This window comes from Typopeltis vanoorti, chromosome 17, assembly GCF_054136105.1.
Source record: "Typopeltis vanoorti isolate ZY-2024b chromosome 17, IOZ_Tvanoo_1.0, whole genome shotgun sequence".
Lineage (NCBI taxonomy): Eukaryota > Metazoa > Arthropoda > Arachnida > Uropygi > Thelyphonidae > Typopeltis > Typopeltis vanoorti.
In genome coordinates, this window is record NC_143565.1 from 83753051 (window position 1) to 84041408 (window position 288358).

Below are 288358 nucleotides of genomic sequence, written 5' to 3' on the forward strand. Positions count from 1 at the left end.
CCAAGAAGCTAGTTGAATTTATGAGCGGATGCTTGGTTGTTACAACTGTGCATTCCTCTTCCAAAAATCGAGCCATATCATAACATCGTCGTCAATAATACTAATAAATAAAAAAATAAAAAAAGAGCCAGAAACGTGGTCGCTTCTTAATTGCAGCCGACTTCCTGCTTTCTGAAATGTTTCATCACTAGTGGGACGCCACAGCTAACCTTGGTTCAGGTATGGTACTAATATACCATTGGTTGGATTTCCTCAAAAAATTAATGCATTTTTTATGGATGACTTCACACCATTTTTTTTTTCTTGTAATTATATCCGTAAGTAGCATCTTTAAACTTCTGAACCGGAGCAGAATGATATCTAGGGTTCCTCCTAGAATAGCATATGAAAATATGAAGATATTCATTAGAACTAGTCAATTCTAACGAATGTTGTATTCTTTTTAAATTCGGGGTTGGCCATGCAGGTCTATACAAATGATATCTTCTTCTAAACTAGGTCCAGAATTAACTGATTTCATCCGTGTTCACTTAAGAGAATTAAATATGTCATACATGAGTATTACTTCGTATAGAATGCAACCGTTTATATATTATTAATTTTACTATTTGGGTATCTCCCAGCAATTGCATGATTCATTGCTGGAGGCTTACTCTAATTCAAACGTTGCTTTTTATATCTTACTTTGCAGTCTTACTTAATAATTAAAAAAAAAAAAAAAGACTCACCAGGGGTGATTCTTTTTTTTTTTTTTTTTCCTTTCACATATTTTGATATATTTGAGAATTCCCATATATTTATTATTTTAAAAGCCTTTTACCAAATTATGTCTCTGTTATATCTCTTAATTACTACATCTTCATTTTCCCACCATTTTCTAACTCTCTCCGAAACCCCTTTCTCATAACTTCAGGCAACCAAATGTGAGTTCAATAATCCGTATGTTGTCGTATGAAGGTCCTATTAAAAAAAAAAAAAAAAAAAAAAAAAAAAAAAAAAAAAAAAACCTTATCTCTACTTGTCAGTATCCTCGGCATCGCAGTTATTCTTCATCAATGGCAGTAAACTGTCATAAATTATGCTGTTGAAGATCTTCGCATAATCATGGAATATCACCATATAGCAAGTGCTGTTATTCGAGTTCACTTGCTACTGTATTAGGGGAAAAGAGAGAGAGAGAGAGAGATTACTAAAATAAGATTAGTTGATTCTCTCAAGTTAAACAACCATGTTAAAACTACAAGTTCTCAAGGCGCACAATCTGATATTCCATCGAATCCTGTCGTTGTATTTGCACGAAGAATTTGTGATATCTCTTCTTCCTACGATTTGTTTACATCTGTTCTCTCTTTCCTCTTAAGTATATGTCATATAGCTGATATAGGCAGGGCCGGATTTAGACTTGCTGAGGCCCTAAGCTATATAAAACCCAGAGGCCCCTAATGTTTTAAATTACATCAGCTGGTCTCAGAAAAATTTAAAATATATACGCCTTTTTAATATATGAAAATATATTGTCTTTTAATTTTTATTAAAAAAATAATAAAGTATGCGTTTACAAAATCACAGAAATAATTATATAATTAAAGGGTTTTAAAAACGACGAGTAAGGCTCAAAAAAAAAAAAGAAGACAAAATAGCTCAATCACTTTTACAATGCGTCAAAATTATTTTAATGTTATATTTTGTATATTTAAAATTATTTAGAAATTATCATCGTGGCATGTCTTGACTTCATTTGAGTGATTTTTCTACGAATATTTTTTTATCAATTTTTATATTTTTTTGTTTTTTTATTTGAGGCCCCGGCAGATTGCGAGGCCCTAAGCTGTAGCTTTTTTAGCTTATACGTAAATCCAGCACTGGATATAAGCTAAATTAGTTGAGTAATTCAACTACCTCTACTGTGTTTAGTACTGCAGACCTTAGAGATTTACGTGTCTTTGTGGTGTAATATTGAAGACGAATTTAGACATTGATGTCTGCTCACTAATGGCGAACACGTTATTTTTGTTAAAGTAATGAATTACTCTCTCTCCAGCTCCGAAACATATGCTTATACCACCTTCATGATTAGTGTAGTTAAAAGAATCTAGAGATTCTTACCTATGGCATCAAATTAGCTTTAGATTCTCTAAAAGAGATCTTCGGCAATCAACACTCAAGAATACAATTTGCCGCGGAGTTGGAAGTTAACGGTTCTCTCCCGTTCCTGGATGTCAAACTTATACGCGTGTCAGAAAAACTGAAGATCTCTATTTACAGAGAATCCACACATACTAACAGATACCTTCATACGCAATCTCATCATTACCCGCCCCGAAAGCTTGGAATCATTTCTACATTAGATAAACGTGCTCGCTCCCTCCTCAGTGAAGAAGAGAACAAAGAACTAGAGTTTCTTCTAACAACTTTTCAGAAGAATGGTTATCATAAGCAGACTATTCATAAGCTGCTGTTTAATCTACCTCACCGTATTGAAGATAATAAGGATGTAAAATGTTTTATATCTCTTCCGTATATCAGCTCAGTTTCACCAAAGTTAGCTAAAATTCTCAAAATATAAAATCCGCACTTCTTTCACTCTTCTAACCAAATCACGTTCCTTACTTGGTAACCTAAACATGACAGCTTAAAATATTCAGGCAATTATCGTCTTTGGTGTAACTGCAATGTACCATATTTTGGTCAGATGGAAAAATCCATTGCAAACGAATGGAGGGAGCATCACGTATGGCAGAACTTGAGCCACCGTTCTTGTCTAATCATCTTAATTCTGCTCAGCTTAACGATGAAAATCCTATCACTTACACAGTGATCTGGAATAAATCAGAAAACATTTTTAGATGCTATGATGAGCTTCAGAGAAGAATCATTGAATCGACTGAAATTGTTCTCAGTCTTATCCACCTTAATATTAACCTAAGCTATAATCTTTGTTACTCCTCAGCCATCCAACATTGGCGTACTATACCCACGTAGTACGTATACTACTATACGCACGTTAATATGCGCAAAAATATTGTACTATCTAGAACGCCTTCAAATGTCATCAATCCGTTTGTAACTTAATTTATAGCTGTTGTTCTCTTGTAATGTTTATTTCGCATTTTCTCTTTTCATGTCATGCACCTGATGAAGTCTTCTAAGAAGACGAAACTAGTTGTGAGTTCAAATAATAAATAGTTTTTCTATTTTGTTATCCCTCGGCTTTTAGTCATTTAAGTTTCTTCAATATTTAAGTTGAACAACACGGGTTTGAACTGCGCGGGTTCACTTATACGCAGATTTTTTCAATAAATATATTGGAAAATATTTTGGAGATTATCGACAATTTGAAAAAAAAAAAAAACTCGCAAATGAACTGCGTAACTTAGAAATATCGAAAAATTGTCTGCGTGGTTAGCCTAGTGGCTATGCGCTTCGCAACCATATGCCTGGGGAAGAAGTGTCCTAGGTTCGATTCCCGTCGACGACGTGAGGAGCTTAAGGATCTTCCTCAGCCATAGTCAAGTTAGCCGGTCTTGGGCGTGGACAGCAGGGTTTTTTCCACCAGTTTATCTGGGGTTTTTCATCCTGCAAGCAGGCAAACCGGTCCAGTGAACACGCACAGATTACAGTCAGGAATACTGACCCAGCCATAGGTCTGATTCGTCAGCTATGCCGGTTCCGGAGCCCGGATAAAATTTGGGGGGACTGAGATGGTGCCGTACCTTCCCGTAAAGGGGACTCACGGCCGTGTATCATCATACGATTATTATTATTATTATTATTATTATCGAAAAATTAAGGAAACGTTAGGTATGTCATGAATGCATAAAATATATGTTGATGCTAGTCTATTTTATCATTTACTACCATAAAGCATACATAAATCTATTATAAAAACTTGAAATTTATCAAACTTACGCACACACACACTTACGGACTGTATATGGCCCCATTCGCAGTCCAGAGAAATGTAAACGAACGTAAAGATGCAGTATTAAATCATAACCTCATAAAATTAACTGTTATTAATTAGTTAAATTAATTAATTAGCATAAAAGAAAAATTTTATAACGATTCATTCATTAGTGTATAGGCTAGGCTACCACAAAACAATCATGTTGCTGCTTCTTTGTTATCAATGCCTGCATCGTTATACCTGTAAATAAACATGAATTTCTTTTTCACATTACATTTTCCTTTTGATGTCTAGTGTTAGTAATGCGTATAACATCTACAGTGTTTTGTATCATATAAGTGATACAAAAGTGATACAATATTGATGTAGGTACTGACAGACAGACGATTCATCCTGAATACAGACGACGTAAACTTACGGTGTCGAAAATACAGCACTGTAAATGTACTTTCTCTTCCTTATGATTTTCTTAATAACATTGTTTTTCTTCTCTAGCTTACTTTATTATAAGAATACAATATATAAATACCGTATATGTCGGCGTATAAGACGACTCTCAAATGCTACAGAAAACCCCTCGAAATCATCAGTCGTCTTATACGGCGAGTATAAAAAGGGAAGCTTAATTTCTTGGATAAATATTTCGGTAGTTACAATACATCGTTAAGAAAATAAGCAGTGTTTATAAACAAATCAGATTAAATTTTTGTTACATAAATTTATTTCAAATATTACAATAGATGTAAGTCTTAAAAAAACAAATAATAATTATTAACCCAAATTTCATGTTAATTTTCTTCATCATCTGTTGAAAATAGTTCATACGATTCATTGTTTAAATGATCGTCATATGGATCTCATTTCGAATCCGGTGAATTGATTTCGTTTTCATCGTCATCAGTGTCCCACAACAGATCATCTTCCATACCATCCATAAGATTAGAGATACCACACTTTTTAAATGATTTTATTACAGTCTCTACTTTTACTTTATTCCATGCTTTGAACACAAAATTGCACAACATATCAAGTGATGCGGCGCGCATAGATCCACCGTTTGTAAATGATTTTACACCCGTCAACATCCAATTATTCCACTCTTCTCGCATCTGATCTTTAAATGGTTTGTTCAAGCAGACGTCTAGTGGTTGCAATATAGAAGTTAAACACCTGGTATAACAGCAATTTTTGTGTTTTTTTTTTTTTTTTAAGACTTTTAGTATTCTCAGTTAAATGACTACAAAACATATCCCATACTAATAAACTGCGTTTCTTCATTATACCGCCTGGTCGCGTGTTCCACACATTATTTATCCATAATTTCACACCATTTTCGTCCATCCATCCTTCTTCGTGAAAATGTACAAAAACACCTGAAGGAAATTTTATCTTAGGTTTAGTTTTACGTTTGAAGATGATCATTGGTTTTAACTTGGTTCCAGCCAACAAACATGGTATAACAGCAATTTTGCACCAAAACCCGTAAACCACGTTTTTTCATGACCTATACTTCGAATTAGCACACTCTTACTACCTTTAGACTCCACTGTTTTATTGCTTATCATATCAAAGCTCATAGGAGTTTCATCCATATTTCCAATATTTGACAATAGAAATTTATGTTTTTGTCTCAACTGAATAATAAATTTATGGAAACTAGTAAGTTTGTGATCAAGATCTGCTGGTGGATTTTGAGCAATTTTCGTTTTTTGTTGTATTACTAGATTTTGTCTGTCCATTAAACAATTACACCATCCTGAAATAGCTTGAAATTCTATACTTTCATCTGGATTCAATCTTGACCATTTTAGTGCATATGCTTTAATCATATTTCTTGTAACAAGATAACCATTCTGCCTTTGTTCGAATACCCATTCTGCAGCGTGACCAGTTGCGGCCATCGGGTGATCCCCGTTCTCATCGCACATTTTTCTTTGGCAATTTTTTTTAAATATCTTCTTTCTTTCGAATCATTCCGGTTTTGTGACCACATTTTTTATTAAAAATACTGTTTTTTAAAACTAAACAAGTACTAAAAAACAGACCCGACAAGTTTCGTTAGTCGTCACACTAACATCTTCAGGGGTAAAGATAACTAACAGTTTAAAGCACAAACTATAAGAAATTACGAAAAAACAAGTGCATGAGCGAACATCAAAAGGACGTACAAAAAAAGAGAGAAAATAAGTCTGGCTTGGCATTTCACACAGCTTCTACTAGTCATGATGTACTCCGGGACAGAACAAACATGTCCTACATTGATAAAAACTGTTTCACAAGAAAATTCAAAGAGGCAGCAAATATGATTAAAATTCCTAGACAATGCAACAAAAATCAAGGCTTGATTTTAAATCAAGTTTGGTCAGCGTTTATTAAAAATTTACCCAGTTCAGACCTCAGACAGAGTGAAAGTGAACCACATAAGCGACATTAAATAGCATTGTTTCCAGCTAACACGTATTAGCGGTTGTATAGATCTGTTATTCGGTTTTGTAAACAAACTTTTTTGACGTTCATAATACCAATAAATGAACTTGTTTTTTCGTAATTTCTTATAGTTTGTGCTTTAAACTGTTAGTTATCTTTACCCCTGAGGATATTAGTCTGACGACTAACGAAGCTTGTCGGGTTTGTTTTTTAGTACTTGTTTAGTTTTAAAAAACAGTCTTTTTTAATAAAAATGTGGTCACAAAACCGGAATGCATAGCATTCCGGTTTTGTGACCGCAATTTTGTGATCATTGAACTTCTTAACCACAGAAACCTCCGCATGATTATCTTCTTTCTTTCTCCATTCTCTTACCTTATTCTCGGTTATGTCAAACTTTCTTGCAGCAGCACAGTTATTAGTTTGCTTTGCCATTTCAATTACCCTTATTTCAAATCGAGCTTCATACTTTCTTCGTTTTGTTGCTGGTTCCATGATTTTAAATGATAACAATTTTAATAATCTTAAAATTAAAAAAAAAAAGCAAAATTAATAATTAATTAATATTGGAGCTAATCACTTTTAATTAGGGTAATTCGCTTAAATACTAAATCCATGCTATGCAAAAAAAAAAAAAAATAAAAATAACGGATATGCATAGATATAAAAATAACGGATATAACAACAATACCTAACGTTACATTAATGCAAGAAAGAAATTGGGTGGTCGTCTTATACAACCGACTTAAGCTTAAAACCTAAAAATAGTTTAAAATTTAAGCCTCGTCTTATACGCCGACATATACGGTACATATAACATACAAAATATGTGTTAATCGACTGTTTATGTTAACAGTAGTTAAGCTTTTGGGAGGAGTCAAAAGTTATACGCGGATTTTCGACTAAGCAGGGGATCGGCAGCCCCGCGTTGTTCAAGAGTCAACTGTATATGAATTAATTGAAACATATGAAAGTAGGTAAGTGAAAAAATTATGATGTAAACAATGAAAAGTTGAAGTCAGCGATTGGAAATAGGCTTCCCCCCGCATGTTTCTGCATTTATAAGTAATTTTTAACTTTAAAAAAAAAAATAATAATAATGAAGGTTATTTTTGTACTTTGCTGTACACATCTAGAATGGTATAAACTTCCCATTGCGCTAAGCCTAAAGGAAAATTCATATAGTGGAGGTTACTATTGGATCATTAAAACTTTTTAAATACAGAACTACTGTGTCTTGTCATTCTTCCTGTTTTTCTCCACTGTATGAATAGTAGTTATTTTAGTGTACAAATATTAATTTATTAGATAATAATACGAAGCCTCCTTAGCTCAGTTGGCACTATAGACGAATCCTTTGATTTGAGCCCAATTTCGAATCCCGGCTTTTGATGTGAGGAAGTCTTTTCAATCGAATAGTGAGTAGCTTGTCTCATACGGAGTTGGAGGGTAAATACTTGTCCTTAGGGGATCCTTCTTAGAGCATTGGAGAGGGAGAGACCTGGTGGCAGAGATATATAATGCGGTCTGTTTATGTGGCTTATCATGACGACTGATTATGAAAAACGTGGTATGAAAGGTTGTTATCTTGTAGTCGACTACTGTATACTGCTTTTTTTTTTGAGGGGAGGGGGACGGTACCCAACGACACGGCACACCAGCACATTTATTAACAGTTACACGTGACATACAGATTGGGTATGTTTTTAATTTTCCACCTTTCCTGCTACTAGCAAAGAATGCACATCAGCACCTATTGTTTTACAAAAAAACAAACAAAAAAAGCATTGATATATATCTACTCTGATCTAAACCTGTGGCTTCCTCTCTTTGAGAGGGTGGCAGCTGATTACCAGGGAAATAGTGATGCAAGGTGATTTCCCGTTGCCTTCCTTTGCCGTATTTTTTTATGACTGTAGCCTATGTGTTCACGGGTTCAGTTTGCCTGCTTGCGGGATGAAAAACCCCAGATAAACTGGCGGAAAAAACCCTGCTGTCCACGCCCAAGACCAGCTAACTTGGCTATGAAAGATCCTTGAGCTCCTCACGTCGTCGACGGGAATCGAACCCAGGACATTCCTTTTCCAGGCATATGATTGCGAAGCGCAAAGCCACTAGGCTAACCGCGCGGACTATATCTTTTCTCTATCTATAAAAAGATAAGCCGAAATTTGAAACGTTTTTTGTCTTACCGGCTTACCAGCCCGGAACTCGGGGGGGGGAGGTTAGGTGCCAGGGGGGAAGCTCCCCTAGTGTGTATATATATATATACATACATATATATATATACATATCTATATCTATCTATATATATATATATATATATATATAGAGAGAGAGAGAGAGAGAGAGAGAGAGAGAGTGAGTCTTCTCTCCATACCCATTTACTGCATTGATGTAATAATCCACAACGGAGCCGTCTATCAAAGGCCATTACAAAATCTAGAAATATTCCAATATAACAGTGCATTCTCTTTACTGACAAATACAATACTTTATTAGAAAATGTATGTAGGTTACTGAAACAAGACAACTGATCTCTATATATAGAATCATTCCCTCATCTGCCTAATTCTGTATCCTCCTCGTAATTCGCTCTCCAAAAGCTTGACCACCACTCAGAACAAATTGATCTGTAATTTCGTGTCTCGGTTCTGCTTAACCCGATTTGCATCTTGCCCTCTTTTCACTTCTTTGGAATCCTTCTAGACATAAGATTCTCGTTAAACAGTTAATGAGAGCCATGTTAAAGGTGTTGCCAATTCATTTGAATCGACGTTCTTTGAATAGCAAAGAACGTCTTTGACTTTCCAAACATACTGTGAAATCTCGTCCAAGCAGTCTTATTCACAGATTATCTAATAATCTAAACATCTCTAGCTTATTTCCCTCCATTTTTTTCACCCATGGAACTAAATAACCCATAAATTACTAATTAAATAGCTCTATTCTGCTCTAATGTCTTCTTGCTTCTCCTACCACAAATTCCATCTAACAGCGATTCTTTTCTTGCTGTTCACGCAGCGGAAAAAATCTCTCTGGGCTTATTTTATCAGTTTATTTATTTATTTTTTTAAATCCCATACTTGAATCTTCTCCTATGGCCTTACTTGTCACCTTCTAACTTGCACTTTATAATCATGCAACCACACTACTTCCATTTTTTGACTTGTCCCATAACGTCTTCTACAATTCTGTATACGATATCTGCATGGCATGTCCTCTTATCCCTATATCTCATACCTGCGCACTTCCGAGGTCAGGGCTATATGATCACTTTCATCAACCGGTGGCAAAGTTGACATCTTATTCATAGTCGTTATCTTCAACCTTTAACTATCGTGTTTCCTATACCACAGACTATATGACATAGTGATTTCTCAAGAACTCGAGATATTCTGTTTCTTTACTCTCACATGCAGTTTTCCCTAGTTCTGAGTGTTGTACCAATTTGCTTAGATATTTCCTTTTAATCACCTTTAGTATTCCTAGCTTTGTTACAAACCCAACTAAATATCTTTCCCTATAGCGCTGCTTCATACTAGAATTTCAAACTACTACCCATCCCTTAGTTTCTCGAACTTAAGTAAACCCAACCTCAACTAATCTCATTTTTTTCCCCTCTAAAAACACTACTATACTCTACTTCAGTGGTTCCCAAACTGTGCGCCGTGAAATATTCCAATATTTTCACTGAAATAACCGCACCAACTGCGCACTGCAACTGTTAGGTAGGCCTGTGTTCTGACTTTGTGCGCCATGGAAAAACCCTGATACACTAAGGGCGCCGCGAACCGAAAAAGTTTGAGAACCACTGCTCAACTTCATTTCCAAGTCAAGATATCATTCGGTTCAACGATGTTTCCGAAACATGGTTTCATGCGTTTTCATCAAACTATCATCTTTCTAAGTATATATAGACTTATTAAATGTAGCATATTTTTGACATATAATTCCTTACATTCATTCACATAATTGAACTCTTTTTTTTTGTTTACGTATTCTAGCCATTATATTGTTATTTAGCTTCATCTTAACAATCAGTCTTCAGCAACTCTATCTGCTTCTGAAATCATTTGTTCAAACCGTCAGTTATTTCACCCACCTTTTCGCTCTTTAAAGTCCCTTATCCCCCATCCCCGCATAAATACTTTTGATTCATTTTTTGTCGTGCGTGTTTCGAATAAATCTTAAGAATGATTTTCTGCACTGCTTTATCCTTTATTCCCTCCCCCCTTTTCATCCCTTTCTTGCCCAGTTCTTTCTCTCTTTCTTTCTCTCTCTCTCTCTACTCTTCCATTTCCAACGAATGCCTTTTCTAGTTTCACTCTACTTTTTTTTTTTTTTTGAGAAGTTTTACATGAATCAAGAGGGAGGGACTTAAAATTACTTTAATGTTGAGCTGGTTTCGATGGCAGTTCCTCTTTTAATCAGTTGGTTAGCCCGGGTCTACAACTGCATTAATCAGTTTAATCACTTGATATAGATCTGATCTACAAACTTTGTAATTTATATTGTGCATGAGCTTCAGTTTATATCGAAATACTCATTCAGTTTTTCAGAATACACATTTAATAAGAAACACATAGTCTAATATCATTTAAACTTTGTTTATATATACATTATTAATTCGTTTTCAATAGTTTATTTGAAGTTCGTGTAGAAATTATTTTAATAAAGACGGTCATGTTACACAAGGTCATTTTATATATAGTGTGTATCTTTTATGCATTATTTCATGTTTGATATTGATTTTTTTTTTAAAAATCCTGATAGTCATAACATTTTGAAACTTAAATAGAAAGTATGCTATTGGTCTGTAGAACGAAACCAGTTTTCGACTAGTAAGTTTCTTCGCTGTTGCGTTGCTGACGGCTTTTATGTTTGTGTGTTTATAGAGTGAAGGTGGATCTGCGGCCAGTAGTGGTGGTGGTGTAGCAATGTGCTTCAACCGGAGCTGGTTGCCAGCTCGCGGAGTGGGGCCCAGCTTGTGACGTGACTAGCATGGGCTGTTTGGCCCGCGGCTGTAAAAAGAAAATCAAGTTCAAGGCCAGTTGACTGTACATGAAAAGATACACCGGAATCTGGGCTGTACAGCTATCGTGCAGCCAGTGAGAGCTGGCATGTAGGCTTTGGAGGGCTGCCACCTGTTCCAGACTAGCGTGAACAGTTTCCCTAGCCCATTGCCGTGAGATGTAGGCTACTGGAGCTACAAGCTGCTAAAAAGAACCAACGATGGTAGGATTTTTTTTTTCTTATACATTCTATCACTTTTACCAACTTATACGCGCCGACACGCTGAAATGGAAATCATTCTACAAACAAAAGATGTATGAAAGTGAATATAAATAACAACAAATGCGTGGATTTATTTATTTATATTTAAAAACAACTTACAATTTATTCCCGCGATATAATACTTTAGAACTGATTACGCATGTAAAGAACGAATTTTGTAATTCTTAAATTTTTTACTATACCCGGATAAAAAATCGAAGATGAAATTTTAATTGCCCACGTGTTATTATTCCAAGTTCAAGGAAAAGAACTTTTTTTAAACCAAACCTTATACATCCATTATACATTGTATTCGTATTATTTTAAACTTTGTCAAGGGAATAATATCTTGGTGACAACTTTATTTTGGCTTTACGAATAATAGTTTTCATTAGTTATGACAATTAATTCTCAACACTCGAAATATTCATTAGCATAAGTGCTAATTTTATTAACTTCGTTATCACAGACCTGTTTTTATGATATAAGATCTTAGAGAACTAAAATGATTGCTTAATACATTCGAAGACTGCATTTTGTAAAAATAAACACACACACATAGGGAGAGAAAGAGATTCATTACAACAGGATATGTTACCTCAAACATCAATATTTTAAGTTCTCGATTCTGTTGTATAGAATACATCAGTATTCTATTTTAAGTTGATACTAAAATTGACCACCATCAGTATTTTATGCTGAATTTTTGGAGTTTTGTGTTTTTTTCAAACAATGTTTGAAAATAATTCAAACATTGTTTTTAAATGTTTTGAATATAGCTCGTGGTATATACAATCACTTACATCGATTCAAGACTCACTGTGAGAGATTCTTGCTTAACTGCTGCAATATTTATCTGTCATTAACATTTTTCAGTATTTGCATTGTATGTGCAAATATTACCTACCAGGACAGTGAGTGACAGGTTAGACTTATTTGTGTGTGCTGTGAATGATAAGACAGGTTGTACCAATCTTATCTCGAGATTCATTGTAGATCCACTCCAGCTTTTATACTTTGCCACACCTTTTATGCTTCAATGTTATGCCTAGTAATCACTGTAATATAAAAGTTCTTGCAACATTGGAATAGGAAAGAAAAAGAGATGAACAGGCCTAATGAAAGTACTAAAGGGCCATACATGGTCACATACACTATACTTTTTGCCCTTTTTATTTTGTTTTCATTTTATTTTATTTTATTTCTCACATTGTGTGAGATCCATATATGTAATTGCTACAATATCTATCTATTGCATGAACATTTTTATATTTAACTCTTCTGTGTAATTGTTACCTGTCAAACTGTAGGGAGACCATCTCTGTATAATATTTAGTAATTAATTGTTATATCAACATCAAATTATTTACGTTTGTATTAGATGAGAATGATAAGACTGTGGTCACACTATTATCTGTCTTGTTTTAGGATCCATTATAAGAAATCCAATTCCATCTTGCACATTTCACTGCAATTGACAGGTGTAAACATTAAGGTTTTCACACCTGTCAGTTTTCCTTCTTGTTTGGAATATATATACATATCCCCCCCCCCCAAAAGCTAAGTTGTAATATTTACTTTGCTTTTTTTAAAGTTTTTTTATATATGTATTTATTGATTATTAAAGCTTTTCAGTACATTTTCTTTTGTCTTTTCACAAAGTACAGCTTCCTCTGAATAAATGGAAAATGGTGATAGAATTTTTGAGATTTGGAAATGTATGTACAGTAGTAGTGTGTGAGAGAGGAAGAGAGAACGGGAATACAAGAGGAACAGGGAAATGGGGAGAGCTTGGGTGGAGAGGGAAACATCGCATAGAGAGAGTCAATGTTGAAAGTGGCAGTGAATGTGTGTGTATAAGGAGTATATTGCAATGTGGGTGGAGAAGTGGAGACTGAGCAGGTATATGTGGTAAGTGATGATAAAGGTGATTTGGCAGGTGTAGTGTGGTCACAACAGCATATGGCTTGGATAGGACTGGCTATAGACCTAAAAATGAATCCTTTCTTTTACTTTTAGGGTTACAGTGATCAGCATTTATTTTAAAAATTTTTATGGAATTTACAACCGTGTTAAAAAACTTTTTTTATTATTCCGACGTTTCGATCTTCACATCAAGATCATCATCTGGAGCGTACATAAATATACAGGACAAGCTGAGTTACATCATTAGCTGTAAGCTAGAGAAACAATGATTTGATCACATGTTATTCTACTGGCGTGACCTCTGGTGAAAAAAATAAATAAATAAAAAAAATAAATTAAATAAAATAAAAAATAAATTTTTACATCAAGCTAAATTCTAATTTACAATGACAGGAATAAACATTCTTTTAGATGGTTTTCTTTCAGAAACAATTGGTGTCCTATTTTCAGTATTACAATTCTTATTTTTGATTTACAATACTGGATTTTCTACAGTCCTGTTTATAGTTGTTCTTGGTGAGGAAGGTCGAATATATACCTTCCATATGTTTGGGATTTTTAGACCATCACTGTTGTTCAGATTGGGGTGGTTGATAATAATCTCACAGGCTTCCTTGAATTTCCGTTCATACCATGTTCTAGTGTGATGTAGACAGCTGGTGGTTTTCCAGTCAATTCTGTGTAAGGTATTCAGGGCATGATCAGAAAGGCCAACTTCACCATAATTATTATGTTTATATTCTTTTTGTCTAATGGGAATAGTGCGTCCTTTTTTATTGTGGTTTTGTAGAGAAAAAACAAAGACAAACCAGACTACAGTAAAATCATAACCATTCCCTACATTAAAGGAATATTAGACAAAATAAACAGAGTACTACAAAAGTACAACCTCAAAGCCACCCTTAAACCTCCTGCAAAATTAAAAAGCTTACTCAACTCATCCAAAGACCCACTCCCTCCACTAGCTCACCCTGGAGTATACCAGATTTATTGTACTTGCAACATACCATATATAGGAGAAACAGGACCCACTATTCCTATTAGACAAAAAGAACATAAACGACACATTAAATATAATAATTATGGTGAAGCTGGCCTTTCTGATCATGCCCTTGAATACCTTACACAGAATTGACTGGAAAACCACCAGCTGTCTACATCACACTAGAACATGGTATGAACGGAAATTCAAGGAAGCCTGTGAGATTATTATCAACCACCCCAATCTGAACAACAATGATGGTCTAAAAATCCCAAACATATGGAAGGTATATATTCGACCTTCCTCACCAAGAACAACTATAAACAGGACTGTAGAAAATCCAGTATTGTAAATCAAAAATAAGAATTGTAATACTGAAAATAGGACACCAATTGTTTCTGAAAGAAAACCATCTAAAAGAATGTTTATTCCTGTCATTGTAAAATAGAATTTAGCTTGATGTAAAAATTTATTTTTTATTTTATTTTAATTTATTTTTTTAATTTTTATTTATTTATTTTTTTTTATTATTATTTTTTTTCACCAGAGGTCACACCAGTAGAATAACATGTGATCGAATCATTGTTTCTCTAGCTTACAGTTAATGATGTAACTCAGCTTGTCCTGTATATTTATGTACGCTCCAGATGATGATCTTGATATAAAGATCGAAACGTCGGGATAATAAAAAAAGTTTTTTAACACGGTTGTAAATTCCATAAAATTTTTAAAATGAAACCTAAAAAAGAACTGTTGTGTTTGTTTACAGATGCCAGAAGTATCAGAAATAAAGGGGATGAAATGGTTTCAGTGATTGAGTTTATTTGCCCCCAAATCATTGGAATAAGTGAAACATGGTTGAATGAAGATGATATCGTAATGGGAATAGAAATGGAAGGGTACAGTATTTTTCATCATGGGGGGGAGTGCTACTGATGATAGCAGGGGAATTAAGTCCACATAAGGTAGACATGAAAGGGGGAAATAGTGGCAATGGTTATGAGGCAGTGTGGTGTAATGTGGAGGTTGAGAGGAAGACATATTTAGTTGGATGTTGCTGTAGGCCTGGGAATGTGGAAGGTGGTGATAAAGAAATGTATAAACAACTTGGATTAGTGAACAAAGGAAGGGTAATTATTATGGGTGATTTTAATTATGGTGGTATCGATTGGAATGAAGAGATAGCATTTGGGAATAAGGAAAATGAATTTCTAGAGTTCTTGAGAGATAACTATCTCAGGCAGCACGTCAAGAAAGGCACGCGAGGATCAAGAGTTCTAGAGAGTAGTTTCCCATTTTCCTCCAGTTGGTGAAAGTGATCACGAAGTAATCACCGGTGTTGTGGCTAGTCATATGCAGACTTTTGTGAGGAAAAGATATATGTGGAATTATAAGGCTGGTGATTATGACAAGCTTAGGAGACAACTTGGAGCTATAACATGGAACGAGGAGTTGAGCAGGAAGGAAATAAATGCTGCATGGGAACTTACAAAGAAATACGTTACTGTATCAAGTACGAATGTATCCCAAAGGCCAAAAGGCTGAATAAGGTAAGTGTAAAATGGATGAATTTCCCAAATTTCAAGCTTAAGCATGAAATTTGGAAAAAGAAAGTACTTTGGAGGAAGTACAAGATGAATAATGGTAATTAGTCACATGAAGAATATAAAGAACAACCAGGAGAGTGACTCAGTTAGTAAGGAAAACAAAAGTAGAGTATGAGCAGAAATAGGCAAATCAGGCTAAGAAAAACCATAGAGAGTTTAGATATGTGGCAGGTAGAAGAAAGAATGATCATGGAAAGATGAAGTTAAGGGATGAAAGTGGTAGAATGGTAACTGCTGCAGAAGACATTGTTGAGGTATTCAGTGATCAATTTATAAGGGTTTTTTCATCCTGATCAGAGTGGAATCATGAGGAACTTAAGTGTAGAAGACATAGGAGATGATAGTTTAATTGTGAGTGAGCAGGAGGTATTTGAGAAAATAAATAACCTTGATGTTAATAAGGCGATGTTTGATCGTGGATTTGATGACATATCATCACGCATCTTAAGGGAATGTTCCAGGGAACTGGCAGTAGCATTGGCATGCCTGTTTAATAAGAGTTTTGCAACAGCACAGGTTCCAAGGGAGTGGAAGGTGGGTAAAATTGTTCCACTGCATAAAGGTGGTGATAAGGTTGTAGCTTCAAATCATAGGCCAGTCTGTATATCTGGAGTTGTGGTGAAAGTCCTGGAGAGAGAGAGAGAGAGAGAGATTGGTGAGAAGTAGGATACAGAAATGGGTTGAATAACAGCAGTATTCTCTGTAGTTATCAGCATGGGTTTGTTAAGAGGAGATCATGTTTCACTAACTTACTTATGTACTATAACAAGGTGATAAATACCTTGGACAAGGGAGATGCATATACAGTGGTGTACTTGGATTTTGTAAAGGCTTTTGATAGATTGCCACTTGGCAAGCTCTTAAATAATTGAAACAAATGGGATTGGATAATAGACTTTTGTGTTGGATCAGTGACTGGCTGTCAGATAGGTATCAGAAAGTTGTATATGGGGGTGCAGTATCTCGAAAGAGAAAGGTCACCAGTGGTGTGCCACAGGGTTCAGTTTTGGGGCTATTGTTGTTCAATTTGTATATTAATGATATTGGGTTGGGTTTAACTAGTGATATCCAGCTGTTTGTGGATGATGCAAAACTGGGGAGAGCAATGCACAGTCAGGATGTTAATGCCTTACAAGAAGATTTGAATAGATTGCATGAATGGGCAGGTAAGTGGAACTGTCAGTTCAATGTTGAGAAGTGTAAAGTTTTGAGATTTGGTAAGCAATAATGGGATGCAAAGTATACACTAGGTGAGGAAACTTTAACAGAAGTAGAGGAGGTGAGAGACCTAGGAGTGATGGTGGACAAGGACCTGAAATTCAAAGGCCACATCGCACAAGTTGTGAAGACATCACATCGAATAATGGCAATGATGCGGAGAACCCTGACATGTAGAAATAGAGGTTATGATTCCATTGCATAAGGCCTTGATCAGGTCTCATATAGATTATTGTGCACAGATTTGGTCGCCGGGTTTTCATGGTGACGAGGATATGTTGGAAAGGGTACAGAGAAGATTCACAAAGGTAGTCAGTGGTCTTTGGAATGTGGAGTATGAGGACAGATTGAGAGAATGTAAGTTGCAGAGCCTCGTGAATAAGAGGAAGGGGGGGTGGATATGATTGGGAGAGCAATGCACAGTCAGGATGTTAATGCCTTACAAGAAGATTTGAATAGATTGCATGAATGGGCAGGTAAGTGGAACTGTCAGTTCAATGTTGAGAAGTGTAAAGTTTTGAGATTTGGTAAGCAATAATGGGATGCAAAGTATACACTAGGTGAGGAAACTTTAACAGAAGTAGAGGAGGTGAGAGACCTAGGAGTGATGGTGGACAAGGACCTGAAATTCAAAGGCCACATCGCACAAGTTGTGAAGACATCACATCGAATAATGGCAATGATGCGGAGAACCCTGACATGTAGAAATAGAGGTTATGATTCCATTGCATAAGGCCTTGATCAGGTCTCATATAGATTATTGTGCACAGATTTGGTCGCCGGGTTTTCATGGTGACGAGGATATGTTGGAAAGGGTACAGAGAAGATTCACAAAGGTAGTCAGTGGTCTTTGGAATGTGGAGTATGAGGACAGATTGAGAGAATGTAAGTTGCAGAGCCTCGTGAATAAGAGGAAGGGGGGGTGGATATGATTGGGAGAGCAATGCACAGTCAGGATGTTAATGCCTTACAAGAAGATTTGAATAGATTGCATGAATGGGCAGGTAAGTGGAACTGTCAGTTCAATGTTGAGAAGTGTAAAGTTTTGAGATTTGGTAAGCAATAATGGGATGCAAAGTATACACTAGGTGAGGAAACTTTAACAGAAGTAGAGGAGGTGAGAGACCTAGGAGTGATGGTGGACAAGGACCTGAAATTCAAAGGCCACATCGCACAAGTTGTGAAGACATCACATCGAATAATGGCAATGATGCGGAGAACCCTGACATGTAGAAATAGAGGTTATGATTCCATTGCATAAGGCCTTGATCAGGTCTCATATAGATTATTGTGCACAGATTTGGTCGCCGGGTTTTCATGGTGACGAGGATATGTTGGAAAGGGTACAGAGAAGATTCACAAAGGTAGTCAGTGGTCTTTGGAATGTGGAGTATGAGGACAGATTGAGAGAATGTAAGTTGCAGAGCCTCGTGAATAAGAGGAAGGGGGGGTGGATATGATTGACACATATAAGCTGGTCAGGAGTTGTTATCTGGTAGACATGGAAGAGATTTTTCATAGAATGGAAGAGGGGAGTAGAACAAGAGGCCATTGCTGGAAACCGTATAAGGAGAATGTGAGCAAAGGAGAAGCAGGTTCTTTGCATGGAGGGTGGTTGGTGAGTGGAATGCATTGCCTGAGTATGTTGTGGATGTGGACACATTGAATCAGTTTTAAGACGTGGTTGGATGAGCATTGTAACCAGTAGTGATTACCTCCCATGATGAGTCTGACTCCATGGAAATCAAATGTTAATAATAATAATAATGTAAATCTTGTAAATGAAATATTGTGTGCATGCGTACATGTGTTTTTGTATTGCAAAACAAATTTTATAGGCTCCCATTGTTTTCAATCCGAGGATAGGGTAGTCATCTTTTATTCAACCAGCATAGTTTGAATAAAATTAATTGCGATTCTTCCAGTTGTTTTAGCTTACAGTACTTGAAATGATTTGTATTAAAGTATTTAATTTGGTTTGGCTTCCCAGTTGCAAATATGAGATTGATTTTAGTTTATCTTATTATGTATGATTATGACTTAGTTTGATTATGTAATGAAAATAATTATTTGGATTCAACTGTGTTGAATGAACTAAAATGCAAAATTTAATTGCAGCAAACAAACAAAAAATATATTATATCCTTTTCACTAGGAGACTTAGATGATTTAGGGCAGAAATGGCATGAAATCCGGAAGTCTGCATCCTTTTCCCTAAACTGGTTTATGTGTAATACTGCTGCAATCTGTGTTGAAGTTCAGTTTTATGTTTATGAGGAGAAAACTAGATCATTTGAGGAAAATCAATGTCACAGTCCTAGATCAAAAAAGATCATTGATTCACTTTGCTTTCAAACTAGTTTTATGATATGCAATTTTTCCCTCTCAATTAAGAATGCTTCCACTTTTATTCTCAAAGGAGAATGAAACCTAACTTGCTTATTCATAATTTATCAAGTTAATTCATGAATTATGAATGACTTGCTTATTCATAATTCAAGCTTTCTAATTTTGATCAGATAGGTTGTTCTGCAGAGATAATAATCTAATAGCATAAAGAACTACATCTTATATATAGGTGAAAGAATTAATTGTTTTGGCTGGAGCTAATGAAATGAAGGGTGAGAAATATCGTATGAGGGAAGATTTCAGTTGTGATAGAGGCAAACTGAGAAGGAGAGCAATGATAGCTAATGAATCGATATGCAGGTTGTGCAGAAGGAATGATGTAAATTTGTGGACCTGTGGCCTGAGTTTTGTGAACAGAAAGCTTTTACAATGCTGATGGACTTCACTTAAATGGATTCAGAGTTAAGTGTCTGGAGAGAGCTTTATTCATTGAGAGCACAAGCAGGAAAACTAAAGAAATTGGGGCAGATACAGACGAGTGTATATGAAGGCATCCATAAAGCGAATGAGTATGTGAATGAAAAAACATGCAGAATCTAGGCTCTGGCAACAGTATCCAATGAGATAGTCAATTCAGAATGTAAAGGTGATTGGGGGCCTAAAGGGATTCTATAGTTTCTATATACTGATGCTAAAAGCATCAGGAATAAGAGGGAAGAGTTTTTGATATTGGTTAGTGCAATCTTGCCAAAAGTTATAGGCATTAGTGAGACTTGGTTAACAGCAGATGACATAGTTACAGGGATAGAATGTCATGGATTTAGTATGGTAGGATGTCAGGGAGGATAGAGTAGGCAAGACTGGGTGGGGGTACTGCTCATGATAGCAGATGAATTGCAGCCAACAAGATTAGAAATCAGTCTGGTGGATGGCAGTTCATTTGAGTCAATTTCTGGTGAGATCAAGGCCAGTAGGACAGAACATAAAATTGGTTGCTGCTATAGGCCAGGAGGTGCAGGTTGATGTGGAAGATATGCATCAGCAAATTAGTACAGTGATTATTATGGGGGATTTCATCTTCAAAGACATAGATTGGAAGGAGGAAGGATCATGTGGCAGGAAAGAAATGGAATTTATACACTTACTGAGAAATAATTATTTGAAGCAGAATGTGATGGAGGGGACTCGTGGTATGAGAGTGTTGGATCTTGTTAAAGGTTTAGAAGATCTCTCCATAACTAAGATGGCTACATTGCCTCCATTTGAGAGGTAGCAAAACATGGAAATTCCAGTTAAGGGGTATATGTGAAACTATAAGGCAGGATTATGATACAATTAGGAGACACTTGAAGCAGTATCATGGAAGGAAGGGATGCTCACAGTGCAGGGAGTAAAATCGAAAGTAATATTACATTGTATATCCAAGGTCAGGAGTAAATCGGGTAGGAGTTAAATGGATGAGTAGTATCATTAAGCCAACTTACAAAATATGAAAATGTTGTGGAGGGTATATAAGGAGAAAGATGACCAGCTAAATCATGAAAGGTACAAGCATCAGGCCAGAAAGTTGACCAGCATGGTAAAGAAGACCAAATCAAATTTATGAGAAGAAATTAGCCTAGGGGATGAAAGGAAATACCAAAGAGTTTTTCGTTGGTGGGGGGAGCAGGAGGAAGAATAACTATAGAAGGATGACTTCAGTGAGTCAAGATGGTTGAGAAATAATAGAGGCAGAGTGACCATTTTGCAAGAATATATCATTCAAGTGAAGATATTGTTGTGGCAGAGGTGATAGGGACTGATGTGAGAACAGAGATTGATGAATTAGAGGTGTTTAGGATACTGCACCTGTGCTGTGAGATTGGATGGAATATCTGCTTGCATTTTAAGAGAATGTTCAGGGGAATTGGTGATGCTTTTGACTAAGCTGTTTAATTTAAGTCTCAGCTCTGGCAAAGTCCATAGAGAGTGGAAGGAGGGCAAAATAATTCTTATACATAAAGGGGGATTTAAGTCTGTGGTAGCAAATTAGAGACCAATCAATATTTCAGAAGTTGTGGTAAAAGTATACTGGAAAAGTTGGTCAAAAAGAGAATTCAGGAATATGTGGATAAGAATATTATTAAAGAAATATGAAATGAAAAAAAAAATAAACTACTATGCTTCACTGCAACAAATATAAACTCAAAAGACTTCTTAGAATCAGTAGCAGATTTGAAAAACCAACCTAATTTAATAAATATTGTTGTGTTAAACAGGGTGCTTAAGGATCAAAACTATATAACTGAGAGGAGACCTCAACATAGCCTTTAAAGGAATGCGGAGAACCGATCAGGGCTTCTGACCTAATGTCCAATCCTCACCTTCTCGTGGTGCACCCTGGTAGGTATCTACCTGGATACTAAATGAACAAGGATGGGCGCTGGCAATTTGGGATTTAGTCGACCAAATTGTATTCTTATTGGCTTAAATAAAAAATGATGGTACAACATGACAGAATTTCATGCTGGCTGGGGCATTGCCCAGTTAAACAAAACCCTAATTGTTTTTGCCAGGGAACCAAGGCAAATAGTGAAAACTCAGCTACTGGAACAAATCCTAAAACTCACCCCAACTCAACATCACTAGAGTTCAAGATTGGTACTATCAACATAAGAAGCCTGAATGGCAAAGAAATGGAGCTAGCTGGGGAATTGGTAAAGTACCAGATCGACATAATAGGGATGACTGAAACAAAAAAGGGAAAAACTGCGGAGATCTTTCTGAGCAATAAATACAAACTGTTATATTCAGGCAATGACAATCAAGGAAAATAAGTAGTAGCCATAGTATTCAACACTAAATACAAGGCTAATCTTCTTGAATAGCAGGCAGTCTCAGGTAGAGTGATGTGGGTAAATATGAGAATGGGGAACTGGATAATGAGACTTATTCGTGCCTAGAAGGTTCTGCTAAGATAGAAGTGGAGGAATTTTTTTAGGCTTTCTACTCAGGACATGAACTGGTTATTATTAACACAATGTTCCAACATAAAAATGTGCACAAATTCACATGGAGAGAAGAGGCAAGGAATAAGAAAAATCTCATTGATTATGTGATTGTTGATAGTGATGTTTTCTCCTTGGTGTAGGATAACAGAGTGTACAGAGGATTTGAAATTGGAAGTGATCACCATTTAGTCTTGAGCAGGATAAAATTGAATTTCATATTGAAAAGAAGAACATGTAAGAGAGTTTCAAAGCGAATAAAAGTTGAGCAGCTCTCAGATGTGAACTGTAGACTAAAATACACAAACATTATTCAAAAAAAATGAAAGAGTTTGAGAACAGGAAGCAAACCTTGGAGATTAGGTGACAAGACCTGAAGAAAACCTCGATTATTCAGCCAGAGAGGCATGTGATTTTTCTATCTTGTCTGCAAGGATAGAAAAATCAGAACTCCATGGTGGACACAGGAAGTTAATGAGGCAGTGAATGAAAAGAAGAAAGCATATCAAAAGTTCCTGGCAAATAAGTCAGCTTATGCTCTTAGAGAATACAGCAACAAATGTAAGAAAGCTAAACACTGTGTAAAACTAGCTACACAAAAGTCATGAGAAGAATTTGGTAAGACTATAGAAAATAAATATCAAAAAGGTGGCAAGAGCTACTAATGGCTCAGTTAAGTAAGTTTAAGCGCGGTTAGTAGTTGGAAGGGGACCAATCGTTCGATGCTGTTGGTGCACTCTCCCTCGATGAGTCTTTGGACTCCCCGGAGGTGTCAAATAATAATAATAATAATAATATTCTGGAGGTTGTTGAAGAAGCTCAGAAATGGATGAAAGAGTGCTGTAAAAGGAATTAGAGATAATAACGGTTACATGAAAACTGGAGAAAAAGATATCCTTGAGATATGGAGTAATTACTTCAAAAAATTGCTAAATGGAATGAGCAGTGATGACAGCACAGTGGTAAAAAAACGCTCAACAGGCATATAATCAGGAATACATATCCATACTTGAAGTAGAAAAAGCCATCAAAATCCTGAAATGTGGAAAGGCAGCAGAAGTAGATGATATTCAACCAGAAATGCTCAAGTATGGAGGTATAATAGTTCAGAAGGCCTGGACAGACAGACGAATTCCAGATGATTGGAGTAGAGCTCTCATAGTACCCATATATAAAAAGGGTAATAAAATTGAATGTGAGAATTACAGAGGTATTTCTCTACTGAGTGTTAATGATAACATATACTTGTATATGCAAGTATACTTGCATATATGTTACTTGAGAAACGGTTGAGAAGGATTGTGGAAAAGAAGCTTGGTGAAGAACAAGCTGGATTAAGGCCAAATAGGGGCTATCAGAATCAGATTTTCACTTTACGACAGATAGTTGAGACATGAGAATATAACAAAGAACTGTATTTAAGTTTTGTAGATCTCGAAAAGGCATATGACAAAGTGCCAAGAGAGAAGCTATTTAAGATGCTACAGTTATATGGTGTCAATGGGGCATTATATCAAGCAATACTTAGTCTTTGAGTTGTAAGTCAGCAGTTAGAATTGAAGGAGGGGGGTATATACAAGACAGTATTGAAGCCAGTTTTAACTTATGGATCTGAGAGCTGGGTCAGAGGTAAAACACTTAACCAGAGACTGCAGATATGAGGGTCCTGAGAAAGGTTACAGGCATGAACAGATGGCATCAATGGCAATATCATATTAAAAACGAGGATATTAGGAAAGAACATGACATTGTCAGCCTCCAGGAATGCTTTAGCAGAGCTAATCTGAGGTTGCATGTCACTTAAACAGAATGGGAGAGGAAAAATTAGCAAAACAAGTGTTCTCTGCCAGGTTGGTAGGAAAAATACCCAGAGGAAGACCAAGATATAGGTGGATTGATATGGTAAAAATTGCCTTAGAAGATAGAAATATAAGATCTGATAATGTTGGAGTCTTGACAGGTGACAGACTGATTTGGAGGAAAATTGTAGATAGGAAGTTAGTAATTATTATTATTATTCAGGCCTCCATGGAGTCGAAAGACTCATCGTGGGAGGTCCTTCCTAAGAACATAAAGTCTGTCAAGACTCATCGTGGGAGGTCCTTCCTAAGAACATAAAGTCTGTCAAGACTCATCATGGGAGGTCCTTCCTAAGAACATAAAGTCTATCAAGACTCGTCGAGGGGAGGTCCCCCCCTAAGAAACACAAAGTCTATCATACCACTCCTTAAACTCACTGACCGTTCTCGCCCTCACCACTCTATCAGGTAATGCATTCCACGGCTCAACCACCCTCCATGCAAAGAAACCACTCCTCACTCTCTTGCTCACAGTTTCCTTTCGTAACTTTCAGGGATGGCCTCTTGTCATCACTCCTTCCCGCTGTTCAACCAAGTGAAAGAACTCCCCAGTGTCGACCCTGTAACCACCTCTCAACAGTTTAAAAGTATTCATAAAAGTTCTCATAACTATCCTTGTATAGTCTTGAGACCATCTTTGTCATCCGTCTTTGTATCTTTTCCACAGTTAATTTATCCCCTTCAAATCCTGGGGACCACATCTGAGAACAATAATCCAAGTGTGGTCTGATCAGAGACTTATACGACGGAATGATAACCCTCTTATCTCTGCAGGTCAGTGTCCTTCTCATAATTGTAGCAATCCTCTGTGTTATCTTCACCACCTTTGCAATATGACATCCAGAGTTCTCAGAATCTGAAACACACTCTCCTCCTGTACCTCTAACCCTTGAACCTGCCCTATCCCTCTAGCATTACAACTGACTCCTCCAGGATGAAATACTCCAATAAAGTGGTCATTGAACAATTCCACTATGTCCTCTGCATCAGTCACTCTATTCCCATTTTATCCCACAATATCATTCTTCCACAGTCATTTCTCCTCCTACTGGCCACATAGCTAAAAAATTCCCTAGGATTTTCTTTGGATCTTAGGGCCAATCTCCTCTCATATTCCAGTTTCGCTTTCCTTACCACACTAGTCACTCTTCTGGCCTGTGTCTTATATTCTTCACTCATCCTCTCTTCACCTGTCTCCTTATATCTCTTCCATAGCCTCTTTTTCACATGCAATTCCTGTTTAATATTGTTTGTCATCCACTTTACTCCAAATTGTGTCCTCTTCTTCACTCATGGTATACAACTTACCATTGCTGATAACAAATATTCTTTAACAATTTCCCACGCACTAACGATATCCCGGCCTCCCAATTCCTCCCTCCATGAAACTTCCCGAAGTTGACGTCTAAGACTATTATAATCACCTGCATTATAATTCCACATAAGTTCCCGTCTCTTTGATACTCCTGCATGTCTATTCATTTTCCAAGTCAAAACCATATGGTCACTCTCTCCAACTGGTGGGAGAGATGTCATCTCAGTTATTATCAACTCTTCTGATGCTATAACCAAATCTAAAACTCTTGAAACTGTTGTTCCCTCTGTTACATGTTGCCTAAGACATTTGTCCCTCAAGAATTCTAGAAATTCCATTCCACTATTGCTGCATGCATCTTCCTCTCTCCAATTTATACTACTGTAGTTAAAATCTCCCATAACAATCATTCTTCTTGCACTTGCCAAACTTAGCTGTCTAAACATTTCCTGGTCCCCATCCTCCATGCTCCTGGGTCTGTAGCAACACCCCACTAAATATCCTGTCTTGCCTACCTCACACCATATGCTCTCAAAATCATTTGTCTTACTTCCTTCCAAAGCCTCCACTCTTAGAGGACATAGGTCATCAGTTATCATAAGCAGTACCCCACCACCACGCTTTCCCCTCCTATCCTGACAAAAAATGCTATACCCAGCGACTTCTATTCCTGTTATTATATCCCCTTCTGTCAACCACATCTCAGTGATCCCAATAATTTTTGGCCAGGCTGATGCTATCTGCACCACCAATTCCTCTCCCTTATTCCAGATACTCCTGGCATTAGTATAAAGCATATAAATGCCATTGTTTCTATATCCAGCATTATCCCTTCTAGACTCCACTGGGCTCAGCGTTACCTGAAATCGTCTCCCTTCTCCCAAGTATCCATTCCCACAAGAGGCCACCCCTGCTATCATCCTCCCTGGGACACACTGACTCTTTCAGAACAGCAATCTCTCCAGATGCCTACGTCCTTCCTCATTCAAATGTAAACGGTCTCTCGCATACCATTCCTCTCTTTCTTCAAACGCACTCCAAGCATCCACATATACCAGTCCTCTCTTGTCACACATTCTTGCTATTATGCCATTTAATATCACTGCTCTTTTGCTCAGCTCATCATTATCATACCTAGGCAACGCACACACTATTTTTCCTCTCTGTCTTCTTCCGTACAGTCTCAAGCAAAAACCTCATCTCGCTGTCCGACTTACATTACCACTCAAGTCATTCGTTCCTACCATCACAATCATCTCATCCACCCTGGCAAACACTCCTCACGCATCCTATCTTGAACACCACGGATCATTGAGTCACCATACATTATACCTCTTACCATTCCCTCTCTCCTATTGTTTCCATTCTCTCCTCTTCTTTCATTCCCATACCTCTCTCTCCTACTGTTTCCATTCTCTCCTCTTCTAGCACTCCCATACATCTCTCTCTCATTCCCTCTCTCCTACTGTTTCCATTCTCTCCTCTTCTAGCACTCCCATACATCTCTCTCATTCCCTCTCTCCTACTGTTTCCTTTTTCTCCACTTCTAGCGCTTCCATATCCCTCTCTCATTCTGTCTCTCCTACTATTTCCATTCTCTCGTCTTCTAGCATTCCCATACCTCTCTCTCATTCCATCTCTCCTACCGTTTCCATTCTCTCCTCTTCTAGCACTTCCATATCTCTCTCTCTCATTCCATCTCTCCTACTGTTTCCATCCTCTCGTCTGCTAGCATTCCCCATACCTCTCTCTCTCATTCCCTCTCTTCTACTGTTTCCATTCTCTCCTCTTCTAGCACCCCTATACCTCTCACTCATACTCCCTAAATTCTCTTTCTCTCCTACTCTGATTCTCCTTGTATTTATCTCTTCCATTCTCCTAATCTTTTCTTTCATACTTCTGCTCTCATTCACAAGACATTCCACCTCCTCTTTCAACTCATCTATCTCCCTCTGCAGGTCAGTCACTCTTAATCTAAATTCATTCTCCCAAACAAAACCATCTCCTAAACTTTCACAGTCACTCACACCTTCCACACTATCAACTATTATTTTCTCATTCATATATATCTTTTTTTTCATTCTCTCCTATCACACTACTTGTCTTCCTACATTCATTCCCCGTTCCTGGAGCAACAAAGTCAGATATCGATATTTCTAATGCACTTATTTCCTCCAACTGCCTGCATTTTGTGCATATATGCTCTCCGCTCTCTTTCACAAGCCACCTATCTAATTTCCGAGACGCATACATGCTGCAAGTACTGCATGCCACAAAGTCCCTTATGATATTGCTAATAATTGAGTTCTTAAATGGCGGAGGACTTGGCGATACGCCACTTGCGACTGCTGCTGAATCCGTCATCATTCCTTACTGTCGAGTAGCGTAATCGTTAATTATTCAATTAATAAATTCCGTTAAATAAATAGAAAAAAAAAGTACAAACAATTACAAGCAAAACAAAACATTTAAGTACACTAAATAAAACGAAATATAACTAAATACAGTAATGAAAACTTAGCTTCGTTTTGTCTTCCACCGTTATGCATTCGATTCCGAAGGTAACCAAAATATATTATATCGCAACAACAACTAACTTCCAAAAAACAACCACTGAAGTACACTCGTATTCAGAGAAACGATTTAGCACTCAAAAACATAGAAAAACGGGGAAAAAAAACAGACTATTCACCAATTTAAAAATCACTTTCTTCTACACAGCTCAAATTCACCGCCACATGCTACCAAAAAAATAAATTGCTCCCTTAAGGCAAAAACCTTCAAGAGAGCGAACTCATCCAAGCCTCAGTTAGAACTTCATTGCCATCCATTACCCATACCCTCCAAGGGTATTAACCACGCATCTCACAGTCGATTCTTTTCCAACATTTAATATGTAACGATGTAATTACATCAATTTAATTTAATAATATGTAATGATGTAATTTTTCATGTACTACTATCATATCCTGTACTGAGGGTATATATCAGTAATTTGATGATGATTATTATTAAGGGTGACCTCCAGGGAGTTGGTGGCTCATCGAGGGAGGCCACATACTACATTCACCAGCTATCACGCTTATTCTTGAATTCATTCACATTGCTTGCACACACAACATCCATTGGCAATCCATTCCAACCATGAACCATTTTATGAGAGAAAAATCTAGCTTTCACCCCTTTCTTAGCGGCATTCATTCTCAGCTTCCAAGGATGCCCTCTTGTCCTTTTCCCACCCTCCATAAAATGAAAACTTCCATCAACTGAAATCCTGTATGACCTTTTCAAAAGTTTGTACGTCTCAATCATATCACCTCCCTTTTTCCTGTTTGCTAGTGTCTACAGTCTGCAAATTTTCAATCTCTCTTCATTATCATTATTCCACAATCCTGATATCATTTTAACTCTCCTTTGCACTTCCTCTATTCTATCAGAATTACAGTAGCAACCAGGAGACCAGACCTACGCACAGTAGTCCAAGTGAGGTCTTATCAAGGCCTTGTAAAGAGGCAAAATGCCATCCTTATCTTTACATGTGAAAGTTTGTTTCAGCATTGCAATTATATGATATGATATGATACTTTATGAGGGTCTGACAGCCGAGTTGGATAAAGAGAATGACTATAAGATGATACTGCTGGATTTTGCAAAGGTGTTTGACAGGATACCACATATATTATGCAAACTGCAACAAATGAAGATGGATATGAAACTTGTGATATGGATAAAATGGTAGCTCATGGACTACCAATAAGTAGTATATGGAGGAGCGGAATCCAGAAGAAGAAGAAGACAGGCAACTAGTGGTGTACAGCAGGACTCTGTGCTTGGATCACTGCTGTTTAATTTGTACATAAATGATGTAGGAAATAATTTGAAGGGAGATATCAGTTATTTGTTGATGATGCAAAGTTGGGTAGGATAATAGTCTGACAGTATGGGCAAAACATAACGGATGTCAATTTAATGTGGAAAAGTGTAAAGTTATGCATTTTGAGATAGAAATATTACAAGCTGTGTACCACATTGATGGAACTGTACTGCAGGAAATGATGTAGCCAGGGATTTGGTGGTAGTAGTAGATAGTCGAAGAAGAGGTGATCCATGGAATTTGGGTAAGAGTGTGGTTAGCAAGGGTGTGAGGACTAGATGTTTTGCTTGAAGAGTGGTGAATGAATGGAATGGGTTGCCTGAATCAGATGCGAGTGCTTTGTTAATTGCTAAGGTATCCAGCATAGCTCACAGGATTACTTGGTTATTGAAGAACACACTAACAAACAGAGATAAGGGAGTTATCTCTGTTTGTTAGTTGCCTTGATTGATATGACCACATTTGTATTACTGTGCTCTGGTCTGGTCACCTGGGTTTCTTGGGTGTGGTGGAGGGGATCCATAAGTGAGTGACTAAGATGGTGGATCTGTGGAATGCTCCCTATGAGGAAAGATTTAGGGTTTGTGGATTGCAAAAGTTCGTTACTTAAAGGATTTTATAGGATTAATAGAGGGAGCAGAACAAGAGGTTATCCCTGGAATTTGGGAAAAAGTGTAGTTAGCAAGGGTGTGAGGACCAGATGTTTTACTTGAAGAGTGATAAATGAGTGGAATGGGTTGCCTGAATCAGGTGTGAGTGTTTTGTTAATGGTTTCAAGGAGAGGTGTGTGATAGATATTGTGTTGATAGTTTGGGTTTCCTGTGATGAGTCTTAGGACTTCATGGAGGTGCCCATGCAGTAATAATAATAATATGTTGAAAATCAGGATTTGCTTCCCATGCTGGGTCTGGTCATAGTAAGTTTGATTTCCTCCCCCCCCCCTCTCTTTCTAAATGGAAACTTATGAAGGATTCTGCAACAGACTAAACTTGAATCATAATGACTGCATGCCATTCTCCAACAAGATAGACAGTAATTACCTTGAACTTCTCTTTGTTTTTTTATCTTCTTTTTCATATACTGTTTACTATATTTACATTCATGTTTCATTTAAATTGGAACTGTAATAGGAGTATGTTCTCATGCAGCCAAGACTGTCATCTTTGAATGTAAATATAGTCATAATCTTATCTGTTTTAAATTTATATATATATATAGAATTGTTTATTTTCACTCTAATGGTATTTCAGGAATAAATTGAGATAAAACATATATGCTATAAAACATGAATATTTCTGTATTCATGTGTAACTTTTCAGTTATATTCATATACTGCTTCTCAAGCATATGACAAGATTATTACTATACAGTAGGCCCTCGATTTAATGGACTAATTGGTGGAAGGGGTGTCCGCTATTGCTGAAAGTATGTTAAATCAAATGTATTTTAAAAACCAATAATTAATAACGAACTTACAGTGTACAGGATGTATTAAAATGTTAATATTTTGTTCATACTTATACATTATAATAGTATACTGTATTTCCTCGAATATAACTTGCACTTTTTCCCCAAAAAATTAATGTTAAAAAATCACTGTGCAAGATGTGCGAGGATTTTCAGAAACTAAAGTTTTTCAGGGAAAAAACTAAATCGATGTTTATAATTAAATCCTCAGTATTCATTATAATTTATAATTCTTCACATTGTTTATGAAATGAATGTATTTAAATTTTAATTATCACCGTTATTTACGTGATTGGCTGCTCACCTTCATCATGCGATATGTTTGAATCTTTAGCGACAATACTTCTGTAATTAAATTAAAACAAATGGTCATCTACTAAAATAGCATCATCTTCACTCCCATCCAGGACATTAGAGATGGCAGTTTTTAAAAAACTCTTGACAATTATATCTGGGGAAATCATCCATTATATATAGAAACTAAACCTCACCTCGTTTACTGCTCCACAACTGCACAAGCCAAGATCAAGTAGAAGTCAATGCTCTCACTCCCATATTTCCTCTACTAGTTGCTTCCATCTCTATGCATATGATTGGTGTGCAGTATTAACAAAAGATTATGCGACTCAACGATTGTTGAGTTGAAATACTGAATCTCTTCAGCCAAATTCCAAAATATCTGAAACTGCCATAACAACATTCATTATCTATTTCTTAAAGTTTTAAACTTTTTTTGTGTGTGAGGCATATGCAAAACTTTTTATTTTCTTTTTCATTAAGTAAAATCAAGGGTGTGAGATATACATGAGGGCGAGTTATGTGCAAGTAAATATGGTAATATACATTGAGTAATTTATACATGCAACTAAAACATCTGTAAAATATAAAAATAAATTTATGACAGGAACCAAAGTTTATTTTAATTAAATGCATCAAAAACTATACAATGTAATGGAGTGCTTCCACCACTTTTTTTTTTTTCTTAATTTGATTTCCCCATTTTATAGGGGAAAAGTACTTTAAAATTCTTAAACTCCATTGAATAAAAATGCTAAAAAAAGATACAAAATATTTAATATTAATATTAACTTAAGTGAAAGAATCGCAATTTTTAGAGTCAAAAATACAACTGTCATACCGAGGGAGAAGTGTCAATTTCTTGCTTGTAGAGGGTTCTGGCAAAACAGGTCTAGTCTGAAGTGGTCTTGAAGAAGTCATCAAGCTTCAGTTGCCTTACACCTTAGTGCTGATTCCTTATTACTGTAGATCGAAATGCTTTAATATGTTAATAATAAGGAAGCACATCAGGGTCTGATGATAATTCGGTATAATGTGTGATGTCATCTATATGTTGTGTTATAACAGATAATTTAAAATGAGGCTCAACTGATTCTTCGTCATTGTCCTCTTGTTTTCCATAAAGAACATTTTCTGCAACCTCTACCTCAGAAAAAATTTGATGGCTCAGATCACGTTCATCATTTTTGAGTCACTGTTCCACGTCTTTCTCAATTGCATTTTTGTTGCTGCCCCTCAGAAGAGTGTCCCAAGAATTAGATTCCTCAACTCCCAAGCATTGGCCAACGTAGTAATCTTCATATCTTTCCATGCAGCTGCTAAGATAGATCTGATGTTGTATGCATGTAAATTTTGCAGTGCCCTTGTGCTTGTTGTATATTCTTCTGTTTCTTCCAAAACAACTATCACCTCTTCAAAAAACTTCTTACACACTGTCTTACATGCAATGATTACACCCTGATCCATTGGCTGTTTCAGTGAAGTAGTGTTAGGAGGCAGAAAAACATTTAATTCTTCCATCCCTGCAAACTAACCTCTCAGCATTAGGGTGAGCAGGTGCATTATCTAACAGTAAAACAGTCTTTATTTCATGAGAAATAATTTTCAGCACATCTGTCTGGAAGCATTGCAATCAGGAATAAACTGGTTAAAGAACCAGTCGCAAAAAACATCCATTGTAAGCCAGGTATTTTTTGAGTGGGAATATATCACTGGTAACTGGTTCATTAAATCCTTTCAAGCACGAGGTTTTTTGCTTTACCAACTACCATAGGCTTAAGCTGATGCAAGCCATCAGCATTTACACAAAATAAAACTGAAATTTTTATTTCAGTTTTATTTTGTGTGTGTGGGGGGGGTTGTTTCATGCTTATAAGCCTGGGTATTTCCAGGTACAGCACGATAAAGCCGCCTCATCATCATTGTAAAGCTGTGATAAAACGAGGCCCTCCTTTTTAATGAGGTAATTTAGATAATTTCTGAAAGACTCAACTTGTTCTTCATCTGCACCAAAAGATTCACTACAGGTTCTTTTATTAACAATGCTGTAGTGCTTGCGAAAACACCATAGCCATCCATCACTCCCTTGAAATTTTAGTTCCATATGATTAGACGCCTTTCAGCAGCTGACTTGAACTCAGCACCTCTAACAACAACTTTTTCTAGGTTTTTCTTTGGCTACTTTCATATGTTTTCTAGTACAAATGTTGGAAGTATTAAAGGATTAAACTAAATTTATTATATTTCTACTACCAAGTATAGAAGTAGTCTTTGAACAACCACCTATACTGCATTTTAATGCAAACTCCTTAAGATTTTATTTTATTTTTACCAATGTCTGAAACTGTTTACTTTTTGACTCTATAAATCTGGTATACATGCAATGGTTGCACTACCTTCACGCTTCTCCATCAGTTCTAAGTTTTGTGCAACATTCAAGTTAACATGTTTATGCTTTACTTCTTTATCCTGCAAGGCCATAATGATAGACAAATATTACGTAAATATAAAATATGTAAAAATCACAATCACGTAAAACACAAAAACAACCAAAATATAAACAATAGAATAGGACCAGAAGACTGACAGTTGATGCACACCACTAATCACGCCCCTCTATTAACCACCTCCTTATATATTTGGTTTAATCCTTTATCCAAGCGTAAGCAAACAAAGTTTGTGCCAGAAATATTTTATCCCATAAAGTATCCCATAATGCAAAGCACATATCCTTATGGGTCAAAATCAGTCTTGATGGTGATTCTTTCCATAATGCATAGCATTTTACATACCCATTAGGATATGTGCTTCTCATTATGGGATACTTAGGCAAGTGATCAGAACTTATACCACCTTTACCACGAGTTGTCCCAGTCCTGAAAATATTTCAGGCACAAACTTTGTTTTGCTTACACTTGGATGAAGGATTAAACCAAATATATAATTGGTAGTATAGCCAAGTGAAAAAACTTCCATCAACCTCCTCCTTCTCCTAGATGATGTAATATCCTGAGCCCAACACCGAATGCATGATAAGATAATGTTGACTCATTGACTCAACTTTTTAGTGTGTTCTGTTCGCAAATTAAAATTTCCTTTAGGACAGAAATTTTTTGTCCGTTAAATCAAGGGCCCACTATACTATCAAACATAAATTTCTAGTCCCTTGCTTTCTGTTTATTGCATGTCATCATTTTATTTCAAACAAAAATTCTGGTTTATATCTGTACATTTAAATTTTCACTTTAGCCCATATATGGTACTGATATACAGGGTAATTATAATTAAAGTTCTCATTTTGAAAGGCTGTAGCTGGGTAACTACTCAGTAGAACAATTTCATGTTTAACATGATAATGTGTGCAGCAGTGGAATTTTATTTTGCACAAAAACAACATTAGTTCTAAAAGTTGCCAGTAGGGCAATACATGGCACTGCAATACAGTAATAAGGTAATTCAAAATATCATCACAGACTGTAGGATATACATGCTGTGCTGTTTGGTTGCACAACAGCATGTAATATGCTGTCCTCTGTTGTCGGCAATGTGCTGAAAGTGCAAAATCACATGAAAATGTTCCTTGGCCAGTCATTGTCCAGCTCAGTTCAAGCAAGAAACTGCAAGACAAATGTTTTTCTTGTACTTCATTCAGGATTAAGCAGTTGTTAAACATGGGAAATCTTGTAAAGATAACAGCGCAGAATGCGGGTATGGTTCACAATTCTGAACCATACCTGCAGTATGTGAGATGTATGTGAGAGTGGTGTGCATTTGAGTTGTGAGTGCGTGCACAAAGCGGAGCTAATTTTCCTAAGCATTTAATCTAGCAAAACAACATTTCATATAAGTCCTTTAAAGAATTGTATATCCACTAATCTTCTGTGATTTATTCAGTCTTCTACTTTCACAGATTCTTTGTGCTTTTTTCAGGATTAAATTATTGGCCTGGTTGGCTGCTTGGTTAATGTATCTCTCCAACTAACAGATTGTAGGTCTTGTATCTCACTTGTATATCTTGTATCTCACTGAAAGCAGAAGCCTTCCATTGCCTAGTGTGAGACCACTGCCACACTTATTTGATGCCTGAGGTTGTTTAAAAAAGTTCCATGTTTGGGCTCTAGAACAGGATTTATTTATTATGTAAAATAAATAAATAAATACTAAAAATCCTTAGCCTGCTCTCATGGCACTAATGTAATATATGTTTACAACCTTTTCTGGTTGGGAGTCACATTAAAAAAAAAAAAAAGCCTCTTCATCTGACATTATATATGTTGCCTAGTTAATGTAATGAGCAGTCCATCAACATAACAAATTCAACAGGAGAAATCCAGATGAGTGAGAATATTAAAGTTCCTTCCAAAATGGGGGGGGGGGGGTGCTTAAATCGGGTTGCTTCATGAGACAGAAACAACATTACATAGTGGTAAACCAAGATAAATGGTTTATATCTCATGAAGAGCTATTCTGGTTGAAAGGCTTATACATTGGCTGTTCATAAATATTATTTTTCAGGAAATAACAAGACATTTAGTAAAAAATAATTAACTAGACAATGATTAATGTAATAGCTGTATCAAAGTTCAAACACACATTGAAATAATTCATGCATCTAGCATATGAAGATTATTGTACCAGAATCCATTTGTAATGGACTGATAGCAATGTGGAAGTCACTTTCTGTATGTAACATCTTTTTATTTATTTTCGAAGAAGTAACGAAAGAGTGTGTAAAATAGATTGAAGAAATAAACAAAAAAAAAAGTCTCTAGTGTAAAAGCATGGAAAATAAACCGCATCACTTCCTTTCCCCCTCATCTATAATGATCAATAGTCGAAGCTTTTTTTTTTTTAGTAATTTATAGTAATGGACCCATATATCAGTTTGTTTTTTTTCCCCAGGTGGAAGAGTTTAAAGAATCGTATTTTATAGACATTAATAAAAATAATTAACTAGACAGTTATTAATGTAAAAAATAATTGTATGTTTAATAGTTATATTTTTTCCTTGTTTTAGATCAGGCACATGAGCAACTTTCCTAGTTCGAGGGATAAATTATCATTCTGTTTCCGAGTCAAGGGCCGGACCAAATTATTAAATAAAATAAATTAATATTAAGTGAATTAAAACAAGTTGCTACTTCATATTTCATTTATTTATAATATAATGCTTTGGTATAAAGCTCTACATAAATTTTATAATATAATGAACGACATAACAATTTAATGTGAAGATTGGCCTTGTACTTTAACTACGAGACTATCAATATTGACGTTAATATTACTTAAGGATAATCGCATAGAATTTTCGAGGTTTTCGTCTGTTATTCTTGTCCAAATTTTTGATTTATTGTATTTCATCACTGAAAAAAACTGTTCACACATATATGTGCTGCTGAAAGACAAATGATTTTTCTTGAAAAGATGCATAAATTTGTATATTTTTCTTCCACCAAATAAAATTTATAAAAATCCATCAAAGCAATATTGTTAAATTGTGATTTTAGCACTAAATCCGCCTGAAGCTCAATAAGTTCCATCTGTAAGTTTTCTGGCACATTATTTACATCAGCATCCATCGGACGAGCAAATATAGCGAATGTGGAGTCTTTGTTTTTGAAGTCGGCAAACCTTGTATCAAATTGCTCTATTAGTGCCTTCAGTTCATCTCCATAACAATTATAAGGGATATTTTTATGAGTTGCTAGGAAAACGATAACAATTTTTAGCTCTTATCTGACTTTCCAACAATCTTAGTTTATTACAAAAAGCTTTGACATGTCCATGCAGTTCATGAACCAATTGTCCTTGTTTTTGCAATTTAAGATTCAGTTCATTTAGGTATCTGGTGACATCTACAAGGAATGCTAAATCACACACCCACTCATCATCTTTTACTTGGTTAATTGTGTTTCCTTTTATGTCCATAAAATCTGCAATGTCTTGTCTCAGATCATAAAATCGTTTTAGCATTTTACCTTTACTCAACCACCTCACTTCACAATAATAAGACACATCTTCATAATCGGAAAATAGGTCTGCCAAATACTCCTTAAATTGGTGGTGATTAAGTGCACGTGACTTTAATAAAGTTAATACTGGCTACTACAACTTCCATAACATTTGTGAATTTAATCGATTTTGCACACAGATTTTGTTGGTGGATAATGCAGTGAAAATTTGTTAAATTTTCCGGATGGATCTGTAGTTCTATTGCTCTTTCATGAACTATTCCATTAAATCCCTTCTGTGCACCAACCATTGCAGGGGCTCCATCAGTGCATATGCCAGATAGTGAACTCCATTTAAGCCCAAATCTCTCAAAGACTGTGTTGACTGTTTCAAATATATCTTCACTGGCAGTTGTTCCTTTTAATGGCCGAAGTGCCAATAATTCTTCTATGATGTTGAAATCTGCATCAACTCCTCAAATAAATATTGCTAGTTGTGCTGTATCAGAGGCATCGGTGCTGTCATCCAAAGCAATTGAAAATGCTTCTAATCTAGCAATCTTCTCTTTCAAACTTTTTTTGATATCATCAGCTATGATTTCTATCCGTTGGACAACAGTACGTCTTGACAAACGAATATTCTCGAAGTCTTTTTTCTTTTCAGGACATATTATACTTGCAACATCCAGCAGACATTCTTTGATAAATTCTCCTTCACCAAATGACTTAGAATGCTTAGTGATCTTTTCGCTTACCACAAAGCTGGCTTTGACAATGCTGTGGTGCTGCATTCTTTGTTCATTGAACATTTGCTGCTGGGTATCCAAGTTCTTCAACTTCTGTATTTCATCTTTTCGTAGTTGTCAATTTTTGGGTGATCCACATGTCTCAAAGTAAAGTGTCTCTTCAAGTTGTATTCTTTGTTGACGGATACGGATTCGTTGAACAGTAAACATACAGGCAAACCTTTATTCAGAATAAAATAATAATCCTCTGTCCAGTTATCTTGAAATTGACGGTTCTCTGCATCTACTTTTCTTTTTTTTTCAGTAACCCCTGACATTGTCCCAAATTTATAAGCGATATTCAGAACTGTCAAACAAAACTGTCTTCTACACTGCAGGCACCGAACAGAACACAACATCAACGCAAGCACCGAACAAAGCACAACACCAACACAAGTACCGAACTGACATGTTGTAATACGTTCACACACGCCGCTAGTCAAAGTGAGAAAGAGACCTTGATTGGAGAAAATATAGTGTGTTTTGCGCAAGTCATATGATGTCAGCTTAATGTGAGTTAGTAGAACACACCATGTTTTCTCCCACCATGAATCACACAAACTTCGCTGAAATAGATTAGGGCCGGATCAAAAGAAGTAGAGGGCTGGATCCGGCCCATGGGCCAGGGGTTGCCGATATGCGTTTTAGATAGATACATTCTCACAGAGTAGTTGAAGTATATAGCAGTACTATAATGATTTCTACATTTGTGACATTAAATGCATTTGCTTGACAATCGCCTTCATAAATAGGCAGACATTAGAATACAACATCAATCACATGCATAAATAATACAGTAGTTGCATGTAGTGCAAATTTAATGTCTATTCAAGGCAATCACTATCTGTATCTTGAAGATAATATGCATGCAGTTATAGTAATTCAAGGTTTGGTTTGGCTTTATTAAGTCAATTTAAAGGGTTCAGCATAGGATTTTTCTTTGCATGTGCACACACACACACTGTTATGTTATAGGTCTTTCTGACCTCTCATGTGTAGGATTGATATAAAAAAAAAAGTGTGTGTGTGTGAGTGATGCAGTTAAATGCTCTGTTTTGAGATAGGTTAGCTTGTACAGTTTTTATTAAATCTCACTGGTCAACTTAATATATTTCTAGTTTTATGAGAAATGCATACTTAAGATACTCTTCTACTGGAGATAAAATATGTCAACATCATGCTAGATCCCCTTGCATTTATGGGCTGCTCAAGCACAACCCATAAATATTCTCATAAAACTTGCTAGTATTGACTTGACACATAACTACTGCTTAGCTAAATTGTTTTCCACTCTCCATAGACAAATTATAGGCCAAACCAGATTTTATATAAAAAAGCATGGCTAACTTTAAGAAGAAAATTAGAGTTGAGAATTACTTGAGACTTTAAGAATGCTTTGATACAGTTTCCCTTTTTCATAGGTATACTGTTACAAGACATCATAAGGTTTTTCTGTTAGGACTTCCCTCAGGATATAGTTGTGTCCTAACCTAACCTATCCATCCCATAATGCAACGTGCATATCATTACGGACATGTATAATGCTATGCATTATGGGAGGGATACTAAGGCAATTGATGTGAAGTCATTAACCTCTATATACAAGTAACCCACTCATGAAGTTACTTTATGTGCAAGGAAAGAGTAGAATATGAATAGGAATTATATTAAACACTAAAATTTTCATTTTGAACTGTAAGAATTGCAGAGCTGTACAAACAAGATTGAACATAAGTGTCTGTGACTCATCAAACAAGTATGTTGACAAAAGAAGGCTCAACATGTTATTTGCCATCCTGCTCCTTACTCTGGTTTTGTTTGGTCTCATGTTAGCTGTCTTAGTGTGAAGTTGTGTTGGCAGTTCAGTAGTGTCTTCAATAAGTGTCTTGCAAATTTTTAAAGACATTTCTTTGTGATAACTCCAAGGAAAGTTGTATGGTTTCTTATTCACATTACCAGTAATTCCCTGTGGTCAGTGTCATAGGTAGAGAAATTTTAGGATGAGATGTTGCCTGAAATTAAAATTACTAGTGGGTTTTCTGCCGACCAGCATGAACTTGTCACTGGTAAAAATTGTGAAGGAGGTTTGGTTGATTCCAAGGAACAGTTGATTAAATTAAAAGTCCATCACATCATTTCATCACAAAAAGTCAGCTTGAGTTTTTAAAAACTAAAAAAAGAAAACCATTTTTCGAAGTGCTTAATTTTAGGGGATTTTTCAGTAAACTGCACCTTTTGTGATGCAAAATGAAGTGCAGTTTCCACTGGGTAGAATACACAAACCACACTTCATCCATTTGTTGTGGATGAGGGCATCATTAGAACTCTTAGAGACAGGACTTATGCCATCTCAAGTAATATACAAAAGAGAATGTGAAGTGACTTGCATTGAGAACCATAATACACAGTGGTTATTATCTTGAATCATTAGATAAAGATGTTTGAAATCAATCAATTGATCAGTAAGAAGATGCAGTTACAAAAACATGGTTTTTTTTTTCTCTCTCTCATCTCTTATATAAGGAGATGACATACAGAAAGGACACATTTTGAAAGCAAACAGTATCAAAATTGTTTTAGTGTACTACACAAGATCACATAGGCAAAGTTCTTAACAAATGCCAAAAATCATGAAGTGCTGCAAATAATCTCCATGACATGTTTAAGATACACATCCATCCTGTAACTTGGCCTACTGTAAATAGGCAAGAATCTGTGAACATGTCTTGAAGGGCATTAATCATTATGGAAGAAGATCAGGACTACCACACCATGCTTTGTTCTTTTAGTCCTGACATGCCATAATGATAGATTGCTCTCACACAGAATTAAATGGAAAGAAAACTACATTAATGCATAAAGTCACTATAGGTCCAAGAGACTATTTTTAGTCAGTATCAGCTGTATAGCACTTCCCCTAATCTTAGAAATGTAGTGCAAAAATTTGGCAGACATTCGTTTTAAGGCCATTTCTAACATAACAGCTGTGAATAAACTTCCTTATCTGACTTTACAAAGCCCTCAATACAACATTCTATTTTTTTTTTTTTTTTTTTTTTTTGTCCATTACAAAAACAGAAGTATTTTTGTGCTCTAAAGATGCTGGCTTGAAATCCAGTGAATTCTGATTTTTTTTTTATTTAATTTAATTTTTATTTATTTATTTTGATATGTTCATAACATTACGTAACACACTTTTTCATTTTACACTTTATTAGTACACTGTAATGGCTGGACATAGCAGTGTAATAGTAACTCAAATAAAGACTGAAGATCCCAGTGATGTTAGCAGTGGCTCACTATCAGTATGTCCACAATCTCCTCATATGTATTCTCCTTCAAATTCTGCAATTTCAAATGGTCAAACAGATTTTTCCAGTAGGACTATGGGACCAGTGGTGGGAAGTACCAAATCACACTGCCAGTCTCCAGAGCAGATGACCTTGGTAAGTTATTTATTTGTCAGTACTTATTCTAATTATATTTGCTTTATTTAATGTGATATCCTGTGTCAGTAAGAGATATGCATAGATATTGAAACCATTATCATTCTTAATAAGCAGTATTTAGAGGATAGGCATCATTCTTTGGAAGAGGGGATGCTCCTTGTACTCAGCACTGAAATAAATCATTATCATTTCTTGTCTAAATTTAAAAAGAACTGTTTATCTGTCCTATTTTAAGAAAGCCTTATTTTTGAATTAACATCTTATATTTGCATTCATTATTAATGTCTGTTTTCTAAACTAGCCTCAGGAGTCTGTTGGGTTCCTTATTCTTATGGATTTTCACAATTATGATCAAATGAAGGTTGGTGAGCGCACCTTTTAGAATAGCACAAGGATTGTATAAGAAGAGTTTAGACAAATCAGAGTTTTGCCCATCACATGATTTCTTGAGATGCAGGACTCACTAAATTAAAATTAGTCTTCCATAAAAGCCAGTTTCTACTCGAAAGTTTGTTTGAAGAAAGTGAAGTTCTAATTCATCAAATTAAATAGAACAACTGTCATGGACAACACGTTACCTTTAAACAGTATTTTAAAAGGACTGAAACTGAAGTTTAATATTCATTCTTAATCCTAACAATGATAATGCAGCTCAGAAACATATACCATCCAGGAGAGAGAAGAGCAAAAACACCAATAATGAAATGAAAAACTTGTGCATAGTAAAATACCCTGTGAAAGCTAAAAGACCAATAAAAGAATATGCCAGATAAGAGCTTGATGCTGCAGAACAGTAATGGACACAACAGTCAAAGAGCAACTTGAATACATAATCAGAGATCCTAATAGCCTATGATGATATGAATACCAATATGCACTATGTTGACAAAATATTTGTACACCTAGTTGTGGTCAAAAAAAATGCATTTTAATTATATTTCTAGTACTACCGAGTGGGACCACCTTTGGCCTGAATTACAGCAACTACCCTTCAGAGCATGCTTTCAACCAATTTCTGATATGTCACAACAGGAATATTCTTCCATTCCTCACACAAAGCTACCCCCCCCCCCCCCTCCATTGCTGATGATTGTGACACTGTGGCCTGGAGCAAATTCGGCATTCTAATTTGTCTCAAAGATGTTCAGTGGAGTTGTGGACTGGACTCTGAGTTGGCCAGTCTAACACTTCAACATTGTTTTGTGGAAATCAGTCTCGTCTCAGACACACAGTGCAATATGGCGTAGAGCATGTAAGGAGTATGCCAAAACATGTAAGAGCCACTGCTGAAGTACTTCCACAGTGTTGGAAGCAGGAGGTTATCCAGGCAGCCATCACATGTTATGGTTTGAGGCGCATCCACCAATGGACTAATGGACCCCATCCAACTGAAATGTCCCCATACCATTACCACAAAGTCTTTTCCAATCATCTACAGTCCAGGAACAGTGTGAAAGATATCAGTCCAAATGTTGTTCCGTTGTGTGTGTGTGTGGGGGGGGGGGGGGTTGGCTTGTTCGCAACAGATCTGCCATGGTAACCTAAGGCATGCAACTCTCTGTGGACAGTTCTAGTGATGACAGATGTCCTGCAGCAATTTCCAGGTTGACTGTGAGGTTGTCGCTGATGGTTTGTGAGATGCTCGAACATTAAGAGGCAGAGCTCATCGATCTCAGTCAGTGGCCTCCCAGGATGTTTTCCTGCTGTTAGCACCATCAACTTTCCATCTATGAATGATGTAAGCAGTGGTGGATCTCGGTTACCGAGATGGGTAGCAATGTCATGGACAGAAAGACAACTGGTATTACATGCAATCTACCATACTACGTTGGAAGTCTGTCAGTTCAGCTGAATATGGCATCTTGACATAAAGTACGTTGCAAAATATGTAGCACATCCCACCTTTTATTCCCAGATTTACACAGACACTCCCTCAATATTTGCATGGCATGTAAGGTGTCCAAATAATTTGTCAGCATCATGTATATGAAGTGTTTCATAGGAAAATTTAGACAAAGGAGCAAAGTGAATAATAATACAGTAGCGAACAAATTAATCTGAACATTCACATTTTGAAGAAAATTTTAATTTCACAAGAAAATAAGTACAAATTTACCTAATAATTTATAAGTGCTCCTCTGTTCCTAATAAGTTCATTAACTCCCTAGGCATGGACTCTACCAACATAGAACACATTTTTCTTATTTCTGCATCTCGAAACCATCCTTTTATAATGATTTGTATTAAGTTATTCTTTGTATCACAATTTAATTTTTCATATCTTTTTCACTATGGCCAAAAATTTTCTATTGAGTTAATTGTCAGTATATTGAGTTAATTGTCAGTATATTGAGTTATCTGGCCACTGAAGCAATTGGATGTTGTGATATTTGAGGACTTTCATTTTTTTCGAATTGTGGCATGGAGTGAGATCCTGTTGGAAGATAAGTTCTTTGTCTTTCTGGATCTGTGGGACCACTGTTTTTTCTCCAATATTTTTATGTATTGGTCACTTTTCATCATATCGTCAGCAGGCACTAGTGATCCTGGACCGTCATGGGAAAAACGGCCAGAACATCTTTAACTTGGTGTTTAGGAGCTTCTTGAAGGTGAGCAGGAGACATCTTCTCAGCTACTGATTTGCAAACATAGAGTACTTGCTTTCCTTGGACAAAGAAATGGCATCTGAGAACCTTCTTCTTCCACTTCTAACAGTCCAATTTTCGTACACTTTTGCACACTGGAGCCTCTTTTTTTTGCATGGTCTTTTACAACAGTTGTTTCTTTTTTGGTCTGTGGGCAGTCCTCCCTGCTTCGAACAATCTTCGATGGACTGTCATGTCAGAAACATTAATCCCACTAGCTGTTATCTCTGCAGCAGACAATTTTGGATTAATTTAGCTTTTCCTAACTAGTAAAAAATCTTGAGTAAGTGTAGTTTTCCTTTTTGGCCCATATTTTTCTTTTCTGTCAGGAGAAAAAAGGTACCTGTCTTCCTGAATCCTAAATCTCTTTAAAATTGCATTAACAGTACCCAAACCAACACCACACTCGTTAGGCATTTGTCTTTGAGTCGTGGATGTGTGCATACATATTTATGAACGCTTTCTTGGAGATGTATCCATTTTATAGCTACACAAAATGAATAAAACACTACAAATGTCAACTTGTTTACACTATTAATAAACATCATAGAGATAGTTAAAACACACAGCACCCAACCAAAATTGTGAACTAAAACCAAAATTATTGTGAGCTAAAATAAAAACAAAACCAAAAACTTTATAAAATTTTGGCTTGTATGGATTAATTTGTTCGCTCGCTACTGTAATGATTCTTATTTTTAGAGGGACCTGTGGCATAGTATAATTATTAAAAAACAACATGCAAGTCCACAGTAATAACTTTAATTAATAAATAAGGTAGATATTTCGTACTAAAAATAATAGTACATCTTCAATGTTACAAACAGATAGGAATAGAATACAAGTAACGAATATTCGGTGGATCACCTATTAAAATACAATGTTGTCGCGAGCTAGGAAATGAAAGAAATTAATAAATAATAAATATTTAAGATAATTAGTTTTTTAATGATTACATAAAATAAAAGTCTACCAGATGAATGTGATGTTTCTTATTTTGGACAAACTCGCCATTCTGTGCAAAAAAGAATTAAAGAATATCAATATTATATTGATTACAACAAACCTCAGAAGTCTGGTCTAGCACAACATAGTATTACCACTACCCATAATATCCAATGGGATAAAGCTATTCTACTTCATAGATTCAAATATGAACGCCTCTTTAAAGAAAGTTGTGAAGCTTTTTTTACACCAACCGAATTTAAATCGAAATGATTGCCTCTCTCTCTCGAAGATCTGGGAGACCTTTATTTTATGTATCATTAAAAAACTAATTATCTTAAATATTTATTATTTATTAATTTCTTTCATTTCCTAGCTCGCGACAACATCGTATTTTTAATAGGTGATCCACCAAATATTCGTTACTTGTATTCTATTCCTATCTGTTTGTCACACTGAAGATGTACTATTATTTTTAGTACGAAATATCTACCTTATTTATTAATTAAAGTTATTACTGTGGACTTACGTGTTGTTTTATAATAAGCTACTGTAATGGTCAGTACCTGCTGGATTTCTGTTCAGGATGGACTAGTCATTACCAATACCATTTTTCAACATAAAGATACAAATTGATGTAAAGAGAAGATACAAGAAATAAGTCTTAAGTGTTATTGTCGGTTCAGAACAGGGATATATAGCAGATTTAAAATAGAAAGTGGTCATCATTTAGTTTTGAGAAAGAAAAGATGAATATAATACTGAAAATAAAATATGTACGAAAGTTTTAGAAATAATGAAAGTCGATCAGCTTTCAGAGGTGAACTGTGGATCCAAATATACAAATATTAGCAAGTGAAAATGAAAGTTTCAAAACACGAACCAAAGGGTCAGGGAGGCATGTGTGGTGAAGTTGTTTACAAGAATAGAAAAATCCAAACTTCATGGGAGACTTAAGAAGTTGGACTGGAGACTCAGCTTCAGGACTTAGAAAGTGTATCAAAAGTTCCTAATAAGTAAATCAATGAACAGGTGTCAAGGAATATCGAGGTGTTGGAAGTTTTTCCCCCACTTGGTTAGAATATAATAAATGTTGTTTAATCCTTTATCCAATCCAAGTGTAAGCAAACAGAGTTTGCGCCTGAAGTATCTTCAGGACTGAGGCAACTCATGGTAAAGGTGGACAAAGCTCTCATCACTCCTTGTCTCAGTATCTCCCATAATGCAAAGCACATCTCCTTGCAGACATGTATAATGCTATGCATTAAGTGAAGTTCCACTATCCAGACCGGTTTTGACCTTTATTGAGGCCTCATCAGTGGGAGCCAGACCCAGAGGTGGTGATACTAAGGTGGAAGTAATGGAGAACTCATATTTACCTATGCCAAAAGGTGTCTCACCTTATTATTAAATTTCTCTGGATTCAGAGGAAGATGTTGGAAGTTTTTGTTTGCTTACACTTGGATAAAGGATTAAACTAAATTTATTATTGAATATCAAGGAAAAACATAAATAAGCAAAAGCTACATGTAAAAGAAGCTAAACCAAAAAACACGTGAAGACTTTGGTAAGAATATAGAAAATGATAACATATATCACTCAAATGGCAATGTTCTGGAAGCTATTAAACAAGCTTAGAAATGGAGGAAAGAGTACCATAAAGAAACTGAAGATGATAAAGGTGACATAAAAACTGAAGGTAAAGATATTCTAGATGTCAGAAGTGAATGTCTATGGAGATGGAGTGGGTGTGGAAGTTGAGACTGAGTGGATATAAGTGGTGATAAAGGACAAGGGCAAGTGTGATGGAGAAATCGCAACCAACCAGTGACTTGGATAGGACTGATTATAGACCTAAAAATGAATTACTGTGTTTGTTTACAAATGCCAGAAGTATCAGAAATAAGGGGATGAAACAGTTTCAGTGATCGAGTTTATTCGCCCCAAAATCATTGGAATAAGTGAAACATGGTTGAATGAATCCTTTCCTATAGTGTTACATGGTGAACAGCATTAATTTATTTTATTTTATTTCATAAAATAAATTTATTAATTTATTTATTGTAATTTTATTTTATCTTCACTAGAGGTCAGGCCAGTAGAATAACTGTTGATCAAATCATTGTCTCTTCAGCATACTCTTTGAAATGTAATTTAGCTTGTCTCTATATATATATGTGTATACTCCAGGTGATGACCTTAATATGAAGATTGAAACGTTCTTGAAATTAAAATAAAATAATTATTTGTAACATGGTTGTAGAGTCCATAATTTGTGCAAAATGGTTGAATGAAGATGATATCATAATGGGAATAGAAATGGAAGGATACAGTATTTTTTGCAAGGATAGAAAGGGCAAGAAAGGAGGAGGAGGAGTGCTGCTGGGAAGTAGTAATCAATTTTCTCAGTAGAAATTTCTCTATTGAGTGTTCCAGGTAAGATTTATGCATGCATATTTTGAGAGGACTGTATTGTGGAAGAGAAACCTGGAGAAGAATAAGTTGAGTTCAGGCCAAACAGATATACCTTACTTTAAGATATATATAATTAAGAATTCATAGGAATATAACAAGGTCCTATATTTAAGTTTTGTAGATCTGAAAAGGCATACACAAGATGCCAAGAGAAAAGTTGTTAAAAATGTTACATTTATATGGGGGGGGGGGGGGGAATAAACAGGACTTTATGCAAAGCAATACATAGTCTAAAGTTATCAGTTAGAATTGAATGAGCTACAGGAAAATGGTTTGATGTAAAATAATATGTAAGACGGTGCACACTATTTCCACTGTTATTCATCATCTATGTGGATCACATAATGAATAAAGTAGTATTAGCCCTAATATCATAATGAAGATGGTTGGAGATATTCAACTCAGATATCTACATTATGCAGATAATGTTATCCTCTTAAAGAAATCGTACAATCTACAAACCTATATAAAAATAAGTACTATAAAAGACATACTATAAAAATAGACAGAAACTAAAAACATCAACTGCATTCTGAATGGAGAACTTAGAGAACAAGTAAAATATTTCTGCTATTTAGGCACAATTTTTTAATGAACTTGCATATGAATATAGACATAGAATAAACTAGCTAAAACGCTAGCAGTATAGAAAACAGTATCCAGACAAATTTTAACTTATGGAGTTGAGAGACGAGTTAAATAAAAGTTGATAAAAAGGTAGAGAATACAGATAAGTTCTGAGAAAAATGAGTGAATAGATGGCATCATTGGTAGTGTCCTATAAAAATGAAGATATTATGAAGTAATTGACATGATTAGCATTGAGTAATGTGCAGGCATAGCTAATCTAAGGTGGTATGGTCATTTAAACCAAATGGGAGAGGAGAGTCCTTTCAAACAAAACGTTCCACTTTGGTCGATAGTTGAAGGAATAGACAGTCCTAATTACCACCTAGCCAAGAAATTAGTGTCAACACTCAAGGAGTTGATAGGTCATTCCCCCTCCTATATAAAGAACACACCATGCTTTATAAACAAAATTAAAGACATAACACTTGGCAAAGGTGATTTATTAGTTAGTTTTGATGTTTCTGCCCTTTTCACAAATGTCTCAATCAATGACACAATTCTTCTCATACGGAACAAATTTCTGCCTGACATTATGGCCCTCTTTGTCCGCGTACTATGTTCTGGTTACTTCGTGTGGCAAAATAAATTTTACCTATAAAAAGAAGGTATGGCCATGGGCTTACCGCTATCCCTGCCAATTGCTAACTTTTATATGGAAGCTTTTGAGCAAAGTGCTCTTGATTCCTTTACTCTAAAACCTGCAGTGTGGCTTAGATATGTTGATGATGTTTACGTTATCTGGCCACACGGTCAACAAACATTAAACACATTCCTTAGCCACTTGAACAAACAACATGAACACATACAATTTACTATCGAAATTGAAAATCAGAACTCGCTCCCATTCCTCGATACACTGGTCGCATGTCTTTCCTCAGGCAGTCTATCCTTCATGGTTTACCGCAACTAAGACATACTGGCCAATATATACATGCTAACTCATATCACCACCCATTGCAAAAATTTGGAGTCATTAACACCCTTAAAAACAGAGCTATAACAATTTGCTCTAATCAACAAGCTCTTAAACAAGAATTAAAAATTATTAGCAACACATTTATAAATAATGGATATAACAAAAATACTATTAATAAAGTTCTTCATAAAACTTCATCAAAAAGAATATAGATTACAGTAAAACCATAGCCATCCCATACATTAAAGGGTTATCAGAAAAAATCAATAGAATCCTGCCCCATTATAATCTCAATGCCACTTTTAAACCACCTATAAAATTAAAAAACATATTCAACTCCTCTAAGGATCCTTTCCTCCTATTGGCACATCCTGGAGTTTATTGCATCTACTGCACCTGTAACTTATCTTATATTGATGAAACTAGATGTACAATCCCTATACGTAAAACAAAAGCCACATTAAATATAACAATTTTGGTGAAGCAGGCCTCTCAGATCATGCTCTCAACACCCTACACCAAATTGACTGGAAAAGTACCTGCTCTTTACATCATATAAAAACCTGGTATGAAAGAAAATTTAAAGAAGCCTGTGAAATTCTGATTAACCATCCTAATCTCAACAATAATGGTGCCATAAAAATTCCAAAAATTTGGATGGCATATATTCAGCCCACTTAGTATCTAGCATACTTTAGGACTTTAAGAAACTATTCCATACTAATTGGTTGAAATTCAGCTTGTTTCTCTGTATATATTGTGTATGCTCCAGAGGATGACATTGATATGAAGGTCGAAACGTGGAGTGTTGATTCTGGTTTATATTAAACTAAAGTTTTGCTCTATAACATGGTAGTTGTCCCCATAATTTTTCAAAATGTATGGGAGAGGAAAGGTTAGCAAAATAAGTGTTTGATGCCTGGATAATAAAAATGATCCAAATGGAGACAGATCTAGATAGATTGATGCAGTAAGAAATGCCTTAGAAAGACCAAAATATAAGATCTGACAGTATTAGAATCCTAATAGACTAATTTGGAGGAAAATCGTCAACAGGAAGTTAGTATTTTATGATAAGCCTACATTATTACTATCGTAGTATCCTGTATTCCCCACCATCACCACCACCCTATCAGAAATTTCATCTTCATAGTTTATTATGGATGATATTTTTGCCATCTGGCAAGGTTTATCGACAGAGCTTTAGAAGTTTATATTTGTTTATATATTGGGAGTTGATGCTAAATGATACTCTCTATCATAATCATAAATAGCTTTTTTTAAGCAAAAAAAAAAAGTTTTGTGTATACGTATAAGTATATATTTTATGTCTGTATGTATGTATTATAGCAACTGAAAAAAAACTTTGTGTTCTCTCTTTAAGGATCTTTATCCTAGTGACATTGCAGAGCCTTCTCCATCTCCTCCAGTAAGTCCAGAAAGTCATCATCAGGACATGTTCTGCTCCAGTACTATGCCAGGAGATGGCACATGTAATGCTGGAGTTAGCAATTCTGAAGGAAAATCTGGGGATTCACCTAAAAGGCTATGCCTTGTCTGTGGGGATATTGCATCAGGATTCCATTATGGAGTTGCTTCATGTGAGGCATGCAAGGCATTTTTCAAAAGGACCATTCAGGGTGAGTAAAAATGGGTCAAAACTTTTTGTTTTGTTTTTTTCACCAGCTAGCAATGTATATTATCAGTTGTTTATATAGTAGTTGTGAACAAATGAGGTAGGAAGGAGAAATGTACATTATGGATTATACCAGAAATTACATGCATTACACCCTTTTCACACAGAATTAGATGGGAGAAACCATAGTGCATTCACTTAGCGGTGCTTTGAAATACACCTGAAAGTATAACTTTATTAAAAAACAAAAAAGCTTTTTATACTGTATTGCTCGTCTACTTTTGGGGTGTGAACTATAAAAGAGAGAGTGTGGCATAATGTTTCCATCTCTATTTAGTAGATGCATGTTAAGATACTTGCTACCTCCAAATGTTCAGCATTTAGATCTGTCTTACATCACAAATATTCTTTTTAATTAGTAGGGAAAAGAAGAAAGACAATATTGAATGTGATGCATACACTAGAGCCTGTTGTGTGTGTGTGTGTGTGTGTGTGTGTGGGATGGATGGATTATCTATGCCTTTTCAGAGCTAGAGAATGCCCCCTAAGTTGGCATTCTCTAGCTCTGTCTTCTAGAAATCATTTGGCAGCCAGTCCACGTCATTCACTGGAAAATTAGTGTGACCTCTCCTAGCATGCATTGAGAATATGACAGATAATTGATGCCATCTTGTGATCCCAATTGTAAACTGGTATCATGGAGTGAAATAGTAAGTGTCCCACACTAATGTTCTCCTTTTCTGAGTTTTGGAATTAAAAAATCCTACTTGCCTACATCAAAGATGGATTCTGAAAAGATATCTTTTTAGAAAAGATAGTCTTAATATGTATCCTCAAAAAGTGTACAGGACACCATGATAATGCTACATGATTAAGTTTACATTATTGTGAACTTCCTATCACCAGTTTTCTTCCAAATTAGTCTTATCTGTCAGCACTCCAGTAATATCAGATCTTAATAAATTGAGTTTAATCATTTATCCAAGTGTAAGCAAACCAAGTTTGCACCTGAAAATATCTTCAGGACTGAGGTAAGGTGGTGCAACTCCGAGCAAACGTGGACCAAGCTCTCATCACTCATTGTCTCAGTATCTCCCATAATGCAAAGCACATCTCCTTGCAGACATGTATACTGCTATGCATTAAGGGAATGGCCACTACCCAGACCGGTTTTGACCTTTATTGAAGTCTCGTCAGTGGAAGGCAGACCCAAACGTGAAGATACTAAGGCAGAAGCAATAGGAGAGGTCATATTTACCTTACGAGTTGCCAACAGGTATAAGCGTTCATATTTGAATCTGCATCTATGGAGGAGAACTGCTTTATCCCACTGGACACTATGAGTAGAGCCGATACTGTGCTGCGCCAGACCAGACTTCAGAGGTTTGTTATAATCAATATAATATTGATGTTCTTTTATTCTTTTTTCCAAAGAACAGCCAGTTTGTCCAAAATAAGAGACATCGCATTCGCAAGATATTTGGTAAATGCCAGCCAAAGATAGAGAAGACAGTTTATCCTTTCTAGAAGGTAATAAAGAAGAAATTTTGTTGATAGGGATATATGTTGGAATCAATTGATACTTTTTCAGAATTCTTCCTATAGGGTCTGAGATTCCTGGAATGTATGGAATAGGAACTCTGCGGACTGTTGAAGAAACTGTAGGTGTTGGAACATAAGAGTCAAGTATCTGTTGGATTTGATTGGAGTTGTGATCATTTGATTCCATTAACTTTTTAATGATGGAAAGTTCTTGTTGTAAAATTGTTGGGGAAGAGCAAACTTTATGTGCTCTGCTCTATGAATTAGAGATTTATGAATGCCAAATTTTTGAGACGTGGTGTGCAGACTTTTTGTGAATGTATCTGCCAGTAAATGTGGGTTTTCAAAAGATGCTTGTAGATAAGGTATCAGAAGACGTTCTAGTAAGGAGGATGTCCAAAAATGGTAAAGTACCAGAGTTTTCTTTTTCCATAGTGAATTGGATATGTGGGTGAAGGTTATTTATCCGTTGTAGAAAAGTGGAAAGTTCATCTTCAGTGTGTGTCTGGCCAAACAGCAAAAACATCATTGACGTAAAGGTGCCAAAGAGATGGTTGAGGATGAATGGATGAGAACATAGTATCTTCGAATTGTTTCATATAGTAGTTTGCCAAAAGTGGAGACAGAGGGCTACCCATGGCATTACCTTCAATTTGTTTATAGATTTTGTTTTTCCAACTGAAATAACCTGCGTGGATGATATATTTGAATATCCTTGTGATATCTGGAGGGCAATCTTCATATAAAGAATTGACTGTGTCGGTTAATGGGATATTGGTGAAAGAGAAATGATGTCAGAACTGACTAACAATTCAGAATCTGTAATTTTAATATCCTTGATTTTTTCAAGAAAATCTGTTGAGTTTTTCTATATAGGATCTGGAATGACCAGTGAGAGTACTTAAGGAACGTGATAATACTTTTGCAATCCGATAAGTTGGAGAATCAATGCAATTTACGATAGGTCGTACAGGACAGTCTTCTTTATGGATTTTTGGGAGTCCATAAAGACAAGGAGTTCTTCCAAAGTAGGTGCATATTTTATCCATGTAGTTAGGATCCCAACTTATAACCTCATCAAGTAATTTATTTAGTTGTTTAATTTGTGAATTAGTAGGATTACGTGTGATCTCTTGGTAGGTTGTGGTGTCTTCTAATAGGCTGGATACTTTTGTCTCATAGTCTTATTCATGATTACAATAGCTTATCCTTTATCGGCCTTAGAAATGGATATTGTATTATCTTTTCTTAAGGAAGTTAGACCTTTAATTTCAGCATTTGATAAATTGCATGGAGGTAATTTGCTTTTGAATAACGAAGTCGCAACTTCAAAACGTAGTTTGTTGGCATCTTCGCTAGGAAGTCCTGATAGATTGCGTTCTATATTATGTAAGAAATCAAGATAAGGAATAACAGCCAAATTAAGGCCCTTTGCTAAAGCACTGGTTTCAGCAGTGGATAATGGGCGATCGGAAATGTTTACAATCCATTTATTTGTAGATGTACTGTCAGAGGTAAGGTTTTTCTTTTGCTTGTTATATAAAGAGTTGTATTTTTGCATAAGATTTTGAAAATTCTCTCATAAGACCGGGATAAGGATTGTTTTGATAAGCGAAGAACAATATCCAATAATTCTTCATTAAGAACAGCTGAAATGTCTTCTTCGAGAACTGATATAGAATTGATATTAGAAGCTAATTCTTTTTTGGCAGTACGAAGTTGATTATGAATTAAGGAAAAACTTGCGCATATATAAATAGAGTGGGCTCCAGGAGACCGAATTGTTTCTTTAAATCCAGCGAAAGTGGGAATAACTTTAGTATCACGGCACTTTTTGAGGAAGGCAATCCGTGCTCGAAGCTTACCTTGTAGAACCGATAATTTTCCTGTTAGTTTAGTAAATTCTTCCCCGTGAAGGATGATGATTCTGATTTTTAGTGGAACCTGTGGTATAGTAATTAAATAATAAAGCAACACGTAAAAACTACAGTGATATCTTTAATTAGTAAAAGGACAGATATTTCGTACTAAAATTAATAGTACATCTTCAGTGTCTGTAACAGTAATAGGAATGGAATACAAGCAAAACGTTCGGTGGATCACCTATTAATATACAATTGTTACCGCATGCTAGGAAATAATAGAAATAACAGGTTTAATCTATTAAGATAAATGTTTTTTTTTACATAAGATAAAAGTCTCTCAGATCTTTGAGAAAGACATAGTCATTTCTGTTTAAATTCAGTCGGTGTAAGATAGTTTCACAACTTTCTTTGAATAAGCGTTCATATTTGAATCTGCATCTATGGAGGAGAACTGTTTTATTCCACTGGACACTATGAGTAGAGTCAATACTGTGCTGTGCCAGACCAGACTTCAGAGGTTTGTTATAATCAATATAATATTGATGTCCTTTTATTCTTTTTTAAAAAGAACAGCCAGTTTGTCCAAAATAAGAGACATCGCATTCGCAAGGTATTTGGTAAACGCCAGCCAAAGATTATTAATATGATTCTGCCATTGATGCCACCTGGTCACTGCCTTAATTTTTCTCAGAACTCTCATATATGTGGTCTCTAATCTCTTATGGACTGTTTTATTTCTAATGCAACTCTCAGATCCATAAGTAGTTAGTTTGAATACTGTTTTGGCTACAGCTAATTTAGTGTTTTAATTTACTGTGCAAAGACTTGTCTGTGGTTGTCAATTGATAACTAATTTTTAAAACATTTATAAAAGAAAGCAAATTTCTAAAAATTAAAAAAAAATGTTGATAGGAGATTAATAATAATAGAAACTTCTGTAATGCTGATCTAGTAGCCTGGACACCCCTTCAGGGCACATATCAGAAAATTGATGATGAGCAAATTTCTGTACTGCACCACACCTCCATGGAGTTTAAGGAGGGTATTCTATTCTACATCACATGACTTACTATCTCCATTCCTTACTTAATCTACCAACTACATCATGCTATGCTATCTGCCACCCAGCGCTAATAGTATATTTTGTCTATAAATTGTGTGTGTGTTCTCCTGGCCAAATTAGTTAAGTAGATTAATCATCATCATCATCATCATCATCAAATTCCTGCCATGTACCCTCAAGGGGTGTACAGGATATGACAGTACTACATGAAAAATTTACATCATTACTAACTTCCTATCTACAATTTTCCTCCAAATCAGTCTGTTACTTGTCAAGACTCCAACATTATCAGATCTTATATTTCTATCGTCTAAGGCACTTTGTACTGTATCAATCCACCTATATCTTGGTCTTCCTCTGGGTCGTTCTCCTGCCAACCTGGCAGAGAACACTTGTTTTGCTAATCTTTCCTCTCCCATTCTATTTAAGTGACCATACCATCTGAGATTAGCTCTGCTAACGCATTCCTGGATGCTGACAATGTCAAGTTCTTTCCTAATATCCTCATTTTTAATATGAAATTGCCATTGATGCCATCTGTTCACGCCTCTAATCTTTCTCAGGACTCTCATATCTGCAGTCTCTAGTCTTTGGTCAAGTGTTTTACTTCTGACCCAGCTCTCAGATCCATAAGTTAAAAATGGTTTGAACACAGTCTTGTATACAGCTAATTTAGTGTTCCGACTAATTTCTTTCTTATTCCATATGAATTTATTCAATTGACTTCCCACGATACCAGCTTTGCTGATTCTGTTGTCTATTTCTATATTTAGTTTACCATCTTCAGTAAAAATTGTGCCTAAGTAGCTGAAATGTTTTACTTGTTCCACAGGTTCTCCATTCACAACACAGTTGACATTTTCAATGATTCTGCCTATTTTCATTGTCTTTGTCTTTTTATTGCTGACCTTCATACCATATGTATTACAACAGCTATTCAATTTAGTCAGAGAATCTTGCAGACTTGTAGCGGATTTATTTAGAAGTATAACATCATCCGCATAAAGCAAAGAGCTGACATTAACATCTCCAATTTTGATATCAGGTTTAATACCACATTCCTTCATAATGTGATCCATATAGATAATGAATAACAGAGGGGTAATGTACATCCTTGTCTCACACCAGATTTAACATTAAACCATCTTCCTGTACTTCCTTCAATTCTAACTGCTGACTCACAACTCAAATAAAGACTAAGTATTGCTTGATATAATGCCCCATTGACACCATATAACTGCAGCTTATTGAATAGCTTCTCTCTTGGCACCTTGTCATATGCCTTTTCCAAATCGACAAAACTTAAATACAGATCTTTGTTATATTCCCATGCTTTCTCGACTATTTGTCGTAAAGTGAAGATCTGATCCTGACAGCCTCTATTTGGCCTGAATCCAGCTTGTTCTTCACCAAGCTTTTCTTCCACAATTCTTCTCAACCGTTTCTCAAGTATACTTGCATAGATCTTGCCAGGAACACTCAGTAGGGAAATACCTCTGTAATTCTCACATTCAGTTTTATTTCCCTTTTTATATATGGGTACTATGAGAGCTCTACTCCAATCATCGGGAATTCGTCCCTCTGCCCAGGCTTTCTGAACTATGCAGTGCAGCCACTGTAAGACTCTTATACCACCATACTTCAGCATTTCTGGTCGAATATCATCTACTCCTGCTGCCTTTCCACATTTCAAGCCTTTGATGGCTTTTTCTACTTCAAGTATGGATATGTATTCCTGACTGCATGCCTGGTCAATGTCTTTTACCACTGTGCTGTCATCACTGCTTGTTTCATTTAGCAGTTTTTCAAAGTAATTACTCCATACTTCAAGGATATCTTTTTCTCCCGTTTTCATGTCACCTTTATCATCTCTAATTCCTTTTACAGCACTCTTTCCTCCATTCCTAAGCTTCTTCAACAACCTCCAGAATATTTTGCCACCTTCTTGATATTTATTTTCTATATTCTTGCCAAAGTCCTCCCATGACTTTTGTTTAGCTAGTTTTACACACTGTTTAGCTTTCTTACATTTGTCTCTGTATTCTGTAAGAGTAAAAGCTGACTTATTTGCCAGGAACTTTTGATATGCTTTCTTCTTTTCCTTCACTGCCTCTTTAACTTCCTGTGTCCACCAAGGAGTTCTGATTTTTTTATCCTTGCACACAACCTCACCACATGCCTCTCTGGCAGAATCAATCAATGTTTCCTTCAGAGTTTGCCACTGAATCTCCAAGGCTTGATTCCTGTTTTCAAACTCTTTCATTTTCTTTTCAATAATATTTCTGTATTTTAGTCTACAGTTCACATCTGAGAGCTGCTCAACTTTTATTCGTTTTAAAACTTTCTTACATGTTATTCTTTTCAATATGAAATTCAATTTTATCCTGCTCAAGACTAAATAGTGATCACTTCCAATTTCAAATCCTCTGTACACTCTGGTGTCCTGCACCAGGGAGAAAACATCACTATCAACAATAACATAGTCAATGAGACTTTTCTTATTCCTAGCCTCTTCTCTCCATGTGAATTTGTGCACATTTTTATGTTGGAACATGGTGTTAGTAATAACCAGTCCATGTCCTGAGCAGAAATCCAACAGATATTTGCCATTATTATTAGCTTTGCTCTTTTCTCCAAATTTTCCCAAAATATTTTTGTATGTCTCACAATCATTTCCTACTCTACTATTTAGATCCCCAACAAGGACCAACTTTTCCTTTCTCATTGTGTCAGTTGCTTTTTCTGAAGCCTCAAAAAATTCCTCCACTTCTACCTTAGTAGAACCTTCTGTGGGACCATAGGCACAAATAAGTCTCATTGTCCAGTTCCCCATTCTCATATTTGCCCACATTACTCTACTTGAGACTGACTGCCATTCAAGAAGATTAGCCTCGTATTTTGTGTTGAATACTATGGCTACTCCTTCTTTTCTTTGATTGTCATTGCCTGAATATAACATTTTGTATTTATTGCTCAGAAAGATCTCACCAGTTTTGGTCTTTTTTGTTTCAGTCACCCCTATTATGTCGATCTGGTACTTATCTAATTCCTCAGCTAGCTCCATTTCTTTGCCATTCAGGCTTCTTACGTTGATAGTACCGATCTTTAACTCTGGTGATGTTGAGTTGGGGTTTGTTTTCAGATTTGTTCCAGTAGCTGACTTTTCGCTGTTCGCCCTGGTTCCCTGGCGAAAACAACGGGGGCCTTGTTTAACCGGGCGACGCCCCAGCCGGCATGAAATTTTGTCATGTTGTACCATCATTTTTTATTTTGGTTTAACCAATAAGAATACAATTTGGTCGGCTAAATCCCAAATTGCCAGCCCATCCTCGTTCGTTCAGTATCAAAGTATAATCAGATTATTTTATTTTAATATTAAATATCAATTTGTTATCAAGGGGGTGGGAGTGTAGACTAGTGTGATTGTACTACTCAATTAAGTTAAACTCATCATTAAGTTGTACTACTCATCTTGGCTTAAACTACACATGTGTAGATTCTGTGTAAGTTACATGTAGACATAGTTGAAAAATATTTAAGATCGATTAACTACAGAAATTTTGATTTGTATATCATGGATCATTGTAAGCATAATAGGGTTGAAAATTAAATAACAATGAAGATATATGGAGAATGGAATCTCTCCTTATATGCAGTCCCAAGACTGCCAGATAAAAAAAAAAAAAATGGTACTATTAGGATCAATTGATGTGTGTGTGTAATTTTTTAAAAAAACGAAGTTTGTGTAATTGAAATCTTATGTAATTGAACAGTATAGTTCTTACTTTATTTTATTTATTAATAAAACTAGTATAGTTCTTAATAATACTTTCCCAAATTTTTGACATAGAGTCCATCGTTAAGGTTGAGATATGGGAAATGCCAAATATGGGAACATCAGTGTAATAATTTGGCATAATTTCAAAAGATTGGGATCCTTGGCTAGTATTAGTAATCCCATGTTCTGCTAGACCCAATTTTTTCAGTTTCATGGAGGAGATGTAGAATTGGTGTTTAGAAAGGCATATAGAAAAAGATTGGTGTGTTTGTTCAAGGTAGAAAGACCTGCAGTTGCATGAGACTGAATAGATTCCAGGTAGCAGTAGAGATGGAATTTCATCTCTCGTGCAACTATAAGTTATTACTTTCAACAGACAGACTGATCTGTTCAATATGCCTTTTTGCACACCATTCTGCATTTCCTCCAAGAAATGGAAGAAATTAGGTCTAACAGAACATAGGATTACTAACACTAGCCACAGAATCCTTTGGAATAATGCCAAATTACTACAGAGATGATCTCATAAATGTGAGTGTCTCTTTAAAGAAAGTTCCGAAGTACTTCATCCCCCAAATCTCGACCTTAACAATGGACTCTCCATGCCAAAAATCTGGGAAATGATTATTAATAACTATACTGTCTAATTATATAAGTTTTTATTACGTGCACACACACACTTCAGTCGATCCTAATAGCATCAGCTTTTACCTGGCTGTCTCACAACTGCATATAACGAAAGATACCATTCTCCATATACCTTCATTGTTGTTTATTTTTTTGATTTCCAACTGTATTACACTGACGATGATCCACGATATGTGAATTGAAATATCTGTAGTTAATCTATATTAATTAAATATCTTTCAGCTGTGTCTACGTGTAACTTGTACAGATTGGCTCATGCATCATTATTTCTCAGTCAATGTAGACATATAGATCATGATGAAAGGAGGTTGAACTGTGAAAAGTTACAAGAACAACCTCAAAATTAGCAGAAGTGAAGCTAGATACCGACATAAGAAGCATTGATAGAGAGAGAGGTGGAGCTTGAGGAATTACAGAAATACCAGGTATGTGGTATCTGGGTTGTTCCATGTGAAATCATCAAATTAAAAGTTAAATTCAAGATCACTGATTTTGTATTTTGATGAAAGTGAGTTATTTAGGTACTCTATCCTTTAGATGGATTTTTTATTTTTTTTGATTTTCTTGGCATCCTGTTAATTATTTGTGGTAGTCATTTTTAATTGGCAGATCCAATGAAATTTACAGTTTCAGAGGATTTTCAGATTAATTGCAGCCTTACACATGGATAAGCTTATGTGTTCGTCAGACATGTTGTAATAGATTTCACAGTATGATATGAACAAAGATGGATAAGAAAATAACTATTTATTAACTTAGAAGCTAATATTTTGCTGGTATTATATCCAGCATTTTCAGAGCACACAATACAAAGTTTGTTACAAAAGCAAGACAACCACAATCTGGTGTAACAGTGGGGCTAGTATAAGTAATTGCAGCATGCAACACAAGACTCAAGTCCTAATATGGTGCCATCTAGGTTTAAAAAAAAAAAAAAAATTGCAGCCTTATTTCCAGATTGTCCAGTTTCTGATTTTTACTGTCATTTTATGTTCAAGGTGTCTTCCTTTTTTGATTTCTTATTTGAATTTTCAGAAATTGTTTGTTTTTGTCTTTAGTTTTTCTAAATGCCCTTTTCTCCCATTTTGTATGTGGCACTTGAACACACAAGTCTATTTTCTGTGTTTGAAATGTAGTGAAATATGTATATCCAAAATCACCTTGAAAACAGTTGCCTCAAAATTTGTAAAAAATTAAAAACTGTTAACGTTAAAAAAAAAAAAAAAAAAAGTTGTGTTGGTGGGGGAGGTCAAATAAAAATATTAAATTTTATGAAATATACCCTTGATGAGTGTGTATAAAGTAATGGTCCAATTGTGTTGTTTTATTCCTAGATAGCCTTTTGAAAATGAAGAAATTTTTTCGTTACATCTTTCGTCAGTTTAGTACATATTAAGACAATTTTTTGAGGATCGTGAGTGGTGTACCATGTAACAATAGCAAAAAAAAATGAATGAATGAATGATTAAAAAGAAAACAAAAAAAACCAAATAATTTTGTTAACATGGCTAAACCACAAAGATGATCTTTGTTTATTTGCTGGCAATTTTTGCCACATCACATGGCAAGACCACACCACATTTCATTTTGTATGTTGGGGGGGGGGGGGGGGGGAGATCATTAAATGATTGGTGACAAAGGCAAGCTTTCAGATGACTACTAAAAACTGCATATTATCACCACAGACAGTGTTTGACTTTTTTTCTCACAACATTGCTACCATAGAATTATTTTTTTGTATCCAGTGAAGATATTGAACATGAAGGCAAGCTGCTAAGAAGCAAGATTTTAAAAAGCAGAGAAAACTGACAATACAATCTTTCTCAGCTTTTTCCCAGTTAATGAGGAAAATGTTGCTGTCTGCCACTGTCTACTTCATAGACTTTTAAAGTTGTTGTAGTCGCTCAAACATCATCATCAAATTCCTGCCATGTACCCTCAAGGAATGTATAGGATATGATAGTACTACATGAAAAAAATTACATCATTACTAACTTCCTATCTACAATTTTCCTCCAAATCAGTCTGTTACTTGTCAAGACTCCAACATTATCAGATCTTATATTTCTTTCGTCTAAGACACTTTGTACCATATCAATCCAACTATATCTTGGTCTTCCTCTGGGTCGTTTTGCTGCCAACCTGGCAGAGAAACACTTGTTTTGATAATCTTTCTTCGCCCATTCTGTTTAAGTGACCATACCACCTGAGATTAGCTCTGCTAACGCATTCTTGGATGCTGACAATGTCAAGTTCTTTCCTAATATCCTCGTTTTTAATATGATATTGCCATTGATGCCATGTGTTCATGCCCGTAATCTTTCTCAGGACTCTCATATCTGTGGTCTCTGGTTAAGTGTTTTACCTCTGACTCAGCTCTCAGATCCATAAGTTAAAACTGGTTTCAACACTGTTTTGTATACAACTAATTTAGTGTTCTGACTAATTTCTCATTTTTTCCATTTGAATTTATTCAATTGACTTCCTACTATACCAGCTTTATTGATTCTGTTGTCTATTTCCATATTATTTTACTATCTTCACTAAAAATCGTGCCTAAGTAGGTGAAATATTTTACTTGTTCCACAGGTTCTCCGTTCACAATGCAGTTGACATTTTCAACAATTCTGCCTATTTTCATTGTCTTTGTCTTTTTATTGCTGACCTTCATACTATATCTATTACAACAGTTATTCAATTTAGTCTAGGAATCTTGCAGACTCGTAGTGGATTTATTGATAAGTGGATTGATGAGTGGACGATTGACATCATCCGCATAAAGCAAAGAGCTGAAATTAACATCTCCAATTTTGATATCGTGTTTAATACCACTTGCCTTCATAAAGAATGTACATTATCCCCTCTGTTATTCATTATCTATAATAGAGGGGATAATGTACATCCTTGTCTCACACCAGATTTAACATTAAACCATCTTCCTGTACTTCCTTCAATTCTAACTGCTGACTTACAACTCATATAAAGACTAAGTGTTGCTTGATATAATGCCCCATTGACACCACATAACTGTAGTGTATTGAATAGCTTCTCTCTTGGCACCTTATATGCCTTTTCCGGATCTACAAAACTCAAATAGAGATCTTTGTTATATTCCCATGCTTTCTCGACTATTTGTCGTAAAGTGAAGATCTGATCCTGACAGCCTCTATTTGGCCTGAATCCAGCTTGTTCTTGACCAAGTTTTTCTTCCACAATTCTTCTCAACCGTTTCTCAAGTATACTTGCATAGATCTTGCCAGGAACACTCAGTAAGGAAATACCTCTGTAATTCTCACATTCAGTTTTATTTCCCTTTTTATAGATGGGTACTATTGAGAGCTCTACTCCAATCATCAGGAATTCGTCCCTCTGTCCAGGCTTTCTGAATTATCAGTGCATCCACTGTAAGACTCATACCACCATACTTCAGCATTTCTGGTCGAATATCATCTACTCCTTTCAAGCCTTTGATGGTTTTTCTTCTTCAAGTATGGATATGTATTCCTGACTGCATGCCTGGTCAGTGTTTTTTACCACTGTGCTGTCATCACTGCTTGTTTCATTTAGCAGTTTTTCAAAGTAATTACTCCATACTTCAAGGATATCTTTTTCTCCCCTTTTCATGCCACCTTTATCATCTCTAACTCCTTTTACAGCACTCTTTCATCCATTTCTAAGCTTCTTCAACAACCTCCAGAATATTTTGCCACCTTCTTGATATTTATTTTCTATATTCTTGCCAAAGTCCTCCCACGACTTTTGTTTAGCTAGTTTTACATAGTGTTTAACATTATTGCATTTGTCTGTATTCTCTAAGAGCACAAGTTGACTTATTTGACAGGAACTTTTGATATGCTTTCTTCTTTTCCTTCACTGCTTCTTTAACTTCCTGTGTTAAAAAAATCAGAACCATGGAGTTCTGATTTTTTTATTCTTGCAGACAACCTCACCACATGCCTCTCTGGCAGAATCAATCAATCAATGTTTTCTTCAGAGTTTGCCACTGAATCTCCAAGGTTTGATTCCTGTTCTCAAACTCTTTCATTTTTTCTTCAATAATCTTTGTGTATTTTAGTCTACAGTTCACATCTGAGAGCTGCTCAACTTTTATTTGCTTTAAAACTTCTTTCATGTTATTCTTTTCGATATGAAATTCAGTTTTATCCTGCTCAAGACTAAATAGTGATCACTTCCAATTTCAAATCCTCTGTACACTCTGGTTGTCCTGCACCAGGGAGAAAACATCACTGTCAGTGAGACTTCTTATTTCTTGCCTCTTCTCTCCATGTGAATTTGTGCACATTTTTATGTTGGAACATGCTATTAGTAATAACCACTCCATGCCCTGAGCAGAAATCCAACAAATATTTGCCTATATTATTAGCTTTGCTCTTTTCTCCAAATTTTCCCAATATGTTTTTGTATGTCTGACAATCATTTCCTACTCTGCTATTTAGATCCCCAACAAGGACCAACTTTTCCTTTTTCATTGTGTCAGATGCTTTCTCTAAAGCATTAAAAAATTCCTCCACTTCTACCTTAGTAGAACCTTCTGTGGGACCATAGGCACAAATAAGTCTCATTGTCCAATTCCCCATTCTGATATTTGCCCACATCACTCTACTTGAGACTGCCTGCCATTCAAGAAGATTAGCCTCATATTTAGTGTTGAATACAATGGCTACTCCTTTTTTTCCTTGATTGTCATTGCCTGAATATAACATTTTGTATTTAGAAAGATCTCACCAGTTTTTGTCTTTTTTGTTTCAGTCACACCTAGTATGTCAATCTGGTACTTATCTAATTCCTCAGCTAGCTCCATTTCTTTGCCATTCAGGCTTCTTATGTTGATAGTACCGATCTTTAACTCTGGTGATGTTGAGTTGGGGTTTGTTTTCAGATTTGTTCCAGTAGCTGACTTTTTGCTGTTCGCCCTGGTTCCCTGTTGAAAATGGTGGTTTGTTTAACTGGGTGATGCCCCAGCTGGCATGAAATTTTGTCATGTTGTACCATCATTTTTTATATTGGTTTAACCAATAAGAATACAATTTGGTCAGTTAAATTCCAAATTGCCAGCCCATCCTCGTTCGTTCAGTATCCAGGTAGATACCCAACAGGGTGCACCACGAGAAGGTGAGGATTGGACATTAGGTCAGAAGCCCTGGTCGGTTCTCAGCATTCCTTTAAACTGATTCCCATAACTGAGAGGAGCCCTCCACATAGTTATACAGCTTTGACCCTTAAGCACCCTGTCGCTCAAACATTCAAATGCTATTTCATAACTGAATGTTTTTATGATGGTAACTATGATGGTTGTAAATAAAGTAGTGGCAACATGTGCACAAAGTGTAAAATAGTTTATTTGCCAAGTCGATATAATTACATCCCCTTCAGTGTAATCTCCTGCCTGTTCTGCACCTGTTTCCAAATTTGTGGGAGCTACTGGATACCATCAGCAGTGCATTGTCTATTGATATCAATGAGTGTGACCTATTGCTCGAAGAACCTCTTGCATATCATGTAACAGCCTCATAGATGTCTTTAATTTTGCAAAACAAGTCAAAGTTTCAAAGACATATCTGGTGAATGTGGAGGATGTTCCAATACTTCCCATTGTTACCTGTCCAACATCCATCATCAATTGTGACACAAGATATGCCTTATCATGCAACAGACATGGTGGAAAACCTGTGAAAAAAACGCGGTTGTATTCTCCTTAATAGTGCTCCAGAAATCATTGATAGTACTGTGCATTAAGTTTGCCCTTGAGGCACAGCATGACGAAGAATAATACCTTGAATGTTGTAAGTGACTATCAGCATGACTTTAATTTGTTGGGTTTCTGGCAAAATTTGGATCACCCCATCCAAAAAAAGTTTTTTTTTGGAATGAGGTGATCCTGAATGGTATCATTCTTTGGATTGTCTCTTCAGTTCAGGCTCATAAGCCCTTGCCTAAGTTTCATCAATGACTACGATACAATTCAGGAATGCATCCCCTTCATTTTCATATTATTCCAGATGGAGGCCAGCATCTGCTTACCTGTGCTATTTTTGAATCTCAGTCAAGTGATATGGAACCCAACGAGCTGAACTTTTGCTCATACTGAGCCTCTCTTTTAGGATGCCAAACACCTCGGTGGTTTATCCCAGTTTCTTGGGCTAACTAGTTTATATTCCATTGCTGATTAACTGTGAGAAGTTCTCAAACAAGCTCAGCATATTCATCTGAAATGGCAGGTCATCCCTCATGGCATTTATCATCCAGGTGATCTTGCCCTACACGAAATGCACTAACTCATCTCGCGACAGTCTGGTATGGTAGTGCGCTGTTGCCACAGGCTTCCCTAATCACCATGTATGCATGTACAGTACATACAATTAGCATTTCTATCTGTCAAGAGTAACCAACATTTGCGTTACCAACTACATCTCCTAAGAGATGTAGTTGGTAACTCAAATGCTGCCACTACTTTATTTACAACCTTCATATGAAAAACAAATGCAAAACAAGAAATATTTTAGCAAATATAGTTTCTTTCTACATAGGCATAAAATAGGTTTGAAAAATTTATACGTTCATGCTCCCAAAGTGAAATACATAGTTAATTAATTCTCTTTTGAAGAGTTTGAAAATAAACAGTAGGCCGAATGGTTGATGTACCCATTCTCTAACCATGTAGTTGATTAATTAATTCTCACCAGAGGATTAATTATGTATTTCACTTTGGGAGCATGCACCTATACATTTTTTATTTATATATATTTTTTTTTCAGTCAAGACAAATGTTACAAATATCAGTTTTCAAATTTCTTCGTTTCATAAAATACTATGCCTTTTTAGTCTTAAGCTAATTTACATCATAAAAGGATTTATGCAATTTTATCATAATTTGCTTTTATATAAAATCTAGCCCTGTAAAACAATAATAGTCTTCAAAATCTCTTTACTATGCAAGAAAAGTGGAGTCAGTTCCAAAATACATGGATGTCCTATAATTGAAAACACCGAATCTTTTGAATTAATTGAGTAAAAAAATATTACATCTGGATGAATGATTTAAGTGTGCAGAAAAATACTTAAAGGTTACAAAAATAAACATTCTGAAATTTGGTGCCCTTACTCCCTAACCATCCTATCAATTTTGTAATCACATCTACATCTCATCTACAGAACCTGTAGTATCTAAGTAAAGAAAAAACAGAAATTAGAGAATTCATCAATCAGGAAAATACAATATACAAGTTGCTGTTATTCTATGGTTTAGTGGGCAAGGGACTGGTTTTTTTCTTTGATGCACAATACCTTTTGCTTAGCCCTAAAGGAAGAAATCCATTGTAGTCAAATCGGGACTGTGCAGTGGCCAAGCATTGAGACCTTCTCCCTATTCATTTTTTTCCTGGGAATCGGTTGTTAAGCACACTCCACACAATTGCCACATAACGTGGCAGGGCTCCATCCTGTTGAAAAATGAGGCCCTCCACCTTTTCAATCTGGGAAAACACAAAGTTCTCTAGCATATTCAGGTAAGCCACACTCGTTTAATACTTGAAATAACAGCAACCATAGAAGCAATTCCTGTGAATATGCTTACCCGAGTATGGTCTGAAGTGGAATTTTGTTTTAATGTCTGTAGGACTACAAATGGTGAACACATTTGAGTTCCACTAACAGGTATTCAAACTTGTAACATTGTACTTTGATAATATATGCTACATACATTTCTCCTTCAAAATGTCATAAGATAAACTTCATTGAGAATTCCGGAGTTCTTTTTTGGACACCCTGTGTTAATTTCACTTTATACAGAATGAATCGTCATCATCGTCCTTTTGGATATTTTGGACCAATTTCCTGTTCTGGCTTCCTTCCATCTTTCTCTTGGTTGACCCTGATTTTTATATCCTCCAATTGGGTGGTATCAGAGTATTTTTTTTGGGTAGTTTTGAACTGTCCATTCTTTCGATATGGTTAATCCACTTCTTTCGGTATTCATATACTTTGTCCAAAATTGAGCCTATTTTTAGTTCTTTACATATTTCTGTGCTTCTTTTGTCCCAGAGAGAGAGAGAGTATAGCCCTGCTGTCCTTCACAGGAATTTAATTTCTCCAGTTTCTATTCTTTTTTCTTCTGCAGTTTTTATGGTCCGTAATTCACTTCTGTACAGTAGAGAAGGTCTTTTCAAAACTTTATAAACTCCTATTCTTGTATACTTTTGAACTTGGTAAAATAACAGGAATGACCAAAATATTATTGGTCATTCCTGTTATTTTTAGAAAATTTGAAATTTTGATGTCAATGTATATGATATGATGCTTTTGTATATGATAAAGCACATCCAAGATATTTGATGCAGTTAATTTGTTCAAAATTTTATTTTCAATCATGATTTTACTTCTGACTGGAAATAGTCCTCTAAAAGCCATGATTTTGTTTTGTATGTTGATATTTTCATTCCAAATTTTTAGCAATTATGTTTAAGGAGTATATTGATCTTTGGGTTCATCTTCACTTATTCCTAGGATTATCTGGTTATCTGCAAATGAAAGACTATTTAAGTATAGTTCCATGATCAAGTTTAAATGCTGGTTTTATATTTTTCTTTCATTTCTTTACTAATTCATCTATTTAGATATTAAATAACAGTAGTGACATTGAGCATCCTTGACAGACCCCTCTGTTTATTGATTTCCATTCTGTAACTTTCTCATTGATTCTTACAGCTATTTGGTTGTTCTGATACATATTAGTTATTGCAGCAAGCAACTGATTTGGAATGCTCTTGAGTATGGTTCACGGTTTGTTCCTTAAGATTGTCAAAGGCTTTTTGGTAGTCTACAAATGCTATGTGCGTTTCTTTGTTGTATTCGTAATGATTTTCCATTAAGATTTTTAAAGTAAAAGCTGGGTCAATGCATGATCAATCTTTTCTGAAGCCATTTTGTTCTTCACAAAGTTTATCTTCTACATATGATTTAAGTTTTGAAGTTAATATTCATGCATATAACTTATAACTAATATTTAGGAGACTTATTCCTCTGTAGTTTCACAGTTGCACTTATCGCTATTTTATATATTGGGATTATAAATGCCTTATTCCAACTTTCTGGGACTTTTCCTTGCTGCTAGATATTGTTAAATAATTTTAAAAGCCATTTGATTAATAGGATGCCTGTATATTTTATAAGTTCTATATTTATTCCATCTTCTCCAGGGGATTTTCCTTATTTGCATTGCTTGTTGGATTTCTTGTAATGTTATTTCTTCCACTGTATAGTTAGTAGTAAGCAATGTATCAGTTTTAGATTTGTTACTATCTTGCCATAAGTTTTGGAAGAAGTCCAGCCATGTTTTTTCTTTGATTATTTCATGTTTCACTTTTTCTTTTACCTCCTTCTTCACATTCCTTAGAATTATGTATGTATTTGGTCTCTTCACGGTAAGATCTCTTTCCATTTTTGCTATGAAGTTATCCCATTCTCTATTCTTTTTTCGACAGGCTTTTTTTGCTATTGCTTTTGTATTTATAATTAATTTTTTGCTTCTAGTAATTTTGTGTTTATCCATTGTTTATATGCTTCTTTCTTATCTTTGATTATTGCTTCAATGTCTTGATCTCAGTTTCTTATTCCCATTCTCCTCTTCCATTTACTTTTTGTTCAGAGGCATTCTGTTGTTGCATTTATTAATACATTTTTTTTTAAATTATTCCATTCTATCTGTATATCATCATTTTCTTTTATTTGCTCTAGTTTTCCATTTATTCTTTGCAAATGAAGGTGGTTACTTTTAACAGCCAAGAGTTGAACTCTAAAAGATTCCTGGAGCACTTAGCACTGTTTTGGTTAATTTTAAACCATCTTGGGGGTATTCTTAATTTTCCTTGTAAGAGATAACAATCAGATTCTATTTCTGCACTTCTAAATACCCGGCTATTCCAATATCATAGCTGTTTTCCTATTAGCTATTATATAGTGTATTATACTTTTTAAGTTTCTTGTTTCCCAAGTAAATTTACTATTATTATTACATGACACCTCCAGGGAGTCCAAAGACTCTCAAAGACAAAGGGACTCATCAAAGGAGGGCACCTACTCTACAACTCTCTTGTCTCCACCAACTCCATCTACCGCCCACCACCACTACCACTGGCATTTCCACAGACAATCACAAACATCCATGCCCAGGGTGGGATTCAAACCTGTAGCCTTTTGGTTGGAGAGCAGATACGCTAACCACTCGGCCAACCAGGCCGGTCTTTATGCTTGAAAAAAGTGTTAGTAATTTTTAAGCTATTATATGCATTAAAATCTCTAAGTCTGTATCTATTTATCGCATGTTGTTTCGCCATTTGTTTGTATATTTGTACCTACCAGAATGTTCCCTACTCTGTTGCCAGAGTAGGGAACATTTGTAGATAATCATTTGTGTTTATTTTATCTGTTATTTTTTGTAAATCTGAATAAAAGGCATTGCTATCTTTCTCTCTTCCTTCCTCTAGAGCATAGACACCAATAATAGTCGGGAATCCACAGCTTATTTGTAATGTATGATATATATATTTTTAATTGATTTGTGAATAAAAATCATTACTCCTGATTTTTCTCTTTCTTCCTTTTTGACTCCACTGTAGGTATAAATGTAATTATCCATTTCATCTGAACCTTTTTTGTTTTTTCATTGTTTCTGTTAATTTGATATTTCTTTTTATTAGGGTTTTGTCTAGATCTTGATATTTGTGATGGATACTCCTGTTTCTTACCTTTCCTTATCCTGCTCATATTCGTTAACATGTCAGAGTCAGTTACTTCTTTCTTGAGACATTTGAGTAAGAAAAGATTCAGCTGGATTGGTTACCAGCAATCCGCAGCTTAGTCTGGTGCCACCTTAGGGCCTCCAAACTCGTCCTAAGTCTCCCTTCTCTTATTTGTACCTGACCAAGCTTACAGAATATACAGAATGAAAATATTATAAAAAAGCTAAATAACATCTAATTAACTAAATAAATTAGAAAGAAACTTTATTTTCTAAAATATTTCTTGTTTAACTGCATTTGTTTTTCATATATGTGGTTTCATTACAATGTTATTTCAATTTTCTTGCAAAGAATTGTGTGGACATGCATCTTTTTTTTTCATTATTCTCATATTCACTTGCCTCATGGGTGCTTACACACACGTGCATCCCATAATAGCTCTAGTTTTCCTGACTTTGTCCTTGCACACTCATGAACTGCTTTCTTAAGACATCTAACTCAAAATCCATTTAAGAGCACGTCATTTGCCTTATGTAAGTCCTATCAATCAAATTCAATGCATAGGTCTACAAGCTGTGTATTATTCCTTTTGCATGTGGTAGGCAACTCATTTGCAGTCATTGCTCTCTTCAACTTGCCTCTCTCATGCCATGGCAGCAGCTTCACAATCTTTCTCTTTCAATCTTTTTTTGCTTCTTTTCATAACTTTCATATCTTCTGTCATATACCATACTTTTGAAGTCATTAGTGCCTGCCAAAAAACAGTCAAAACTGTTTTCATTTATCTTTGCATCCTGAATTTTGCACACACCAGTGAAACTAGATTTAGTCATGATCCCATTATGTTTCCTCTTATCATAGAATCACCATAATTTTTACCTTGCACCCCACTCCCCCCAAAGCTATGCCAGTCACCTGACATGTCAGTAATCATTTGCTCTTCCGCTTTATCTCCGAAGTACTCCATCTAAGCAAGCAATTTCCTTCATAACATTCTCTTCTTTCACCTGATCTTCCATCACAGAAATTCCATCAGTCTCACTGACACATTTCCTGCCTTATGTATGGCGGCCCGTACATAAGCACTTCGACACTGCAGCACCCCCAAGGAAAAAAATGAAAATTTTTAATTTTGTTTGTGTTTATAAATAATAACAATACTTACAACATTAGATAAATGCAATACAACATGTTAAAGGTTACAGCTTATGTTTCGACAGTGATTGAATAGTTAATAATTGGAATTGTTCAATTAACACTTCATCATCATCATCAAATTCCTGCCATGTACCCTCAAGGGGTGTACAGGATATGACAGTGCTACATGAAAAAATTACATCATTACTAACTTCCTATCTACAATTTTCCTCCAAATCAGTCTGTTACTTGTCAAGACTCCAACATTATCAGATCTTATATTTCTATCGTCTAAGGCACTTTGTACCGTATCAATCCACCTATATCTTGGTCTTCCTCTGGGTCGTTTTCCTGCCAACCTGGCAGAGAACACTTGTTTTGCTAATCTTTCCTCTCCCATTCTATTTAAGTGACCATACCATCTGAGATTAGCTCTGCTAACGCATTCCTGGATGCTGACAATGTCAAGTTCTTTCCTAATATCCTCATTTTTAATATGATATTGCCATTGATGCCATCTGTTCACGCCTCTGATCTTTCTCAGGACTCTCATATCTGCGGCCTCTAGTCTTTGGTCAAGTGTTTTACTTCTGACCCAGCTCTCAGATCCATAAGTTAAAATTGGTTTGAACACTGTCTTGTATACAGCTAATTAGTGTTCTGACTAATTTCTCTCTTATTCCATATGAATTTATTCAATTGACTTCCCACGATACCAACTTTGCTGATTCTGTTGTCTATTTCTATATTTAGTTTACCATCTTCAGTAAATATTGTGCCTAAGTTGCTGAAATGTTTTACTTGTTCCACAGGTTCTCCATTCACAACACAGTTGACATTTTCAATGATTCTGCCTATTTTCATTGTCTTTGTCTTTTTATTGCTGACCTTCATACCATATCTATTACAAGAGCTATTCAATTTAGTCAGAGAATCTTGCAGACTTGTAGCGGATTTATTTAGAAGTATAACATCATCTGCATAAAGCAAAGAGCTGACATTAACATCTCCAATTTTCATATCAGGTTTAATACCACATTCCTTCATAATGTGATCCATATAGATAATGAATAACAGAGGGGATAATGTACATCCTTGTCTCACACCAGATTTAACATTAAACCATCTTCCTGTACTTCCTTCAATTCTAACTGCTGACTCACAACTCAAATAAAGACTAAGTATTGCTTGATATAATGCCCCATTGACACCATATAACTGCAGCGTATTGAATAGCTTCTCTCTTGGCACCTTGTCATATGCCTTTTCCAAATCGACAAAACTTAAATACAGATCTTTGTTATATTCCCATGCTTTCTCGACTATTTGTCGTAAAGTGAAGATCTGATCCTGCCGGCCTCTATTTGGCCTGAATCCAGCTTGTTCTTCACCAAGCTTTTCTTCCACAATTCTTCTCAACCGTTTCTCAAGTATACTTGCATAGATCTTGCCAGGAACACTCAGTAGGGAAATACCTCTGTAATTCTCACATTCAGTTTTATTTCCCTTTTTATATATGGGTACTATGAGAGCTCTACTCCAATCATCGGGAATTCGTCCCTCTGCCCAGGCTTTCTGAACTATGCAGTGCAGCCACTGTAAGACTCTTATACCACCATACTTCAGCATTTCTGGTCGAATATCATCTACTCCTGCTGCCTTTACACATTTCAAGCCTTTGATGGCTTTTTCTACTTCAAGTATGGATATGTATTCCTGACTGCATGCCTGGTCAGTGTTTTTTATCACTGTGCTGTCATCACTGCTTGTTTCGTTTAGCAGTTTTTCAAAGTAATTACTCCATACTTCAAGGATATCTTTTTCTCCTGTTTTCATTTCACCTTTATCATCTCTAATTCCTTTTACAGCACTCTTTCCTCCATTCCTAAGCTTCTTCAACAACCTCCAGAATATTTTGCCACCTTCTTGATATTTATTTTCTATATTCTTGCCAAAGTCCTCCCATGACTTTTGTTTAGCTAGTTTTACACTGTTTAGCTTTCTTACATTTGTCTCTGTATTCTGTAAGAGTAAAAGCTGACTTATTTGCCAGGAACTTTTGATATGCTTTCTTCTTTTCCTTCACTGCCTCTTTAACTTCCTGTGTCCACCATGGAGTTTTGATTTTTCTATGATATTGCAGACAACCTCACCACATGCCTCTCTGGCTGAATCAATCAAGGTTTTCTTCAAGGCTTGCCACTGAATCTCTAAAGTTTGGTTCCTGTTCTCAAACTCTTTAATTTTTTCTTCAATAATCTTTGTGTATTTTAGTCTACAGTTCACATCTGAGAGCTGCTCAACTTTTATTCGCTTTAAAACTTTGTTACATGTTATTCTTTTCAATATGAAATTCAATTTTATCCTGCTCAAGACTAAATAGTGATCACTTCCAATTTCAAATCCTCTGTACACTCTGGTGTCCTGCACCAGGGAGAAAACATCACTATCAACAATAACATAGTCAATGAGACTTTTCTTATTCCTAGCCTCTTCTCTCCATGTGAATTTGTGCACATTTTTATGTTGGAACATGGTGTTAGTAATAACCAGTCCATGTCCTGAGCAGAAAACCAACAGATATTTGCCATTATTATTAGCTTTGCTCTTTTCTCCAAATTTTCCCAAAATATTTTTGTATGTCTGACAATAATTTCCTACTCTGCTATTTAGATCCCCAACAAGGACCAACTTTTCCTTTTTCATTGTGTCAGTTGCTTTTTCTAAAGCCTCAAAAAATTCCTCCACTTCTACCTTAGTAGAACCTTCTGTGGGACCATAGGCACAAATAAGTCTCATTGTCCAGTTCCCCATTCTCATATTTGCCCACATTACTCTACTTGAGACTGACTGCCATTCAAGAAGATTAGCCTCGTATTTTGTGTTGAATACAATGGCTACTCCTTCTTTTCCTTGATTGTCATTGCCTGAATATAACATTTTGTATTTATTGCTCAGAAAGATCTCACCAGTTTTGGTCTTTTTTGTTTCAGTCACCCCTATTATGTCGATCTGGTACTTATCTAATTCCTCAGCTAGCTCCATTTCTTTGCCATTCAGGCTTCTTACGTTGATAGTACCGATCTTTAACTCTGGTGATGTTGAGTTGGGGTTTGTTTTCAGATTTGTTCCAGTAGCTGACTTTTCGCTGTTCGCCCTGGTTCCCTGGAGAAAACAACATGGGCCTTGTTTAACCGGGCGACGCCCCAGCCAGCATGAAATTTTGTCATGTTGTACCATCATTTTTTATTTTGGTTTAACCAATAAGAATACAATTTGGTCGGCTAAATCCCAAATTGCCAGCCCATCCTCGTTCGTTCAGTATCAAAGTAGATACCCAACAGGGTGCACCACGAGAAGGTGAGGATTGGACATTAGGTCAGAAGCCCTGGTCGGTTCTCCGCATTCCTTTAAAGGCTATGTGGAGGTCTCCTCTCAGTTATAAAGCTTTGACCCTTAAGCACCCTTTAGATTATGAAACAAATAATCTAAAGATTATGAAACATGCTCTAACAGTGTCAGAATTATCCCGTTTGGCCAAATGTAGTCATCTCGCTGATATTCGTTTGCACATTACAAGTCATTCCAGCACTGCTCGTTTGAGCAGTGTATCATATGCTTGCATGTTATTTTTGTGAGATACGAAACTTTTCTTATTGGTGTTTGTTTGTTTGTTTGTGGTGAGGGTGAAATATTTTTAATAAAGCAATTTTTTAATATGTAAATTTATTTATTAATAAATTGGTTACTGATTAGGAAAAAAAAATATTTTTTTTTTATTTTTTTTTTTTGTATATGCAGCACCCCCACTTAAAATTTTCACCTGCCGCCACTGCACTGCACTATACCAAATCTCTCATATTAAACTCCCTTAACCTTTAAATTGAGTTTAATATATAATAGCTCTAATCCAGAGTATTTTAATAATAAATTGTTACACCTTTTCACTATTTGTGTGTATATCATATATATATGATATACACACAGGTAATGTTGAAGTAATGCAGACATATTTTTTTGAAAAAAATTGAATGACTAGAACCGAGATTTAATTAAAAAGGTTTTAATATAAACACACTACTAGTTTCGGCCTGTAACAGCCTTCTTCAGGTGACATTATAAAAGAAAAAACACTAAACATTGAGGGTTAAAAGACTATGAACAACATAGACAGTCTTTATACATAATTAGCATGAAAACGTTGTAGTTGTATTTGAAGCTGTTCTTTCATTTGTTGCATTGTTGGGAGAGTGCGTGCTTGCTGCATCACGTGAACACCAGTACATGATTACAGCTGAATGACTATTGCAAGTGCATTATCAAGTCATATCCTTTTCTCGGCTAATCCTAATGATGATAACCAAAGTCACAAAGTCTGCTGGGAAAAATCTACAAACATCTTCCGTTGCAGTGACGAAATAGAGAGAAAAATTGTGGAATTGAGAGAAATCATCTTCAATCCTGTTCATCTAAATAACAACTTGAGCTACAACCTCCCAGATAGTCATTCAGCTGTAATCATGTACTGGCGTTCACGTGATGCAGCAAGCACGCACTCTCCCAACAATGCAACAAATGAAAGAACAGCTTCAAATACAACTACAACGTTTTCATGCTAATTATGTATAAAGACTGTCTATGTTGTTCATAGTCTTTTAACCCTCAATGTTTAGTGTTTTTTCTTTTATAATGTAACCTGAAGAAGGCTGTTACAGGCCGAAACTAGTAGTGTGTTTATATTAAAACCTTTTTAATTAAATCTCGGTTCTAGTCATTCAATTTTTTTCATAAAACTATGTATGTTAACTGAGTCAATGATCATTCTGTCATATATATATATATATATATATATGATGTCTGCATTACTTCAATCCTGGTATCTCTTCTGGATCTGTCTCTCGCTGATAAGACCTCAAAGGCAGATTGGGTAGCAGCCCTTCCCATAATGCATAGCATTATACATACCCGAAAGGATGTGCACTTTGCATTATGGTATACTAAGGCAATTAATGTGAAGTCATTGGCCTCTGTATACAACTAGCTTAATCATGAAGAAACTTTGCATTAAACAAGAATATAATTTCTTGACATTTTTAATTTAAGTTATGCCACTTTGCAGCTTTCCCAACCTTGATGTCATTTGATCCATCTTTTTATATTTTTCATGACTGATTCATTCTACACCAACATGAGTGTGTGTAAACAGTATAAAGAAATTAATGGAACTTATATAATGGATCTTATTTAAATTGAGTGGGACAGATATTATATCATTAATATAAATTATCCATCTTTGATTGAAACCTCTAGAATTACTGATGTGATCTTTACAAAATGAAGATATCTTAAAAATACAATGCAGAATCTTTGAGATTGGTTCAGAAGTGAGCATGATAGAAAGATGATTATGTATTGTTGTTATTTTCTTTAATAGTGATTATAATTTCAGGAAATATTGAATATACTTGTCCTGCACAAAATGATTGTGAAATAAATAAAAGGAGAAGAAAAGCTTGTCAAGCATGTAGGTTTCAAAAATGTTTAAAAATGGGGATGCTAAAAGAAGGTATGTATTTTCATTATTTTTAATGTTTATTAAGTTGAGTTATGAAGTTCTGGTTTCCAATATAGTTATTTGTAAGAAATAATATTAAGCACACAAAGTATCTTTGATAAACAACTATATTAGCCTTGTTGATCATGAAATTTGAGTTCAAAAAAGAACTCATTGTTATTCACTGTCATCTGCTATTCTAAAATATTCTGTTATGGCAAGTGTGTGGGGGGGGACATAGGCAAGATTTATCATTTGCAATATTTCCTGTTATTTGTTAAATGGCTCATTTGATCTGCCTTTCAGATATGTATCAATAAATATGGACAACTGTATTTTTTTGTTTATTTTGTTTTTCCCATTGGTCCTCTATCATTTTTTGCTTCAAAGACATATTTATCACTTTATCTACTTGGCCATGCCCATATTAATTCCACATGTGAAAGGCTATACCTATATTGTATCAGTGCTGTACTTTTTGCAACACTTTTTGCTATTCGTTTATATGAAATTATTATTTCAACCTTAGTATCACTCTGGATCTGTCTGGCTTCCACTGACGAGACCTCAATAAAGGTCGAAACTGGTCTGGGTAGTGACCCTTCCCATAATGCATAGCATTATACATACCCATAAGGATATTTGCTTTGCATTATGGGGTACTAACGCAAGTGATGTGAAGTCATTAGCTTCAATATACGAGTTGCTCCGGTCCTGAAAATAGTTCAGGCGCAAACTTTGTTTGCTTACACTTGGATAAAGGATTAAACCAAGTATGTAATTTCTTGGTATCTTTAATTTATCGCATATTTATTGTTCAAATATTTCTGTATTCATTGATATTGCAATTGTCATCAGTAATTCCTTCTAATTCTGGTAAAACATGCAACAATTATAATATGCAGGTCTTCAAATCCAGTATCCAGGTTTCTTCTTTTTGTTTTGACTTTCTGCCCATCTACAGTCATCATTGCCCATGAGTCCAATGTCCATTGGTGTCCGATACTTGCCTCACCGTTCTTTGCCATCTCTTTGTGTCCATTGCCAGGTGACTCAAATCCTGCAAACTCTTTCCATGCCACTTTCACATCGTCTATTCACTTTTGCCTTGCCTCTCCTCATTACCTATGTCTCACAGCCATAGAGAGCACTTTGGAACATGCATTTTTCTAGCAGTCTCAGCTTTATGAGGAGGCTCACTGATTTACTTTTTCATATTTTGTCTATTGCTTGTAGGTTTGCTTTAGCTTTTGTTATCCAAGATCTTATCTCTTTTTTACAATCTAAATCATTCATCATGTTGCTGCCTAGGGATGTGAAGTTCCTAACCTCTTCCAGCTCTTGTCCATTGACCTGTATTTGCTTTTTCATCCTCTTCTCTCTCTGAATATCATTGTTTTTGTTTTATCGACGTTCATTATCAGCCCATATCTCTTTCCTTCTTCACTTTACTTCAGCATTGTTCTTTCTAATTCATCTTCTTCAATAATGACTATGTCATCTGCAAATCACAAATTGTTTATTTTCATACCTTGCATTAAAATTCCCCTTATATTATTCTTTATGATATCCATTGTTCTCTCCAAAAGCATGATAAAGATGCTTGGGGATATCAATTCTCGTACCTCTTGTCTGGAACCATCTACCCATTTCTCTACAGTTTCTCAAAGCAATCTCTACATTGTCATTGATGTTCTGCAAGACACATATCAGGTTCCTATCCATAAAATTTGAGAACCTCCCTTGCTACTTTTTGATCTATACTGTCAAATGCTTACTGAAAGTCAACAAAGCAGGTATAAGCATTTTTATTTTTACACATGGCTTTCTTTATGATTAATCTTAACATTAATATTTGGTGCACAGTACTTCTGGCTCTTCTAAATTCTGCATGCTCATCTTCCAGATTTTCTTCCATTAGTTTATTTGCCATATGACTAGTTAGAGCTATTGTTCTGTAATATTCGCAGTCCATTTTACTTTTTTGTGAATGGGAATTAGGAATGATCTTGTCCATTCTTTTGGTGTTTTGCCTTCCATCCATGTTACACAACTGGTACAGTTTGTCTATTATCACCTTGACCATGTTTCAACATCTCTTCAGTGATCTCATCATTCTAGGACTCTAATGGTTTTCAGATGTTTTATTGCCTTTACACCCTCATTCCTCACCATATCTGTTTCTCCCTCAGTGCTTGGTGGTGATATTTCCCTTAATTCATCAATTAACTTCTGTTAGACCTCAACATCTCCCTGTCATATATAACTCTAAGCAGTATCTTGTCCATCTCCTCCCACTATTTCTTCTGTGTTCATCAAGATTTCACTATGGTAATCTGATTCTGTTAATTCTTTAATTTTTGATATCTGCTCTTCTTTTATATATTCGTAGAAGGTCCAGAATTAACTTTAAGATATCTAACTGACATTCTGTGATAATATATAATTCTGCTTTGAAATTGATTCACATATAAAATAACTGTTGGGAGTCATTTGAATTCAAATTCCATCTTCAGTAGTCAGTCTCACTTAACTTTCTTGTTTAACAAAAGTTTAAAATCGATTGATCAGATACTTGAAGATTTTATATTTATCTTTGCACTCCTTTTAAAAAATGATTCTTGTATACATTCTAAATGCCTCATCAATCCACTAGTGCAGGATTTCCCAAACTGTGTTCCACGGAAGGTGAATAAGTGTTCTGCAAGAAGTTCTCTGGGAATTCGTCATTTTAGTTTTCTAAGCATTTTTCATGAATAAATATTTTATAGTGGAAATATTCTGAGGAGAATAATATTTGTGAATATGTCAAACCTCAGACCCAGAACACCTAATAACATCTGTGTAGCAAATGTTAGTGACCAAGCCGTGTATTTTTAAACATGGAAGTATTTATGAATTGTTAATTTTCACACATCGAAACCTTTCAACATTTGGGAAAGGGAATACTGCTGTTTATGACCGGTCATAAAAATTGCCTGCAAACGGATTATAATAATGGGCGGCATATCCTCTGTTCTCAAAACTGAAGGAAATGACATCTGTGTAGCAATTGTCAGTGACCAAGCGGCATATCGTAAGTACTTATAATAATATTATAAATTTTTGGTATTCAGAATGGGATATGTCAATGAAAATCAGCAAAAATTAATTTAATGATGTTTATGTTTAATTAATTATTAATAAAAAATCTGCTAAATTAACAATTAATTATTAATAAATAATAAAAAATCAGCTAAATTAACAATTAATTCTTAATTAATACATTACAAAATAACTAAGGTGTTCAGTGAAAATTTCAGAATTTGTGAAGTGTTCCATCGTAGGAAAAGTTTGGGAAATGCTGCACTAGTGGTTGATCCCTTACATGAAATTTGCTTTGGACAAAAATTGAACTGAGTTGCTTCCTCATTTTTACATTTTATAAACTATCTTTATTTTGACTATAAAGAAAAAAATTTTTCATCATCATCATCAAATTCCTGCCATGTACCTTCAAGGGGTGTACAGGATATGATAGTACTACATCAAAAATTTACATCATTACTAACTTCCTATTTACAATTTTCCTCCAGATCAGTCTGTTACTTGTCAAGACTCCAATATTATCAGATCTTATATTTCTGTCGTCTAAGGCACTTTGTACCCTATCAAACCACCTATATCTTGGACTTCCTCTGGGTCGTTTTCCTGCCAACCTGGCAGAGAACACTTGTTTTGCCACTCTTTCCTCGCCCATTCTGTTTAAATGACCATACCACCTGAGATTAGCTCTGCTAACGCATTCCTTGATGCTGACAATGTCAAGTTCTTTCCTAATATCCTCGTTTTTAATATGATATTGCCATTGATGCCATATGTTCATGCCCGTAACCTTTCTCAGGACTCTCATATCTGCGGTCTCTGGTTAAGTGTTTTACCTCTGACTCAGCTCTCAGATCCATAAGTTAAAACTGGTTTCAACACTGTCTTGTATACAGCTAATTTAGTGTTCTGACTAATTTCTCATTTTTTCCATATGAATTTATTCAATTGACTTCCTACTATACCAGCTTTATTGATTCTGTTGTCTATTTCCATATTTATTTTACTATCTTCACTAAAAATTGTGCCTAAGTAGATGAAATGTTTTACTTGTTCCACAGGTTCTCCGTTCACAATGCAGGTGACATTTTCAACAATTCTGCCTATTTTCATTGTCTTTGTCTTTTTATTGCTGACCTTCATACCATATCTATTACAACAGTTATTCAATTTAGTCTAGGAATCTTGTAGACTCGTAGTGGATTTATTGATAAGTATAACATCGTCCGCATAAAGCAAAGAGTTGACATTTTATTACAACAGTTATTCAATTTAGTCTAGGAATCTTGTAGACTCATAGTGGATTTATTGATAAGTATAACATCGTCCGCATAAAGCAAAGAGCTGACATTAACATCTCCAATTTTGATATCATGTTTAATACCACTTGCCTTCATAATGTTATCCATATAGATAATGAATAACAGAGGGGATAATGTACATAATTGTCTCACACCAGATTTAACATTAAACCATCTTCCTGTACTTCCTTCAATTCTAACTGCTGACTTACAACTCAGATAAAGACTAAGTGTTGCTTGATATAATGCTCCATTGATAACATATAACTGTAGCGTATTGAATAGCTTCTCTCTCTCTTGGCAACTTATATGCCTTTTCCAGATCTACAAAACTCAAGTAGAGATCTTTGTTATATTTCAATGCTTTCTCGACTATTTGTCGTAAAGTGAAGATCTGATCCCGACAACCTCTATTTGGCCTGAATCCAGCTTGTTCAACCGTTTCTCAAGTATGCTTGCATAGATCTTGCCAGGAACACTCAGTAGGGAAATACCTCTGTAATTCTCACATTCAGTTTTATTTCCCTTTTTATATATGGGTACTATGGGAGCTCTGCTCCAATCATCAGGAATTCGTCCCTCTGTCCAGGCCTTCTGAACTATGCAGTGCAGCCACTGCAAGACTTTTATAACACCATACTTCAGCATTTCTGGTCGAATATCATCTACTCCTACTGCCTTTCCACATTTTAAGCCTTTGATGGCTTTTTCTACTTCAAATATGGATATGTATTCCTGACTGTATGCCTGTTGAGTGTGAATGAAGCAATGAAGCAAGTAGTGTCATCACTACTTGCTTCATTTAGCAGTTTTTCAAAGTAATTATTCCATACTTCAAGGATATCTTTTTCTCCCGTTTTCATGTCACCTTTATCATCTCTAACTCCTTTTACAGTACTCTTTCCTCCATTCCTAAGCTTCTTCAACAACCTCCAGAATATTTTGTCACCTTCTTGATATTTATTTTCTATATTCTTGCCAAAGTCCTCCCACGACTTTTGTTTAGCTAGTTTTACATAGTGTTTAGCATTATTGCATTTGTCTGTATTCTCTAAGAGCTCAAGCTGATTTATTTGACAGGAACTTTTTATATGCTTTCTTCTTTTCCTTCACTGCCAATTTAACTTCCTGTGTCCACCATGGAGTTCCAATTTTTCTATCCTTGCAGACAACTTCACCACATGCCTCTCTAGCTGAATCAGTCAGGGCTTTCTTCAAGGCTTGCCACTGAATCTCCAAAGTTTGGTTTCTGTTCTCAAACTCTTTCATTTTTTCTTCAATAATATTTGTGTAATTAGTCTACAGTTCACATCTGAGAGCTGCTCAACTTTTATTTGCTTTAAAACTTTCTTACATGTTATTCTTTTCGATATGAAATTCAGTTTTATCCTGCTCAAGACTAAATAGTGATCACTTCCAATTTCAAATCCTCTGTACACTCTGGTGTCCTGCACCACGGAGAAAAATCACTGTCAATGAGACTTTTTTTATTTCTTGCTTCTTCTCTCCATGTGAATTTGTGCACATTTTTATGTTGGAACATGGTGTTAGTAATAACCAATCCATGTCCTGAGCAGAAATCCAACAAATATTTGCCTATATTATTAGCTTTGCTCTTTTCTCCAAATTTTCCCAATATGTTTTTGTATGCCTGACAATCATTTCCTACTCTGTTATTTATATCCCCAACAAGGACCAACTTTTCCTTTTTCATTGTGTCAGATGCTTTCTCTAAAGCATTAAAAAATTCCTCCACTTCTACCTTAGTAGAACCTTCTGTGGGACCATAGGCACAAATAAGTCTCATTGTCCAATTCCCCATTCTGATATTTCTCCACATTACTCTACTTGAAACTGCCTGCCATTCAAGAAGATTAGCCTCGTATTTTGTGTTGAATACTATGGCTACTCCTTTTTTTTCCTTGATTTTCATTGCCTGAATATAACATTTTGTATTTATTGCTCAGAAAGATCTCACCAGTTTTTGACTTTTTTTGTTTCAGTCACCCCTATTATGTCGATCTGGTACTTATCTAATTCCTCAGCTGGCTCCATTTCTTTGCCATTCAGGCTTCTTATGTTGATAGTACCGATCTTTAACTCTGGTGATGTTGAGTTGGGGTGTTTTTTCAGATTTGTTCCAGTAGCTGACTTTTCGCTGTTCACCCTGGTTCGCTGGTGAAAACAACGGGGGCCTTGTTTAACCGGGCGACGCCCCAGCCGGCATGAAATTTTGTCATGTTGTACCATCATTTTATAATTTGGTTTAAGCCAATAAGAATTACAATTTGGTCAGCTAAAAAAATTTTTAAATTATAAAATTAAAAATTATTTATAATTGTAATTTTTTATTATCTTATGAAGTTGTCAGATGTGATCCAAATTTAAAAGTAAAAATGAAACAAGTGCCATGAAATAAATAAATATATAATTTGAGCAGCATCAATGTCCATTGGCTAGTATTGATCTTTTGTTTTCTTTTAACTAAAGTCTGATAAGAGGATTAATTTTGTGAATGAACTGACTTAGAGCAGCTAGTGTAATAAAAATATTTTCATGTGGCTGTTTTATGGCACTTGATTCATAGTACGTATCAATCATAATATAATAATAACAATATTTTTTTCAGTATGTGTGTGTATATATATATATTTATTTATTTATTTATATTAAATAAATAAATATATATATATATATATATTTATAGTATGTATTTATTTATGGTATGTATATTACATGTGTGTGCACGTGCGCTGGCCCAGTTGGCTGAGCGGTTAGCACATCCGCTCTCCAGCCAAGACGCTGAGGGTTTGAATTCCACATAGGCATGGGTGTTTGTGATTGTCCACTTTCCATTATGAACTGGGTCACCATGGGAGGAGTAGACCCAAAACCTCCTGCAATGGGAGAGACTTTCACCCTGCAGTGAGTAGAAATATAGGCTGATATATATATCTACTTGAGGTGCCAAAATTCACTAAGAATTATAAGCTGATATTACACATTTAGGCCTCTTTACATACCTGATCTATAAACAGGATCCATTGTGTCATTAAGAATTATTTGCTGAAAGTGATAATAGCTTGCAAGGATCTGACATTTTGGAAATTAAAATAATAATTAGAAATATTCCTAGCTACTGATTCGTTTTCTTTATTTTAGAGTACTTTTGTTATATTAATTTGCATTCACTTATTTTACTCATCATATGGAATCATTTTAACCCAATTAATTTTAATTTTTAAAGATACTGTCTCTTTGCTGTTATATCACGTATTGAAAATTTTATTACCTTAATCTCTCTCTCTCACTCACACACACACACACATACACACACACAAAAAAAATACATGCTCATTTCTTTTTTCCCTTTCTCTCAATAGGTGTTCGGCTAGACAGGGTACGTGGTGGAAGGCAAAAGTACAGACGAAGTCAGGACAGCCCATACCAAATTCAAACACTACCTTGCAAGAAACCATCTCTAGAAGGTTGTTTTCTTATTTTATTTGATATATACTAGAAAGTATAATTCATTTAAAATATATCATATAATGTATTGATGTAATTGATATATGCATGTCATTATAATTGTGTCATAGTATCCAGCTAAATCTCTGATTTCCCCCCCCCCCCCATATGAGGTACCTGTTCATGGTGGAGGGGACCTCTCAGCGATAGTACGGGCCTTATCATTTTTCTATGCTTTTCTTCCCATATTCTTTGCTCTATTTCTTTTGAGTCTTTTTTACTATCCCATCATTCAGACCTCATCAGATCTAATGACTGTGAACATCCAAAAAATAAAAGGGATGTGTGTCTGTGGGGGGGGGGGATCCTGATAGTCTTCCACTATCCTGGCCTCTGCTTTTGCAAGATGGGTGGTCCTGTATGGAACCAGGAAAAATTGCCTAGCAGGCTTGCCTGCAAGAGTCAGTGGTGTCATGATAAAGTCTCCTTCTCCATGGTCTTGGGACAGGACCCAAAGCTTGGTGTGGTGTTGGTATAGCATCTTGGGTAGCTCTGGCATTCCTGAGTACAGTCATTGCTCACCAAGAGAGTGGGCATCTGTGTGATTTCATGGTGTGTTTGGAGCTCTGGCACTGAATCAATCTCCCTTCAAGTATCAATAGTTTTTCATCCTCTTCATATCAGGGGTCTCTAACAGGCTCCATCCAGGTTCATAAAATGTAGAATCAATAGAAAACTAAACTAGGAAACAAAAAAATATCAGAAGCTGCAACAAATACACCACATCCTGCATTCACAAGGGAACAATCACTTGAAAAAATGTGACCCTTCTTTATCCAGAAGGGTTGGTAGGATCTCCAAAATCCTTAAAGAAACAACTGCATTCAGGAGATGTGCTTATTGAAGTGGCTATAGTAGCACTATCAGAACAATTAAGCCATGCACCATCTGTGAGGGGAATGCCAATTATGGTTACCCACAAAACTTTAAACTTTTCTTAAGACATATCATTCCCACGATGTTCCCAATCATGATGACGATATCTGCACTGAACTCAAGGGCAAAGGAGTGAAGAGAGCTATAGGAAGAATCCTCATATGTAGGGATTGGGCATCTGTTTCCCAAAGAACATCATCTTTATTATCAAACAAAAACTATCAACATCTCTCAAAGTAGGTTATTGCAACCATCTGCTATTGCTCTATATCCTGAACCCTTTGTACTGCTTTAAATATCAAAAATATGGTTATTCGCAAACTCCTTTCTTGGTTCTGCCATGCATGCCAATGTGGCAATAAAGATCATGAGAATAAAGACTGTAAGACCAAAACACTGAAATGCTCTATTATGAGAGAGACCACCCAGCATACTCCCAACATGCCAGAGGTGGAAGAATGAAAAAGAGATATAAAAATTGGAAATAGAGCAGTGCATCACCTGTCAGGAAGTGGAGAGGCAGTACATGAAGCAACATCTGCTAAACCTTCTTAAACTGAGAGGCAGCTGTAAAGAAAATGCCAGTTGAGACATTGCCACACATGTCAATCCAGCCTTCTCACAACCAAAACATCCCTGAAAGATAGGACTATAAAAAAAAAGATATGACTAAAAAGAGAAAAATCAATATGGACTCACTCCTGAACATGCCAAAAATGGTTCCACTACATGAAAATCATCTTTTTTTAAAAAAAAAAAAAAAATAATGGAACATGTAGCATGTTCCGTTATTTTTTAATCTAGAACACTTAATTTACTTAAGTGTACTAGAGGGAGCAGGATTTGAATCATCTTGGATATTTTTTTCTGATGAAGAAGAAATTATGGACACTGGTCATCCATCCACAATTCTTGAAAAAGAAAAAATCAAAGACTAATAACGATTAATTTACGGAGCCCTAGATTGAGCAGGATTTGATAATGTCTTGGATATTTTTTTTCTGACAAAGAAGAAATGATGGACATTGGTCATCTATCCATAATTCTTGAGAAAGAAAAAAAATCCAAGACTTATGAAAACAAAACTCCTCAACATAGGAAGCCAGATGATAGCACCAAAAAGAAATAATGAAAGCATTCTTACAATGGAATTGTGGATTCTGACAAAGCAACATCAAGGCACTCTTGCAGAAGTATAAATCAGTATGCTTTTGTCTTTAGCAAACATATCTGGAGCCAAGTGATGATCTGGCATTCCATAATATTATTATCATATATTATCATCATTTGTAAGGATAGGAACAGGGGATGGACCTGCCCATGAAGGAGTCACCATCCTTGTGGGCAAAAATACCTCCTTCCAACAAGTCCCACTTAATACCAACATAGAAGGTTGCTATCTGACTATCAGTTGGAATTCTAATAACAGTATGCAGTTATCATGACCTTTACTTTTAATAGGGGATTTAAACAGACACAACAGTCTGTGGAGTAGTGCCCACACACACATCAAAGAGTTGTTGAGCATATGCTTGACAACAATAAGCTCTACCTCTTAAACACAGAGAGCAACACCTTCCATATTCCTACCCAAACATTCACTGAGATCGACTTAAGTCTATTTATCCTCTCTTTTTCTACTGTTTAAGTAGAAAAACTAATGACAACCTATATGGGAGTGATCACTTGCCCATGATATCTGCTTATCTGCATAGGCAACCATGTGTTACATCACAGTGGAAAATTGAGCAAACTGACTGGTCGACCTTTTCCTCATTAGCAGAATTCAATTCTGCGATGCAGTGAATCATGTAGCAGAGTATATTACACAAACTACCACAACTGCAATCCCTAAAATATCTAGTCGGTTTTCACATTTCCCTAAGGCATAGTGAGATGATGATGATGATTGCACAGTAGCCTGGGAAGCTCAGAAGAAAACGTGTTGGGGGGTATCTCAGAAGATACCCCACAACAACATCCCTAATTGCCTTCAAATGTGCTCAGGCCTGAACAAGAAGCATTCATTGTCAGAACTAGACGGAATCCTGGATCCAATATACATCTTCTATAACAAGATCCACCAATAGCAAAGAAGTGTGGGATAAAATCCAGAAAATGGAATGCAGATACACCACTCAAGAACTGTATCTTGGAGCATAATGGTTACATAATTGTTGATCCAACAGCAATTGCAGACCCATTCACAGATATTTTTTCTGTGAGAGTATATTTTCAGATACCTGGCAAAAAACTATTATTGTTGCCTTTCCTAAGCCAGGGAAGGATCCAAAATCACCTGTAAACTGTTGACCAATTGTTCTGATCAGCTGCTTGTCAAGATTCTGGAAGAAATGGTTAACTCTCATCTTTTATGATTTCTGGAGAGAAATAATCTTTTTTCCATAACAATCTGGCCTCCATAAATATCATTCACCAACTGATCAGCTATTCCTGCTATGATCATCCATTAGAGATGCCTTCCTAAAACATGAACACTTGGCATCATTTTTCTTTGATATGGAAAAAGCATATGATACTGCTTGGAGATTTGGAATACTGTGAAAGATGTATAGTTTTGGACTCAGAGGGGCGACTACTTCTTCTTTTTATCTAACTGAATATTCCAAGTCTGAGTGAGAACTACTCTCTTCCAACCATATACCCAAGAGGGGGGGGGAGAGAGAGAGAGTCACACAAGGTTCAATTTTAAGTGTCATGCTTTTTTGCAATGCAGGTTAACTCGATAAAGGAACAACTTCCTCTAGTCAACCTTTATGTGGATGACTTGACCATTTGTTATTCATGTAATATGAGGGTCATAGAAAGACAGCTGCAGCAAGCCATTGATCATCTTTCAATTCATCATCTGCACACAGTGTGTGCAGTTTTGCTGCAACGACATTCATCCTGACCCAGAACTCAGACTAGGACAAACATTAATCCCAGTTGCATCAGAAGCCAAGTTCTTGTCATTCATACTTTACAACAAATTGTTTTCTCCCTCACATCCATCACTTACGAGATAAGTACCATAAAGCATTGAACATATCTTTCACCTCTTGGTATTCTTTGCTCTGATTTTTTCCTCAGTTATATGCTGAAAAAATTCTTACCAAATCATCCCATGTGGCCAGATATTTTTTGTCCACAGTGGGAGAATCTTTTTAACACCCATCAGACTACCATACTATCCTGAGGTTTGCAATGAAAAGCTCTCTTACAAGCTCTTGATATTGGGTTGACAACAAAGATTTCAAAAAACACACTTCCACCATGACATAACTATATATAGTTTGACCACAGAAGAGAGAACTGCACATGGCACAAGAAGGCGAATCATTCTGATAATAAGATAATCAATCTATTTCGTGGGATAAGTTTTTATTATTACACATTGGAAAATTAGCCTTTCTTTTATGAACATTCTAGTTTTTAAAGTGGTAACTATTTGTTTGTATAACAGTTGAAAAATTTTACGTGTAAAGCACGTGATTTATCATGTTGATGACGAATTCATACATCCCTTATTCTTATTCTTCTTGGCACTCTGCCAGCTATAGTTCTCTCAACTGTGGGCAGACTACACTACCATGTAACTTTTCCTTTTGCAGGTTACCTAAATCTTCCTCCCCTCCGTCTGTGAGCAGCCTTTCAAGCTCATAGAATTAAATATTCCGATTTTGTACCTGTTTGCACAGATGGTTTAAATCAGAAGGCACTAGTGGGATCCTCTGCTGTCTTCCTAGACAGCACACTATCTGCTCAGATCCCACTAGAATGTAACAACTTTACAGCCGGGGCTGTACGCTATAGATTGTGTACTGAAATCCATAAAATTGCATCACCACCAAAGGTGTATAATGTACTCGGATTCATGAAGTTCTCTGTTGCTAATAAGATGTCTAGGGCTATAGAATCGCCCAGAATGCTCCTGACTCCAACATCTTCTCTCTCAGTTATGGCTACATTTGGATGTATGCTTCTGTTGGACTCCAAGCCAAGTTGGGATCAGTGGAAATGAGACTGCAGATACCAGATATTGCAGCTAGGTCAGCTTATTTCTCAAGCCCCCATCATGGAATGGAGCGACCAATAATAAGCTCTATCAGATTAAGCCTGAAATTAAATTGTTGGCAGTGAAGTCTGCAAAAAGGAAGCTCTTGCTTGGTTGCACATTGGTCATAGTCATCTCACACGCTCCTTCCTATTGAAGGGTGATGACATGCCTGTGCATGAGTTCTCTAATACCAGACAAACCATTAGTCATTATTTTAATCAACATTATAATCTTTCTGAGCCCTATATACTCAGGCAGACTTTATCACTCACCAAAATTTTGTTTGGTTATTAAATTTTTACAGGAAATAAATATATTTCACTGTATGTAAACCATATATATATATATATTATTTTATAATACAATAAATAAATAAAATAAGTTTTTAACACCTATTTGTTTTTATCTGCTTTTATACACTTTTTTTTTTTTTTTTTTTACATTCACTTTTCTTATCCCTTTTTCATTTGCTTTGTATACATACACTTGTACTCTTTTAAAGTATTTTTGATACATTTTATCTTTACCTTTTTTATACTGCTAAGATCATGACTGGTGCAGAATGACCTGAGTAGGCCTTGCACCATTAAACTCTAAATCGGCCAGTCAATCCCACAAAATTTTGAAATATTCTAGAATTATGGATTAGATTGAGGTTTGGGGAAATTGTTAGAAACTTGTTAATATTATTGGATTTGAATATCTGTAATTAGTAATTTTCAGTAAAAGCAGTATCTTTTAGATTATTCCAAAGAATTAAAATAGAAGAAATGTTTTTTCATGAGTTTATGCAGTTACCACATGTTTCAGTAATTTAATTAGAATAAACTTAATTACTTGATATTTCAACCTTCTCATTAGAAATCATAATTGGAATACATATATATTTAACAGAAGCTAAACTCCATTTTGCAGCAGAATAACTGATTTAGGTGTGAAAAAAATAAAAGCATAAAACTAATTAATCAGCCAGGTTAGGTGAGTAAATTGAATACTTAGTTCTGTCATCATCAGTGGCTGGAAGTCTTTCTGAATGTATGAACTAGTAGCCCTACTTTTATTGTTAATTGGGAACATAAAAGGGTTTTGGAGCCTACCATGAAGGATTTATAATCTGTTGGTAGCCTGTTGGCTTAGAGTGCCTGGATACTCCTAATTTTAATTTCACTGAGAACTGGTTAAATCCTAATGCCTCTTATGAGAACCATAATCAAACTGCTGGTGGCCTTGAATTCTGTTTAGAATTGCTATCTCCTCTTTCCAGTATGTTCACAGATCACAATTGGATGCCTTGGGGTGACTGGGAGCTATAAAGACTAATGCGAACCATCCGTAATTTGGAAATTTTTATCCCATCATTTTCATTATAATTGGGTTGGTTAAAGCTTCACAGGCCTCCTTAAATTTATGTCCATGCTATGTTTTGGTATGTGTAAAGATGGAGTACATTTCTAGTTGTTTCTGTCTGAAAGGTAGCTGCCTTAAAAGATTATCTTGTCTGTTTTAGGTGTTTCATAATAGCTAGCCCGATATAATATAATAACAGATTATTGTAGTGTAATTTAAGACAAATCAGAGAAATCAATTCCTGTATTTTCAGGAATCTTAGATTGCTGCAGACTCATTATTCACAAACTTATCCAAAATTTACACAGCCTTTTTCTTAGGTTTCCAAAAGATACTAATCCTTTTCAGAAATATCCAGGTGTTTATTAACTCTACTATACATATGCTAAGGCACATTTAGACTAGAATGGCAAATTATGCCATCTGTTAGGAAGAAAATCATAGTGATGTAGCTCATAAGAGATAAGAGAAATATGGTCTACCTGCTCATGTCACATCACCTAGCTATTCCACTGTCTCAGTTGTCATTACTTCTTTCACTGTAAGGAATGTAAGAAGTAATGATATCTAATGATGATACAGTGTATGCAGCATGAGATTAGAAGTTATTCCTTGTCCATTTGTAAACTTGTAATGTAGTTCTGCATTAATTTTTTCTTGAATTTGTTTAATTTCATCTGTTGTCTGTTGATGATAAATGTAGCATAACCTGTCAGAAATCGGATTTGTATTAAATTACATGACAATAATTTAATGACCATCCTACTTATTCTTGCATAGCATGGTTTTAAACAGTCCAGATTTCCCTATAGCATGGTTTATCATTTTTAACAATTTAAAAAAAAAAATTAACAGTAGTATGGTTGTTCCAACTCTTCTATAACAGTACCATAGTGATTTAGTATACTGTAGTAACAGCTGTATCAGGATATACTTTAGTGCAGCAAAGGTGAAATAATACTTTGGTCACACTACAATTTTTTTTTTTAAATTTTCCATTGCATACGAGTACCCTTTTATATGAAACTGAGTGGAAAGAGAAAATGCAATGAAACTTGTGAACCTAACAAATATAAATGGTTAATACTAGAAAAAAAAATTGGACAAAATATGAAGAATTTTCATTAAATGAGCTTTCAACTTTTATCAGAAAAATAGATGACTTCTGATTTTCTTATAGATGCCATTCCTTACAGTCAATGAAGCATTAATGTTCAGCAAGCAATGCAAAATGCTATTTGATGTTACAAACATAATGCAAGTAGAAAAAATGAATTAAAAACCTGTTCAAACTACATTGGTTAAATGAACTTTTGCAAATAAAAACTCATTTTCAGTTATCAACAGTAAAAATCTTTACTATTTTTTTTAATCCTTCATAATTTTTTTGTGTGCATTAATCAGTATTTCTGGTGAACTTGCATTAAATAAATGATGCATAATTATTATTATTATTTTTATTTTATTTATTTATTTTTTTTTTTTTTACCAGTAATGTAATGGTCTGTTTGGAATGTATCTAATTTGATTTATGCTGAAATTATAAAAAAAAAAAAGTCTAATGCAAATGAACACATGGCTATCCTGCCATCTCACAATTATAGTAGAAATGAATGCTGTGATCTCTCGTATCTCTCTTTGGAGCACATCAAGAGCTTGAGCCATTATGGCATCACTTCGGAAACAACCCAATGATCCCACAAAATTATAATCCTCAGTCAAAAAAAAATAAAAATAATAAATAATGACAAAGCATCATAAAAAGTCTTCCAGACACTTTCATTGTGAACATCGATAACCTATATCCATTAGGAAAGATAATAGATGCTGTGATAAGCATTTTATCTGAGGATAAGATGAATACTAGCCATCTGTTTATCTCCAAAGCAAATGAAAAATCCAAGCAATGAAGGTAAGGCCCCTTAAACTTTGGAAATCAAAAAAGCTATAAAGTCAAAAGAATATATAAATTTCTGCAGTGGATTCTGCTAAAATATATCAATGTGTTTCTGCAGAAACAAAGCTATGTTTTGGTCTACAAGAGATATATCTAAACCCAAAACATGGAACCAACTATTGCAATTTTTGGGATGGTACATACTATGAAGGAGTTGTCATCCATGTAAGCAACCATACTCCTTCTAACAAGTCTCCAAATAATACTGTTCTAGTAAGCTATAGCCAATCTACCCTTAGTGGGATTTCTTATTATGGTGTATCTGATTGGCTGAATGGATGGCATCTGTTTCCCACTAACAGATTGTGGATGCAGATCCCACATGGGGTTTTTGTGAATGTCTAAGTGATAGATGGCATAAAAAGTTCCTATACCATTCACAGCAGGCTGGATTGAATACTTGACAATAACAATGTCACTCATCTAAATAATGGAAGCATTGTCTTCTTTAACATGTTTAACTTTTCATCTACAATAATCTTCTCCCATGAATTGAAGAACTTATAGGGAAGAGGGATCTTCTTGTTTGTTCTAGTGCTGTTCTTTGCAGATGCCAAGGTGGAGAATTGACTAGGCTGACTGGAATAAATTTTCCTGCCTATAGAGTTTAATTCTGTAATGATCCAGGCATCTTTCAGCAAAATAGTGGTAGCATGGAGAACAGATTGTACTGGAAAGAGCAGCTGCAATTCCAAAAAAAAAAAAACCTTGATTTCTACTCTATCCAGAACTGTAATGAAACCTCAAATGTAAACTGGGGAAAAAAATCTAGACAGAGCATGGGACATTTATAGATAACCCATAATATGAATCTCATAGTTTTAAACTTTCTCAGGCCAAAAATATGCTACATTATGCATAGGGTCTAAAAGTATTTGGCCCTATGCATAATGGAGTAGTTGGTGATGCAAGGCAGGAAAGTAACAGCGTCTTAATTTCTCTTCTGTGGGCTAGAACTTGTATAATCACCCATTCATTAAGAAGGAACTGCAATGAAACTCTTGTTCTTATATGCAAGTTTGTCATGGTATTTATTATGAAATTATAAAACATCCCATTTTGCATGAAGCTACTACTTTTACTTTATAATAGAATCCTTACAGGAGAGCACTTTCTAGATTTATAAAGGTAATTATTATTGTCTTCATAAAACTAGGAACTAGTGTTGCCAATTTAGCTCTTTTGGAGCTAGATCTAGCTCTTTTTTTTTTTCTTCCCTAGCTCCAAAAATTTAATCTAGCACCTAGCTCCAAATCTAGCTCCTTCAGAACTAGTTTCAGCTCTTTTTAGTTGTTTTTATAACTTACTGCTAAAGAAAGAAATTGTTTTAAAACTTTTCCAGATGTTCGCATTTGATAAGGAATTGTATTGTACATTTGGTATGAGCATCGTACACATTTCAAATGCATGATGACGTCAGTCAGTCAGTCATGTGGCCCAACAGTCTGCCATTTTGTCGTTTTAAAGTTGATAGCACCGCTACAAGTTAGTCTTTGCACAGTGTTCAGGTTGGCAGTTATGATTATGAGTGGGAAGTTTTCAATGACTGATTGTAATTTGTTGCAGTAAAGAGTTCTATACTCTTCTTCAAAAATGAGCAAAGAGAAAACTAAAGCGTACAAGCAGAAATTTAGGAGGGAGTGGTTGCAAATGGGAATGTTTAGTAAATGGTTGTGTGACGTTCCTGGTGACGCTACAAAAGGCCACTGTAAGTTTTGCAGATGTGATATAGCTGCTAAATATTGTCAGCTTGTAAAGCATAGCGAAACTAAGTAACATCTTGCTGCAGTTCCATATAAGGCTGTTCCAATTACAAATATGCTTGTGAAAAAGTCTGATGAGACCGCAAACTTTGAAGGTAGATAAGCATTATTTCTTTGTTGTTACTCATCATTCAACAATTGCGATCATCTTGTAGATCTTTCAAAAATATCATCCCAGACAGTCAAATTATGCCAAAAGTAAAAATGCACCGAACTAACTGCTCTGCAATTGCAAAGAATATTCTAAGTGAGCATTTTGAAGAAGATCTAATTGCGGACATTGGAAATGAAAATTTCAGCTTGCTAATAGACAAATCGAATGATATCACAGTGAATAAGATTTTAGGAATGGCCATCATTTATTATAGCAGGAAATTCAACAAAATTATGCATACATTTCTGAGCATGGTGGTTCTAGAAAATTGTGATGCTAGTGGTATTGTGGCTGCACTGAATAAAAGAGCTCTTGACCAAGAAACTGGACATTAAAAATCTCATTGCAATCAGTACAGACAATGCCAGTGTTATGGTTGGTGTCAATAATGGTGTTTATGAACAAGTGAAGGCATATATTCCCTCCTTAATTTTAATTAGATGTGTATGCCATTCATTACAACTGGCAATGTCTCACACTTGTGCAGAATCTCTCCCAAGAAAATTAGAATTTTTTGTTGCCGAAACGTATAAATGGTTTTCACATTCTTCTTCAAGACAGCAGCATACAAAGAACTGTATCAAACTATCAACGAAAATGATGCTCCTCTGAAAATTGTAAGCAATTGTGCAACAAGGTGGCTCTCCATTGAACCTGCAGTAGACAGAATTCTCAGCCAGTGGTTGGAATTAAAAACTCACTTCGAAGTCGTGAGTGTGACTGAGAAATGTTATAAAGCTCAAATTCTGTGGGAGATACAAAGATGAAAGTAATCTGTTGTACCTTTTATTTTTGCATCCAGTTCTAGTTCAAGTTCAGCAAGTTAACAAAATTTTTGCATCTAACAGTGCGTATAAGATGAGATTGTTTGAAGACCTTTCTCATTTCATTCTCTCTATTGCTAATATGTTAGCACTACCATCATCCACAGTCGACCCTCTAGAGTCAGAGATTGATGGCTATTTGGATCTCAGTCCAAATCTTGGTTACAGATTTGAAAGAAAAATTTCAGAGTTGATGATACAAAAGAAAATAATGCAAAATGATGAGCAAAATCTTAGAAGTAGAGCAAGACAGTTTCTTCTTGGTCTCTTCAAATAGCTTAAGCAAAGGTTGCCTGAAAACTTGAATATTTTAAGAATGATGTCTTCTTTTTCTGTTGACAATATCCTAAAACATATAAAAGAACCTGCTACTCCCATCTTAGAAATAATGTTGAAAACAGAAAAAGATGTTGCTGCTGAATACCAGTACAATACTATCCACTTAAATAAATGGACAAATATAGAAAACACTGAACTATTCTGGGCTGAAGTACGAAAATATAAAGATGCCTCTGGAATGAATCCATTTCAAGAAATTGCTCAGTGTGCAATAAATTTATTAATACTGTCAACAAGATGGAATTGCCAATGCTGACAATTTTGTCAGTCAAGTATGACCTCAGGCGTAACAAGTGCTGTATACAGATTATCATTTACCAGCATCAACACTGAGTAATATTGGAACGATGGCCGCATATAATAAAGCTGAAAATCTAAGTGAAAACATGGGAGAATTACGCGCAGAAGACAACATGGCAGATGTATTTAGCCACTTATACGCAACAAACTTGAATACATTACGTAACTTAAAAGTATCAGCTACTACTTTTAAAATTTTAGCTTCAAATTTTTATTTTTAACTCCTTTTTAGCTATCTTTTTTTAAGATTTAGCTGTTTTTAATCATTTTCATTTGGCAACACTACCAGGAACCGATCCAGAGCTCACAAATAATTGCTGACTTATTTCTCTGAATATGGCTTCTATAGAACCTAACTGCTAATAGTGACCACTTGATTGAACATGTTTTCTTTAAATGGAAAAAGTTTGACAATCTGGAGGTATGGTATGTTAAGACCCTTATACCAAATGGAATTTCCTTTTTTGAAAACTTTCTTCCTTTCAAGTGGGAACTACACTTTTTTATACCATACTGTCAAGGAGAGAGTATTTAGCAAGGATCTAACACTTTTTTTGCTGTCTGAGTTAACTTGATAAAATAGTTTCTCTGACTACAGGCAGTGCACTTTATGTTGATAATTTGACAATTTTTTGTTATTCTGAAACAAGCTATTGATCATCTTATGGAAACTCACTAATGGGTTCAAATTTTCACCTTATCTAGAATTAAAGACAAGACTAATAAATATAAGTCAAGACTTATAAAGATAAATCAAGTTTCGGAGACTGATTTTTGACAAGAAGCTAACAGTCCTTGTATATAAAGTGCAAGAGAACACTAAACATCCTCTATATCTTATCTGGTATTTAGATTGATTGCTATTTACTTCATTTATAACAAGCATGGGGGGGACATATCAGTAAGGAGTACTCTATATGCTTATGCAAAAAAAAGAGTGCCCTTTGATAGTTAAATCCAATTCACCACCAGGGTGATGCTGGTGGTGAATTGGATTATACAATATACAAGATACTGGTATATTTCACACATTACCCACCCAACTCATTATGTTGAAGACAGTGAACCCCCACTTTCTCTCTCCCCACTTCAATGCACATCAGTTATCTCCTAAAAAATCATTGCTGATCGTCCTATGTGGAACAACATTTTTTTTTTCGCAGCCATTTGCCCCTTTGTTATGTATATTAGAGATACTACAAGCCCTTGGTATTACAGTAGCCAGTATTGCTCATACACAATATGATAGCCTTCATTCCACCTTGGCAATTTTATGCTGCCCCTCACAAATGCAACTTAACCCTTCAACCAGCCAGGATGTGTATATATATATATATATATATGTCCAGCTAAATCTGGATACAATTCAGTACACCTGTTGAAAGAACATGGATAAGAAGTGCAATTTGGCTGTTCTGTCCTTTAGAAGGTGCGATAATCCTTCACACTGTAGAGAACACTTAACCAGATTATCTCACAAAGCTGAGTCTCAGTTCTCTATAACAAGGAATGCAGTTCCTTGTTTTATGCTGGGAAACTGGACTCTTAGTTATATTAGAGAGACTAAAAATAGAGAAATTATTTTTATTTTCTCTTTTTATTGTACAGTTTTAAATTCCAGGACAAAATATAAATCCTTGCATACTTTCTTCACTTAAATATTGCATTACCTTGGAGAACCAATGTTTAATATTTTTGTGCTAATTTTGTCTAATTGCTTACTTGACAGAACATTTTCTTTGTTTTCGAAGAAATTAATTCACAATAATTATTTGAAATATTATTTAAAAAAAACCCTGCTGCCTACGTTCTAGATTGTGTTATTTTTGTTCAAACAGGAAATCTGTGAATTATTCTTCGACAACTTTGCTTTATAGAGAATAATATGCAATTCTTTAATCATATCACTAATTTTTTTTTTTTTTCAAAATATCGTCATATACTGTCCACTTTCTCCTTGTTGGTTTCCCTGTATAATTGGTCTTTACAAAATGAAATAAATGGTTATTATTTAAATTGATATGTATATATATTTTCTGCTAGTTTATATATTTTGCTCAAATTTTAAAGTAAGCGATACTTTTGCATATATTCAAAAGTATCGCTTACTTTGCAAAGGTTGGTCGATTGGTAGAGCCTCTGCTACTAATGGCTCAGTTAAGTAAGTTTGAGCACGGTTAGTAGTTGGAAGGGGACCAATCGTTCGATGCTGTTGGCACACTCTCCCTCGATGAGTCTTAATTAAACTGGGCATAAGAATTACACATATGCTGCATGCATCAAATGTGTAATTTCATATTTTCACAATAGAATTGAACTTTGTTTTGACTTTGATAGTTTTACACACACCTCTCCTCTCCCTCTGCAACATTACCACACACCCAAAAACTGTTATAAAACATAGTTACAGTTTTTATTTAATTCGTTATTTTTCCATAGTAATTGTTCCACATAACGTTTAATTTTTCGATACAGAAAATAGGTTTTGATTAGCTGATAGAGAATTCATGCCAGAAAAAATATTTATGTAAGAGTTCTAACATCAGCAGATATAACGACATTTTCTTCTAGTTTAGATACGTGACATTATTGAAGTAGTTAAACCTCAAAAGCAGAGTAATCTAAGTAATCTAAGACTTTAGCTTTTCCTCTAGCTAAGAGGATTATTGTCGAGCATTTCTAAGACATATTTCAGAAATAGCAACCAGCAGCAGTAGAAGTAGTAATATTTAGAATTTAAAAAAAAAAAAAATAATAACAACCGAACTTTCTTTTGTGTGGTATGCATAAACAGTTTTACATATTGAAAATATAGCATAGTATTTCTAAATCTTAGAATAATTTCAGCAGACTACTGAACAGCTGATTTCAGATGCAAAGAAATAGTACAGAATTAGAAGCTTCGAATATACAACAGCATTATTGCTTTATTTCTTTTGTCAAAATGGTAAGCTGAAATAAGAGATTTTGAATACTGTCTGAGAGCTTTAAAACTAGTAGAAATTTAAAATTGTTATGTAACTGAGTTCCAGGAGAGGGGGGGGGGGCATTAAAAAAATCTTAAAAATGAACATAAATTTTGAATCATTCCATACAGGATATCCTTCCTATTATATTTTCAACATTTCTACAGTGGTTAAGCAGTGGATATTATAGTAATGTGCATCCTACAAAAAAAGTAAATAAAAATAAAAAATCTGTTGCAATTTTAAGCAAAAGATAAGGTGAAGGTCTCTGATAAAATACCATTGGATATAAATTTTTGATACTAAAAAAAAAGACACAATCGGAAACTGAGTAATGCAGTTTATAATCATTTGTTGTTCATAAAAAATTAAAAAAATAAAATAAAATTCGTCCCTAAAATTGAAATGTGACGATCCATATAATGGTATTTTGCAAAAAAAAAAAGCAAAATGTCATATTTATTTCACTAAATATTATTTAAAAATATAAATATTTGACAAAATATTTTAAATGCAAACAAACATTTGAAAATTCATGAAAAAAATCTATATCGTCAGTAAAGTGAAGGAAATTTATCTAAATTTCCTTCACTAAAATATATTCTAAAATATATTCATTGCAAAGGCTGACCATTGCAATTGGTCATTTCAGCATTGATTATTTATTTTGGAAGATGTGAAACTCGATTTTATTTTTGGAAAGAGACAATAAATAAATTATGCACAAAAAAAAAAAAAAAAAAAAAAAATCAAATATCCTAGTACAGTAAAGGAAATTCCAAGTAACACAGTACATGTAAAGACAAGTGGCACAAAAGTCACTCCACTGCAGTTAATCCGCTAATGGCTCTGAAATCATCAAGGGATTAACGGCGGAGGAGGGTAAATACTTGATAAAAGGTAGAATGCCGATGACGTTTTGATCCATGAAAAATGCTGGGGTGGTCTGGCTATTTCAGCCAGTAGGAGGGTTAAGGAAATCATTTGCTCCATCACTCAGCAGCTCTTTAGTACCTCTCTCCCTCACACAAATAGAGGAAGAGTACTTGGATTTTGCACCAGTCTATATATTCACAGTTTGAGATTGGAGTCATCTGTTTAATATGATTAGGAAATACAGCAGTAAATAGTTTCCAACAGATCCCATTGGAACGCGACAGTTATGCTACTGAGTTTGGTGTGATACAGTTTATATTTGAGTATATATAAAAGAAAATACTGCCCTATTATGTGAATAATGGTTTATGTGGACCTCCCATGATGAGCCCCAGGACACCTTTGAGAGATGCCTAGATAATAATGATTATAATGGTAATAATTTGTTTATAAATAAAGATCATAGTATGGTTTCATTGTTTGTTTCCTCTTTTAAAACATAATCTTATTCTGGAGAAGTTTACATTCATTTTGTATTTTGGTGACATATACTTATGAAATATGTGCCATAGGTTTGCCAGTACTAGATTATTCAGGTAAGCAGGGAAAGAAATAGTTACTTTCATCTCCATCCCCCAATAATACTTAACACAATAATAATTAGTATGACATGGCTGGCTGAGAATTGGATAAATTGGAATCCTACTTTAGAAATCAAATACAATCGCTCTCTCTCTCTCTCTCTCTCTCTCTCTCTCTCTCTCTCTCTCTCTCTCTCTCTCTCTCTCTCTCTCTGTGTGTGTGTGTGTGTGTGATATAAGCATTTGGGAAGCAGAAGGCTGGTGAGTGGGCCTAAAGTTGGACTGTTGTTAGAGAACTGCTTTTTGTTTTTAGCAGGCTTAGTGGAATGATGGATGTCATTTAAGGTGGATTGCCTTGCAAATTACTTTTATATCCTTATTTAGATTGCTTCCTAAAATCTACAAAGTATTATAATTTATTTTCAAAACTAGATTTCTATAAGAATTATAACCTCTCTTGTCACTCTTAGTAAACATGTTTCTCAAATGAAAGTGAATTCACTAGTCTCATGGAGGCAGCAAGGTTAAACTCTGAATCCATACAACATGCACACCAATCAGAGATCATATTAAATTAACTGATATATTATTCTGGCCTCATAGCCTTATTTGCTTTAGCTATAATTCCATTCAAACTAATCTTGATTAATATGAACTGTGCTATACTGGATTCAATATACATCTAAGTTATGAGTGCTCAAAATTTTCAAAATTTTGAGCACTCATAACAAACATATCATTATTGCTCTTTTGATGTGATTTTTTTTTTATGTATTTTAGAATAATGTAAATGAATATTGTAAAATTTGTCTATATATTCTTTTTAAGTTCCATTATTAACATATATATATGTTAAAGATACCAAGCTATTTTAAACCTGGTTTTACTCCATTTCCTAAGTAAGCAAACAGACAAACAAGTTAAGTTGGTGCAAACTTGACTTGTTTGTCTGTTTGTTTACTTGGGAAATGGAGTAAAACCAGGTTTAAAATAGCTTGGTATCTTTAACATTTATTATACCCAAGGTAAAATACTTTCTACACACACACACACACACATATATATATATATATATATATATATATATGTGTGCATACACACATTTAGTATAACTTTTTTTTCTATCTCTCTCTCCCTTTTTTTTTTTTATCAGAAAATAAAATAATTACTGCATTACTAAACTGTGAACCTGAACCACTGGTGGCAACAACAGAGACCAACCCGCTTGACACAAATTATCAGATAGTCAGTACATTAAGTGATTTGGTAGATCGAGAACTTGTGGCAACTATCGGGTGGGCAAAACAGATTCCAGGTAATTTTTGCATTAATTCTCATAATTAAAAGTATATATTCAAATTAAATTAAATTGAAAATTGATGCTGTTCTGGCAATGGAACAGTATATCACAACTAGGCTAAAAGGGATATAACTGAATTTAATTTATTTAATTAAAGGATTATTAATTTGATATACTTATGTGCATTTCTTGAAAGTAAAGTAAATATATAACTTAGTGCAAGACTTGAATGAGAGCTGAGGTGATATATAATTAGAAGCACTGAACATAAGGAACAGATAACTGAGCATAACAATACATATCAGATAGCTGAATATATGAGAAAACCAATAGCAGAAAACACATCTGATGATGTTTTAAACAAAATGGTCAGCACCCACTATATTGTGGCTTGCTGTGTATATAACAGGTTTTTGTTGTCCCTCTTTATTTTCAGTTGTTTTAAATTCATAATTGCATAATTCATTTTTTTTTTTGTTATTGTTTTTTCCACTCTTTTTTTTTTTTTTTGGCTATCAGTTATCAGTTCTTTATGTTCAGCACTTCTAATTCATCTTGGCTCTGATCAAGTCTTGTACCAAGTTATTTACCATCTTTACCTTCAAAAAATGCACATAGGTATGTGAAATTAATAATCCTTTAATTAAATAAACATTTAATTATATTTGAGGACACACACAATTTACATACAAAAAATACTATTTGTGGTGGTGATGGGTGGCATGTATTGATGGTGTGCCATGTGATAAAGGAACTTCTCCATTGCCAAAACAGCTTTGCTTTTAAATTTAATTTATTATTAAATAATTAGCAGTATTATGAATTCAGATAACTTGCAATATTAGTATATATTGCAAGTTTTAATTTACTTTTATAAAATTTCAGGAATCTACAGTTGACTCTCATTATAGCAAACAATGTTATGTTATAACTGACCTACTCACTATAACAGACTGTAAACTTAACCTATTTCTGTGGTCTCTACAAGTTCTCTATGGTGAAAGTTGACTGTGCAGTTTGGATTCTGATATTTCTAAAATAACATTCTGGTAACTCCAGCTAATTTGTCTATGGGGGGGGGGAAGATGTAGGTGAAACAAATGCTGCTTTGTTTCATTTGGCTCAATCTACCTAAATTCAAGTTTCTTATAGCTGTGATTAAAATATTGCCTTTTTTGTGAGCATTTATTTATTTTTCTTTTTTATGTATGACTGATCTGTAGCATTTAATATACTATAAAGATTGGGTTTTCTGGAAGGGACCTAGGCTGCTTTTTCAAGCTATTTCTGCCTTATATAAATTCTCTTCCCCTTGACTTGAATGCTTTCTTCTCCCTTCCATCTATATCCCCATAGTTGAAAGTACACATAATGATAGTGTCTTTGTATCCATAAAATATTTGTCTCATACAAGTTCACAGTCCTCTTTAGATTCTGCTATGTAACAGTACCCAATTGTATAATTTCTCTTATTAACTTTTGTTTCACACTAGAGAGCCTCAAGCTTCTGCCTGTTACTCATGCTACCACAACTATCATTGATTTTCTACTCTGGCTAAATTAAGTCTTCTGTAATCAGTAAAACTCCTCCATCATATGTTATCTATCCTCCCTGAGTACACTAAATCCATCATATTGAAGGAGAATAGACTTGGCTTGGTCTATCAGCCATGTCTCACTAATGCCAGTAATTTTTGACCTAGCTAGATCTACTAATGTTAAGAATTCCCCACCTTTTTATTCCTGCATTAGTGGTTACCTGTATGCATGCAAGTCATTCACTAGGCTATCACTGTTCATATAACTCTTGAGACATATTCACTTGAAACAAATAGTTGAAGTGTTGATACCTCAACCAATTTCATGCCTGTTTTAACAATAAATTTAAGTTTGTACACTTCTATTTTTTGACAAAATTTAGCTTTGTATTTCCTGGGAGTCATCCCTAATCCCCCTCCCCCCATTACACTTACAATTTCTTCTGCTTAATTGGATACAACCACCAAAACATACTAGTTTCGTACTCATTGCTTTCTCATTTAGTATGACTCTAATCACGGAATCACTCTGTATCACCATATCCATTTTATCTGTTTCTGCTTTATTGCATGTCTTCATTTACTTTTGTTTTGCTTTACACTCTTTTCAGGTCTCCAGATCTTGTGTGATACTATGAAGAACTTATCAAAGTTTTGATATTTCCTATGTTAGACCTTATTCTTAAGTTTATTTCCTTCATATCACCTTTCTCAACTCTCTCTCTCTTTCTTATATCTTTCACGCTGTTATCACTGTTTTGCATTCTGATACTTCAAATCTTGTTCACATTCTGCCTAGCATTTGTCACTACTTGCCACACCATCTGTTTTTCCTTATTTGAGATTGTGCTTACTTTCAGGTGATTCACTCTCTTCTAACTACCTGATGAGTACACATTTTTCTTGCATATTCTTACATCACCATTATCTGCTTCCCATAAAGCACTTACATTTGGCAATGCATACAGTCTACATATGTTATATCATATGAAAATTTTCATATCATACTCAAAGGACGAACAATGGAGGCAGTTCATACCTCACATACTCACTTTATCAGTATTGAAATAGACAACAGAATTCACAAAGTTGGTATGATAGGAAGTCAACTGTGAATGTATGAGGGGGGGGGGAGTAATGAGTTTGTTTCAGGAGAGATTAGAAATCTCTAATCTCTAAGAAAATAATTCAGGAGAATCCTTTATTTGGTTGGTATATTTAAATTACTAAAAGGTGCAACTGTGTGAACTGACATTAATGAGGCATGAACTATGGTAGAATAATTGGCAAATATTTTTATATATATTTAGATAATATAAAGTAAGAAATTTTTAAATCAGCTAATCTTTCTTATTTACCACAAAGGAGATAAATGCAGGCCATCAGATCTGTTTTCAAGTTAGGACAGTGAAGTAAAGTTTCTTGTTTCATTATAAAGCCATTCAATAGAAGAAATGACTTTTATGAAGAACTCTTGTCTTGTTCCACTGAACTTCATGTTTAGTGTTGATAGCATGTTCTGCAAGTCCAGACTGTTCAGGCTAATGGTATTTAATATAAGACGTGTTCTTCTAGTCGAATAACAGCAGATCTTCCTGTTTGTCCAAAATAAGATAACCCACAAGAGCAAGGAATCTGGTAGATGCCTAAATGATTGAGAGGTCGAAGCTTGTTCTTAAGAGAAGCAAGAAAGGTGGAGATTTTTCTGATAGGCAAAAGGCAACAAAAATATGCAGTGGATTTAAAACTTTTGCTATGCATTCACTAATGCCTTGCATATAAGGGATAGGAATGAGAGTTATTTCTTCTGTATTTGAAGAGGTAGAGATACCATAATTGTTAAAAGCTCTTTTGATGAAAGAATCCTTAAAGCCATTAGATAAAAAGATGGAATTAATATGTTGTAATTCTTTCTGTAACAGTTCATCTGAAAGAACATAAAGAATGGGCACGATGTACTAATGTTTTAATAGTTCCATCCTTTTTACTAGGATGGTGATGAGATTCAGCGTGGTAGCTTGATATAGGCCATTATATGAGACTCATATAATGGCCTATATGAGTCTTCTTCCAAAAAAACTGAAAAATGTAGGCTGATGAAGAATTAAAAGACCTAAAAAGGCTAATTGCTTATTTATTTCTTCTAAGGTGAAAATCCTGGGATGAAGTGCATTTAATTTAGAAAGAAACTGCTATAACTCAAAAGAACTCCATTCCAAATTGCAAAAAGTATCATCCAAATATTTGAACCAGTGAATAGGTCTAAGTGAAATGTTATCAAAAATAAGTTGTTCTAAGTGTTCCATATAGAAGTTGGCAATAGTAGGAGAAATAGGATTGCACATGGGTGTTCTTTCGACTTGTTATAATTTGTTTTTAAAGGATAAATAACCAGAATGTATTACAAAGTCAAATAGTTTAACGATATCCGAAGGAAATTCTTGAAGTAATGAACGCTGTCAGATAAAGGAATATTAGGAAACAAGGATACAACATCTCAATTTAATCATAATATCTGAAGCATCCAAATGAAGATCAGAAATTTTAATTTTAAAATCCAAAGTATTTTTTTATATAAGTAGCAGTTCTTCTTTGAAGTAACAAGTAAATTAGATAAGAATTTAGAAATTTTATAAGCAGGACATCCTATACAGTCTACAACTGATCTTAATCGAATACCTGGTTTATGAACTTTGGGAAGATCATACACCTAGATGGACAACCAAAGTAAGTTTGAAATTCCAAATAGAAACATTATTGATAAGATAATTAAGTCTGTTTAGTTGATTACAGATAGGATCAGATGTAAGGGGCCTGTAAGTCTCGAAGTAATAGTCATTTATCTCTCATGTTCTTTTTTATCTTGAACAACAACAGCCTTTCTCTTGTCAGCCTTAGTAAAAAGTAAATTGTTATCATTCTTTAATGATTTCAGTGCTTTAAATTCAAAGAAAGATAGAGAAAGAAAGGATTGCTGGAACAAGCTAGAGCAAATTGTGAGAAAGGGGAAAATAATATATTACCTGGATATGATATCACAGAATTATGAAGGACTGTGAAGTCAAACTAGTCAGTGTGTAAGCTGTGTAGAAAGAATGTTTGTGTGTTTTTGGATGTGTGGAGTGTATTTGAAGGAAGAATGGATTTATATAAAGTTGGGAGATGAATTTCTTCACCCAGTATGAGACCACTTCCCTGCTGGCTCCATGAACACATAGATTTACAGCCAAGAATAGTTATTACAATATGTGGAAGAGATAGGGTCCTCACCACATGTCGTTATTCCCATAGTTTACCATGAGTCACATCATGATAGTCAACCTCCTAAATAATAGATGACACATAAATGGAATGGAAATGCTGAAAAAAAGAGAGCCAAAAGGCTTCACTTCGGCAATGCAAAATTATTCAAATTAAGTAGATATTGAATCCAACATTATTTCAAAGCCAAATAGAGAAACTACAAGAGTTTTGTGCTGAATATAGAAACTATAAAAGTTTTGGCAGATCCAATCGTAAGCAAACCTTTAATGACAGGGGCAACTTGTAGTAAAGGTGGAGAAAGCTCTGATCACTATCCTTAGTATTTCCCATAATGTAAAACACATCTTCTAGTGGACATGTATGATGTTATACATTATGGGGGGGATCACTACCCAGACCAGTTTCGACCTTTGTTGAGGTCTCGTCAGTGGGAGCCAGACCCAGATGTAAATACTCAGGTTGAAGTGATGCAGAAGTTTTGTGAGTTGCCAAAAAAGGTGTCACATCACAAAAGGCACCAAGAATTACTGAAAAAAAGAGAGCCAAAAGGCTTCATTTCGGCAATGCAAAATTATTCAAATTAAGTGGATATTGAATCCAACATTATTTCAAAGCCGAATAGAGAAACTACAAGAGTTTCGTGCCAAATATAGAAACTATAAACGTTTTGGCAGATCCAAGCGTAAGCAAACCTTTCATGACAGGGGCAATTAATGGAAATGATTCATTATGGAGAGGGTGGGGGTGGCAAGTCTGTGGCTGTATCTTCATTTTGTAGGTAAAATCTATTTTGCTACATGTGAAATAACCATCATTGTATTGGGCAAAATTCTATAAAGAAGAATAATTTCAGTGATTGTAGCATTCTTATGCAAATCTGATGGTCTACATTGATTCATATAACTTCTGTTTCGAGAGATTAATATTTCTCATTCTAACTCATATTTATCTCTAGATCATATGTCACATTAAAATAAAATGAATGAAGATGTCTCTATATTTCGAAAGCCTATATATACTGACAGATATCTACATGCTTCTTCCCATCATTATATACCTCAAAAATTGGGTATTATTTTCACACTAGGAGAAAGTGTCTGCTGACTTATCCCTGACAAGGATGAACTAACCAAAGAATGTTAACATTTAAGAAACTTTCCTTCAAAATTGCTATAACGACCACATTATCTCCAGACTACTCAATTGACATGAGACCAGAGAAATTTCTAATGAAGAAGACAGAGGATTTGTCATGCTTCCATATATTAGCTCTATTTCCATACAACTGGAAAAATACTTAATACACACACATGCACACAAACTACATCAACAGCTACAGGCTGAAGATTAATTTACCTAGAGTCCTGAATCCTATTTTCTTTAGGTGGCTGGAGAACATTTGAATGTTATTATCCACTATTTCCAGTTTGAAGGACACCAGTTAAATGCTGACAGCATTCCAAAATAGTGCTGGTTTAGTCCTATACTTGTTAGGTATCTGAAACCAACATAAAATATGAACTAAGGCTTCACTATTTAGTGTCTAGAGTCCTGGAGCAGGGATTGCTGGAGATAAAGGTCTCCAGCAATACTGTAGTGTTCTGTTGTGAATTGTAGAGCAGCTTGTATCTCTTTATTTATACTCCAAATGATGATCTGAATATGAATATTGAAACAATAAGGAAATTATTTTAAATTAAAGTTATTATTGAACACAGTAGTAGTCTCCATAAGTTTGCCATAGTGATGTTTTTTTTTCACTTACATATAGCAAATTTGAAAGTAAAATTTTTTCTCATTTTGATTGTTTTATTTATAAGGTAACTTAAAGTGAACAAAGAATTTGGCTATAGAATTTAATGTGAAAAACTTTTCATTTCAGGTTTTACAGATTTAACATTAAATGATCAGATGAAATTATTGCAGACAACATGGGCAGAAATTTTGTCGTTATCTTTAGCATATAGGTAAGAGTTGTTAACATTCATTTTTCTGCAGGAGACTCATGTCTACATGAACATGCAGTACTAAGTTATTTTATTTTTCTGTTATCTCCCAAGTTATGAGATTTAATTTATTCAAGCTTTGCATTAATGTGATTTCATGTGAAAACTGATATAAATAGACAAGATCTACCCCATAATGTTTTCCTTGGTAGTTTTTAGTAAAAATTATAATTATGTTCATAATTTTTTTGTGAATAGCAACCATGAACGAATAAAGATAATTGAACTGCATAGTCAGTTATATAAGTTACATAAGTTAGATGTGTCTTTTATCACTTGCCCTAATACAGAATTCCAGCAGGCTGATTTGAGTGTCACTTTAATTTTTAAGTGCAAGGTTATGCATTTTGAACTGAGAATATTTCATGCAGAGTATTATATTGAGAATTTGCTAGTAATTAAAGCTAGAGGCTCAGGGTTTATGATAGACAGAAAATTAAAATTTGGGGCTACACTGTTAAGGCATCACATTTGATAACTGTGGTGTTGAAGAGAACCCTTACCTGTTTGCCCACTTTATAAGGCTTTGATAGACCACACCGGGACTGCTTTGATCATATGTGGTCACCTGGCTTTCAAGGCATAGGGAAAGAGTTGAAAAGATCCAGCAGAAAGTAACTAAGATAACTGGCCTATGGAATTGCAAATGAGGACAGATTGAAGGAATTGTGAACTTCAGAGCTAGAGGAATAAACAAAAGGAAAGGAGATTTAAGTTAATAAGAGGGTCTTATAGTATTGATATGTGATTTTTGCACTTTATGGTGAATAGGAATTTCCTGACACATCCCTGCAAGCTAAGAGTATGTGTAGTCAGGAAACATCTGAGTTCCAGGTTCTTGTAGTGTGTGGAATGAGCTACTGTTGGATGTTGTGAGTGTGTCCTCAGTTGATATATACAAAGAAAGAGATGAGAAGTGTTTAGGTATGAGAAATTAAAAGAGGCCTCTCCCTTGAATAGTGTTTGGACTTCCTGGAGGTATCAAGATGATAATATTAACAGCATATTTATTATTATTACTACTTGACACCTCCAGGGAGTCCAAAGACTCATCGAGGGAAGGCTTATTCTACAACTCTCTGTCTTCACCACTCAATCCACCAACTACAACTAACCGCAACTACACCAACCGCTCACCACCACCACCATTGGTATTTCCACAGAAATTCACAAACATCCATGCCCACAGCAAGATTCGAACCTGCAGCCTTTTCGCTGGAGAACGGGTATGTTAACCGCTCGTTTTATAAACCATTATAGAACAAACCTTATTGTGTTACTTTTGGTTACTATTGCCCTACCCAACTTTGCATCATCAGCGAACAAATGAACTGTTCCTCTTAGATCCTTCCCTATATCGTTAGTGAACAAATTAAATAGCAGTGGTCCAAGAACAGAACCCTGCGGCACACCACTAGCCACAGGCCATCTTTTGGACTCTACTCCTGAATAAGCTACTTTCTGATATCTCTCCATCAACCACCCACCAGAGTGCTTTTATGGTAGTGTTTACTAATCACAACCAAAACTAGAAGTAAAAGTAAATAATCATAAAAATAAACCTAATTAAAAATCTCATTAGTATAGGGTACCAGAAATATTTAAATGAGCTTCAAAAGTCAAGGAGAGAGACTTTTGAAGGTTCTGTAACTTTAAAGAAATTAGTAATTGAATTGCAAAACACTGGTTGAATATTCTATAATTCTGAGATAAAGACATCAGCTCACCACATATTAAACTGTTAATTTCTGCTGAGAAACAGTCAATAAACATTTGCTCCAGTTTTTGTTAAAATGAATTCTAGTCCTCCCATCACCGGTCCTGATCTCAAAAATATTCTCTGAATTAATCCTATAGAAACCCTTCAGCAATTTGAATGTCTCAATCATATCTCCTCTTTTTCGTCTATCAACCAATTTCTGCAACCCACAAATCTTCAACCTGTTCTCATAAGGTTCATTCCATAGACCTGCTATCATCTTGGTCACTCGCCTCTGGATCCTCTCCACCTCCTCCCCATCAAGAAGAAACGTAGGTGACCAAATCTGGGAACAGTAGTCGAGATGAGGTCTTATCAAGGCACGGTACAGAGGTACAATAACTTGCTTGTCTCTGCTCGTCAAAGTATTTTTCATCAACCAAATGAGTTGATGAGCTGATTTAGCCACTTTTGCAATGTGCCCCTAAACTTCATCTCCCTATCCACCAGCACTCCCAAGTTCCTGGCCTCATCAATCTCCTGGAGTACAGCTCCACCAATGTGGTATACTGCTGCTAATCTTTTCACCCCAAAATGCATAACCTTACATTTTGTCACATTAAATTGACATCCATTCTCCTTAGCCCAGAACTCCAATCTATCCAAGTCGTCCTGCAAGATTTTGACATCCTTCATTCACTATTGCCCTACCCAACTTTGCATCATCAGCGAACAAATGAACTGTTCCTCTTAGATCCTTCCCTATATCGTTAGTGAACAAATTAAATAGCGGTGGTCCAAGAACAGAACTCTATGGCACACCACTAGTCACATGCCGTCTTTTGGACTCTACTCCTGAATAAACTACTTTCTGATATCTCTCCATCAACCACCCACCTATCCATCTCACCAACCCTATATCCATTCCCATATGTTGCAGTTTACGGATTAGAATTACATGTGGTACCCTGTCAAATGCCTTAGCCAGGTCCAGCAGTATCACTGTAAACCCATTTCCCTTATCCAGTTCAGCCGTCACTGTGTTATAAAACTTGAGCAAGTTACTGAGGCATGATCTACCCTTCAGAAAGCCATGCTGTCCCCCATACAGTATCTCATTTTCATCAATCCATTCCTGTATTTTTCCCTTGACTACTTTCTCCAAGACCTTGACAACGACTCCTGATATGCTGATCGGTCGGTAATTTGCAACAGTAGTCTTGGATCCTCCTTTATGCAGTGGAACTATTTTCCCCTCTTTCCACACCTTCGGGACTAAACCAGACCCGAGACTCAGATTAAACAACATGGTCAAGGGCATTGATAATTCTTTAGCCGCTTCACATAAGACCCGTGCCAGTATACCATCCAATCCCACAGAGGTATTCACATTAAGGTTCTGTAATAGACTATTCACCTCCACTTCATTCATCACAATTCCCATATAAACTAATGGTTCCTTCATTTTTTCAATGTCATGACCTGGATGATATACTCTTGCAAAGTGCTTGCCCAGTAATTCCACTGTATCGACTGATTCAGTGACCTCCTGGCCATCGTCATTCCTTAAAATTATTCTACCGTGTACAGTTTTTCTTTTACTTGCAGCATATTGAAAGAACTCTTTGGGATTCTCTTTAGCTTGCATAACTAGTTTCCTTTCATAATCCGCTTTTGCTTTTCTTACCACACTCGTTACCTTTCTAGCCTGCACTTCATACCGTTTGTGTGCCTGCAGGTCACCTTTCTCTTTAAATTCCCTCCACAGTTGTTTCTTTTTTTGCAATGTTATAACTTACACTTTTTTACAAAATTACCACTGCTTGATATAGTAGCTTTGAATAATGTAGCTTTTGCTCAGACATTGTGACAGCTCTTGCAAAACTGACAGAAATAATGATAATTTAAAACTGCACTCTGAGCAGATTAGTGAGTTGGATAGGCAATTGGCTACTCTACGCTTAAGGGTAAAAAATCGGGGTCCGAGATATATGCGGAGATTTTCGGAAACTAAAGTTTTCAGGAAGAAACTGAAAATGGGTATGACTTACCAAGAATCTCCCATTCGCTATTGCTATTTCTGGCCTAGAGAGCGGTTTCCTTGTGTGCATCCTACCAAAATTGCATCATCTTCTTTCCCATTATTTCAAGCAAAAGTCACCAATGATCAGGGCCCTCGCCAGATCGTGAAGATCTGGCGAGGGCCCTGATCATTGGTGACCAGATCCTGAAGCATACAATTAAATATCATCCATAATGGATTATAAGACAAAAATATAAGAAAATCTCCAATTGCTATTTTGTTTTTATTACAATAGAAACATTAATGCAAAACAGTTACATAATAATATTAATTAAATGTTTTGGGATATTTCACAATAAAACTGTTTATAAGCTCTTCTAAGTTTAAATTATAAGCTATGTCCGCCTCTATCAATATAGTTGCTAGACCAACCAATCTTTCTTGGGTCATTGCTGTTCTCAAATAATTTTTATTCAGTTTAAGCTTAGAAAAACTTCTTTCTGCACTTGCTATGCTAACAGGAGTCGTGAACAATATCCTTATGCTGGTGGTTATGTTGGGATAAATTTCTACAAGATTTTGGTTATGTATATATATATATATGAGAATTCATTTTTACTTGGTTGGAATATTATGGAAAAACTTTAATGACTGTTACCGAGAGATAAAAAGATGACAAGATATATTTAAAAAGATACTACTAGTTTACTAGTTTCGTTGAATAGATCAACATCTTCAGGTATCACAATCAAAGAAGTATATAAAAAATTACAGAGACTTAAAATTGTAATAACAGAACAAGTATAAAAAGACAGTAGTCTGTTTGAAAAACAAATGCGAGTATGAGTTTCAAACAAACGTATACTACGTTTGTTTGGAACTCATACTCGCATTTTTTTTTTTTTTTCTCGAGTTAAATTTCTTGAGAATCTTGGCATTCAGTTTTGGTGAAAGAGAGCTGATGTAAGGCAAGGAGATAAAGGCTCTTGGGGAAGAGAGAGAGATCTTCATTTAACTTCAAAACTTGCTTCACTACGCTTCCAAAACTTCGTTCATTACTTAGCAAACATAAACAGAAACATCTTCCTACTCAGTCTCCAGGAGTGTACAAGATTTTGTGTGATTGTGGAAAGCCATACTATGGCCAGACTGCTAAATCCATCCTTCTACGTTTGGATGAACACCGTAGAGATATCTCCTATAACAGGACTAGAGCTAGCGTGCTCTCTCTCTAGCCACGTTCTCTTTTCAGCTAACTCAGACGAAAGCCGCCAACACATTGTAAACTGGACTCTAACTTCTAACATCCATGTGTGCTACGATGAACTCGAAAGAAAGATTGTCAAATCCAGGGAAATTTCTCTAGATTCCTTTCATACCAACAACAGCCTGAGTTACAATCTCTCTGATGCACACGTTGCTTCTGTTCAGTACTGGTGCACTCGCGACAGCGTGTAGTATACGTTTGTTTGGAACTCATACTCACATTTTGTTTTCAAACATGCTACTGTCTTTTTATACTTGTTCTGTTATTACAATTTTAAGTCTCTGTAATTTTTTATATACTTCTTTGATTGTGATACCTGAAGATGTTGATCTATTCAACGAAACTAGTAAACTAGTAGTATCTTTTTAAATATATCTTGTCATCTTTTTATCTCTCGGTAACAGTCATTAAAGCTTTTCCATATATATATATATATATATGTATGTATATATATATATATATATGCGTGTATGTATGTATATGATAAAATTTAGTGAGAACCACTTTTCTCTTATTATTTTTGAGATAATTTTTAATTCTTCAAATAAATCTATTGCATCTACATCAGATGTTGTAAAATATCTTGTTGCCCTAATACAGCACCTACCACAATATTGCTGAATGGGCATCCTTAATTAAGTGATGCCGTGAGGCAGGCTGCCTCTATGCTATACACCCCTGTCGACAGTACTGCCAGTAATTTACAAGACTTGAGATACGTAATGAACAATCCTTTACGAATGACTAGTGAAAAGTGAAAGCAGGGCACGAAACAGACAGCAATGGCAAGTTATTAAGACTTGCATGTGATTGGTGCAGTATTAACAAAAGATCGCATGACTGGGAGATAAAAGCAAGCTGACAATTGAGTTGAAATGCTAACTCTCTTCAACGAAATTCCATAATATGTGAAACTGTCATTACAACATTCACTGCATATATATATATATATTTCTTAGTTTTAACAAGTTTGGTTGAATTTTATTGCTGCTTTGTGGCTGGCAGAATCGCGTGCATGTAATTAATAACAATAGTTTTTAGTTAGATACTGTGTTGGCCGGTGCAACATATGGTTTTGCTTGAGCCTATACAGCATAGTTTCTGTATCAGAGGACATGGGATTTATTACTTAGTGTCTTTTTTATCCCAGTTGTCTAATTGCACTATTTGTTGAGAAATATATTGCACACTGCTTGTATCTTATTTGCTGACGTAATAAAAATACTTGTTTTTCTTCCCTCTTCAGCATACTAGCTATTGGGGAGGACATATATTGTTTACTGTGAGGAGCAAGTTACTACCATCCCGACATGAACGTGTTTAAGCTTTTTTTTTTTCATGTGCGAGGTATATGTGAAACTTTTTAATTTTTTTTTCCGAAAAGTGAAATCAGGGGTGCGAGTTAGAGTTATATTCGAGTAAGTACGGTATTTCAACTATGGATAAGTACATTGGCACCTTCTTCAAATGGAAAAATAGCTCAGATGACAGTGATAATACAAAACAAGTTTGTAACGACAGTTTGTGTGTAGTTTCTGAAGAGAAAGACGTCTGCAATGAATCCACAGAAACACAGAATTCCCATCAGTTGCAATGCGATAATATTATACGCTGAATCTGAATGAATGGAAAGATTTGCCCACTTGCTGGACACTTGACCAGTAGATTGCATTCAGTGGTAAATACAATTGGTTATTTTGTAAGGACGGTGGTTTGTTGTGTATAACATGTGCAGAGGTACAGACCCTAGGTTCAAGTTCTTCATATCAGGGTATTCAATTAGCATCAGAGTGGATAAATAGATTAATGCATATTAAAGGGAAGGGTCTAAACAGGCTCCACAGAGTGTAATAACATTTTTTAAATTTTATTTAAAAAATGTTGTGACACTCTAGCAATAGCCTCACATTTATGATCCTTACATTTTAGGGCCCCGGAACTTATTCGTTTAGAGAATTTTAACTACTGGTCTGAACTGATGTGGGTTCCACAGTCAGTTTGCTTGAGTTTAAGTTTCTTGGGAAAAAAAAAAAAACTTCCTGAGTCAATCTCTTGCCTATGTCAGAGTTTGATTAACTTTTGAAAAAGTTAGAAAGTTCCTCTAGTTGGAGATTAGAATCATACTTAGAACATCTTTCTTCAGGTACCTAGCACTATGGGTGCAAATACTATTTCCAGAGGATACACACACGGCTGATATATAAAAAAGTTTCAAGGATATGAATAGAAGTTGTGAGCAAGAGGATGAAAAGTGGCTTTTTTTTTTTTTTTTTTTTCAGGCAATGAATTCCATGGATTGGACCATGGAATTCATTGCCTGATAGGATAATAAAAGCATTTGTGAATGAGAATGAGGAGTCAAATGATAGGTTTGTCTGTGATGGGCTTCCCACAATGAGTCTACATGGAGTTTCTGATTAATGTTTCTGGAATAGCTGGAGGTTGTAGTCCATGCAGAAAACGGTGTAAGGAAAGCTATTCTGAAGAAGAAGAGCAATAAATGGAATAAAAGAGGAGAATGAGAAGTTGGTTAAGTTTTGAAGTTGAATTAAGTATATATGCAAACTAGCAGTTGCTCTGATTTTTACATGTTTGGAGGAAAGTAGAAAAATGCTGGTATCCAATTCATTGGTGCAACACCTATGAAAATACATCTGTGAAAGGGAGGTGATCTATTAAGCTGATTGTCCTCTGAGTGTTATTAAAACATTCTTAGGATGGATTTGGAATTTATGTTATGGAATTGTGTGAATGAGATTGGAAGAGAACACACGAAGTTGAAGCTGAGGTGGATGTGATGAGTTGTGTTAGAGAAGAAATCCAAAAAGGGAAATCATCTGCATCAACATGCAGTAAATGACTAGAAAGCAAACTGGCAATGGAATCACTATGAACTAAAGTTAGACCATTGAATGATAGCAGATTTCCAATCAAATATCCTAGAAACATCAGGTATGACCACATAAATTTTTCAGATCTTTTTGTGGTTTATGTCCAGAAGTGGATATTGTTGGTCATGAGATATGCTGTGGAATGAAAGTGATGAAATCCATATTGATGAACCGTAATTAATTGGTGGGTCTCTAGGTAGCAAAGAAGTTGACTCTTGCTCTTCTCCATTGTGTTCGAGAGGTTGAGGTTAGGACAGTGGCACAGTATGCAGTGTCTGTGTGGTGGTGGGGGTGTGAGTACAACTAGATGAAGATTATTGATGTCTGTCCCGACCAGTGAGTATTTTCTGATGTCTTTCTGGCGAAAAAATGTTCATGTGGAAGGTGATTTCAATTAGCTTTCCTTGGTTTTCTATACAAGAGTTGGAGAAGAAGGTTGATGCCAAGAGATTGGTTTTTCTTTTGGTCATGGTGCCATCTGGATATGAGAGGCATAGAAGTGCAAAAGTCATGCCCAGTGGTCGTAGCAAGAGATCATAATGCTTAAATGTCATTTGAGCAGGAGGCTAGGTTTCTGCATTTGACTCTTTCCATCTGATTTGGAAGTATTAATGGTTTTATACAGATGGCTGTAGTGGACTGAGTGCAGGCTGGGGATTTGAGATATGCTGAATTTTTATCATGAACTGCTTTGACACATTTGTAGAACCTTTGATTGGGAGTTTTGTGTAGAGTGGAAGGATGCAAATCTTCATTACAGTAAGATTTAGTTATTCAGTTAGGGTGTTTGAATCAGTAGGTAGATAATAGTAGCATGTCTGGAAAAGAGGCAAAGAAGTAATCAGAAATCATCCCATTTGGCACTGTTAAGGTTGATCTGCAGAAAAGGAAACTTGGACAAATTATGGTCAGAGTTATCGAGAGGAAGAGAGAGGGAGAAGTGCCTAAGAAAAAGATGCAAGGCGATGAGGATTATCTAGTATTCTGATTTGTAGCTGGATAATTAAATCATTACTAACAGCAAATACGTAATCTCTTCTAGCCTGATATGTAAATTTAGAGAAGTTTGAATTACAAACATTGAATTTTTCAGGAAAATTATCTTACTGTTTAGGTAATTAGATTATTCCTCCACTACTCTAAAGGAGTGGTGAAGGTATGCAAATTAAAGCAACAGTATGTGGCAAGGAATTGTGCAGAGTGTACTGTCCAAAAAATGTTCTGCACAGTTCGTGACAGTAGTTGTTGAAGCTTCTGTTTGAGGTTCTGCAAAATACCATATCCAGTTTTAGTGTTTGTAAATGGTGATGCACATAATTTAAGTTTGAAATGAAGCTATTTAATGTTTTGTGGGAGATTGCTAATGGCTACAATTATAACAAAATTAAACAAATGCTTGTTTCTCTCTCCATCTTCCACCCCTCTCAACATACAAAATAGCATTACTATTCTTATTCTTTGTATCTAGAGCACCTCAGAAAAAATAGTTGAACTTGAAAGAAATGTAATCTCTATTCTGCTTTGAACCTTATATCAAGTTGGCTGCTCAGGTGTGAAGTGATGACCTATATAACAGAACAGACCAATAGGAAGGGTGGAATTCCAAAAATCAAGACAATATAGATCAAGTTATAACCAGTGGTCAATTGGCAATAAACAAAACCTAAAAGTAACAGGACTATAGAAAATTTAACTAAGCAGTTTAACCCATTTAAGGATTTAATTATATATTTTTTATTATTTTTTAAATTTTGCCCTTCTTTCTTAATCTCCCCAGACAGGCTAGGATGAACAATGGACTGAGCAGTTAGAAGTCTTTCTACTTGGTTATACTATAAATTAAAGATACCAAGAAATTATATACTTGGTTTAATCCTTTATCATATATAATCCTTTATCAATTTTGACATTTGGGATGATGCATCCCAAATGTCAAAATATTTCATCTTAAATCTCCCTCAGAAGTGGATACTAGTTATAAATAACTCCCTTTTCAGACTTATTCATATATTTTCCTCTTCGTTAGGTATTTTTACTGGTGCCATTTTCTGATGAGCTAGCTTCTGCAATATCCCCACTTTCCTCTTAGCCTGTAAAAGCATGAACACTTGCTAGTCAACATCCATTCATAGTTTAACTTCAAATCTTATGAACCAACTTTTTGTCTTCCTTGTTCATTCTATCTAAAGCTGTTCTTCCAAACAGTACATGGGTACTGTAAGCTTTGCAATCTTGCATGGATGGGATTGATCTAAAAAGTGGGAAGGAGAAAGGAAAAGTGGGAGGAAAGGAAAGATAGTTATCTGAACCTTTACATCCAGCTTTCTTTACACATAAACACATCTGTTGCTTTCTTAATCTACAAAAAATTCAGAATATGCTTTTACTCTTAATACTTCTCATATTAGCAGCTGTACGCATTATAAAAATCTCAAATCTGTGCTACATTTGTGCTTTTTTATACATTTGGGATTGAGCACCAAAACTTTTCTGAACATCCTTGATTCTGTTCTGAAGAGGAACAGAATAGCATGGATAATTGACAGTCCATCTCTTACTAACTCACTTTATTCTTTTTTACACAGATTATCTGTTTGTGCATATGCCTTTTCAATAGATATCTTCATACCAGTTGTTTAACTGAGCTACCAACCATAATCCCACCACTTTTCTTTAAATCAGTAAAACATAAGCAGCTGACTAATATTAATACATAATTTTATTCGAAACTATTTCCCCTTATTCCACTCGCATTCATTTGCCTCCATTCTTTGTGATAGCTATCCTTCTCCAGTTTTGCTTCTGCAGCTAAAGACTGCAATCAAAGAAGAAAGAAGCAAGCTTTTTATCATTACCAGTCCTCATCAGCACTTGATGATGTACTGTAAGTTTTGTGAACCCTCATTTCTTGTATTGGCAAACACACATGCAGACTTTATGAGAGATCAACATGAAATAAGCAAAACAAATTTTTATTGAATATGTCTTCTTTAATTAAATGGTATAACAATTTATATTGTATTTATGCTTATGGAAAAACTTTTGTTATAGGTCATGTCAGCTTTCATTTGTAAATCCAAAATTGATGTTCGCCTCTGATTTTATCATGGATGAACGACAAGCTGCTGAGTGTCGAGCTGAAGATCTGTTTTCACATTGTATACAGTTAGTCAGGAGGTTGGATGTTATTGGTATAGCAAAAGAAGAATACCTGGCTTTGAAAGCACTACTTTTAACCAATGCAGGTAATGCCAAATGCAGCCTCTCTCTCTCACTCTCCTTGTTATATCAAAGATCATATATCGTATTAAAAGTTCAGCATAATGGTAAAATCTTGCTGGTTGATAGAAAAAGATATACACATCAGTAGAGGAAAGTCCAACTTTTTTTTTTAAATTGACTCTGTTTACTATTATTTGCTAAATGCTATTAATTACAAAAAAAAATTTCAGTACAACAGTGCAATTCTTTTGCAGTAATAAAGATTTTTGACTAAAGATATATATCCTTAAGGGCACAGGAGTAAAGATTCCTCTTCCTCCATACCTCTCCCTCTTCTAAGCAGCATATGCCACTGACACATACATAGCTGTATCTCATGAATATAATGTTTTAAATATTTTGGACTTGAATATTTGATGTCTATGCTGCTTTTTTGTATTGCCAAGTTTCAGAACATCTAGTTGAGTCAGTTGCTTAACTATATTTATATATTTTTCTTATGCTACACTTCATATTGCATTAATGAAAATTGGGATGGATAGTGAGCATTTTTTACCCATAAGAATTTATATAAAAGAGGTACTTACATCCAGAGATCTCACAAATACAGTTTCAAATATACAGTAGCAAAATGGAGATTAATGGCACTCGTTAACATGACATTTCAGGATTCTCATGGCTTCTTATTTTTCCTCAAATTCTTGCAGAAATGACTTTGGTAAATGTCCTTGTGATATTCCTAAAAAACACACACACACTGTTGAATAGCCCTCTGATATTTCACCCAGTAAGAGATAAGAATATTTTCTAAACTGGATATCAAAAGGTATATCCTAGTTCTGATGGCATTTCTCTGATTGTACTGAAGGTTTGTACACAGTTGAACCCTCCCTCGTCTTTCAGTGATATTTATCCTGCAGGCTGGAAAATTAGCCTATATTCAATACTTTTCTAAGAAGGGCAACAAATCTTTGGCATCTAATTACTGTCCTGTTTCACTCACTTCATTTCTTTGTAGGGTAATGGAGAAAACCATTAATACTCAGCTTCTATACTGCCTCAAAGTCTCTCAGCTAATAAACTGTCACCGTTATGGATTCTGCCTCTGCAAATTGGAGGGGTGGGGTGGGGTTCTAGCTTATGTTACTCACCTTTGGACAGATGCTACAGAAAAGTATGGGGAATCTCAAACGCAATCAAATCTTTAGATTTGATTGGGTTTGTCACAAAGGCCTGTTAGGTAAGTTCCCATCATATAATCTGATTTCAGCACCTGAATTGCAGCTTTCTGTCTGGATGCATATTAGGTGGATATTTCTTTTGCCATTAGTTAATGGCAGTGTTAAACAAGGTTCTGTTCTTTTACTTACTTCTCCAGTTGACTGTAATCTAATACGTAGTTTTGCTCAGGACAGTATGTTTTACTCCTCTGTCTCATGCATTACCCCTTGCACCACAGAAATCATCAAAACTTCCAGAATATCAACTTCTATAATCCTAAATTCTGGATTTTTTTTAACCTAGTTAATTTTCAATGCTAGTAAAACTCTATCCTGTTTTATTTCTTACAAAAAAGAACCTTTTTTTCTTCCAGTCCCAGATTCGACAACATCTATAGAGATCTTGTCATAACAAGTTTATGACAAGATCTCTCTCTTGACATAAACTTATTACAAATGTTGCCTCCTGAGTATCAAAACAGTTAGGTTTTCTCTTTTGTACTAGACATTATTTTGCCTTTGAACAGCTTTTGACTTCATGCAGATCATAAATCCATCCAGCCGTTGAATACTATTCTTTTATACTATTGATGGTGCTACTAAGAACTCCATAAAAATACTTGCTTCAGTACAGAAGAGAGCAGTTAGACTGATTAATGACCTATCTCTTACGCTCTTCTATCATACAGATGCTCAGTTTCTGTTCTTTGCATTTTCTATAAATATTTCCATGGACACTTTTCATCAGATTTGGTATTGGTAATTGCCACACTCCCTTCTAAATCTGCTAAAATATGTTTAGCAGCTATTCAATATCTCTTCACGTTTTCTTTAATTCACATGAAAAAACACAAGCAATGAGTAATATTTATTTAAAGCCATATATTTTAGCCTGAATATTGCAGGTCATCATCAGTGACAATGATAACAAGGCAGAATGTGAACAATGGGTTGATTTGAAATAGTAAGGGCCATGAGATGTTAAACATAAAAACAATGCAAATGGCATAACTGAGGAAACATTGCATTAATAATTATTCATTAACTCTGTTTACAAACCAAAAAAAAAAAAAAACTTTAGTCACGTGTGATTAGAATAAGACTTGTCCATATATTAGATAGCGAGAGGCAGTCATTCTGATTTAAGTTCAGATGGTGAAGTAAGGCTTCAGCATTTTTTTAAACAGACATTCAAATTTATAGTGACACTAGTCAAGTAATGTGTTTCACACCATAGGTTATTGTGATCTGTATTTATTCTGTGTTGTATCAAGCCAAATTTCTCAGATTTCCTGTTGATAATACAAAATTGGTGTTCTTGTATTCTCTTTTCTACTGAGAGTCCAGTTTGTCAGAAGTGAGAATGATGACTGTCACAAGGAACTTGGTAGATACCAGGAAGTTTTTATAATTCAAGTCTTCTGTGAGGGATGGTGAGCAGATTACTGCTGAATATAGTGTCCAGTGAACGTAGCCTTTTGATACATGGAAGTAATTAATTCATCTGATGGTTAGCAGAGGAGTAGAATATCTAAAAAGAATAATTTGTTATCTTTTTCTATTTCCATAATAAATTTAATTCGTTGATGTAGATTGTTTATTCATTATGGGGCCAGATCACAAAAACATCGTCTATATAATGAACCCAAAATGAAGGCTGAGGGTATATAGATGAGAAAAGAATGTCTTCTAATTGTTATAAATAAACGTTTGCAAAAGTGGGAGAGAAAGAGTGGACTTCCCATGGCATTTCCTTCAGCTTGACTGTAAAACTTATTTTGACAAATAAAATATCTAGAGTGAATAAAAAAGTCGAATAATTTCACTATATCCTGTGGATATTCTCCTAAAGTAGATGTAGTGTATCCTCAAGAGGTACATTAGTGAAGAGATTCTATATTGAAGAATATCTGTATCCTATGGTCTGAAACACGCTTACTTCATCTGTGTTACTATAAATTTGAACGCTTGTTTAAAGAAACTGCTTAGACTTTCCTTCACCATCAGAACAACTGCTTCTCACTATCTAAACTATAGAAAATTCTTATTCTAATCATGCATCACTAAAGTTTTTATTTTTTAAAATAGAGTTAATGAATAATTAATAAGGCTGTGTTTCCTCAGTTATACCATTGTGTTGTTTCATGTATAACATCATGTAGCTCTTACTGTTTGAAATCACTCCATTGTTCACATTCTACCTTGGAATTAACTATCTTTACCACTGATGATGGCCTGTGATATTCAGACTGTAATATATGGCTTTAAATAAATATTATTACTTATTTCTTGTGTTTTTTGTGTGACTCAGAGAAACCTTTTATGTATTATGTACAAGTAAATGTTAAAGAACAACTACAAATCCTTCATGGGGAAGAAATAGCCAAGAAAACTGGTAAATTTGGAAAATTATCTATGTTACAAGGTAAGCTGCGAGGAAGAATATCTTTTCTTAAAAAATGTTGCAATTTCAAGATTATTCTAAACTTCACAAAGCTGTGAAGGAAACCACCAAGTCTTCCAGTACGCACAATATCTATTTCATTGCAAGCCTGTCACTCGTCCACAGTCAACTTTCAGCTGCTAAACATGAACTAGCTATTAATATATGAGGGCGGTCTGAAAAGTTCTCGGCCTAACAATGAAAAAGCAAATTTATAATTAAAATATTATTTTTATTGTTCAACATAATCTCCCTTAAGACTAATACATTTATTCCAGCACCATTATCTCATCCCTATAGTGGTTCTCAGTAAGATCTGCACTACAGCTGCAATCACCTCTTCATTCAAAGAAAAACGCTGACCAGCAAGGAAGAGTTTTAGTTTTGGGAAGAGATAGAAGTCAGAGGGAGCCAAATCTGGGGATTAGGGTGGATGTTCCAACAATTCATAGTGCAGATTCCTTAATTTTCCTATTGCCAACACTTTTGTGGGCAGGTGCATTGTCCTCATGAAAGATGATTTTTTCTTCTGCAAACTGGGTCTTTTCTCACAAATTTTTTCGTCTAATCTGATTAAGAGATCGGAATAATATTCCCTAGTTATTGTTTTATCCTTTTCAAGATAATTAATAAACAAAATGCCTTTAGCATCTTTGGCACCGAACAACCGGCTTCTGTCCACTGTTTTGACTGCTGTTTGGATTCTGGTGTGTAATGGTGAATCCAAGTCTCATCCATAGTAATAAATTGATGCACAAAATCGGTTTTATTCTTGTTAAAACGCTCCAAGCACTGTTAGAGATTTTCATGCAAGTGCATTTTTGATCTGCGGTTAGCAAGTGTGGCACCCATCTTGTGCAAAGTTTTTTCATATGCATTTCTTCATGCAAAATATATCCTACACGTTCTTTTGAAATGTCTATAGTCTCAGCAATTTCATGCACTTTGATTCGCCACTCATTCAATACCATATTGTGCACTTGATCAATGATTTCTGGTGTTGTTACACTTTTTGGACGTCCTTCACGTGGATCATCTTCAAGGCTGGTACACACACTATCTTCACTGGGCATGTACAGATGCCGTATGGTCACTCTGATGCTCGGTGATGTGCCACACCAGGCCTCGCCATGTAGTCCTGTTGTTTGCTTTTCTGGCGACCTCATCTCTCTGAAGATCAGTCACTCCACACAAGCCATCCATCCATCTCATTGATGGTCTACCCCTGCCTCTTTTTCCAGGAACTTTACTTCTATTACTGTTCTGAGATGTCCCCCTTTCATCCTTTCTATGTGTCCAAAATATTTTAACTTTCTTCTGTCAATATCCTTAAGAAGCCTTAAAGTTCTGCTGATCTTTTCTAACACCCATTCATTTGTACGCCTTTCAGTATATGATATCCTCAACAGCCTTCTGTAACACTACATCTCAAAAGCAGATATCCGTTTCTTATCTGACTTCTTTAGGTTCCAAGTCTCACATCCATAAGTCGCTGTTTGAAAAACAACTGCATCCAAAATCCTCAACTTTGTTTCCATGGAGATAGATCCATCCTTCCAGATTTTAGACAGGTCTCTGACTGTTGTTTTAGCCATTCCTAACCTTTTTCTTACATCTTCTGAACAGCAATTCTTCACATTATTAATGGATCCCAGGTACTCAAACTTGCTGACTTCCTCAATTCTTTCTCCATTAAGGTACACTTGTTTCTCAAGAGCTTCTCTGTTTGTATTTCCTTTGAGAACCATAATCTTTGTCTTGCTAGGATTGAGTTGAAGTCCTCTGCTATTACTGATCTTGTTAACTTTGTCAAGAATTAGTGCTAGTTCTTCCATGTCATTATAAAGGAGTACTGTATCATCAGCATACCTCAGATTACTAATCAATCTACTTCCTATCCTAATTCCTGTCCTGAGCTCATCCAATGCTTTACGCATGATGTTCTCCACATATATACTAAACAAGTGAGGAGAAAGTAAACATCCTTGCCTAACTCCTTTTCCAACTTGAAGCCAGTCAGTCAATCCAACACCTGTTCTGACCGTGGCTTGTTGCTCCTTATACAAGTTGACTTTCCTCAACACACTGTCAATCTGATAGTGTGTTGAGGAAAACCCATTCTTTTCATTACTTCCCACAGTTTCACATGCTCAACCTGGTACAGCCACGTTTAAACTTGGCAGCCCATTTCTTAATTGTCGAAAACGAAGGAAAAGAGTGCCCATAAATTTTTATGAACTTCGAATGGATTTCTTTTGCCATTAAACTTTCTTTTACAAAGAATTTTATAACCGCAAGATACTCAATTTTATCCATTTCAAGGGATACAGACAACATTTGCTTCAAACAGCTGTATAAAACAAACTACTTGATAGAATGACTTCAATTTCACATGGATGCTTATGACAGATGTACCAACTTGGGGGGGGGGGGGGAGATCTTGCCGATAGTGTCGCCATCTATGGTCGAGGCTGAGAACTTTTCACACCACCCTCATACATCCTATCTCTGATCTCCGTAATTGTGTTACCTCCACTGTAGACCCTCAACAGGCCCATATAGTTTTGACTGTGGCTAAATGCTCTGTGCCATTTATTTAATAAACACAGCCAACATTAGATAGTAAATTCAATTTCCTTGTCACTAAGCAAAGTACACCTCATACTGTTCCAGAAAATCGTGTAGTTAACATCTCTGGATGCCCTTTAACTGAAAGTGAAATCCTTATTTTTCAAAAGGATATGATTTTGCCATAGTTTCTAAAAAGATACCTTACTTTAATTACATTTTCAACATTGAATGGAACTTATTCACTCTCTGGTGAGGATGCTAATAAGCTTCATTTGGAAGTTTCATGTGTCCTACTGAAATAAAAGCTTCCACCTACAAACATCACTTTAGCTGAAATGAAAGCTTTACAGTCCTTATGACACAACAGCCATCTTATTATTACTAATGCTGACAGGAGGAAAGCTACAGTAGTTATGGATACTGTAAATTTAAAAGAAAAATCTCTTTTATTATGGGATTGATATTATTATTATTATTATGGGACTAAAATACTCTGGATTAGAGATAGTATCTCTAATCCAGAGTATTTTAGTAATAAGGTGTGACACCTTTTGGCAACTCACATATGAAAATATGACTTCTGCATTACTTCAACCATGAAATCACCTCTGGGTCTGGCTCCCACTGATGAGAACCTCAATAAAGGTCGAAACTGGTCTGGGTAGTGACCCTTTCCATAATGCATAGCATTATACATACCTATAAGGATATGGGCTTTGCATTATGGGATACTAAGGCAAGCGATGTGAAGTTATAAGCTTCTGTATACAAGTTGCTTCAGTCCTGAAAATAGTTGTATACAAGTTGTCTCAGGCACAAACTTGTTTGCCTACACTTGGATAAAGCATTAAACCAAGTATATAATATCTTGGTATCTTTAATTTATAGTATAGATAAGTGGAAAAACTGGAACACTTAGTAGAGAAATTCCTCTAATTCTCACATTTAGATTTATTCCTCTTTTTATAGATAGGAATTATGCACTGTAACCATCCATATTTGAGCATTTCTGGTTGAATTCATCTACTCCAACTGCCTTTCTACATTTCAGGCATTTGATAACTTTATCTACCTCAAATATTGATATATTCCTGTTTACATTCTTATTGAATATTTTCTTCTACTATTCTGTCACTACTAGTTTCATTTAACATCTTTCAGTGGAATTACTTGAGATAACTAGATATCCTTTCTCTTCAGCTTTTATGTCACCTTTATCATCTTTTGATTCCTTTTACAATAAACACTCTTTCCTCCATTTCTGAGCTTTTTCAATAGCCTCCAGAAATTTTGCTACCTTCCTGATATTTATCTTCTATATTCTTACCAGAGTCATCCCATGATTTTGTTTAGCTACTTTTACACATAGCTTAGCGCTCTTACATTTTTCTCTGTATTCTTATCATTATTAACATCTGACCTCCATGAAGTTAGACTCATCATGAGATGCACACTATCACATACAATGCTCATGCAACTGTACCTTAAACTGATTCAGTGAGTCTACATTCATAACACACAGTCAAATACATTCCACTCACCAACCACTCTCCATGCAAAGAGACTGCTCCTCACTCCTTTGCATGCACTCTCCTTATATAGTTTCCAGGTATGGACTCTTGTTCTACTTGACCTCTCCCATTCTGTGGAAAATTTCCATGTCCTAGTGACAACCTCTAACCAACTTATATGTCTCAATCATATCTCCTCTCCTCCTATTCATGAGACTTTGCAAATTACATTCTTTCAATCTGTCTTCATACTACACATTCCAAAGACCAGTTGCCACCATCATTTCATGATCCTTTCTAACATATCCTCATCACTATAAAAAACCAGGTGACAAATCTCTGCACAGTAATCTGTGTGAAGCCTGATCAAGCCCTTATACAACGGAATCATAACCTCTTTATTTCTACATGTCAAGGTCCTTTGCATCATTATCGTTATTCAATTTGACAACTTCACAACTTGTACAGTGCGGATCCTGAATTTCAGGTCCTTGTCTACCATCACTCCCAGATCTGTCATCTCTTCTACCTCTTTCAAAGTTTCTCCACCAAGTGTATACTTTTCATCCTATTGTTGCTTACCAAATTTCAAACCCATACACTTTGCAACATTGAACTGATAGTTACACTTACCTGTCCATTCATGCAATATATTGATGTCCTCCTGTAAGACCATAACATCTGCTTCACTCTGCATTATTTTTTCGAATTTTGCATCGTCTGCAAACTTGCATATCACCAGTTAAACCCATCCCAATATCATTAATGTACAAGTTGAACAACAATTGCCACAATACAGATTCCTGCAGCACACCACTAGTGACTTTCCTCTTTCAGAATACTGCAACTCCATATACAGCTTTCTGATAATTATCTAACAGCCAGTCACCAATCCAACTCACTAGTCTCTTATCCAGTTCTATCTGTTTCAACTTATATAACAGCTTGTCGTGTGACAGTCTATCAAAACCTTTTGCAAAATCGAATTATACCACTGTATATGCATCTCTCTTGTCCAGTACATTTGTCACCTTGTTATAGTACATAAGTAAGTTGGTAAAACATGATCTTCCTTTAACAAATCCATGCTGACAATCACAGTGAATGCTGCTGTTATTAACCCATACTTGTATCCGAGTTCTCATATTTATCTTGAAAAGCTGTAGATTGTATTCCTTGGGAAACACATAAGATGGCAGACTGTTCCAGAGAGCAGCATAGAAAGGGATGAAGAGGAGGAGAAATTTGTTCTGTGAGCTTGGAGATGCACTGTGAGGGAGAGTGTTGGTTAGTTACTGCATGCACTGATTTGGATGCTAATTCTGGTAACAGCAACCATAGAAGCATTTGTAGAAGATGCAAGCAGCAGAAACTTGAGTGCCTGTGTGAAAGTGAGTGAAGTGTATCAGTGAGTTTGGGGGGGTCATGGATCAGTCTGACTACTCTTTTGTACACAGAGTCCAGTATCTATAGGGAGCTCTTGGGGACACCATCCCAGATATGGGAGCAATATTCAATGGTCAGACGAATTTTGCAATTTGTAAATAATAAGGCTGGAAGAGAAGGGTTCTTTTTTTTCTGTGATATAAGAGAAAGTTGTGTTTTGCTTGAAATTGACCAGATTGTCTAAACTCATTGATGAATGTTTTGGAGATCTTTATTAAGATGGTTGTGGTTAGGGCTTTAGAGGTTGTGGAGATTTTATCACCACAGTCTCCAGCTGATCACCTATCCTGTTGTTTATTATTTTAACGGTATAATAGAACACAGAAACTAAGTAAATAATTAATTTATTAACTTAATGCTGATATTTCGCTGGTGTTATAACCAGCATCTTCAGAGCACAAAAACACTGTTTGTCACATTACGCGAGACTAAAACAACATGGTGTACTTAAACAAAATTGTAGCAGCAACACAAAGACCAGAGTCCTGATTTTGGTACCCTCTTTCTGAAAAAAAAAAAAAAAAAACCTATCCAATTCATCAAATTATTATCCAACTTCATCCATTCTGGTTTAGTTACCAACTTGATGTGACAGTATCAAAAGTCTTTGCAAAATCTAAATATACCCTAAATATATCACTAATATGTGTCTTACTCATCCACTGCATTTCTCACCTTGTAATACATTGCTAAAACATAACCTTCCTTAACAAATCTCTGCTTGATCCTAACCTTCATCAAAACATCAGACACACATAATTTGAAGCAGCAGTCTTATCATTCTCTTTGTGAAGAATAAGTTTACTGTTTTCACTCTTTTGGTACTCACCCAATTGCAAGGGTGGTTAAACAGGTTAACTCACTGGAACATTCCCTTAAGACAGATCTAGTCTTACTGTCTTAACATCAGATTTACTTAATTCCTTGTATACCTTCTGGTTGCTCGCCATCAGTTCCCGTTATCATTCCCTGTCAAGCTTCTGATTCATACTTGAAATAGCTTGATGAATTATTTAAATGAAGGGGATATTAAATCCCACATTATTTCAAAGCCGAATAAGAAACTCAAAGATTGGAATCGAAGAGTTTCATGCCGAATATAGTAAACTATAAAAATTTACTACCCATCCACCATACATTATCGTGGATGGGTAGTGACCTTCCACCATAATGTATAACATCATACATCTCCTAGGAGATGTTTTACATTATAGGTAATACTAAGAACAGTGATCGGAACTTTACTCACCTTTGCAACGAGTTGCCCTCGTGTTGGACTATGTGCTTTAGCTTACGCTACAATCCGCTGAAATTTTTATAGTTTACTATATTCGGCATGAAACTCTTTGATTCTGATCTTTGAGTTTCTTATTTGGCTTTGAAATAATGTGGGATTTAATATTCCCTTTATTTAAATAATGTTACATCGCCGAAGTGAAGCCTATTGGCTCTTTTAAGTAGCTTGATGAATTGTTCATTGAATACCCTCAACATATCCTCTATAGTGGTTGCCACTCTTTATCATTTTCATCCAGCAGTATCATCTTCCAGTAATTATTCTTTCTTCTGCTTTTCACTTATCTAGTCCATCTTTATTATTAAGATTTGAACTACGTAATAAACTTTTGCAACTTCTCTGAACAATTGTGTATATTTAAAAATGCTTTGATGTAGCAGTTTGGTATCATCCCAAAGAATCACATATGGAATAGTGACCGTATGACTGAAAGCCATGTTGGGCCATTCCAGATTTATGTGGTTTTTTCAGAATGGTCTCTCTGATCAGAGTATAGATTTCAAGAGCATGGAACTTGATAAACATTTTATATTGAAAATGGCACATCCTATTAGAGAATGTTGTTGACAGTTTGATGGTGAGCTGAAACTTCTTGAGAACCCTTGCAGCATATTGGAAATCTGTTGCATATGAAACAGATGATCCAGTAGATTTCATCTCTGTGCAGAGAAATGGTCCATGCTTCTGGATTATACCCATTTAAGGACACTGTTTATATAAAAGTTGAGATTACTTATTAGAGCAGCCTTCGGAAGAGCAGGTATGAACTCTTGTTAATAACAGAGACATTACTGTTCCGTATTTTTTGGAAAGATTAATGTGCAAAGAGCTGATGTATATAGCATATCGAGAAAATAGGTTTACAGTAAACAAGTTGTACAAATACTGGCCACTGAATTAGAAACTTTTATTTAATATCATGTTAACCTCTTTTAGCCTAAATTACAGCACACATGCAGTTTGGCATAGATTCCACAAGGTGTTGGATTGCATGTATGTCTACAACATACCAGGCATCCACCAGACTGTCCTTTAACTTGCTCGGATTTGACAGAAGAGGACTTTGTTCCTGGATCTGTTTTTCTAACATGTTGCATACATTCTCAGTGAGGTTCAGATACAGGCTTTATGGTGGGCAGGGAAGATGGTGGAAGTCACTGTCATGCTCACTGAACCACTGCTGAACAATTCTTGTACAATGAACAGTAGCATTGGCATCCATTAAACAAGCATCACCTGGTGGATAAAAAGTCAACATTGCAGGATGGACTTGATTGACAACAATGTTCAGATATTCCTTGGAGGATACTTGCCCTTCCAGGAATATCAGGGGGACCTATTCTATACCAACAGAATATGCCATACACTGTGACACCACCTCCAGAACCTTGAGTCGTGTTTTACTAGACAAGCTGGGTTCATTGCTTCATGGGGCTCCTGCCAAACTCTCTACCTACCATTGGTACAGAACAAGGTGTACCATGACTCATTGGACAACATGAATTTTTTCCAGTCGTCCAGTGTTCCTGACACCGCTGTACAAATTTCAGTTCTTCGCAGAAATCGGTGATTTCCATATAGGCATGCGACTGCCAATAGTGATCTCCTCTTCAATTCCCTTTGCATAGTTCACTGAGATACGGAACAGCCTTCATTAAATGTTAAATGCTTTGGTCAATTTCTGCACACAGGAAGTTCTGTTTGTTCGTACAAGCCTTCTCAGACAATGGCAGTCTCATTTCTGACAATCTTGGGACTACAGTTATGTCTCTTAGGCAAGCAATGTGGGTCATTTTTCCACTGATTAAACATCCAGGATATCTTGCCTTTTGAGAAACCAGTCAGCTCTGCTGTTCTCAAAATTGTGGCTCCAGCCAGATGGGCACCCACAATAAACACTTTATCAAACTCCAAAAGATCGTTTATTTTTCTCATTGTGATCAACATTGCTGACGATTACTGACCAGCATGCAAAGGGATTATTTTGCCCTCTTTCCAATCCCTTGGAACTTACCAGAACTGAGACTTAAAAGAGCCTAATCAGAGGCATTGCTGGCTCCCTTGCAAAAAAAATGGATGTCAGGTGTGAGATTCGACCCCCCCCACACACACACACATTCGTGGACCAGAATTCACAGTTACATCACATGAAGGCCCTTAGACTACTCAGCCATCCTGATAAGCCAAAAGTAAATCTCTCATCAGGAGTGGGAGTTGAACCCACATTTATGGAATTCATCCAGAATATTCACAGTTATGTCATATGAAAGGAGTTTATCATTGAGTCTTGTACCATAGATCTCTCAGGCATCCTGACAATACAAAAAAAAAAAAAAAACTGTTAAATTGTTTGCTGATGGTGCAGAGAATAGGCAAGGCAATCAGTAATGTTACTGATATCCAGCACTTATAGAGAGATTTGAATAGACTGGAAATGTGAGCAAATGATAATTGAATGTTATGCACTCTGACAATGTGAGATTTCCAACAGTATATATTATATTGGCAGGACTATGCTACAAGAAATTGACAAGGCTAGAGATCTTGGAATTATGGTGGATAGGAATTTGAAGTTCAAAGGTTACATAGTAGCAGTTGTAAATATAACTCAGAGGATAATTGTGATGTTGAATTGAACATTGACATAAGGATAAGGAAGTCGTTTTACCTCTTTACAAGGGCTTGAAAAGGAGTGCATCTGGACTACTGTGCACAGATTTGGTCTCCTGGGCTTGGAGGTGATAAAGAAGCTGTAGAAAGGGTGCAAAGAAGAGTTACAAAGATTATATCAGGATTATGCAAGTAAATTATGAGGATAGATTAAAAGTATGTGGACTGCAGATCCTGATAAACAGAAGTGGGGTATTATAGGATATCATCTGATGAAATTTTTCATTATATGGAACGTGAAGAGAAAACATGGGATTATCCTTGGAAGTTAAGTTTGTGCAAGGTTAAGAAAGGAATGAGAGCTAGATAAAAATCTAGCTTTTTCTTTCACAGAGCAGTGAGTGAGTGGAACAGTTGCCAGTCAAAGAAGTGAGTGCATCTAGTGTAAGTGAGTGTAAGAGAAGGTATGATAGCTGGTGTGGGTGATGTATGGCCTCCCTCAATGAGTCAACTCCCTGGAGGTCTCAAATAATAATCATAATAGTAGGAATAATTTCACCTGGAAAAATAAGTGCAGTCCATTATTCCCTTTTTTTGACAAACTATCCCCTTTTTCAAGTCCTTTTTGTGAACTCAGTACATGGATGACATTTGTATCATTTGAAAATATGTAGGCTCTTGTTGCAACTAATTTCTTCAAAAAATTAGTTTTTTCCATCACAGGATTAGCCTTGAAAAAGAATCACAAAGAGTATAATTGACAGACCTACTTTTTCCATGTAGTCCATGTACTGAGTTCACAAAAATGACTTGAAAAAGGGGATAGTTTATCAAAAAGGGGATAATGGACTTCACTTATTTTTCCAGGTGAAATTATATCTGAAGAGAACTTATTGTTACAGAGAACTGAAGTTTTCTGTAACATCATCCTTCTGAAAATATGTTATGAGGGTCTCAAGAAGTTTCAGCTCACTGCTAACTAGTCTTCTCTCTTAAAGACAGATTTGCCACAATATTGATAATTAGATGTTTATCCACCCCTGTACCCATGTAACCTTTGGTCAGACAGGTTGTTCAGCTGAGAAGAACTGATGTTCAAATCTCTGAACATCAGTTCTGTATTCTGCTCATAAAACATTAGTCTGAATTCACTTAGATTAATTAAAAGCTCAAAATCCTTATGGAGTTGACACTTGTTTTGCTAACAGAACAACTGTTAACTAGTTTAGTTAAATATTCAACCCTTTCATTATGTTCATGTTCTTTAGTTAATTTTATTCATGAATGCTTGACTCCCCTCTGTCATTAATTAATCAGTATACTATGAATGCATAGCTTTTTCTTTCTAAGGACAGGAGAAAAATATGATATGCAAAGGTTTCTAAACTTCTTGCTGTTTTCTATACTTTTATATACTAAAAGTGCTCAGTTAATTACTGTCAAACTTTGTGTTTACAGAGTAGATAAATTAAATTTCTGTAAAGAAAAAGGAACAAATATCCTCCCCTCCTCCTTCAACACACTCCAGTTAATTTTTATTTATTTGTATGGGGTTCCCCTGTTCCTCCACCATTCCTAATGAGGGATGATTAAGTATGTATTTTATGACTGTAGATCCGTGTGTGTGTTCACAAGCCGGTTTGCCTGTTCTGGGAGAGATGAAAAAAAAAAACCTTTACCTCTATATGAGACTGGCTAACTCACCTTTAGTCGAAAGAGACTAGATAAAGGTTTCTCACGTCATGGATGGGAATCGAACCTAGGTCTATACTGATTGAGCTACAGAGGCTCTACTCCAATTAATGACTGCATTAGTCAACAATTTTTTGTAATAGAATTCATACTCACAATTCCAATCGAATCAACAATAATAATAAAAAAAAATCCATCACATAAGGGTGCCTTCTTATGTTTGAAATTGCCATTTGTAAGCTGTTGTTACTCAGAGCATGTGGTAGTTTTTTTTTTTTATGTTGAGCCCATACACAGGAGGTTTGTTGGTCAATCTCTATAGTACATTAGTACTGTGTATGGGTGGTGGGTTGGGAAAGGAGGAATTTGTTTACATTTAATTTGAATGACTTTAAATTGTATTCCTTGGGAAACACAGCAGGTGGGAGACTGTTCCACAGTGCAGCAGTTGCAGGGATGAAGGAAGAGGAAAAGAAACTTGTTCTGTTTGTTTTTAGATGAACTGTGAAGAGATGTTGTGTAGCAGCTGTATGTGTTCCAATGAGTTTAGTACTGAGCGGAGGAATTATTGATGATATTTCCGATGAGCATTACCCATGGAAATATTTGTAAAATATACATACTGCAGAGACCATACGTCTGTGTGAAAGAGGGGGAGGGAGTTGGTAAGGGGTGGATCATTGAAAAGTCTAATTGCTCTCCTCTGTATTGAGTCGAGCATTTTGAGAGGGCTTTTTGGGGCCCCATCCATATGTGAGAGCAGTATTCAATAGTTGGGCGGATTTATGACTTGTGTAATGTTAATAGCTGTTCGGGGGTAAAGTAACGTCTTGAGCGAAAGAGAAATCCTAGTTTTTTTGAGGCTGAGGATGCAATGTTTGAGATATGTTTATGCCAGGAGAGGTTTGATGTGAGGGTGATTCCAAGGAGTGAGATCTCAAACTGTCTGGAGATTTGGGTATCATTAAAAAGGATATTGGGAAAAAATGGTTCTTTTTTATGGGAAATAGTACAGAACTGGGTTTATTGGCATTGAAATTTATCAGGTTATCTGAACTCATTGGAGGATGGCTTGGAGATCGGAGTTGAGGGTCGTGGTGGTTGAGGTGAGTCGTGTAAGATAAGGCTTATCAAATGCAAGTGAAGAGTGTAGTGTGCTGTCGTCTGCAAAACTGTGTATTGGGTTGGAGGTCAATTGCAGTAGGTCATTGATATATAGCAGGAAGAGGGTTGGTAAGAGGACAGAACCTTGTTGGACCCCAGCATTAATTGAGTGGTGAGAGGATAGGGAGCCGTCCACCATCACACAGAGTGTGCGTCCAGATAGAAAACTGGCGATCCACCTACAGAATCCCTAGGTCAGACCAAATGATGGTAGTTTGCCTAGTAGGCCTTTGTGCCAGACCCAGTCAAAGGCTTTGGAGATATCTGGTGCAACCACTTGAGATTTGCCAAACCTCTCCATAGCCTTCATCCAGAAATGGATGACGTATGTGAGTAGATCTCCTGTTGATCGGCAGTGGCAGAATCCATACTGGCGGTCATTTATTTGATGAGTGTCTTCAAGATAGTGTAGGAGTTGGGAATTGATGATTTTTTCCATTACCTTCGACAGGACTGGGGTAAGCGGGATAGGACGGTAATTGGATGGCAGTGACTTGTCACCCTTCTTAGGGATGGGCTGAATATAGGCCAATTTCCAGTTTGTGGGATAGATTCCAGTGGAGTAGGAGAGTATATATAGGTGACATAGGATAAGGGTCAGTTCTGGAGCGCAAACTTTCAGAACAATTGGGAGAGTGGCATCGGGGCCAGGAGACTTTTTTGTGTCTAATTTGGATAGTATTTTTCTGATCTCATCCTGGCAAAAGGATATGGGGGGCATTGTATGTTAGGTGTCTGGAATGGTTGGGGGACATTTACCATTGTCAGTTATGTATGCATTTGAAGCAAAGTATGAGGCCAGAAGATTGGCTTTTTCTGTGGATGATGAGGCAGTAGAGCCATCGGGGTGTGATGGGGTGGGAATAGTGTTGGGCAGAATTACGGCCAATTGCTTTGGTGAGAGACCAAAAGGCTCAGCTGCCGTTTGGACAGGCTACTAGTTTCCTGGTTTTTGCTCTTTCAAACTCTGTTTTGGAAGTGTTGATTGTTTTTTTGCATTTATTACGGGCTTCGGTGTAAGCTTTGAATGAGGATGGGTTCTTGATTTTTAGCCAGTTGTGGTATGTCTGGTGTTTCATCTGTACAGCCTTGGCACATCGTTTGGAGAACCAGGGTTTCGTTAGGGAATGGCAGTTCAGGGTGCTGTGTGGAATGTATATATTCATGCCAGTGAGGATTACTTTGGTAATAAGCTCGGTGCATATGTTTGGGTTGGAAGGCTGGAAGCAATAGTCCAACCATGGGAATGCAGCATAAAAGTTGCAGAGGCTGTCCCACTTGGCACTGTTATAGTGTAAAACTACTCTTGTGTGGGAGTGTCTGTGTAAACGTTGTTGCATGGGGGAGGAGATGAGCACTACAAGTTTGTACATGATTTACAAGTTTGTAAATGAATGGAGGCATGGGTTTAACATGTCTGTACCTGTCTTAGATTAAAGAATACTAAATACCAGTACTGCCATTGACATGTAAGGTGCCTTTGTGCAAAACGATTTTTGCCACTTCCTTGATAAAAATGTACAAAAAGTTTTTAAACTTTTTTTAACTTGCCATTCTTGAAAATCGGTGGTCTGATCATGATCAGCGCATGTACAGTAATGAAATCCTTCACACAGCTGTTGCAGATATTGTCACGAACATTCCAGTATTTCCATAATCGAGTATCATGTTCAGATGACTACACAAAGCTTTCACTTAGAGAACCAATAGAAAAATGGAAGGGTGTTGATTTGTATCTGCATAGAAGAAGAAGAAGAAGACTCGGCTCGGCTCAGCTTGTACCTGTAAGACTGATCTTCCCAAAATTGCAACAGTATGCTCACAAGAAGATGTCAGCAGTGCTGATAGTTTCTCTGAATTGATATACAGCACTTGTTTCAGAAGAAGTGAAATCTGATATAAGTGAACATGTGTTTGGATGGTGTTCAGAATGGAGAATTGATTTTTAAAACTGCATTTTGCTCCTCCTCTTTTATGGTGCAAGCGGCTCCTGAAGCTGTGACCTGGATTACGAACTTAGATCTGAATTTCTAATGATATATATGTTTCATTTTCCTTATTATAACATATTAAGACTTTTACTTTTAACTCTTATTTTAATTTTCCAACTTCTTGGATTAGATCTGTGTTTTCCTTCAAAGTTTTAACTTAAAATATTTTAAATTCTTCAATTCTGTTAATATATAATGACATCATGATTCTCTTTTTTAACATCATGTTTTTGCTATGAGCTATGTATGTGTGGTGCACAACTTGCACTCCTGCTTGGCAGCCCTGCTAAATACTATAATGCAAACTGACTTTTATTCATACATCTTTGAATCTCTTTTTAAATTTTTAAAATTTTTTTGAATTTTTAAAAAAATTATTGCTGTATATAAAAGTTAGACCCCATATAACAAGAGGACTGCTTTTGTTATACATGGTTCGTTTGCAAGTGTTAGGAAACAACACAGTGTCTTGTAACTTAACCTAGTAAGGATTGTTAATTATTACTTTGAGTGTAGAAATAGAGGATCATGATTTTTTTAAAAAAAAGTAGGTTCTTCATTTTTGTTGTATCTCTTGTCGAGTTCTTTGAAGAGAATCAAAGGATCATTATAACAGTTATTTCTGTTTAGCTTCTTCTTCTAGCTTTGAGTTTTAGCTTGCAAAACAATTTTTAGCCTGGTGACTTTCAATTGTTTAGCTTTCTTAACAAGAGATTTTTTGTACAGGAATGAGTTGTTAGCCCATCCAAACTCCAACCTAGAGGACAAGACCTCCAAATTTTTGTCCCCTGGAGGCAGGGTGGCCCAGCAATTAAAATGGGTACCCCCAGGCACTGGGTACCCATTTTAATTGCCTCTTACAACATGCATGGAGTAGAGTACATTGGGACTATTCTTTAACCACTGTCACCACATGGGGGGGGGAGTATCTAATGTATCTAAATTTTATATGAAAAATAAATATTTGATATTGTATCCAAACTTAGAATCTACATTATCATATTCCTGCCATGTACCCTCAAGGGGTGGACACGATATGACTACTACTACAAGAAAAATTGACATCATTATTAACTTCCTATCTACAATTTTCCTCCAAATCAGTCTGTTACTTGTCAAGACTCCAACATTATCGGATCTTATATTTCTATCGTCTAAGGCACTTTGTACCGTATCAATCCACCTATATCTTGGTCATCCTCTGGGTCATTTTCCTGCCAACCTGGCAGAGAACACTTGTTTTGCTGATCTTTCCAAGCCCATTCTGTTTAAGTGACCATACATCCTGAGATTAGCTCTGTCAAGTTCTTTCCTAATATCCTCATTTTTAATATGATATTGCCATTGATGCCTTCTATTCACGCCTCTAATCTTTCTCAGGACTCTCATATCTGCAGTCTCTAGTCTTTGTTCAAGTGTTTTACTTCTGACCCAGGCTCTCAGATCCATAAGTTAAAACAGGTTTGAACACTATCTTGTATACAGCTATTTAGTGTTCTGACTAATTTCTCTCTTATTCCATATGAATTTATTCAATTGACTTCCTACCATATCAGCTTTGTTGATTCTGTTGTCTATTTCCATATTTAATTTACCATCTTCACTAAAAATTGTGCCTAAGTAGCTGAAATGTTTTACTTGTTCCACAGGTTCTCCGTTTACAACGCAGTTGACATTTTCAACTATTCTGCCTATTTTCATTGTCTTTGTCTTTTTATAGCTGACCTTCATACCATATCTATTACACAGTTATTCAATTTAGTCAAGGAATCTTGCAGACTTGTAGTGGATTTATTTAGAAGTATAACATTATCCGCATAAAGCAAAGAACTGACTCAATTTTGATATCATGTTTAATACCACTTTGCTTCATAATGTGATCCATATAGATAATGAATAACAGATGGGATAATATACATCCTTGTTTCACAGTAGATTTAACATTAAACCATCATCCTGTACTTCCTTCAATTCTAACTGCTGACTTACAACTCAAATAAAGACTAAGTATTGCTTGATATAATGCCTCATCGACACCATATAACTGTAGCGTATTGAATAGCTTCTCTCTCTCTCTCTCTCCTGGCAGCTTGTCATATGCCTTTCCTGATCGACAAAACTTAAATACAGATCTTTGTTATATTCCCATGAATATAACAAAGATCTGTAATGAAATCTGATCCTGACAGCCTCTATTTGCCCTGAATCCAACTTGTTCTTCACCAAGCTTTTCTTCCACAATTCTTCTCAACTGTTTCTCAAGTATACTTACATAAATCTTACCAGGAACACTCAGTAGGGAAATACCTCTGTAATTCTCACATTCAGTTTCATTTCCCTTTTTATATATGGGTACTATGAGAGCTCTACTCCAATCATTGGGAATTCATCCCTCCGTCCAGGCTTTCTGAACTGTGCAGTGCAGCTACTGTAAGACTTTTATACTACCATACTTCAGCATTTCTGGTCGAATATCCTCTACTCCTGCTGCCTTTCCACATTTCAAGCCTTTGATAGCTTTTTCTACTTCAAGTATGGATATATATTCCTGACTGTATGCCTGTTGAGTGTTTTTTACCACTGTGCTATCACTGCTTGTTTCATTTAGCAATTTTTCAAAGTAATTACTCCATACTTCAAGGATATCTTTTCTCCCATTTTCATTTCACCTTTATCATCTCTGACTCCTTTTACAGTACTCTTTCCTCCATTTCTAAGCTTCTTCAATAACCTCCAAAATATTTTGCCACCTTTTTGATATTTATTTTCTATGTTCTTGCCAAAGTCCTCCCATGACTTTTGTTTAGCTAGTTTTACACAGTGTTTAGCTCTCTTACATTTGTCTCTGTATTCTCTAAGAGCACAAGCTGACTTATTTGCCAGGAACTTTTGATTTGCTTTCTTCTTTTCCTTCACTGCCTTTTTATCTTCCTGTGTCCACCATGGAGTTCTGATTTTTCTATCCTTACAGACAACCTCACCACATGCCTTTTTGGCTGAATCAATCGGGGTTTTCTTCAAGGCTTGCCATTGAATCTCCAAGGTTTGGTTCCTGTTCTCAAACTCTTTCATTTTTTGTTCAGTAATTTTTGTGTATTTTAGTCTACAGCTCACATCTGAGAGCTGCTCAACTTTTATTCGCTTTAAAACTTTCTTACATGTTATTGTTTTCAATATGAAATTCAATTTTATCCTGCTCAAGACTAAATGGTGATCACTTCCAATTTCAAATCCTCTGCACACTCTGGTGTCCTGCACCAGGGAGAAAACATCACTATCAACAATAACATAGTCAATGAGACATTTCTCATTCTTTGCCCCTCTTTTCTCCATGTGAATTTGTGCACATTTTTATGTTGGAAAATGTGTTAGTAATAACATACATGTCCTGAGCAGAATTCCAAAAGGTATTTGCCATTGTTATTAGCTTTGCTCTTTTCTCCAAATTTTCCCAAAATATTTTTGTATGTCTGACAATCATTTCCTACTCTGCTATTTAGATCCCCAACAAGGACCAACTTTTCCTTTTTCATTGTGTCAGTTGCTTTTTCTAAAGTCTCAAAAAATTCCTCCGCTTCTTCCTTAGTAGAACCTTTTTGGGACCATAGGCACAAATAAGTCTCATTATTCAGTTCCCCATTTTGATATTTGCCCACATCACTCTACTTGAGACTGCCTGCCATTTAAGAAGATTAGCCTTGTATTTTGTGTTGAATACTATGGCTACTCCTTCTTTTCCTTGATTGTCATTGCCTGAATATAACATTTTGTATTTATTGCTCAGAAAGATTTCACCAGTTTTTGTCTTTTTTGTTTCAGTCACCCCTATTATGTCGATCTGGTACTTATCTAATTCCTCAGCTAGCTCCATTTCTTTGCCATTCAGGCTTTTTATGTTGACAGTACCGATCTTTAACTCTGGTGATGTTCAGTTGCGGTGTGTTTTCATATTTGTTCCAGTAGCTGACTTTTCGCTGTTTGCCCTGATTCCCTGCTCAATTCTGCAATCATCACAGAATAATTTGGTACTTGATAGATCCTTTCTTTTAGTGTTGCACAGTGATCAGCTTTCATTTTAAAAATTATGGACTTTACAACCGTGTTATAAATAACTCTTTTAATTTCATGACATTTTGATCTTCATATTAAGATCATCTGGAGTATATACAAATTTATAAGGACAAGCTGAGTTACATTACTCACAGTAAGCTAAAGAAACAATGATTCGATCACTAGTTATTTTACTGGCATGATCTCTAGTAGAAAAAAAAAAAAAAAATTTTTTTTTTAATCTTAAATAGAATTTAGCTTTGATGTAGTTTCTAAATAATTAATTTTTTTTTTCTTTCACTAGAGGTCATGCCAGTAGAATAACTGGTGATTAAATTATTGTTTCTTTAGTTTACTGTGTGTAATGTAACTCAGCTTGTCCTTATATATTTGTATATACTCCAGATGATGATCTTAATATGAAGATCGAAACGTCGGGAAATTAAAAGAGTTATTGCTCACGTTTTATAACACAGTGACGGCTAAACTGGATAGGGGTAATGGGTTTACAGTGATACTACTGGACCTTGCCAAGGCCTTTGATAGGATACCACATGGAACCCTAATCAGTAAACTGGAGCAGATGGGTATAGATATAGGGTTGGTGAGATGGATAAGAGGGTGGTTGAAGGAGAGATATCAACGAGTGGTTTATTCAGGAGTGGAGTCTAAAAGACGTTTTGTGACTAGTGGAGTGCCACAGGGCTCTGTTCTTGGACCACTGCTTTTCAATTTGTTCATCAATGATATTGGAAAGGATCTGAGAGGAAGTGTTCACTTGTTTGCTGATGATGCAAAGTTGGGTAGAGCAATTGTGAGTGCACAAGATGTCAAAATTTTACAGGATGATTTGGATAGTTTGGAGGACTGGGCTAGGAAAAATGGATGTCAATTTAATGTGGCAAAGTGTAAGGTTATGCACTTTGGGGTGAAAAGAATAGCAGCAGTATATCGCATTGGTGGAATCATACTTCAGGAGATTGATGAGGCCAGGGATTTGGGAGTGTTGGTGGATAGGGAGCTGAAGTTTAGGGGGCACATTGCAAAAGTAACTAAAACAGCTCACCAAATCACTTGGCTTCTGAAAAATACTTTAACATGCAGAGACGAACAAGTTGTTGTTCCTCTGTATCGAGCCTTGATAAGACCCCATCTGGACTTCTGTGCCCAGCTATGGGCACCAGGGTTTCTTCGTGATGGGGAGGAAGTGGAGAGGGTCCAGAGACGAGTGACCAAGATGATAGCAGGTCTGTGGAATGAACCTTATGAAAATAGGTTGAAGATTTGTGGGTTGCAGAAATTGGATGATAGGCGAAGGAGGGGTGATATGATTGAGACATTCAAATTACTGAAAAGTTTTTATAAGATTGATCCAGAAGATATTTTTGAAAATATGATTGGTGGTGGGAGGACTAGGGGTCATGCATGGAAGTTGGGCAAGAGCGTGGTGGACAAGGGTGTTAGAGCTAGGTTCTTTACTTGGAGAGTGGTAAATGAGTGGAATAAGCTTCCAGAGTCTGTTGTGGGTGCTACGACCGTGAATGAGTTCAAGGCAAGGTATGATAGATACTGTGTGAATGTTGAATAGTTGTTCTTGACATGATGTTAGGGCCTCCCTCGATGAGTCTGTCGACTCCTTGGAGTTTCCCGGAACAATAATAATAATAATAATTTATAACACGGTTGTCAAGTCCATAATTTCTAAAATGGGTACTTGATAGATGTTTGAACCTTCTGATTTCAGTTGGATAGAAAGTTGTTAACAAACCTTATCTGATTCAATAGAAGAATTGATGGTGTTTAAGATTGTAATTTTTGAATTTGATTTATTTATGTATTTACTTAAACATCAGCCTGAACTACTTGGATCTCTTCCTCAGCAATGAAATTTATCTCTCTGAACCAAATTCTAGTTTTATAGTTTGAGACAAAGCATAGAATTTGTTACTGCCATGATGTAGATGGCGTTTTTAGAGAAAATAATGATATCGATGAGCCTTAAGATTGGCACATGTAGCGTGGGTTTCTTCAAAACAAACATAAAAACAGTTTTGTTGCATAATAATAACAAAAAAACTTTCATACATTCCATATATGCTGTTAAGTTTGAAGGAGACTTGAAAATGAGACAACAAGATAGTGATGAAAACATTGTCAAAATGTCCTTCTAAAAAAGTATTCACCGTTGGATGGTGGGAGAGAGAAAGAGAGCACATACAACAAAAAGCTCTCACTGACTCAGTTGACTCTTTCACCGTTAGATATTAACCTTGGTCTCATCGAAAAACTTTATTATAAAAAATGTACCTGCTTCAGTACCCAACTGTGTGATTTCTAAAAGTTTCAAAAGTCAAACTTCAGGAAGGAATATTTTTCATACTTCAAATTAGAAAAAAAAAAAGAGCCTAAAATTGTTCAGAGAGAATTTTATAGGGTTTTGGGAACACTGATAAAGCTGAAAATTATAAAAACTAATTGATCATTTTATAACAAAGTATCCAGGATGGGATGTCAGTGAAGATTCACTTCCTTTGTTCTTATCTACCCTTCTTTCCTGAAAACCTCAATACATTGAGTGACAAACAGTATGAATTAATAGTTCTATCAGAATGGGGTAATGGAGCAACAATACTAAGGAAAACAGAATGCTAATATGATAAGGAAACTTGTTGGTTTTTTCAAAGAGATGCAGAGCTACTTACTATAGGAAATGAAGTAACTATAAGCACTTAAATTTGTGAGTATTATAACAATTTTTTAGTTTGTCTCAAAAAAACTAAATTTTGGTTGATGTTAATTTTACAAAATACTTTTTTTTCCCCTTCCTAATATGGTTTTTATCATTTGAACAATACTTAACCAAGCTTATTTTTTGGTATGCTTGTAATAAAGAACCTTGATGTTCTGGGGGGGGGGGGGGATTAACACACACACACATATATATGAGTCCTTATTCATAAATTGGAAAAGTTCCATGTGTATGGTCTCTAGACCAGTATTTTTCAAACTTTTCAGAATTTCCCTCAGGCTTTATTTCTCAGCATATATTGATAGATGCAATAAAAAATATATTTGCATCTATCAATATATGCTGAGAAATAAACCCTGAGGGAACTTGAATTTGTAACAATACCAGGCAACTCATAGTAAAGGTGGAGCAAACTCTAAGCACTTTGCTGCCTTCCAAAAATCTGTTTAATATCTTGTGGTCCATATCAGATATTAAGCTGAGAAGAACAAATACTATACTCTTATCTTAGCCATGAGGCTGAGAAGCAAAAATTGTATCTGTTCTTATCATTTTAGCATCTGATGTGGGCTTCATTCCCCAAAGATACTAAATTGATTTTGGAAGGAAGCAATGTGCGTGTTTTAATCCACATTTTCCATAAGTTGGCCTGGTGCTGCACTACCTCTAGAGTCAGTTCTGTCTATTGGAGAAATGACAAACATTGTGTGTGTGTGTAACTGAAAAACAATACATGTCCTTACTACATAAAACAAAAATGTAACAAAGTTAATATCAAACAAATTTTATTAATATTTAAATACAACACAGGAAAAAAAAAAAATCCTCAAACAACAAAAACAGAAATGATGAACTATTTTATTTAATGCCACTGATGCACTCTGCCATAAAAACAAATCATTTTTATGGCAAATCATTTTTATTCATATAAATAGAATTTTGCTCACTATGCCTATTCTTTTGGAAGATGAATAAAAATATCCCTCTGTATTGAGGGATATAAAAAAAGTAGCTTTATTGTATCACTAAATACCGTACGGACACAATTAGAATATATACTATATTTAACAACAGTTAATATCTTGTGGTCCATATCAGATATTAAGCTTAATTAACTCTATATTTAAACCAAACCTAGTTCAAAAACAAACCAGGCTAAAAGTATACAATACATTAGCCTTACCGGTCTTAATGTATGGAAGCGAAATCTGGACAATAAAACAAAAAGCCAAACAAAGATTAACAACAGCAGAAATGAAGTTTATGAGAAAAACTGCAAAGTATACCCTATTTGATCACAAAAGAAACGAAGATATTATAAAAGAATTAAACCAAGAACCAGTAATAGAAAAAATTAAAAAATATAAACATAAATGGATGGAACACGTTCAAAGAATGAAAACAAAAAGATTACCAAAACAAGCCTTAAAGTACAAGCCATTAGGAAAAAGAAAACCAGGACATCCTCTTAAACGATTCAACGATGACTTCTAAGACCGGAACAGGCCATGCTAGGCCTAAATCCTTGATAAGCATGATGATGAACAACAGTTAGTGTAAACTGAGGACAGCTGGAGTGAAACACAACCAATTCTGCATAATGATATACAGCTCCTCTCCTACACACACTATACATTATAATTATGACAATACTAATTTTTCAGTTAAAATTTAATTGAAAACATTCAAGCTAGTATACTATATATATTTAAACTTTGAAAAAATGTATCTGCCCAACCAGGAAGGACATAATATACCTTCAAGTAAATGCCTTCTTGAAGAGAAATGTGACACTGCCTGGTATCAACATGTTAAAGCTATAAAATCTTATAAGATACACTCTGATATTTTTATTATATTTTCTATTATATTTCATTTTTTAAAAAAATGTTGGTTGTAAGCCACTAAACTGATTGTATGACCCACTAATGGGATCATAATCCACAGTTTGAAAAACACTGCTCTAGATCCCACATGGAACATTTTCAGGCCATTTTAGCTTTCCAGTAAGCAAGCTGGCAGTCCTTCACTAAGTGACTGAATTCTTCTGACACCTAAAATGCAGTTTTACCATCTTGTGTCATGTGATATAGTTTTGTAATAAAGTATGTTTATTGCACATAGCGCACGCACACATACACAACTTATTCATAAGATATAAATTCCTGTTAGAATTTAATGCAAATATTTTAGTAAATATTTGTATTAAATTCTAACAGGAATTTATATCTTATGAATAAGTTGTGTATGTGTGCATGCACTATGTGCAATAAACATACTTTATTACAAAACTATACAAACAACTATTTAGACATTATGTCAGTAATTGAAATTATCTTTGTTATAAAACATTTAACATAATATAATGAAACATTGTAAGAGTGTGAAGCCAATACATGTATTCATTTTATTTTATATTTTTTTTAGATACTCATTTGGAGGATGGGGAATCAGTTTGCAAGCTCCGAGGAATAATACTTTTAGGACTCCAAGACTGTGTTTCCGTGCTGCGCACATCAGGTGGTACTCAACATCTAAGCCAAATTTTGCTTTGTTTACCATTACTACGGCAACTTAATGGAGAAATGAGGTTGTTCTGGAATAATGTTCGCCGTGAAGGAAGGGTGCCCATGAACAAGCTGTTTGTTGAAATGTTAGAGTCTAGTGTTCCCTTGCGATAAGTATTGCCACATTTGTGTTGTTGCCGTAATTGTTACTATTGTCATGTGAATCGCCTTTCGTCATTGTGGGCCAAGTAAGCGTGCCCACTCTTCTCAGCCATCATACTGCCAAGCAGCAAAGTAGAGTAGAGGCAAGAAATGAATTCCAGATTGGTGCTGCCATGCCATATTAGCCCCATGTTACACCTCTTTGTTCTCCTTGAAGGATAGGTGTTAAACAGCTTGGTGCATTCTGCATAATGACTTTAAAATCAACGTGCATTTTAAGGTCACAGTTAAAGCAGGGTCCTTGTTAGGGCTGAAGATAGTGGTTATGTATTCTTTAGAGTCCCGTGTCGGTTTTAAATTGATAATTTTATCAAGCTGTAATAAAGATTAAGAGATATATGCATGTTATTTTTGTACAAAAATTGACAATCTCACAGTGGATTGGCCACATTTTTATGTGATTTTTAGTACTGATGATTGGTGCAAGAACTTCGTTTCGCATCCATTTCATCTGACTTGCGGAGATGTGAGGCTGTGTACTCATCTTGTTCAAGGTCCTAATTTTCAGGTAATGAAAGCTTGAAATGTTTGAAGTAACATTAACTGTCTGATAGATTTCATTTATATTCATTGTACAGTGCATTAGGGAAAGGGTCAAGTGCTTGTAAAGAGAATTTTTTTGGGTATGTAAATTACAGTTATAATTTCATATAAAGAAATGTTGCTGTATACCAAAATATACCTCTAAACTTGTAAAGATACTGTAACCTCTTCACCCTTTGTAACATGAAAATATGACAGTATTCTATTTAAAAATTGAATCCAAAACTAATAATGACAGGATTGTTCAATACTAAATTTTAATTGGAAAAGAGTATATAAAAATATTCTGCATTGTTATTAAAAGCATTTGTTTTTTCATAATATTTTAAACTAAATCATATACTTGCCTTAAAAAAGTGCTTATGAAATAGCAAAGTATAACTTTGAAGAGGTTACTGTTTTTGCATTCAGATATAGCCCAGGTTTTTTTTTTTTTTTTTTCTAATTTTTAAATATTACCACATGCATTTACCATTTGCAACAAACAAATTGTTTTCAATTGTATATAGGCTAATTGAGAGTTTATTTGTAAATGTTATCAAAACTGTGCATTGAAAAAACCAATTCATATATTATATGAAAAGAAAAAAAAATGTAATTGCTCATCATCATTATTATTATTATCATCAGGGAATTTAGTTGCTAATGTTTTTTATTTGTCAAAATTTTATAATTCAAAGAATATTCTGAAGTGTGGATTAATAAAAAAAAACATTAGTTATGATTAATTTTTAATCATAACTATTTTTTTAAAATTTCATACAGTAGTTTCAGATTGATTGTTTATGGAGTAGAAGGGGGGGGGGGGGGGAAATATAGTTGACTCTCACTACAGCAAAACATAAGCTACTGAAAAATTCACCAAATCTCCTCTATTAGATATAAGTATTCTGAAAAAAATTTACTATAATAAATTATTCCTTGGTCCCAGTGAGTTATAGTGAGAGCCAACTAAATCTCATCCAAAGCATTACATTCAGTAGTGGTTGCTTTGCTTTGGACATTTTAAAAATTGTATGTAGCAGATTTATCACACAATCTGGTATGCTTTTAAAATGTATGTATATTTTAGTTATAGTACAAAGCTTTTTTTTTTTACATAATAAGTTTTAGAAATGTAAGTATTGTGTAGCAGTTTTAACATCATAAAACATCTAAAGATGAAAAAATAAAATAAGTGAATAAATATACTGAAGTTAACTTTAACACTTTTGGCCTATTTTATTTTTATTTTTTTCTGGCAGGAGAATTTTTACATAATCATATTAATATAATCTGATAGCATATTCTCAAAGAAATTTAGTACAGATTTAACTATATGTTTATTTTGTATTCCAGATTTGTTTTCAAGAGCATTAAAAAAAATTTGTTATAGTTAAATGAATTATTTTTTTGAGCTGCATCTATCAAGAATTCTTTGGGGGACTGCAGGGAGATTTAGATAAATACTGTTGTTTATTTTTTTTTTAAAAAAAGAAAAAAATATTTTTTTCAAAAAATATTTTAAATTCATTATCGTTAGATTGACTTTCATTAACTTCTTGATTCTGTGTGGAGTGCCTGTAAAATCTAAATATTTGTGATCTATGAAATTAAGTTTTTAAGATTGCTGTTTTCTTACATAATTTTCTTAAGCTTGATTTTATTTATAATCTATAATATCTTACTGACACTTTCTTTTGAAAAAATTCATTGCATATTCTCATGTAATTAGCTGATTATTTATGACATTTAGGTTGAAATAAGAAAAAATCATAATCAAAATCTGATTCTAGATGACTAATTGCTACTGTTGGGGGGGGGGGGTCGTCAGTCTTTTTCCTGATGTCATTGTATACCAGAGTTGACCTGCTTGAGTGGTTAATATCACAGATTTGGATCTGGGATATTATTATTATAAGTTAAGAGATTGAGTGAGAGACAAAGAAAATTCAAAAATAATATCTTTATTTACAAATAATTGATATTAGTGTAGCTTTATGGTATTGTCTAAACAGTGTGTGTAAAATATTTGTTTTGCAAGTGCTATATACAAATTTGCATTATAAATAAACTTATTGCCTAAAGAGTAAAAGGGTCTGCAAACTTAACAACAGTTCAAGAACGTAAACTCACACATGATTTCTTCTCTTCAGGATCACAGGATTTGAGGAAAATACATAAACTCTCAAACTTATAAGACACAGTTTCATATCTGTTTTTCTTCTAAAACAAGAACATAATTTATGTGCACCTTTTCTTAAAATTCTCTGCAATATTAGTTCCTTTCCTATTTCCTTGAAATTTGAGGATAATTTTAAAGTTCTCTTTTTCCTTCTGGAAATTTCTTTCTTATCCTTAAGCACAAAAAAGAATTAATTTTTTTCAGGTTTACAGTGCTTAACTAGAATACAATTGCTGCATACCATATCAAAAGGAACTATCTGTTGCTTCAGGAGAAACTATATATATATATCACTTTTATCTAAGTCACAACTTAGCTTCATATAAAAGAAATTCATCTGTTGATTTTGGGATAACTGTTTGTTTCCCTCATAATGTTCTTTTTCACCTTTTTGGCTTAAAAATTCCTTTAAACTATTTCTCCCCTAAACTTCCAACTTTTTGTAGAATAAAGTCTCAGTTCTAATCAATCCACAGCTGTTCTTTTATTTTCTCACTCACTAATTCAACTTCATGCAAGCGCACTATTGTCTGACATGGTAAGCAACATGGTGGTGAGATGAAAGTCACTTGTTGTGAGCAAGATTGCAGTTTTTCAGTAGTATGAAAGCATCATCTGAAAGTTCAATATTTTCTTCTCTCAAGTTTATGTTACAGAAATAAAAAAAAAAAAAATATATATATATATATAAATGAGTCCTTTTTACATATAAATATTGCATTCAAACAGTTTGACATGCCATAAGTATACAAAAATTTCTTATACAGTCAAAAGTCAAAGAATTTGAAGAATGATACATTTGTTACAGCATAAGATTAAGTGTGATGTGTACAGATGTGTTTGTCTAGGAAGAGGAGAAAATATCAAGCTGATATACAAGAAATATATTTTTAATGAAAATATGTATGTCACAAAAGTCTGCATAAAAAAGAAAAGATAATTACAAATGTGCATGATTCATACCTCTGGAAAATAAATTAATATCGTGTAGTCATCAATCACTGCTTGTAATCTCCTGGGCATTGATAGCACAACAGATTTTGTGGTATCCGGTGTAATTTCAGACTGCCTGCATTAATGCTTCCTATGGATTCCAGATTAGAGATAATGTGTTTTCGAACTCTTATCTAACCCCATAGGTGTTCAGTTGGATTTAAGCCTGGTAATTGAGGAGGTGAATGGAGCTGTTCAGGTACCTTATAAAACAGCCACTCCTTGACAATCTTGGCTGTGTGCTTAGGATCATTATCCTGCTGAAAGACCCATTTGCTTCGAAGTCCTAAGCTGTCAACAGATGTCTGTAAATTGGCCTACAATATCTTCAAGTATTGTAGATATTGTAGGCCATTGTACTCTCGATGAAAACTAATTTCCCAATCCCAGCCACCACCATAGATCCCCAAACCATTAGATTGCCTCCATCATGCGTGACTGTGGGGACCAAATTTTTGGGTTTCATTTTTTCATTTTTCTGTCACCATATCTTTCCATGATTGTCAGGTCATAAAAGCAAAAATATTATATTTACCAATGAAAGCAAAAATATTATATTTGCTTTCATTGGTAAATAGGACTGTTTTCCAAAAATCAAAGTCTTTGTTGATATACTCTTTAGCAAAATTAAGTCTTTTTGTCTGATTTGTAGGTTATTAGAGGCTTTCTTCTGGGAACTGTACCATTAAATCCTTTAGATGGAAGAATTCTTCGTACAGTCTTGGCATGCACAATGGAATATATTGTAGTGACGTTTTGGATTTCATTTGGCTCCTTTAAAACAGCTTGAGCATCTTGATCACTTATACTCTGGGACGACCACTTTGAACTTTGTTGAACACATTTCTGGTTGACTCGTAATTCCTTTGGACACTTTAACAGCTTTTTTTCAACAATGTTTGAAATCTCACCATTTTTCATTTTGCAACTGTATTATGACATTTCTCATGAAAAACTTGACTAACACACACATGCATGCACACAAAGATTAAATTTTCAGCAGTGTGATGCAATACTGTCTCCTGATTGCTTAAATAAGAATGCGTTCATATGATGAAACAGAAATACATGTGCCATATGCAGGTTTTTGTGATGTGATTTTCAAAGTTATTTGCATATTCTTGTGAATTTATTTTATTTCAGTCATTTATTATTTTACAGTATTGTTGTACAGCAATCCCTCGATTAATAAGTCCCCAATTAGTGCGTCATTTTTTTTCGATACCCAAATTCGATTAGTGCGCCTATATACATCTTAAAAATAAATGTTACAGATTTTAAAAATTTTCGATCTATATTATTTCATCTAAATTATAAATCGGTAACCAAATTATTTCATCCTCACCAGGATGAAATAATTTAGTTACCAATTTGAAACATTTTACCAAGTTATTTTTTAATGGTATACTACACTATTTCCATATATATATATATACTATGTTCCAAATTTACCGCCAAAATTTATGTCATCTGCTTTACATAGCATTTTGCTGATCATATCTCATGCAATTGTTTTCCTTACTTTTTTATTTTAAATTATTTTCCTAACATTTAATCATGAGTAAAAGAATTAGTAAGCAAAAAATAGAAATGTGGAAATGATTCGAAAAGTAAACTGATTGGAAGAAAAACTTGAAATAATAAAGAAAAATGAACAAAGCGAGTCCAGAGCAAAGATAGGACAAGAACACAAAAAATGGGTGAATCAACTGCTGAATACAAAGAGAAAGGTAAGGCTGCTTCAAGTTCATCATGCATGCACTCGAAATCAAAGTATTATAATGATTGAATTAGAGAGACTTCTTTTTACATGGATCCAAGATTGCAACCAAAAACGGATCCCGCTAAACACTGGCTTTATTAAATCAAAGGTCTCTTTGTAACCTGAAAAGAAAGGGCTATCAATGATGGAAAAGAAGAATTCCATGTTAGTGCTGTGATTTGAGCGTTTCAAAAAGAGAAATAGCCACATAATGTTCTAATCACAGGCGAAGTTGCAAGTGCAGATAAGGAGATATCCAGAGATTTTGAAGAAAATTGTGTAAGAAGGGGGACTATTGTGATCAACAAATATTTAATGTTGATGAAACCGGCCTTTTTTTGGAAACGAATGCCTTCCAAGACTTTTCTAGCCAAATCAGAGAAATCTCAGCCTGGTTATAAAGTCGCAAACTCAAATGAAATTATGCAAGCCATTTAGAAGCACATTCTTCCACATTGTGCAAATGATTTTAGAGGCTTTTCAAATTAATCTAATTAATTAAATCCAATCCCATTCTGAGAAATTGGGTGATTCTGACCTACTAAATTTAGAAGCACAGTGGGAAGATCCTGAAGAATATGAAAATTTAATCACTGACATGCCCAAAGAGGTTTCACAGAAACAATTTGAAAAAAATTTGCAGAAGGCGCAATAGGGCCATACCGTCAGTTGTATGAAAAAAAGAAACATAATGCCCACCAAACTACATTAGCTCAATTATTTGTTAAGAAGCAGAATAATAAATTTATATTCTGAATATGTTTCATCATCTTTCAGCTTCATGGTTTTCCTTTAACTAGGCCCTGAGACATACCCTAATTCTTTTATAAAAAAAAAAATTAAGGGTCAAAAAAGAAATCTGAGGATGAATTATACATTTTCCCATAGGTTATTATATTCGATTAATGCGCCTGTTTTAAAGAACGCATTAGGTGCATTAATCGAGGGATTGCTGTACTTATAAAATATAAGGTTACCAAACGTGTGAGATAATTTCTTAAATGGTTACAATTTGAAAGTTATTTGTTGGCTTTTGTGACTATAAACATTTCTAATTACAAGAAATATACAAATATACAAAATACAATAGGAAATGTTTACATACATGGTAAATAATAAAACCAAAAATTATTCTTTCCTTTTTATTTATTTATTTTATCAAAATTGGCTGTTGATAAAAAAAAATTAATATAAGATAATCTGATCTAAATAGCAGTTATCCTACACTAAACTGTTCTGCATTCCATTTGTATTATTTTTACAAGCATAGTCCATTAGCAACTCTTGATGTTTTGTTGGTGAATAACAATAGATGGGATTTTAATTAAGAAAAACTAATAGCCATTCCTACACAGTGTTCTTAATCTGTTTAAAAGAAAAAAAAGCATTTAATGAATAATGCTTTGTATGCCCTACAAATATGATTTATAGCCTGAGCAACTCTACAAATCTTGGTTTGTCGTTAACCATATCATTTCACTCATTTTTCAGTTTTACTTATGCATTTGTCTTTTTTTTTCTTTTTTTTTTTTTTTTTTTTTTTTTTACCGCAGCCTTAGATGCTTGTTTCTTATTCATGACCAACATGGCTCTGATTAATAAACTAAAGTTTATTAATCAGAGCCTAAAAGTTTTGGTAGCCAAACAATGTCAGATGTACTGCACTGTTAGCATAATGACAAGTTGCATTAAATTGGGAAGCAGAACACACACAAGGGATACTAAATTAAGGTTTAATTATGACAAAATTAATTAATTAAATTTTCATTTTAAATAATGTTATACTTGTTTACCTCAATCATAAACTTCCCATATTAGTACTTTATTTTAATTGTGTTGACTGACTAATGCTGACATATTATATTTTTGCCAAAGAAAATAAGGTTCCAAATCCAAATGATCCCCCACTATGATTTCTCATTTATCTACAAAATGTGGTTTCTTTAGAAAACAATAATCTAGAAACTGAATGAAAAGTTTTACTTTTAAAATTGTCAGCACTTTATTTTAAATAACTTTCTTACCATCTCCCTTTGTGTTTGGCCCAGTGATTTATTATTCTCAAGCTTCCATGGAGTCAGACTCATTGTGGGAGGTCCCTCTGTCATACACAGCTCATCATACTGTGCCTTAAATACATTCACATTCTCTGCAGACACCACAGCCATTGCATTCCAATCATTCACCACTCCATGCAAAAAGACCTGCTTATCACTCCTTTGCTCACATCCTCCTTATAACAGGCTTCCAGGGATAGCCTGTTGTTCTCTCTCCATCTTGCATTTTCTGTGGAAAACCTCTTTGATGTTAATCTGATAAGAATCCCTTACTAACTTATATGTCTCCATCATATCATCCTCCATCTTCTCCAATATATCCTCACTAAGTGTGCAATCTACATCCCATATTTGTTTTCCAAATTTTAAAACCTTACACTTTGTAACAATGAACTGGCAAACCTGCTCCCATGCCCATTCACTCAGTTTATTCAAGTCCTCCTGGGAAGCCACAACATCTGCTCTACTCCACATAGTTCTTCCCAACTGCATCACCATCTGCAAACAACTGGATGTCCTCATTCAAACCTTCCCCAATATCATTAACATACAGGTTAAACATCAATGGTCCTAAACCAGATCCTTAAGGCACACCACACTAGTGAGTCTCTTCTGGGATATTGCTACTCCATACATAACTTGCTGATACCTATCAGACAGCTAATTCCAATCCAGTGCACAAATATCTAACCCTATCCATTCTAGTTTAACTATCAAACTAAGATAGTTAATAGTGCCATTTCAGTAAAGTAACTTAGTTTACTGCAAAACTTTTTTTTTTTTTTTTTTTAATAACAGTTTATTTAATTCTGTTTTTGTAGCCTATTATGTATGTTTGTCAATGTGTGTATTCAGACAAACTGGCCAGAGAAGTACATGCATAGTGTTCTGGGAACAAAACATTTTCCATGACCAAAGCATTCTTTATAAAAAGATTTTAATCTGTTTACAAATTTTGCTCTATTTATCTTAGGTTAACTAAATTGAAGAGGTGTGTGTGTGGGGGGGGGTGCATGAATAATTTTTCTTTAATGAATAGATATATCAAAATGCTAATTTTAAACTACTAAATATGATAAAAGTGCATACTCTTGCATTTTGACATTTACTTGAACAAATATTTTTTTTTTTATAATAAGTTATATTCTTTAGTATGTAACAAATCTTAAATACCTTGTTCTGTAGTAATATGTGAAAGTTGAATCATTTAGTATGTAATCAATCACTCTAAACCATAAGGTCATAGCAATCATATTTATCAGGTATTAAAACATTTCTGATGATCCATTTGTTATTTCAGAGAATTACTTTATTATTGATTCTTAGGTTCACTGTTTCAAATCCTGGAAGTTGCAGTTTTTTAAATCCAGTTTTGTTCAGATTAGTGGAATTTGAATTACAGTTTAAGTGATTATTCATTGCATTTTATTTTTATCTTTTTTTAGAGTAACATTTACTGCAATGTGTCATCATTAAATAATAGATAAGTTATTATTCGTGGCAAGGTAATTAAGAGTTAACAAGATTAGTTTCACCCCATTGGTGTAGAACTATTCCATATTACAGTACTTATTCCATAAAAGATTCTATTTTTATAGTGACACATCACAGTATTTCTGTGGCCTTCAAGTTCTCAATAAATGAATAAATTAAATTTAAATAAATAACAATTGCTTATTCAAATAATCATATGAAAATTATATTTTCAATCTTTCATCTTAGGTCTCAATCTCTGCTCTTTTTCTGAGTCAAAAAAGAAAACTTGTCTTTTTTTTTTTTTTTTTTAATGCATGCCATTAATTTGATTCTGAATATCTTGCTGATATTGAGATTTTTAATTTCTGTTTCAATTATACATTAGGCAATTTTTGTCTATATATATTAGGACATATTTTCCAATCCTTTTGGCATTGTTTAAAAATATTAAAGAAACCAAATAAGACCAAAAGAATATAATATTCTGTTAATATTTTATACCATTTCTTGAAAGGGTTGAATTAATTATATTATTGATTAAGATATTCAGGATAAACTATTACCAGTAATTTAGTTTTAAAATACACAGACATTATACCATATGAAAATTAAATGTTAATCATATCAGCTGTTAAACTTTAAAATTCCCTTCTCACTAATCCTCTTCAAAATGAACAGTTGTCTTTTGATTCATTCATTTAATTTTAATCATGAATCAATAATTTCTTTCTTTCTTCTAGTATGTAGCCTTGTCACTTAGTGACAAGGCTACATACTAGAAGTGCCCTGGTGTGTGTACATGTTCACTCTGAAGGTAATTAATGAGATCTAACAGAAAGTTAGTTAGTTGGAAGGGACTGAGTGTAGGTGTTAGCAAATTATTCAAACTTGAGAATAACTGAAGAGTAGGACAGATGCTGTGGCTTTGCAAGGGAATTTGAATGGACTAGGAGAATATGCTAGTAGTGGGGTTGCCAGTTTAATATTGTAATGTGGGTATATCTTAGAAAATCTTGAGGTAATGGTTGATTTAGGGGGACATGTTAAAATTATTAAAGTTAGTAATGATGTAATTTTTTTCATGTGGTACTATCATATCCTGTACACCCCTTTAGGGTACATGGCAGGAATTTGATGATGATAATGATGATGTTAAAATTATGCTGATTAAGACTCTGGAGTCTGAATAATGTATAAATTCATATTCGGGATTTGAGTATATTAATTATATAGACATGAGGTTTTGTGTGTTACTATTAAAATCAATGAAAATAATCAGTAGTTTTTTTTAAAAATCCATCATGTAGAATAAAAATATACACAATCAGAAGGCCACTATACATGATAAAAGATGCTTAAATTTCTTTTAGTTTGGATACTGTGTAGATGTCATGCCGTTGCTGTTGATAAGTATGGAAATGTTCTTAATTTGTCATTTATACACTGACATAATAGTGTTTATGGAGACACTAAACAGTTAACACAATAACCATTTAAATTATACCAATTCATCCTTGATCAAAGAAAGACTATAGGACTTGTTCCTCACATCAACATACAAAGTTTAGTAAGTTATATCAGGACATTCGTTATCGTGGACCTCACCGTCAGGACTCACATTGGGTTTCTCTGTTTGATCGACAGACAAAATGGATACAATAGTGACAAAACAATAATAATAATTATGCCCTGTGTTGACTTCAGTATTTCAAAAATGTTGTTATTTTTATTTATTCTCTTTGCAAGAAATAAACTGCACTTTATTCGCAGATGTTCACTTACTTTGAATTCTGTGCTGGCCATTTTAAACACTTATTTCCTTTCAAATGAAACTATTAACGGTACCTTGGTTGCTTTGAATTTAAGTTATGATTCATATTCCCGGTTGTTTGCATTATTGAATGGAAATTGATGAAGCAGATAATCCTCATGCTTTTAATTAAAGTTTTTTATACTAAGAAATTTCAGACTTTTGAATTTTTCTGAAAAAATTTTAATACAATTTATTATTATACAGGCAGCTCCATAAAGTCTAAAGAATTCATTGTGAAAGGCCCACTCTAAAACTCATTTGCTAGTAAAACACAATTGCCTTTGGCAATCCATTCCACTCATTCAACACTTTTTGAGCAAACATTCTAGTCTTCTCATTCTTGATAAACATGCTCTTAACCTGAAATACCTCCTTATTTCTGACCTGTCATGTATTTTAAAGTTTCTTCTATGTCTACCTTATGAAACTAAAGTTTCTATCTTTCAGTATATCCTTATATAAAGCACTTCGCTGACCTGTTACCATTTTTGGACTGCTACTTTTCCTGTCACTTTTCCACTCCCAAGAATTTACATTTAAAACTAATTTGATAATTTATATACCTCAGTAAAATTATTATTGAAATAAGTCACTCCTTTGATGATGGCTTCTGCAGTAATGATGAATTTCTCTAATCTGGACTGTGAATTAATTACATTTAAGATTTATAAAAATATTTTATAAATATATTAAGAACATGAAAGCTGAAACCTGGTTAGTATTATGAATGATGATGATAATAGGTAATAATTAATATAAATAACTTTAACAAACATTGCCACTTCCTGATATTATAATAATATTTTATTTTATCATAAAGTTGTTAATTTTTTACTGAGCAAATTTTTGTTTTGCATGATATAAAGGAATGCTTATAACAAGTGCTAAGTAGTGTCTTATTATGCCCTTCCCCACTAGAGCAGCAGAAGTAACAAAAATGTGTGTGTGTGTGTGATGTTAAGCTTAGTTATTAATTTATAACAGAATTTTTGCTTGTGTTCTTTGGCTGTTTTTGATGGCAGTCAAATGGATATGCATTTCTTTCTTTTTTGTTTCATGTTAGTTTTCATTCGGTTCTCTCAATATTGGCCAGATCATAGTATCATCCTGCATTGAGTCCTTGGAAGTGTCATATAATAATAATAATAATCCAAATGTGCTAATGCTTTTTATTCCCTTAATAGGTAATTAGGTGAAGCTGCTTTAGCCCTATCTAACTTTTGGAGACTGAGTGGACAATTCGACCTTCACTGGTAGCCAATCAGAGATAGCTGACCCACAACTATCACTAAACTTAAGTGGCATCCAGTGAAGAGACTGGAAAACAAGTGCTGCCACCTCATGTCCCTTACACATTATGTTATTGGCTGAAATACCATAGGTTCTATATCAATTTTCTTGACATAGAATCCAAAAAAAACCGTTTCCAGGAGAAAAAAACCTACTTGTCTGTGCTAGAAATTGACTAACTAGAGAACAAGTCAAAGAAAGACTTAGAAAAAGTTCCTCTGGTTCACGAATAAAATCACAACCTAAAAGGGTGATTTTAAAAAATTCTGATTTTTATAGATTAATATGTTTGTTTCTATAGTTTTTTGCAATTTAAAAAATGGCTAATAGTTTTTTAATTTGAAGACAGATATTGGATGCACATTTAAGTGATAATGATTTGTGAACTTAAAAGGTTGAAAAAGTTTTCTTTTGAGTCATCCTTGATATATGTGTAGATACTCTCAACTTGTAACATAAGGAATTAGCATTGTAATGTGATAAAAATTTTAAGTTGCGATGAACACAGGATAACTGGAATATATTCCTTGTATTTGCCAGTAAAAATGCTATCAGAAAGTTGGTTATGTATAAATCATAAATTGAATGTTTTTGTATTCTTTTCTCCTGCCAGTTTTAATTAAATAAGTTTTTCAAATTTTGTAGTGTGAGATTGCTTATTAATATATTTTAGATACTGTGCTAAAATGGCATATCATACAATACTGAAGTGCATTTCAGAACAATGGTCTTCAGCTTTAATTATTAAATAGGCTAAAAGATCTACAAACTGTCAAAATCCTTTCTTTATTTAATTATTAAGAAAAAGATTCATATTTCACTGATAATTCCAGATTAAAGTATTTTGTCAAAAGATTTGTTTATTTTTATTTGTTTATTATTATTTTTTAGCTCCTGAAAATCATGTTAAACTTGCAGAGTAAGGATTTTGATAATTTGGATACATGTTAAAGTAGAGAACCTTTGTTCTGAAGGATTGCTGGACTTTATTATGGTGATGTTTATTATAAACATGTCTTCCTTAAAGATGTTAAATGAAAATTTTGGAGAAAATAGTTTTATATATCAAAAAATTTCAACCTAATAAAAGGTTTGATATAAGGTTTTAAATTGAAGCTAGACTAATTTCATAAGCAAAGTTTTATCTGCAGTAAAAAAAAAAAAAAAAGAATCTCTTATAAAACTAAAACTCATTATTTCTTGAAAGATAATACTGTATTTTGTATAAATATAAGAACTGCTGACATCCTAACAGGGTAAATTTTTGATTTTTGTACTGGGCATTTTATTTTATGTGCTTGGATATTTTGGTTATATTGAGGGCACTCACTTTATACTTTTAAATTAGTACTTTTCATCCATTTGCTTATCTTATCTGTGATGCTGTTAGATAGGTGGCTGATTGTTGGCAATGGCAGTGTCATTTAAATTGTAACAATCATAACATAAATTGCCAAAAGTATGTTATTGTTTTGAAGACTAAAGATTTTGAAAGTAGTTTTAACACATGTTTGGAATGCACTCTGTTAACGAAGAATTTAAATAATTTGTACAGGAAGTTGTTGATTATTGAAATGTGACAAAACGCTACATATGTAAAATACTACTCTAAAATCAGTATAAATACATCAGTCCTGTTTATATGTATGCTTTTTTCCCGTCCATCATTTGGAGTTGCCAAGAGGCGGGAACTTTGTAGATACTTTCTGTGATAACCGCCAGTTGCTAGAACCGTACCCGAAAGCACATTTAAAGCTTTGCAATAATTGCAAACATCCTGATAGTGTCTTACAACCCATTGCTAAGACATGTGAAGTGCCATATGTTATTTTTTCATTGCTGAAATAAGTGCATTGTTTTATTCGCCATCAGAGCTCAGCACCTTAAATTGTCTTATTGTTAACCTACATGTTTTTTGGAATATTTGTCACAACAGATAAGCTATCATTTATGTCCAGTGCTCATGTGCAATTCATAATTTGCTAGTTAACATATGATCTCACTATCACTTTTATAAATGTAGATACAGTTATCATCATTGAGTCTGTATTTCCTCCTCCCCCTGTTTGTTTTTCTTTCATAAGCATCTACCCACCTTTTTTAGATTTATTCTATTTTGTAGCGCTGATTTTTTATTTTTTTTTTTTTCCAAATGATTTTAGAATTTAGGTAATAATAGACTGGAAGTTTAAATTTCATATACAGGAATGACTTGCAAAATGAAATTTAAGTAAAGTTAACAGTCTTTAAGTCATAAATAAACTAGTCATGTTTAAATTTCATGGAAATGAAATTTATTATACATATATTTCATAACATATATTTGGATACCAATGAAATAGCATTTGTAAAAGAGATGACTAAGATATGCTCTTCTGTGCTACCCAAAATTTATTCTTTTTCAAGTTTATTAGGAAAGTAATTTTGATTTTTAAACATTTGTTTCCATCTATGTTGACATTCACATATATTTTTTTTAAGAAATGAATCTTAGTCATCAAAATTTAGACCATATCTCATACTTTAATCAGATTTTCAGTTGCCTTGAAATGTGATTCAGTAGAACAGTAAAGTCTACGTTCTGAATTTTAAAAGGAACAAATATTTTCCTGTGACTTCAGTGATATAACTTATGCCACTTCATGTCATGTCTAAGCAGAGTTATTTTATTAATGTTGCCCTTGTTGATTATCAGTATAGATGGGCATAAGTGATAGAAGACAAATAATTTTATGTAGGAGCATTTCAGGATTACAGATTTCATCCCACCGATTTTTTTCTCTTTTGTTCTCATTTATATGTTTCGCATATTCATAGAAAGCTGAATTTCCTTGTATATTATGCATTTTGTAAATGATGTTATGTTACTCAAGGTTGATTAATGTTAAGATTTATGTACATTGCATTTACTTAAGATTCTACGACTACAGGTTGGTGCTTTGTAGAATTAAGCAGTGCATAATAAGTTTGTCACAGGTATCAATTTACAATCACAAGTTGCTTGCTCCTGTTTACTTTTTAAATTAACCTCTAAAACTTCCATTACGCAGTGGGGTAATCAGTTAAATTGAATTTTTAGAAAAATGAAAACTGTTGTTTTTGTTGTTAGATATTTATTGAGAAGTATAATAATTGGCTTTCTATTGTGAATGCTATAACCGTGACAGTATATAGAACTGATATGTTACTGCATTATTCTATGCCTGTAGTGTTATAGGAACCTGCAAACCGTTAGCATTAGAGGTATGTACGTTAGTACATAATGCTGAATATTAGTGATCTAAAGAGATCTTTATAGGATGTGTTAATAAAATGTACAATGGTAAAATTGCTCTTATTGCAGGAAACTGTGGGCTTTGGTCTGTGGATGTTAGTAATGCAATAGAACCCATTGTAGAGATAGTTTGTCTTTGGTGTCACTAGCGAGGTATTAAGATTAAAACAAAATAGACTTACACTGTTGGTGTATAGACTTAATACAGTGATGTTGGTGTTCCTCATATACTGATTGTTAAAAATATGTAGAAAAAATTTTAAAATGTAGTTATTATCTAGTATTGACTGAACAGTTTATGCAACAGCAGCAACAATAATAACAGCTCACTGCATATAAATATATTTACCTATATTCTTTTATAACTAAAAAACATTTAAATTTCCATAAAAAAACATGCATAAAAATATCCTAAGAACTGTTCAGTGTTAACTTGCACTTTCTAAAGAGGGAAATAATAAAATATATATATATATATATATATATATACATACACACAAACCACTAATAATAGTATTCTGTATACCTTTATGCACAACAGGAAATAAGTTAAAATCGTTATAAAGCCAAAATAAATTAAGTGCTGCAAAACATTTATTTGTGGAAGAGTATTCTTGCAAATTAGTTATAGTCCACCATGAATGGACTAGTTTTTATACACCTTATGTTGCAGTTGATAAATGTTGGTATTTCTGTTCTGGTTAATTTAAAATTCCAACGCTCCTCAGATTTATTCATTTAGTTTTCTGCTTTAAAAGTTTGATTTTTTTTTTTTTTTTTTTTTTTTTTTAATCAGTGTGAAGAAAAAAAATTATTAAGTATTTGAAATCCTACCAGTCAGTGCCTTACCCCAGCCACATAATGTATTCTCACTTTTTAAGCCTTTAAGTTGTTGTGCATAGAAGATGTGACCCTGTGCAGCTCAAGATCAATGTATTCACTGCTAACATGATATGCTTCATGTTTCATGGAGTTCATTCTATTCATAACATTACATAATATTGTGGTTTAGGTTTAAATAGTTCATTAAGAAGTATAGTGCCTCGTTATATAGGAATAATTTTCTAAATTGTGGGAAAATCTCAGTGGGTATGATGGTGTTTACACAAAAACACTTTGCTCACTGAAGATTATTGTGAATAACACTGTTTCTCTTTTAGATTGTTTTCTTAAATGAAGTTGTAATTTAGGTAGAAATTATTACATTTTTAAGTACAGTTATAATGTTATGATTGTCTCATTATAAGCATATGTCATAAAATGTTATGAGAAAAGAAAGCTAATTTGTTATTATTTATGAATCACAGTTGTACAGAAGAAAATGAACTATCATCAATTACAGTTAAGAGTTACAAAGAATTTTGTAGAATATTTGACATTAAATTTCTTATCATGTAATTTTAATTCAAATATTTAGTTTTGATTTCTTACACCTGTGTTTATAAATATGCAGCTTCTTTTCTGTATATTATCTGATACTTCATGCTGCTGTTACGATAAAGTATATAGACAATTTAATCATTGTTGCTCTAATTAAAATTTTTAAACTGTCACAAAAAAATTAATTCGAAAATATTCTAAAAATCCTTTGAAAAAGATAAACCAGAAATTATATTAAAAATAAATTTAAAAAATCTTTTTTTTAAAAAAAGCTTTTTTCCTATATGGAACATTTTGTGAAACAAAGCCATTATCATAAGTTTCATTTTATACTGATAACATCCATTCCTTCTGTATATGAAAAATGAAATTTAAGATTATGTAATTTCAAAATATAAAAATTAATCTATGGTTCTAATTAAAGCTGCTGTGAAATAACCTGTGATGTCATAATTTTGCACAGATGTTGATATATATATATATATATATTCATGCGTACACACATGTATACATACATGAAACATTTTAATCTTGCAGACATTCAGATTTTCTTGATGAAACTCTAGTGTCATATCCTGTTACAGCAATAGAACACCACTTACTTTGTTTGCCATCTCTGAACCTTACTAAGGTGATGAGGTCTTGCAGAGTACAAACTTTGCCATCCAGAAAGCTATTTTGTAAAAATTTTCTGTTTTTATTATAGTTGTAGATGAATCCTGTAAAAATGAAATGTATTTTGATGAATAATTTTGTTAGGTTCATTGCATAAATTGATGTCACTAATAGACAGCCTTTCTCAAATGTTTACTCTGTGTGAATTAGTATGTTGTGTAGTATGATGGAAACCTGTATGTAGGAATCCAAAAGTTGTTGGTCTTAGAGTAATCAAGTATGCAGAAACATTTGTTATAAGGACTCTGTCTGCACACCATCTTCTTCAAATTGTTGATGCTGGAAGTCAGTTAAAAAAATAATAAAAACAAACAAAAAAGAGAGTGAAAGTTGTATTTGTTGGTGAAGCAGAAGCACTAATTTCTTTCTTTCTCTCTCTCTCTTTCTTTTTTTTTTTTTTTTTTTTCTTTTTTTACTCCATTCATTAGAATTCAAGCACAATCAAACTGTGATGATCTGTTATCGAGAAGATACTGTGCAGATGGCACTCCTAATTAACTGGAAGCTGCCATTTATTATAGCTAGTAGCAACATGACTGTGCTAGCTGTGTAAATATTTTAGACACTGTGTGGACTGTTGTAGCTACTGGCTAGTTCTCCGTAACACTGTAAATCAGTGACCATAGTGGGGAACAGCTGTATTGTGGGTCAGTATATACCACTGCTCAGGATTTGTGGCCAGCCAATAAACTGTTCAGTGGTTAGTATATGTGTGCATGTATTTATTTCACATTAATAATATATTCAAGTTATTAGATAAATAATGAACACTTACTCCAAATATAGGCAGTTCTCACTATAGCAAAATTATAAGGACCAATGCAATTTGTTAGAAGGCTTTGATTGGGACTGGGTAAAGTGAGTGACTTGACTAAAATGGTGTTTGCTATACAGAGAAGTGACTATATTTTGTGTCACTTTTATTTATAAAGTTTTTTTTTTCCCCTCTTCCTTCTAGATATTATACATTTCCACAAATTTTCAGGAATAAAAAACTATGAACTGGCATGAAAATATATAATTTCTTAACTAATTATTTACACATTGAAGTTTTGTCAGCTCAAGCTAGCATTATCAAAGGCACTTAAAAATACTCACTCAGCAAAGATTGAGAATGAAATGACCTTGAGTATTAGTCACATGCATGGAGTTTCTGGAGGACAACAGCCACTTCTTTGTGGTGATTGATGATTACCACAAATAGAATAGAACAGTGTCAAAATTTGTGCAAGATTGCACCATCACTTCTATTGCAGTTAATTGAGTTCTGTAGCACTTCACCCTCTTCTAGGAACTGTGTCTGGGATGTGTGTAATAGCCCAGCTTTCTTCCACCTGATGATGAAATAATCTTTATCCGGTCTGCTGTTAGGTTGTCTATACTGAATACATCTTCTCAAGCTCATTTGATTCTCAGCCTTTACTGAGAATGTATCTTTAGAGTGCTTATGATGATGTTAGCATGTATAGTACACCCACACTTCATAGAACTGAGTCTGGCAGACTGCCAAGAATAGTCAATTCATGCTGAAGGGGAGAAATAAATAAAGGATGTACGAATTTGTCACCGACACATGAAATCACGTGCTTTGTACGTAAAATTTTCAAACTGTTATACAAGCGACATAGTTACCACTTTAAAAACTACAATGTTCATAAAAGAAAAGTTAATTTCCCAACGTGTAATAATGAGCAACTTGTCCCACAAGACGGATTGATTACCCTATTATCGGAATGGATTCTCCTTCTGACATGCACAGAAGTGTCAAAGGGTCTCGCATCTGTGGGCATACAGTAAATTATTTATTTTAATGCCATGTTGAATTGGATTTTAACGGTATTGATGCGAACACAGATTGTTAAGAAAATAACCATTTATTAACTTAAAAGTTAATATTTCGCTGGTATTATATCCAACATCTTCAGAGCACACAAGAAAATAACTATTTATTAACTTTAAAGCTAATATTTCACTGGTATTATATCTAGCATCTTCAGAGCACACAAACTTTGTTTGTGTGCTCTGAAGATGCTGGATATAATATCAGCAAAATATCAAAATATTAGCTTTTAAGTTAATAAATAGTTGTTTTCTTAACAATCTGTGTTCGCGTCAATACTGTTAAAATCCAATTCAACATGTGTGACGAACACATAAGCCTTTCCACGCAGTTATTTTAATGCCAGTTCCATGTAGCTTATGTTCCAGAAATGTTGACATGAATCATTACACAACATGCCAATGCTGCATGGGATTTCAAATTAAATTCTTGCATTTGCATATTTAGATTTTAGTCGTTAGTAGCAGTCATGTTGAAGTTTTCAGAAAAAATTAAATAAGCTACATAGGAATGGATTGCAATAGGTAATTTTAATTGGCTCAATTAACTTTGTATACAAAATTAATGTTTTGCAAACTCCAGCTAGCATCATCAAGGCACTGAAATTACACACACAAATGCAATGGTCTAAAAACAGTCAACATGCTTAGTGTTAGAAATGTAACTGTTGAATAACAATCTTCTATCACTAGTACCCATGGATGAAGGAAAGTTAAAGGCAGTGCATCAAAATTTATTTAAAATTGAACCATCATTTCATGTCTTTGTAATATAACCTGACATTGGCTCTAAATGTAGCTTCGCTCAAATCAGATTTTTAAATAATTCCATGTGCATATGTGCATGCTCATTAAAATCTTAGGAAATTTTCTTGTAATTTTTACATTCAATTTTATCTCCTCCCCTTATTTTTTTTTTTATTTTATATAATGCAAGGTCTGTTCAGGGTTCTCTATCAATGACCTTCTCTCTCTCTCTGACTTCAAATCCTATTCACAGTTTAGCCGATGACAGTGCTCATCATTTGCCTCATTTGAGAAACCTTGTAACAATCAAATGATAGAAGCTTCAAGATTTTCCATACCCAATGACTTAAATACTGATCTCCTTAACATTCTCGAATGGGATGAAGACAACTTAGTAAATTTCAATGCCATAAAAACTCAGGCCTGCCTTATTATCCATAAGAAAGATCATACTTCATTTCCACTTACTTTTGATAATGTTCCTATTTCCTTTCAAGATCAACTTGCTCTTCTTGGGCTAACTGTCACATCCAGTTTATCCTGGCACAAACATATTACATATATAACCTCCTCAGCATCTAAAAAAAAGCTTGGTGTTCTTTTCTGTTCAAAACATTACCTCTCTTCTGCTCAACTCCTAACATTTCATAAGTCTCAGATCTGATCAACCTTGGAATATTATTTCCACATTTGGAGTGGTGCACCTACGATGTCCCTAAGAATTCTAGATGATATACAGAAGAAGGCTATCTGCTTAATAGGTGACCCTTCTCTCAGAGACTCCCTCCAGTCAGTTTCCCTTAGGCACTCTGTTTCTGCATTGTGCCTTTTTCTATAGCTCTCATGGGCATTTGTGGCAATTCTACAGAACTGACCATAATCTCTTTCAGCAAAACAATGCAGCATATAAGGCTACTGCTGTAACTGCATGGTTTGTAGACATGAACATCACCACACTTGACTGGCCTCCACAGAGCCCCGATCTCAACCCTGTTGAACATCTGTGGGATGAACTGGAACATCAGGTGAGGTCAAGGGACATCTGCCCCACAATAGTTCAGGACCTCATCGCTTGCCAACAGGAAGGATGATCCAAAATTCCCATTGATCACATATGTACTGTAGGATTGCTGCAGTCATTACAGCGAAAGGCGGTCCTACATCTTATTGAGGTAGGTACCATGGTTGTTTGTTGCTCACACTTGGAAAGAAGTCAGACTTCTTTCCAAGCACGGTGTATTACCCAATGAACTATACAAGGAAGTTCCTTCATGATGGTGATAAAGTTAATGAACAGAATATCAAAATTGGGGAAATCAGAATTGTCATGCACAAAGAACAGGTTCTGTGACAGTGTAGAAATGGATATTTCTTTACATACACCAATGTAAAAGGGCTCCTTTTTCTTAGAGACAAATACAGTGATAGCTCTGCTAACGAAGATAATTCATTCTGGAATCATCTTCGTTAGCCGAAACGTGATTTCCCGTAGGTTTCTATAGAAAATCGTTTAATTCGTTCTGGATGCTGCCTACTGTTTAAAGATAAGTTTTATAAAACAGTAAAAAGCACACTATAAAAGTGCAAAAACTCACCAAAGACTGAGATGAACAGCTACCCAATTAGATGAAGGAGAATGGAAAGTAGAGTCATTGTGTCACCAGTCATTTGATGCTCATTTGTCCAGATCATCAGAAGCTTTTCCATTTCTTCATTCACAGAACTTCTTTGGGATTGAGAGGCCAAGGTCTTCACACCAGCTGCAACTGAAGCTGCCTTAATCTCCTCCTCCTTCAAAATTGTAGCTATTGATGATGCTATGCTTGACTGCTAAATCCACAATTCTGACTCTTATTTCATATGTTGAAATTATTTCTTTCTTTTGCTCAATTGTGAGCAACTTTCTGCTTCTCTTGGGTTTGTCGATTACTTTTTTTGGACCCATTGTCAAGAGAAAATTTTTCTGAAAAATATAAAAGAAATATGACATATAGCATATTATTTTTTTAATTAGATAAGAATAGAATTTACTAATTATAAATGAATCCCTCATAGTAGAATTTAGCCAAGTAAAGAATAAATGCTATCACACTTACCTCTCGCATTCACAGCCACACAGAGTGTGCACCGTACTGACACTGGTATGAGGCATCTCGCTTCTTGCTGTCTTGAACATAAACAACCCAGTCGGGGTTGGTGGGTCTCCCCTATGTGATGTGGTCAGCTCATTTCTTTGTCACACACACACAGATGGAAAAGATAAGCTCCTGGAATGGCCTGACCATTCATGTTTGCTGCTTTATGTTAGCGCACACATCCACTAAAACATTCGTTAGCTGAGTCCGAAAAACAGCGAAAAGAAATCTTCGTTAGCTGAGGTATCACTGTATTGCTCATAATGTGTACTTTGATATCTTCCAACATTTTTTCACACCAATTGATGAGATTATACAAAAGAAATAATATTGATAATTTTCAGTATGACATTTGCCATTTCACTGAAAATGTACAAAGATGAAATCTCCATACCCATTTCCTAAGTAAGTGGTGAATTTTGTGGCTGCCTCATTCTCTAGCAACCACAAAGATAGACTTAACTCACATCTCTGCAAATGTTGATTTATTGGCAATAACAGACATAGTTGCAGCAAAAAAAATTTATTAGCAGATTTCATATGTGTATGTCCACATTACTATGATTTAATTTTTATAAATACATATAAATCTTCTAATACCATTTTGTTCCCCAAAGGGATGGGTAGCGCTCTTTTCAGCCCTAACTTTTGGAAATTGCTTGGCAGGTAGTCCTCTCCATTGTCATTTCCAGATATGAGCACACACATTTCTTTTGGCAATGATGAATAAAAGATGGTGAGACTGTCTTTCTTCTAATCATTAGTACATATATTTACATGTACTAATGAGTTTCTGTGGGCTATTGGTGACTAGAATCCAAAATGTGTGTCGATTTTTCTGCTAGACAAGAGATTATGCTGGCATTTTATTTTTCTTATGTAATCAATAACAGTTCATTTATACATCCTTTCAAGGTTATAAAGTTCTTCTTTTCACTATTAAGTTACTATTATATATATATATATATATATATATATATATATATATAATGCATATATTGCTTGTAATGCCTCTATTTTCCATTCCCTTTTGTATCCAGTCCTTTACACTTCTTTTTTTGCTCATCTGTTATCCTGCATTCTTTCTATATAATTTTTCCATTCTGTTTTCTGTTTTTGGATCCAATCATTTGTTGGCTGTATTTTACAGTTTTATCTGATTTGTGAATTTTTGCTTAATTTTATTATGCATTCAATTTTTCTTAATGTTTTCATCTAAGTGGGTTTCATTGATCTGCCTAATTTTCTGTTTGTTACATATGTTAGTACTGATCTGATTATGCCTTTATAGGTTGTAAAGGTATTGTGTAATAATAAAATTATAAGAAATTAATTGAAAACAAAACTTTTTTGGGGGGGTCTAAGTTTTAGAGTCCCCCCATAGCATCAGTTTCCTAATATATACTCTCAAGTGGAACAGGGGGGAGTACATGATACAATTATCATACTAGATGGTTAAGTTTACATTATTACTAATCTCCTATCAACAATTTTCTTCCAAATTAGTTTATCACATGCCGAGACATCAAAATTGTCATATTTCTGTCTTCTAGGGCATTTTTGAATGCATCAATCCTAAATCTCAGTTTTCCTTTGGGTCTCTCTCCTATCATCTTGGCATCAAACAGCTGTTTTGCTAACCTTTTCTCCCTTATTCTGCTTAAGTGATCATACCACAGGAGATTAGCTCTGCTATCACATTCATGAATGTCAGCAATGTCTGGTTCCTTTAGAATGTCTTCAAGTTTAATATGATGATACCATTGATGCCGTCTATCACTCCCCTAATTTTTTCAGGTAAATTTCATATCTGCCATTTATGGTCTTTCATTTGCTGTTCTTTTTCAACCCAACTCTTCAGATCCATAAGTTAAAATTGAATGCTGTATTGCATACTGCTAATTTAGTGTTTTGGCTCCCTATTATATCAGCTTTGCTTAGTCCATTTCTGTAATTAATTGCCAACTTCACTAAAAATTGTGCCTAAAATAGCTGAAATATTTTACTTGTTCTGAGGTTCTCCATTGAAAATGCCATTGAAGTTTTCTATGTTCCTGACCATTTTCATAGTTTTGGTCTAATTGCTGATGTTCATACTGTTATTCATGACTGGCTTCTACCTAAAGAAGCTAGTCAAGTCTCCAGGATCCTCTAAGAGATAAATTAAAAATTTCATCTATTGGTATTTTGTATGACCATTTCAGAAATTTGTAGGTCTCTAGCACATCATCTCTTTTTTTCATTTGTTAGTATCTGCAGTCCACAAATTCTCAATCTCTCCTCATAATCTATATTCCACAGCTCCAGTGTCATCTTTAACACTACTCTCCACTCTATTTGCATTGCTTCGGAAAACAGGATAACAGACCTTCATAGAATAGATAGTCATATTAAGCCTTACAAAGAGCCAAAATGACTTATCTTTACATGTCAATCTATGTTCATTTCAACATTGCAGTTATCTTCGGATTTAAATTTGCATTCCCTATTATATCAGCTTGCTTAACTTAAACCTCCTACTAGTAAAACTCAGATCCCTAGTCTGGTCAGTTTCTTCTGGGGTAATCATTCTGAAGTACTGCATATCAGTCACATTCTTAATTACCATGACTTACTTTGCATAATCAGCAAATAGCTATATGTTTTCCTGTCAAAATTTTTCCAATGTCATTAATATAAAGACTAAATAATGGACCAAGGGTCGATTCCTGAGGGTACACCACATTTATTTTTTATAACTATCAGTAAACCATTCTTGTATTGAAACTAATAGTTTATAATACATTCTCATATCCTTTAGCTTATGTCTGTAAAAAGCCTTAGGAAAGTCCAAAAGTGTCAAGGTATATCCATTCCCCTTGCGTAACTCAATAGTTGCACAAGGGGGAATTACTTATGTGCAAGTAGTTAAATATGATATTCTCTTAGTAAACCCATGCTATCAACCCATTGTTGTATGCAAATTTTTATGAACTTTTTCAAAATTTTCACTACCACTCCAGAGATAACAATAGGTCAATAGTTGGACACACCACCCTTGTGCAATGGCAATATCATACATTCTTTCCACTCCTGGGGAATCTTCCCTATGCCCAGACTCAAATTATACAATCAGGCTAAAGGAATAGCCATACAGCTGAATATTCTATAAGTTTCCATGCTGAAATCCCATCAGTTCCTATTCCCAAATTCTTATTCAGTTTATTCAACAGCTCTAATACCTTCTCCTCACACACCTGAGTTCCTTCCTCCATTGAGGTAGTTTGAGCTGTATGTTACACCTGGTTTGATAGCCTTTAGCAAAATTGGCATTCATTCTTTCTTTTACTTGCAACATAATGATAGAATTCCATTGGGTTTTCTTTAGCTTGCAGAGTCAGTTTCTTTTCATAGTCACACTTAGCTTTCCATACAATAGTTGTAACTCTTCTGGTACTGATCCATATAATTTTCATAACTGACATCATCCTTATGCACATGGTACACTTTCCACACCTTTTTCTTTAAGAATCTCTTGCTTAATATGGTTACACATCCATTCCAATCTCACCCTGTTTATTCTTCTCACTTTAGGATCAGAGTCTGATATTCCATCATTGATGTATTTACTGCCAATATCCTTCTCGTCTAGCAACCAGTACTGTGGGATCGAACTTAGTATTCTCAGTTGGTCATAATTTCCTGCTTTGAAGTTCAGAATGTAACATTTTCTAAATAGAATATCCATACACATACCAACCAGAGGCAGAACAATAGTTTTATCTTTAACTGCCCCCACCTCCAACTCTCTTATCTCAACTTAAGGAAGTTGTCACACAACAGCTCCATTAATTCAGCTTCATTTTTTCCCCCCATTAGATTTTACTACTACTCAGTCAATGTGTAGATAAAGTCAGGTGATTAATCGTTTAGTTACCCATTATATTTATTTGACAATGAAGGTATTGCCACTGGCAGTTTCCCTACATCTGTAGCAAAGCCCCACCATGTATTTTATCTTGTTAGACTCCACCTCACATACATATAGATTCAGATGCACTACTGGATAGAAAACTATTACTAATATTCCAATCATAGCTATAACCGGACTTAAATGATCCAATATAATTAGAATCTCGTCTCCTCTCCTATCTTTTCTATCCTTCCTAAAAATGCTGTATACTCTTTACAGCATTTTTACACTTTACACTCGAGACTAGTTAGTACATCTGCTTGTGAGAGTCAGGTCTCACTAATGCCAATAATTGGAGGCCACAACACTAAGGTGACAAACTTGACCCATTTTGTTTCTTATACGCTGCTATTTTGCATACTCCCCTCTTTAGTCTGCATGACCTAGTTGAACATCTTTCACATTCCTGCTCACATCTAACGCTTCACTTATACAGACATCCTTACATGTACTTAAGTCTGAACCAGACGAACACAAAATCATCTTTTCATCATAATCACCTCCATTAGTGAGCATATTTGTATCATAATTGTATAGCTTAGTCGCTCTTATGCTGAGATTCTTGCCATTTCTCCCATCATAATCTAGTCTCCCTCATTCTCTGTATTAGGTCTCATACCAATAAATAATTTCTCCAAAATCCTCATACTAAACACATTCAAGTGTAGGAAGCTGCTAGGCTATGCATCAAAGCATTTGTCATCATAGCCCTTAATTTCAGATTATCACCAGACTGTTTCTTCTTACCAGAACTACCATCTATTTTACTTATATAAATATCGTTTTTGCTTTTCAGTTACATTTGCCAATGTAGATTATGAATTGATCTGTACAATGTTCCAGTTATCCCATATAATTTGAAAAACTTTTCTCTTGGCACCCTGTCATATGGATTTTCCAAGTCTACAAAACTTGCTACAAATTCTTAGGTTCCACAATTTCTCTACTATGTAATAAAGTGAATGAAAGAAATGAAGACTATGCTTCAGCAAAGTGATGGAGATACCCATCTTTTAAGATTTTGTTAAACAGAAAGCTTCAGATAGTATTTTGATTTCATATTAAACATGAAATCATTATACTATCTGAAGGTATTTCTGTTCCCCCCCCTTAGGGCAAGATCACTACTTACAATACAAAATCTGCTGGAAGTTGCAATTATCCTCCGAGTTGTATTTGCTATATGGCTCTTCAATTTCCTATCTACTAAAACTCGATCTCTAGCATAATCATACAAATATAATATATTGGATATCTTATCACCAAATCCAGTGTCAAACTGATAGCTATTTTCCACAATTCAAATTTCCAATATTAAAATCATTCTGCAAGTACTGCATATCAGCCACCTTCCTAATTACTCTGCTATTGACATCACAGCTATTAATTATAGCATTGCATCAAGTGCACAATGGAAAATTTTGGGAAATGCCATCAGTGACCACAGACCCATAATAACACTAAACTTCAAGATTGATCAAGAACAGCAAATAAAGGACACGGAACTTCAGAAAAGCTGACTGGACAAAGTTTACTCAAACCTTGGAGAGAGCCTCTGTCAAGATGAACCTGTCTCTGGAAACCTCGACAGAAAATTACAAATCCTTACTTCACGCGTCAGTAAAGCTGCCAAAGCAACAATACCAAGAGGCAAGCGGAAACCCGGATACCATACTGGAAAGATCACAGTATTAATTCAATGATTACAGAAAGAGACAATATCAACGAACAATTCAGAATTAATAAAACTGATGAATACAGAGAAATTAATGGACATAACACACAAAATAGAGCAGGAAATTCGGAAGTGCAAACGAGAAATGGGCGGAGCTTTGCAGTAACCTGGATCCAAGAAAAGACAGCCAACACTGGAACATTATTAGAATCCTAGACAACAATATCAAAAAAGAGAACCAACAGAAAACAAACTTCATAAATGTAGGGAAACAAGCTATTACAGACTTATATTTGGTCATATGGTCAAACACCTTGACAAAAATGCTAAAGAACAACTAATGGACATTCTCAATACTGTACCTCTTGGCAAACAGACAAACTCCCAAAAGAATGAAAAAATCAGTTATTGTACCCATCCTGAAACCTGACAAAAATGCTGCAGAATGTCAAAGCTATAGACCTATTGCATTAACTAGCATACTTTGTAAAATTACTGAAAGAATCATACACTCCAGGCTTATGCACTGGCTGACAAGAAATAAGAAAATCAACTACTACCAAACTGCCTATAGAACCCGTCATTCAACAACAGATCAATTATTCCACTTCTGCCAAACAATAATAGACTCATTTCAGGAAAAACCAACAAAAATGACAACTGCCATATTCCTTGATATGACTGCTGCTTTCGATCGTGTTTGGATCAAAAAATTAATACAAACAGTACATGATATTGGAATTAGAAGAAATGCTTTAATCTGGATTGCTGATTTCATTAGAGGAAGAAAGAACAAAGTCAGAATCAATGCAACAATATCAAGAGAGCAGAGAACCTGGGCTGGTGTTCCCCAGATCTCAGTACTCAGTCCCTTACTATTCCTTCTATATGTCAATAACATTTATCCCTACCTTACAGAAGACAAAAGTAACTTGCTGTGTAGATGATATAGCCATCTGGCACACTAGTGCTAAAATCAAAGAATCAGGGGAGATTCTAAACAAATCCATGAGAGGATTAGAAAAATGGTCAGATGAACTTAAACTCAAAATCAACCCAGACAAAACAAAACTAAGCACCTTTAGTACAGACAGGAAAAATAGACATTCCTATCATCCCAATGTCATGATCAACAACAAGCTAATTGAAAAAGTCACAAATCCAAAATACCTTGGTATTACGCTTGATCAGGAATTACGTTTTCACAACACATCTCTAACACTTCCAACAGAGCTCTAAAAAAATTAAAAATATACTGCAAAGGCTTTGTGGAACAAATTGGGGTGCAAAGCCAAAAATCCTCAAAACTACTTACACTACACTAATAAGGCCAATAATGGAATATGCAGCACCTATCTGGTCACCATCGGTAAAGAAACAATTAGACAAAATATACAAGCAAAGGCATCCAAGATTATCATTGATGCAGTCTCATCCACTAACAACATCAGAACCCAACAGGAATGTGGGCTTGACCTGCTTGAGGACAGATGAAAATTTGCCACCATAAAATTCACAAATTATATCAGAAGCTACCAAAGCAATCATATCTCCCTAAAAACTCATGAACATTGGAATCAAAAATGCAGGCTTCACAGATCAACTTTAAAATATGTGATGACACTATCAGGAAGGAAATAGCTCTTGATCAGCTAAATGCCCACATAAACAAAGAACCTCAATTTTCCAGTCCTATACCTTCAAATACCTCCATAAATCTAAACCTTACCAAACTCTACCAAAAGAAATGCTCAAAGAAAAAGGCCTAAATACTATCAACTTTCTTTCATCCTATAAACAGGTTATTTGTTATACCGATGGATCGTCAGACACCAATATGATTAATGGAGGCGCTGGTGTTCTCCTTCTACTCCCGAAAGATGAAAAACTTTCAATAAAAGTTGAATCTGGGAGAATCGCTTCCAATTTTACCAGCGCTACACAATAAATAAAGCACTTGAAGCCTACTTAAAACTATCATCATCTCAACAATCTGAAGGAATTATAATTTTCAGTGACTCAAGATCAGCTATGGAGGCAATCAAAAATGGCAATACCAAGCTCACACAAGACATCCATAAACTTTTAAATCAACTAAAGTGTTTAGGAAAAAGTTGCATTTTACAATGGATTGCTGCTCATGTAGGCATTGATTACAATGAAGCAGCTGATAAATTAGCAGAGGCCAGAGAACACAATCAAGAAACTCACATGATAACTCTTGCTGATGCCAATGCACTAGCAAAAGCTAAACTAATTCCACTGAAATCAGTGATACATCAAATTCCCGAAATCAGTGGTGACAAAAAGACCACCACGATAGCAAGACTACGAACAGGACAATATAGAGGAATGAAGATCAATACAGATGATACGAAAACATATAGAAACTGCAACAACTGCCCCAATACTGAACTGATACCCACTCACATCTTTATCTGTCCAGCAATTACAGCAGCCTTGCAAGAAATAGATCCTAATCCTGAACAACAGCTCTATACAAACAAAATTTGTATACCTTGACGAGCAGAGAAAAACAAGTTATTGTACCTCTGTACCGAGCCCTGATAAGACCTCATCTCGACTACTGTGCCCAGATTTGGTCACCTTGGTTCCTTCTTGATGGGGAGGAGGTTGAGAGGATCCAGAGGCGAGTGACTAAGATGATAGCAGGTCTATGGAATGAACCATATGAGAACAGGTTGAAGATTTGTGGGTTGCAGAAACTAGTTGATAGGCGAAAAAGGGGAGATATGATTGAGACATTCAAATTGCTAAAAGGATTCTATAGGATTAATTCAGATGATATTTTTGAGATCAGGACTGGTGGTGGGAGAACTAGGGGACACCCATGGAAGCTGGGCAAGAGCGTGGTTAGCAGGGGTGTTAGAGCTGGGTTCTTTACTTTTAGAGTGGTAAATGAGTGGAATAAGCTGCCAGAGTCTGTTGTGGGTGCTATGACAGTGAGCGAGTTCAAGGCAAGGTATGATAGATACTGTGAGAATGTTGAACAGCTGTGTGAACATGATGTTTAGGGCCTCCCTCGATGAGTCTAAGGACTCCTGGAGTAGCCCGTGGTAATAATAATAATAATAATAAAAAATCATCGACATAGCCAAAGCAGTACAAGGAGCACACGGAAACATCTAAGACTCTTCAAAGGACAAGACAAAAACAACATCTTTGCATCATCAGCAAATAGCTGTATGTCGTCCAACAAAACCCCGATGTCATTAATGTATGGATGAATAACAATGAACCAAGGAGTGTTACCTTAAATCTTGCAGACTCACATCCACCATATACCACTTTTTGATATCTGTCAGTCAGCCATCCTCTTATCCACGCTAATAGTTAATAATCCAGTCCCATATTCTGTAATTTATGCAACAGTTTTCCATATTGTATTCTTTCAAAGGCATTACCAAAATCCAAAAGTATCATGATGGACCCGTTCCCTTGGCTGACTGAATGATAACAGTTATAGAATGTAAGGAAGATGCTCAAACATGACCTTCCCTTTGTAAACCTATGCTGTTCATTGCAAAGTAGAGATTCTATGTATTTGATCTTGTTAGACTCCACCTCAAAACCAGATCAGTGGCGGCTCATCCATAAGGGCTGCATCCCCCTCCCCCTTCTCCAGTATAAAATGAAAGTTCCTGTTTTATTATCGCCGTTCTTAAATTTTTATATATTTATCTAAAAATCGTTATTTTCTTGTTTGCAATACAATACTGCTTGATACTATTTTATATGATTCATTTTGTAGCAATAGTCAATTTGCTGTGCAGACTAGGACTAGCATACTCAACGCTGGAACTGCATTCAATGCAGACCGCATCAAACCGCCACTTAATGGAGGTAACGCGTGATTTACATGCAGTTTGCGCTGGTAGGATTGCAGCTCCACTACTACAAATTCTTACAAACTGCTACTGCACCAGATGGCTTCAAACTCACTGCCACATGAAAAACTTACTAGTATTCCAGTCACAGATCTCAACGTTAACTGAAATCATCCAATGTCATTAGCAACATGTCCTTCCTAAAAATAATGTACCCTTTACACTCGTTACCGAGCCTGTGTAGCTCAGTGGATGTGGCGTTTGCACACCATCGCGCTAGGCCGCACGAAGGAAGTCTTGGTTTCGAGTCTAGTCGGCGACTAGAGGAAATTTTTCTAAGCCTTTTTTCGACCGGTTCCCGAGTTAGTCGATCTCTGGCACGGGCAAGCAGGTTTTTCCTCCCGGAAACTCGGGTTTTTCGTCCTGTAAACTCAAGAAAATCGACCGTAGAACCCACATTATTTCAGACATTAAATATATTGTGTTAGGGTTAGAGACCACGAGATGGCGGCACATTTGAGCCGTCTCTCTTCACTGCGTACCGCTTAATTAGTGATAGCCTTGGGCCATCTGTCTCTGATTGGGTACCAGTGGAGATTGAACTGCCCACTCAGTCTCCAAAAGTTAGATAGGGCTAAATGGCCTCGCCTACTCCCGTATATACGGGAATAAAAAAGGCGTTAGCTGATTTTTTTTTTTTTTTTTTTTTTTTTTACACTCGTTACCAGTTAGTATGTCTGCTTTTGATAGTCAGGGCTCACTAATGCCTAGTCTAATGTCCCAACATACTGACCTGGGCAACAGACTGTACCCATTTGTTTTTTGTACAGACAAACTGTCTGCATGCTTTTTGTATACTCTTGTCTGCAGTCTTCACGAACAGCTGGACAACTTCCAGATCTCTGTTCATATCTAGTGTCTTTATTATTATTATCCGTGACACCTCCAAGGAGTCCGAAGACTCATCGCAGGAGGACACCTACTACACAACTGTCTCCACCATTATACCGAACCTCTACCACCAATCAACGTCATCCACCGTCACACCACAACCAGTATTTTTTGTCTGTAAATTGCGTGTGTTCTGAAGGGCCGATTTGTTTGCATGCGGGATGAAAAACCTGAGTTTCCAGGAGAAGAAAAACCCTGCTACCTCCGTATATCGGCTAACTGACCTCCGATTGAAAAAGTCCACATTAAGATTCCTTCCGTTAAGACGAGAATTGAACTTAAGCTTATTCCAATCGAAGGGCGCAATGTACCGTTCTTCCAATTGCACTATGGAGGCATTATCCACATTTCTTTGCACATGCTTGATAGTTCCAAACCAGACGAACACAAAGCCGCTCTCTCTTCATAATTTTCATGATAATGCCCATTTACATAAAATTGTTGCTCTCAGACATTCTCACCATTCCTCCCATCATAATTTAGTTTCCTTAGCTCTCTGTGTTAGGTCTCGAACCAGTTAATATTTCAAGACTACTAATACTAAACGCATTATAGTATAGGCTTGTCCCTCTCATACAGTACAAACCATGTTTCCCTCAAATTTACTCCACACATCAAAATCTCGCATCCATTCCTTCTACGCAGCCTATGCCATCATAGCCCTACTTCTTAATTCATTTCTATCGTATCTGGGTAATATATTTACAATTTTCACTTTCTTACTCTTCACTATCGCTGCTTTCACGAACCCTTTTATATTCTCTTTGACACTAAACTTATCGTTCGCATCTACTAGAATTATGATCTCTCTCTCTCTCTCTCTCTTGCTTTTCTTTTTTGTTTTTCAATTGTATTGCTATATTTTTAATTTTTGCTTCAGGAAAACTTGAAGTTATAATCCCGCTCATCAATGACACATTTTGTGTCATTGATGAGCGGGATTATAACTTCAAGACCATACCAAATAATATTATTTTTATAATTAACGTTACTTACTTGATTTTCGTTACGCCCTAACATATTAAATTCCATGGTCTCTTCTTTCTTATTCGGCTGCTTATTTTCGTATTCTTGTTCTTTTAAACGCCGCTCGACTAATTCCGTGTCGTCTGCTTTAAAATTGCGATTTTTGAGGTAAAATAATTTTCAGTATTCTGGGCGAGATAAGCCTTTTTGCTCTCGACTTTCTTCCGGAAAAGCGAAAATCTACATTAATTACTATAAAACACTAATTTTATAAGGGGAAAACAATAAAAACGATAAAAATCACCTATTTTACAAGAGCGCTAAACATAAGAACCCCTCGCAATGTAGCCTCCACACAGCGTGTTTCAAATTAACATACCTCTAGTTCAGAGCAATCTAAAGAGAACCAGTAAGCGAAATACAGCCAAACTTGGTGGGTAGCCTAACTAGATCACGGGGAAAAGATTTTGACAACAACAACAAAAAAAAAAAAAAAAAAAAACATAGGGAAAATATGCCCTGTGAGTGGGAGAAATTATATATTTGTATCACTATAATTATATAATTATAGTGATACAAAAAACATATCACATAGAGCTGACATGCTGCAAGGACTTGACAGGATCTGATCAATGGAGGTGACGTTAAGTGTATGTGGCCTTTCTGCAGGACCAATAAACGATACCCTCATACACCACTGTCTGCAGCTGATCTGTCGAAAGATTTCGCACACGTGAAGAACTTTGCCCCGATACACCATGCTTTTGAGGAAAGCTAAAAAGGAAGGGTTAAGGACTGGTGAATGCGGTGGCCATTTCATGGAAAATGACCTGATTACTCCTTTCTGTCCTCTGTGAAATGCAATAATTGTTCATCTTCACGTCCTATTTGGGGAGGTGCCCAATCGGGCATCAACACCGTTGTGTTCAGGCACTTTTGCTGCAGTTGTGGGATGAAGAAACTACTCAACATCTCCTGATAACGCGCAGCCGTGACCGCACAGGTCACATGTCTGGTTCAAGGTGCTCAACTGTGCATCAACACTGTTGTCCTCAGGCACTTTCTCTTGAAGGATGACGAAACTATGGCTTGAATGTTTGCTGTTGCACAAACAAGAAAATGTGTTTCATTACTCCATAGGATGTTCCAAGGAAAATCCTCGTCCACCTCGATGCGTGCCAGAAATATCAACGCCAATGTTTCTGGGATGCTGACATCTCTCGTTTGCAACTCTTGGCTGTAGCTGGGTTTATATGGATAGCATTGCCAGCAAAGGTTGGTTGATTGGTAGAGCCTCTTCTACTAATGGCCGGCAAAAAAGTTAAGCAAGTTTGAGCGCAGTTAGTAGTTGGAAGGGATTTCAATCTTTCGATGTTGTTGGCACACTCTCCCTCGATGAGTCTTTGGACTCCCTGGAGGTGTCACATAATAATAATATATAACGCGAAATACTCTTATACTGCTATAATAATAGAATAAGCTATAGTACGCCCACAGATTCGAGACACTTCTGCGCATGTCACAAAAAGGAGAATCCATTCTGATAATAGGGTAATCAATCCGTCTTCTGGGATGAGTTGTTTATTATTACACGTCGGAAAATTAACTTCTCTTTTATGATCATTGTAGTTTTTGAAGTGGTAACTATTTTGCTTGTACGACAGTTGGGAAATTTTATCTATAAAGCACGTGATTTCGCGTGTTGGCGACCAATTCGTACGTCCTTCATTTCTTTCTCCCCTTCAGCATGAATCGACTATTCTCGGCACCAAGCCAAGCGTAGCTCTACAAAGTGCGGGCGAACTATAAAGCCTTTTATTCCCTTATGGGAGTAGGGGAGGGCTTTTAATCCTATCTAGCTTTTGGATACTGAGTGAGGAGTTCAATTTCCACCAGTAGACAATCAGAGATAACTGGCCCAAGACTACAGTATCACTCATTATAAGCGGCCACTGATGAAGAGACGGACAAGTAAGTCCTGCCATATCTTGGTATTTAACCCTAACAAGATATGTTACTGTCTGAAATAATGTGGGTTCTATGGTAGATTTTGTTAAGTTTACGGGACGAAAAACTTGAGTTTCCAAGAGAAAAAACCCGCTTTCCCGTGCGAGAGATCGACTAACTCGGGAACCGGTCGAAGATAGAGTTAGAAGTTCATCCAGTTGGCGAACTTCTTCGCCAACTGGATGAACTTCTAAGACGAACTTCTTCGGGCCGCCTAGCGCAGAGGATGCAAGTGCCACTTCCACTGAGCTACACTACTACTGTGTATGGTAAATCTAATTGTTTTGTTATGACACATACACTGCAGTGAACAACCTACAGCATTCAGATATAACTTTCAACAACTGCATTTGCAAGATCTTCAGTTTTACGGAATTTAAGATTTACAACATCTTCCTGGTTAGACTGCCAAGGTGCCATCTCTTCATATCAGTATCACTGTATTTGGTGTCAATGAGCTTTTTGGGGTCTTTAGGCGACTGTACTCGCGAAGTGTTGCTGCGGAATTTTTCTATTCCTATAAAAACACTTTACAAGCAAAGCACTTTCAAGTAAAGTGAGACCAATCGTTCAAATGGAAGGATTGTAGAGATAATTTCTCTCTCCTTGGTTAATACCGTCTTACAGCTCACGTGGCATACAAAATTCACTATTTTTTTATAGCTCACAGCACCATGTATCCCTTATGGGTAATTTTTGAGCTTTTTTTTATATTATCAAAATATCTTCCCCATGATTGTATAAGGTACCCACAAAGTTTGAGTGTATATTTCGTCTACTGGCTCTTTCTCTACAGATTGCTATGAATAGGGGGTAGGTTAATATGAAACAACTTGTGTATAATTTATATATAAAATAAAAGAAACAAAACGGGAAAAAATGAACCCATGGGTAAACATACCAAAACTGATTTAGAGATAAAAATGAATATAATTACCAGCTACTTATCTGATAATTATTTTTTAAAGAATATTTACAAGTTTTAAAACACAAGAATTTACCGATAAAAAAGAATGTCATTATTAGTGGTGGTAGCCAGCAGCTGATGGAGGATTAAGTAGTAAGGGAGACGGTGAGATGTGTGTTAAAGTTGAGTAGAGTACGCTCTCGCGATGAGTTTTAGGAGATAAGGTTGGATATTAATTTTTGTATCGCGGAATGCGTTAAAAACATCTTTATCACAAGTTTTCATAGATACGTACGCAACACCTTTGAACATGACACACTATGTCATGGTAATAATCTCTAGATAAAGAAGTTTTTGAACTCTCTATGAAGGTGGAAAAAGTTGGAGGAATGGTTCTAATCCCTCCAATGGCAGGAATGATCCTAATCCCTCCAATAGGTTCAAAAACAAAATAGAACAGAAAAAAGAGAAATCGAAGACGCTTTTCTCCTGCTATCAGAGATGAAGAAAGCTTTATGAAAACAAGCCACTGTTGGTAGTCACTTGATAATTGAATACAAAGGCCAAATAAAACATTTTTCCGTGATTACTCATACTAAACATACCTTATTAAATCTTCATTAATAATTACACAAAGAGGCTGTGTAGCTCAGTGAATGTGGTGTTTGCACACCACGGCGCTTAACCCCACGAACGATGACTTCTTGGTTTCAAATCTAGTCGGCGACTAGAAGAAATTTTTCTAAGCTTTTTTTCGACCGGTTCCTGAGTTAGTCGATCTCTAGCACGGACAAGCGGGTTTTTTCTCCCGGAAACTCGGATTTTTCTTCCCATAAAAGCAGGAAAATCGACCGCAGAACCCACATTATTTCAGACATTAAATGCGAGTGTTAGGGTTAGGGACCACGAGATGGTGGCATTTGTTGAACCGTCGCTCTTCACTGAATGCCTGGAAATTAGTGATAGCCTTGAACCAGCTATCTCTGATTGGGTACCAGTGGAGATTGAACTGCCCAGTCAGTCTCCAAAAGTTAGATAAGGCTAAACGGCTTCACCTACTCTCTATGTATGGGAATAAAAAGGAGTTAGCTGATTTTGATAATTACACATAGTAGAGCCTATGTAGCTCAGTAGAAGTGGCATTTGCATTCTACAGCGCTTGACCGCACGACGAAAGGCGTTCGAATCTAGTTGCCGACTAGAGGAACTTTTTCTAAGCCTTTTCTCGACCGGTTCCAGAGTTAGTCGATCTCTGGCACGGGCTAGCGGGTTTTCCTCCCGGAAACTCGGGTTTTTTCGTCCTGTAAACTCAAGAAAATCGCCGTCGAACACACGCTATTTTCAGACATTAAATATATTGTGTTAGGGTTAGGGACCACCAGATGGCGGCACTTACTAGCCACCTTCTTCACTGCGTGCCGATTAATTAGTGATAGCCTTCGGCCACCTATCTCTGATTGGCTACCAGTGCAGATTGAACTGCCCACTCAGTCTCCAAAAGTTAGATAGGGCTAATAAAACGCCTCACCTACTCCCTATATGGGAATAAAAAGCGTTAGCTGATTTTTTTTATAATTACACATTGAAATGTAACATCTAGTGGATAGCGCGTGACCGACTAAACAAATCTGAGGAGAACCACTTGTCTGCCTATAATAACAAAGGCCACATGAACAAGAGATATTGTAAACACCAAAATCGAGCTACAAGTTTCTTTCAGTCTAGTTCGTAAACTAAATTCCTTCCTAGCGTCTCTGAAAGACAAATATTCTCCTCTCTTTCACTCTTATCCTGGTATCTATCTATAGCAATGAGAATTACGACCCCAAAAGTATAAATTCGATTATTGGCAAGGATCCACTTAATTTTACCTGAGCCTCTTCTTCGTAGGGTAATGATCTTATTAAGTTCATGACAATTCCAGAAACGCGAAATCTTTATCATATATTGAGCATGGTAATCTTTCTCTTTAACCTTTTGGTTCTGTCCATTTCTGGATGGTCTCCCCCATGATTTTCAGACTACTCGGTTTTCTGCCTCTCCCCTCCATCTCACTCCTGCAAAATGTTCCAGTTCATCCCTCCACCTTCTTCTCAGTCTTCCTTTTTGTCTTGCTCCATCCATTGGTCTCCACTCTGTTGTTTTCTTGGTCCCTCTCCCATCACTGCATCTGGCAATATGGCCAGCCCTTCTCTACTTAGCCTCTTTAATGTATTTTACAATATCCATGATACCTGCTTGAGATCTTATCAGGGTATTTGTCTTTCTATCTCAATGTTATTTTAGCATACTTCTCTCCATGCGACGTTGTATTGTTCTGAGCTTTTGGTTTAGGGATTCTGTTAAAGTCCATGTTTCTCCTCCGCATGTTAGGACAGGAAGTATGTACTGGTCGAAAGCTTTCCTTTTTAGACTCATAGGGATAGCACTTCTAAATATGTCTCTCATTTTCCCGTAAACTATCCATCCAAGGTGAATTCTTCATTCAATCTCTTTTCTTTGGCAATCCTCTAAGGATAACAATTGGCCCAAATATACATAGGAAGTAACTTGTTCTATTTCATGGTTTTCAGCTTTGACAGTTCTATGGTTTATGTATTTATTCATCATCATTTTTGTTTTTTCTCTATTTATTTTTAATCCAATTACTCTGGAGGCTTCAATTAGCTAATTTAGCCTTTCTTCCAGATCTTCAAGATTATCTGCTATTAGGACAATATCATTTGCAAATTTAAGATGATGCAGCTTTTCTCCATCTATGTTTATTCCTTTTGTTTCCCAATCAAAGCATTTAAAGACTTCCTCTAGTGCAGCTCTAAATAATTTGTGAGATATGGTGTCGCCTTGCCAGATGCCTTTTTGGATTGGGAACTTTTCACTGTTTTTATATTATTTAATTACAGAAGATGCATTATTGTAAATATGTTTTAGTGTTTCAAAATATGGTTTCTCAGTTCCCTGGGTTTCAAGTGCTTTTAGTGTTGTAGGTATTTTAACTGAATCAACTGCTTTTTCGTAGTCTATCTAGGTCAGACATAATGGTTTATTGTATTCAATTGATTTTTCAATGAGTTGTCTTAATGTGTGAATATGGTCCAAAGTATTGTAATTCTTTCTAAATCCATCTTGTTTTCAGGATTGCATTCCCTCTAGTTTAGATTTTATTCTATTATTTATAATTTTTGTGAAGATTTTATATATGGTGGGGAGTAGACTTATAGGTATATAGTTTTTAATTTCTTCCTTATTGCCCTTTTTAAAAATTAACATTAGAAGTGAATTGTTCCAATTTCTTGGAATTTTTCTCTGTTTTAGACATTTATTAAAGAGTTTAGTCAGCTGTTTGATGACAGGGCTTCCTCCCAGTTTTAAGAAGTCTACCATAATTCCATCTTCCCCTGGGGCATTTCCAATCTTCATTTCCCACAGTGCCATTTCCACTTCACCTTGTAAGATCTCAGGGGTATCGTGTTCTTCCTCACTCGAGTTATCCATAGATCATTCTTGGATGTCTCGGTCTTTGTCTTCAGAGTTCAGTATAAAATTTCTGAATTCTTTTGATTATTGCATCTCTATTTTTTTTTTTAAATTCACCATTTTTTCCTCTTACAGAAGCTATTTCCTTTGTTCCAACTGATAATGTTCGTCTTAGGATACTATTGTTTTCCTATTATTATTATTATTATTATTATTATTATTATTATTATGTGACACCTCCAGGGAGTCCAAAGACTCATCGAGAGACAGAGAGTGTGTGCCAACAGCATCGAACGATTTAATCCCTTCCAACTATTAACCGCGCTCAAACTTGCTTAACTTTTTGCGAGCCAGTAGCAGAGGTTCTATCAGTTGACCAATCTTTGCTGGCATATGATATGATCTAATTTCACGTTTCGTCATTTTACAAATTTCCACATATTCTAATTAGGTAATGATCTTATTAGGTTCATGACAATTCCAGAAACGCAAAATCTTTAACAAATATTGAGCATGGGAATACTATTACCTTAAGAAGTGGCCCACGCACAATTAAGTACATGTTTGTTGAATATAATAAAATAAATCCTGCTAAGGAGTAGATGCCGTTTTAGCCATCTAACTATTTCAGAGAATAACATATCTTGTTAGTGTTAGGTACCAAGAGATGGCGGCACTTGTTTGAAAGCCTCTTCATTGGCAGCTACTATAATTATTGATAGACATGGGCCAGCTATCTCTAATTAGCTACCGGCGGATATTGAACTGGTCACTCAGTCTCCAAAAGCTAGATAGGGTATAAAGGCCTCACCTACTCCCTATAAGGGAATAAAATGCGTTAGCTGATTTTTTTTTTTTTTTTTGAGAATTTGACTTTTGGAGAAAGAGAAAAGTTAAATGTGCATTAGTAACCAATCAAAGATAGCCAGCCCCAAACTGTCACTAATTATAAACATCATCCGGTTAAGAGAGGAAGATAAGTGCCACCATTATGTGGTCCCAAACGCTGTATTAAAGATGCCACAAATTATAATCTTGTTTAATCCTTTATCCAAGTGTGAGCAAAGTTTGCATGTGAAGTATCTTCAAGACTAGGCTACTTTTATATAGAGGATTCACATTAATTTTCTTAATATCCCAGATATTACACACATAAAGGATTAAACAAGGATATAATTTCTTGGTATCTTTAATTTATAACCAAGTGAAATTTTAAGCAATTAACTCTAATCCGGAGTATAATAAGGTGTTGCAGCTTTTCATTACTTGTACATGATTTCTCTATTACTTAAACCTTGGTATGTCTTCTTCGTCTGGCTCCACTAATGACATTTAATAATGCTTATTTTAGGGGTTGCTTGCTTGCTACTTGGAGAATTTTGGCTGTCACAGAGGATTCGCTGCTCAGTTTCCTGTCTTGAATTGTTTCAAGTCAGAAGTCATCGGTTTAATAGTAATCCTTTAGATTACTCAGTAAGATTTAGAGTGCACTTTTAGATCACTCAGTTTTTTGGAGAAGCAGCACCTTAATAGCATTCTCGATAAAGGTAGAAACCAACCTGTTTCTACCTTTACCAACTTAGCAATGGCTCTTCCCATAATGTATAGCATTATATACATCCACAACGCTGTTTTTGCATCTCTGGGATGCTAAGGAATGAATGTTAGCCTCTATATACAAGTAGACCAGTCATGAACTTACTTCACACACGCAAACTTTGCTTACACTTGAATTAAACAAGAATATAATTCTTAGCATCTTTAATTCAATTTATATCCTAGTGAAAAAACTTTCAATCTTTGTACTAATGTCTCAAATATTGGTTCCACGGTCGATTTTCTTGAGTTACGAGGTGAAAAAAACCAGTTTTAGGGAGGACATCCGTTTTCCCATTCTTGTAAAATTGCTAGAGGAGATAATCACTACACAGGTTGCAGTGCGGGAATAGCGGAGGGGGGAAAGAAGCACAAAGGTTGCCAAAATACAGGACGCTTCATGCTGGATTTTCTGCATCACCTATTGCAAGAATTCCACTGACCATTCTGGTTTCAAGTGCGTGCCACTCTATAAATTAACATTTAACAACAGGCTCGCGCAAGCCCACTCCAGCATATTCCAATACTCGGATTCCAGTACTGCTTTGAAAGAAGTCAACAGACACCATAGTGTGAACAACAAACAGCCATGGCACCCAACTTAAGAGCTCCTTTCTCTGCAATGACTGCAGCAATGCCATGGGGCATACTTTCCAAAGCGTACGATAACGATCAATAAGATTTTGGGACCATTCTTCCTGTAGGCATTATAATGAGGTCCTGGACTATTTTGGGGCGGACGTCCCTTGACCTCATCCCACAGATATTCAATAGGGTTGTGGTCATTTCCTAGAAATGCTACAAAGAAGAAACCATTGTATTATCCAAAATGTTCAGATACCTCTTTGAGTTCAATGTTTGTGGCACCACAGAGGTCGGAGTCCAAACCAGAAGAAACAGGACCATACCATCACAACTCCACCTCTAAATTTCATAGTTGGGATTATTACTCTGGTAAGGGATGTTACATAAGTATTCGCCACACGTGTCCATCTGCTTATAGAGGATGTAGCATGATTTCTCTCTTCATAACAAAGCTTTCCGAGCTCTCACGTCACAATACTGTACATCTTCTTTGCACCACTGAAGATGATTCAGCATGTTGGTTCGTGTAATGTGGGATTATTCAGATTGCATATTTCGTTTCCACCATGGAAACATGTTGCGAGCCTCGATTCTGAATGTTCATGTGCAGATTCGTTGAATGCACAGAACTTGACATTCAAAATGTCGGTCGACGAATGGCTGTTTTTACATATCCTTCGTAGGTCACGTTCAGTGAGTATGGTGGAACGTCCACTGCCAGCAGCACTTGCAGTTAACACTCTGCACTTCCATCTCAGTATGGTATCACTGATTGTTGACCTGGGATGGCCCAATTTGCCAAACAGATAGGCCTGCAAATGGCATCCTATGACAATTCCTCTTTCAAATCCATATTCCTCCAATTTATACTGGCTACAAACACGTGCCTCATTACATGACAAGATTCCCCTTGCCCATTGGGGTGTCCGTTGACCTCTTTCCAAGCATTTTATGTTTTAAGTTGATGCAAGAGTTTCACATTTCTCAGACGAATATACTCGGATGACTGAAACTTCAGACATAACCATCTGTAATTAAAAATAATTATTTATTATTATTATTTGACACCTCCAGGGAGTCCAAAAGACTCATCGAGGGAAGGCGCCTGCTCTACAGCGCCGTCTCCACCACTCAATCCACCAAATGACCGCAACTACCAACGCCATCTACCGCCTACCACCACTAGCACTAGTTTTTCCAAAGACACACATCTATGCCCACGGCAGAATTCGAGCCCGCAGCCTTTTGACTGGAAAGCGGATGCGCTAACCACTCGGCCAGCCAGGCCGGCCGAGTGGCTAGCGTACTAGTTAACGTAATAGCGTAATAAATAGGAACATTAAATGTATCTGAAAAACTAATGCAAATGATAACAATTGAAAGAAAATTTTAAAAGGATGCAACTTGGCTTAGTAAAATTAAAGAAAGATGATATTATAAATCCATCATTTCATATCTAAATAACTGCATTGAAACAAAAGTTTTAAAATTGATCGAAAACTTAGGAGAATTCAATCTTCAGCATCAAAGTTGATTTGCTATTGCACTACTTTTCATTAACTCTGTCCAGGAGTTCAGCCGTTCGCATCTTAATATATAGTGTTTTTGATTAAGGTTTCTCTATCCAGTGATTTTTGATCTTTGAAGATTCTCGTCAGAAATTAATTTCTTTGTAATAGAGATTCTGCTCAACGAGCAGTTTTTTTTTTCCTCTGGAATCCTATAGATTTGCGCTTTCTAAATGATACTGTATTATGACAGTTCATAATTTTTGACTGTTCCCATAAAAGTATTGTAATCCATATTTATTCAAAATATGGGTTACCAGCCATAACAAATCTTTCTCCTTCTTGTAAGAAGACTATGCTTAAGCAAAGTGATGAAAAAGATTATCATCTTTTACGATTTTGCTAACCATCAGATTGTGCAATTGGAAACCTAAACAAACTAGTACTATTCTGCTATGATCGCAGAAAGTCCCAGAGTTCCCACTTCTACAATATTTAAATACATTATTACTCCTCCAGCTTGATGTAGTCTTGAAACGCTACGCTGAAGAATACCCAGGACCATTGAATGTAATCGTGACTTTGGGACGAATCGTATAGAAGGAAACTGCCAATAGTAGGGAATCAAGTTTTTGCAATCTACTGATGTAAAAGAACCCACCAGATAATTATAATTCTATATTATCTGTTGTTCATGAATTTCGTCTGGTGTGTACTGTAAAAGGCTTCAGCGTGTCTATTGATCTTAGTGCTTTATTAAAAAATTCTGTTCATACTCATGTTGAGTGCACTGAAATCATTTCAGAAACTTTTTCATGAGACCATCTTCATTCCCTTGAATATTGCAAGACATAATCGGAATGCTGTTTCCTAGCTTCTCATCCTCAAAAGACCAAACTAGGAAAAGGTGAAAAATGTCAAGGGAAAAACTGACAACCAAACGATTATAATTCAGGGATTTTTTTTTTTTTTTTTTTTGTAGAATGTAATATACATTATATTATGAATAATCAATCCAGTATAAACATTTTGTACAATTCGGGAGGGGGGGGGGAGACCAGAATATTTAGGGTTGCAATTTTTGTAAAATGTAATATATATTATATTATGTTATGTACAATCAATGGCCAGCATAAACCTTTTGCACAACTCGAGGAAAAAAGTTCAGAATATTTAGGGTTGCAATATATATTATTTTATAAGAAATAATTCAAAATGTAAGGAGGCAACAGAAATATGGTTGATGGCAAGTGTCACGAAACTAAAGATCTAGACTCTCTCCATGACTTTACAAAACACATTAAAGGAACTTACAGGAAAGAAAAGGAACAAGCAACTCAAATGTATAAAAAACAAAAAAGGGGACGTCCTAAAACAGTGGAAGAAATATATTAAAGACAACAGGCAAGATCTAGAAACGAATTAGAATAAAATAGATGGCGCTCTAATTTTAACTGAAGTATGAAAAGCACTTAAAGAAAAATAAAATAAAGTATCATGTTCAGATTTAATTGCAAATGAAAAGATAAAAAATTAAGAGATAATGGTATCAACTAACTAATAAAAAATTTAACTTAATACATGATTGTGGTATCGCCGAAAATTATGGAAAACTCAATAATTATTCCAATACCAAAAAAGCCAAATTCTCTGAGATGCACTAATTATAGAACAGATAACTTAAGGGACAATGCTTTCAAAATATTTCTTAGAATAATTCTGAACAGATGTCAAAATAGGAGACTGAGTGGGCAGTTCAATCTCCACTGGGGAAAATCAGAGATATCTGGCTGAAGGCTATCACTAATTAAGCAGGACGCAGTGAAGAGACGGCTAACAAGTACCGACATCTCGTGATACCTAACCCTAACACAATATTTTTAATGTCTGAAAATAGTGTGGGTTCTACGGTGCCGATTTTCTTGCGTTTAAGGGACGAAAACTCCGAGTTTCCGGGAAAAAAACTCGCTTGCCTGTGCCAGAGATCGACTAACTCGGGAACGAATCGAAAAAAGGCTTAGAAAAAGTACCTCTAGTCGGCGATTACAGTGGGCGGTTAAGCACTGAGGAGTGTAAACACTGCTTTCACTGAGCTACACAGGCTCTAGCAACTAAAAATGTAATAGATGAAAAACAATATCGATTCTAAGTTCACCTCTAGTCGCTGACTAGAGGACGTTTTTTTTTAGAGCCTCTGTAACGCAATTGGAAGAACGACGATACGTTGCGCCATTCGATTGAAAAGGGTCCAAGTCTGATTCTCGTCGTGACGGGAGGAATCTTTATACATGGGTTTTTCCAATTGAAGGTGAGTTAGCTGATCTCATGCAGAGATAGCAGGATTTTTTTTTTCTCCCGGAAACGGATTTTCATCCCACATACAGACAAATCGGCCTTCAGGACACACCATTTACAGACAAAAATACTAGAGGTGGTGGTGGGCAGTAGATGGCACTGGTGTAGATGATGAAGACGGATGAAAGTGATGGAGACGTAAAGTTGTAGAGTGGGTGTCCCTAGATGAGTCTTTCGACTCCTTGGAGGTGTCATGAAATAATAATAATATATACTGTACAGGTAATGGACAAAAAAACGGAAACGTTGAGCTATTGGTAGTTGTAATGCATCTAATGCACCAAACACAGATGCAGTTGATTATGTAAATGTACTCCAAACATTCCTAAGGCCATGTATATAAATGGAAGCCTGCTGTTGTTTATTGCATGTTAGAATGGAATCCAGAGAGCACCTCAGTGACGTTGAAAGGGGCATGTTTGTTGGAGCCAGGCTGAGAGCTACATCTGTGACCAGAACAGCTGAAAGTGCATATTAGTCGAAGAACAGTCTCTAAGGTTATGTCATCATGGCAGCCAACAGGACAAACATCAGCAAAATGAAACAGTAAACGAAAGTGCTTACTGTAAGAGAGGGATGTTCAAGCATTAGTGCGCTGTACCACGAAAAACAGGTGAATGAGCAATTGTGTGAAAAATTCCAACACCTATAGTGAGAAACCCATTTCAACAAAAACTCTGCCTGGGAAACTTCACAGAGTTGGATATGATGGTCAGGATGCCTTTCACAACCCTTTGATCACTCCCTTCATCACATCCAATGGTGCAAAGATCACAGGCAGTGGACTACACAACAGTGGAAGGATGCGATATGATTCAATGAATCCACGTTTTTGCAAAAAAAAGTGAGAACTTTCTGCAAATGGACGAATATCTGTGGCATCAGCCAAAGGATGCTTATCAGCCAGAGTGTCTGATTGCAACTGGGAAAGGTTTTGGTGGTTTTATAATGGTCTGAGATGCATTCTCATGGCATGCATGGTTTGGATCCGCTTTGCCTTCCTGTGTTGGAAGGCAAAGTGGATGCTGTATGTTATCTTTCAATCATGTGATCATCTTCATCCCATGTAAACATGTTTCTACTATAAAGCGAGCCACGTTTCAACAAGATAATACTCCAATTCATCGATCAAATATGGTCACCTAGTGGTTTGCGGCCGATGAGTGAGGTACCCTGTCTGCCATGGCCATCCTAATCACCACTTAAATCCTATATGGGGGCACTTTGGAGTGAGCTCTCATGCAATGTTTCCAACCTCCAAAGAATATAGGCAAATCGATCCAGTTTATGTTGGATGAATGGTGCAAAATTCCTCCTGTTGAGTTCCAAGCACTGATAGTCTCTCCCTTAAATATTACAGGGTGTACTAGATGCCCATGGCACACCAACCCCATATTTTAATTGAAACACGTCACTGTTTCCATTTTTTTTGTCCATTACCTGTATGTATGTGTGTATACACACACATAGATTATAGCTTTTGCAAAAGCATTTCACATTGTCTGATTATAAACTTAAGCAATCTTAGAGGGGTGTTTAAGGTTCAAGCAGTATAACTGAGAGACCTCCACATAGCCTTAAAGGAATGTGGAGAACTGACCAGGGCTTCTGACCTAATGTCCTATCCTAACCCTCTCATGGTGCACCCTGTTGGGTATCTACCTAGATACTGAACGAACGAGGATGGGCTGGCAATTTGGGATTTAGCCGACCAAATTTTAATTCTTATTGGCTTAAACCAAATTACAAAATCACGGTACAACATGACAAAATTTCATGCTGGCTGTGGTGTCGCCCGGTTAAACAAGGCCCCCGTTATTTTCACCAGGGAACCAGAGTGAACAGTGAAAAGTCAGCTACTGGAACAAATCTGAAAAAACACCCCAACTCAACATCACCAAAGTTAAAAATCGGTACTATCAACATAAGAAGCCTGAATGGCAAAGAAATGGAGCTAACAGAGGAATTAGATAAGTACCAGATCGACATAATAGGGGCGACTGAAACAAAAAAGAAAAACTGGTCAGATCTTTCTGAGCAATAAATACAAAATGTTATATTCAGGCAATGAAAATTAAGGAAAAGGAGTAGTCATAGTATTCAACACTAAATACGAGGATAATCTTCTTGAATGGCAGGAAGTCTCAAGTAGAGTGATGTGGGCAAATATCAGAATGGAGAACTGGACAATGAGGCTTATTTGTGTCTATGGTCCCACAGAGGGTTCTACTAAGGTAGAAGTGGAGGAATTTTTTAATGCTTTAGAGAAAGCATCTGACACAATGAAAAAGGAAAAGTTGGTCCTTATTGGGGATCTAAATAGCAGAGTAGGAAATGATTGTCACACACAAAAATATATTGGGAAAATTTGGAGAAAAGAGCAAAGCTAATAATAATGGCAAATATTTGTTGGATTTCTGCAGAGGACATGGACTAGTTATTACTACCACCATGTTCCAACATAAAAATGTGCACAAATTCACATGGAGAGAAGACGCAAGAAATAAGAAAAGTCTCATTGACTATGTTATTGTTGATAGTGATGTGTTCTCCCTTGTGCAGGACACCAGTGTACACAGGATTTGAAATTGGAAGTGATCACTATTTAATTTAGTCTTGAACAGGATAAAATTGAATTTCATATTGAAAAGAATAACATGTAAGAAAGTTTTAAAGCGAATAAAAGTTGAGCAGCTCTCAGATGTGAACTAGACTAAAATACACAAAGATTATTGAAGAAAAAATTAGAGTTTAAGAACAGGAACCAAACTTTAGAGATTCAGTGGCAAGCCTTGATTGATTCAGCAAGAGGCATGTGGTGAGTTTGTCTGCAAGGATAGAGAAATCAGAACTCCATGGTGGATACAGGAAGTTAGGCAGTGAAGGAAAAGAAACAATCATATCAAAAGTTACTGGCAAATAAGTCAGCTTGGTTTAGATCCGCTTTGAGAATACAGACACAAATGTAAGAAAGCTAAACACTGTGTAAAACTAGCTAAATAAAAGTCATGGGAGGACTTTGGCAAGAACATAGAAAATAAATATCAAGAAGGTGGCAAGTTATTCTGGAGGTTGTTGAAGAAGCTTAGAAATGGAGGAAAGAGTGCTGTAAAAGGAGTTAGAGATGATAAAGGTGAAATGAAAACGGGAGAAAAAGATATCCTCGAAGTATGGAGTAATTTACTTTGAGAAATTGCTAAATGAAACAAGCAGTGATAGCACAGTGGTAAAAAACACTCAACAGGCATACAGTCCGTGGTGTGTTGGTAAATTTTTAACAACAGCTCGCTTTATGAAAAAATTGATTCTTCACAAAGTTCTATTGTATCTTCAGATGTCTTTGTTTCTGCTTCTTCAAATTTTGTCCTTTTAATGTTTAAGAAGTTTCGTTCTATTTCATTTTTTCAACTAACAGCTATCCGCTTTTTCGACCGCAAAACTCTTAAATTATTTTAATTATTAAAAAAAAGGAAGAAAAAACCGAAATAAAAACACATATTAAAGAAAATTTTCCTATATTACCTACAACTTACCTATTATCAAATGAAATCCTGAACAAAAAAAAAAAAAAAAAAAAAAAAAAAAAAAAAAAAAAAAAAAAAAAATGTAACACTAATATTACCACTCGTAGTCGATCAAATGACCAGAAACTGCAGCCGTCGCGACGAATTTTTGTTTTTATCGATAGCGCAACAATGTTGCATTCCCAAGAACTTAATGTTGGAAGTTCTTGGAAATTCGCCGAAAAATAAGGCATTAATATTCAAATAACTGGGAATTTTGATAACATGTTTGTGTTTTAATGAATACAGACAATGTTTAGTAAATAAAATCGTTTCAAAATTCCCATTCGTAAATTGAGTTTGCGTTTTGAGAATTCTCCTTTATGCATTTATTTTTGATAATAATAATATATGTGTCTATTATGCAATTTCAAAATATTTACGAGAAAAAGTATATACCACTATTCATCATCTATCCTTTCGTAAAGAATTTTAATAACCCGACTTAAAAACATTTACTACCGGCTCGCTAAATTTGAAAAATTTTAACAACCGGCTCGCACGAGCCAATCCCAACACTCCACTGATACAGTCAGGAATACATATCCATACTTGAAGTAGAAAAAGACATCAAAGGCTTAAAATGTGGAAAGGCAGCAAGAGTAGATGATATTCGACCAGAAATGCTTAAGTATGGTGGAATAAAAGTCTTGCAGTGGCTGCACAGCATAGTTCAGAAGGCCTAGACAGAGGGATGAATTCCCGATGATTGGAGGAGGGCTCTCATAGTACCTATATATAAAAAGGGAAATAAAACTGAATGTGAAAATTACAGAGGTATTTCCCTACTGATTGTTCCTGGTAAGATAAATGCAAGTATACTTGAGAAACAGTTGAGAAGAATTGTAGAAGAAAAACTTGGTGAAGAACAAGCTGGATTCAGGCCAAATAGAGGCTGTCTGGATCAGATCTTCACTTTACGACAAATAGTTGGGAAGTCATGGGAATATAACAAAAATCTCTATTTGAGTTTTGTAGATCTGGAAAAGGCATATAAGGTGCCAAGAGAGAAGCTATTCAATACGCTACAGTTATATGGTGTCAATGGGGCATTATATCAAGCAATACTTATTCTTTGAGTTGTAAGTCAGCAGTTAGAAATGATGGAAGTACAGGAAGAAGGTTCAATGTTAAATCTGGTGTGAGACAAGGATGTACATTATCTATATGGATCACATTATGAAGGAAAGTTGTATTAAGCATGATATCAAAATTGGAGACGTTAATGTCAGCTCTTTGCTTTATGAGGACGATGTTATACTTCTAAATAAATCAAGTTTGCAAGATTCCCTGACTAAATTGAATAACTATTGTAATAGATTTGGTATGAAGGTCAGCATTAAAAAAGACAAAGACAATGAAAATAGGTAGAATCGTTGAAAATGTCAACTGTGTTGTGAACGGAGAACCTGTGGAACAAGTAAAACATTTCAGCTACTTAGGCACGATTTTTAGTGAAGATGGTAAATTAAATATGGAAATAGACAACAGAATCAATAAAGCTGGTATAGTAGGAAGTCAACTGAATAAATTCATATGGAATAAGAGAGAAATTAGTCAGAACACTAAATTAGCTGTATACAAGACAGTGTTCAAACCAGTTTTAACTTATGGATCTGAGAGCTGGGTCAGAAGTAAAGCACTTGACCAAAGACTAGGGACCACAGATATGAGAATCCTGAGAAAGATTAGAGGCGTGCACAGATGGCATCAATGGCAATATCATATTAAAAATGAGGATATTAGGAAAGAACTTGACATTGTCAGCATCCAGGAATGCATTAGCAGAGCTAATCTCAGGTGGTATGGAAGGTGGAGAAGTCAGGTGAGTGTTCAGAAATTGTGAGAAACAAATACAGCAGATGAATGCACTGCACACAGGTATGCAGTGCATTCCATTCACCGACCACTCTCCATGCAAAGAACCTGCACCTCACTCCCTTGTTCATACCCTCTTTCCTGAGATAGACTCGTGTTCTTCTACCCATTGTCACTATGAAAAATCTCCTCCACATTAATCTGATAACTCCTCACTTACTTATACATCTCAATCATTCTGGATCTTCTATAGGCTCTTCAAGTTGCATTTTCTCAATCTGTCCTCATGTCACATATTTCACCTGACACTGACTTAGTGAACTTTCTCTGGAGACTCTCTAGGTTTCAGAGAAGGTTCCTATTGTGTTTAAATTCCATTCCCTGTGAAAACTAAAATTGGCAACAATCTGTGCACAGTAGTCCATTTTGTGTAGCCTGATCAAGGCCTTATTATTACTGCTATTTATTAATTATTATTATTTATTTTTTTGGCACAAAGTATCCTAATTTCTTTATTTGGCTTAACTGAATAAACTATCCAACTTTCTTCTGCTGTGTTATAATTAGATCGTTATGTTAATATAATAATAAGCAGCTAATCAAAAGTTCTGTGAATAAAATTTAAATTATGATTATAAAAGTTTGGTTTCCAAATTATAAAATTTTGGAATTTAGACATAATTATTTTAATTTACTTATCCTTGAAAGCAGTAAAAAATTATCAATTACTTTGGTCATGCTATTATGCAGTTTCTTTGCCTGTTAACAAATGTATTAAAAAATAACAAACAGGATTCAAAAGTCAATCTTTGTATGAGACAGTATCAATGTTCAATGTATTCTGTTGATTCACGTCTATAAAGGAATGGGAATGATCTGAATGATATTTTTATATAGTATTTTTAATATAGTGTATTTATTTATTTATTTTCATTCAAGCTCTTGAGTAAAAATGAAAATAAAACTAGACAAACAGAAAAGAGCGATTACCACTCATTGCGTTTAACTGAATATGCACATTTTATTTAGCTATCAGAGATTTAAAAATATAATAGAATCAGTACATGAAAATCATTTTTAAAGCAAAACATGATACTTATTAGATAATATATGCAGAGCTAGGAACAGCTTATTTTCAATATCTCTATATGATAATGCATAAAATATTGCTAAGAAATTATTGTATTTTATGAGTAAAGTCATGATCTGATCTTATTTAGAAGAAAACAGGCAAAAAACAGTACTACGGTATATACTAATCATATGCACTTCAAAATTAACAGCTGGAGTAACATTATTCTGCAGAATATTGCTCCAGCTGTTTAAGTACCATTCAAGTACATGATACATGAAAATATGCAAACATATGTAAAATTAAGAAAATAAGTTTTGCAAAAATTTAAAACAGTTTAGTAAATAAAACAAAAACAATGAAAAACAGCATAACTTTGGCATATTATAGAAGTAAATGGACTATTCATTTTAAGTCTGGAGACTTCTGAAGTTCATGTACACATGGACTAAAAATCTGGTTCAATTCATTTGCTGTTTGTTGCAGTTTCACATCTTAATAAGATGAGTTTTTATATCTCAACCACAATAGGATTTGCAGTATTTTTTTTTTCATTATACACTTGGATTTTTATCACAGTCCTGAATAGATTCAGAATTTCTAATTGCCATAAAGCCAATGATATCTTTAACAATTCCACTATATTTACAATCAAAATTTGTTTCCATCGGCTTTTCTTCTGATGTGGCCATTTTTGGTCTGACATTACAAATGACTATCTTAAGACATCCAAACAAAGGCACAAAACACGATAAGAGATGTTCTTTTGGTTCTTGTTTAGTACATAAATACAAGCAGCAGAAAACTTGTAGATAAGGGATAGCAAACAGAAGTATCCACAAGAAGAAAGGAACATCAGGGAGGTGCTGCCATAAGAACATCCATGTGGAACTTGAAGCAGATTTTGAAGAATGATAGAGTTTAGTATGCTCCAAGGTTAAAATGTTGTATTGATCACTTAGTTCAAACAGGTAGTACACAGTTATAAGAGAAAGGCCAAGATAAATAAACAACAATAACCAGGCAATTCTTTGACGAAACTTCATCCTTTCTCCAAGCCATGAGATTAAAATGATCTCACCTAAAATACAGAGAAATATGAAATAAATACTCATTTTAAATGACATTAGCAAAGTACACAAACATATCAAGTACTGCACTTAACTATCCCCCCCCTCACCGATTCTTTTATATTATTATTATTATATAAACAATTCAAGAGTTTAAGACTCACTGTTATTCATACAATATCAATCATATCTCCTTAAATTCATTCATTGGCGATGTATCAACTTCTGCTACCAACCCAATCCACTCATACTACAAAAAATCAAGTTCTTATATCCCTGATACTTCAAATTCCAAGGATGACCCTCTCTCAGTTCTCTCCCCCTCCTTACATATAAAGAAAAATCAGCATCTATCCTATAAAATCACCTTAATGTCTATCAAATCATCTCTTTACCACCAATCAACCAAATTCTGAAAATAACAAACTCTGAATCTCTCCTCACAGCAGGGCAAGCATTTTAACCTCCCAAACGTCCAGGACATCTATAGACGTCCAGCTAATTCTGGATTTGATTCAGCCCACCTGTTGAAAGAACATGGATAAGAAGTGCAATTTGCCGTGATGCCGTTTAGATGTGATAAACCCTCACACTGAAGAGAACACTTGATAGGATTATCTCACGTTCATAGCTGTTTCTCAGTTGCCTATAACAAGAAACACAGTTCCTTGTTCCATGCTGAGTAACTGGATCTTAGTTATATTGGATAGACTAAAAATATAGAAATTATTTATATTTTTGTTTTCTCTTTTTATTGTACAATACAATTTTAATGCCTGGACAAAATAAAGATCCTTCCATAATTTCTTCACTTAAATAATGCCTTACCTTGGAGAACCAATTTCATTTTTAATTTTTTTTGCACTAATTTTTTCTAATCGCTTACTCCATAAAACATTTCCTTTGTTCTCGAATAACTTAATGCACGATAAGTATTTGAAATATTATTAAAAAAAAAAAAAAGAAAACCGGCTGCAGACATTCCAGATTATATTATTTTTATTTTTGTTCAAAATCATCGAAATCGAATAATACTTCACAGATTTCCTTTAGGATGCAGTTAATCGACTTTGCTTTATAGAAAATAACATGAAATTCTTTAATCATGTCACTAAATTTTTTTCTTTATATAGTAATTACTGTTTTTGCACTTTCACTTTCTTGGTTTCCCTGTATAATTGGTCATTGCAAAATCAAATTAACAGTTATGATTTAAATTATATGTATATATTTTCTGCATAATTCAGATATTATGCTCCAATTTTTAAAGTAAGAGATACTTTTGCTTATATTCTATAATTCAAAATATGTATATACAAATGCATCAAATGCGAAATGAAATTTCACATTTGATGCATTTGTATATACATATTTTGAATTATATTTTTACCATAGAATTGAATTTATTTCGCCTTTGATAGTTTAACCCCCCCCCCTCGGTGCATCACTATCACACACCTGAAAACTGTTATGAAAGACAGGTACAGTTTTTATTTAATTCGTTATTTTTCTCTAGTAATTGTTCCACATAACTTTTTTTCGATACCGAAACTAGGTGGCGATTATTATAACTCAGAAAATGTACATATTATTTTCTGATTATTAAAAATCAGGAAATTATGTGATATTCGGTAATAGGGGAAATTAATATTTAAAATCACTGTCATCCTACAAATGCAATATCAGAATAAAGAAAGATGGAAAAAACCAAACAAGAAATTTCTTCCTGTAAAATATTCAGATATTGTTTGAGGCTCTTTAGCGTGCTGCCTACTGGGCGTGTTCTATTGTTCCGTTTCTCAGTGGGGGTTAGTAATCTCTATTAGCTTACAGCTTATTACTGGGCAGAAAGGAATATTAGTAAGTATACTCAAGACACAATTCATTTACGAGATGGCAGGCAGCAGAAACAGTAACATTCAGAGTAAGAAAAGGAAACTTCATGAGATGCAGAAAAGTAGGAGCTTTCACCTTTCGAGCAGCTCTTGTTCCACTGACGAGGAGAGAAATCTTTCTAGCTCTGAAGATAACGATTCTGCCTGTACTTTAGATATGCCTTTGTGCAGAAAATTGGTGATCGCCACTGAACGTACACCAGTTCATCTTGAAGGCGAATTTTTTAAGTTGTTTTTATAAACAGAATGATCAATTATTCTTTTGAAATGTCTAATAGTATATTTTCGAAGGAATAAAATATTCTTTGGAATACTTTGGAACTGGAATACTCTTTCCAGTACCTCTTGAAGACGAATTTTAAGTTGTTTTTATAACACACAGAATGACATATTATTCCTTCGAAGTGGCTTATAGTACATTTTTGAAGAAATAAAATAAAATAGGGAAACTATTGGGAGTATCTCATGCCTCCTCTGTGCAAACTTTTTTTCATGTCAACAACCGCAAGACTTTAGTATCAATACCACGTTATTACTATATGTAGAGAAATTAACATAACAGATGAGACTAAATATGTTTTTTCAAGCATCCAGGAAACTGAGTGATGGCCTTGTAGTGTGCTTTATTGCACAACCAAATCATGATTATATCAGATGTTATAATGGCAAAAATAGTAAGAAAAAAATCATTTGCACTTTCTTTTCAAAATACAAAGAAAGAATATTGTAAATTCACCCAAAGAAAATACTACATATTTTTCTTCTGTTATCTGATTTTTTTTTCTTCTAGTACAAAGAGGAAATCACTGCATATAACATAGGGTATGCAAGAGGGCAAAAATTTGGAAATTGATTACATTATAACGAATAGAGAAATCATGTTAGAAAAAATTGTTCACATGAGAGTTCTAATATCAGCAGACATAACGACATTTTCTTCTAGTTTAGATACGTGGCATTGTTGAAGTAGATAAAACTTTGCTACTATTTTACACTAAGATGAATATGCATGTTCCCTAAGTGATTTACGCTTGTAACAGTTGTTTTGCTGCGAATGATTTATAAAATAAATTCTCTGAAATATCTGCAGATTGAATAGGCCTATAACTCCCCATCCCCAAAAAAATAAGATTATGTAAAGCATATGCTCCTTTTCTTTTAAAATAATTCAAATCCTATTTTTCAAGATAATTGTATCAAATAATTTATAATTTTTCGAAATTAAAGGTGAAACTAATCATTATAAATTAAGAACTTATTTTAACATAAATACTATATCAACCTGTAAGAGAAATGTCTGTATTTCTTTCTATGTTAGGATGTCTACTAATTAACAATTGAAAACGAAACACGGCATTCTTGGTGTATCTTGCACTACAGCTTGAGGCACTTTAGTGTGACTAATGGAGAGTTGTTCCCTCTTTTCTTTCTCAATAGCAGTGAGAGTAATCTAAGCTTTTAGATTTTCCTCCAGCTAAGAGGATTATTATCAATTATTTCTAAGACAGATTATTTCAGAAATAGCAACCAGCAGCAGTAGTACAAGTAGTAATATTTAGATTTTTTAAGAAAAAGAAACAAAAATAATACTACTGAACTTTATTTTGTGTGGTATGCATATAAACAATTTTGCATGGTGAAAATATAGCATAGTATTTCTAAAATTTCAAATAATTTCAGCAGACAGTAGAACAGCTGATTTTGGATTGCAGACAAATAGTACAGAATGAAAAGCTTCGCAGTACAACAATCTTATTGCCGTATTTCTTTTGTCAAAATGGTAAAATGAAGCAATAGATTTTGAATACTGTCTAGAAAAAACTTTCAAACCTGTAGAAATTTGGAGTAGTTATGCAACTGAGTTCCAGGAGAGGATAAGGGGAGAGGAGGGGGGGGGTAAGCATTAGAAATCTTCAAAATGAGCAAAAATTTTGAATCATTCCGTATATGATATCTTTCATATTATATTTTCAACATATCTACAAGGATATGCACTGGATATTATCGTAATGTGCATAAAAAAAAAAAAAAAAAGACGAAGGCAAAGAATCATTGCTAAAATATCATTGGATAGTAATTTTTGATACCAAAAAAAAAAAGACTCACAATCGAAAAAACCGAGTAATGCATTTCAACATCTGTTGTTCATAAAGACAAAACAAAAAAAAATCGTTTGTAAAACTGAAATGTGATGATCCATATAATAGTATTTTGCTAGGAAAGAAAGCAAAAGGTCATATTTCAATAAATATTATTTAAAAATATAAACATGTGACATAATATTTTCAAAGCAAACATTTGAAAATTCACGAAAAAAATAGTTTCTATATTATAAATAAAGTGAAAGAACAATCAGTGCAATCTTCCAGTGCACTGATTTGAAGAATAAAATACAGCAAATTTACTATTACTAAACAGATTCATTGCAAAGGCTGATCGGTGGTTATTTCATGATAGATTATTTTCGCATATGTGAAATTCGTTTCAATTTTTGTGAAGAGACAACAATAAATCATTTTAGAGGCAAAAAGGTCAAATATTTTAGGACAGTAAAGGAAATTACAAGTAACACAATAGACGAAAAGACAGGTGACACAAAGGTCACTCACCAACAGTTAATCCACTAATGGCTCTAGAATAACCGCAACGGGATTAACTGCGGAGGGACCTAATGGCAGGATAAAAGCTAGAATACCAATGAAGTTTTGATCCATGAAAAAAGCTAGGTAGGCCTAGCTATTTCACCCACCTCAGCTGGTTGGGGGGGGGGGGTTAAGCTCATCTTTGCTTCTAAATCCTTTCCACAACTGATGGAAAGATAAAATCTGAGCATAGTAGTTCAGATGTGAGCATATTATAGTAACCTTATGAAGAGGGAAAATAACTTGTTCTTAATAGCTCAAGCTCTGGAAAATCTACATATTAAAAAATTCAGGACTAAGTTTACAAAAGTGTTCTTCACTAACAGTTCTGCAAATAGTTATGTCACATTCAGCTTCAAGTTATTTCAAATTACTTTAACTTCATCATGACAGGCCAAGATATTCAAAGCCACAAAATTTCTAAAACTATGCATCAACCAATCAATTCACTGTTCTAACTAATTCAATTGCAATCAAGATTGGCTTAATAGGTTATCCAACATATATATATGAATATATATATATGTTGATTAGTAGTTGGAAGGGGATCAATCGTTCAATGCTGTTGGCACACTCTCCCTCGATGAGTCTTTAGACTCCCTGGAGGTGTTACATAATAATAATAATAATAATAATAATAATAAAGATCGGTGTGATGTAACAGACTACAGTTTAACTAGCATGCTCAGATCAAATAATAAAATTTCATTATTTTTCTCCAAATAGCAATTCCTGCCATTTCTGAAAAAAGAAAAAAATTCAGTATTCTAAAATTCCCATTACTTACTTTAGTTTGTCTTATATTTTTGTTCTAATCTGTTTCTCATATGTAACTGTTCTAATAATCGAGTATATATTCTAATTAAAAAAAAAAATTAAACATTCCATTCACATAATGCTTATTGGTTTATAAATTTAACTTACAATATATTCAGAAAAAGTAGCATAACATAACAGTTTCTTGTTGGTTTATTAAAAATGTTTCACCTCTTCTTCTATTAAAATGTCAGGCTTAATCCTTTCCACATAGTCTGTTATATCTGTTAATGCTTGTATTCTCTGCCTCATTTTCTTGGGATGAAAAATTAGAGTTACCAAGAAGGGAAAAAAACAAAAAAATAACACTCTATATGAGACCATCTAACTCACTTTAAGTAGAAAAGCTTTTAAAAAGGTTCTATTAGAGATTTAAACTGTTGTCTTTCCAAAGAAAGAGAACATGCCAGCAAAGGTTGGTCGATTGGTAGAGCCTCTGCTACTAATGGTTCGCAAAAAGTTAAGCAAGTTTGAGCGTGGTTAGTAGTTGGAAGTGGTCATCGTTCGATGCTGTTGGCACACTCTCCCTCAATGAGTCTTTGGACTCCCTGGAGGTGTCACATAATAATAATAATCATTACTGACCTGAGTTACATAGCCTCATAAAGTGTTCTACATGAAAATATATAGAATACAGAATTATCTTAATGTAAAGTTTGTTGGTTTGGTGTGATAACAGATAATTTGATACTAGTACAACATTTGAATCTTAAAACAATCTGCCATGTATCCTGTTTTGTCTATATTTCATTATTCATCTGTGGAAAAATGATACTTCATAATGTTTGGATATATAAAGGGCCCACCACTTTTCACAAGTTACCATCAGTGCTTGATAGACGGATATCACTCTGAATGGTAATTATCCATTTCACAGTTGTTATAGAATGAAATGTTTTACCAGTTTTAGCTCTAACAGAAAAACCTGTTACATTGATTTTCAAGTAGGGATCACCAGAAATAATAAAATTAGTTGAAGTCATAATTATTAGATCTTGAATGATTAAATTTGCTTTCAGGTGCTTTTAAAAAGCCATTTGAAAAATTAATCCTGCTTTATTTTCTACAGGTGTATTATACACCATGCTAGGCTGGGTGAGATGAGATTGCAATGGATGCCTGTTATGTTGCTAGCCTGGTTGGCCAAATGGTTAGCATATCTGCTCTCCAGCCAAAAGGCTTTGGGTTCAAATCCTGCTGTGGGCATGGATGTTTGTGATTGTGGAAATACCAGTGGTGGTGATGGGCAATAGATGAATTGGTGTAGATAATGATAGTAGTTTTTGGTTCGTTGTAGAGTAGGTGCCCTCCCTCGATGAGTCCCTTGGCCTCCCTGGAGGTGTCATGTAATAATAATAATAATATATATTATATATAAGTTCCCCTTCGCCATCACAACAGTAGTCATCTTGCAGTAAGCTCCTGCCCCTCCTTTTCTATCCTCACTGTAGACAGGCTCATCCAGCAATCAGTAAATAGAATTCTTAACAGTTTACCAAACACTATGTTCTAAACTTAATGTGTCAGTGTATACTGTATTTATAATTCTGAGGACAGCTTTAATAGAGAGTGAAACACTGAGTAATACCTTATTATTTAAATAAATTTTATTCTCTTAAAACTGTCACTTTTTTTTATGCTATCTTAGGTAATAAGCTAAGTCAAGATATCTGCTTCAAAAAGCTGTGCTACTTCCTATACATACTTCCAACCACTGTGGAATTCTGTTCTTAATCCAATTTTTCCAATACCTGAACCATGACTTTCAGTCAAATGGAGAACACATTAATATATTATTAATGACCTGCACACAATAGCCCAAGTGAGGTCTTATCAACACTTTGTAAAGAGGCAAAATGACACCTTATCTTTACACGTGAATTCGTATCAGCGTTGGAATTATCTTTTGAGTTGTATTTGTAATCTTTGCTACATGGCCCCTGAATTTCAGCTTCCTATCTGCTAACACTCCAAGATCCCTAGCTTCATCAGTTTCTTCAAGCATAATCCCACCAATACAATATGATATTGGATATCTAATCACACCGAAGTGCATGACTTTTACTGACATTGAATTGATATCCATTTTCCCATGCAATAATATGACAATAAATTTCCCATGCAATAAATAGACAGATAAGTTTTAGAATATTAGTATCTAGAGTAGCGGTTTTCAAGGTGAAAACCTTGATAAAAAATTTTGGAACCCTGACAATTTTTACTGATTATAAATAAAACAATAAATCAAAAATAATTTATTGAAAATACAAGAAAAATAAATAAATAAATAACTGGTAATTAATGTGAAGGATTAAACTTCTTTGCTTTCAAAATTTGGTTTAATTGTGGATAGCTGAATTCTGATATGAGGAGTGGCCTCCAACTTACTTCTGTATTTTGTTTTTTTTTTTCAGATTAGAGTGAAAATCTGCTGTCATACAAATATGTGGTATTAAAAGGCAACAAACAATGAATTGTCTTTGAATAAATTTGGATATTCATCTATTAAGTCACACCAAAACTCATTTAATGAAACTTCGCTAAATTTAACTTATTTGGCTGTTTGATGTCAGGTCGATGAGATTTTCAATATTCTGAAGTAAACAGTTCCTCTGGTTTTGCTTTAATATTGAAAGTATTATTGTCATCTTTTAGTAGAGGAAAGTATTCCACATTATTATTAATGCCACATTTATTGATTTTAGATGACAAGTAATTTCTTTTTGAATTTCCTCGTCAATTTCACAGTTTAATTCCTGTAAAAAAAGTCATTTAAAGTTGGAAATGGATCCATATTTTTTTTTTTCAACAGCAATGGTTCAGTATTGTAACTTTCATAATAATGATCGTAATTTATCTTTTGTGTTGAAAATATTTGTTTACATTTTTTTCCTTGAAGGAAGAGCGAGAAGCATCATTCAATGTTGTGAATATATCCGCAAGATAAGCAATTTGACTCAACCATGAAACATTTCTAAAGCAGTCTGCTAATAGAAATTTGCCACTGTGTAAGGCTATTGCGAGCTGACAAGAACTCTGCCACGTGACAGCCATCTAATTTCAGTACGTACCAGCAAAGATGTATGTTGGCTGCCCATATCTTCACATCTAATTTTGAATAATCTTGTTTTAATGGCTGTGTTTTTACAAAGTTAATAATTTTCACGGCTTCATCTAAAATACATTTTACAGATGGAGGGATATTTCAAGCAACCAGTGCATATCTATGAAGAACACAGTGACTAATTGTACACGTTTCAGCAACATTTTTAATTCGTGTCATCATCCCTTTCACAGGTCCTATCATTGACTATGCACCACTGCTACATACATCGACACATTTCTCCCAAATTATTACACTGCTCTTCATAAAATTATGGGTACATTTAAATATCATTTCTCCAGTTGTATTGGTTTATAAATTTTCACACAGTAACATGTCTTCTTCAATAGAATTATTGTAGTAATAATAAACAAAAACTAATAAAATTCATAGGTTTGCAACATCTGTTGTCTCATCTAATTGTAAAGAGCACTTATCACGGCTGAAGTCTTAAAATAAGTTCAATGCTCAATATCCACAGTGATATCGTGAATTCTGCATGAAACTGTATTATTTGAGAAAGAAATTTTATCAATTTGTTGACAGGATTTTTCATTGAACATACACTGAACAATATTTGATGCATGGTTTTATGAGAGTTTCTGATATTGTATGCATTTCACCTGCTCATACAATAGGAAACTATTGTTGCCCTTTCGTTATCTGACATTTTCAACATAAAATGTTTAGTTTTGTCAAAAGACTCAAGTTTTCTTTCAAAAAATTTGATATCTTTATTTTTATATTCTGAATGGTTCTGTAAAACTCGATGTAGCTTAGAAATACCAAAGCTCTTTACATCGATTTTTACTAAGGTCAAGTTTCATGAGAACTGTTACAAAAATAACCTTGTTTGTATCTATGTATTTTATGTTAAAGATTAATGTAAATAACCTATGGGAACTGATTGTATTTACTGTTTTAACTAAAGTTTATAGATTGTCAAAAACAAAAGGCAATGCTTTGCCATCGGAAGTTTTGTATAATAGCTATGTATAAGAGCACAAGAAAGTTGTTAACGATGAAGTGTGTGAGAAAGTTGTTTGCGAGCTCTGCGCATGAACACCTTCAAAGTTAGTATCAAAGAGATCCGCTAGTTTCAGAGAAGTTTCCGCTGCCCGACAAGACAAAGAAAAATAGAGTGCACGGAAGAGAAAAAAGAACGAGTCGGCCTTAACAAAAAAGATCAAGGAGCACTGCTAATTTCTTTGGGGTTTACAACCCTTGGTGCAAGGTTCCAAGAAGGCGAAAATAAAAGGGGACTGAGCCGAACATCGTGAGGGGAATTCCAGGTCCAGTGACTGAGAGAGAAGAGGCGAGGTCCAGTTGCTGACAGAGGAGAGCCGAGATCCAGTTGTCGAGAGAGCAGAGGCGAAGCGCTGTTACCAAAGAGAGCCATAGGCAGTCAGCGGAGAACCAGAAGCAGTCGGACTCAGAGGAAAAATTGGGAGAACAGCCAATGCCAAGTGCCAGTCAGATGTCCTAGTGCTGCGGGAAGTCAACCGAAGCCAAAAGCTGCAGAACGATCTTCAAGTCTGAACGCTGAAACTTCTTGCCTGAACTTTTGAGCATCAGGAAGACTGCAGTCCAAGACCTGCTGATTTTCCGATAAAGCACCCCCTGAAACAAGACTCTCCAGACGGAAACCTAAGGCCTGGATGAAAGAAAAACCATGGAGACCTTGATACAGGACTTTTGGAAGGTGTTGTGACGAAGAGCCTCTGTAAGTGTATTACAACCTTTAATGTACATACTTGTAATTTAGGAGATATGTCTTAGATGGACTGATAAGAAATAGTAATAAGAAATTACTTAAATATAAAGAGCCAATAGGCTTCGTTTTGGCGATATAAACATTATTTAAATTAAGGGGATATTAAATCCCACATTGTTTTAAAACCGAATAAAAAACTCAAAACTGAAACTCTCTCTGATTCCAATCTTTGAGTTTCTTATTCGGTTTTAAAACAATGTGGGATTTAATATCCCCTTAATTTAAATAATAGTAATAAGAAATATCTATAAGAATCCTCTGATTTGTTGTTAATTGGAATATAAATTGTAAGATAACTTGCCATAGCTAGCTAATCTCTTTATGAGTAAATCAGTCTCGGCAAATTAATTTTCTTAAGCAGAGAAGTAATAGTAATTACATTGTATAGTCATTTAATATTGAAAAGGGAAAGTTTGTTTCTTTATACCAAAATATATAAGGACAGGTAGAGAGAGAGAGAGAGAGAGAGTAACCTCCCTATCACTTATTTAATGTACTTCGTTTTTTTTATTGTAAATAAATGTGTTTTAATTATATGTCAATAGAGTGCTGCCTGATTGTTTATTTTACAACGCACTGTTCCTAAAAAAAATACTGGACTTGTGAGCGAGAAACAACTAAGGCATTAAAAGTGCAGTTTAAGTACTTAAGAACCACGACTGTTTGTGTAAAGTTTTACTGAAGGAATTTGTGTTAAAGAAAGAGAGAGAGAAATCAACCAGCCATATTACTGTGTTTTATGCCAATTAAAAGATACTGATGGCGCAGTCTTATCAAATAAATTTTCTAGTATCCATAGGCATAAAACTCATAGTGTGAAAGGCAGATAAAATAAGTACGCAATAGTAAGATGGAATAGTGTGAATAAGAAAGGAATATACATTAAAAAAATAATAATAACGGTAGCAATAAATAGCACCTGTTTACAGTTCATTTCAAAATGTCTGTGCAAATTAGCTGGTGCTAAAGAACTATTCCATAAGATCTTATTGCATAAGTGTATCGAATCAGTGGCCACAGGATTTCCTGTAGTCATGAATCCGACTAATAAATAACTCGAGTTGCATTTATGTGTTTTATGACTTAGCGATGTTTTAGTATTGACAAACAACACTTCTCTTTTCCTAGATTCATCTGCTACACAAGTAATGCTAGTGCCTTGATCTGTATTTTCTCAATATCCACTTTGCCGGTCTCCTCATCACTAGAAACATGTGAACTGCTTACTACACTTTTTTTTAAACTACTTCTTCTCTCAACCGACGATCGATATTTTAATTTAGGGTATACACAATCGTAATGTCATAAATTTATATGATAATCACTTTATTTTTATATGAAAAGTACATAAGACATCACAAAACGATTGCAGTGCAAAACACCACTAATCTATGACTGATAAGCCTGCTTGTACACTGCACTCCACCAAACTATAGATGATTTCGTCAGGGGGGGGATATGACCAGTGGTGAGCTATGGAAATTTTAACAAAGGGCTCACATCGTCGAGAAAAAAAAAAAGGAAAAAAAAAAGAGGCTAACTTAGCCTTTATAATACTTGTATTGCAGCTTTGTAGAGCTTCTGACAGATATGATAATTCCTGTAGGATATCAATCCTTAATACTAGATCTTTTAAAAATTCCAAATCAAGAAGTCGGTTTAAAAAGCCCTTATACAGTATTTATCGTTCAATGCAAAATGCTTGCATAAAGCTGGGTAATTTCTCCACACAGCAAGAGCCGTTCATAAACTGCAAGCTGCCTATCAGGGTCCAAACACATGGCCGATCTTTAAAATTTCGATACTAAGGCCTTTTGCAATCGTATTAATTCTCGTTGATTTTTTCGTGATTGATGATAAAAAGCATATAATTTATCCATAAATATTTCAAAATGATTTATTTCTTTAATGCTTTTTATCGAATCGTCTAATGCTAATTGTAAATGATCGAGCTACGCAATGCCAAATCACAATGTTGGGAAATTTTTGTAGAAGTTTGATTGCAACACCTGATTTGTTTCCTAACATTACACTAGCTCTATCAGAACAAAACGCAATGAGATGATTTTTTCAATAGTTATCAGAAAATCCATATGAATTTAAAGTAGCAATTATAGTAGCATGTATACATTCCACGGTGGTATTTTCTAGTTCTACAAGATTATTAAACAAAAAGAACAAGGGGCTCGCAAATTTGAGAAAAATTTAACAAAGGGCTCGCATGAGCCCCTTATAGCTCACCACTGGATATGACTCAATTAATGGTGGGAGAATCGAATGAAAGTATTCGATTCATACATCCACCACTTGTCTCAACGGATTTTACTGAAATTTTTGAAACTTTAAGTAAATTTTTCATACATATTTTAAACTATTAATCAGAGCTCAAAAACTAATTTTATTGCAGAACCCCAAATTTTATCAGCAAAACTCTAAGGTTCTGCAAACACAAGTTGGGGACTGCTGATCTAGAACATGTTTTTCAAAATGCTCCATAGAGAAATTGGCTAGTGGAGGGGGAAAGCCAATGGCTGCACTTTCTTCTTTCTCTCTTCAAGGATTAGGCATTTGCCTGTTCCAGCTTCACTGGTCTTATTGAAATTTTTGAAACTTTATTTAAATAAATTTTTCATACATATTTTAAACTATTAATCAGAGCTCAAAAACTAATTTTATTGTGGAACCCCAAATTTTATCAGCAAAACCCTAAGGTTCCACAGAACACAAGTTGGGGACTGCTGATCTAGAACATGTTTTTCAAAATGCTCCATAGAGAAATTGGCTAGAGGAGGGGAAGGCCAATGGCCACACCTTCTTCTTCCTCTCTTCAAGGATTAGGCATTTGCCTGTTCCAGCTTCACTGGTCTTCCTCTCTCTCTTTCCCTTTGGTCTATATATCCACCTCTGTTGGTAGCCGATATCTTTCCATCCTAATTATTATTACTACTATTATTATTAAGAGAGACCTCCAAGGGAGTCAGTGACTCATTGAGAGAGGCCACATACTACATGCACCAGCTATTATACTTATTCCTGAATTCATTTGCAATGCTTGCACTCACAACATCGAATGGCAATCCATTCCAATCACGTAATAGGTTTCCTAAATAAGGACCAGGCTTCCAGCCAAACTTGTTCCACTTATTTTGTGTTTTTTTGTGAATTATTAGAATTTTTATACTTTATCCCAGAAGATATCTCTGTGATAGACAAAATATCAGAACTTAAACGATGTGTGTTGATTTATCTGTGCTATATTCTTTCGAATAAACCTAATTATGACCATAAACCAGCAACTAAATCTTCATAGCTGGAAAGGAGAGCAATGAGTGTGCAGAGAATGAATCTGAGACAGTAAGAAATAATTCGGATTCGGCCACTAGGTGGTGAAGAGAGAGCTGTGTTCATTGAAACAGATCTGAAAAGATAAGTCAAAAATTTAAAATTGTGTGTGGAATTAATGATAATTAGTTTTTTTAAACATTGTTGTATGATAGCTATGATCAGTAGGTGGCATTCAGTGTAGTAATAATTTTGTCTTTATTAAATTTCCTTGTGTTTCTTGTGTGCAGCTTTGAGCATGAGTAAAATGGCAGTAAAATGCAAGATGATAAAGAGGACGAATGCGAGTTTTTTTGCAAAAGTTCATCCTTTGCAAAAAATTTTTGAAAATAGCAAGATGCCACGAATGCGGTATGTGTGCTTAGGGAGAGATTGAAGATATTTATGTGGAGAGGATAAATAGGAGAGATGAGAGTTTAGGTGTGCAAGAAGTGTAGCATACTTCTGGATTATGAGATATCATTGAATGTAGAAGTGCAAGAAGTGTAGCATACTTCTGGATTATGAGATATCATTGAATGTAGGCGGTAGTGGACAAAAGATTGAGGATATAGCTACAGGAGTAAGCAGAGTTGATGGTACAGCTGGGTGCTTGAACAGTAGTGGGACAGCAGACGAAATTGGCAATTAGATATGATGACTGATAAGACAGCAGATGTGCAAGGTAGTGAAAACGAAATTTGCATAAATGCCACTAAAAAACTAATTCAAGATATGAAAGTGGAGTTGATAAAGATGAGGCAAGATTAAACGTATGAGGAATGAACTGAGGAGAATTGCGGATTTGCATGGGAATGTGAGGAAGAATGGGATAAAAGATTTGAAAGAAATATTGAATGATTGAGAGTGGCAATGTATGAGATTCAATAAGAGGTGTGGTGAGTGAAAAGGTGTATGAGGTCTGTTTTTTGGGAGGTAGAATGAGCAGGATGGTTAAAGCATTGGCTAACAGGAGTATGCAAGCAAGAGGTGGTAATTAGCACAATGATCTGACTGGTAACAAGAAGAATGTAAGGAGGGATGTCATGAGGCTGTTAAGGCTGACTTCCTTACCTTCCACAAGTGAATGTGTGGGATGAGTTGGGCTATATTTAATGGAAAAAATAAATGATTGATACATGAAATAACCTGAAGAGAAATATTCAACTGTTTTCTGATGATGCAAAATTGGGTAGAATAATAGTTAATCAAGATGATGTAGAGAGTTTGCAGGATGATTTAAATAAGCTGATAGCAGTGGTTAAATTCAGCCGGGGCCCCCAGGGCCCCGACCCCAGAACTTTTTTATGCACTGGGCCCAAAACATTTTTCTGTTTTGTGACTTTTCTCCTTTTAATGGTAATTATGCCTACATTACTGTGTTATTATTCAACAACTGTTTACAGTTTTGAATGTGTATATAAAATCAATATCAACAATCGCCTACATTATTTCAATGTAGTGTAGCGAAATTTTGACAGACTCGTAGCGATATTTTGTCTTTTCTGGTTGGCAACACTGTCAGCAACAGTCAGTAACCAACAATAGAACAGCAGATTTGCAGTTATTTATCAGAGCTCACGATTGTGAGAAGCACAAAGAAAATCGTGTAACATTTTTGTGTTTATGTGGGCCTACTATTTCAACTAGGGATAAGTACACTGGTACCTTCTTTAAATGGAAAAATAGCTTGGATGACAGCGATAATACAAAATGAGTTTGTAATGACAGTTTGTGTGTAGTTTCTGAAGAGAAAGAAGTCTGTAACAAATCCACAGAAACACAGGATTCCCATCAGTTGCAATGCAATGATATTAATACATTGAACGAAAGGAAAGATTGCCGACTTGCTGGACACTCTACCAGTGGATAGCACTCAAAGGTAAATACAACTGGTTATTTTGTAAGGGAGGGGGTTTGGGGTGTATAATGTGCAGAGGTACAGACCCTAGGCGCAAGTTCTTTACATCAGGGGTATTCACTTAGCATCAGAGTGGATAAATGGATTAATACATATTAAAGAGGAAGGGTCTAAACAATCCCAACAAAAGTAACTCAGAAATTATTGTATTTCCATTTTTTTTCTTTTCTGCATTTGCATAACAAGCTGAATAGGCCTACTGTTTTTTCATCACTCATATAACCTAATGTTATCTTAAACTGAATTATCTTTTAATATGTTAGAAGTATTATATAAATTTGTAATTTTGTATTTGTATCTGTATTTAATGTTTCTGGTGGTGTGGAAGAGAGGCCTGATGGCTTTAACTCCACCAGAATAAATACATAAATAAAATTTTTAAAAATGTTGCAACAATCTAGCAATAGCCTCACATTTATGATTCTTATTTTAAGGGTCCTGGAGCTTATTCGTTTAGAATTTAACCACTGGCTGATGGTATGGGCAAAACATAATGGTTGTCAATTTAATGCAGAGAAATGTCAAGTTATGCATTTTGGGATAAACAGATTACAAGCTGTATACCAGAATAATGGAAATGTACTCCAGGAAATGGATTAAGCTAGGTATTTGAAGGTAGTAGTAGACAGAGAGTTGAAGTTTAGAGGACACACTGCTAAGGTTGCAAGGTAGTTCATAAATTACTTGGCTATTAAAGAACACACTAACAAACAGAGATAAGTAAATTGTTATTCCTTTTCATGAGACCTTAATGCATCATATCTGGATTTGTGCTCAGTTCTGTCACCTAGGTTTCTTGAGATGAGGATGTGATGGAGAAAATACAGAGGAAAGTGATCAAGATGGTAATTGGCCCTGTGGAATGCTTCTTCCTATGAGAGTAACATTCAAGCAACTTAAAGGATTTTATAGGACTGATGCAAGGAAAATGTTTTAGCCCTTGGCCAAAAGGGGCAGAATGAGAGATCATCCCTGGAAGTTGAGTGTGTAGTTAGTAGGAGTGTGAGGACTAGATTTTTACTTGAAAAGTGGTGAATGAATGGAATGGGTTGCCAGATTCAATTGCAAGTGCTTTGTCTGTTAACGGGTTCAGGGAGACGTATGGTAGGTATTGTGTGGATAATTTGGGTCTCCTGTGATGAGTCTTCAGACTCCATGGAGGTACCCATGCAATCATCATCATCTTAATAAATTATAAATTTATTGAGGTACTTTGGGATTGCCAAAGTGCCTCAATAAGCAATATGATCACCCACTTCCCTCACAGCAATGTTTCATACTGTTTATAATGGTGTCCAGAAGCTCAGTTAATAATAGCTACTGCTTCTGTGCAAAGTCCTTAAAGTTTTCTTTTTTTTTGGGGGGGGGGGTGAGAGCAGCAACATGTGTGTGCCTAAGGCATCCTAGATATGCTTGATAGGAAATTAAGGTCAGGAGATCTGGCTGTCCAGTCCATATGTACATACCGTCTCTTCTTGAAGGTATTGTCTACCAACTCTGCTTCATGAAAACGAGTAGGATAACGTCTTCCTCTATTGCACCAACACATGGCTGAATATAGGGATCCAAGACCTCGTCTCTATAAGTTGCAGCATTTGTGGTTCCTACAATGTGCATCCACCAAACGAGAAAGATGATAATGTGTACTTGGTTCTATCCAGATCAGAGAATGCTTAGTATCAATTATAGAGCAAATCAGGACTTATCTGTAAACAATACCAACCTTCATTGGTCTTGAGCCCAGTTGATATAGAGTCTGGCTCACTTCAGACATTCTCTATGGCAATGAGGATAGGGGTACATACACAACCAGTCACCTAGAATACCATCTTTGTGAAATCATCTGCACACAGTGGAAACAGATACCAATGTTCCTGTAGCCAATTCGAAGTCAGATCATACTGATTCAGAGTAGCACTCCTATTTCAGTAAGCAGATTATCAGAGATAATGGTCACTTACTGCAGTTGTAGCTCATGGCATTCCTTCACTGTATCTCTGGGATGCTGTTTGTGACTGTTGGAATAGGTTCAACAGTCTGTGACCTACAGAATGACACGCAACCATCTGGCTATGTTCACCTGCCTCTAGCTTCTATTCTTATAATGGCTCACCACCTGAATTCATTGGTAAATGATGTCTTGCAGCCATATCCAAGAATTCTGCTATCATAAAATGTCATGTTCTCACACCAGACATGAAACAGTCGCTTTTATGCAGTGGCTAATTTGCATACATGACAGCATCACTCACTTGCATACAGTAACAAGACTCACTGTTACTTTCTACATAATGTATCTGACTTTCATATGTTTTTTCCCTTGTTCTCCTGAGTTATTACAATTTTTCTCTTTGTTCCTTAATTTATGGAAACCAGTGTATGAGTGGACAATATCTAGTATAACCTTAAAATGCAGGTCTTCGTTTAGTAGAGGGTGGTCTGTACCTGTGTATAACTAGTATACACAGAAATATATCCTCTACAGGTATAAAAGTGTTGCATATTTTCATAATTTTTTCTTCATTGCATTATGTTACTCCTTATTTATTTTTCAATTTTGGAATCCAATTTTTCCTGACATGTAGCTCTTGTTTGATCTTTAATAATTTAAGAACAATTCAAAACATTATTTTCTGATGAAAATAATTTTTTTTTTACTTTTGAAAAAAAGTTAAAAAAATTTTCACTTTTGATTTCTAATTGATTAATTTCCTGAAATTTTGTACTTCATATTCTTTGTCTCCATTTCCATAATTCCTCTTTCCCCCCCAAAATTATGTGTTTATAAAGTAAGTTTTTCTCTAGATGATGTTTTATTTGTTGCTAACGGTTCTTAACTGTTTAGTAACTTCTCTATCACTGTTGAAGCTATTTCTACCATTCTATCAGATAAGTCAGATGCATGAAGAATATAAGACTCAGACCAAGAGAGTGACTAATATGGTGAGGAAGGCAAAGCTGGAATGAGAAGAGATTGGCACTAAGATCCAAAGAAAATCCTAGGGAATTTTTAGCTATGTAGCCAGTAGGAGGAGAAACGATTGTGGAAGAATGACATTGTAGGATAAAATGGAAATATAGTGACTGATGCAGAGGACACAGTGGAGTTGTTCAATGAGCACTTTATTGGAGTATTTCATCCTGGAGAAGAAGGTTTTAATACAAGAGGGATTGGGCAGGTTCAAGGTTTAGAGGTGCAAGAGGACAGTGTGTTCCAAATACTGAGTACTCTGGATGTCAGTAAAGTTGTGGGACTGGATGGTATTTCACCATGGGTTTGAGAGAATGTGCTAAAGAACTGACAGCTCCGTTAACCTGGCTCTTCAATGAAAGTCTGGCTGCAGGAAAGGTACCCAAGGAATGGAAGGAAGGTAAGATAGTGCCATTGAATAAGGGTGGTAGCAGACTGGAAGTGTCTAATTATAGGTCAGTTTGTGCGTCATCAGTAGTTGTTAAGGTTTTGGAGAAATTAGTGAGGGACTATAGACAGATGAGGGTAATATTGTCTGTGAGAATCAACATGGATTTGTTAAGGGGCACTCTTGCTTTAGTAACATGATTGCCTTTTATGATAAAGTGACAACAGCAGTTGATGAGTGAAAGGCATATACTGCCATTTTTTTTTATTTTGCAAAGGCATTTGACAGGGTGCCACATGATAAGCTGATATTTAAGTTGCAGCACATGGGTTTAGATATTGGGTTAGTCAACTGGATTCAGGATTGGCTGTCTGATAGGTATCAGAGAGTTGTGTATGGTGGGGCAATATCAAGGAAGCAGAAGACGAGTAGGGTTCTACAGGGCTCAGTACTGGGATCTGTATTGATCAACCTTCATATCAATGACCATCAATGGATTGGAAGGGGATATTCAGTTGTTTGCAGATGATGTGAAGCTGGGAAGAGTTATCAGTAATAGTGCAGATGTGGCAGTCCGCAAGAGGATTTGAATATAACTAGACCGATGGGCAAATGAATGGGGGGTTTCAGTTTAATGCAGCAAAATGTAAGGTCTTGAGGTTTGGGACACATTGTGGGAGGCTGCATACTTGATTGGAGGAGCTGTGCTGGAGGAAGTAGGGGAGACAAGAGTGATTGATGGAAAAAAACTGAAATTTAGGGAGCATATTGCAAAGGTGGTGAAAGAAACCCAGAGGATTGCTGCAATACTGAGAAGGATGCTGACCTGCAGAGATAAAAGAGTTAGTATTCTGTTGTATAAGACCCTGATCAGACCACACTATTGTTCTGAAATTTGGTCCCCAGGATTTGAAGAGGATAAATTAACTATGGAAAGGGTACAGAGGCAGATAACAAAGATGGTTTTAGGACTGTACAATGTCAGTTATGATGATCGGCTGAAAGAATGTGGACTGCACAGTTTGATGGATAGAAGAAGGAGAGGTGATATGATCAAGACTTTTTAAAACTGTTGAGAGGACGTTACAGGGTGGACACTGGGGATTTCTTTCGCTTGGTGGAACAGCAGGAAGGAACGATGACAAGTAGCCATCCCTGGAAGTTATGGAAGAAAGCTGTGAGCAAGAGGGTGAGGAGTGGTTTCTTTGTGTGGAGGATGGTTGAACCATGGAATGCATTGCCTGATAGAGTGGTGAGAGCAAGAACGGTCAAGGAGTTCAAGGAGTGGTATGATGGACTTTGTGTTTCCCAAGGACCTCACACAATGAGTCTCTTGACTCCATGGAGACCTGAGTAATAATAATAAGTCTGATCAGTTGTTCTTTTTTCATTCAAATTTCCTTCCATTATTTCCTCAAATTTTTATTTGTGGTTTATTATATCTTCAGTTTTTATTATGGGATTTTTCAGCTTCAATCTCTCTCTCTCTCATGATGATTATTTTTATCCTTGCTTTCACTAGCCTATGATCACTATCATAGTTAAACTGGTTGACAACAGATACATCTAATATTCTCAAGTTGTTCACCATAATATAATCAATTTCATTAAAAGTTTCTTCCATCTGGCAATCTACAGGTCTGAATTCACCCAATTTCTGAAACTGATTGGAATGAGTTAGTCTTTGGTGGACTGAAGGTAGCAGATAGCAAGAATTTAATAAAAGAAACACCAAAAACAATATGAACATATCACTTATAAATCATTCAAACTTAACATACTGAACTTCTCCCAAAGGCTGACAGACTGACACACTCACTCACTCTCTCTTCCCTTCTCACATAGAAAAATAGAGATGACATCGGCACAACTACCCCTACAGCATCTCATTATATAATATATAAGATATAGGCCTTGTATTTTTATTACACACACTGCATTTGGTTTTTTAGTTTATTCGTATGGGGGTTCCACCTGTTCCTCCACCATCCCTTAGGACTGGTTGAGTCCCTCTAATGAGGAATTAAGTATTTTATGATTGTAGATCTGTGTCTGCTCATGGGCCAGTTTGCCTGTCTGAGATTTGACAATCTTTGCTAATATTAATAACACTGAAGAATTTCTTTGACAACTGGTCTTTACCAAGGATTTCCATGATACGAATTTCATTATACTGTAATAAATATTAGCAATATGACTCTAGGTGCAACTAATTACAACAGAAAAAAGCATCGACTTTTTTCCCCTGTTGTAATTAGTAGAGCTGTTCCTGTTATGACATTCATCCAAATCCAATAGGCTGTTTTAACATTGAAACTGTGGGTTCGATCTGTTACAAAGAGCATCAGGTCTCCAATATTAGGATTCTAGTTGCAGACAGCACCAGGTAACTAACATCATAACCATGGAAACTTAAGGTTCAATCCTCTTCCACTGACAGCTAAGAGTTTGTTATGACAGTGCAAATAACAAGATAAGATATGGCCAAAGCAATTAAGGCTATGAGGCCCGCATATTATGTCCGTGAATTACATGTTTTTATGACCAGTTTGTTTTGTGGGATAAAAAAACCTAATTTATCTGCCACTTCCATATGAAACTAGACAAAAACAATAACATCAGGATTCTAGGTCATTAATAATAGGCAATTACAGTACTCTAGGCTCACCAATAGATAATTGTTATAGTCAACATTATAAAAGCTTTGATTACTGCGATAACATTCAGAACAAAGACGTTTGAAATAATTCCTATTAAATAAGCTGATATTACTAGGTACTGCTGTATGTATGCTACCTTTTCTAGATGATCCTTAAAGTTTAATAGTTATTAATAAAATCACTTAGTGACTTATATGCTAATATAGTCAGTAGTGACTTCTTTGTGCTATACTACTCCTGAAGAAATGTCACTGATATAAATTCCAAAACATCAAGTGTAATCTTTAACATTATTCACTAAAACAGGTCTATAATTCCCATTCAATCAATTAAAACTGAAGTCTTTGCTCTACATTTGCAAGTACTGGTAAATGAAGCAAAGGCAAGCAGACATTTTACTCACTCAAATTAGTGGTGGTTGGCAATATTTTGTTATTTAGTGCTAAGGCCATGAGGCAAGTATTTTCTGTTAACTGTGTTTCACTAGCCAGTGTTTTTTGTTTTTCTCTCTAGAGATCAACATGGAATGTTTTCAAGCCACTTCAGGTCTCTAGTAAGTGAGGCTGTCGTCTCATCAGGCAGTAACATTCACAAAACATCAATACTTGTAGTGGGATCTGAATTCATTTAAGTCAGTATGGTATCTACTCAGCAACAAGACTGGTGTATTATATATTCCATTCTTTGCTTTCCCCACCCTCATTTTCTTAAATTATTATTATTATTATTATTATTATTATTATTATTCAGGCCTCCATGTCAAAAGACTCATCGTGGGAGGTCCTTTCTAAGAAACACAAGTCTATCAAGACTAATCGAGGGAGGACCCTCCTAGGAAACACAAAGTCTATCATACCACTCCTTAAATGCATTGACCGTTCTCGATCTCACCACTCCATCAGGTAATGCATTCCATGGTTCAACTACCCTCCACACAAAGAAACCACTCCTCACCCTCTTGCTCACAGCTTCCTTCTGTAACTTCCAGGGATGGCCCCTTGTCATCGTTCCTTCCCGCTGCTCTACCAAGCAAAAGAACTCCCCAGTGTCCACCCTGTAACTTCCTCCCAACAGTTTTAAAAGTCTCTATCATATCGCCTCTACTTCTTCTATCCACCAAACTCTGCAATCCACACTCTTTCAGCCGATCCTCATAACTAACATTGTACAGTCCTGACATCATCTTTGTTACCCGCCTTTGTACCCTTTCCACAGTTAATTATCCCCTTCATATCCTGGGGACCAGATCTGGGAACAATAGTCTAAGTGTGGTCTGATCAGAGTCTTATACAACGGAATGATAACCATTTTATCTCTGCAGGTCAATGTGCTTCTCATTATTGCAGCAATCCTCTGTGTTACCTTCACTGCCTTTGCAATATGTCCCCTAAATTTCAGTTCTCTATCAATCATCAACCCCCAGATCTCGTCTCCCCTACTTCCTCCTCCCATAGAGAATGCAGCGTCCCATCGATGTGTCCCAAACTTCAAGACCTTACATTTTGCTGCATTAAACTGACACACCCCATTCATTTGCCCATCTACCTAGCTTATTCAAATCCTCTTGCAGGGCTACCACATCTGCACTATTACTAATAACCCTTCCCAGCTTCGCATCATCCGCAAACAACTGAATATCCCCTTGCAATCCACGAACAATGTCATTGATATAAAGGTTAAACAATATAGGTCCCAGCACTGAGCCCTGTGGAACACCACTTGTAACCTTCTGCCTCTTTGATACTGCTCCACCATACACAACTCTCTGATACCTATTGGACAGCCAATCCTGAATCCAGTTGACCAATCTGACATCCAGACCCATGTGCTGCAACTTGAATATCAGCTTATCATGTGGCACCCTGTCAAATGTGTTTGCTAAATCTAGGAAAATGGCAGTATATGCCCTTCCCTCATCTAATGCTCTTGTAACTTTATCATAAAAGGCTAGCATATTGCTAAAACAAGAGTGCCCCCTTCACAAATCCATGTTGACTCTCACAGATAACATTACCCTCATCTGTCCAATGCTGTATAAGGTCCCTCACTACTTTCTCCAAGATCTTACTAACTACAGATGACACACAAACTGGCCTATAATTAGACACTTCTAGTCCGCTACCGTCAGTTCCTTAGCACATTCTCTCAAAACTCATGGTGAAATACCATCCAGTCCCACCGCTTTACTAACATCCAGAGTACTCAGTATGTGGAACACACTTGCCTCCTGCACCTCTAAACCTCGAACCTGCCCTATTCCTCTAGTACTAAAATTGATTCCTCCAGGAAGAAATACTCCAATAAAGTGTTCATTGAACAATTCCACTATGTCCTCTGAATCAGTCACTCTATTCCCATTTTTATCCCACAATGTCATTCTTCTACAGTCATTTCTCCTCCTACTGGCCACATTGCTAAAAAATTCCCTAGGATTTTCCTTGGATCAAAGAGCCAATCTTTTCTCATATTCCAGTTTTGCCTTCCTTACCATACTAGTCACACTCCTGGCCTGTCTCTTATATTCTTCATGCATCTTCTCTTCACCTGTCTCCTTATATCTCTTCCATAGCCTCTTTTTCGCATGCAGTTCCTGTTTAGAATTGTCAGTACCCTTGACCATTTTGTTTAATTTGAGTCTCGGGTCTGGGTTAGTCCCGAGCGGGTGGAAAGAGGGGAAAATAGTTCCACTGCATAAAAGTGGTTCCAAGACTGCTGTTGTAAATTACCGACCGATTAGCATATCAGGAATCATTGTCAAGGTCTTAGAGAAATTAGTCAAGAAAAGAATACAGGATTGGATAGATGAAAATAGGATATTGTATGGGGGACAACATGGTTTTGTGAAGGGTAGATCATGCCTCAGTAACTTGCTCACTGAGGAAGTGAGCAAGTTACTGAGTGAGCACACAGTGACAGCTGAACTGGATAGGAGTAATGGGTTTACAGTGATACTACTGGACCTTGCCAAGGCCTTTGATAGGATACCACATGGAACCCTAATCAGTAAACTGGAGCAGATCGGGATAGATATAGGGTTGGTGAGATGGATAGGAGGGTGGTTGAAGGAGAGATACCAGAGAGTGGTTTATTCAGGAGTGGAGTCTAAAAGACGTCTTGTGACTAGTGGAGTGCCGCAGGGCTCTGTTCTTGGACCACTGCTTTTCAATTTGTTCATCAATGATATTGGAAAGGATTTGAGAGGAAGTGTTCACTTGTTTGTTGATGATGCAAAGTTGGGTAGAGCAATTGTGAGTGCACAGGATGTCAAAATTTTACAGGATGATTTGGAGGACTGGGCTAGGAAAAATGGATGTCAGTTTAATGTGGCAAAGTATAAGGTTATGCAATTTGGGGTGAAAAGAATAGCAGCAGTATATCACATTGGTGGAATTGTACTCCAGGAGATTGATGAGGTCAGGGATTTGGGAGTGTTGGTGGATAGGGAGTTGAAGTTTAGGGGGCACATTGCAAAAGTGACTAAAACAGCTCACCAAATCACTTGGCTTCTGAAAAATACTTTAACATGCAGAGACAAACAAGTTGTTGTTCCTCTGTATCGAGCCTTGATAAGACTCCATCTGGACTTCTGTGCCCAGTTATGGGCACCAGGGTTTCTTTGTGATGGGGAGGAAGTGGAGAGGGTCCAGAGACGAGTGACCAAGATGATAGCAAGTCTGTGGAATGAACCTTATGAGAATAGGTTGAGGATTTGTGGGTTGCAGAAACTGGATGATAAGTGAAGGAGGGGTGATATGATTGAGACATTCAAATTACTGAAGGGTTTTTATAAGATTGATCCAGAAGATATTTTTGAAAATATGACTGGTGGTGGAAGGACTAGGGGCCATGCATGGAAGCTGGGCAAGAGCATGGTTGACAAGGGTGTTAGAGCTAGGTTTTTTACTTGGAGAGTTGTGAATGAGTGGAATAAGCTTCCAGAGTCTGTTGTGGGTGCTACAACCATGAATGAGTTCAAGGCAAGGTATGATAGATACTGTGTGAATGTTGAATAGTTGTTCTTGACATGATGTTAGGGTCTCCCTCGATGAGTCTGTCGACTCCTTGGAGTTTCCTGGAACAATAATAATAATAATAATATTGTTTGTCATCCACTTTACTCCAAATTGTGTCCTCTTCTTCACTCATGGTATACAACTTACCATTGCTGATAACAAATATTCTTTAACAATTTCCCACGCACTAACGATATCCCGGCCTCCCAATTCCTCCCTCCATGAAACTTCCCGAAGTTGACGTCTAAGACTATTATAATCACCTGCATTATAATTCCACATAAGTTCCCGTCTCTTTGATACTCCTGCATGTCTATTCATTTTCCAAGTCAAAACCATATGGTCACTCTCTCCAACTGGTGGGAGAGATGTCATCTCAGTTATTATCAACTCTTCTGATGCTATAACCAAATCTAAAACTCTTGAAACTGTTGTTCCCTCTGTTACATGTTGCCTAAGACATTTGTCCCTCAAGAATTCTAGAAATTCCATTCCACTATTGCTGCATGCATCTTCCTCTCTCCAATTTATACTACTGTAGTTAAAATCTCCCATAACAATCATTCTTCTTGCACTTGCCAAACTTAGCTGTCTAAACATTTCCTGGTCCCCATCCTCCATGCTCCTGGGTCTATAGCAACACCCTACTAAGTATCCTGTCTTGCTTTCAAAATCATTAGTGTCACAGCTTTCCAAAGCCTCCACTCTTAGAGGGCATAGGTTGTCACTTATCATAAGCAGTACTCCACCACCACGCTTTCCCTTCCTGTCCTGCCGAAAAATGCTGTACCCAGCTACTTCCATTCCTGTTATTATATCCTCTTCTGTCAACCACATCTCGGTGATTCCAATAATCTTTGGCCAGGCTGATGCTATTAGTGCCACCAATTCCTCTCCCTTATTCCGAATACTCCTGGCATTAGTATAAAGCATAAAAATGCCATTGTTGCTATACCCAACATTATCCCCTCTGATCTTCACTGTGCTCAGCGTTACCTGATGTCATCCCCCCCCTTCTCCCAAGTACCCATTCCCACATATTTTCATGTTATCTCTGCTGGTCAGAGAGCATCACTGTTCTCCATCATGCTGTGTTCGAATGCCACTGTGGAATGGACTTATTGGAAGCCTGAAATGATTTGAAAAAGTACTGTGTTTGGTATCTGAAGCAGAATGCCTCAACTATCTGAGCCTTAATTTCCCTGGGATATTAAATGTGCCATAGGATTATAACCTTTTGTGGGTAGGATTACTATAAAAAACAAACATTTTCTTCAAACATTCTTTAAACAAACATTTTGCATCACCAAACTAAAGCCTTTTGGCTCTTTATTTTAGAAAAAAGATTTTCTTTTTTTAACTCAGAGGAAGGGGAGAAGTAATAACATACAATTTTAGACTAAATGTAATTTTCAGACAGTTCAATGGAATTTCTACTTATTCTTTCATTTCTAGTGGCAGAAATGACATGTGATAAGCATTGCAATTACTCCAGAATACTATATCCTGTTTTTCCTAATCTATTTTTCTTGATGTTGTAAAAGCAGAATGTTTGTGTTAGGAGTGGAACAGAAAGGAAGGGTTTAAAGTAATGATTACTTTGAATTATGGCAGACACAACTGCTATGAAGTAAGGCTCTTTGTTAATTGTGTGCATTCTGATCAGTTTGCCTTTTGGTCCTGCTACCTTCATAAGAGGCCAACTAATTCATCTTCAGGCTGTAAATGCCCTCATAAACATGGAATGGGTAGCATGGTTGACTGAGTAGTTAGCATATCCACTCTCAAGGCAAAAAGCTGAAGATTTGAATCATGCCATGGATGCTTGTGATGTTCTTCATTCATTAATAGAAGCAAAATATACACTCTCCAAAGACAGACTGGGTCACCAAGAGAGAAATAGACGAATCCTCCCCATTAAAGTGGAGAGGCCTTCCTTAGCAGCAAGTGAGACAGAAAGATCAGAGGCTTACATCAAACATGGAAGGCAGGAAACAGTTTCGGAAATATTTAGTTAAGGTTAACTATTATGATACCAGATTAATTCAAAAACTATGCAAATAAAAGTAACAGCCACAATTAAGATTTCCAAAAAGTGAGAGAATGAACCAACCTGTTACATTAGAATTGGTAGGGATCGGTTATTATGAAATTATTACTTTTAAACTCATACATACAAAATTTGAGTTTCCATTGCAATACAAAAAAAATGTTTATGCATACAGTCTGCTTACTGATTTGTTATTGCATAACATTATCATGTAGCACAAGTTGATACTAAACCCCTTTTAGTATCAACTTTTGGTTGTAGTTGAAATATAAGCATTTTGGTGTCTCTTAATCGCATATGGCAAACGCAGCCCCTAGATGAGGCCATGAAATAAAATGATAAATACTAATTCCAAGTATAGGAAACGCTCACTTAAAAAAAACTGTCTCCAACAAAAATTGAGTTGCGAGTTTTCAGCCTAAAATAGGAGAAGTCTGAGAAGCTCAACCTTCATGTACAGTTAATACTGTAGTGAAGGGTGAAAATTTTTTCACACTGACATTTTTCCTGTTTATGGAACATTATGTTACTGTTATTTAAATAAGAGATAATGTTATCTCTCATAGAAAATTCTCATATTTGGAATACACTACTATCGTAAAAACGGAAACTGTCAATTTTTGTGTATTTTTAATCATTCAAGATTATACTCACATTATTTACTTTGAATTCCAAGATTACTGCTGAAAATTATATTTTCTTCACATTCACTAAGTCTCGTTTTTGAAACCAAAGAATATTTTGAAATATCTATAGATATATTTTGGACTGAAATTTACAAATATCTTTTGACTAGCATAAAACTTTACCCATATTTCAAATACAAACTTTCAGTTCTTCAACAAAAACATTACGCGAAATGGTACCTAACGTACAATTCAGTAACGAATGAAATATCAATTCAGTCTACTTGATGATAGATAAACACATGCTTTAATAAGTAAACATTGAACTCTGATAATTCTTCTTCCCTCTTCTCAGAGAGATACTTAAAAACGTTTAACAATAAAAGTCACTTTTATGACACAAAAATATTATATTATTTTAGTATTATGCTATTTTATATTTTCAAAGTATATATGATATTTTAAATTAATAATAAATACTGTACGTCTTTTTTTATTGCCAAAAGGAAATGGACGGTATTCTCAGGCAATAATCTTGGAAATCGGTCGGCAGCCGATCTCCATCTCTCGCCATTGCCGGGGTAACGCAAGCAAGTTCAAAATACAATTCGATCATTAACATATCATGAAATTCTTTCATGCTTTCCACTTTCGGGTAACACATTCCATTTCTTTATGTAATAGCTCCTTTTCCCCAGCTGGTCCGCTCACTACACTCATTTAAGGTGTAGACAGTCGTTTGTCTCCCTCATTCTCCCTCCGTCTTCTATGAATAATCCCTCTCGTATTAATTTCATAAAATTCTCTTATACCTAAAATGTCTACATATCATATCATTTCTCATGTTCCTTTCTGCGCTACCGTAACGAAGTATGATATTTGTCCTTTGGTTCGCAAGAGTTGCGTTCGATTATATTCAGAGACACGAAGAATCTTAATACGTGCTTTTCAGCTGAAGATTAGTTATCATCACTCATAGTGAAGTGACAGTTTATTATTATTATTACCATTACTGCGAAAGTTTTTAATTCTGCGAACACACAGACTAGCCCGAAAAAGAAAAAAAAAATAATAGACCTAAATACACCAGCCTGTGCATTACGTCTGTTAACGTCTGTGTAATAATGTCTGTGAATTAGGTTATCATGCTTTTGCTAATTACATGTGGGGGGAAGGGTCAAAGAGAGAGAGAGAGAGAGAGAGAAAGGTTAATAAATAAATCCTATATCAGAGACCTATTCCAATTTCTATTTCCATAGCTTTTTAGTTTCTTAATATGGTTTCCATAGATATGCCATGAGCATATCATATATATAAAGTTAATTATATATATATATATATATATATATATATATATATATATATATATATATATATATATGACTACTACTATTAACTCGGAGGTTCATTTTTAATATAAACTGACTAAAAATCCAAGAATTATAACAAATTGAGATTTATTTGAAAACGCAACATGTTTCGTCGGGATTGACTTCATCAGGCGTTAAGAACATAGAAAACTATTAAAAGACACTGAAAAAAACATTGAGACACTCTGAAGCTCTACAATTATAAAGCTATAATATTCGACTGTAAATTACAGTTATTATGAACTTGAGCTATAGTCCGTGTTAAAGTTCTATTGTTGTACACTTGGGCGTGTATGGAACCACGCGATCTCCAGTATCTGATAGTGGAGCTGAAAGAGTCAGGCAAATTATAGCTGAGATTATTGTTCATATGAAGAGGGTCCAAGGTGATTTCTACAATTATAAAGCTATAATATTCGACTGTAAATTACAGTTATTATGAACTTGAGCTATAGTCCGTGTTAAAGTTCTATTGTTGTACACTTGGGCGTGTATGGAACCACGCGATCTCCAGTATCTGATAGTGGAGCTGAAAGAGTCAGGCAAATTATAGCTGAGATTATTGTTCATATGAAGAGGGTCCAAGGTGATTTCTTTTGACTCGACAATGCGGCGTTCTACCTCATCGTGACAAATGTGTAGGTTTGAAGTTGTTGTCCAATTCACTTCATGTTGGCGGCTTTCGTTGTTCGTGTTTATTGAAAACAGGACATGGCCTGATAGGACAGAAGTTCTAGTTCTCTTGTAAGCAATGTCTCTCTGGTGTTCTTCGAGATGTAGGAGGATACATTTCTCCGTTTGGTCATAGTAAGGTTTTCTGCACTCACATGTGACTTTGTATACAACTGGGAATTGTAGAAGGTTGTGAGATTGTTTGTAGTTGCTGCAACTTGATCTTATTTTTGGAAGAGTCGAGAAGCACGTTTGTATGTTAAATTTCTTTAAAATTCTATTCAGTTTTTTGGATAGTGTGCTGATATATGGCAAGGAGATATAACCTTTGGAGTCATGCTGTGTCTCTACGTTGCTATGTTGACGGTGGGAAAATTGTTTGTTGATTCTTATTAAAGAGTAGCCATTACTTTTAAAGGTCCATTTAAGATGTTGTAGTTCTTTTTTTAGTTCATCTTCATCTGACAGTGCAGATCTTGCACGATTCGGAAGAGTTGATATAATACCCAACCTTTGCGCTGGATGGTGATGTGAGGACGCATGCAAATATCTGTCCGTGTGTGTTGGCTTTCTAGATATTGAGACTTTTATTGATTCAGTCGTCTTGGTGAGTATATATATATATATATATATCAGCTAACGCCTTTTTATTCCCGTATACGGGGAGTAGGCGAGGCCATTTAGCCCTATCTAACTTTTTGGAGACTGAGTGGGCAGTTCAATCTCCACTGGTACCAATCAGAGATAGATGGCCCAAGGCTATCACTAATTAAGCGGTACTCAGTGAAGAGAGACGGCTCAAATGTGCCGCCATCTCGTGGTCCCTAACCTTAACACTCGCATTTAATGTCTGAAATAATGTGGGTTCTGCGGTCGATTTTCTTGCGTTTATGGGACGAAAAATCCGAGTTTCCGGGAGAAAAAACCCGCTTGTCCGCGCTAGAGATCGACTAACTCAGGAACCGGTCGAAAAAAGGCTTAGAAAAATTTCTTCTAGTCGCCGACTAGATTTGAAACCAAGAAGACATCGATCGTGCGGTTAAGCGCCGTGGTGTGCAAACGCCACATCCACTGAGCTACACAGGCTCCTTGTCAAAGGGAATCGACTTCTGGCTGACAAAGGGAATCAACCGTCATCTTAGACAAATCTGATTACCATAATAAATCTTGGAACTTTTAAATAGTGATACTTACTCAGAAATTAATAGTGATCGCTACGATTGAACTACACACTAGAACTAATACTTTATTAAAAACCACCTTGGAGTTACAAAGAAACAATCGTCTTTCTCTTAGGTCATTTCATTCCTTGATACCTCGACTGTATGGTCTCTCCAAGATTCACAAAACAAACTGCCCAGTCAGACCTATAGTTGAGGGCATACATTCTCCTACCTATAACCTCTCCAAATATCTCGCGAGTTTTCTAAGAAATCTTTCTGGAATTTCCTCTTCACATATTAAAAACTCTGCAGATTTCGTTTCTAAAATCAAGGATATCAAACTTAAAAAAACAGATTTTATGGCCAGTTTCGATACTGTTTCTCTCTTTACAAATGTACCTTCTGAAGAAGTCCTCGATCTTCTCAAGAACAAATTATCAAAAAAACTCTTTGCTCTACTCTCCCATTGCATAAAGTCAGATACTACAAATATGACAATAAGATCTACTTTCAAAACTCAGGTCTGGCCATGGGCAGCCCGCTCTCTCCAATTCTCGCAGATATATTTCTCAACGATTTTGAAGAAAAAGCTATTAACTCCTTCCACCTTAAACCAAGATTCTGGTATCGCTATATTGATGATATTTTCCTCATCTGGGAAGATGGTGTCAAGAATCTCAATTTATTTTTAGACCACCTAAACAAGCGGTATGAAAAAATCTCTTTAACATTCGAACAGGAATCCAATGACTGCCTCCCCTTTTTAGACCTGAAACTTACCAGATGTGCAGAGAGTATTAAAATCTCAATTTTTAGAAAGCCTACTCATACTGATAGATACCTTCATGCTTCCTCCCATCACTATCACCCACAAAAATTTGGTATTATTTCCACTTTAGCTCACCGAGCAAAATCTCTACTTACAGAAGAAACAGAAATTGAAAATGAACTCATTTTTCTTTAAAAAAAATTTATTAATAATGGTTTCTCTCTAGGAAAATTGACAAATTTCTTTCCTCCCAGTCCCTCAACTACTTCTGAAGATCTCTCTCTTCACCCAGAGCTTTCATCTCTTTGCCTTACATCAACACCCTTTCACCAAAATAGGCAAAATTCTCACGAAATTTAACATCAGAACTTGCTTCACTACGCTCCCAAAACTTCGTTCAACACTTAGTAAACCTAAAGAGATACATCTTCCAACTCACTTTCCAGGAGTGTACAAGATTTTATGTGATTGTGAAAAGCCATACTATGGCCAGACTGCTAAATCCATCATTCTACGTTTGGAAGAACACCGTAGAGATATCTCCTATAACAGGACTAGAGCCAGCGCTCTCTCTAGCCACGTTCTCTTTTCAGTTAACTCAGACGAAGGCCGCCAACACATTGTGAACTGGACTCAAACTTCTAACATCCATGTGTGCTATGATGGAAGCGAAGGAAAGATTGTCCAATCTAGAGAAATTTCTCTAGATTCTTCTCATATCAATAACAGCCTAAGTTTCAATCTCTCTCTGACGCACATGTTACCTCTGTTCAGTATTGGCGCACTCGCAACAGCGCGTAGTATACGTTTGTTTGGAACTCAAGCTCGCTTTTTTGCTTTCAAACACGGTACTGTCTTTTTTTTACTTGTTCTGTTATTCTAATTTTAAGTCTCTGTAATTCTTTATATATTTCTTTGATTGTGATGCCTGAAGATGTTAATCTATTCAACGAAACCAGTAAACTAGTAGTATCTTCTCAAATATACCATGTCATCTTTTTTTATATATATATATATATATATATATATATATATATATATATAGAGAGAGAGAGAGAGAGAGAGAGAGAGAGAGAGAGAGAGAGAGACATAGATATAGATATAGATATAGATATAGATATAGATATAGATATGCTTTCAGGAACATTGACTCGGTTGTTATGATACATTTTTATAAACATATTTAATGACTAAAACCGAGAATAATAGTAAGGCTTTAGTGAAATAAAAACACAACAACTAGTTTCGGCTTTTGACAGCCTTCTTCAGGTGTCGTCTAAGAATAGGAAACAGTAATAAAAACACTGAATTTTAAAATGTGAAGCACAGGAAAATTGCACTACATAATTAACATGTAAAAACGTTATGTTTACATTTAAGTTGTTCTTATAAACGAACAACAAACGTGGCATTGTTTGTTGAGTGCGTGCTTGCAGACTCTCGCGAACGCCAGTACCGAACAACAGCAGAGTAACTATCAGGGATGTTGTAGCTCAAATTGTTATTTAAATGTTCACAATTAAGGATGATTTCTCTGGAATCCACAATTTTTCTCTCAAACTCATCATGGCAACGAAAGATGTTTTCGGATCAATCCCAGCAGACTGAATGACCCTGGTGTTCATCATCAGGATTGTTCGAGAAAAGAGCATGACTACACAAGGCACAGGTATGTGCTCTTTTGTAAGAGATGTCTCTCTTGTGTTCCTCCATAAGTAATTCAATAGATTTATTTGTTTGACCAAAATAAGGGATATTGCAATCACACACATTATTTTATATATGCCAGGATACTTCAGATTATGATGACGTTGGATGACTTACTAGCCAGCGGAATTTTTGGAAGTGTAGTGAATAAGGTCCTGATGTTATACTTTTTAACAACTTTAGCTAACTTTTTGGAAACGGAACTGATGTATGGGATGGAGATGTTACCTTTAATGTTAGTTATTTCTTCGGTGCGGTGACTAGGAGGATTTAGAAAAAAAATTTTAATGGTTCTATCAGAATATCCATTTTGTCTAAACACATGAGAGAGGTAATTAATTTCTTTTTGAAGTTCATCTGGGTCATTCAGATGAGAGCGTGCTCTATGTCCCAAGGTAGAAATAGTTCCAAGTTTTTATGGAGGGAAAATGAGGGGACTGACTGTGACGATATCTGTTAGTTTGCGAAGGTTTTCTATGCATGGAGATTCTAAATTTTCCAGAGCAGCGTGAAAGTTTTATATCCCGGAATGGCAGGGAATTGTCATATTCAAGTTTGACTGTGAATTTTATATTAGGATGCTGATTATTGAGATGATTAAGAAAATCCATGAGCGAGTTATGGCTGTGACTCCAAATAATACAAATGTCATCTACATAGCGTTTCCAAAGTTTTGGTTTAAATTAGAAGGATGATATAGCTTTAGTTTCAAAATTCTCCAAGTAAATATTAGCAAGAATAGGAGATAAAGGATTGCCATCGCTAGACCTTGGTTCTGTTTGTAGATGGTGTCTTTATATCGGAGGTAAGCAGAGAGAGTTAGCGCAATGCGTTAGTAAAACAAACTTTTTTTTTTTGGATAATTTGTGCTTTAGTAATATTAGCACTTCTTCTGTAGGGACATTTGTAAATAAGGAAACTATGTCAAAACTTGCTATTATGTCATTCTCGTTGATAGTTATATCTTTAATATGTGATATAAAGTCTATGGTATTGTTAACGAAGGATGAAGGCTTATTAGAAAAACACTTGAGGTATTTAGCAAGATGCTTGGAAAGCTTGTAAATAGGCAAATCAATACCTTCCACGATTGGACGAAGAGGGAAGTTTCCCTTGTGGATTTTTGGAACTCCATAAATACGTGAGATGCGTGAATGAAGAGAGCATAGAGAAAGCCGAATGTTGCGAGATAGTTCAGTTGTAGTCTTCAATAAATTGTTTGTGCGGTTTCGAAGTTCCCGTGTTGGATCTTCCTGTAGTATTGAATATGTATTATTTTCAAGTAATTGAAGCATCTTATCATGGTATTCTTCAGAATCGAGGACTACGGTAGCATTGCCTTTATCTGCCGGTAATATTATTATATTTCTGTTGTTTTTAAGTTTTTTTAAGACCTGTCGTTCAGCTGAGGAAATGTTATCTGTAGGAGGTTTCGCATTGTTAATAATAAAAATGGATTCCATAGATAGAAGGTTAGTCATTTCAGTAGGAGTGAGTAGCTTTTTCTATTTTAGTAATGAGAGTCTTGAGGAACATAGATGTGACATCTACAGTAGAACACGAGCGAGCGCCCTTTCCAGTCATGTTCTTTTCTCTGCCAACTCTAACCTCGAAGACCATCAACACCAAGTTGATTGGGACCGCACAACCAATTTATATATATGCTATGCTGAATTTGAGAGACGAATTTTAGAATCCAAAGAAATAGTTCTGGACCGTTCACACAACATCCGGAGCTACAATTTGCCTGATTCCCATAGTACAGTAATCCATTACCAGCAGTCTAAAATTAGCTGTCACTCACATTCAACTCGTGCTAACAATAGCACGCGGTCACCAATTCAAATATGACTGTTACTATTCTTCTTCTTTTTATTAAGCTGGAAAGCCGTTGTTTTTTAGTTCGTTAGTTTTATAAGTTTGGTGTTATTTCTTACCAGAAGTCGGGACCCCGATGAAACTAGTAGCGATTTATTAAAGATAAAAATCAGCTAAAAAAAAATCAGCTAACGCCTTTTTATTCCCGTATACGGGGAGTAGGCGAGGCCATTTAGCCCTATCTAACTTTTGGAGACTGAGTGGGCAGTTCAATCTCCACTGGTACCCAATCAGAGACAGATGGCCCAAAGCTATCACTAATTAAGCGGTACGCAGTGAAGAGAGACGGCTCAAATGTGCCGCCATCTCGTGGTTCCTAACCCTAACACAATATATTTAATGTCTGAAATAATGTGGGTTCTACGGTCGATTTTCTTGAGTTTACAGGACGAAAAACCCGAGTTTCCGGGAGGAAAAACCTACTTGCCCGTGCCAGAGATCGACTAACTCGGGAACCGGTCGAAAAAAGTCTTAGAAAAATTTCGTCTAGTCGCCGACTAGACTCGAAACCAAGTCTTCCTTCGTGCGGCCAAGCGCCGTGGTTAGCAAACGCCACATCCACTGAGCTACACAGGCTCTTTTTTATTAAAGATTTTTGTGTTATACTTTCTCGGGTTCTAGTCAGTTAAATATATATATATATATATATATATTTATAAAAATAAATTTAACTGACTAGAACCCGAGAAAGTATAACAAAAACCTTTAATACATCACAACTAGTTTCATCGGTGCTCCGACTTCTTCAGGTGGGAAATAAAAACATAAGATATAAAATAACACGGTAAAAAATGAACTTTACAGCTTAATAAAAAGCAGAATAATAACAGTCATATTTGAATAGGTGACCGCGTGCTACCGTTAACATGAGTAGAATGTGTGCGACAGCTAATTTTTGAGCGCCAGTACTGGATTACTGCGCTATGGGAATCGGGTAAATTGTAGCTAAGATTATTGTTTAAATGTGAAGGGTCCAGAACTATTTCTTTTGATTCGATGATTCTTCTTTCGCATTCATCCTTGCAAATATATAAATTAGTAGTGCGTTCCCAATCAACTTGATGTGGCTGTTCTTCAAGGTTAGAGTTTGCCGAGAAAAGGACATGACTGGAAAGGGCGCTCGCTCGTGCTCTACTGTAGGAGATGTCACGTCTATGTTCCTCAAGACGAAGTGAAACAGATTTGTCTGTCTGGCCAAAATAAGGTCGACCACAGTTGCATAAAACTTTATAAACACCAGGAAAATGCAGATGGTTGTGTTTTGGTTTTGGTCGGCTCAGAAAAGAACGAAGTTTTGGCAGTGTAGTATAGTCGGTCTTTATGTTGAATTTTTTCAGAATCTTAGCTAGTTTTGGGGTAAGAGTGCTGATAAAAGGTAACTGTATATGAGTGATAGGGTTGGAGTCATCTTCTTGTCGAGGATGTTGGCGTGGTCTCAAACGTTTAGTGATGTTACGAGACGAATATCCATTATTTAAGAAGGTGTTTTTCAGGAAGTTAAGCTCTGTTTGAAGGTCTTCTTCTGTGGAAATGAGACATCTTGCTCGATGGGCGAGGGTGGAGATGATGCCCAGTTTCTGAGGTGGGAAGTGATGAGAAGAACCATGTAAATATCTATCAGTGTGGGTGGTTTTTCGAAAAATTGAAAATTTAAGACAGTCAGGAAATCTACTGATTTTTAGATCCAAGAAGGGGAGAACGCCGTTAATCTCTAGTTCAATTATTATTATTTTTAGTTCAATCTCTAGTTCAATTATTATTTTAACGGTGTCTACATGGAGTCAAAAGACTCATCGCTGGAGACCGGACATTGACACACACTAACCATTATTTACACAATACCGTTCATACCTCTCCTTAAATTCATTCACAGTTGAAGCATTCACAACCACCTCTGGCAAAGCATTTCACCCATTCACAACCCTCAAAGTAAAAAATCTAGTCCTAACACCCTTGTTAACCGGTCCAGGAATGGCCCCTCGTTCTCTCACATCCTGCACTGGTCTTCAAAATATCATCAGTATCAATCCTGTAAAATTCCTCTAACAATTTAAATACCTCTATCATATCTCCTCTCCTACGGCTATCAGCAAGTTTTTGGAGCCCACAGATAATCAATCTATCCTCATAGGGAACATCCCACAGACCTGCAACAATCTTTGTAACCCACCTCTGAATCCTCTCCACCACTTCCGCATCACCAAGAAATCCTGGCGACCAGATCTGTGCACAATAGTCCAAATGCGGCCTTATTAATGCCTTATAGAGTGGAACAATAACTTCGATATCCCTGCTTGTTAGTGTGTTCCTCAACAACCATGTAATTTGATGTGATGTTTTGGCAATCTTTGCAATATGCCTTTAAACCTAAGTTCTCTGTCCACAATAACTCCCAAGTCTCTTATCTCATCAACTTTCTGCAGTTCCGTTCCGTTAATATAGTAAACAGCATGCGATGTCATCCTCCAGAAGTGCATCACCTTACACTTAGCCACGTTGAACTGACAGCCATTTACCTCAGTCCGTACCGTCAGCCTATTTAAGTCATCCTGTAAAATATTTACATCATTTGAATTGATTATCGCTCTTCCCAATTTTGCATCATTAGCAAACAAGTGGATATTTCCATTCAAGGTATTTCCAATATCATTGATGTACAAATGAAACAACGTCTTTTCCCAAGCCCTGAGCTCTGAGGTACACCACTAGTCACTTGCCTTTTCCTGGACTCAGCTCCTCCGTAAACCATTATTTGATATCTAGCCACCAGCCATCCTTTAATCCAAATCACCATCTTCGGACCCATACCCATTTGCTCTAATTTATATAACAGAGTTCCATGTGGAATCCTGTCAAAAGCCTTTGCAAAGTCAAGCAGTATCACTGAGTAAGGATTTCCTTTATCCAACTCCACTGTCACTTTATTTTAGAAAGTAAGCAAATTACTTAGGCAATACCTACCCTTCACAAAACCATGTTTCCCCTTATAAAGTATCATATTGCTGTCAACCCAGTCCTTAATTCTAATTTTACCTAATTTCTTCAAAATCTTAACCACCACTCCAGATATATTGATTGGTCTATAATTTGCAACTTCAATCTTAGAGCCTCCCTTGTGCAATGGAACTATTTTCCCCTCATTCCACTCTATTGGCACTTTACCAGAAGTGAGGCTTAAATTAAACATCCTGGTTAGAGGAGTTGCTAATTCTCTTGCACATTCTCGTAACACATGGGCCGATATGCCATCTAACCCAATGGCAGTGTTAGCATTAAGGTTCTTTAATATATTAAGCACCTCAATTTCGTCTATCTCTATACTATCATCAGTCAATAGCATATTTGGCACTGCACTATCACTACGAAGATGGTATACTTTGTGTGTGTGTGTGTGTGTGTGTGTGTGTGTGTGTGTGTGTGTGTGTGTGTGTGTGTGTGTGTGTGTGTGTGTGTGTGTGTGTGTGTGTGTGTGTGTGTGTGTGTGTGTGTGTGTGTGTGTGTGTGTGTGTGTGTGTGTGTGTGTGTGTGTGTGTGTGTAACCTTAAAGAAAATATAAATATAAGTACCAGAGACAACGAAAATACATTAAAGTTAGTTTTGGAAACCAATGGGACAACCCTAAGAGGCACAATAAGAAGGCAAAGTGGATTGAACAAGTTACGAAAGTCGGGACACCGATGAAACTAGTCGTGATTTATTAAAGTTTTTGTGTTATACTTTCTCGGGTTCTAGTCAGTTAAATATATATATATATATAACAAGGCAAAGTGGATTGAACAAATTACGAACAAATCTCAAGAACGAAAAATGGACCAACTGAAATGGTTCAAAAGCAAGCTAAAAAATAAAAAATTGGTCAACACCCGGGAAGGATGAATTGCATGACTACTGGTTGAAATATCTGACAGGCTTACACGAAAGACTTGCTAACCAATTTTATGATGTTTTAGAAGGAAAAAGCAAAGAAGAGTGGCTCACAGCATGGAAAACGTTTTTGATCATAAAGGATAAAGAAAAAAAGGTCCAAACCCAGAAAACTTCCGACCAATAACATGCCTAGCAACAACTTTTAAGCTACTCACAGCTTACAAAATATACAGCTATCTTAAAGGAAATTCTCTTTTCCCAGTTGAACAAAAAGGTAACAGCAAAAATTCTAGAGGCACAAAAGACCAATTGCTGATTGATAAAATGATTCTTAAAAGTTGCAAGCCTATAAAAACCAACCTTCATATGGCTTGGATAGATTATAATAAAGCGGTTGATTTCGTTCCTCATGGTTGGATTTTAAAATGCACAGAACTATTCGATATTAGCGAAAACGTGCAATTGCAATCCAGCATGAAAAACTGGAAAATAACGGTGGTTCTAAATAGAGAAGAAATTGGAGAGGTAAACATAAAAAGGGACATCTTTCAAGGAGACTCATTATCTCTTCTATTGTTCATATTGTCATTGATCCCCTTAACTACAATTTTAAACAAAACTGCTTATAGTTATCAAACTGCGCAAAAGAGTGCAAAGATATCTCACCTTTTATACATGGACGATCTGAAGTTGTATGCAAAATCCGAGAATGAACTCGGATCGTGTCTTAATACTGTGCACATATTCAGTCAAGATATATGAATGGATTTTGGCCTAGACAAATGTGCAGTTGCTGTAAAAACAAGAGGAAAGTTTGAAGATATGAACGAAATCGAGCTGCTCAATGGTTAAATAATTAAGGCAAAAAAATTCGAAGACAGCTACAAATATTTGGGAATTTTAGAAGCATCACAAATTCTGCACAATAAGATCAAAGAAAGAACTAGAACAGAATACATTAGACGATTAAGAAAACTTGTTAAGTCAATGCTTAATGCTGGAAATTTGATAAAAGCAATTAATACCTGGGCCATACCTGTTCTGAGATATTCAGCAGGCATTGTTGAATGGACCCAGCTAGAGGTGAAAGATTTAGACCGAAAAACTCGAAAATTAATGTAAATGCACGATACCCTCAATCCTCGCAGTGACATTGATAGTCTATATCTATCACGCAAAAAAAGGAGGTTGAGGATTATTACAAGTGAAGCAAGTTATTGAAGAAGAAAAACGAAATTTAAATGATTATCTGCAACAAACAACAGAAACATTTCTAATTGAGGTAAGGAAAGAGGGTTTATTTAAACCCATGGAGAGAAAATTGGAATACAAAACCAACCAAGTAAAAGTGAGAACTGAAAGATGGAAAAATAAGGCATAGAAAGAAAATACCTTCACATCATAGAGGACAGCGCTGACAGCAACTTGACCTGGCAATGATTGAGAAATGCAGCACTAAAGAAAGAAACAGAATCGGCAATTTTTGCAGCACACGAACTGGCCATTAAAACCAACGTTATGAAGGCAAAAATACACAAAATTCAAGAAGAGAGTAAATATAGATTGTGCAAAGAAAAGGAAGAAACTGTAGACCACATTATAAGTTTATGCAGCAAAATCGTACAAATTGAGTACCGTAAAAGGCATGATAACGTAGCTAAGATAATCCACTGGCATTTATGTAAAAAATATGGGTTTGAAAGACTATTGGAAGCATAAAGTTCGCCAGAAAGTGGTTGAGAATGAAAAAGCTAAAATACACTGACAAAAGCTTGGAATGTAATACACCCGATATCACAGTGGTTGAAAAAAGTGAAAACAAGGGTGTTAAGTTTATCGAAATATCAGTACCAGGAGATAGTCGGATTGACGACAAAGAAAATGAAAAAATTACAAAGTATCACGATTTGTAAATCGAGGTTGAACGAATATGGCAAAAGAAAACGAAAGTTGTTCCCATAATAATAGGTGCTTGAGGCGCCATCCCTAAATCATTGAAAAAACATCTAGAAGCACTCGAGTTAGATGTATTTAAAATTGGGAAGCTACAAAAGGCCGCTTTGTTAGGCACAGCTTTCATTTTCAGAAAGTATTTCCACAACTCATAGGCCCTACGGAAGGGCTCGAATTAGTGGAATATAACCAACTTTTTCTTAAGACTGAGGAATCAAATCAAGTTTTGATGAATATTATATATATATATTCATATTTATATATACTCACTATAACCGAGACTAGAATAACAATTAAATTTATTCATAACGCAACATGTTTCATCGGATTGTCCGACTTCTTCAGGCGTGGGATCATAGAAAGCAAGTAAACACTATAAGAAACATCTTATCACTATAACATGACTATTATAAAATCAGTTAGCTCTGAACTGTAGCTACAGTCCGTGTTGAAGTTCTATTGTTAAGTAGCTGCGTGCGTCTGATTTCACGCGTGTGCCAATATCGGATAGCAGAGCTGAAAGAGTCCGGTAGATTATAGCTGAGGTTATTATTTATGTGATGAGGGATCATAACAATTTCCTTAGACTCGACTATGCGTTGCTCCACCTCGTCACGGCATATATGAAGGTTTGCTGCTGTTGTTCAGTTTATCTCATGTTGACAGCCTTCATCATTTGTGTTTACTGAAAACAGTACATGGCTTGACAGGGCACTTGCTCTAGTTCTTTTGTAGGCAATGTCTCTCTGGTGTTCTTCTAGACGTAGGAGGATGGATTTTTCAGTTTGGCCATAGTATTGCTTCCCGCAGTCACACGTGATTTTGTACACTCCTGGGAACTGTAGATGGTAATAAGCTTGTTTATATATACTTAAAATCGATCTTAGTTTATGAAGAGTAGAGAAACAGGTTTTTATGTTGAACTTTCTTGAAATTCTTCTTAGTTTCGTGGAAAGCGAGCTGATATATGGTAAGGAGATATAATCTTTTGGATTGTCTTGTGTTTCTGAGTAGTTTTGATGGCGGTGGTGGTGATACGATGTTTCTTATAGTGTTTACTTGCTTTCTATGTTCCCACGCCTGAAGAAGTCGGACAATCCGATGAAACATGTTGCGTTATGAATAAATTTAATTGTTATTCTAGTCTCGGTTATAGTCAGTATATATAAATATGAGCATATCCCAGTAACGAGTTAATACTACAAATTGTTATATATATATATATACTTAAAAACATTTAAGCAATATATATATACCATACATAAGCTCAGGCTCTCAAAAATTAGCCAAGGTTCTCAAAAAATATAACATTAGAACTTTATTTACTCCGCTTCCTAAGATCCGCCCTCTAGTGAGCCATCCAAAGCCTAGCCATCACAACCTAAAATATCCCGGTGTATACAAGATATGGTGTGACTGTGACATTCCTTACTTTGGCCAGATGGATAAGTCTATTGAATTGCGTATGAAGGAGCAGAGGAGGGACATCACTTACAAGAGAACACGTGCCCTGCTTTATCCAGCCATATCCTTTTTCTGCCGATTCTGATGATCAAAACCATAGTCATACAATCCTTTGGGATAGATTATTATTATTATTATTATTCCTGACACCTCCAAGGAGTCCGAAGACTCATGAGGAGGACACCTACAACTGTCTCAACCACTACACCGAACCTCTACTACGAATCATCTCCATCAACGCCATCTACCGCCCACTTACCACTACAACTAGTATTCTATGTCTGTAAATGGCGTGTGTTCTGAAAGGCCGATTTGTCTGTATACGGGATGAAAAACACGAGTTTCCGGGAGAAAAAACCCTGCTACCTCCGTATGAGATCAGCTAACTCACCTTCCATTGAAAATCGTCCAGATAAAGATTCCTCCCGTCGCGACGAGAATCAAACTTAGGCCTATTCCATTTGAAGGGCGCAATTCCAATTGCGCTGCGGAGGCTCAAAGTAGGGTTGGTAGGATGGCACCAGCGGTTCAAGAGTAGTAAATCATCTTAGTTTGATGTAACCGCACAGCAAAGCCTACACAGATCTAACAACACTTTCCGTTGCCATGACGAATTGGAGAGAAACATTGTAGAATCTAGAGAAATCATCCTCAACCCTGTACATTTAAATAATAATTTAAGCTACAACCTCCCAGACTGTCATTCTGCTGTGATCACATATCGGCGCTCATGAGATGCTATATGCACGCACTCACCCAAACAATGTGGTCAACGAAGGAACAGCTTCGAATACGTTAACTACAAAGTTTTCACGTTAAATATGTATAGTGACTTTCATGTGCTGTTCACAGTCTTTTATCTTCAATGTTTAATGTTTTTTCTTTTATATTATGAAAACACGTGAAGAAGGTAAAAAGCAGAAACTAGGCCTGTGATACCATTAAACCTTTTCCCTTTACTCTTGGTTTATGTCATTAAATTCTTTTAATATATATATATATATATATATATATATATATATATATATATATATATATATATATATATATATATATATATATATATATATATATATATATGAAAACTTTAATGACTGATACCGAGAGAAAAAAAGATGACATGGTATATTTCAAAAGATACTACTACTTTACTAGTTTTGTTGAATAGATCAATATCTTCAGGTATCACAATCAAAGAAATGTATAAAGAATTACACAGACTTAAAATCGCTCTGAGATTTCTTCTGATATTCTTTGACCGGTGAATTTAATTCTTCATCATCAGGAAAGTAGATTTTTTCAGAATTCAGATTTTAAGTCTCTGTAATTCTTTATGTATTTCTTTGATTGTGATACCTGAAGATATTGATCTATTCAACGAAACTAGTAAACTAGTAGTATCTTGTTAAATATACCATGTCATCTTTTTTTCTCTCGGTATCAGTCGTTAAAGCTTTTTTAATATTCCAACCGAGTAAAAATGAACACACACACACACACACACACACACACACACACACACACACACACACACACACACACACACACACACACACACACACACACACACACACACACACACACACACACACACACACACAAATTAAGGAATATAAAATCAAAATAGTATTTACTTTCTTTATCAAGATGAGATCGCTACTCCGATCCACAAAACATCGACATAGCCCACTTCATTATCCGAGCGTTTATCCGGTGCGATTGCCGGCCACCTTACTATGGACAGACCGAAAAATTAATTGAGCAACTCATTGAAGAACACGTTCGAGATAGAATACCGAATACCATAAAATTCCAAGATAGAATATTGAATACCGTAAAAGTGAACCTTCAGCTTTGTTATCACATGAGCTCACTTCAGCTGACCCAGAGAACACTCGAAAATGTAACATTAAATATTATGGGATAAATCGAAACTAATATACCCATTGCTCTGATACAACAGACTGAAAAATCTGGGAATTCATAAATCCTAAACATCTAAATATTAACCCAAGTATCAACTTGTCGGAATATATTCGAGCCATTGTTAGCCAACACGTGCAAGGGAATACGTAAAAATGCACAACTTACTTGATACTGTACCATACAATTAGATATATTTGAAAATAATATCATCTCCTCTATAATTTATAATAGTTGTCACATTTTCAGTCCTTACTGTCTTTGATTGTATGTTTACCCCTGAGGAACTCCTGCCCAATAAATCATGTGGGTGCTATGTCAATAAATCATGTTGTCAATTAAATAAGTGCTCTTATCTTATAATAATAATAATAATAATAATAATCAGTAACGCCTTTTTATTCCCGTATACGAGGAGTAGGCGAGACTATTTATCCCTATCTAACTTTTGGTGACTGCGTGGGCAGTTCAATCTCCACTGGTACCAATCAGAGATAGATGGCCCAAGGCTATCACTAATTAAGCGGTACACAGTGAAGAGAGACGGCTCAAATGTGCCGCCATCTCGTGGTCCGTAACCCTAACACAATTTATTTAGTGTCTGAAATAATGCGGGTTCTACGGTCGATTTTCTTGAGTTGACGGGACGAAAAACCCGAGTTTCCGGGAGGAAAAACCCGCTTGCCCGTGTTCTGCCTTATAAACTCTCAGTCACGTACTCACGGACTGGCAAAAGTTTACAAAGTTAGATAGGGTAAACGGCCCTGCCTACTCCCTATACGGGTACAAATAGGCGTTAGCTGATTTTTTTAAATTATATATATATATATATATATATGGTGGGAGAACTAGGGGGACACCTATGGAAGCCGGGCAAGAGTGTGGTTAGCAGGGGTGTTAGAGCTGGGTTCTTTACTATTAGAGTGGTAAATGAGTGGAATAAGCTGCCAAAGTCTGTTGTGGGTGCTATGACGGTGAACGAGTTCAAGACAAGGTATGACAGATACTGTGAGAATGTAATCGCATAGTTGGGTGGACATGATGTTTAGGGCCTCCCTCGATGAGTCTAAGAACTCCTGGAGTCGCCCGAAATATTAATAATAATAATAATAATAATAATAATAATAATAATAATAATAATAATAATAATATAACACCACTTTTATTTTGTTAATAAAGAAATCGGTTTAGGTGTTTCATTCCCTATAGGGATTAGACGACGCCATTTAAGCCCTATGCACGTTTTGGAGACCGAGGGGAAGTTCAATCTCCACTGGTAGCCAGAGATAACTGGCCCAAGACTATCAATAATTATAAACTGCATCCGATCAAGGCAGGTAGATCTCGTGGTCACTAATCCTAACACAGTATACTGTATTGACAAAATTATTTGGACATCTTATGTGCAATGCAAATTTCGGATCCTTCTACTTGCAAATATTTAAGGAATGCCCGCGTAAGTGTGCTAATAAAAGTGAAATGTTTTGCATGTTTTACACTGTACTCGATGTCCAGATGTCACGTTCAGCTGAACTGAGAGACTTTCAACGTTGGTGGTAATTGGGTGTCACATCAGTGGTCTTTCTGTCTGTGAAATTGTTACCCATCTCATTATGTTAAAATTTACTGCTGCTTATGTCACTCGTAGATGGCGAGTTGATGGTGCTACCAGAGCCCCAGAACGCCGTAGGAGGTCATCGACACTCACTGACCGCGATCGAGGCGCTCCCGTACATCATCAGTGGTTGATCTCTCACTTAATTTGGAAAATGCTGAAGGAACATCTGACAGCCCAAGAACTGTCCACAGAGAGTTGCATGCCTTACATTTCCAATACAGAGCTGTGCGAACAAGGCGCACATCACCCTCCTCAACTCCAACGTCGCTTGGACTGGTCTCTTTTTTTACCGTTCCTGAACCATAGATGATTCGAAAAGTGTACTGAGGAGCGACGAAACATGCATTCGAAATGTTTCACTTTGATAGTCGTAATTCGACCTGGAGATTACCCATGGAATATTTCTGGCATGACTTTATCATTCCAACTCTCAAGTTTGGTGAAGGCCCGTAAAGGTATGGGGGATCTTTCAGTTAGATGGGACTTGGTCCATCAGCTTAACATCATGATATCTGATGACTCCCTTGACATCCTGGACTACTTTATGTTTCAGCATGATAATGCTCTATTCCATACTGAAATGTCTGAGACTTGTTTCGAAGAAACCAGTCTCAGAAGTGTTGGACTGGCCGGCTCAGAGTCCATATCCCATCCAACATCTTTGGGACGAATTAGTACGCCAAATTCCCTTCAGACAACTGCTGGCGTCATGAGCAACCGGGATAGTATTGCGTGAGGAATGGAAGAATATTTTTATTGCGACACATCAGCAATGATTGAAATCATGCCCAGAAGGACAGTTGTCATTGAGGCCTAACGTGGACCCACTTTTTAAGGTGCAATTTTTGACCACATCCAGGTGTCCAAAACGTTTGTCAACACAGTGTGTTATTTGTCTGAAATTCTGTGGTTGATTTTCAGAATTTATGTAACGAAAACTGGAGAATTCCGGGAGAAAAAAAAACTTTTTGCTAGAGATCGACTAACTCGGTAATCGGTCGAAGAAAGGGTTAGAAATACTTTCTCTAGTCGGTAACTAGATTCGAACTGAGAATGTCTTTTTTTCGGGAGTCCTAGTGCCATGAATGCGAACGCCACTTCTTTGGACTTCTTCTTTTCAGCATTTTATCTCCAGACAGTCCTGATGTCTTCGGCTGGGACAATTTTTTTCTGCTAATTTCTATCTTGTGAATCCCTCCATAATAATATAGTATATATCCTCCACCAATTCTTTGGTTTTTCTCCCTTCCATTTTGTTTCTTGGATGCATGTAATATGAAACTTCCTCCACTTTAGGGCCTCCACTAATTCTCTAGTGTTTCATATTAAAGTACCGCATCCCAGGTTCCAAATCTTAAAATTTCCACTTTTTTCTTTATTCCCAGTTATAGATTATTTTGGAATACCCCTCCATATGACTATCAACAATAAATATATACATCATACTTAATCATATTTACAGTTAATAGAGACGCTTTTACCCTGAATGCCATCATCATTTGTTAATACAATTTAACTTCTGGAAATTATCATGATTATTTACAGTAAGAGTATGATGTGTTGCTACAGAGGCGTTTTATTTTGTTTATTAATGAATTATTAATATTTACGTTCGTCTACTATTAAATCATGTGAGGCACTATATCAGGGTTATAAATTAATGATTATGAACTAATTTTCTTTTTCTTATTAGGATTCTGCAATGAGAGTATTTGCTCTCCATACAGTGGCGTAACGAGAGCTGTTGCCGCCCGTGGCGGTTCTTGAGTTTCCCGCCCGTCTCAGTACACACCAAAAATACAACAAAAAATCAAAATGACATATAGGGAAATAAATAAAAACACTGTTTATTTTTGAAGTAAAACTGTAATCAACATTCTAAATAAAATGTTATTTTTCTTGCTTTTCTGTTAGCAGAATTGTCGATGACATTTGCGAAGTCTATTTCATAGTAATGTAGTAATTCCTAATCAAATTTTATTCAGAAAAACTCCTCTCACAACTAGCAACACTTACAGCAATTGTGACGAAAATTCGCAGTAGTATTACAATATTTGGAACTGAATTTTCGAGATTATATTTTAGAATGAACTGCAAAAGTTCAAAAAAGGGCCAAAGTGCCGCCCGGGGCAGACCGCCTCCTCAGCACCCCATAGCTACTCCACAGTCTCCATATCATACCATAAAATTGGAAAGATGGGGCTGAAGAGTAGATTAGCTCTTTGGGTTGGAGATTGGCTGTCTGATAGGTATCAGCGAGTTGTCTATGGAGGAGCGATATCATAGAAGATGAAAGTTACTAGTGGTGTACCTCAAGGGTCTGTTTTGGGTCCATTGCTGTTTCATTTGCATGTAAATGATATTTGGAGAGATCTGAATGGTGATATGCAGTTGTTTGCAGATGATGCAAAGTTTGGGAGAGCTATCAGAAGTAGAGCGGATGCAGTAGTTTTGCAAGAGGACTTGAATACACTGGCTGAATGGGTAAATGAGTGGGGATGTCAATGCAACGTTGCAAAGTGTAAGGTTTTGAAATTTGGGAAGCAGAGATGGGATGTGGAGTACATTATTGGCGGTAATATCTTGGAAGTGGTAGAGGAGATCAGAGATCTGGGAGTGATTGTAGACAAGGATCTAAAATATCCGGGGACATGTTACTAATATTGTGAGGACAACACCGCTGATAATGGGAATGATGCATAGGGCACTGACTTGTAGAAGTAAGGATGTTATGGTGCCTTTATAGAAGGCTTTGACCAGGCCACATATGTATTACTCTAGTGGCGCACCCAGGGAGAGGAACAAGGGGCCCTTCCACTCCCCTAAAAGAAAAAGGGAGGAAAACTAGAAAAATTTCCGAAAATATTTTCCAAATTAAAATTCATTTTTTTTATTTATGTCGTGTCATGTCTTCTATTTCTATACTACCTATGAAATAGCGGTCTCATAAGGTGGGAATATACCTTATAGCTTTCGGGAATCACGACCGCTGTTGACGAAGTAGTGCTCGGGCGGACAGAGAGCTGCTTCGTTTGCCCGAGTCGGGCCAGAGGAGATCACAGGTATCATATATTGGCGATCACTGCAGATGCTCAGTTATATGTCGTTTGTAATGTGTAGTGTGTATTTTCAAATCGTCTACTCAACTCCCCCCCCCCAAGATTAAATCCTGAGTACCCACTGGATTACTTTGCACAGATTTGGTCACCTGGTTTTCAAAAAGATGAAGATGAACTGGAAAAAAGGTTCAGAGACGATTGACTAGGTGGTTTCTGGTCTCTAGGAATGTTGAGTATGAAGACAGATTGACAAAATGCAATTTGCAGAAATGGGTGGATAGAAGGACAAGGGATGTAATCGAGTCATATGAGCTGTTAAGAGGTTATTACCAGATTAATGTCGGGAGGTTTTGTACAGAATGGGTGAATATAGGAAGAGAACAAGAGGTCATTCCTGGAAGCTGTATAAGGAGAGTGTGAGCAAGGGAGTGAGGAGGAGATTTTTTGCATAAGAGTGGTGATTGATTGGAATGCATTACCCGAGAGTGTGGTGAGCCCAGAGACAGTGAATATATTTAAGGCGCGGTATGATAAACTGTGTGTATAACAGTGGACCTCCCACACTGAGTCTTTTACTCCATTGATGTTAATATAATAATAATAATAATAATAATAATTTTTAATCTTTTTTTTATTATACTCTTCGTCCTGCTCTTTAACTTAAGAAAAATATTCATTGGAATTTTCTTTATGTAAATGAAGAGGGCAGCACATTGGTGTTTCTTCGTAAACTTAAGGAAACCTTTTGGCCGTTTAGAATGAAAACAAAATTTGTATAGAGGTCTCCAAGGCTAAATTTAGTCTATGAATTATTAGTATTGTTATTATTATTTTTATCTTATGCTTCTAAATTCTGTCTTTATTATGGCAAAGATGCAATTTTGAAAACTGCGTTCCTCCTGTCATATGACAGGAAGTTTTCGTAATTGTAGATTTTAGGGTAATGAGTGGTCGGCATCGCTAAATTGGGGGTTGAAAATGTGCTTCGAAAGTGAATTCGTTTGGCCTTTCGTCTATGGTGGAAATATGTTCAGGTGTTTCAGTCAGTAGTTCGTCATACTGTTGTGATCATACATACATATATCTCTCAAGTTATATTTTTTAATTAAGAAGTTTCCCATAAGCAACTTGATTTTATCATTCGTTTTGACAGTAGCACCGTGATACTATGCAAGGGAACGCCGCATTACCGACACATTTTCCGCGCGTTGGATATTGGTGGAGCGAGAAGAAAAGTCGAAAGTTTAACATTAACGAATTTTCCAACATATGTTGGTGAGTTATATTCTTTATTATGTGTGTTATTTTATGTTCGTTATGCCGCAGAAGTAAATCATTAAGCAGGATGATATTGCCTTTGCTGTTAATTAGTTACAGTATGTTATGTAAGGCATTAAAATTGTAAACATAGCGGATTCTGTTTTTTTAAAGGTGTAATGTAAATTGTGGAGTTTAAAGGGCGTTGATATGTTCATTATGGTGAAAGGAAAGGCAAGAACTAGATCTTTCTGGTTATGTTCCAGCATATTTTTTTAGATGAATTTAGATAAGTAAAATTTGCAATCGAACTTTAGGAAGTTCCAAAATAATTTGGCGTGCTGTGTTAATTATTCTAGGGATTGCAGCGAGTTGAGACGATTGATTGTGGTAGGCATGCTCTAGAATGTCTGTTCTATTTAATTTAGTCTCGGAATGCATTGCTTGAAAGGGTAGTGGGAGTGAAAATGGCGATGCATTCCATGGACCACTCCCAACATGCAAAAAAACGTACTTGCCCAGTTCCTTGTGCAACATCTATGAATGACCTCATCCTCTTCCCCCTTTTCATCCCTTCCTGTTGTTAAGTGCTTGAAAAACTTTCATGCATATAAATAATATCCCCCCCCCCTCCTCTTTACCAAACTCTGCGGATTGTATGTTCACAATCTATCATCTTAGCTGATGTTCTGTAGACTGTGTCATCCAGTGTTACCCACTTGTGTGTACCCTTCAATTGATCAGATTTTACGCAGTGATAGAATTATTTGTTAATTGGGATCTGTATCTGCTTGGAAACAGTGCTTGTGAGTTTCACCATTTATTATTTTTCTAATAGTTCACATGCCTGATTGTACTTCTTTATTGAAATTCAGTCTAAGCATTGAAAGTTAACTAGTGTATAATAATAAATTGTACACTAGTTAACTTTTAGTTCTAGTCATTTCTGATTTTTGGTGATCCTGTGAGTGTAGATTCTTCATGTTATTCACTTTTTTTTTTCTTTCAGCAGTTGTAATTTCATAAGTTCCTCTATATTGTCCAACTCATTTATTGTCTTCCTCTCATTCTCATGTCATCAGCCATCCATAACATAATTGCTTTTCCAGTGTTTCATCTACTTGCATAATGTGTCCAAAGTACATTAACTTCTTCTTTTTTTTTTTTTTTTTTTTAAGTAATAAAATCCTCTGAGATTCTTTCTGTTCATGGAATTCTTAATTTCTTTCCCATGTACATAATTCAGATGAATCAGTCCTTATTAATGATCCAGCTTTGACATCCATATATCACCACTGAAAATATTACTTTAACAATTTAACTTTCCTTACTGACATTTGTGTTTAGTAATTTTTGTTCATTTAACACAGCTTTTTTCTGCATATCTACTTTAACTTCATCTGCATATTGATCATAGCTTTCAACGATCCATCTGCCTCAACCATAAATTCACTTGCATTGCTGAAGTCATCGCATTTGTTTTTCTGATTTAAATTAAACCAAGCTTTTTTACTTTCTCTCTTAAGTAACAGAATATCCTGCATTTTTATCTAAATTAGCCATTCTCATAAAATTAACTATAAATAGTAGGGCTATATATTCTATATTGGTTTTAGAGTGATCTAAATAAATTTTTCCATTCAGAGAAATATTTATTTTCAAGAAACGGGGTACTTAGAATGCAAGAGTGAGAAGAGTGAAGTTTTTTTAATATCTGTATTAAGTTCAGATCTATAATTCACAAGCCAGGACTACATGTGAAGTGGGGAAGTCACATGATTAAATAATTCTAAAGGGCCTCGGAGAAGTCTTCCTCTAAGTGCATAAAAATGCAAATAGCAGCTGTCAACATCCATTCGTAATCTCACTGAATAAGCTTTTCCTCCTTTCCACTGTTTTCCCTTTCTGTTAAAGAAAGGGAAATTATATACTTGGCTAAATCCTTTATCCAAGAGTAAGCAAACAAAGTTTGCATGTATAGTATTTTCAGGACTGGGGCAACTCGTACATAGAAGCTAATGACTTCACATCACTTGCCTTAGTATCCCATAATGCAAAGCACATATCCTTGCAGACATGTATAATGCTATGCATTATGGGAAGGGTCACTACCCAGACTGGTTTCGATCTTTATTGAGGTCTCATCGGAGGAGACTTTAATAATTAAACATAATTGAAAAATTAAGAAATCCCCTTAAAAACCACTACAAAAAAGAAAACACAGCTGTCACATTAGGTGTCAGAACTTCAGAGTTTGTAGACATCAAAAAGAGTCGGCAGAGAGGAGCGACTGTTATCACCATTGTTCACAACTTTGCAGAAGAAATTATGATAAATTGCTCTAGTAAAGAGGGGAACACAGTTGCATGTTAAGATAATCTAAGATTTGCAGACGACAGCCATTGTCATCCCAAGGCAGAAAAAACTCACAATGATAGATGGTTTAAACATTATAACAAAAGAATATGGAATGATGATAATACCGCAAAATAATAAGCAAAATATATAGCAATGATCGAACTAGTTGTCACAAAGCTTTGATATTATTCATACCAATAATATGGAGCAGGTTTTGAAATTCAGATATTTGGGAAGCTTTCTCACAGCAAGTGCTAAGTGCTTAGAAGAAATAAAATTAAGAACAGCCACATGCAAAGCTTTCATTACTAAGAAGAGCATGCCCACTGCAGCCAGTATTAGAGAATCCTTGAGAGAATAATTAACTCCTAGGTATGGAAGTATAGCACCATATGCTTGAGATACTCAGACACTGACAATATGACAGATTGTGGAAGCTCTGAGATGTGATACTGGAGGAGATTAGAAAAGGTAATCTAAACAAAGAAAAGAATAAATATAGAATTTTTAAAAAAACAGGAGAGAAGAGAAATTCTCAGCAATATCCAGATGAGAAGTTTGGTACATAATCTAAGACATGACTGCCTACCCGTGAAATAACGGAGAGGTGGGGGGAATCTAAAATGAAGAACTAATCAGCTTTTTCCTTCAAGTATATGTAATCTGTAATAATGCAGAAGCTTCATCACAGTGAGCCTTGAGTCTTTTCAAGTTATTGTTGACTAGCTAGCAAACTTTACAGTTTATTTTTGCAGAGCTTTGAAAATTTCATCACATATGAATCAGTTGTGATAACCAGTAGTAACTAGTACTATATTTAATACACAAGCACTTTTTTTTACAGAATATATTATTCTGCCAAAAAAAAAAAAAAAAGCAAAGCAATGTATTAAATACATTTGAAGTTTGGAATATTTTATTTGCTTCTGAAATATTCTTAATTCAGAACAAAAAAAAAGTATATGATAAATAAGTCCAAGTCCACATCACGAAAAATAAATTACCCTTAAAATACTGATGCACTTATGTAAAGAGATATGAACTGATTTATGATGTATTAAAATAGTTTTTATTATTTAATAGATAAAATAAACTGGTCAGTTATTTTTTTTTTTTGTTCAATGTATGATTGACTTCTTGTTGAGTAAAATATTTCCATAGTACAAGAATGTGCATAACTTTGGAAGCTTAGCAGAGGTCTTTTTGAATTAAAAAAAAAGTGTATTCTGATTGGTTTCAGAACCATGACTGTTGAATTTTATAAAAATGGTTTTCAAAAAGTGTATATATATATGTTAAAAATATATTTTTAACATTTATTATACCCAAGGTAAAATACTTTCTACATATATATATACATATATATCTCCAATTCCCATTTACAGTAATTCTCAAAAATATACCATCGTCTGCCAAAACACACAATACATGTTGTGTGTTTTGTGGCCAAGTGCCGTAGAGTGCAAACGCAACTTCTGCTCAGCTACACAGGCTCCTATGGTCTTGTTATTTTTTATTTTATTTTTGATTCGTTTAATGGAATTTCTGATTTATTAAAAAATAATGATGACTTGCAAGTTTTGTGAAATAAAATGTTTGAGAATCCTTGACTATTTATTTCAAAATTCATCTGTGGACACAGGATAGGTTTTAGTTTATAACAGAGACTAGATCAATAGTCCCACCTGTTTTCTTAGATAGGAATTTGCATTCATTTCAGAAACAGTAGCAAGTATCTTTAGAGTATATCTGTGCAAACTAACTTTTAGTAGGGAGGACAAAGAGTCTATGAAAGAATTAACTTATTAAATTAATTACATAAGATACTTTTCCTGGTTGAAAATAAAATTTCTTTATTACATTCATTTGAGCTGCCTGTAATCAAATAACTTGATTGTGAATGAGATGTTTAAAAATGGGGGGGATGTAAATTACACAAAGAAAATAAGGCAATGATATATCCATAATATCAATAATAATAATAAATTCAAAATGAGGCTGAAAATTCACTCGCCACTTGTTTCTGATAACTCGCCCATAGCAAGTGGATTTCTAGAGCCTTGCTTATGAGGATAAAATACAATTCATTGAATTTCTCAACTGTATATCATCTGCAGTGGTTACCAGTTTCATCCACTAAGATTGTCCTCCCATGATTATTCTTCTCTTTGCCATGTAGGAATTTTTTCTTAGTCAGATTGGCTAATTGTTGCATCATACTGTACTTTGGCTATACTTAACCTCCTAACCTGTTCTTTATATCCTATAGTTGATTACTATTCACCTTCTTACATTAACGCTATGAGCCTCCATAGCTCAGTCAGTATAGACATAGCAGTTTGGTCGGAAAGACGTGGGTTCTATTCCTGTCCAAGATGTGAGGAACCTTCATTTGGTCTCTTTTGACTAAAGTTGATAATAAATTTAGTTTAATCCTTTATCCAAGTGTGAGCAAACAAAGTTTGCACCTGAAAGTATCTTCAGAACTGGGGTAAGGTGGTACAACACCAGGGCACTCCTTGCAAAGGTGGAGAAAGCTACCAACACTCTTATCTCAGTATCTCCAATAATGCAAAACACATCTCCTTGCGGATATGTCTAATGTTATGCATTAAGGGAAGGGCCACTACCCAGACTAGTTTCGACCTTTATTGAGGTCTCTTCAGTGGGAGCCAGGCCCAAGTGGAGATACCAGGCAGAAGCATTAGCAGGTCATCTCTACCTATAGGAGTTGCCAAATGGTGTGCCACCGTTTTTTAATAAATTACTCTGGATTTAGAGAAAGATGTTGAAAGTTTATTTATTTATTTTTTTTTCACTTGGTTAGAGTATAATAAATTTAGTTTAATCCTTTATCAAGTGTGAGCAAACAAAGTTTGTGCCTGAAAGTATCTTCAGGACTGGGGTAAGGTGTTGTACCACCTTACTCCAGTAAGAACTTTCTTTCTTTCAACATCTTTCTCTAAATCCAGAGTAATTTATTAAAAAAGGGTGGCACACCATTTGGCAACTCCTATAGGTAGAGATGACCTGCTAATGCTTCTGCCTGGTATCTCCACTTGGGCCTGGCTCCCACCGAAGAGACCTCAATAAAGGTCAAAACTAGTCTGGGTTGTGGCCCTTCCCTTAATGCATAACATTAGACATATCCGCAAGGAGATGTGTTTTGCATTATGGGAGATACTGAGATAGGAGTGTTGGTAGCTTTCTCCACCTTTGCAAGGAGTGCCCTGGTGTTGTACCACCTTACCCCAGTCCTGAAGATACTTTCAGGCACAAACTTTGTTTGCTCACACTTGGATAAAGGATTAAACTAAATTTATTATACTCTAACCAAGTGAAAAATAAACTTTCAACATCTGACTAAAGTTGAGTTAGCCCGTCTCATACGGAGGTAGGGGTTTTTTCACCCAGAAACTTGGGTTTTTCTTCCCCCGGAACAGGCAAACTGGCCTTGTGAACACACACATCTACAGACATAGGACACTCCAGGGAAGGCATAAGGCTAACCACTTCTCGAATTACAGTTAAGAAATCCAAGAATAGTTGGAAGGTTGTGGGCACTTAAGTGCCTGTTAGAACCACTGATACATACATACATGTTAACTCTATAATGCCTTCTTTTTTCAGAATGCATGCTTAATCTCTATTAATCTATTTTACATATTTGATACTTCATATCTTATACTTGATATAAAAGTAGAAGACTTGCAACTTGTGAAACAAAATGTTGAGAATACTTGACTATTTATTTCAAAATTCATCTGTGGACACAGAGTAGGTTTTAGTTTATGACAGAAGTCAAGAGATCAATAATGCCACCTGTTGTATGCAGCTTTATGCCAAAAATGAATTATCCTGGAATATAGCATAGATTGCAAATACATCATAAATATTAGACTTGCATGAAACTGTTATGGCATTTAAAGTAAATTATGTAACTTTTTTTTTCTGCATTAAATGAATATTTATAGATGGACTTAAAATGCGATATTTATTTATTTTTAATATAGATTATGTTAAAATTGCAAATCATAAATTTCTCATAAGATTACACATTTTGTACTACAGAGATTAAAAAAAAAATGTAGTTATAGGAATTGTCTAAATCCATATTTTTCAGTTAATTTATTTTCAAAATAAGGTGGATGATACAAGGATTCCACAAATTTTTATTAAGTTAACCTTTGGAGTGTAAAGGTTTTTAATTTGGGGTGCACAGTTCATTGTGAATTCCTTGTGTGACTTGGCATGCATCCAACCTATAACTCAGCTCTTGCCACATATGCTCCATTTCCATTTTTTAAATTTGTTTAACTTTCGTAGTGAAGTCACTTTTGATTATATAATTTCAAAAAAAACCAAAAAAAAACCTGTGCACATAAGGCTGGGATTATGAGATGGTTAGGAAATTAGTTCTTTCCTCCATAACCACCTATTTGAAATAGTTATTTCTGTCCCCCCCCCCCCTTCCCATTTAGTTTTAAGAGTATTATTGATTAATACCACTATGGGATGGATTAGCCTGATAATTTGTCTAAATTTTTGTTGCACATAATAAACAGCTCAAATTTTTATTGCAATGAGACATACTGAGTTTTTTTTTATTATTATTGAAGTTTTGTCAGTGTTGCATGTGTACCAACTTTTGAGTAGGTTTTTATAACTTAGTTTGTAAAGCATTTGCATTTAAAATACCAGCATTATTTTGTGGAAATCCTTTGTAAGTGGGATCATTGTAATGATAAAGAATGCAGATTAAGAGAAAAAGAAGGAAAATTATTGTTCTCTTGTATAAAAGTTCTAATGCAGTGGTATATTAATTTGGATGCTTGGATTTTGTTAAGATGATGAAAGTGAGACTTCAGAAATTCATTGAGTGTAAAGTTTATAGGTACAGAAGAAGACATTTGATAGTGACATACAAAGCTGGTAAAGGGATTCTGTCAGGTATTGAAATAACATTTGCATTCCTGTTGAATGCAGTTCAAGTCATTTGTGGAAACTGGAGATAAGTTGTGGAATTGTGAATGCATTTCCCAAATGGATAGGCAGTGCACACAGATTAAACATAGCTAAGTGAGAACGTGATGCTATATCTTGCAGAGAGTTGCTGCTTACATGTAATTGTAATAATACTAAACATGTTTTCTGGTTATGAACAAATTTTGATTCGTGCAAAAAATTTTTGTATGATGGTGCTGTCCACTCATTTGACCATACTTATTTGTATTGTGTTTTCAACCGAAATTGTGGAGAGGAAAGAATTGGTTCTGGTGGAAAGATAATCCTAGTTTGTGATTATGGATGGATCATATTAAAAAGCTGCAGTCTTTTTTAATCATGTTAACAGCATAGTAAATGATTAAAAAGATGGAGCAATTTCATGTATCATCTTTGAATTGGTCTGGATATATAGCATAATGGCAAATACTTAAAGCAGACAAAATCAGAAGTATTCCCTTTGTAAGAAACATTATCATGAGATAACTATTGAAATTATCAAATTTCTTCATGTTAAACTTTGATGGAAAAAACACATGTGCAGAGATAGTAATTTAAATAAATGACTATGTGAAAATTTTACCTTGGTTACAAAGGCATCTTCATTGGCACATAGAAATACAGCTAAGCACATGCATGCATGCAGGCACATTTGCAGAGAAGCAAACAGGCAAAAGGCAGGGTCTTGCAGTCCTAACTGGCACCCCTCTATGAGTGCAGTGATGGAAGCTTGTTGACAGTCTCAATGGTCTTCCATATTTTAGGTAAAGTGAGGCAGCTGAAAATTGTTCAGATTTGATGAATGCAATGCTCTTGTACATTCTAGAAGTAATCGCTCTGATTTTACACAGGTTATAAATAAGCTTAGTGTGGAAAGCTGCATTAGTACACTATGAAACCTTTATATGGTGAGACTAGAAAGATATTAGGCATAAAACCTTTTTTCTTAGATCATTTCTTTCTATATATCTGTATATCTCTGTAGCTTTCTTTTTACTGGTGTCTTACTGGTAATGGGGGACACTTGTTTGTTCTGAAACTTGATGTATCAATGAATAGCTTCATTTATACAGAAAGAAAGTGCTTTCTGCACTGTTAGCTGAACTTCTGAGAAATGGTTAGCTGATCTAAAATTAGATTGTAGCATACAGATCTTTAGAAACGAGGAAGAATAATATCTTTGCATTGCCAAAAGTATTACTTTATGTAAAAAAGATGGGTTAAAGAGAAATTCATCTGACCACATTGCACCACAGTTACTATCAATTATCCCAACAAAATTAAGTATGAAGACTATTGCCAAGCCACAAACTGAAATTGTAGATATTGTAGAGAAGATCAAAAGTAGATAATAAAAAAGTTCTTTCATTTGTCTAATTTTATGATAATGAATATTGTGATGATATAAATTTTCATATAAGATACAGGAAGTAGGAAGTTGTAATATCATCAATAACTTTCAAGCAATATACCTTCAATGAATATTAGGATATGCATGGCAAGATCACATTCCTAATGCTGTCCTTGAAGAAAGCCAGCAAAGACCTTTAATAAAGCATTCACAAAGTAAACTGTGATATGGTTGGACATCAACTTATACATCCACTCTCACCTATGTTCAATGCTCTGATATAAACCGACTAATGGACAATGGAATGCCAAGAAACCAGTTTTGACAATAAATAATAAAATTCTAAAATTAAGTGGATATTAAATCCAGCATTATTTCAAAACCAAATATAGAAACTATAAAAGTTTCATGTGAAATTTGACCAGAGAGCTTATGAGAATACACTCGCCAGCATTTAAGAGTTGCCCTAGCCGGACCTTATAGGAGAGATGATCGCTATGCCCACGCATTCCCATAACAGTGTATTCCCGTAAGCTCTTTGGTCAAATTTCATACGAAACTTTTATAGTTTCTGTATTTGGCTTTGAAATAATGCTGGATTTAATATCCACTTAATTTTTATAATTTTTGCATTGCCAAAGGGAAGCCTTTTGGCTCTTTATTTTAGTAAATAATAAAATTCTTTTTGAAGTTGACTCATGCACAATGTGACACTGTCAGCTGGCACATCATAGAACAACTTGGTTCACCTTCATTTAATACTTTATCTCCATGTGATTTGGTGTTATGTGAATATTTCTATTTAATACTTTATCTCCATGTGATTTGGTTTTATATGAATATTTCTACACACACACACACACACACACTTTATTTATTTATTTCCCTATTCATACCTTAAGAAATTATGATGATCTCAAAGGATGAAAAAGACCTTAAGAACTTTTACAACTGCCTCTGGAAACCCATTCTACTCTCTCCACTCTTCACGGGAAAAAATAAATCTAGCGCTCAAACCCTTACCATTCTCTTATACAACTTCAGGATGATCCCTTGTTCTCTCCTGTCATGTATTGGAACATTTCTTCACCATATACTCTGTTAAAACAAACATATCTTAACTTATGTTGCTCCTTCTTTAGTGCATATCAGCTAGACTTTGTAACCCACAAATCTTCTATCCCCCATTCTTAATAGAAAACCCTCCATCACCCACTCATTTTGGTGACACCTCTGGATCCTCTCCAACACTTCCGCATCCCCAAGAGACATCCAATCAAGGTGACCGTCTGGTGTATTTGTGCACAAATAGACCAGATGTGTTTGTAACAAAGCTGTATAATAACTTATTTACCTGTCACTGTGTGTGTGTTTCAATATCCAAGTGATTTAACATTAGCACTCCCTCACTTTACTAGCCTCAGTGTTAAATTCTGAAATTCCCATTTCCATGAGATACAACTAATAGGCACGTAAAATTTAAATATTCTGTAAGATCCAAGTTTCTCTAAATTGATAAAATTGTCATACTTTATTCTTGATATGATGAGTCATGAACATGATATGATTTTGACCTGTTGTACATAGTCGGTGTAATTTGAACTTCAAGTAAAGCTAAATTTGGACTAGGGGAAAAGAAAACAAGGTTTTATGTTGTAATCAGTATTCGTTATTTCCAAGTCATTTAGATCTATTTATATTTGAATATGGAATGGCAGATACCAGTTTTCAATGTGAATTACTATTTACTTCTGGGAAATTGCTCAACGATATTAATTTCCTGTCAAACTAGGCGTTTATATTGCATAATTCTAATGGAATGTTTTGCAACACAGGGCTATGAAAATATTTGTTCCTGAAAAAATATAGATGGTGCGTTTTTTTTCATTGAGTTAAAGTTTGTTTGACTTACATGCAGTAATTAAGATACTGTAGTAAATAAATAAGAAAACTAATTGATTTTTTTCTTTGTTATCATCTACTTGAATATTAATAAACTAAGACATAAAGCAAAATGATTGACTAAAAGTGGACCTTGCTCGCTCACACAAATAGAAGACCAGATATATTTACGTTGATGGTTTGTAGTCGAGAATTTTACAGATGGAATATTTAGAAAATGGAACTCCCCCCCCGCTTTGAAATAAGTGATAAAAATTCTTTAAAAAACCTGTGTGATAAAATAGTGATACAATTTACTCTAGTTTAAAGAAACTGTTATTTAATTTCTTGTTTCCAAATTTTAGTACAAGTAACTTTGCATGTTAAGTATTTCACGTCAAATTTTGTATCTTTGGAAATTTACATTTTGAATATTTTGGGTTAGTTGTTGCAAGTTTGGCACGAGATGAACCAGTATTGCGTTAATGCAGTCTTTTCGTGCATTTTATAACCTAACAGCTGGACATGTCGTTCATGCACTCACCATTCTTCGAAGAAATTATTTACAGAAAGACTGCAAAATATATCGTTCACTGTGCTATAAATTTACTTTTGTTTAACTTTATTTTAGAAATACTGGACAAGCCGTATCATAGGAAAGTGGCAGTTCCCCCCTGGGAGGTGGGGAAACTGCAACTTTCCTATGATACGGCTTGTCCAGTATTTCTATAATATAATCCAACCAAGCACTGCATGGTTGGATTATAGTTTATTTGGCACAAAGACAATTAAAGACAGCACAGTTGATACTAAAGGTTACAACTATACATAAACAGAAAATTGTAAACAATGTCTGTACAAAAATCTAGTTCCATAAAGCAGCATCTACAGATAAACAGAACTGCTGCAGAAGGCACAGCAACACACAAGATCAGAGGTTATTACGGTAATACAAAAATAGTTAACAATATAAGTTAATACACAAAATATGCAACACCAAGCCAAGGAATGCAGTATCTACATATATATAAAATTATAACGGATGCTTTTATAGCAGTAGAAAAATAGGCAAGAAGGGATTTGTGTATAATATGCATGGATGAAAATTAAATTTAGCAATTTCAGTAAAAACAGAATTTAGCAATACATACAAACAGAATTACTAGAAGATACACAAATAGACAGGGTGTCCTACAGCAATACATGATTAGTCGAAAAATAAACTAGTAAATAAAATGCATATAAAATTTAAGTTAAACCATGCAGTATCTACATAAAAACATAATTACTGCAGAGGTTTCAGCAGTACATAAATAGATAACAGTATAGGTTAACACTTGTATATACAAAACAAGTCAAGGAAAGCAGTATCTACATTACAACAGATGTTATTATACTAATACATAAAGAGTCAGAAAGGAATTATTATACAGCATATATGCATAAAAATTAAGTTTAGCATTGTGGTTTTACATAGTGTTTTATATATTAACAAAATTACAACAGGGTGACACAAATATACAAGATCAAGGCCTACAGCAATACATAATTGGTCAAAATTTAAACTAATGAATAATATGTATGTATAAAACTTACATATAATATGTAAGTATAAAACATTGACAAACATTTGTCAATGTTTCCTGCCATGTTGCCTCCCCACTAAGCAATTAGCTTTGTATAAGCTGTCTGTAGTCTGTATATGGAACTGTCAAACAGTATGCGGAGAAGGTATGAGCTGATTTAGCAGCTGGATCTGCAGCCTCATTTCCCTTAATTCCGATGTAGCTGGGAATCCAGCAGAACTGAACATCAAATTAAGAATTTTCATTTTGTGAAACAGGTGTAGCACTAGCACCTTATAAAGTACTGGATGTGGATTATACATAGGAGAGGAGATAGCCTGTAAAGAGCTCAATGAGTCTGTGTAAATTATACATTTTTGGTAACAGTTTTCTTTTATATGCACAAGTGCAAGCTGAATGGCATGTTGTAACTCTGCTCTATAATTACTGCAGTCTGGTGGGATCTGATTTGAGATAATGTCAGGAAACACAGCAGCACAGCCAACAGTTCTTGAACCATCAGTATAGATGGGTAAGAAATCAACGTGTGCTGTTCTGTGTGCTTCAAACAATTGCAGGTAGATGGATGATGGAGTACAAGATTTCTGTAGCTGACAAAGTGAGAGGTTGCAGGATCGTGTGCAAACCTGTCATGGCGGGATGCTGTTATGGTTAGTGTAGCTAATGTTGTCAACATTTATACCAACAGCTTGCACAGTTTCTTTAACACACATACCAAAAGGATGTATAGCAGTTGAACGTTTGTGATATTGAGCTTCCCAATGCAGAGAGAGGATACTAGTCCATGTAGGATGATCTGGGAGAGATTTTATTTTTAGGGTATAATTAAGAGATAATTATTTCTGTCGAAGTGATAGAGCTGGTTCATTTGCTTCAACATAAAGACTTTGAGTGGATGATGTGTGAAAGGCACCAGTAACTATTCGTATACCCTGATGATAGATGGAATCCAACCATTGTAGGTTACTCTGTCTTGCAGAACCAGAGATTTGGGACCCATAATCCAGCTCTGAACGTATAAGTGCATGATAAAGATGGAGCAATGAAGCTCGATCAGCACCCCACTCAGTAGAGGATAGAGTGCAAAGGAGGTTCAGTTTTTTTGCACTTTTCTCTTAGTTGACGAATGTGTGCTAGAAATGTAAGTTTTCTGTCAAAGATGAGTCTTAAGAACTTGGTTTCTGTATTTACTGGAATAACAGTATGTCCCATTCTTAATTCAGGATCTGGGTGATGAGTGCATTTTCGATAGAAGTGTACACAGACACTTTTTTCTGTTGAAAACCTGAACCCATTATTAAGTGCCCACACAGAGAGACACGATCAATTGCTTGCTGAAGTTGTCTTTCAATTACCCTCATGTTACGTGAGTGACAGTAAATTGTGAAGTCATCAACATATAGAGCATTGTCTACAATGGGAGGAAGCTGTTCAATGATTGAGTTAATTTTAATAGCAAAAAGGGTCACACTTAAAACAGAGCCTTGGGGAACACCTTGTTCTTGATGATCGAGATAGCGTACTTCTCACTCTGACTTGGAAAGTTCGTCTGTACAGAAAGTTTTTAATAAATACAGGGAGGTGTCCTTTGAGACCTAGGTTATAGAGGTCTTTTAATATGCCATATCTCCAAGCTGTGTCATAAGCTTTTTCCATGTCAAAGAAAACTGAAACAAGATATTCTCGCTTCAGAAATGCATCTCTTATACAAGTTTCTAAATGAACCAAATGGTCTAAAGTTGAACAATGTCTACAGAAACCACCCTGTGTACTGGAGAGAAGACGTTTGCTTTCTAAATACCGGAGAAGTCTGGCATTAACCATTTTCTCTAGTATCTTACAAAGACAGCTGGTCAGAGCAATGGGTCGATAATTATTTGCTTGTGTTGAATCTTTTCCTGGTTTAGGAATAGCAATGACAATTGACTTATGCCAAGAATTTGGAAACTCTTCCTCTGCAAGTATTCAGTTGTATAATAAGAGAAGAAGAAGATCCATATAAGATGATGGTATATGTTTTATCATTTCATAATTCATATCAATTCCTGTCAAAGACTCTGCTAAGGCCTTTGACAAGATACCACATGGAATTCTAATCAGTAAACTGCAGCATATGGGGATGGATATAGGGTTGGCAAGATGGATAGGAGAGTGGTTGATGAAGAGATATCAGAGAGTAATTTATTCAGGAGTGGAATCCAGAAGACGGCCTGTGACTAGTGGTGTGCTGCAGGGTTCTATTCTTGGACCTCTACTGTTTAATTTGTTCATTAATGATATTGGAAAGGATCTGAGAGGAACTGTTCATTTGTTTGCTAATGATGCAAAGTTGGGTAGAGTAATAGTGAATGCACATGATGTCAACATTTTTCAGAATGATTTGGATTGTTTGGAGGACTGGGCTAAAGAGAACAGATGTCATTTTTATGTGGCAAAATGTAAGGTTATGCATTTTGGAGTGAAAAGATTAGCAGTAGTATAACACATTGGTGGAACTATACTCCAGGAGATTGACAAGGCTAGAGATTTGGGAGTTGGTGGATAGGGAGTTGAAGTTTAGGGGGCACATTGCAAAAGTGGCTAAATCAGCTCATCAAATCACTTGGTTACTGAAGAATATTTTGATGAGCAGAGACAAGCAAGTTATTGTTCCTCTGTATCGAGCCTTGATGAGACCCCATCTTAACTACTGTGCCCAGATTTGGGTGCCAGGGTTTCTTCTTGATGGGGAGGAGGTGGAGAGGATCCAGAGGCGAGTGACCAAGATGATAGCAGGTCTATGGAATGAACCTTGTGAGAACAGGTTGAAGATTTGTGGGTTGCAGAAAATGGTTGATAGGCGGGAAAAGGGGGTGCTATGACTGAGATATTCAAATTACTTAAGGGTTTCTATAATATTAATTCAAAGGATATTTTTCAGAACAGGACTGGTGGTGGGAGGACTAGGGGCCATCCATGGAAACTGGGCTAGAGTGTGGTTAGCAAGGGTGTTAGAGCTAGGTTTTTTACTTGGAGAGTGGTGAATGAGTGGAATAAGCTGCCAGAGTCTGTTGTGGGTGCCATGACTGTGAATGAGTTCAAGGTGAAGTATGATAGACACTGTGAATGTTGAATAGTTGTTCTTGACATGATGTTAGGGCCTCCCTGAGTCTAAGGACTCCTTGGAGTTGCGGTAATAATAATGGATGTCATCAGGCCCTACTGCAGTAGGGTGAGATTGTAGGAGAGCTCTTTTTAATTCCTCCTTAACAAATGGCTGATTATATGGCTGAAGAATGTTGGTAGAAAAATTAAGCCTTTGTTTCTCTTGCTGCTCTTTCAGTATTAAAAATTCAGGAGAATATGAAGCTGTTGCTGAGATTCTAGCAAAAGTTTCTCCCAAAGTGTCTGCAATAGCTTTGGGATCAGCAATAACACTTCCATTATGGTCTAAGGTAGACAATGTGTACTATATCTGCCTTTCATTTTCCTGATTTTTTCCCATACTATTTTTGGACTGGTCATTTGATTAATTGATGTAGTAAATTGAATCCATGATTGTTTTTGACTCTGATGTCTCACATAACATGCTTTGGCTCGAGCACGCTTGAACGCTATTAAGTTTGATGTGGTGGGGTATCTACAAAATATGCCCCATGCTCTGTGTTGATCTTTTTTGACTGTGTGACATTCTGAGTTCCACCAAGGCTTTGGATAGAATGGAAACTGAGATGATGTTTTCAGGATGGAGGCTGTTGCTGTCTGGACAATGCACTCTGTTATATACTTGACCGCTTCATTGAGAAGTGTTTGACTGATAGTATCAGCATTAAATTTTGCAAGATGAGAAAAACTATTCCAATCAGCCTGGTCCATTTTTCATATAGGTATTTGTGTGGGTGAACATGGCTCATGTGAGAACATTGTGCATAGAACAGGGAAGTGATCTCTTCAACATCCCATGTGAGCAGTGGAAGGGGAACAGATTGTAAGATCAATTGCAGAATATGAATGGGTAGGCATATGAAAGAAAGTATTAACTTTATTATTTAAAAGGGAGAGGTTATTGTTATTAAGGACTCTTCAATGATTCGACCTCGTTTGTTAGTGTTGGCAGTACCCCCACAGAGTATTGTGACCATTAAAGTCACCCATCAAAAGTATTTCAGGCAGTTGCAAGATCAATTTCATTTAACTCAGCACTCTGTGGTAAATAAATTGAACATACTGTAACAAGAAATCCCGCAGAGAGCCGAATCGCTACTGCTTCCAGAGTAGTATTAAGCTGGACATGGTGGAAAGGAATATGACTGACCAATAGGATAGCTACTCCTCCATGAACAGGACCACCTCCAGTTCTGTCCTTACGTACAACAGTGAAATTCCTAAATGTACAGTCCTCATTGGGTCTTAAGTACGTTTCCTGTAGACAGAAAAGTTTGTGTTTCTGCAACAACATCTTGATATCATCGATATTCTGGCGAATCCCATGACAATTCCATTGTAAAAATTTTCCTATCTTGATTTTATTGACTTGTCTGGTTTTTGGGAGGTTGAGGACTTTGTCAGATTTATATTTATCCATTGTTTTAGGGAAGTATGGACGGCCAGTTGCCATCTCTTCCTCTGGTAGAGTGCTCAAAACATCAAATGTGTTAGGGTCAGTTGGTAGGTTTAATTTACTCTCAGTGTTTTTTCTGTGCGAGTTTTTGGTGGTTTATCTTTGAGTGATATCTCTGTCATAATTTTTTTGACAGGTGAGTTTTCATCGACTGGGACCATTTTTGAAGTTGTCTCTGGAGTAAGGCCATAGGTCTTCTGATTAATGCGCTCAACAGAGAAGCACTTGCGATCATAAAGTTCAGGTATGGTGAAATTATCAGATGGTGGAACAGACATACATGTTTGGGTTGCTGTTGACACCCACCACGGAGCCACACATGGATGCCCACTACCCGGCAAGCAAAAACTGCTCTCAGGAGCGGAATGCCAGAGCTACCCTGGATGCTATACTGGCACTACAGCAGGTCTAGGATCCTGACCCCCAAACCATGGGGGGAGAGACTTACTGCAACACCGTTAACCGTTGCAGGCAAGCCCACTAGCCGATTGATCCTGGCTGAGCCATCCAGGACCACCCGTCTTGCTGAAACAGGGGCCAAAATAGTGCAAGACTACCAGGATACCCCTTTCCGGATATCCACAGGTCACACTGCACGGCGGCAGGGCGTTGGATCCCATTGATGGTGGTCTGGAAAAAAGGATAGTGAAAAAGACTCAGGAGAAGCAGAGCCAAGAATACGGTGCTCCACATACTGTATGTGCAGGAAAGCACACTGTTCGATTACAAAACATTAACAGTATAGCTTGGTGGTAGTTGTTTTTCATTTCCTGGTGAAACACCACCACCTTGCTTTTTCCAACATCACAAAACTAATCCTTATTGGTCTGGAAAACATTTATTCTCCCATTCCACTCTAAATTCCTATCCCCTATAAATATAAGTATTGCACTATAAATATAACTATAGCACATATATAAATATGCACTATAAATCTAAATATTGCACTATAAATTTACTTTTAACAAGAAATACTTGACAAGTGGAAAGTGCAGTTTTTTTTTACAAAACAGGCAAACCAGCCAGAAAGCATGCACTCAATGAACAGACAAAAAATAAATTCATTTGGCCATTGGAACTCTTGGTATGAGTAAATGGAGACCATGGAGAATAAAAGAGATACTGAAGGCAATGTATAATAGTGCTAACTCATATTGTTTTCAAATTTTAAAAATGAGATCTCCAGATTTTTGAAACACATTCTTTCACTGTTTTGTCTCTTTCCCTCCCCATTCTCATATCCTGTAGTGCATTCATAACTGATCTGGAAGAGAATGTTGTCTGCCAGATAATATGCCAAGCCAAACTTAATGTGGATATTGTGGGAGGACAGAGGCCATGTATGAGTTGGGGTAATAGTTCTTTATTGAATGACTTAATACACTTAAAAAGTGAAAAGAAGTTCATGAAAATAAAATATATTTAGTAATTTTAATATTTAATAGGTAGTACCTATAGACTTAAGAATAAGAGTTGTATACATGTAAGAGGTGTGAGAGATGAGAGTTTGACAAAATCGTACCAACCTGGTGCAGATGTTAAGGATGTAAGTGAGTCAGTTAGAATGCAAAAGCAGAGGGTGAAAGAATTGATAGTAGTAGCTGGAACGAATGATTTGAAAGGAGACAAAATGACTATGAGAGAGGATTTAAAGGACTTACTTGAGGTAGAGTGAGAAGAGTTAGGATGGTGAGTCTGTTGCCGTGGTATGACAGTGAAGAGTATAGGAGGAGGGCCATAATTGCTAATGACTTTATGCGCAGATTATGCAGGAGGAGTGATGTGGAATTTGTGGATGTGTGGAGCAAGTTCGATGGGTGAAAGGATTTATGAGATGGATGGTTTACATTTGAATGGATTTGGTGTACGGAGACTTGAAAAGGTGTTGTTGAATGAAATGGAAGTGGATGTGTAGAATCAGGGAAACTAGAGTTACTAGGGGGGGAGTAGATATGCCGACTTTAGGGAAACAGTAGAATGTATGAATGTGTGTAATATGCCCGAGCGACTACGAAGGACAACAAATCAGAATAGGATAGTTAGTATCATCAAAATAGGGATGGAACAAATGGGCTTCTGCAATTCATGTATACTAATGCCAGAAGTATTAGGAACAAGAAGGAAGAATTTTTGGCCTTGGTTGGCACTTCCAGACCACAGGTTATTGGCATTAGTGAAACATGGCTGACAGAAGATGATATAGCAAGTGGGATTGAATGTGAAGGGTATGGTGTGTTCAGGAGTGACAGGGAGAATAAAATGGGAGAGGAGTGTTATTGATGATAGCCGATAAGCTGCAGCCAAGGAGAATAAAAGTGGAACTACAGGATAGAGAAAAGAGCACATTTGAGGCTATTTGGTATGAGTTGAGACTTCTTCTTCTTTGAGTGCCATCTCCTATCGGAGGTCGGCGACCACCTTGGCAAATTTTGAGCGATTCTCAGCTATTCTGAGCAGTCTCTCAGAGTTCATACCAGTCCACTGTCTGATATCTGCCAGCCAAGATTTTCTTCGTCTTCCTTGTCCTCTTCTTCCATTTATCTTCCCTTTTATAATCAATTGAAGTATCTTATATTTTTCATTACGAAGTAGGTGACCAAGATATGCAGTTTTCCTTTTTATGGTATCTAAAAGTTCACGTGATTTCCCCATTTGTTTCAGTACTTCCTGATTGGACGTTTTTGCTGTCCATGGGATTTTTAACATTCGTCTGTATAATCACATCTCAAAGGCTTCAAGTCTTTTTATTGATGTCTTCAAGGTCCAAGTTTCTGCACCATACAGCAGTACAGACCATACATAGCATTTAACCATGCGTACTCTAAGCTCTAAGTTTAAACTGCAGTTACACAGTGTTGATTTCATCAAGAGAAAATTTTTTCTTGCCATTTCAATTCTAACTTTTATTTCCATTTCTGGATTGCAATCTTCATTTAACCAGCATCCGAGATATTTAAACTTTGCCACTCTTTCTATTTGTTTCCTATTTAAAGAAAGTGCTAAATTAAGAATTGGTTTCTTACTTATGACCATGAATTTAGTTTTGGTGATATTTATTTTTAATCCCATTTTTTCACTCTCTGCATTTATTAACTCCAAAAGATTTTGAAGATCCTGAATATTGTCAGCCAGAAGAGCTGTATCATCGGCATATCGGATGTTACTGATGATTTCACCATTTACACTAATCCCTTCCTTTCTTCCTTCCAAGACTTTTTGAAATATGGCTTCTGAGTAGATCTTAAAAAGAAGAGGTGACAGCACACATCCTTGCTTTACTCCTCGTTTGATGTAATGGAGTCTGTAATAATGTCATCAACTTGAACAGATGCCTTTTGGTTCCAATATAAGTTTTCAACGATCCTGATGTTTTTACCATCTAATCCAATTCTTTTTAATAGTACAATCATTTTAGCAGTTGGACTTTGTCAAATGCTTTCTCGAAGTCGATGAAGCAAATGAATATTACCTTGTTTTGGTCACTACATTTTTGAAATAAGATCTGAGAACAGAAAAAGGGCCTCTCTTGTTCCCAAGCCATTTCTAAAGCCGAATTGGGCATCACTGATGGTGTCTTCACATTTTTTGCATATTCTTTTTTGAATTATTTTCAGAAACATTTTGAGAACGTGACTCATTAGGCTGATCATTCTATAGTCATTACAAGTTTTCGCATTTACTTTTTTAGGTAGCATGATGAAGGTCGACTGTAACCAGTCTTGAGGGATTATGCCTGTATCGTAGATCTTATTAAATAGCTTTACTAATATGTTAATGTTGTCACCTTCTAATAACTTTACTATTTCTGCCTGTATTCTATCTGGTCCTAGGGCTTTACCATTTTTAGCTGAGTTCAATGCACATTCTACCTCTGATTTTAGAATGCATGGACCTTCCATATGTTCATAAGTATTTTCTGGGTTCTGTCTGTCATCAGTAAAGAGTTCTTCTATATATTTCACCCATTCTTGTATTTTGTCATCCTTTTTGGATATAATTGATATTTTTGGATATAGTTGAGACTAGCAGAACAAAATATACAGTTGGGTGCTGCTATAGACCAGGTGATGGAATAGATGGTGGAGATAGTATGCATAAGCAAATAGAAGAAATGAGTGGAAGGAGGGTAATTATTATGTGAGATTTCAACTGTGATAACATTGATTGGAAGGAGGAGAGGACATATGGGAAGAAGGAATTGGATTTTATGCGGTTATTAAGGGATAACTATCTGCGACAGCATGTAATGGAAAATACTAGGGGTCAGAGAGTGACCTAGTAATTGCGTCCGAGAATTTGGCTGTAACAAATATGAACACTTTGCCACCAACTGGTGAGAGTGATCATAGGGTCTTGACTTGGGAAGTGGCTAAAGGTGTCGAATTTACAATTAAGACAGAGTACATGTGGAATTATCGGGCTGGTAAGTATGACAAGCTTAGGAGTTTGATTGGTTCAGTGCCACGGCATGTGAAACTGCAAGGGCTGGATGTTGATAGAGCATGGGAGGCTGTTAAGAAGTGTTTGCATGAAGCAATGGCTGACTGTATAATTAGAGTCCGAATAATAAATCAAGTAAGGGTTAAATGGATGAATAACACCATTAAGCTTGAGCTGCAAAAAAAGAAACAACTGTGGAGGGAATTTAAGGAGAAAGGTGACCGGCAGGCACATGAACGGTATAAAGCGCAGGCCAGAAGGGTAACGAGTGTGGTAAGAAAAGCAAAAGCGGATTATGAAATAACATTAGCCGTGCAGGCTAAAGAGAATCCCAAACAGTTTTTTCGATATGTTACAAGTAAAAGAAAAAACGTATATGGCAGAATGATTTTAAAGAATGCTGATGGTAGGGAGGTAACCGAATTAGTTGATATAGTGAAATTACTGAGCGAGCACTTTGCAAGAGTATATCATCCAGGTGGTGACATTGCAGGAATGAATGAACCATAGCTTAGACGGGAATTGTGGTGAATGAAGTGGCTGTGAATAGTCTATTACAAAACCTCAATGTCAATACATCCGTGGGATTGGATGGTATACCAGCTCATGTCGTACGTGAAGCGGCTAAAGAATTGTCAATGCCCTTGACCATTTTGTTTAATTTGAGTCTCGGATCTGGGTTAGTCTCGAGGGGATGGAAAGAGGAGAAAATAGTTCCACTGCATAAAGGAGGTTCCAAGACTACTGTTGTAAATTACCGACTGATCAGGAATCGTTGTCAAAGTCTTGGAGAAAATAGTCGAGGAAAATACAGGATTGGATAGATGAAAATGGGACACTGTATGGGGGACAGTATGGTTTTGTGAAGGGTAGATCATGCCTGAGTAACTTGCTCACATTTTATAACACAGTGATGACTGAACTGGATAAGGGTAATGGGTTTACAGTGATTCTACTGGACCGTGCTAAGGCGTTTGACAGGATACCACATGGAATTCTAATCAGTAAACTATAGCATATGGGGATGGATATAGGGTTAGTGTGATGGATAGGAGGGTGGTTGATGGAGAGATATCAGAGAGTGGTTTATTCAGGAGTAGAGTCCAAAAGATGTCCTGTGACTAGTGGTGTGCCGCAGGGTTCTGTTCTTGGACCACTACTGTTCAATTTGTTCATTAACGATATAGGAAAGGATCTGAGAGGAAGTGTTCACTTGTTTGCTGATGATGCAAAGTTGGGTAGAGCAATAGTGAGTGCACAAGATGTCAAAATTTTGCAGGATGATTTGGATAGTTTGGAGGACTGGGGTAAGGAGAATGAATGTCAATTTAATGTGGCAAAGTGTAAGGTTATGCATTTTGGGATGAAAAGATTAGCAGCAGTATATCACATTGGTGTTGAACCATACTCCAGGATATTGACGAGGCCAGGGATTTGGGAGTGTTGGTGGATAGGGAGTTGAAGTTTAGGGGACACATCGCAAAAGTGGCTACATCAGCTCACTCATCAAATCACTTGGTTGCTGAAAAATACTTTAACAAGCAGAGGCACAGGTTATTGTTCCTCTGTATCGAGCCTTGATAAGACCCCATCTAGACCACTGTGTCCAGATATGGATATGTGTGCCAGGGTTTATTCTTGATGGGGGAGGAGGTGGAGGGATCCAGAGATGAGTGACCAAGATGATAGCAGGTCTATGGATTGAACCTTATGAGAACAGGTTGAAAATTTGTGGGTTGCAGAAATTGGTTGATAGGCAGAAAAGGGATATGATTGAGACATTCAAATTACTGAAGGGTTTCTATAAGATTAATTCAGAAGATATTTTTGAGAATAGGACTGGTGGTGGGAGGACTAGGAGCCATACATGGATACTGGGCAAGAGTGTGGTTAGCAAGGGTATTAGATCTAGGTTTTTTACTTGGAGGGTGGTGAATGAGTGGAATAAGCTGCCAGAGTCTGTTGTGGGTGCCATGACTGTGAATGAGTTCAAGGCGAGATATGATAGATACTGTGTGAATGTTGAATAGTTGTTCTTGACATGATGTTAGGGCCTCCCTTGATGAGTCTGTCGACTTCTTGGAGTTGCCCGTAATAATAATACATTAAATTTAAACAAGTTGAATATTGATATACATGTTTTCAGTTTACACTTTCAGTTATTGCACTGTATGTGCAGCAAAGCACGCTATTAGATTACAAAACATTAACAGTATAGCTTGGTGGTAGTTGGCTTTCATTTCCTGGTGAAACACCACCACCTTGCTTTTTCTAACATCACCAAAACAATCCTTATTGGTCTGGAAATATTTATTCCCCTTTCCACTCTAAATTCCTATCGCCTATCTAAAGCTTTAGTTCTCCCACTGTGCTTGCCAAGGCTTCCAAGGGAAGAATCAAGCATGCCATAAACTGGTTTGCATCTACATATATTTCCTATATTGCTTATAGCTCTGGCTAAAAATCAAAAGGTATAACTGCCATTTGAATAGGATGGAAGTGCTTTCAGCTCTTTCACAATTGGTTTCCATGTGTTTTCTTGTAGTACTTCGCCCTTTTGCCAGAAGGAGATGAGAAAAATCTTTTCCACATTGGGTACCAAAAAGTGTCCTGGTCTTCCTTCATATTTCTGAATTTAGGGACACAAAACACACATGCTGAAATGATTATTTTACTTATTATTAATTAAATAACAATTTGACGTTTCAACCTCTGTATTGAGGTCATTATCAGAAGGATACATGTGTATAGGGAACCAAGCTATATGCTCTTGCACTATGTACTGGTAATTTAAATCTACGCTGTTAATTAATCTTTTTCTTATCCTGACCTCTAGTGATAATAAAATAAAATAAAGTTGAAAATAAAATAAAAAATATACCGTATTTTTCGATAGATAACTCTCACCCCAACATTTACATCACTCCTTTTGATGTATAGATAACACGCATGCACCAACAAGCGGTAGAGTTAGGAAGTACAGACAGAGAATGGAGGAATTCTTTAAAAGCATGTGCATTGCTAGTAGCAGTGGTCGATTTTTTACATTATTCCTTATATCCTGTTTTAAAATATTTCATAAAGAAAATCATTATTTGTTTATATTTTATTAGATCTGAATTACCCATGGAAGACAAAAGTACTTCTCGTAGAAAATCCTACACAGCGCAGTTCAAGCTTGAAGTGGTAGAAGTAGCAAAGGGAATCATGAAGCTGATAGATTGTTCAGTGTTGGAGAAAGTAGTGTTCGTGAATGGCGAAAGATCCTGAAATGTTTACATACAAGGAAACGTGCTATGAAGTTTAAAAGGTGCTTGTGGCCAACCATAGAAAAAAAAAACCTGTTTGATTGGGTTGTTAGTGAAAGAGCTAAAGGTATGAGAATATCTACTGTCCATGTGTTGCAGGAATTGAAAAGAATTGTGCAAAACGATAATATAAAAGATTTCAAGGCCTACCCATCTTGGATTTTTGGATTTATGAAAAGAAACAATTTAAGTGTGTTGTACAAAATTTGCAGTGCAACTGGGAAGCGAAAGTAGCTAAATTTCATTTGTTTGTGAGAGAAAACTTGTGTGGAGCTGATGCTCATCACTTTGGGAATATGGAATAGGTTCCCATAAGTTTTGACATGCCTAGTTCTAGGACTGTGAATCTGAAGGGAGCAAAAGAGGTTTCAGTTGCTACAACAGGGCATGAAAGGTCTAACTTTATTGTGGTTCTCTGTGTAACTGCCGATGGTTCCAAACTGCCACCGATGGTGATTTTCTAAAGAAAGACTGTTCCAAAAAGGTTGTGGTTCCAAAGATATTATTGCTACTGCTAATTAAAGGTTGGATAAATTCCAAGGTTATGAAATTTTGGTTGGAGAACGTGTGACAAAAGAGAAAAATGGCATTTTTCAACCCAAAACCTTCGTTAGTGTTGGATTCGTGTAGGGCACACACGACAGCAGAAGTTAAAATAATTGTGAGTATTCCAAATTGGCCGTCATTCCAGGTGGTTTAAAAAAAAAACTCCAACCCCTTGATCTTGCAGTAAATAAACCATTCAGAGACAATTTGCAGACTAAGTGGGAAGACTGGATGATGAATGGCATCCATGAATATAACAAAACAGGGCAGATGAAAAGAACATCATACAAAGATATAGCTACGTGGATTGTAGAAAGTTGGGCTGCTGTAAGTGAAAACTGCGTTAGAAATGGTTTCATTAAAGCACAAGGGAATGCAGTGGTGACCAGTGACAATGATTATGAAGCTGAAGAAATACCAAACGAAATTTTTAATGCAATTGATCTTTCAATATTGAGTCTCTGATAAAGAATTTTTTGGATTTGAATAGTGTAATGTTCAATAAATATTAAGTAATACTTCTACCTTAGTTTTGTTATTACATTTGATTTACTCTCATACCTTTCAAATGTATACCGTGCATGTTCATTTTTAACGAATATAGACTTTTTTGTATAGATGTAGAAAGTATTTTTAACTTGGGTATAGTTATGTTAAAGATACCAAGCAATTTTAAACCTGGTTTTACTCCATTTTTTCCAAGTAAGCAAACAGACAAAATGTCAAGTTTGCGCCTGCAATTTATGCAAGACTAGCTGATCCCACAGGTAGTGCAAGACCAAGGCAACTCGTGGTAGAGGTGGAGCAAGCTCTGATCACTAATCTTAATATTTACCCTTAATGCCAAAACACATCTCCAAGAAGGGGATGTATGATGTTTTGTATTAAAGGCAAGGGGCCACTACCCAGACCGGTTTCGACCTTTATTGAGGTCTCATCAGTGGGGAGCCAGGCTAGAAATACCAAGATTTAGTAATGCAGAGCTTGTAAGTATTTTACCAAAACGAGTTACCATAAGGTGTACCTTATTAAATAAAAATCTCAGGAGGAGATATAGATGTAGAAAGTATTTTTAACTTGGGTATAGTTATGTTAAAGATACCAAGCAATTTTAAACCTGGTTTTACTCCATTTTTTCCAAGTAAGCAAACAGACAAAATTTTTTTAAATTTTTTATATATATATATATATAAAATTTAAAAAAATTATAATTAATAAATAAAGTAAATAAAAAACTATAATAAACTCTGCTAAAGTCTTCATGTAGTAAGATTCTTCTGTATTTGTTTTTTTCTGTTTCTGGATTTCTTCAGAACTTCTGCAGTTCAAGTTGCTATGGAATGTTAAGGGAAAAAAACAAACAAACACTACACCAAGTCTTCTTGTATTGGGATTTTTCTTTGGCTTGTTCTGGTTGCTATAAAGGTTGCAGATGGGTCCTCCACATTCATGGAATGGTTAGGCCATCATTTTTGTTCAGATTTGGGTTATGTTTGAGCATTTCACATGCTTCTTTGAATTTCCTCTCGAACCAAGTTTTGGTGCGGTGTAGGGACTTGGTATTTTTCCGATCAATTCTGTGGTATATTTGGAATGTGTGATCAGAAAGGCTGGTTTTTCCAAAATGGAGGTATTTAATGTGTCGTTTGTATTCGTCCTTCCTAATTGGGATGGTTCGCCCTGTTTCTCCTGTGTATGGTAGGTTACATGTGCATTGTATTTTGTATACCCCTGAGTGGGCTAGGTGTGGAAGAGGATCTTTGGAAGAACTGAGTAGGTGTCTTAATTTTATTGGGGGTTTAAAGGTGGTTTTGAGGTTGTATTTGTGTAGTGTTCTGTCTATTTTTTTGGAAATGCCTCTAACATAAGGTATGGCATTCTTGAAATCTTTTTTGTTTTTACTAGTATCTCTGTGGAGGATCTTGTGAATAGTTTTTTTACTGTATCCATTTTTTATAAAATGTATGGTTGATGATCTTGTATTCCTGGTTTAGAGCTTGTTCAGTTGAACAGATAGTTTGAGCTCTGTGTTTAAGGGTGCTTATGGCACCTAGTTTTTGTGTTGGGTGGTGATAAGAATTTTTGTGTATGTACTGGCCTGTGTGTAGGTTTGCGGTAGACTGAGAAGGAGAAACAGCCTGAGGGAAGACGTGTGACGAGTGTGTCTAGGAAGGAAGAGAGTTGTTTTTTTCTATTTCAGTGGTGAATTGGATACGTTTGTGTTGTTTGTTCAGGTGGCTAAGGAATGTATTTAGTGCTTCGCGGCTGTGGGGCCAAATGCCTAAAATATCGGCGACGTACATGAGCCAAATTTTGGACTTTAGGCATGCTGACTCTAGAGCTCATTGCTCAAAGTCTTCCATATAAAAGTTAGCAATTGGGGGGGGGGGGGTGCAGAGAAAGTGGTGAGCCCATGGCTGTATCCTCTTTTTGAAGGTAAAAATTGTTTTGCCACATGAAATATCCTGAGTGGAGTATGTTGGCAAAGAATGCTGTGATGTCATGTGGAAATATGTTCTGTAGGAGTAAGATAGTATCATTGATCGGGACATTGGTTAAAAGGGAAGTTATGTCAAAGCTGAAAAGTCTCCTGGTCTGGCATTCCTTATTCATTCTAAAGGCTTTTGCACCAGAGTTTATTCCCATTCTGTTGCCTTTTTTTTATGCTATTATTCCCACATATAACCTTTTCCCATGGATGTGACAAATCAAACCTTCCAACTACCATCCAACTTCTCTCTCTCTCACCTCAATTCTCTTGAAAGTAATAGAAAGAACAATCAACACTTAACTCCTATGCTACTTTGAAGGCTCTCATCTAATAAATGACCACCAGTACAGATTCCATCACTACTGATCAACAGGGAATCTGCTCACTTGTCACCAGGGGTACGCCTGTGTGCAAAACTTTAGTTGGTGCCCCCCCCCCCCAATAAAAAAATACTTTATAAAGATGTTATTTTTAATATTTGATGCAAATAAAGTGAGTATTTAATTTCGAATTTTATCTCCTAAATAGGAGGGCATATTTTTAAAGTCAGTATCATTAGCTACACGTTGCGTGTGTTCCGATATAAAAGGATCAAATTTTTCTAACATCTCAATGCATTTTAAAAAATTGCCATTGTTGCAATCGTCAAGTTTATTACTTTTACCATGAAGAGCTAGATTTTGTTTGCCTAAAAACTGTACTACGAAAATTATTCTTTTTATAACTTCATACCAACATTTCCTTTCATTATCTAAAACTGTTTGCTGCAAATTGTCAATACGTTTTATTTTTTAAGGATGTAATTAATTCTGTCCATTTTTTGTAATTGTTCAAATGATTTAAATTTTTCTCATGACACTTCAGGTACATTGCAAGATGTTGCCTATATTCTGCTGATAACAGCAGAATATAGAATAAAGTTAACTGCAGCAGATTTTCTTATATATGTTGTAATAGATTTCATGGTATGATATGAACACAGATGGATAAGAAAATAATTATTTATTAACTTAAAAGCTAATATTTTGCTGGTATTATATCCAGCATCTTCAGAGCACACGATACAAAGTTTGTTACAAATGCAAGACAACCACAATCTGGTGTAACAGTTGGCTAGTATAAGTAATTGCAACATGCAACACAAGGGTAAAGTCCTAATATGGCACCATTTTTGGTTTATAGAAAACCCACACATACAGGGAGGTACTTGCACAAACAATCACACCATCACCCTTCTCAACAATATGGTATCTTAAAAACACTAACCCATAGAGCTAGAGCAATCTGTTCCAATGACATTGCTCTCACTGCTGATTTTTCTCACCTACGTCACACCTTCTTAACCAATGGTTATAATTCCCCCATAAGATAGATAACATACTAAATGCTACCCAGAAATCCTCTCTATCTACCACAGAAGACTACAACAAAACTATTACCATCCCATACATTAAAGGCACATCTGAAAAGATATCTAGGGTGCTTAACAAATGCCAACTACGCACAGTATTTAAACCTTATGTAAAATTAGCAACTCTCATCCGTTCACCTAAGGACAAATGCACTCCTTTATCACATCCAGGAGTCTATGAAGTGCCCTGTTCTTGCCATCAATCCTACTGCGGACAGACAGGAAGAACTGTGGACATTCACCTCAGTGAACACAAAAAATATATCGGACACTTTTGCTATGGCAAGTCTGGTCTGGCAGACCATGCTTTGGATACCCCTGCACACAGGATCAATTGGGAAAGAAACAAAAGTAATGCACAGAAGCTTCTACAAGTCAGAGAGGTTGTTCCTGGAATCAACAGAAGCCTTAAAACATACTCCAAACCTTAACAAGTGACTGTATAAATCTACCAAAGATTTGGGAGACAGTCATCCTAAGACCAAATTAATATTTATTACTTTTATTTTATTTTATTTATTTTTTATTTTATTTTATTTTTTCAAACTTTCTAAGACTATCATTTGGACTACTATTTCAAAACTTTGAACTTTTTTTTTTTTAATTTTATTTTAATTTAATTTAATTTTATTTTTTAACCTAGATGATGCCATATTAGAACTTTAGTCTTGTGTTGCATGCTGCAATTACTTATACTAGCCCCATTGTTACACCAGATTGTGGTTGTCTTGCATTTGTAACAAACTTTGTGTTGTGTTGTGTGCTCTGAAGATGCTGGATATAATACCAGCGAAATATTAGCTTTTAAGTTAATAAATAGTTATTTTCTTATCCATCTGTGTTCATATCACACCGTGAAATCTATTACAACATGTCTGACGAACACATAAGCCTATCCACGTATAAATTTCTTATATATGTTTAGAGCAAATGCAAGTGTGAACAAGATTAAACAAATTCAAACGCGCTCATCCTGTAAACAGTAAACTCACGCAAGTTCAAGTTTTTACTTGTTTACGCTAAACTACTTGTTAGAACCAGGATCAGAATAAAATAAGATCTTAAGGAATAATAACAAATAAGTGATTATAAATAATTTGTTTAAGACAAGTATAAAATATAATTAAAATGTAAACAAAAATGTAATTTATTTTGATATAATTAATGAATAATTTTTTTTAAAGTATTTCCTCCTCGCCTGAAATCTTTGGTGCCTTTATTATCCTGGTGCCTGTGTACATTGCACATATTGCCGGTGCGCCCCTGCTTGTCACTCAACTCTGGACAAATACCATGAGGAAAAAAAAATAGTGAATCTTTTTAAATCCTTGGAGATAGCAAAACCCTTGGTATCTCCAAGGATTTTGACTGGGTCTGGGACATAGGTCTGCTTAGCAGTTAAAATAGTTTTTATCAGGTTTTGTATATTATCGAAATCCATACTGATGTTTAAATTGTTTACTTCACTACTGGAGTAGAAAAAAAAATTTCAATGTTTACTTTTGTAGTTAAACCATTGTAATGTCAGCAGAATTAAAATAACTGGTGCTTTATATATATATATATATATATATATATATATATATTTAATTGAACAGAATTACAATTAAATATTGTTCAGGAACATTTATATTCATGTATTTTATTTTAATTTTTATATATTTTTTTCTTTTTTAAAAAAAACAGGTCTGCTGGGTTAGAGCTTGTAAAGGTAGGAATGCTTTATTCTTAACATGCTTAGCTAATTTTTATTTATAATCTTTTACTTGGCTGGTTGTCTCTTCTGTTCTTTGCAGTACCAGATAATTAGCTCATAACACTGTTCATTTCACATAGACTTTTATTTTGGTAATGATCAGTTATGCTCATATTTAGAGCTAAAAAACAGTATTATAAAGATCAATATTTATTAATTAGAATTAGAATTAATACTAATAATACTTGGTATTGATTTAGTGGTTCAGCGTCCACCTGAGCAAGGAATGTTAAAGTGAATGTTAGTTGAGTTTCAGTCTTGTATATGCAACATTCCTGTGTCAGGGTTATATTGAATGGGTAGAAATGCAGAATCTTCTGTTGTCCAAACAGTTGTGTAAGGCACATCCCTTTGTCTTGATACAGCACATGCACCGCAGGATCCACTGCCATCAATCATGGCCTGCTCTACATCAGGCAGTAGCAACTTCATTCACTTGTTGTGAACTGATTGATTTGTAACCTTCACCAGTTCTAACTCTCAATGATCCTGTTTCTTCAAAATGACTAATCATTCATCACAGAGCACGTGGAAATAGTGGACCTTGTTGACTTTTGTTCGGGTAATGAAATTCAGGGAATGCAACAACAGCATTCCAGTTGTTAGGTAGTAGAGCTTCACAAGCAAAGCACATTGGGACAAAGTTAGTGCTATCACTGTGGATGGTATTAATAACCAGAATGAAGGAAAAAATCCTGTCTCCACAATTACCTTTTTTGGTGCCTTCCAAGTTGCGTGATGTGCAAATTCCATGCATTGGATGTTTACAATAACCCCTGGTGGCGAATTTTGGAACTCCCCCCTCAGCTGTCACTATTGCATGATGCACAATTTATTCCTGCAAAGTTTCACAGCATTTGAATCACCAGATGGAGCTCAACAAGATCTTAAACAGAATACTTTAATTTTGATCCCCCTACCATACACAACAAATCACCGTGACGCGCGTTCTCCTTGCCGACGAAAACAAAACCTTACAGGCGCTAGAAGAAGAGCTTTCAGATACTCTCGGCATGATCTTTGGACGATTCTTTATGACGGTTCATGCACTTCGGCAACAAAAGAATTCGAAAAAATACGTAGTCGGCACTTGAAAAAATGAGAACTTGATAAAGAATTCTACTTCCTTACCACAGCCATCACTCAACACGGTTGTCAACCTCTTTTCCACAGTTTTAAAGCCTGAAGCACTCACCGCACTTTCATGCGGCCACAATTTCGTCCTAGCTCCTAAAAGAATACCTGCCGAGGAAATCATGATCCAGATAGAACGTGGGATTCGCAACCTTCCTAATCATATTGCCAACAATGTCAGACTGGATGTAGCCGGTGTTCCCACCAAAGCAAAACCTCCAAAAACCAACTTATCCAAAGACGAATATGCAGCTCTACTAGAAACGAAGAAAAACAAAAAAATAGTAATCACCAAAGCAGATAAGGGAAACATCACTGTGGTTCTCAACCAAAAGGACTACACAGGTAAATTAGACCGTACCACCTACCTTCCTATTGAATATAATCCTACCAGCTCTCAGATTAGAACTCTCCACAGACTCCTTAAGAAGGTCACTTCTTGGCCTGTGGAAGTCACTAACAAACTAAAACCTTATAACTCTAGACCCCCCCTCGATTATATGGACTTGACTTCCAAAAATACATAAACAAAATGTGCCATTACATCTCATAGTGGATGGCATTGATTCCCCCATATACAATTTAGCCAAAGCACTCGCACACTATTATACTGGCAACACACCATCACACATAAAAAAACTCAGCCCACTTCAAAGCCAGCATAGAAAACCCTCTCACTTCAACACACTGACCATAATGGTCAGTTTTGACGTCTCCTCCCTATTCACTAATGTCCCACTCAAGGAAACCCTAGATCTCATCCAAGCCAAGATTCCTCCCAATATCTCAGCCCTATTTCAGTTCACAATGAACTCAGGCTATTTCGTTTGGCAAGGAAAAGTCTACAAACAGATAGAGGGGACATCCATGGGTTCACCACTTTTCCCACTCTTGGCCAACTTCTTTATGGAGACCTTTGAAGAGAAAGCCTTAAACTCTGCCCAACAAAAACCCACTATTTGGCTTTGGTACGTGGATGTGGTCGCTATTTGGCCACATGGCTCAGATACACTCCACTCCTTAACACACTTAAACAACCAACACCCCAGAGTGCAGTTCACCTAAGAAAAAGAGGGAAAACAACACCCTCCCCTTCCTAGACACTCTAATCACTCTCCAGCCTGATGTATCTTTGGATTTCTCTGTTTATAGAAAACCCACCCATACAGGCAGATACATTCACCAGCAATCCCCCCCCCCCACAACAATAGCTACAACCCCCAAAAAATCAAAAAAATACTAAAACCAGTAAACCACAACCCCCCCTCCACAATTAAGATTACTAAATCTATCACCATCCCCTACATCTGGGGCACCTGAAAAATAACCAATATCCTCAAAAATTATGACCTAACTTTGTGTTATAGACCATATAAAAAGTTGGCATCCCTTATCCGCTCTACCAAAGACGAACCACTCCCTCCCCCCAGACCTACCTGGTGTATACCAGGTCCTTCAGCTGTAAATTGTCTTACTTTGGCCAAACAGGCAGGACAGCGAATATTAGAATTTCAGAACACACACTACATCCGGTTTCACCAGAACAGCCACTCTGGGCTGGCAGACCATACCTTAGATACCCGCCATAGAATTCATTGGAAGAAAACTAAAATAATACACCGCAGCAAGTTCAAGTACGAAAGATTATTCACAGAATCATTAGCAGCTCTAAAAAAACATTCCAAACCTCAACAAATTTGGGTGCATGAAACTACCCCAAATTTGGGAAGCCTATATTATGAGAACTTCAGCCCAACTGCCAAGACAACCCAATTAGCCTGCTAGGGGGCACCATTAGGACTTCAGGAACGATATTAGTTTCTTGCCTTCTTCCTCATTTGCTTTTGTTAGTGCCTGCGTGCACATAGCATATTTGTATGTTCCTGAAGATGGCAACATGACATTTGCCGAAATATTGAAGGTATTCATTAAAGTTTGCTTTAATTAATATCTGTTATATGCATTGCTAATTCCTTAAGCTAATTACCAGTTACATACACACACACACAGGGAAAATTTATGAAATTTTTTTTCTAAAGAAAAGTAACTTAGTAAGGTTTTTTTTTTTAATATAGAAAAAAAAAATTTACAAATTCCAAGAAAATTACGCTAAATACCAATTAGCATTTCTGGCACTGCGTGTCAGTAGACATTTTTGTTTAGTATATTTATGCAATTGTGCAATTTGAATTCACTTCCCTTGTATAGTATTGTTTGCTCATATCAGAAACTAAATAAAAGATGCTTCTGATTACAATATTACAGTGGAGTGCAACTCACCCAGAATTATGTTAAACACTATTACAAAAGGTAATTTTATCTCATTACAAAAAAATGACAAAGTGCTTGCTATAGCAAAACTAATGAAGTAATCCTCTCATTATAGTCTGCGCATACAGAATGCTCGTAAATGTGGATTTTTAAAAAAAAAAATTTTTTGGTGTTTATCACATCAGATTTATTTTGTTTAAATATTTTAAATTGTTATTCAAATTAATTTGATTACATGCGTTATTAATTTTCATATTAAATTAGGTTACTATTATAATAACGGAAGTAACTCACATAAATTATTCTTTATTTGTAGAATTTTTGCCTAAGTATCACAGGCTTGATCAGTACAGATACAAAGGCTAATTAAACAATAACTGTTATATTCACAAAGCTCCACGTAAGGTTAAATTTAAGGTTAAGCTAAGGTTAAATTTCCTAAAGTTATTTAAAAAAAAAAAAAAATTTAGGAAATTAGCCAATTAGCATTCCTCCCAAGCGCCTCTGTAGCACAATTGGAAGAACGACAGTACATTGCGCCCTTTGATTGGAATAGGCCTAAGTTTGATTCTCGTTGTGACAGGAGGAATCTTTATGTGGACTTTTTCAATCGAAGGCGAGTTGGCTGATCTCATATGGAGGTAGCAGGGTTTTTTCCTACCGCATACAGACAAATCGGCCCTTCAGAACACACGTAATTTACAGACATAAAATAGTAGTTGTGGTGGTGGGCAATAGATGGTGTTGATGGAGATGATTGGTAATAGAGGTTCAGTGTAGTACTAGGTGGAGACAGTTGTATAGTGGGTGTCCTCCCGCGATGAGTCTTCGGACTCCTTGGAGGTGTCATGAATAATAATAATAATAACCTTAGCTACTTAGGTGGCGCTTTGTGAATATAACAGTTATTGTTTAATTAGCCTTTGTACCTGCACTGATGATGCCTGTAATACATCGTCATCAAATTCCTGACATGTACCCTCAAGGGGTGTACAGGATATGATAGTACTACATGAAAAATATACATCATCACTAATTTCCTATCTATAATTTTCCTCCAAATCAGTCTGTTACTTGTCAAGACTCCAACATTATCAGATCTTATATTTCTGTCGTCTAAGGCACTTTGTACCGTATCAATCCACCTATATCTTGGTCTTCTTCTGTTTTCTTGGCAACCTGGCAGAGAACACTTGTTTTGCTAATCTTATCTTGCCCATTCTGTTTAAGTGACCATACCACCTGAGATTAGCTCTGCTAACGCATTCCTGGATGCTGACAATGTCTAGTTCTTTCCTAATATCCTCATTTTTAATATGATATTGCCACTGATGCCATCTGTTCACGCCTCTAATCTTTCTCAGGACTCTCATATCTGCGGTCTCTAGTCTTTGGTCAAGTGTTTTACTTCTGACCCAGCTCTCAGATCCATAAGTTAAAACTGCTTTGAACACTGTCTTGTATACAGCTAATTTAGTGTTTTGACTAATTTCTCTCTTATTCCATATTTTCTACTTCAAGTATGGATATGTATTCCTGATTGTATGGCTGTTGAGTGTTTTTTACCACTGTGCTATCACTGCTTGTTTCATTTAGCAATTTTTCAAAGTAATTACTCCACACTTCAAGGATATCTTTTTCTCCTGTTTTCATGTCACCTTTATCATTTCTAACTCCTTTTACAGCACTCTCTTTCCTCCATTTCTAAGCTTCTTCAACAACCTCTAGAATATCTTACCACCTTCTTGATATTTATTTTCTATGTTCTTACCAAAGTCCTCCCATGACTTTTGTTTAGCTAGTTTTACAGTGTTTAGTGTTTTGACTAATTTCTCTCTTATTCCATATTTTCTACTTCAAGTATGGATATGTATTCCTGATTGTATGGCTGTTGAGTTTAGCTTTCTTACATTTGTCTCTGTATTCTCTAAGAGCA

The 288358-nt window shown here is 35.5% G+C and overlaps 2 protein-coding genes, 1 long non-coding RNA gene, 1 other non-coding gene and 1 pseudogene across 4 annotated transcripts in view; 3 read left to right on the top strand and 2 right to left on the bottom strand.

Moving 5' to 3' along the window:
- The first annotated feature begins 11466 nt into the window (after positions 1-11466).
- Positions 11467-147879, top strand: ERR (estrogen-related receptor). Its single transcript, XM_090407404.1, has 9 exons — positions 11467-11572; positions 41447-41674; positions 50673-50928; positions 77164-77280; positions 85037-85141; positions 102378-102539; positions 109209-109293; positions 120264-120457; positions 147606-147879. The coding sequence occupies exons 1-9, from the start codon at positions 11570-11572 to the stop codon at positions 147857-147859; spliced, it is 1404 nt and encodes a 467-aa protein (XP_090263530.1). The 5' UTR covers positions 11467-11569; the 3' UTR covers positions 147860-147879.
- On the bottom strand, positions 145535-145709 carry LOC150097577 (U2 spliceosomal RNA; annotated as a pseudogene).
- LOC150097578 (U2 spliceosomal RNA) lies at positions 145677-145864 on the top strand. Its single transcript, XR_016549727.1, has one exon. It is a non-coding gene; the product is annotated as a U2 spliceosomal RNA (small nuclear RNA).
- A 52380-nt stretch (positions 147880-200259) lies between the features above and the next one.
- Positions 200260-229910, bottom strand: LOC150097579 (uncharacterized). The gene is made up of 2 exons (XR_016549675.1): positions 229614-229910; positions 200260-201416 (listed from the first exon to the last, which is right to left on the bottom strand). It is a non-coding gene; the product is annotated as an uncharacterized LOC150097579 (long non-coding RNA).
- Positions 229911-251824: 21914 nt separating this feature from the next.
- The window catches only part of LOC150097580 (inositol-tetrakisphosphate 1-kinase-like), a 255498-nt gene continuing 218964 nt past the window's right edge, over positions 251825-288358 (top strand). The window contains exons 1-2 of the mRNA XM_090406952.1: positions 251825-252303; positions 282948-282972. Coding sequence (XP_090263078.1) covers positions 252197-252303; positions 282948-282972 — 132 coding nt within the window. The 5' untranslated portion in view covers positions 251825-252196. The remainder of the gene's footprint in view (positions 252304-282947; positions 282973-288358) is intronic.

Coding starts and splice junctions, on each gene's coding strand:
- ERR (XM_090407404.1), top strand. Junction 41,675..50,672: donor CTCCAGAGCAGATGACCTTG/GTAAGTTATTTA, acceptor TCTCTCTTTAAG/GATCTTTATCCTAGTGACAT. Junction 109,294..120,263: donor TCGTTATCTTTAGCATATAG/GTAAGAGTTGTT, acceptor CTTTTGTTATAG/GTCATGTCAGCTTTCATTTG.